Raw genomic sequence first — 288,358 nt, 5'->3', positions numbered from 1 at the left:
ACCTGGCAACACATCAAGGAAATTATAAGAAAATGTTCAAGTTTTTCTTTGTATAACCAACTTCATTTCCTGCCACAAGCAATCTCAGGTGTACCAAAAGAAATGAAATCTGTCAGATGGATGTGTTTTATTTTGCAGAATTTGAAAAGCTAAAGCTTGTACATTATACCATTAATACATATTCAGGATTTCAATGGGCAAACTACTTTGAGTAGTGAAAAGGCTGATTATGTAATTACACGTTTAATGGAAGTAATGTCTATTGTGGGGATTGCACCCATACATATCATTTACATAAAAATTGCTATCCCAAAAGTCCCCTATACCCCCGCCCTGCTCCCCTGCCCACCCACTCCCACTTCTTGACCCTAGTGTTTCCCCTGTACTGGGGCATATAAAGTTTGCAAGACCAGGGGGCCTTTCTTCCCAATGATGGCCAACTAGGCCATCTTCTGCTATATATGCAGCTAGAGACACGAGCTCTGGAGGTACTCCTTAGTTCATATTGTAGTTCCACCTATAGGGTTGCAGACACCTTCAGCTCCTTGGGTACTTTCTCTACCTCCTCCATTGGGGGCCGTTTGTTCCATCCAATAGCTGACCGTAAGCATCCACTTCTGTGTTTGCCAGGCACTGGAATACCTCACAAGAGACAGCTATATCAGGGTCCTTTCAGGAAAATCTTGCTGGCCTATGCAATAGTGTCTGCATTTGGTGGCTGATTATGGGATGGACACCCGGGGGGGGGGGCAATCTCTGGATGTTCCATACTTTCGTCTCACCTCCAAACTTTGCCTCTAACTCCTTCCATGGGTGTTTTGTTCCCAATTCTAAGAAGGGGTGAAGTGTCCACACTTTAGTCTTCGTTCTTCTTGAGTTTCATGTGTTTTGCAAATTGTATCTTGGGTATTCTAAGTTTCTGGGTTAATATCCACTTATCAGTGAGTGCATATCATGTGAGTTCTTTTGTGATTGGGTTACCTCACTCAGGGTTATACCCTCCAGATCCATCCATTTGCATAGGAATTTCATAAATTCATTGTTTTTAATAGCTGAATAGTACACCATTGTGTGAATGTACCACATTTTCTGTATCCATTCCTCTGCTGAGGGAAATCTGGGTTCTTTCCAGCTTCTGGCTATTATAAATAAAGCTGCTATGAACATAGTGGAGCATGTGTTCTTATTACAAGTTAGAACATCTTCTGGATATATGCCCAGGAGAGGTATTGCAGGATCCTCTGGTAGTACTATGTCCAATATTCTGAGGAACTGCCAGATGATTTCCAGAGTGTTTGTACAAGCCTGCAATCCCACCAACAATGGAAGAGTGTTCCTCTTTCTCCACATCCTCTCCAGAATCTGTTATCAAATGAATTTTTTACCTTAGCCATTCTGACTGGTGTGAGGTGGAATCCCAGGGTTGTTTTGATTTGCATTTCCCTGATGACTAAGGATGATGAACATTTTTTCAGGTGCTTCTCAGGCATTCAGTATTCCTCAGTTGAGAATTCTTTGTTTAGCTCTGTGCCCCATTTTCTAATGGGGTTATTTGGTTTTCTGGAATCCATCTTCTTGAGTTTTTTATATATATTGGATATTAGTCCACTATCAAAATCAGGATTGGTAAAGATCCTTTCCTAATCTGTTGGTGACATTTTTGTGTTATTGACAGTGTCTTTTGCCTTACAAAAGCTTTGCAATTTTATGAGGTCCCATTTGTCAATTCTCGATCTTACAGCATAAGCCATGACTGTTCAATACAGGAATTTTTCCCCTATGCTCATATCTTCAAGGCTTTTCCCCACTTTCTCCTCTATATGTTTCAGTGTCTCTGGTTTTATGTGAAGTTCCTTGATCCACTTAGACTTGACCTTAATAAGAATAAGAGATAAGAATGGATCAATTTGCATTCTTCTACATGATAACCGCCAGTTGTGCCAGCACAATTTGTTGAAAATACTGTCACTTTTCCACTGAATGATTTTAGCTCCCTTGTCAAAGGTCAAGTGACCATTGGTGTGTAGGTTCATTTCTGGGTCTTAAATTCTATTCCATTGGTCTATGTGTCTGTTGCTATACCAGTACCATGCAGTTTTTATCACAATTGTTCTGTAGTACAGCTTTAGGTCAGGCATGTTGATTCCACCAGAGATTCTATTATTATTGAGAAGAGTTTTTGCTATCCTAGGTTTTTCTGTTATTCCAGATGAATTTGCAAATTGCCCTTTCTAATTCGTTGAAGAATTGAGTTGGAATTTTGATGGGGATTGCATTGAATCTGTAGATTGCTTTTGGAAAGCTAGCCATTTTTACTATATTGATCCTGCCAATCCATGAGCATGGGAGATCTTTCCATCTTCTGAGATATTCTTGGATTTCTTTCTTCAGAGACTTGAAGTTCTTATCATACAGATCTTTCACTTCCTTAGTTAATGTCACACCAAGGTATTTTATGTTATTTGTGACTATTTTGAAGGGTGTTGTTTCCCTAATTTCTTTCTCAGTCTGTTATCCTTTCTGTAGAGAAAAGCCATTGACTTGTTTGAATTAATTTGATATCCAGCTACTGCACTGAAGCTGTTTATCAGGTTTAGGAGTTCTCTGGTGGAATTTTTAGGATCACTTATATGTACTATCATATCATCTGCAAATAGTGACATTTTGACATCATGCTTTCCAATTTGTATCCCCTTGACCTCCTTTTGTTGTCGAATTGCTCTGGCTAGGACTTCAAGCACTATATTGAATAGGTAGAGAGAAAGTGGGCAGCCTTCTCTAGTCCCTGATTTTAGTGGGATTGCTTCAAGTTTCTCTCCATTTACTTTGATGTTGGCTACTGGTTTGCTGTAGATTGCTTTTATTATGCTTAGGTATGGGCCCTGAATTCCTGATCTTTCCAAGACTTTTATCATGAATGGGTGCTGGATTTTGTCAAATGCTTTCTCAGCATCTAACGAGATGATCATGTGGTTTTTGTCTTTGAGTTTGTTTATATAATGGATGACATTGATGGATTTCCATATATTAAACTATCCCTGCATCCCTGGGATGAAGCCTACTTGGTCATGATGGATGATCCTTTTGATTTGTCCTTGGATTCGGTTTGCAAGGATTTTATTGAGTATTTTTGATATTCATAAGGGAAATTGGTCTGAAGTTCTGTATCTTTGTTGGGTCTTCATATGTTTTATGTATCAGAGTAATTGTGGCTTCATAGAATGAAGTGGGTAGAGTACCTTCTGTTTCTATTTTGTGGAATAGTTTGAGAAGAACTAGAATTAGGTCTTCTTTGAAGGTCTGATAGAACTCTGCACTAAACCCATTGGTCCTGGGCTTTTTTTGGTTGGGAGATTATCAATGACTGCTTCTATTTCTATAGGGGTTGTAGGACTGTTTAGGTCATTAATCTGATCCTGATTTAACTTTGGTACCTGGTATCTCGCTGGAAATTTGTCCATTTCATCTAGGTTTTCCAGTTTTGTTGAGTATAGCCTTTTGTAGAAGGATCTGATGGTGTTTTGGATTTCTTCAGGATCTGTTGTTATGTCTTCTTTTTCATTTCTGATTTTGTTAATTAGGATGCTGTCCTTGTGTCCTCTAGTGAGTCTGTCTAAGGGTTTATCTATCTTTTTGATTTTCTCAAAGAACCAGCTCCGGGTTTGCTTGATTCTTTGTGTAGTTCTTTATGTTTCCACTTGGTTGATTTCAACTCTGAGTTTGATTATTTCCTGTGGTCTACTCTTCTTGGGTGAAATTGCTTCCTTTTGTTCTAGAGCTTTTAGGTGTGCTGTCAAGCTGCTAGTGTATGCTCTCTATAGTTTCTTTTTGGAGGCACTCAGAGCTATGAGTTTTTCCCTCAGGGATGCTTTCATTGTGTCCCATAAGTTTGGGTATGTTGTGGCTTCTTTTTCATTAAACTCTAAAAAGTCTTTCATTTATTTCTTGATTTCTTCCTTGACCAAGTATAGTTGAGGAGAGTGTTGTTCAGTTTCCACGTGAATGTTGGCTTTCTATTATTTATGTTGTTATTGAAGATCAGCATTAGTCCATGGTGATCTGATAGGATGCATGGGACAATTTCAGTATTTTTTTATCTGTTGAGGCCTGTTTTATGACCAATTATATGGTCAATTTTGGAGAAGGTACCATGAGGTGCTGAGAAGAAGGTATATCCTTTTGTTTTAGGATAAAATGTTCAGTAGATATCTGGTAAATCCATTTGTTTCATACCTTCTGTTAGTTTCGCTGTGTCTCTGTTTAGTTTCTCTTTCCAGGATCTGTCCATTGATGAAAGTGGAGTGTTGAAATCTCCTACTATTATTGTGTGAGATGCAATGTGTTACTAAAGTTTCTTTAATGAATGTGGCTGCCCTTGCATTTGGAGCATAGATATTCAGAATTGAGAGTTCATCTTGGAAATTTTCACCTTTGATGAGTATGAAGTACCCCTCCTTGTCTTTTTTGATAACTTTGCGTTGGAAATCAATTTTTATTAGATATTAGAATGGCTACTCCAGCTTGTTTCTTCAGACCGTTTGCTTGGAAATTTTCACTCTGAGGTATTGTCTGTCTTTTTCCCTGAGATGTGTTTCCTGTAAGCAGCAAAATGTTGGGCCCTGTTTGTGTAGCCAGTCTGTTAGTCTATGTCTTTTTATTGGGGAATTGAGTCCATTGATATTCAGAAATATTAAGGAAAAGTAATTGTTGGTTCCTGTTATTTTTGTTGTTAGAGTTTGGATTCTGTTCTTGTGGCTGTCTTCTTTTAGATTTGTTGAAGGATTACTTTATTGCTTTTTCTAGGGCGTAGTTTCCATCCTTGTATTGGTGTTTTCCTGTTATTATCCTTTGAAGGGCTAGATTCATGGAAAGATATTGTGTGAATTTGGTTTTGTCATAGAATACTTTGGTTTCTCCATCTATGGTAATTGAAGTTTTGCTGGGTATAGTAGCCTGGGCTGGCATTTGTGTTCTCTTAGTATCTGTATAACATCTGTCCAGGCTCTTCTGGATTTCATAGTCTCTGGTTAAAAGTCTGGAGTAATCCTATTAGGCCTGCCTTTATATGTTACTTGACCTTTTCCCCTTACTGCTTTATTCTCTCTTTATTTAGTGCATTTGTTGTTTGGATTATTATGTGTCAGGAGAAATTTCTTTTCTGTTCCAGTCTATTTGGAGTTCTGTAGGCTTCTTGTATGTTCGTGGGCATCTCTTTCTTTAGGTTTGGGAAGTTTTCTTCTATAATTTTGTTGAAGATATTTGCTGGCCCTTTAAGTTGAAAATCTTCATTCTCATCTACTCCTATTATCCGTAGGTTTGGTCTTCTCATTGTGTCCTGGATTTCCTGGATGTTTTGAGTTGGGATCTTTTTGCATTTTGCATTTTCCTTGATTGTTGTGTCTATGTTCCCTATGGAATCTTCTGCACCTAAGATTCTCATCTATGGTTCTTGATTTCTTTCCTAGGGTTTCTATCTCCAGAGTTGTCTCCCTTTGGGTTTTCTTTATTGTTTCTACTTCCATTTTTAGATCCTGGATGGTTTTGATCAATTCCATCACCTGTTTGGTAGTGTTTGCCTGTAACTCTCTAAGGGATTTTTGTGTTTCCTCTTTAAAGGCTTCTAGCTATTTACCTGTGTTTTCCTGTATTTCCTTCTTAAAGTCCTCCATCATCATCATGAGAAGTGACTTTAGATCTATGCCTTTCTTTTCTGGTGTGATGGTGGATCTAGGACTTGCTATGTTAGGAAAGTTTGGTTCTAATGAAACCAAGGTTACTTGGTATCTGTTGCTTCTGTTCTTAAGCTTGCCTCCTGCCATCTGATTATCTCAAGTTCTTGCTGCCCTCAATATATTTGATTGGAGCCTGACCTTCCTATAATCCCAGTTGATTCAGGACTCCTCAGAGTCCAGCTTTCTCTGTGATCCTTTCATTGTGGGCTCCTGTGAACCTGAGATTCTGGGTGTGTCAGAGTTTTTGGCAGTCAAGCTTCCTCTGAGACCCTGAAATACTGGTATGACCCAGATTCTGTTATCCTGGGATCCTGTTGTCCTAAGATCATGGGCATGTTACAGTGCCTGGAAGTGGTGTCTCCTCTGAGGACCATGGAGCTGTCTGATCTGTTTGAAACCAAGTTGAACCAGAACTGATCAAAAGGAACTTGAGTCTCTGGTTAAAAGGGTCCCTAGTGTCCTTGTTTCTGCTGTCACAGGCCCATTAGAATTGGATTGGAACAGATGTTGTGTTCCACTCACCAGTAATCCTAAGATACAGTGGAGAGTCCTCTAGAGACCGTGGGGGTGTCCACTGACTTTGTACCCTAGGTGACCAGGTGCTGGCGCCGACCAGAAGGGCAAGTAATGGAATTTTATTATGCCATGTAGAAGAATGAAACCATTTAGTCTGTGGGGAAAATGGGAATTCATGGGGGTAATTATAATAAATGAAATAAGCCTTAGTTTAAAAAAAAACAATATTGCGTAAGTAATGTCTAGATTTCAGTTTACATAAATGTGCACAGGACTTCAAAGTCAAAAGAGGACTATGACCAGAAGATGGTAACAAAGAAGGGTACTGAAACACATGGGGCTTGGGAGCAGAAGGGTTGCAAGGGCAATGGGGCAGAGCAATAAGAATGAAGTATGATGATATGTATGTACATATGTATGTATGTAAGTGCCATAATAACATGGTTTCTCTTCTACAATATCCTTTGGAGATATAAAATTACAATCTAATGCAAGAATAGAAAAATACTGTCATCTTCTTATAGGAGCAACTCAGGTGACAGCAGATGCTGACGAGGATGTGGAGAAAGAGGAACACTCCTCCATTGCTGGTAGGATTGCAACCACTCTGGAAGTCAGTTGGACACAATATTACTGGAAGATCCAGAAATACCACTCCTTGGCATATACGCAGAAGATTTTCCAACTTGTAATAAGGACACATGCTCCACTATGTTTATATCAGCCTTATTTATAATAGACAGAAGCTGGAAAGAACCCAGATGCTCCTCAACAGAGGAATGGATACAGAAAATGTGGTACATTTACACAATGGAGTACTATGCAGTTATTAAAAACAATAGATTTATGAAATTCTTAGATAAATGGATGGATCTGGAGGCTATCATCCTAAGTGAGGTAACCCAATCACAAAAGAACACATATGTTATACACTCACTGATAAGTGGATATTAGCCCAGAAGCTCAGAATACCCAAGATACAATTTGCAAAACACATGAAACTCAAGAAGGAAGACCAAAGCGTGGGTACTTCACTCCTTCTTGGAAGGGGGGACAAAATACCCATCAAAGGAGTTACAGAGACAAATTTCGGAACAGAGACCGAAGGAATGACCATCCAGAGACTGCCCCACCTGGGGATCCATCCCATAAACAATCACCAAACCCAGACACTTTTGGGGATGCCAACAAAAGCTTGCTGACAGGAGCCTGATAAAGCTGTCTCCTGTGAGGCTCTGCCAGTGCCTGACACATACAAAAGTGGATGCTCATAGTCATCCATTGGATGGAGCACAGGGTCCTCAATGAAGGAACTAGAGAAAGTACCCAAGGAGCTGAAGGGGTTTGCAGCCCCATAGGAGGAACAACAATATGAACCAACCAGTACCCACAGAGCTCCCTGTAACTAAACCATCAATCAAAGAAAACACATGGTGGGACTCATGTCTCTAGCTGCATATGTAGCAGAGGATGGCCTAGTCAGTCATCAATGGGAGGAAAGGCCCTTGGTCCTGTGAAGGTTCTATACTCCAGTATAGGGGAATGCCAGGTCCAGGAAGGAGGAGTGGGTGGGTTAGGGAGCAGGGGGGAGGGGATAGGGTATTTTCAGAGGGGAAACTAGGAAAGGGGATGTACTGGCTAGTTTTGTGTCAACTTGACACAGCTGGAGTTATCACAGAGAAAGGAGCTTCAGTTGAGGAAATGCCTCCATGAGATCCAACTGTAAGGCATTTTCTCAATTAGTGATCAAGGGGGAAAGGCCCCTTGTGGGTGGGACCATCTCAGGGCTGGTAGTCTTGGGTTCTATAAGAGAGCAGGCTGAGCAAGCCAGGTGAGGCAAGCCAGTAAAGAACATTCCTCCATGGCTTCTGCATCAGCTCCTGCTTCCTGACCTGCTTGAGTTCTAGTCCTGACTTCCTTTGGTGATGTACAGCAATGTGGAAATGTAAGATGAATAAACCCTTTCCTCCCCAACTTGCTTCTTGGTCATGATGTTTGTGTAGGAATAGAAACCCTGACTAAGACAGGGGATAACATTTGAAATGTAAATAAAGGAAATATATAATAAAAATTTAAAATTAAAAAAAAAGAATGAAAACAATTTTCTCAGTGTCTTTTAAAGGCAAGCAACAAAAAGCAGGACCAATTCTAGCATGTTAAACAATGAGTATAAATGCTTATGTGGCAAGTTTATGATACACAGTATCTATGTTTGACTAAGACCATTTCCATCAGGCTTGGGCAGTCTCTCAAGGGCATGTGTGTAAGCAGAGAAACTTGGCAGGATACAATGTATGTGTTAACTAAAAACAAAGACAGATGTTGGCAGACTCATTCATGATTAATCACAAGCAAGAAGTCAACTAAGGTTAACTCTGGAGGTGTGCCTCACATGTTCCCCTTTTTTATCTATACAAGCCAAAGCTGTCTCAGCTATAGGCACAGAAAGACTGTGCCTGTCTTAGGTGCCCCCTCAAGAAGTGTGGACCTTACCTGTCATTGGTACATGAATCCTACCACTCATGCCCTGTCTTAGGTTCATCCACCTCTGAAAGAATCTTACCTGTCTATAAGAACCACACCCCTTACCAATCACAGAGCAGAAAGTTGTGCCTGACTTAGGTTGACATCTGAAAACACAGCTCTTACCTGTCATTTGCATGAGAATAATTTGTATTCATGTCCTGTCATAGATTGAGAAGGTTCTCAAAATGATCTTACTGTCATTGACTACCAACTTCTCCTAGGGAAGATGTTGGAGCTTGAATTTATATAACTCTGCTTTGACATCTGTAAAAGCTCTGATGATTTCTCTCAAAAAAAGGTAATAGACATGTCATAAAAAAGATCATAAAGCCAAGTCCTGTTATGTGCAATAAAAGAGATGTAAATGAAGACCATGATGGGAAAACAGCCTGTAACTTTTTCAGAATATGATTTGCAATGCTAACAGTGTCAAACTGCTAGCATTGCAAATCAAAGGCTTTGGATTTATATTTGGGGCCACCTGCTGGATTGAATCAGAACAGGCAGGTGTACTTATCTGGAGTCCATTTGATCTGTTACAGGTAGGTCCAAGTCTTAGAACTCTTAATTCCTTAAAGGATGTACATTAGTAATTACCGTTGTGTTGGAATCCATATTTTAGGAAAAGTAGTTAACAAGTATTTGTTAGACAACAGGAGTAGACTCATGCCTTTGAGACCTAGTAAAAGCTATGGGTTTGGGTTAAAAGGCACAGAACATTTTTTTTCCTCAATCCAGAAGACTAGATAAACAGATTGAACAGTGATTTTTTTTTCTTAGTACAAGGAAAAGCATCTTTAAGTTTATATTCAGAAGACAACCAAAGGGAAATTAGAATCTTGAGCTTAGGACTGAATTGTAAACTGTCAATATTTCATTACTTTATCAGAACTCCACTGATCAATGCTAAAATTATGAACTTTGAAATAACAATAACATGTGGTGAGAGTATTTTGTATCCCTCCTTTTTAATAATTATTTATTTACTTTATGTACATGAGTGCACTGTAGCTGTCTTCAGACACATAAGAAGAGGGCATTGAATCTCATTATAGATGGTTGTGAGCCACCATGTGGTTGCTGGGAATTGAAGTCAGGACCTCTGGAAAAGTAGTCAGTGCTCTTAACTGCTGAGCCATCTCTCCAGCCCCTGTCACATACATTTATAAGCATTTCTCATGAGGCCAATCTGATGAAGAATTCCTCAGGGATTTTTGTTGTTGTTGTTGTGTTGTTATTGTTGTTGTTTGGGGTTAAAGTTGTTGTTGTTGTTGTTGTTGTTGTTTTACTTTTACTTTTCTGAGTTCCATTATCTATGTTTTCCTATGTCTTTTACTCCCTAGAAATACTCACTGCACCCAACTTCAACCCACTGTCTCACGGGGCCTGGTCTTATATGCTCTCCAGTTGCTCTGAACAGTGTCTAGTTGATCTTCATTTCCAACTTGACTGGATGTTTTCAGAAAGGTCTAACTGAGCAGGGGATTCCCATCCTAAATGTGTGCTGAACCATCACATGCTGGGATACCAACGAACATAGAAAGAATGTGCTCTGGGCACCAGCATCATCTCTCTCTGTCTTCAGGCTGTAGATATAAACTGACCACCCACTTCATGCTTTCCCAGATGTGATAGACTACATCCCTTCTTAGATCAAGAGTCAAATAACATTCCTTAGGTTGTTTCTTGTCAGGTGTATGTCACACTGTTACAGGTTTCCCATCACAATGTTACAAGTTTCTCTGCCTTGGAGCTGAGCTTTTCTTTCTTTTAAAAGATGTATTTATTCAAGTATTTTATGTATTTGGCTGTTTTGTCTACCTGAACTTGTGCACACCAGAAGGGTATTGGATCCCATGGAAATACAGTTACAGATATTGTGAGCCACCATGTGGTTCCTGGGATTTGAACTCAGAACCTCTAAAGAGCAGCCAGTGCTCTTAACTGCTGAGCCATCTCTCTCACCAGAGCTGAGCTTTTCGTCTCATGGTAGTAAAGAATAAACTGAGGCATCAACGGAAGAGGGGACAGCAAACAAAATTTATGGAAAAGCAAAGGAACAAGCTTCCTGTTGCTAGGAGGGACTCAATAATAAGTTGCCAAGTGTCACATGTCAGAGGAGATTTTTATATCCTAGGAAACTGGCCATTATGGTCCCACCTCTATGTTAATCAAACATCCAGCTCGAATGAATCCGGTTGGTTACACTGAACATATTTAGTGGGTTCTGATTGGTTGATGAACTAGTGAAAGCACAGGCTCAGGAGCCTCCAAGGTGGGGGAAAGGTCTGCTAAAATCCCAAGGCAGAAGAACCAGGAAGTAAGAACAAAGGAAACCTTGATAACTCCAGCCTCCAGGGATTCCGGTTCCTTTGCTCATTTCCTGTATAAAGTTAGACAGGGATCTGGGGTTCTTCAGAGATTCACCAGTCTGATCGTTAACAATTTTTTTTTTTTTGTTTTTTTGAGACAAGGTTTCTCTGTATAGCCCTGGCTGTCCTGGAGCTCACTTTGTAGACCAGGCTGGCCTCGAACTCAGAAATCTGCCTGCCTCTGCCTCCCGAGTGCTGGGATTAAAGGCGTGTGCCACCACACCCGGCCATTAACAGTTTTTAACAAAGAAGAGGGTTTTATTCAACTACTGGCCGGGTCTACACCCGGAACATGGAATTCCATAATGTAGTCCCCAGAGGCCTCAGTCAAGAGTTTAGAAAGCCTAAGAATACAAAGTTACAATTTGTTCTCCTACAAGCAGAAGGTCCTCTCTGCAAAACAAACTTATTTACAGAGGCAGTAAAACTTTAACCCTTAAAAGCCCTTAACATTTGGAGGTCTAAGTTTGCTTTATGGTTCTCTTAAGCACAGAGATTTTAAACTTTTAAATATAATGTTAGCCATCAACACTCCTCCTTTGAATTATACCTTGAGCCAAATCCTCAACTCTGTGGTGGGTACCTAGTCATGCAGAAACTTAAATACCATCAGCTTAATAGTTCCTAAGTGAGAACGTACATATCTAGTTATGTAGTTAATGATGCAGGGGCTAGCAGTAATCAGCAGGCACGGGAGAGCTAAACACCCTGGATGACTGATGACAGAGTTACTAGCCAGGAAGAACCCGCAAAAGAAAATGGGAGCCATTTATTTTCTCCTTGTAAGGCCCTTTCCCTCTCTGCAATGTGCTTTGGAATTTTGATCAAATTATCCCTAAAAATTCCTGAGTAGTTTTCACAGAAGCAGAAAGTTTCCATAAGGTGCACCGTAATTTTGCTCTGCATAAAGTAGATCAAATGTCCTACCTCAGATAATATTGTAAGACCACCTCAGATAATGAGTCGACCTATTCTAATTTTGCCATAGACTTTTCTAATGCAAATAAATCCTGGCTTATTTGAAGTCCTAAGTTTTTGTAGCTGATATCAGCCATTGCTGTGCCCATTGCCCCAAGAATGACCCTGGGTATTTCTAATCCTAAACTTACTATGAGGAGGATGAGAAGAGGAACTGCATGTTTCATTTCTCTTTGCCCCAGGGAGCTGGGAAGATTTGCAAATACAAGTATTCTCTCGTGATGAGCTGTCATATACAAACATCCTGGGAAACGGGATTACTAAGATACAAAATTTGAAGTCTTGATGAATATGTGCAGTAGTCTCGCCTGAGCTAGTATCTCGCCGGCAAGAATTCACTCGGACAACTGGATCCTTCTACGGCAAAGCTTTTATTGCTTACTTCTCAGGAAGACCCCGAACCCAGAAAATGGCACTGCTTATATAGTCCGCAGCATAACGTTTCAGCACCTGATGTGGCGTGACAGCTCCTGATTCGTTGCTCGCCCTTCACCCCATTATTACGTCCCGAGATGGGCAGTGACTAGGTGTGAGTTCACTCTCGCACCTGTGTACAAGGCTTGTTTACTAGTTAGGTACAGTGGAAGCCAGCGCCATCTTATAATGGTGATTGCTCACGGCACGCACGCAATTGCTCGCGGCATGGCTCTCCACATCTCCCCCTTTTTATTTTATTAAAATTTGAGGCTGGTCTAGGCCTCTGCAGTCATGTCCATCTGCTGAGGCTCCTGTCTTAGGTCATTCCTCCAATGTCACAGCCTTTCCTGTCATAGGGTAACCCATTCGCCACCAGGTCCCATGTCTTAGGTTGGTCTGTACATGAGGAAAGTTGTCCATCTCTGGATACCGCAGTACTGTGTGACAGTAACTGCCAAATGACCTAGGACGAACTCTATAAAAGAGGCCAGCCAAAAAACGAATCAGTAAAACTCAGCGACGTGCAAATGCTGATCAATGAGAGTTGAGTATCTCTCATCCCAGTGCAATGGATCCACAAATCCGTGGGACAAAATAACAGAGAACTCAAATGACATTTAAGTCTTAAGCATGAACAGCCAAATTTCAGGGGAGGCCCCTTGTTCAATGGCTGCAAGTGCTTGAGCAATAATAACCTTATCACGGTTTTGTTGGGTTCTGAGCTTACAAACCAACCAGAGCATGAACACAAGTCCACAGCAGATGGCAGCAGCAAATAAAACTACCCCCACCCATTCCTTAAAATAAGAAAATGCAGATGAAATCCAGGAGGAGAGGCCCTCTGTCAATGACAGGTCCACTCGTGTTGAGTTAATCTTTAGAACGGCCGCTCTCAGGGCCTCAAGGGTCTCATCGAATCTTTCAGACCAATTTCCTGCAAGATACAAAGAAAGCTGCCTAGACAGATTAAACAGAGGTATAGAGAAAAAACAGTCTTTAATATCTATGATTATAATCTCCCAATTTTTTGGTAAGGCAGAAAGCAATGGCAGTCCTCGCTGAACTGGCCCATTGTCCGTTTTTAGGATTGTGGGCTTGCCCCAAGCACTCCAGGCTTCTAGGCAGTGCTGTATGACATGAGAAGCTTTTTCACCTGTTAAAGGTGTGGCAAACATTACACCAGAGCAGGTGTCAATAGAGACATGTAAATATTGATTTCTCCCAAAGGAGGAAATATGTGTGACATCTATTTGCCAGACCTGTAATGGCCTGACACCACGGGGGTTTACCCCTACATGAGGAGTAGGTAAAAATTGACAACAATCTAAAGGCATTATTAAGTAATCAGAATCATTTCCAGCAGAACCAATCCCTCTGGGAGCTCGAGGAATACCAGAGGAGGGAAAACAGCCATGTAGGCTTGGCAAAATTATTAGTTGAGCTATTCTATCCCCTTGTGATATAGAAAAGACACCTTGAGGGCAGGAACAGAGAACCTGAAGTTCCCCTTTATAATCCTGATCTACAACTCCAGGGTGGACAATAAGGCCTTGTAAGGTGAGGGAAGCCCGGCCCAAAATTAGGCCGACACTTTCAGATGGCAGAGGCCCCTTATAATCAGTAGGAATTGGCTGCACTCCCAGCTGAGGCACAGAGGACCAATCCAGCCGAGCCTTCTGTTGCCCTGCGGACCGTTGTGTCCACTTGTTGCCCATCGGAGTCCCATATGTTTTGGGGCCCTGGGACTTGGGGGCCCGAAACTCGTTTTTTTGAAATGCCTTCATTCTCATTTTCTACCACTTGAGGGGGCCTTGTCTGCAAGAGCCTGCCTCTTATATCTCTAATTGAGCGATAATCTTTGGCCCAATGGTATCCTTTTCCACACTTAGTACACAACCCTGGTGCTGTCCTTTTTATGGGGGCTCTGCAGTCCTTTTTTAAATGTCCTGGTTTGCCACAATTAAAGCAAAGTTTGAGCTCCACTGAGTCTGAGTGCCTCCGCCCCTGCAGAATGGTGGCTGCCAATCCAGCATTAGTAAGCGGCCCTCCAAGCTCACAGCAAACCTTTAACCAGTCCTGTAACCCCTTACTCTTTCTAGGTGTGATTGCTGATCTGCATTCCTGCGTAGCTTGTTCATAATCCAGCTGTTCAATTAAAGGCATAGCTGCCTCTGGATCTCCAAATATCCTCCCTGCTGCCTCCGTCATTCTGGCCACAAAATCTGAGAATGACTCCTGTGTGCCCTGGGTAATTCTTGTCAAATGTCCACTCGCTTCCCCCTTCCTGGAGAGTGCTTTTCATGCCTTAACAGCGGCAGCTGAGATCTGAGCGTACGCTCCCCAATGATAATTTGTCTGGTTAGCAGCGTGCTGTCCCTGACCTGTAAGTAATTCAAAAGTCCATGTTCTTTGGTTCCCTTCCATGGTGGCATTGGCCCTTGCCTGCGTCTGGCAGGAGTCCTGCCACAAGGCTTTCCATTCAAGATACATTCCCATACTGGGGGCTGCAGCTTTTACTACAGTCTGCCAATCACCAGGAGTCATAGCGTGAGTCGTAAGCCTTTCGACTTGTGCTACAGTGAAATTAGCGCTGACTCCATAATTACAGACTGCTTCAGCGAGCTCCTTAATCTGTATATACTCTACCGGAGCGTGAACTCGCCCTCCCTCGGCTCCTTCAAAAACTGGAAATGCCTGTTGCATTTTCCTCTGTTCCTCTTTTGGAATGAAAGAGTCTGAATGATACCTCTGCACATAAGGCGGATGTGCACTAGGACCCTGAAGCCGACAGTCCGGAGGCCGAGCAGCAAGCTGGCTTTCGCCAGCCGCTTTTGGCCTTTTTCTGGACTGATTAGCTTGCATTTTATCTTGCTGGTACCTTTCTCCCTCATAACGAGCTGCTTCCTCCTCCAAGTCCATTTCCTCAGAGGAGCTAAGTCCTTCATCTGATTCTGAGCTACTAAGAGCTAGCTGCTTAAACTCATCTAGTGGCGGGTATAGGTTCCTTCTCCTAGGGACCTCCGCTGATTGATCTTTCTTCTTTTCTTTTTCCTTCTCCTTCCTTCCAAACTCACCCCAGGTATTCTTCCCTGACATTATCTTTTCCTTGGGTTCAAGACCCGTGGAAAGGCCTGTATGCTTAATTGGTGCACCACTTGTCCACTTTGCTCCTAACCTCTCTTCCCGCTCTACCTCTGATAGACTGTCTTGAATTTCATCCAGAATTTTCTGCCCTGCCTTAACCACTTGTTGACATTCCTCGTCCTTTAAGCACGATCTGATCCTTTTTCTAACCGTGCCTGACCTTGACTGAACACCAGTTAGCAATTCCACTGGTGGAAACAGTACGCAATCAAAAAGAAAAGAAACGAGCCCTGTGAAAAAGAACAGAAAGGCTTCTAACACTGGAGAAAGTTCAAGGCCAGACATACCTTGTAAAGCTGTAAAGTCCCGTAGTTCTGAACCCGCCCTGTGAAACGGGGGGGGGGGGTGTCTCCTATCAGCGCCTGGTGGTAATAAATTCCCGGGTTTCTCAGTGCCACTTCTCGCCCGAGCTAGTATCTCGCTGGCAAGAATTCACTCGGACAACCGGATCCTTCTACGGCATAGCTTTTATTGCTTACTTCTCAGGAAGACCCCAAACCCAGAAAATGGCACTGCTTATATAGCCCACAGCGTGACGTTTCAGCACCTGATGTGGCGTGACAGCTCCTGATTCGTTGCTCGCCCATCACCCCATTACTACGCCCCGAGATGGGCAGTGACTAGGTGTGAGTTCACTCTTGCACCTGTGTACAAGGCTTGTTTACTAGTTAGGCACAGTGGAAGCCAGCGCCATCTTATAATGGCGATTGCTCATGGCACGGCTCTCCACACAGTAGCTAATCAGGGATGTATTCTACCATCACACATGAACCAAACAGTTTCAACAGGGAGGTAAAGGAAGGAGCATCTACCTGACAGAGTGGTAGCAGAGAGCTGTGAGATTTTGCTGGCAAGTTTGCATTTGCTCTTAAAGGGATATTAAGACATATCTCTCACAAAAAAAAATAGCAGGAGGGCACATAGTCATACAACACAGCATTATAAGTCTAGAGCCTATATTTATCTTATCTTTAGTGGGTCTTGGTGACAGGTCCATCTTCCTACAGATGGGTTGTTATCTCATAATGTGTTTGACCTGAGAGTAATCTAGGTGTGGACACTGTCAACTTTGACAGCAATAGAGGTGCTCAAGTGGTCTCTTCCATCATGGTCCCTATTCCTTTGGACCTAACATTCTAGCCTTTTGTTGAGGATAAGGGGCAATGTACTTTCTTCTGTAACTGTTTCCCTATTGAAACTAGGACGTCATTGTCAGGGACCAGGAAGGCTGTAAAGCTGGTGAAAGCTGGGGGCTCAGGCAATGGAGAGCACTCATCAGAAGCATCTGGTTTGCTGACTCAGCTGGACAGACAGAGAGCAATAATATTACCTAGACTGGATTACACCAACTTCTAGCAAGTCCAGGGCTTTGGGCAGCCTTTTGGACTAGTTGGTAGTCCACGGCTGATTCATGGATGGTGTCTGTCATCCAAGTGGAAATTTGATGGAACAGATATAGACTGTCGCTTCCTATTTGGACCAGCAGAAAAGAGGGACAACACTACATTCTTCTCAAAGCAGTTTATTCAGGAACCTTTCAACATCGTGCATGAATCTCTCTCCAGAAATCAATCTCTCCAGCAAAAAACAACAACAACCTGCCCCCAATCGCAATCCCTTATATATCCTCTCAACCATGCCCCATCAGCCCAGTCCATGTAACAGCAGTCCATTGGCCAGAATCATCACTCATCATATGGTCTGATCTTGCATCATGGTGCACGATGGATGTGGCTTATTTTCAGGTGTATGAGGAAGTCAGGTGCAAGTCATAAGACTTGGCTGCAGTCCCAGGAGCCATCTTGGGACTGCTGCCACACCTGCTCCTCACAATAGACTAGGGAAAGAAGTTAAAGTTTAGAAACTTAAAGGAAAATCTTATGTTTAGAACTTCCCCCTCAGGACCGAGCAGTGGGTAGGGACTCTTTGGCTGTTGGTTGACAGGAGTACTTATCTGGAATCTGTTTGACCCGTGTCACGTAAATCCAAGTCATGACTCCCTGAAGCTTACATGAATTTAAAGTTTACAAAAAGATAAAAGTGTGCATTACCGCTGTTTGTAATCTGTACAGAGATCCACATTGTAGAAAAAAAAAACACAAAACGAAACAGTAGACGCATGCCTTTGGATCATAATAAATGCTTTGGAACCCCCCAAATGATTTTGAGTTAAAACATTAACACATTTTACATGGCTGGATAAAGAGAGATTGGATGGAGATGATTTTAGCATGACAAGAATCACCTTTTCGTCTATATTTAGAAAACAACCAAAGGAAACTTTGAATTTTGAGCTTGTGACTATGACAATAGTCAATGCTTTCTTTGCCAGAACCATATTAATAGCTCATCAGAACACTATTGACTAATATGTTAAAACTCTGAACCTTAACATCACATATCATCTTTAAGTTGTCTTATAAAAATAATTTTAATTATTTTCTCTGATCCTTACAACTTACATATAAACCTCAACCCTTTTTTCCATTCAATCCCTTACCATGAGACATAAGAAGTTGAACAGAGTGCAGCTGTTGCAATGCAAGTTCTTTCAAGTGTGGGAATAGTAAAAGTTACACAGAAATTTGTGTGTTTGCCTTTCTCACTAGAAGACATAATAGCTCTAGGAAAAGCAAGCCCTGATTTTCATATATGAAATGCATTGATCAGGCAGCTGCTGCCAAATAAATAAAGCTACAATAAGCCATCAACACCATCAGAGATCTGAGAAGGATAAATTTTCGCAGGAAGGATAACCCAAATGGCCTCTGTATCAATAAAATGTCAGAGACTTACAAGCTTCCTGGATAGTTACTCTAGGCTCCTCCTCGGTAATCTCAAAAATCCCCAAGGGGATAGAGTGGCTTCAGTCTCCAGTGGTCACACAGGACAACATCAACTCTATGACTGCCACACAGGGTAGCATCAGACTTTGGCTGCCAAACCCACAAGATCCATGAGACTTTCCTGTGTGTCTTTGAGGAACTTGAGAGACTGGCTTACCTTGGTGAGGCAAAGGATGTCTCCGTCCAGCAGGACCTAGTTATTCCGTGGGTCAAGGAGGACTGAGGCCTGCAAGAGAAGCGGGCAGAGAAAGGGGAGCGAGACCAAGCAAAGAGTTGTCAAGGTCTGTTTAATGAAGGCAAGGAGGCTGATTATAAGCACACAGTGAGAGAAAATTGGGAGGGGTCGAGGGGGCATAATAAAATACAGAGAAAGGGATGGACATCTGGGGCGAATGCTGATTACAGGCTTCTTGTAGCTTATCTTGGAATGTCAGCCCTGAAACAGTCCCAGGCACCAAACGGAGACATGGAGGAGGAGGTGAAGCTGCCTTACTCTAAGCAGTTCTAGGCGCCAAGTGAAGGAGGGAGTGAAGCTGGCAGTCTCAGGCGCCAGGTGGAGGCAATGAAGGAGGGGGTGACATAATTCCCTTCAGAGGGTCAGCCGGATCTTTAGGGTGAGAGTAACTGCGGGACTTAGTTTTCCACAGTGTGGTCTCTCACAAAAGGGGAATATCCAATTCTTCAGTGTTCTGCTTGTTCACAGGCTTGATGGTGGGTGAGGCATGGGGAACTTGTGACCATTGGTCAGTGTTACCACAATCCATTTGGGTCATCTTCTTTGGAGAAGATTATAGGGTTGCAACTAGGAGCTGATTTTTGTCTAACACTGGAAGCCTTTTTTTACTGAATAATTTAAATGCCATACTCAGCAGGTCTCTGAAGAGTTTTTTAAGAGTATTTATTAAATACATCTGAATTTAAATAAACTTTACTTCTTTTTAGTTACTTGTTTTAGGCTTAACCTTGAGAACATGTACAGTTAAATAAATCTAACTGCTGTTAGTAAATTGCACTTGTTCTTAGCCCAACTAGAAGCACAGTTCTGAGCATGTCAAAGACTTTGATCCTGTATAAGGTGACTATTAACCCACATATCCTAATTATAGCCTTAAAAAATTACAATTCTTGAACTGTAGCTATTTTAGTGCCAAAATAAAACTTCAAATCATAAATGTAACCCACAGAGAGACTGTAAATCTTAACTTTTGATCCTTTTATAATGCATAATTACTATCACATTTTCTTGTATGTATGATTCAGCTTATCTTAATAGCTAAAGCTTAACAATGCTAGCAAACACAAGAAAGATATATAGATATAGATAGATAGATAGATAGATAGATAGATAGATAGATAGATAGATAGATATCAGTTTCTGTTAGCCTGAATACACCTTATGTATGGAGAGATATTTCATAATATTTTGCTAACTCATAAGACAGGAATATCTCAGTTTTTGGTCATAGCCATGGTCCCAACTCCTTGGCTTCTTGTCTTCTTCACTATATTTTTAATTTTTAAAATCCCTTTCCATCCTGGTTCACCCTGTTTCTCAAGCCTCTGTTATTCTTTATCTAGAAAAAATACAGCTCTCTCCCATCTTAGTCTTTCCAAAAATAGAATTAGATCTTACCTCATTAATTAAATTAAATTAAACCTCTGCTGGTATTTTAATCAGAAGATCAAGGTAGGGATGTAGTTTGTGCATAGTGACTGTCAGGTTGGCATCAAACTCTGGTCAGAGACAAGCACCCCCAAGCTAGGAGATGACATGGACTGATGTTTTTTGTTTTTGTTTGTTTGTTTGTTTGTTTGTTTGTTTGAAACAGCTGCTTTTCTGAAGCTTTCCTGGTTGGTTTGGCTTCTGGCAGCATTTTATGTCTGCTTTTTAAATGGATTTTTCAGACCCAGTCCTCTGGGTCCTGAGGTGGTGCATTCAATTAGCTCAAGTATGTATCTGGTCATAGCCTTCTATTTAAAGTGAAAACTGAAATTGGCAAAATTACTAGAAGAATTTTTGCATATATCAAACCACTAGCATTTGCAGGCTCAATGAATTTTGAAAACATTCAAGGACGAACATTTTTTTTGAACCCAGGACATTATTCTGAGATAAAGATGACATCCAGAAGACCTGTTATTTATCCATATTTTAAAATGATATAAGATACAATTTCCTAAACACTTGAAACTCAAGAAAAATGAAGACTGAAGTGTGGACACTATGCCCCTCCTTAGAAGTGGGAACAAAACACCCTTGGAAGGAGTTACAGAGACAAAGTTTGGAGCTGAGATGAAAGGATGGACCATGTAGAGACTGCCTTATCCAGGGATCCACCCCATAATCAGCATCCAAACGCTGACACCATTGCATACACTAGCAAGATTTTATCGAAAGGACCCAGATGTAGCTGTCTCTTGTGAGACTATGCCGGGGCCTAGCAAACACAGAAGTGGATGCCCACAGTCAGCTAATGGATGGATCACAGGGCTCCCAATGGAGGAGCTAGAGAAAGTACCCAAGGAGCTAAAGGGATCTGCAACCCTATAGGTGGATCAACATTATGAACTAACCAGTACCCCGGAGCTCTTGACTCTAGCTGCATATGTATCAAAAGATGGCCTAGTCGGCCATCACTGGAAAGAGAGGCCCATTGGACACACAAACTTTATATGCCCCAGAACAGGGGAACGCCAGGGCCAAAAAGGGGGAGTGGGCGGGTAGGGGAGTGGGGGTGGGTGGGTATGGGGGACTTTTGGTATAGCATTGGAAATGTAAATGAGCTAAATACCTAATAAAAAAATGGAAAGAAAAAAAAAAAGAACTATATATTGTTTCAAACTGCATCCTTACGAGGTAAGTAATGGACCATGATAAGGTTTCGCATGTAGCCCCCCACCCCCGGCCTGGATTGAAAAAAATAAAAAAAATAAAAAAAAATAAAATAAAATGAGCAAAGAGTTACTGGATACAGTAAACAAAACCTCATTTGCTTCCTCATTAGGGAATAAAAATTGTTACATCATAGCCTTTTTAGTGTTATGTACCAAAATGTTTCCCCCTCGTCTGTAACTCTTGTACTCAGGACAAGAATCACCACAAAAAAACAAAGAAACAAACAAAAACATTATGATCCAAAATATTTTGGAGACCCACTGTTATCTAAAATCACCCTTTTCTTTTAAACAAGAGTTGAATCCAAGTTGCATATGCCATATCCTGTAGTAAATTAAGATTATAGATTTTCAACCATCAACCCCCATGCCATAAGTTTTAAGTTAATATTTTGTTACAGATTTTACAGAGCTTTAGCCATACTAATAAACCTACAAATCTTGAGGTACAGAAAGTGATGAGACTATTATGTAATAGTCTTTCAAATCATTGGATAAGATTCACACTCTAGCAAGAGTTTTAGAGCTAAATAAAAATCAAAAAGTATGAGATGAATAGCAATAGTCCCCATTGGTAATAGTCTGTCTCTTTCATTTTGTTTTGCTCTCTTTTCTCAGTCACATACTGAGGTGGTCTGCCTGATATAGGATGGAGATTTTGAAGGAAACCTTTAAACAAACATGCATGGGTCTAGAGGATGGGGAACTATAACTCAACTCCAGAGCCAGATTTTTGTTGAAACAGCACAGGATAAAACAACAATTTAATATCACCCATACATAAAAACATTTGGATCCAGTGACCAGCGAAAGGGAACAAAGTAAGTTAAGAACAAAGAAGGTTTAAAGATTAGAATTTAAGATTTAAAAAGAAAAACGGTGCAGCACCACAAATACAAATAACCCAAGCAATACAAAACAGACAGAAAAATTCTACAATTTTATGGCCCAGACAAACCAAAACCAAATGAGGGCCAGCATAACCCAGGCAGTCTCTCTGACTGGGGATTCAGCACTGTATCCTGTTCTTCCATGAGTCTCACAAACGCTTACAACAGGCAGGATCATTACCTATCCCTCCAGAGGGTTTCCAATGTTACTTTTCTTACAATTTAAGCATAGATTGTAAGCATAGAGAACCTGTGCATGGCTCCCTTCTAATTCTGGGCCTGTCTGATTCCTTGACTTCCAGTACTCTGGGAGCCTCCAGGGTCCCAAGGCCAGCCAGAAAGAGAAGGTGGATCTGGCTGAAGGCCCAGATCCCAGATGAACCCCCAAAGTTATGGGTCTAGGGTTATTCAGAGACCCACCAATCTGACTATTCATATGTTTTAACAAAGAAGAGGCTTTTATTTCAGATACTGGCACCAAGTCTACTCCAGGGACTTGAGATTCCAGAATACAACATCCAGCCACCTCTGTCAGGGGTTTATAAAGGCAAAGAACACAAGGTTACAGTCTATCTAAAGAAGTGGTTCTAAACCTTCCTAATGCTGTGACCCTTTATTATATTTTGTTGCTACTTCATAACTGTGAATTTGCTAGTGTTGTGACTCATAATATAAATATCTGACTTGTATGATATCTGATATACAGCCCCTGTGAAAGAGTTGTTCAACTCCCTAAAGAGATGGAGACCCACAGGTTGAGAACCATTAGTCCAGATGGTAGCAGAAGGTCCTCTGACACAAAACATGTATTTTACAAAAGCAGAAAAAGCAGTAAAAAATTAACCCATAACAGCTTTTAACATTTGGTGATCTAAGTTTTCTTTAGACTTCTCTTAAGCACAGAGATTTAAAATTTTTAAACATAAAGTTAGCCATCACAAATTCACTGTAGAACTCAGTGTTCCCAGAGTTCTGCTAGGTCATATTGACTACTTTGTTGTTGTTGTTTTCATTTGGCTTGTGGATTGGGGCTGCCTTGTACCTAATTTCTATCAACAACAGAAAGAAAGTAGTTAATTTCAAATCTGTTTACTTCTCATTGTTGTCCAGGACCCCAGGTCTGTAGTTCATTCTTGCTTTACTTTTCTTTCTCATGTTCTAGCTAGAACATCTTATCTAGTTCTCTAAACCATACTTTTTTACTTATTCACATTACTTTTGCATGTATCTTCATTAATGTCTTAGGGTTTTACTTCTGTGAACAGATACCATGACCAAGGCAACTCTTATAAGGACAACATTTAATTGGGGCTGCCTTACAAGAGGTTCAGTCTATTATCATCAAGGGGGAAGCATGGCAGTATCCAGGCAGACATGGTGCAGGAGAAGCTCAGAGTTCTACATCTTGCTCTGAAGGCAAACAGGAGAAGACTGACGTCCAGGTAGCTAGGAAAGGATCTTAAAGCCCACACCCACAGTGACACACTTCCTGCAACAAGGCCACACCTATTCCAGCAAGCCATACCTCCTAATAGTGCCACTTCCTGGGCCAAGCATATTCAAACCACCAATTTTTTTTTGTTTAAATACACATTAATATAAAAGTTGTGTGTATTATGGAGCATACTGTGGCATTTCAATACATGTACACAGTGATCAGATGAGGACAGCTGATATATTTGTCATCTCATTAAGGTTGTATATAATATGTAGATACAACATAGTTTATTCAATCAATTGTAAATTCCAGAAAGATACTGGGATGATTACAGTATTTTCACTGTAAGATTTCTCCTTAAACTTTATTTTTAAATTATTGTACTGCAGAAATTAGTGGCATAGACACCATAATCCCAGCTACTCATGAGACAGAGGCAGGAAGATCTTGAAATCAGGTCCAGCCTATACAACACAATAAGTTTAGTTCAAAAGAAAACAATTTATATACTCACAAGAGTCCCAAAAATAATATATGGGAATTTTGGATAATTTATCAAGTTTCACTCAGTGGTAAAATTTTATCTATTTATTCATTTACTTTTTATATTTCTTTCTTTTATAAATTAATTTATTCTTCTCTTATACTTTACATCCCAACTGAAGTTTTCCCTCCCTCCATTCCTTCCAGTACCCCCACCCTACACACACACAAACCTCCCCTCTCACCGAGATTCAGTCCTCCTCCATTTCCCTTCAGAAAAGAGTGGGCCTCCCAGTGATATCAACTGAACATGGCATAACAAGAAACAATACAACTGGGCGCAAACCCTTATATCAAGGCTGGATGAGGCAACCCTGTAAAAGATAAAGAAGCCCAAGAACAGGAAAAGGAGTCAGAGATACCCCCACTCCTACCGTTAGGAGTCCCACAAGAACACTAAGCTACACAACCATAACATGTATGTGGAGGACCTAGCTCAGACCCATACTGGCCCCATGATGGCTGCATCAGTCTCTGTGAGCCCCTGTGAGCCCTGCTTAGCTGATTCTGTGGGCTGTGTTCTCATGGTGCCCAGACCCCTCTTGCCGCAGACCCTCTGGGCCCCCATACTTCCTCCTTCCCTTCCACAAGGTTTCCCAAGTTCTGCCTAATATTTGGCTGTGAGTCTCTGCATCTGCTCCGATCAGTTGCTGGATGAAGCCCCTCTGATGATGATCAGGCTAGAGAATACAGAACAAGGGGAGCACTCCTCTTTTGCTGGTGGAAGTGCAAACTTCTACAACCACTGTGACAATATTTTTATCAGAAAAGATGGGAACCTTTCACCCAGAAATCTAGTTAAAGTCTCCACAGGCTAAGGGTGGAGAATTTCAACACAACTAACAAAAACCATGGAATATTTTCTCCATAAAGACAGTATTCCTGTTTTTAAAAAGATGTTACAAATATGAATGCTAAAATAACAGAATCATGTGGAAACCCAAAGCATCTATAGCCTTGGAGTGAACCTTACTCTTTTTCTAATACAAACCTGTAAAGAGTCTCAAAGATAATATTAAGAGCTTTGTTTATAGTCAAATTTCTGCCTCAGTTTCTTTGTGACTTAGTCTAGTGAGGAGTCCTTTGACTTTTGTGATAAATGGCTTTACCTCACCCACCCATAATCCTGTGCAGTGCTCCCCAGGAGCCACCCTGTGCTATCATTTACTGAAAGAAAAGTATTTCTTAGAAGCTCTTTAAACAATATCACTTCAGGGACCATCAAAAATTTGCACATATATACATGCACACACACACACACACACACACACACACACACACACACCACAGACACATATATACCACACACACACCTGTCTAGTGTTAAGACATGTAAGCAGTTCTCTCTTGAAGAGCCAATGCCTATATGCCTATATTTTGAGTGTATACCACTCTCTTTCTAAGCATCTTTCTCTCCCCCTTAACGCTCAAGTTTACATCTGTATTAAAATTGGTTCTCTTTTTTTTCTTTAATGAATTCTAACTCAACTTGAAATCCTCGTCCTTAGTGGCGTGAAGAATTCCAGCTTCACTTGGCAGCTTAATTCCTGTTCCCATTTCCTGATGCTGCTAAGAACACAGCACTGTTAAGCCACAGACGTTCAGCTCCTAGATTTTACACAAACTCATCTGTGAATATGTGGTTGATGAAGTAGAGCTCATGTGTAGAATTGTGCAGCAGCGCCACCAACAGGTTGTAAAATGTTCCTGTCTCTCAGTGAAATTCTGCTGTACCCTTGGAAGCACTATTGACCTTGCTCATCCCTGCTGACAATCACTAATCTTCCCTGTAGTATAGCTTTGTTGCTTTGATGTCATTATATACACGGAAATGTGTGACATGACCTTTTCCACTATGCTGTTATTTTATATTGAACTAAACTTGATTTTTAAAAGACAAAGCTGTACCCAAGCTTTTACACAATTCAAGTCTGAGGATTAAGCAATGACTTTTTAGTATAATTAATCTGCTTGTACTGGGAGTTAAAGAAGTTATAATATTTTGCCCTTGTAAAAAGGGCATAGAATCCAAATCATAACTGGAATTCTCAGTGACTCAGTGCTTTCTCTTACACAATAGGGGTCTGGTCAGTTTTAAGATGGAATCCCTCCATACATGCTGCCCTTGATTCCTTTATCACCATGATTCATCAGCCCATGCAATGAGCCAGCTGGCGGCTGCAGCACTTTCATTCTTTGTCTTTGGATATTTTGATGTGGCCCTTTGAACCCCATTCAGGACCCCAGCTGCTGTTGACAAGCAAGTGGCTACCATCCTTTGAATTTGCTCACTCAGCTGTAGCCAACCACAGAACATCATGACCTAGATCCTTGCTGCTCTAGGCTGGATCATAATAAATGCCTGACTTGTTGAATTGAAGGGATACACTGCCTGTATCAATAGCAACAGTGATGGGCCCCATGGTTGCCCCTGCCATCGTGAATGCCTTTTCCCATTGGGGAATGTCCCAAATCCAGTGCTATTAACCACAGAAAACTTGGGTCTGTCTTCATAAATTTTATCCTTTCCCTTCAGGTGGCTGGAAATCCTCTGAGTTCAGGCCTTTGTTTTCTTTAATATACATGTAATAGTTCCTTGTTACTGTAGCAAATCACCTGACACAACCAACTTAAGGAAAAAATAAGAGTTTATTTAGGCTCACAGTTCCAGGGTACAGTCCATCCAGGTACTGAAGACATTGTAGCAGGAGTGAGAGGCCCCTGGTCACATTGTATCTGCAGTCAGGAAGCAGAGAGCAAATAGGAAGTGAGTGAGGATGTAAAACTTCAGAGCACATCCACAGTGGTGCACTTACTCCACCAGGTCTCCCTTACTCAGGGTTCCATGTCTTCCCAAACAGAACCACCCACTGGGGATCAAACACATGAGCCTATGGATGACATTTCACACCCAAAGCCCAATAATGAAAGGTGTGACGTGTTATTCCACCACTTAATGCCTTCCCCCAAACAACTCATGAGGTCCTACTCTCTCCACAGATCAGTCTGCCAGTTCTGTGGATGCTCTAGGCCAATGCCCCCAGACACCCTAAAAGCCCAACAACCCCACTTCTTGATTCATCACAGTAGTAACGCAGCTTGTCTTCAGTTGTGATCTTGAAGGTCATGTGTCACCCACCTCCGATCTTTAATCAGTGTGAGAGATGGTGGTAAGCAACAGTCAGGGAGGAGGTACCTCAGACCCAAAGGTGAACAGAAAGTAGGGGAGTGTTGAGAGGCCCCAGCAGAAGAAAGTCTAAATGACAGAGCACAGGAGGGAGGTTGCCACAGGGGGGTTGTGAGCAGAAGCTAATTGAGGCATGGAACTTTTCTGAGCCACCATATCTAAGGAGACAGGTAGAGACTGCAAGAACAGACAAGAAGAAATAGTAGAAGGAGTGGCCATGCAGATCGCACAGTAGTGGGCCATTTTATTTAGGTTTTAGAGGGCGCTTTTGTAGTGGCCCAGCAGATTTTGGTAAAACTGAACAATTAGATCCTGTAACCAATACAATGAGTGAGATATTTGAAGGGACTCTCATGTGGCAAGCATGGTTCTGGCAGGTCTTGCTCTTCTCTCTCATTCCCTTTGCCTTACAATAAAAAAATTAAAAAATTAAAAAAAAAAAAAAGATTACATTCCTAAAGGAAGCACCAAGGTCCCTTATTTGCTCACTTCCTCCTCCTGAGGCTGATTACCAAGGTCCGGCTATCAAATTATTGAAGTCCAGCAGTCACAAGTCCCTTTGCTCGCCTAATTAACATGTCTAATCAAAATTCAACACTTCATCCTAACATGGGGATTCCCACTTCATTTTTACAAACTGCCATTTGCCTATGGGCCATGTCTGTCTCCTCTCTATCCAGAGGCAGTTCTTTGTCCTCTGTCTCCTCTCTCCTTTCCTTCGATCCCTTCTCTTTCTCCCTTGTCCTCTGTCTCCTGTGTTTGTCTCTTATTCCCTGCTCTGTTCCTTTGTGCTGAGAACTTGGTGCTGGGGGTTCTGAGCTGATACTTTTCTTACAATAGTCTTACAAGTTACCATTGCTCGTTGTTCATTAAGGGTGATAGTGATGGACCAATGACCCCTGACCTGTGGTTCATTAACAGTTATAGTGATGGACCAATGATCCCTTGCCCTATCAGTCAATAATAGCCAATCCTTACCAAGCTCCTGTTCCATGATTAGGACCTTGTAGGGACACAGGCAGGAATGGGAGTCTCTCTGATTGCAGTGTGATTTCCGGTGAGCTTTTTCCCAGTAAAGGGAACAGGGCAGTGCAGCAGCCATGGAGCAGGCAAGCTCTTTCCCAGTGGCCCAAGTGAGTGGAGAGAATGTCACCCCTTTGTCCGAGTTACCCTGAAGTCACCCCTTTCTTTGCTGAGTTACCCTGCAGTCAGCCCTGGAATAAAGGTGCTGCTAGCATTTGCGGTTTAACCTGACCTCATTTAAATTTTGAGTTTTAAGATCCTTCTGTTATTAAAGACCTTGAAGGTTACTTTTATGTCTGAGCAGTGTGTGGGGGTCTGTCCTCTAATCCTCGAGACTTTTTTCTAATATTTGGTGCTGATTGAAAAGGATAAAGATATAATCTTCCTTTCATCACCGTCCATAGTGAGATTTGCATATTTAGTCTGCATTATTTCTAATAAGCTGGAGAAAAATAAGGCCAGATTTTCCTCAGCACCCTGGGTGTCTCTTTGGTTTTATCATAATTTAGCGACTTAAGAGGCTCCTTTTCCATTCCTGCCAGGAGGCAAGGATCATAAAGCCCTGGGAGATTACCTGAATTGGGGTGATAAAAGATTACCTGAAAAGGGTCAGTTGGTGGGGTTGCCACAACACCAGCTGAGTTATGCTCCTACCCTGAGCATGAAGAGACTCACTGTGTGCCTGAGATGCCCTGAGTATGAAGAGACTCAGTGTGTGCCTGAGATGCCCTCCAGGCTACTCACCGTCTTCGGGAAATAGAGTAAAAGTCATAGTGACACAGGTGATATGCTAGGTGGGGTCAAAGTAGGGAGCACAGAAGTCAGATAGCACCCGGGAGACAGGCAGAGAAAGACAGACAGACGATAAGCAACTTGCCATACTCCTGGCTTCTTCACCCAAGACAAAGACTCACAAGGCTTCTTTTCCCACCTTCTTGCTGCTGACTGGACCAAGCATAGGCTAGGCTGGCCCACCATGAGTCAATCAACCCATTCTCCTTCATACAAGTCGACCAACCCCAAATGGGAGAGGAGCCCACTGCAGGCCACCAAAACCTATAACAAACCCAAGCCCTTAGGTTAACAGGCTCCAGTTTCTTGATTCCCTTCCCACATGAGGATGCCTGTCTCTTTGGGTACAGTATATGTGTGTGCGCACTCCTTTACATTGAATACAACTTGTTTGCTTGTTGTGACTGAAACGTTTCCTGCCCTTTAAGCTTTAATCAGCAGAGAGAATGAACCAGACTCAGGACCTCTAGGCTACATATTTGGGAGTGGAGAATTGTCTGAGATCTCCTTTGAGGGTGACCAAGTCATTGAGGCCCACATAAACTAAGCCACATTGTAATAGGGGGGTGGCTGCTGAGCCGTCCAGGGATTCTCCCTTAATCCCAGAATGGTGAGCTCACCACCACCACCACCACCACCACCACCACCACCACCAAGAGGAGTTTTGTGAAATCCACAGGCTGATAATTGTATTGTTTTCCCTTTTCTCCGACAGGGAGAGTCCCCTTTGGATGATTTTCGCTCTAAAATCTGTGTATCAGAGACCAAGAGAATGTTTCCATATAGCCCTGGCTGAAATACCACACTGGCAACTTCCCGCTGGGACCCTTGGGGTTAATTACTGGCAGCTGGCTCTAGAGAATCTTCTCCCCATATTTATTCCCACTGAGACGCCTTTATCTTGTTAATCAGAGTCTCTAACCCTGGGAGTCCTTCAGCAATTTATCTTATCTGTGTGTCTATCGTTTATCCAAACCAGGATGAAAGGACCTGTTAACAAAGGGGTTAAAACTATCTAAGAATTCTTTAAACAGATTGAGCCATTTGCTGATCTAGACTGTAGTATGCCCCTTAACCATAAACTTGTGACTAGAGACCACATAGCTCCCCCTTCTGGCCGAAACGTGGTATGACTTGAAGCACAATTCTGGGAAAACTGACCATGGGAACTAAGGGAGATGATTCAGAGAGAATATTCTCATATGGTATTGACCCATCTGTACCATTCCCAAGTACAAAAATCAACTCAAAATGGATCAAAGACCTTAATGCAAATTCTGAAACTTTAAAGCTACTAGAAGCAATACAAAGAAAAACACTTCAAGATACAAGTAAGGAAAAAAATGTGTCAAATAAGACTCTCATAGGCCAGAAATGAAAGATGGACACGGTGAAATCGAAAAGCTTTGGCACCATAAAGGAAACAACAAGAAAGGGGAGACAGCTTACAAAATTGGAGGAAATATTTGCTAACTATTCATCTGATGAGGGACTAAATACACAAAGAACTTTTTTTTTAAATCCAATAAGCAGACAAAAAAAAAAGTTCTCAAAGAAAATATAACAGCCATTAAATATCTGAAACAATGTTAGCCATCCTTAAGCCAGGAGGGACACGCAAACTAAAGCTACAATGAGAGTCCATCTTACGCTGGAAACATGGCTACCGCAAAGAAAGCAATGGAGGTTGGGCAAGGATGTGGAGAGTTTGTTGTAGGATTGGAAAATAGTGCAGCCAATATGGAAATCAGTATGGAATCACCTCAAAAGGTTAAAGATAGAAGTACCTTATGATTGACTTGGAGGCATGCACCAAGAGGAATCAATGCCAGCCTCTCACGGAGTCATCTGCGCATGCGTGTTTAATGCAGTATTTTTCATACTAGTCAAGTTATGGACTCAGCTCAGACACCCGTCAACAGATGATGGATGAAGAAAACGATGTCTGTGTACACAACAGGGTACCAATTAGCCACGGAGAAGAAAACAATGTCATCTTCAGGAAAAATAGATGTAACTGGAGATCACCGTGTTCAATGAAATCATCCAGGACCAGAAATACAAATATCACATTAAAAATCATTTAGGAAATCTAGACTTAAAATAATAACTCTTGTAATCGGGAGTGAGTAGTGGGGGGAGACGTTTATTTGGGAAGAAGGGACCAGTGGAAAGGAGCTTAGGAGAGGCTAATGAGGGATAGACATGATCAGAGTATATGACATACATGGATGAGAATGTTTTAACATTCATTTTGTACAATGTATTTATGCTAGTAATAAATAAAGCTAATAACAATTTTAAAAGATGATAAAATACAAAACACAGCTGCTTGGGGGTCACTGTGGCTGCTCAAAGCCGGGGAGCTATACTTCCCCAACTGCTAGGATTCAAGTCAGCGAGCTCCACCTGCTACTTCCCAACATTGTCCAGTGCACCGTGCTGTTGCAAACCAATCCTAGGAAGACAGTTTGAGTGTTGGAGGACACAGGAGGCCTCTTGCCTTTTATCTCAGCAGAAACATTTGTCAATAAGGCCTTTCATCCTAAGGCCAGATGGCTTCCATCCCAGCGCCTGAGGATCTGGAGCTGGCCAAGTGACAGGAGGAGCTCTGGAAGTTTGTCTTCCACACTCAGGAGGGGGTTTCTGAGGCAGGGGAGTGGGAACATGGAACTCAGTTGTCAGTCATTGGTGAGGTCAGGGTGTGCTTTGTCTAAGTTACTCCATATTGTATAAACCAGCAAGTCTCCAGGGTATGTCTTGCCACGGGGAGACTTAGTTTTACAAGCAACACATGATTCCATTTTGAATGCAAACACAGCCAGGATGAAGACTCTCTACCTTGTTGGATACAGAATCACCATTTGGCCATCACTACCTATGAGACATGGGCTCATAATTTAACACCATGACCAAAAGCAAGTTGGAAAGGAAAGAGTTTATGTGGCTTATACTTCCATGTCATTGTTCATCATTGAGGGACGCCAGGGAAGGAACTTGGAGGTGGGAGCTTATGCAAAGACTATGGTGGTGATGGTGGTGGTGGTGGTGGTGGTGGTGGTGGTGGTGGTGGTGGTGGTGGTAGTGTGTGTCTGTGTGTCTGTATGTCTGTGTGTCTGTCTGTCTGTCTGTCTGTCTGTCTCTCTCTCTCTCTCTCTCTCTCTCTCTCTCTGTGTGTGTGTGTGTGTGTGTGTGTGTGTGTGTGTGTGTGTGTGTGTGTGTGTACGCATTCTGCTTACTAGCTTGCTCTCCATGGCTTGCTCACCTTACCTTCTGATAGGACTACCTGCTCAGGAGTGGCCCTACTCACAGTGTGTTAGGCTGTCCCCCAGCAATCACTAAGAAAATGCCCTACAGGCTTGCCTACAGCCCCATCTTATGGAGGCATCTCCTCAGTTGGGGTTCCTTCCTCTCAGATGACTCTAGCCTGTGACATAAGCACCCTTATGCAGACAACATCCAGCTGCCCAGGGCTTTGTTTTGTCTGTCTCCACTGCTGAAGAAGTTCCTCAAATGGCCATTCATTTGTCCACACGTCTGCCATCTAGACCTGCTGTCTGTCCACCCCTCCATCTGTCTGGATCCGGCCCTGCCCTTTGCCTCGATGGCCTCCACATTCTGTACCTCATTTGCATATTGGACTGCATCTGAGGCTTAGCTCAACTCTAACCTGAAATTGACTCAGCAGCAGCACCTCCTGCAGTGTCCATCAGAGAATCCCCACAGAGATTCATTCCCCTTTGAATCTCTACTAGTTTTCTGCTTGCCTCCAGTCCAGCTTCTTTTGAACTCCTCTTTAACCCTTGATAGCTCTCCTATCTCTCCTATAACCTACACACACACACACACACACACACACACCCCACTCGCATACATTTTGTATAATGTGTGACCTGAGAATTAATTGATAATTAAGGTTGGAATAAAATAGCCTGTGTTTTGCTTGGCCAGCTATCAAGGGAAATTGGGACTATTTGGCAAATTAGAGGCCATAAAACTGATGTACTTTATAAAGCTATTGCTATTTAATCTGGCAGTGTGCACACACTGTGGAAAGACATAAGCCTGTCTATGGTTTTGTCAGTGCACTGGATGACATCACCACTCAGCATGCTTCCATGGGTATCTTCAAGTACTCAGGGATAGCATACCATAGAGGGCTCCCAGGTTGCAGATGACTCCAGCCCTCTTTCTATCATCCAGCAAAGCATGTCAGTTGTTGCTTCTTTAACGAAATCTCAATTGTTAGATTTTACCATTGAAGACTCAGGAGCCAGATGTTGAGGTGAAAGCCTGCTAGCTCAGAAAGGCAGAGAAAGCACTCAGCTGACCTTCCTCCTCAGCAACATCCAGAAGCAACTCCCTCCCTTGGGCTGTCTCAAAAAACCTCTTCCAAACCAAATGTCTTCCCTTCTACTTCCTGTGTGTCTCTCTCTATCCATCCTCCTGACTCCCTCTTACTCTTTATGGTCTTTTTCTTAATATTTCCTGTCTTCTGGTTGCTTGTTCTGCCTCTTGATCTCTGGTTGACTTTATTTAATCCTGTTTACAATAAAGAGAAAGCTCTTGCATTAAAAGTGCGTTAAGGCTGAACCACACCACAGCAGTCTTTTTTTTCCCTGTAAATAACACAATCTGAGGGTTCACAGTATGATTAAATATCTTGCAGCATCAGGTAGTAACCAGGTAAGCAGCATTACTGTTGGGATAATACACCCATTCTAATATCTTTTGAAATGTCAGCCTTCGATTTGAACCTTTTATCCCTCTATCCTAGAAGATATGAAGGATTACAAAGTTTCCTCAACTCTTCTCTGTCCCTATCAAGGAACACAAGTGCTTTGACTGTTTTATGATCCAGCCATACCTTGATTTTCCATAAAGTTTAAAGTAAGTGAGATTTTGTATATTCTTCTGATGAAGGTAACTAGGTAACTAGGTAACTAGCTCAGACGCTGAAAGAGAAAATCCCCAGTCCTGATTCCGATCCCATAAACCCTCCAGTGAACTCCACATCCGGCCCCTCTGGCAGCCCCAGGCTTAGGCTTAGGCCCCATACCATGACAAGGATCTAGTGCACACACACTTGTCAGATCCGACGAAGGCTCTGTGCCTGTCACCCTGTGCTTCTTTGTTTGGAGACCCATTGCATGTCTCAAAGTGGTTTGAAGTCCTCCCTCCCAGGAATGCCTCTGCTGTGACTTTGGAAGTGTCCCCAGCTTCAGATCTGGCAGAGACAAAACTTATCATTGATGTTTCTGAAAATGATGATTAAAATTCCTCAGAGTTTGTTGGGGTCAGGAATTTGGGAGCCGTGTGGCTTTGCCAGGCTGTCAGCTTGGTGTGACTGAACCACACTCATCAGAATTCCTTCCCAGAGTGTTTCCTGACAGAGTGGGCTCCTGCAGGCAGGCAAACTGGAGGTGGGGAGGCAACAGAAGCTGGTTTGGAACCCAACTCCCCCCACCCTACTCCCAGTCATTCAGCGAACCCCACCTCTACTCTTCTAAGGCTTGACTACAAAGCTCTGTGCTGGCTTCCTTATAAGTATCTTGTCATTTATAATAAACACATTCTAGGATATTATTCCCCAACACCCATTCTATTCTTTTTTTTCTTGTGTGTGTGTGTCCTTCTTTAACTCTTAAGAGGCCAGCAATGAAGAAAAAGAGAGAGAAAAAGTCACACACACACACACACACACACACACACAAACATGCATTTGGTGGATGGAGCAGAGCCCCAACAGCCACACTTTATTTTTTTTCTCTCTCAGCCTTTTTATACCTTCTTAGACAAAAGTTCTTTATAAAATTAGCTCACAGGTCAAATGTTACACAAAAGGGAGTTACAGAAGGATGTCAATAGTAAGTTCAAAGCAGTGTTTCATTCTATAAGCTCATTATAAGTTCAAAGCAATAGTTTCACATGGCCTTGCCTTATCGTGGTGCACACTTGTGGCCTCATCCTTGAATCTGACGTAGAATGATTTTTTTCTTGATCAAAAATCTGTTCCAAGCCTATTTTTCTTCTTAGTGCAATTTATGAAAGCTCATTGTACTCCATATTATGCCGCCTTTACTTATGGTTCTATGAAGAGAGGGCACATTCTATTCTTGATTCTAACTTTATTACATCTTTCTAGCAAAACAACTAAACCCATCTCCTTAAACATTCTTCCTAAAGTTATTTGGATCAAATCAGGAATTCTATAGAGTCATTAATTCATCTAAACAACATTATTATATGAAAGTATATCTTCACATTGATCTGCAGGAAATTTGCCAATGCCCAGGAATCATCAGGCTATGTAATAGTGGCAGGAAAGGCATATAAGCAGTGAGGAGCAATCCTGGGATGAAGTCTCTGAGGCCCTGGCCTCACAGAGCATACCCATGGCAGCCATGCAAAACAGCAAGCCATCTCCAGAAAACTCACTTGCTTGCCATAGTCTTTCCTACATGGCTTCTGGCACTTTGACTTCTTCCTTTCCCATCTGTAACCCCTTGATCAGTTGTCCTATTGCTGTAGCTGGAACTTTAAGAATTATATTGAATAGATATATGGAGAGAGTGGACAGCCTTGTCTTGTTTCTGGTTTTAGAATTACTTTGAGAATCTCTTCATTCAGTTTGATGCTGGCTACAGATTTTAAATTGCCTTTAAAAAAATGTTTAGGTATGCCCCTTGTATCCCTGATCTCTCCAAGACTTTTATCATGAAGGGGTGTTGGATTTTGTCAGTCTTTTCAGCATCTAATGAAATAATTGTGTGTTTCTTTTTTTTTTTTCTTTTAGTTTGTTTATATAGTGGATTACATTGACAGATTTCCATATGTTGAACCAGCTCTGCATCTCTGGGATGAAGCCTACTTGATCATGATGGATGATCTTTTTGATGTGTTCTTGGATTTGGTTTGTGTATTTTATTGAGTTTTGGGGGTTTTTTGTTTGTTTGTTTTGTTTTGTGTTCAAGAGGAAATTTTGTCTGTAATTTTCTTCCTTTGTTGAATCTTTGTGTGATTTCGGTGTCAGGGTGACCATGACCTCATGAAATGAATTTGGCAATGTTCCTTTTATTTTTGTTTTGTAGAATGATTTGAGGAGTATTGCTATTAGCTCTTCTTTGAAAGTCTGGTAGAATTCTGAGCTTTTGTTGGTTGGGAGACTTTAAATGACTATTTATATTCCTTTAGAATTATAGGTCTATTTAAATTTTTTCTCTGACCTTAATTTAACTTTGGTAAGTGGTATCTATTAAGAAAATTGTCCATTTCTTTTATGGTAACTCTAATCAAGCAAATGAAAGGGCAATAACTTCAAGTCTTTGAAGAGTGAAATTAAAGAAGATATCAGAAGATGTAAAGATCTCCCATGCACATGAACCAGTAGGATTAACATAGTAAAAATGACTATTTTACCAAAAGCAATCCACAGATTCAACACAATCCCCATCAAAATTTCAACACAATTCTTTACAGACCTTAAAAGAACAATACTCAACTACATATTGAAAATCAAAAAACCCAGGATAGCTAAAACAATCCTATACAAAAAAAGAACTTCTGGAGGTATCACCATCCCTGATTTCAAGCAATATTACAGAGTAATAACAATAATAATAACAATAATTGTATTAGCATAAAAACAGACAGTTTGATCAATGAAATTGAATCAAAGACTCAGATCTAAATCCACACACCTATAGACCCCTGAATTTTTATAAAGAAGCCAGAAATACACAATGGAAAAGAAAAAGTATCTTCAACAAGTAGTCAGGTCTAGTTGGATGTTATCATGTATAAAAATGCAAATCAGATCCATATCTATCACCCTGCATGAAACTGACATCCAAGTGAATTAAAGACTCAACATAAAACCAGATACACTGACCCTGATAGAAGAGAAACTGGGGAATAGCCTTGAACACATTGGCACAAGAGACAACTTCCTGAACAAAACACATAGTGCAAACACTAAGATGGACAATTAATAAATGTGACCTCAAGAAATTCAAAAGCTTCTGTAAGGCAAAGACAAATAGGACAAAATGGCAGTCTACAGAATGGGAAAAGATCTTCATCAACTCCTATCTGATAAAGCAGTAAAATCTAAAATATACAAAGAATTCAAGAAACTAGATATCAACAAGCCAAATAATCCAATTAAAAGTGGGGTACAGATCTAAACAGAGAATTCTCATCAGAGAAATCTCAAATGGTCATGAAATACTTAAAGAGATGTTCAAGATCCTTAAGGATTAGGGAAATGCAGATCAAAACAACTTTGAAATCTCATCTTACACCATTCAGAATGACTAAGATCAATAACACAAATGACAGTTCAGCTATCGAAGATGTGGGCCAAGGGGAACACTCCTCCATTGCTGGTAGGAGTGCAAACTTGTTTGGCCACTTTTGAAATCAATATGACAGTTTCTCAGAAAACTAGGAATGGATCTATCTCAAAACCTAGATATATCAATCCTGGGCATATACCCAAAGAACACTCCATCCTACCACAAGGACACTTGCTCAATTATGTTCATAGTAGATTTATTCATAATAGACAGAAACTGGAAACAACTTAGATGTTCCTCAACTGAAGAATGGATAAAGAGATTGTAGTACATTACACAAAAACAATGGAATATTACTCAGTTGTTAAAAATAACATCAGAAATTCTTCAGGCAAATGGATGGAACTGAAAAACATCATCCTGAGTGATGTAGCTTAAACCCAGGAAGATAAACATGGTATGTACTCACTCATAAGTGGATATTATCTACAAAGTAAAGAATAATCATGCTATAATCTGCAGACCCATAGAAGCTACACAACAAGGAGGACTCAAGGGACACAAGAATCTTCCTGAGAATGTAAATAGACTAGATTTTATGGGAAGAGGGGGAAATTACCAGGAGAGCCCACATTTGGGGGAGAACTGGAAACCTAGGGCAATAGAAATTCCCTGGAACCTACAAGGGTGACCCTAGCAAAGACTCCTAGTGAAGACTAGTGATGGGGAATACAGAGCCTGAAGAGGCCATCTTCTGTAACAAGCAAGGCTTCCAGTGGTGAGATTGAGACACCAGCCTAACCTCAAAACCTTTAACCTACAATTTGATCTGCTTGCAAGATGAGCTGGGGTAAATATGGCACAGAAAATGTGGAAGTGGCCAACCAATGGCTGGTCCAGTTGAGATCCATGCCTGGAAAGGAAACCTATGCCTGACACTGCCTGGAGTACCAGGAACCAGAGGCTGGATGCCCAGAGATCTAGGATAGAACCAAGCATGACTGACAAAAAAAAAAGTCAATGAAATATTTCCTAATAATATTCTCCTATATTCATAAACTGGAGGCTAGCATAATCATCATCAGAGAGGTTTCATCAAGCAAGTAATGGGAACAGATGCAGAGGCCCACAGCCAAACATTAGGCGGAGCTTGGGAAATTCTGAGGAAGAAGGAGAGGAAGGGTTGTAGGATCCTGAATGGTCGAGGATTCCACAAGAAAACAGCCCACAGAGTCAACGAACTGGGGCTCTTAGGGGCTCACAGAGACTGAACCCACAGTCAGAGAGCCCTATGTGTCTGACCTAGGTACTCTGCATATATGTTGTGGTTGTATAGCTTAGTGTCCTTGCAAAACTCCTAACAGTGGGAGCAGGGGGCTGTCTCTGACTCTTTTGCCTACTTTTTGGACCTTTTCCTATTTAGGTTGCCTCCTCCAGCCTTGATATGAGGGTGTGTGCCTAGTCTTATTGTAACTTGTTAGGTCATGCTTAGTTGGTGTCCCTGGCAGCCAGCTCTTTTCTGAAGGGAAACAGAGGAGGAATGGATCTGGGGGAAAGGGGAGGTGGGGGGAGAGGACTGGGAGGAGAGGAGGGAGGAGAAACTGCAGTCAGGATGTAATATACGAGGGAAGAATAAAGAAACCGAGAAAAAGAGGACAGGAGAGACAGAGACAGACAGAGAGAGGCAGAGACAGAGAGAGAGTCAGATAGACAGAGACAGAGAGAGGCAGAGAGATAGAGACAGACAGAGAGAGACAGAGACAGCAAGAGATAGGTAGAGAGACAGAGAGAGGCAGAGACAGATAGACAGAGACAGAGAGAAGCAGAGAGAGACAGAGACATATTGAGACAGAAGATAGAGAGGCAGAGAGACAGAGGCAGAGAGACAGACAGTGAGAGAATGATAACATAAAGATGAAGATGAGCAGTGGTTCTGGGAGAAGTTGGGGGAGGGTATGGGTAAGATCAAAACACATTGTATTAATCACCAAAGAATTAATAAAAATATTAATTTTGAAAATAATTTTGACCTAGCAACAGCCTTACCTAAAACTGACAAGTGAGTGCAAATCTTTGACATTTTTAAAAACCTCTATAAGACTGTTTATACATGTACTGTTTTCATTGCTTGTGTTTTATGTTTACATGGTACAAGAATGGCTTATGAGTAATGTTCATTAAAACTTACAAATTAGCCCAAGTTCCCATTTGTTCTCAGTGTAATTAAAGTTTTAAAACGAATCAACAATCAGACAAGCAGGCTTGGTGCACCACAGAAGCGGACAGCTTCTGGGACAGGCGGACCACAGAGCCTCTGAGGCAGCATCCTTTTCGGGCTGCAGACAGCCGGCCACCCTCCCGACTGGAGGGCAGGTGTCTGCCTAGCTCGGAAGCCCTCTGCCTCAGGAACAGCGGGCGCCATCTTGGTTCCGGGACTCTGCCGAACTTAGGAACTTAGTCTGCACAGGTGAGAAGGTACACCACAGAAGCGGACAGCTTCTGGGACCTGCCAAAGCAGCACAGCTTCTGGTAAAGGTCCAGTTTTGGGCCTTCTTCTTTGGCCTGAAGGAGGTCCAAACACAAGATATCTGTGCACCTTCCCTGTAAGAGGAGAGCTTGCCAGCAGAGAGTGCTCTGAGCACAGAAACTCAGAGGAGAGAGCCTGTCTCCCAGGTCTGCTGATAGACGGTAACAAAATCACCAGAAGAACAATCTCTAAACAGAGTCAACTATAACAACTAACTCTAGAGATTACCAGATGGCGAAAGGTAAACGTAGGAATCTTACTAACAGGAACCAAGACCACTCACCATCATCAGAACCCAGCACTCCCACTTCGCCCAGTCCAGGGCACCCCAACACACCCGAAAACCTAGACCCAGATTTAAAAGCATATCTCATGATGATGGTAGAGGACATCAAGAAGGACTTTAATAACTCACTTAAAGAAATACAGGAGAACACTGCTAAAAGAGTTACAAGTCCTTAAAGAAAAACAGGAAAACACAATCAAACAGGTAGAAGTCCTTACAGAAAGAGGAAAACACATCCAAACAGGTGATGGAAATGAACAAAACCATACTAGACCTAAAAAGGGAAGTAGACACAATAAAGAAAACTCAAAGTGAGGCAACACTGGAGATAGAAAACCTAGGAAAGAAATCTGGAACCATAGATGCGAGCATCAGCAACAGAATACAAGAGATGGAAGAGAGAATCTCAGGTGCAGAAGATTCTGTAGAGAACATCGGCACAACAATCAAAGAAAATGGAAAATGCAAAAAGATCCTAACTCAAAACATCCAGGAAATCCAGGACACATTGAGAAGACCAAACCTACAGATAATAGGAGTTGATGAGAATGAAGATTTTCAACTCAAAGGACCAGCAAACATCTTCAACAAAATTATTGAAGAAAACTTCCCAAATCTAAAGAAAGAGATGCCCATGAACATACAAGAAGCCTATAGAACCCCAAATAGACTGGACCAGAAAAGAAATTCCTCCCGACATATAATAATCAGAACAACAAATGCACTAAATAAAGATAGAATACTGAAAGCAGTAAGGGAAAAAGGTCAAGTAACTTATAAAGGCAAGCCTATCAGAATTACACCAGATTTTACACCAGAGACTATGAAAGCCAGAAGAGCCTGGAAAGATGTTATACAGACACTAAAAGAACACAAATTCCAGCCAAGGCTACTATACCCAGCCAAACTCTCAATTACCATAGATGGAGAAACCAAAGTATTCCACGACAAAACCAAACTCACACATTACCTTTCCACGAATCCAGCCCTTCAAAGAATAATAACAGAAAAAAACCAATACAAGGACGGGAACCTTGCCTTAGAAAAAACAAGAAGGTAATCCCTCGACAAACCTAAAAGAAGACAGCCACAAGAACAGAATGCCAACTTTAACAACAAAAATAACAGGAACCAACAATTACTTTTCCTTAATATCTCTTAATATCAATGGTCTCAACTCCCCAATAAAAAGACATAGACTAACAAACTGGCTACACAAACAAGATCCAACATTTGCTGCTTACAGGAAACTCATCTCAGAGGAAAAGATAGACACTACCTCAGAATGAAAGGCTGGAAAACAATTTTCCAAGCAAATGGTATGAAGAAACAAGCTGGAGTAGCCATTCTAATATCTGATAAGATTGACTTCCAACCCAAAGTCATCAAAAAAGACAAGGAGGGGCACTTCATTCTCATCAAAGGTAAAATCCTCCAAGAGGAACTATCAATTCTGAATATCTATGCTCCAAATACAAGGGCAGCCACATTCATTAAAGAAACTTTAGTAAAGCTCAAAGCACACATTGCACCTCACACAATAATAGTGGGAGACTTCAACACACCACTTTCACCAATGGACAGATCATGGAAACAGAAACTAAACAGGGAGACAGTGAAACTAACAGAAGTTATGAAACAAATGGATCTGACAGACATCTACAGAACATTTTATCCTAAAACAAAAGGATTTACCTTCTTCTCAGCACCTCATGGTACCTTCTCCAAAACTGACCACATAATAGGTCACAAATCAGGCCTCAACAGATACAAAAATATTGAAATTGTCCCATGCATCCTATCAGATCACCATGGACTAAGGCTGATCTTCAATAACAAAATAAATAATAGAAAGCCAACATTCACGTGGAAACTGAACTACACTCTTCTCAATGATACCTTGGTCAAGGAAGGAATAAAGAAAGAAATTAAGGACTTCTTAGAGTTCAATGAAAATGAAGCCAGAACATACCCAAACTTATGGGACACAATGAAAGCATTTCTAAGAGGAAAACTCATAGCTCTGAGTGCCTCCAAAAAGAAACTAGAGAGAGCACACATTAGCAGCTTGACAACACACCTAAAAGCTCTAGAACAAAACGAAGCAAATTCACCCAAGAGGAGTAGACGGCAGGAAATGATCAAACTCAGGGGTGAAATCAACCAAGTGGAAACAAGAAGAACTATTCAGAGAATCAACCAATCGAGGAGCTGGTTCTTTGAGAAAATCAACAAGATAGACAAAACCTTAGCCAGATTCACTAGAGGGCACAGAGAAAGCATTCTAATTAACAAAATCAGAAATGAAAAGGGAGACATAACAACAAATCCTGAAGAAATCCAAAACACCATCAGATCCTTCTACAAAAGGCTATACTCAGCAAAACTGGAGAACCTGGATGAAATGGAGAAGTTTCTAGAAAGATACCAGGTACCAAAGTTGAATCAAGATCAGGTTAATGATCTACACAGCCCTATATCCCCCAAAGAAATAGAAGCAGTCATTAATAGTCTCCCAACCAAAAAAAGCCCAGGACCAGATGGGTTTAATGCAGAGTTCTATCAGACCTTCAAAGAAGATCTAATCCCAGTTCTTCACAAACTATTCCACAAAATAGAAACAGAAGGTACTCTACCCAACTCATTCTACGAAGCCACAATTACTCTGATACCTAAACCACAGAAAGATCCAACAAAGGTAGAGAACTTCAGACCAATTTCCCTTATGAATATCGATGCAAAAATACTCAATAAAATTCTTGCTAACCGAATCCAAGAACACATCAAAACAATCATCCATCCTGACCAAGTAGGTTTCATCCCAGTGATGCAGGGATGGTTCAATATACGGAAATCCATCAATGTAATCCAGTATATAAACAAACTCAAAGACAAAAACCACATGATCATCTCGTTGGATGCTGAGAAAGCATTTGACAAAATCCAACACCCATTCATGATAAAAGTCTTGGAAAAATCAGGAATTCAAGGCCCATACCTAAACATGATAAAAGCAATCTACAGCAAACCAGTAGCTAACATCAAAGTAAATGGTAAGAAGCTGGAAGCAATCTCACTAAAATCAGGGACTAGACAAGGTTGTCCACTCTCTCCCTACCTATTCAATATAGTACTTGAAGTCCTAGCCAGAGCAATTAGACAACAAAAGGAGATCAAGGGGATACAAATTGGAAAGGAAGAAGTCAAAATATCACTATTTCTTCTTGGCCAGAAAACCACAGAGCCCCAGATGGAAGACCTTATCCAGTGTACATGTCTTTGAAGAAGAAAGTCAACTCATGGGGACATGCCCCCATATTTCCAAAGGAAGCAGCATGGTCAGAAAGACCCTGAATCATTCTAAGAGATGGTACATCTGGTAAAGGAAGATTAAAGGAGCCAGAGGCTCTTCTCCATCCTAAGTGACCCAGGGGACAAGGTTCTTAACTGACCTTGACAGAAAAAAGAGAGGGTAGTTTTTGTTATGATACAAAACAAAAGGCTAAACTAAATTTTAAGAGGAAAAACATTAATTAGGGCCTTATATAAGCCTTTCAGTCAAATCCTGCATATGAGTTACCTGCTGTCTTAGATACAGCAATCACAGATCTCCGCCCCCACCCCCCAACCCCGGGAACTATTATACAAAGATAGGCTCTATCTACATGAGTATTTTCTGATGAATGTATCTGAATTTATCAGTAGTTGTAACCTGTCTTCAGGACTTGATGTTTTTATCATTTCTCTTGACATCGTTTGTACCCAGTGGTTATGACATTATACAATATCCCCTTTCATCTTTTCCACTATCAATCAAAATTCTTCTTAAAGATGTTCCCTTGTATCTCACCATATTCTTAATCTCTCTCTCTCTCCCTCTCTCTCTCTCTCTCTCTCTCTCTCTCTCTCTCTCTCTCTCTGTGTGTGTGTGTGTGTGTGTGTGTGTGTGTGTGTGTGTGTGTGTGTGTTTTAATTGCCCTTGAGGTATTAAAACCTCAACTGAAAAAAAAAATGTCTTTATTAGATTGAGCTGTAGGCAAGGCTGCAGGGCATCTTTTAAATTAGTGATTGATGCAGAAGGAGCCAGCCCACTGTAGGTGGTATCTCCCCTGAGCTGGTGGTCCTGGGTTCTCTAAGAAAGCAGGCTGAGCAAGCCGTGAGGAGCAAGTCAGTAAGCAGCACCTCTCCACGGCTCCTGCTCACCATGGTCATGGTGCTTCATTAAAGCCATACTAACCCCAAGACTAGGGTAGAAGGGGAGACTCCAGAGAGTAACATGTTCTGGAAGCCTTTCCCCTAACTGGGTTTCATTCAACTGAAAGCACAGGATCGAAAAAGGGCCCATGTTGTGTGAACTGGGGAGAAGTTTAAATTCTACCACTCCTTTTTGCATGCTTGAGCCCGGCCACCGCCAAACTCATCTGATTCCTGTCACCATCCACATCTGTGCAGTTCATTGTAAAGAGACTCCAGCAGCCGCACTTAGACTCAAATCCACACCTATGGCAAGAGGGCAGCATTTGTGAGTCAGTTCTCTGCTTCCACCAAGAGACAGAACTTGGGTGTCAGCATCAGCAGCAAGGACCTGTAGGGCTGGCCCCAGAAAGTGTTCTTAAGGAGTGAGACTGCCTTCTCTTTTTCCTGGTTGTCTTCTTGGCAGCCAGGACAGACAGATGGCTGCAGGGAAAGAGTTATCTCTGCCACCAGGCAGGAGTTATAAATTAAAGATGTCAGAATCAGAGAATAGCAGAAACCTCAATCACTTAGGATATGGGAGCTTTTAATAAGACAGCGCGGCTATTACACTGGTGTTACGATTAATTTCATGAACAACTTGGCAAAGACACAGTACCAAGGTAATTAGTAAGGTATTTTTATGGATGTTTCGGGGAAGGGGTTTCTTATGAGATTAATATTAAAATGGATGATTTTAAGCAAATGAAAAAGGCAGCATGTTATTTTTCTTATTCTTCTGACAGCGCACTTGACAAAAGCAACCACAGGAAGGAATCCTGGAGCCCAGGAGTCACCCCACAAACCACACAGATCTCAGTCAACAGGGACGGTTTATCGCACACACATCCTAAGCCTGATCAATCAGGGCCATAGCTCAGAATTTTGGGCCTGAGGCTACCACTGTGAACATTTTTCTGTGTCAGCTTATAAGGGCTAAAACCGCAAAACCACGATGAGTTCATACGCAGATGCTAATAGTGCTGCCTGGTGATTAGCGCTGATTCAAGCCATGTTAGACATAACAGTTCATATTGACCTTTAATTTAATGGGTCCTACAGGAAGCTTATAGTGGTAGAATTTCTTAAGATCAACAAATCTCATAGCATGCAGAGCATAACAGGGTACGTGATCATCATGACCTTGCTTTGAGCCAAGTTATTTTTCTGTGTGAATGATTGGCAGGCCTATTACAGCAACAATATGAAATAGCTGGCAAGCATTGAACAAAATAGCTACAGCTATGCTAGGGGTGGGTGTGGGTGCAGGCCTCAACAGGAAGAAGGGAGGGAGGGAGGGAGGGAGGGAGGGAGGGAGGGAGGGAGGGAGGGAGGGAGGGAGGGAGGGAGTCTCTTTTGACAGCATCACAGTTAGAAGATACAGTGATCACACAGGAAGGCATATCAATGATAGATGGTCATGTTGTGCCCACAGTTTGGAGGACAGCCATGAATGTTTATGGTAAGTCACTTTTTACTTTTATTTCTTTATTCATCCCGGGCCCCCAGACCACATTGAGGATGGGTCTTCCCCCTCAGTTAGCCCTCTCTGGAGATGCTCTTACATCCTCAGAGCTACGTAGTCCTAGGTGATCGAATCGGCCAAGTCAGCAGTAAAGCTTAACCATCACAGCAGGCTCCACCCAGTCAGTGGAAGACCTGGATAGAGCAAAAGTTGATTTCTGTAAACAAGAAATAACTTTTCTAGTGGACACATTTGACCCTGGGTCTTGAATTTCAAGTCAGCCTTCTCTTGGTTCTCCATTGCAAAGCCCTGCCTTGTACTTGGATTCACCAGACTGCATAATAATACAAAGTCCTTAAAATACGTCTTCTACACACACACACACACACACACACACACACACACACACACACACACACACACACTCTATTAGACTGTTTCTTTCTTTGGAGAATCTGAAGGATAGATTGGGTGGAAGGAACTGGGTGTGTATGTTATTCCCAAATTATACATTGAAATCCTAAACTCAAAGAGGGCTGGGTTGAGACGTAAAGCCTCGGGGAATTATTAGGGTGTGGAGGTGGAGCCTCGTGAATTCATGCCTTTATAAAATAGGACCAGGCAAGACCGTTATTGTTACTGAGAACATTGGAGATGACTTTCTCTGTAAGGCAGAGTCCTCACCAGACACCAAATCTGCCTTTACCTTGGACTCCCTAGTCTCTTCTCCTGAGAAAATGAAATTCCCTGGCTTATAAAGCACCCGGTATGTGGTTTTGTTCCAGGTACACAGCGCCATCCTCAGAACCAGTCACGCGGTGTCAAATCTTTAGCGATGGTTGGCGAGACTGACCTCGTTCTGGTTTTCACGTCTGATACCAGCACCGACACTGTACTTTGAACTCGTGCGTCTGCAGCCCGGCTTTCCTCTCCGTGGAGCTTTCGGTTCCCTTTCATCTGCTTCAAGCTTGGCCCCTCAGAAACGTCCCCAATCCCATCATGGCGTCTAGCTCCTCCCACTGTTTCTTGGCTGCACGTTTTAGGGCAGCTGCCAAAAGCCTCACCCAGACTTGTGGGGGCCTTAATCATTTATGTTTGGGGATCTTGATGAAGCCAGACTCCCTGTCAGAAAATGATCAAAGTCAGAGAGTAGAGTTGCTATCTCACTCAGTCTTTGCCAGGATCTCCAGTCTTCATTTATGCCATCTCCTCTTGAGGACACAGTCCTCCCTGCTTCTCTTCTCCAGATATGCTGACTAGAGGGTGAAGATGCTCTTGTTGCACACAGCGGATCAAAGCCAGGGCCTCACACTTGCGAGGCATTGGCTCTTCCACTGAGCAGCACCCCGCCCTGACTCATTCTCATGAACACACGGGGCCATGTTTCTTAATTTCAGACGCTGACATTTCCTCGATGTTCTTGCCCTGTGAATGATCATACCCAGATCACCTTTGGTGTACAAGGCCTTTAGCATGGGTGTGTATGTTCTCTGCGTTCCTAGCTTTCCCGTGACTGTGTCGTGAAGGATGCTTGATTTTGTCATAGGTCTTTTCTGCATCTATGGAGATGCTAGTTCTGTCTTTGAGTTCATTTATGTGAATTACATTTATTGATTTGCGTGTGTTTAACCATCACTCTGTCTCTGGAGTGGAGACTGTAATTGTTTAGGGAAAACAATCTTTTGCTGTGATCCTAAACTTCTTTTGCAAGTATTTTATCAAGAGATTTGTTCACCATGGAGAGTGGTCTATGACATCCTCTTTTTCTCTGCTGTCTTTATCTGGCTTGAGTAACACCGGGTTTATAAACGCATTTCAAGGCCAGTCATTCATTTTCTGTTTCACAGAATAATTTGAGTAATACTGATGTTGGTTCTTTTTTGAAAGACTCGTAGTTCAGTAGTCCTGATTTTTTTTTAAGTTGGGAGGGATTTTTGTTTTGTTTTGGTTGGTTTGTCTTTAAAAGTTCACATGTTATTTACAGATCGGCATACAATAAAATAATTGTTAAAGTCAACAGACAGTCAGTGTACAAAGCTAATCTGGAGTCATGCACCTTTTCAGTGGGTTGAAACCTCTTGTTCATGCTGTAGTCCAAACAGATGTGATTCTTGGCCTGTGAAGGCTTTAATTCCTTATTTGATAGCAGGTGAACAAAACTGATAATGAATGTTCCACGACAGCTTTTTAAACTGCTAAGCGGAACATAAATGCACATAGAAGACTATTTGGTCTGGAGGGAGGAGAGTATCAAGGTTGGGGGGTCAGGAGAGGGTGGGGGAGGGGAATATGTGCAAGCTATAAAGATATATGTGTATGAAAATCTTAATTTTGCATGATACATTTTTAAAGTAATATAAACCACTAAGAGGTAAATAAATGTTATGTATGTATAGTTGGCAAGGCACTCTGTTATTCAAACCAAGATCAGTAAAAAGTTACACAAAGTTTCCTGGAGTGTGCTATGGGGTTTACAGTGACCCAGGATTTCCACATGCAGGTCATGAAGAGGAACAGGAAGTACTCGTTGCCATAGAAACAGCCAATGAGCACCTTGCAGAATGCATCCCAGTGGATCTAGTAGTTGAAGTGTAGGTGGTAGAAGATAAGATATACACAGGGAAACAGATGACAGAATCTCTACCAGGCCAGGTAGGCCATGAAAATCATGGCCGGGTGGGTGGGTAATAGTTGTTCAGAAAAGGGAGATGCAGAGAGCCATGTTGTTTCTGGGCAAACCAGTATGATGGTGTAGACAACTGGAAGAAAGAGAGTAGTGAAAACTCACCAAAGAGGATGCCTCCCATCAGCAGCCACGCTCTGACTCCACATCTTTGCAGCAGCCCCAATCCCAGATCTGTTTATAATCTGTCATCTCTGGTTCAACACTTGGAGAGCACTGTGTCCCTGGCTCCTAACAGGAGCCTGGGTGTGCTTGTCCAGGCAGGGTCTGTTTCCGTCTGAGGGGCTGTTTGCTGTTAGCTGCTTCAGCCTCATGCTAGTTACAGATCTGCCTCATCTTGCTTTAATTGTGACAGGTGGTATGCATCTAGAAGTTTATATGTTTCTTGTAAATTTTCCAACCTCGGAAAGCATGGGATTTCTTGGGTATTTCCTTATGATTTTCTAACTTATTGCTGTCGTTTTTAATATCTCAATTTTCATATCTACATTTGTTAACTTGGGCTTTCTCTTTCTTTTGGTTCGTTTGGCTACGGATGTACCAATCTTATTTAACTTTTCGAAGGATCTTCATTTCATGATTCTTGCTGTTGTTTTTCATTTTTATTTCCTGTCTGCCCTGATCTTAGTATCTCTCCCCACCTACCTACCGCCTTGGATTCAGTTTGTTCTTGCTTTTCCAAGGCTTTAACATATACCATTAAGTTATTTGTTTGGGTTTCTCTGATCCTTTTTTTTTTTTTTTAATGTAGGTACTTAGAACTATAAGCTTTGCTCTTAGGACTGCACAGACTCTGGTCTGCTGTAATCATTTACACTCAGTTCTAGGAAGTCTTAAGTTTTAATTCTCTGTTTCTTCAGTGACCCTTTGCCATCTAATAATGTGATGTTACTCTGCATGCATTTGTGTTTTCTTTGGTTTCTTGTTAATATCTGCCTTCATTCCACTATGGTCAGACAGATACAATATTATTTCAATTTTCTTATGTCTGGGAAGACTTGTTTTGTGTCCTAAGATACATTCTACTTTGGAGAAAGCTCATGGGCTCCTGTGAATGTGTATTCTTTAGTGTTTGGGAAGAATGCTATGCAAGTGTCTATTACAGCCTCCTATCATTACCTAATCCATCGTATCTCTGTTTACTTTTCTGCTTAGAGGATCAAGATATGGGCAGCTTGAGCCTCCCACCTTACTAATGTTAGGTTTAACCTACTAGTGTTTATTTTATGAAATCGGATGAAACTGTGTTTGGCGCACATATGTTTAGAAAGATAATACCTTGTAATGCGTTGTTCATTAAAGAGTATGAAGTGGCCTTCCTTAAACTCCTATTAGAAGCCTGTTTGTTTCCTAGTTTCTATATGCCTGGGAATACTTTTTAAAATCCTTTACCTGGAAGGTGATATCTGCATTTGATGGTGAAGTGTGTATCTCAGAAGCAGCAAAAAAGATGGATTCTGTTGTCTAACCAAATCTGCTAGTCTGTATCTTTCCATTGGGGGAATTTGTATCAATAATAATCAGAGTTGTTATGGAAAGATGTGTATTTATTCTTGTCACTTTTTCCTGTTCTTGTGGCATTTTCTCAGATGTCTTTCTGTTACTGTTCTGGCTCTGTTGTTTGTTTTTTCTTCTCCTGTAACCTCTTAAGTGTGTATATCCTTCTCAGTATAGCACATTCCATCCAGTGCTCTCTGTACAGATGGCTTAGCTGTTGTAAATTCCTTTGATCTGTTCTTATCGTGGAAAATATTTATCTATCCTCTAATTATGATGGAGTGCCTTGCTAGGTATAATATCCTGATTACCACTTGTGGTCATTGAGAACTTGAAAACCATCTTTCCTCCTGGCATTAAAAGTGTCTATCAGAGAATTAGCTTTTATTTGTGTTGGCCTGCTTTTATGCATGACTCAGCCCTCCTCTCTCTCAGTTTTTAATGTGCTTTTCTTATTCTATATTCTTAGGGTTTTAACTACAATATGCTGTGAAGAGATTTTTCTTCTCTTGTATATTTTACATTTCATCTGTGTCCTGTACCTGGAAGGGGATCTCTTCCCCTAGAGTTGAGAACTTTTCTTCTCTGATGATTTGGCCTTTTCAAGGTACCCCCCAAAGTCCCAAAGTCCTAGCTCATTCGTTTTTAAAAATCTCTTCTTTATTTCATTCAACTATTTGTATTGGTTTTGTTTGTTTGATTGATTTTTTTTGTTTTTGGGTTTGTTTGGTTTTTTTAGTACATCCATGTCTATTATGAGTTATTTGAATGCATTTATGTGTGTCCTTTTGAACTTTTTTTCTGGAAGTTCTTCCTAGTGGTCCTCATTAGAAGCCATTGAGGTGGCAGTGGTAATTTTTGGAGGAGACAGGTCACTTTGGATTTTGTGTTGTTTATATTTATGAACCAAAGCTTACATGTCTGGAGTCAGTTTATTGGTTGGATTTTCCTTTTTCTGTCTTTTTTTTTTTAATCCTTTGAAAGTTTCACATTTGCATTGCCTTATTCTTCTGTTGCTGTGCAGAGACACCAAGGCCAGGGCAATTCTTATAGAAGAAAGTGTGTGATTGGGGCTGGCTTTGGGTTTTAGAGAGTTAGTCCATCACCATCATGGCAGGGATAGTGCTGGAGAAGTAGCTGAGCGCTTCATCCTAAGCCACAGACAGCTGCAGAGAGAGGGACAGTGGGCCTGGCATGGACTTTTAAAACCTCAAAGCCCTCCCCCAGGAATGCACCTCTTCCAACAAGAATACACTTACTCCAACAAAGCCATACCGCCTAATCCTTCCAAACAGTCCATCAACTAGAGACTAAGTGTGCAAATATGAGTCTATTGGGGGTATGCTTATTCAAACCACCACGTGTGTACAATATATCTTCATCATACCCACCTCTCACTCCTCCCTCTAACAACACCCCTCCCCCAGGTTCCTTTCTTCATAGCTCCTTTGTTGTTGTTGTTGTTGTTGTTGTTGTTGTTGTTGTTTTAAATCAAGTAAGGCATGAAAAATATGGTTTCTGTGAAGCTTATCATGGACCCCTACATGGAGAAGCTAACATGGTATCCACCTTGAGTTTGTGTGAACTTAGGCAGAGCTGAGAGGCAGGAGCAGGATAGCAGTGGCTGAGTTACTGTGGTGTGACTGGACTAGGGACATGGAGATAAACATTTTTAGTATCTTAGTTAGTCCTGGTCCCATTGTAAACCTTCTCTTTTGGAAGTGCCCCAGATTCCTGGATCAGGGTCAAGTCCTAGCCCTGGCTTGAAGGTCTTCATATACTCTTTATGGAAAGCAAAATCCAGAATGTTCTGAGACTATGTTATAATGACCAGCACCATAGAAAATCAGCATACAAAAACCAGTAGGTATTGTATATACCAATAATGAATAGAAAGACTCCACATCCGTGAATATGCAGAATAAATATTGCGACAATGGATGTACTCCTAAAACAATGTACTGATTCAATGCAACCTTTATCAAAATACTACTAATAATGTTCTTTACAAGTATAAAGAAACAGTCATATAACTCACATAGAAGCATCACAAACAGCCAAAACAATCCCGACAGAGAGCTGTGTTAGAAGCGTCGTAAGACCGGATTTTAAATTGCACTACACAGTCACGGTATCAAAATCTGTACAGTGCAGACTGGAACAGCCACACAGATCCAAGGAGGAGAACAGAAGACCCAGAAGAAGCCTCTCAGATGAAGACACCTGGCTTTTGGCAAAGGTGCAAAAGCACCTAGAGGAGAGACGGCTTCTTCAGAGAGCAGCGCTCAGACAACAGAATATCCTCAGGCAACGGAATGAAATTAGACACCTATCTCTCAGTCTACAAAAGCCAACTCAAAGCAGATCGAAGACTTTACTATGAGACCACTAGGTGGAAACACCTTGACACATAAGCACAAACTTCCCAAATAGGACTCCAACGTCTCCAGAAATTAAAGCAGATCTGCATGAAATTAAAAATAGATTATCCAGAGCAAAAACCAAAGTTAACAGAATTAACAGAGAGCCTTCAGAATGGGAGAAAGCATCCACTATGGGATTAATATATATGTAATATATAAGTAACTGAAAAAAAGCATCAAAAATAAATATTAAATAATCCAAATTAAAGCCGGGTGGTGGTGGCCCACGCCTTTAATCCCAGCACTTGGGAGGCAGAGGTAGGCGGATTTCTGAGTTCGAGACAAGCCTGGTCTACAGAGTGAGTTCCAGGACAGCCAAGGCTACACAGAGAAACCCTGTCTCGAAAAAAACAAAGCAAAGCAAAACAAAACAACAAAAAAAGCCAAATTAACCAGTGAATGCATCGAGCAGTCAGTTTTCAAAGTGCAGTGCCTAGGAACTCATATAAAATGTTGAATGTTCATAACTATCAGGGAATTGTAAGCCAGAATTGCATTAAGATTTCATTCTGTACCTATCAGTGACTGGTGATGGTAAGGCAGGAGGGGGAGGGACCTTGTACACCGCTGTTGAAATTGCAGATTAGTGAAGCTACGCGGAAACCCATAGGAAGCTTCCCCCCAAACTAAAGTAGAACTGCCTTGAGCCAGCTGTGCCTCTCCCGAGGCCATACGCAAGAGTCTAAGCCGGTATATCAGAGAGAGTCCTACAAACCTATGTTGCAACACAACTCACAAAAGGCAAGTCATAGAATCAGCATACAGGGTTTTATTCATCCACAAAGAATAAAATTATATCTTTTTCAAGAAAGTGGGTGAGACCAGCAGCAATCATTACATCGAGCAAAATAAGCCAGACTTTGGCAAATTTTGCTTGCTTTCTCTTATAAATGGGCTTAGGTTGCGTCTTGATTCTACCACTGTGTGCTTTGACTTACAAGTGCACTTTAGTTTCCTAGTGCAGACTGAGAGGCAGGAGACAGTACTGGCTGCCTCAGAGGGATGTCCCAGAAATGGGGTTTGCCTTAGATGGAAACTGCTCTCTTATATAACCCTTAGAAGGATCCACTGGAGACCCTTCACCTCTGGTTGCCTCATCCCCTGCCTCAGCTTGACCAGTCTCAAACTTATGCTCCCAAACCCACTTGGGCACTTTACCCATGTGCTGGAAGGATGCTGGATGGTGGCCCCACGCAGCTAATTCTTACCTAGCCTACCCTCCTGTACCCAGGTCTTGGGATAATAACAAAACAGGAAAATCTCAACACATGCAGCCCCAGAGATGTCCACTGAGTGGCGCTGCTGTACCATATCTCCCTGCCCTGCTCTTGTTTCAGGCTGTTCTGGTGATCCTCCTCCACCTGAGCTCACACTTCTCCCAAAGAAAGCCATTCCATAGTCCCAGATTTTAATGTAATGCCTTCTACTCCCGGTAATGCCTTCCTGCATCCAGTTCCAAGTTTTTCCCTCTTACAAATTTAAATTGTAGTATGTACGTTTTAGAAAATGTTATTTTCTTTATAGAAATCAGAGAATCAAATGGAAAAACAGATGGTAATTTCACACACAGAAGATTTGTCATTGTTATTATGTTTTATTTATCTTCCTATGCATCACCTTTACTTAAGAGTACGTTTTTTTTAATGCTATTATTATGTCATGCTATTATATTTTACACTCTTCCTTGTCTGCAAGTTTAGATTTATTCCACCGTGTCCCACTGTGATATATCCCAACTATCCAAGCGCATTTCACAGTCATTCTCATTTTGTTAGCAGTTTAGAACGTTGCTCCTTCTGCTTCTGTTGTTCATCATTCTATGATAACTGTGAACAGAGCGCTGCTGGGATTATTGTCTCCCTCTCCACGATGAAGAGTGCTGCATTGCTGTCAGGACTTTTGGACCCTCGGCCATGCTTCCTGGTCTCCATCCTCCTTATAGCTTTCTTCTCAGAGTACTAGGTTGCCCTTGATGCTGAAATCAGCTCAAACTTGGCTGGTAGGACCCCGCCCCCACTCCCTACCTCTGCCCCACCCCCACCCCAGCCAGCTTTAATAACACTGTGGATGGGTTCCCAGCTTCTTGGAATGCCCCTTTCTCATCTCCAGTGTAGGCCCACTCCCTTTCCAAGGTACTTCCTTGCCCTCCGTGGAGAAAATGTTCAGAAACATAGGTGACCTTGGCTCCTGGATTTACCGGGCATTTCGGTAGACAGGCCTGGGAAGTGCATATTCATAAGCACGCGTCTGTGTTGATATTTCTGAGTCAAATCCCAGAATTAATTCGACCTCGTCTTGCCTTTGTCTTGGCACAGCTGCGCGTAGACGGAGGATGTACACCTACTGATGAGGAAAGGATCTGGGACAGTCTGTTGCCAAGCAACCACGTGGCTTCTCACCACACTGACATTAAGGTGGTTGCTCTGCCCCTGCCCCACTACACTAAGTATAAATAAAAGTTACGACTGCTAACAACAACAAAAGCATCCTATGGAACTCATTTACCTCTTTCTCTTTTGTTCTTATAAGGTTAATAAAGCTATGAGCCAGGCAGTGGTGGCGCACGCCTTTAATCCCAGCACTTGGGAGGCAGAGACAAGCAGATTTCTGAGTTCGAGGCCAGCCTGGTCTACAGAGTGAGTTCCAGGACAGCTAGGGCTACACAGATAAACATTGTCAAGAAAGAAAGAAAGAGAGAGAGAGAGAGGGAGGGAGGGAGGAAAAGGTTATAAAGCTATGTAAAACCAGGATGCTGTCGTGCACTTGTGTTGTTAATCTGACACATGGCTAGGCATTAATTTGATGAGGGAGGGGCTTATTTTCAACTTCAGAGTTTCTTGTTTTCTGTAGGTTTAGTTCAGTTTTTCAAACATGTAAACATTCATAGGTTTCAAAAGTTAAATATATATTTAACATATATATTTATTTACATATATTATGTAATATTATTATGTAATAATTATATAATATATATTTAATACACACATATATGCATACATATATATACATATATGTATGCATACATATATATACATATATATGGAAGATACCTTCAGGGAAGCCTAGTGCCGCTGTCCCTCACAGACCATGGTTAGCCTCCAACTTCCGAGCACCTCCACGTGTACTTGCATATGCATGAAAAAGACTCTCCCAGGCTTTCTTCCATCTGTGAAGTTATCAGAAATCTAAAATTCTAATCCCTCTGGAAAACCTGTCATTCTTGGACTTTGTTGGTGGCTCCATGGCAGAATTTGACAGCCTTCGATGAGTTAGATATAGCTTTACTCTTGAACCCAGCAATCCTGAATCTAAAGTTCACCCAGAAGTTCCAACCCATAGATACCATCAACATGTACTCGGATTCTTCTTGGGAAGCTACTTGCTAGATAGGCAGGCTGTCCATCAAAGGTCGTGGGAGGCCTGAGCCCAGCTCCATCCACCAAAATGAGGAGACCAGGAGTAGTTAAGTGTGCTGGACAGAGGGACTGTCAGGACATGCAGGCAACCGATCACTAAGTGGTCAATGGTTCAGGGGTGACCAATGTCATAAAAAGGCAAAACAAAACCACTAGGGGAACAGGGCACTGGCTGTGTGGGCCCCAGGAACAAGATGTTGAAAGACAAATGGCATCTATTCTTGGAAAATCATTTCTTTGTCTTTTTCTTTTTTGGTCTTATGGAGTTATAAAGCTATCTTTGTCATTCTGAGGAACACTATTCACCTTAGAGAAAGGGTCTTATTGGCCCAGAGATCACCACTTAGGTAAGGCTATCTGGCCACCTAGCACAGGGGGCTCCTGTCTCTGCTGCCAACCCTGGGATTAGAAGTGTGCTCCACAATGCCCAGTATCTTCACCTGCACTCTGGGATCAAACTCAGGTCCTAGTGTTTGCAAGGCACGTGCTCTCTGGGGAGCCATCTCCACAGCCTCTAGGGAGTCTTAGTCAAAGGTTTGGACCAAGTCCCTGGCCATGCAGATCTTTGTAGAATCTCCACTCGTGACTTTCCTGCATAACCAGAGTTGAGCATCTTTGAGTCAAGTGTGCCAACTTTCTTTGCTGTTTAAATAAGGATGCCAACACCGCATGTCATTAACAGTCTCGTAGGTTGATTGATTTGTTGGCTGGCTCAAAAATGAGAGTTATTTTTCATTTTGTTTTGATTGATTTTTTAAGTCTTGATCTAGATAGCCCAGCTGGGTTGGAGCTTACTATGTAGTTTAGGTTGCGCTGCAACTCTCAATCCTCCAGTCTCCAATCCTCAAGTGTCCCTCCAGGTCTATGCTACTGTACTCAGGTAAAAAGGAGTTTTCTGTCTGCTAATTTGCCACCAGTCATTTCCTATTACGTGTGTCTGCTGCCTCCTAGCCCAGGCTTGCCCTTCCTCCCTCTTCTGAGGTGTCATAGGGTCGTGACTTACCTGGTTTGGGGGAGTAGTTGGAAGCTGAGTGAGTGGTGGGGTTTTCTTATGCTAAAGACCTGCGTCCAGTATAGGAAGAGCCATGTGCCTCCACTCTGGCCCTTGTGGTCTAGAACCAGATCTTACCTGCTTCTCTCTTGCTGTTCCCTACCATCTACATTTGATATGGCCAGGTGGATGAGGGTTGGGAATATCTCTCCCTAGGCTGGGAAATTTGGGGGCGAAGAGCCCGCATGAGACTCTGCTGTACAGAATGGTCTGGTCTACACTTCTATTTATCAGCTCCTCCCTGAGTCTTATCCAGTCATGTGATCTTCCTAACACTGTCCTGGGGCTAATTATATTTGATGTTAATTCTGTTCTCCTGAGAGGTGTTGTGAACAAGGAATGAGTCAGCACTCAAGTGGTTTCCTGTAAACCTGCTTCCCACCTTAATTTGTAAAATAAAGGAGAGTTGAGGATTGGGCAGATAAAGAGAAGGTGGGGCAGAAGGTGGAGAGAGAGAAGAAGGAGAAAATGGTAGAGGGAGAGGACACAGAGGAGGAGGAGGAAGAAGAAGAAAAGCAGAGCAGAAGCACATGCCCTGGAGAAACCGAAAGTTCTAAGGGGTCTCATAGATGTGGAAGATGATAGTGCAGCGGTAGATCTGCCCAATCTAGGTGCACAGCATGTAATCATATGAACTGTGTTGTGTTTTCATTGCCGGGGCATATTTGAGCTGGAGGATTACCGCAACACTGTCCTTGTCCCCATCTTTTGCCGCTGCCCTTCCAATCAGCAGATAAGATTGACAAACCAGAATAGGAAGCTGTCTTCGAGGGTTACAGCTAGCAGCCTTCCCACAATGCCCCTCCCCCCCCCCAAGTGCAGGGAATGCTGGTCGGTCCTGGCATCAAAGAGATCTGTCATTGCTGGCACAAGAGGAGTAGCATCCACCCAGACTCTTACTAAGGAAGGTCCTCCCATCCTCATCCCTTGGGTTCTTAGGTTAGTTTTCGGTAGCCCTCCAGGCATCACCGTAAGGACACAGCTTAGGAGAGCACACTGCTCTGTTCTCTGAGGTTGGTTATATCAGTCCTTGTCCCAGCAAGGGTACAGATCTCAGAGTACATCTTCAAAGACTCTCCTAGGATGTCAATTCCTTAATTCATCCCGGATGGTGCCCGTCAGAACACTGGGAGTTGGGATGGAGTGCTCTCAGAGGCATCCCATAATACACTCTATCTCTAGGATGCCTGCTGTACTGGGATGGATGTGATAAAGGCAGGTACATTTCCCTGTGGAAGGAGAGCCCCTCAGCTGTCATTCTCCTTTAGAGCCCAGCGCCGTGTAAATCTTCATTCACAGTTTTGAGCCCCAGTAAAGCTCTATGTGGATACAGATGTAGCACTTTCCCCAGGGCCTCCTTGCCTGCCCTCCAGAGATGGAGATGAGGCTCATTCTCTGCAATGTGTTCCCTGGAAAGGGGATGTGTTGCTTCCTCTCCTAAGCATCACGCCAAGACAAGAGTAGCTTTCTGCAGGCCACCATGAAAAATGTTGGGTAGCTCTCTGGTTCCCATTACCTTTATCCTGTGAGTATAGTGTTACTGTGAGCTCTTCTGGAGAGTCCCTAAACCCCTTGCATCAAAAGTTTGGCTTCAAGCTGAAGAAATGGCTCAGTGATTAAGAGCACTGGCTACTCTTCCAGAGGTCCTGAGTTCAATTCCCAGCAACAACATGGTGGTGGCTCACAACCATCTGTAATGGGATCTGATGCCCTCTTGCCCTTTTGGTGTGTCTGAAGACAGTTACAGTGTACATATATACATACAATAAATAAATCTTAGAAAGAAAGAAAGAAAGAAAGAAAGAAAGAAAGAAAGAAAGAAAGAAAGGAAGGAAGGAAGGAAGGAAGGAAGGAAGGAAGGAAGGAAGGAAGGAAGGAAGAAAGAAAGAGAGAAACCGCTAGGATCAAAGGTGTGCACCACCACACCCAGAGTGTGGAGACTTTAAAAAAAGAGAGAGTGGGTTTGGCTTCTCCTAGTTCCTTGTCTTACCGCCTCCAGTCTAGAGCCAGGCCCACAGGTTCTCTAAAACTTGACTCTGTGACTGTGTCTCCAGAACATAGAATTCAAGTGCTGGAGCAGACTGGAGAGCCCATGTTCCAAAACCCTTTCCTGGACGTATTCTCTTCTCTCCCCAGATATCACAGGAGCCTGAGAGAGTGAGCTAGATGGAGCAGGTGCTGAGCCATTTTCCATGTACCAGGTAGAGCTGAGGCTGAATCCCAAGACCATGTGGGCCTAGAAGCCGGGGATAGTTTAAAGTATCCCAGCTTTTGCTCAACAGCTCTGGGCCAGTCTCGCTCACAATGTTGGCACCAGGCTAATGGCACAGTCATTGGAGGGAGGGAGGGTGAACAAAGACATGGACTTTTCTGGCAACCCAGGGCAATAGGTAGTGTCTTCTCTATTGAAACTGGGACCTTCGGCGGTGTGCACTGCTGGCTCAGGGTCCATGGGCACCTCTGGATTTGGCTCTGTGGAGCAGTGGGGATTGGAAAGATATCATTGATCCAGGTCACTGGCCTGAGTTGTAACACCCTTTCCTGGTGAGAAGTAAAGTAAGTAAGCTAGAGGCACAGTGGGAGGAGGAAGATTGCACAGTGGGAGGAGGGAGACTGCACAGTGGGAGGAGGGAGACTGCACAGTGAGAGGAGGGAGACTGCACAGTGGGAGGAGGGAGACTGCACAGTGGGAGGAGGGAGACTGCACAGTGGGAGAAGGGAGACTGAACAGTGGGAGGAGGGAGACTGTACAATGAGAGGAGGGGAACTGCACAGTGGGAGGAAGGAGACTGCACAGTGAAAGGAGGGAGACTGCAAAGTGGGAGGAGGGAGACTGCACAGTGGGAGAAAGGGGGACTGCACAGTGGGAGGAGGGGGACTGCACAGTGGGAGGAGGGGGACTGCACAGTGGGAGGAGGGAGACTGCACAGTGGGAGGAGGGAGACTGCAAAGTGGGAGGAGGGAGACTGCACAGTGGGAGAAGGGGGACTGCACAGTGGGAGGAGGGGGACTGCACAGTGGGAGGAGGGGGACTGCACAGTGGGAGGAAGGGGACTGCACAGTGGGAGGAGGGGGACTGCACAGTGGGAGGAGGGAGACTGTACAATGAGAGGAGGGGGACTGCACAGTGGGAGGAGGGAGACTGCACAGTGAAAGGAGGGAGACTGCACAGTGGGAGGAGGGAGACTGCACAGTGGGAGGAGGGGGACTGCACAGTGGGAGGAGGGAGACTGCACAGTGGGAGAAGGGGGACTGCACAGTGGGAGGAGGGGAACTGCACAATGGGAGGAGGGGGACTGCACAGTGGGAGGAGGGAGACTGAACAGTGGGAGGAGGGAGACTGTACAATGAGAGGAGGGGAACTGCACAGTGGAAGGAGGGGAACTGCACAGTGGGAGGAGGGAGACTGCAGTAGAAAAGATAAAACATAGCAGATGATTATGTGTGGTGAAAATCCTGAGGGTCTGACCCTGCATGCCTGCCATCTGTGTCCTATCCCAACAGTATGGCAATGACAGACATTCCCCACCCTTTATCTAGTCTCGAAAGCTACTAGGGGCTATTGTATCCCTGTGAGTGTGTTCAGTGTTCTATAGGCCAAGAAAAGAGGGCTGTGATGGTTTGCATATGCTTGGCCCAGGGCGTGGTACTATTTGAAGGTGAGGCCTTGTTAGAGTAGGTGTGGCCTTGTTGGGCTTTAAGACCTAGCTGCCTGGAAGTCAATATTCTGCTAGCAGCCTTCAGATAAAGATGTAGAGCTCTCAGCTCCTCCTGCACCATGCCTGTCTGGATGCTGCCATGTTCCTGCCTTGATGATAATGGACTGAACCTCTGAACCTGTAAACCAACCCCAATTAAATGTTGTGCTCATAAGAGTTGCCTTGGTCATGGTGTCTGTTCGCAGCAGCAAAACCCTAAGTAAGACAAGGGCCAAGGGGAAGAACTATGTTACTCTGAACTGGGCTCTGCCAGTGTTTCTCAACCTATGGGCCGTGACCCCTTTGGAACTGAATGGCCCTTCCACAGAGGTTGCCTAAGACCATTGGAAAACACAGGTATTTACATTACTATTGATAACAGTAGCAAAATCACAGTTATGAAGTAGCAACAAAAAATTGTTTTATGGTTGGGGGGGGGTCACCACAACATGAAGAACCATATTAAAGGATGGCAGCTTTAGGAAGGCTGAGAACCACTGCTCTATGCTATGATCTGTGCACATATTTTCTGACTACTATGAAAGTTTTTAGGTGTACTCCTCACCCCTTGATGTTCTACATATCATGACCTATTAAACTACCTACTGGCCTGGGCCAATGAAGTGTCTTGGCGTTTCTCTGAAGCCTGGGATACCAGGCAGGTAAAAGTCAATTCTGACTAGCTATCTCCTTTGTCCTTTCCACTTAGGATCACGAGTTATGCCTCCCCTGCCCTCCCCACCACCAAAAGTGTTGGTGTCAGAAATATGTGAGGCTTGATAACCAATCCACAGGTGAGCCTGGACTCTATCACAGAGGTGAACATCTGGAAACAGCTGAGTGGGTGGAGGAAGTCAAGAATTTATCCTACTAAAACCATCATCTAAAAGCCAGGGATTGGGGGAGGGGGGACTAATGGGCACACACTGTGGGAAGCAGGCTTAACTCAGAGCCCAGCCTCTATGCTCACCCAGGCAAGGTCCCCAGGCAGAATGCCTTTGCTGAAGTCACAGTCCTGGGATTCCACTATGCTCACCCTCATCCTGGCATAGCCATGTGGGAAAAGTCACCTTTACCTACCACCTTTGACGCTGCCCTCACTGCTGCACAGAAGGTTGGGATACCCTCTCCTCCTCCTGAGCTGCTCTGTCTCATAATAGGATGTCTCACAGCCTTCCTGATGGTTGGCCATCTTCCTGGTGCACACTCTTACTTTGCCCTGTATGCTTGCCAGGACCTTTATCTTAATCTTGGGAAAGTAAAGGCATATATGCTGGGCACACATCAGCCTGCTAGAGACACCAGGGCACAGACTTACACAGAGAAGACAGTGGGAACAAATCCAGCTTGCCCTGTAAGAATAGCAGGGCCTGACCTCATTTGCCCGGGCTGTCCCTGGAATAATGGCCCATTCATCATGTCTCCATTCATCATGGCCCAGGGGCAGCTTCCTGCTAGGGTCTTTGCAGGCGGCAGTGAGAAGGGCAACCTCCCGATTCTCAGAAGCCTCCTCATCCCATCTCTGCCTTTTCCAGCTAAAGCCAGCTGTTCTAGACATCTTACTGAAACTGTGGATGTCCCCACTTCCAAGTCACCAGCATCCATAGGGTGCCACACACACAGTTTTGCTGCCTAACCTCAGGTCTGGCCTCATCTGTCCCCGGGAATGTGAGCTCTTGGCTTGACTCCAGTTCCTCCCTGGAGCCAATGGCACCTTCTGCCCTCAGCCACTTGAGCAAATGCCAAGACACCTACCCTGACATCAGCGATTATGCCAAGGGCCATTGGGCTCTCAGCATGTCTATTTTTAGAGACCCTGTGTCTATCACTGAAACATTTTCTCCCCCGCTGTGGAAATATATCCTGTCTTCTGTCCATCTGCCCTTCCCCTCTCTTCTCATCCCCAGCCAAGAAAGAGCCTTGGTCACGTCAGCTGTTTTGACCATCGCCTGGAGACTACTTGTGCAGGAAAGGTCAGGCCCCGAGAGCCCACTGCACCCCACAGCCACAACTGCTCGATTTTAAGCATGAGCTTTGCTGGGACTCAGTTCTTACATTCCCCTTCTTTATTCCTTCATATCGCTTCAGTCTCAGTAAGAGAAACCACGCCGTGACTGAGGGGCATGCAGACCAACCACAGCAGAGCCAGGCAGATGGTGCACACAGCTCCTCCTATGATGAGGGACCAGGAGCAGAGACGGACAGTTGCCCAGTGCCTAGATTACCATGGGCAGCAGAAGACAGGGGATCCATCAGGAGAGGGGGCTATTTTAGTCAGGGTTTGTATTCCTGCACAACACATCATGACCAAGAAGCAAGAAAAGGATTTATTCAGCTTACACTTCCATGTTGCTGTTCATTACCAAAGGAAGTCAGGACTGGAACTCAAGCAGGTCAGGAAGCTGATGCAGAGGCCATGGAGGGATATTACTTACTGGCTTGCTTCCCCTGGCTTACTCAGCTTGCTTTCTTATAGAACCCAGAACTACTAAGCCAGGGATAGCACCACCCACAAGGGGCCCTCTCACCCTTGATCACTAAGATCACTAATTGAGACAATGCCTTACAGCTGGATCTCATGGAGGCATTTCCTCAAGGGAGGATTCTTTCTCTGTGATAACTCCAGCTTGTGTCAAATTGACACACAAAACCAACCAGTACCAACTTCTGTATTAGTCAGAGTTCTCTAGAGCCACAGAACTTATGGGTAGTCTCTGTATAATAAGGGAATTTGTTGATGCCTTGCAGTCTGTAGTCCAACTCCCCAACAATGGTCAGCAGCAACTGTAAATGGAAGTCCAAGGATCTAGAAGTTGCTCAGTCCCACGAGGCAAGCAAGCAAAGAAGAGAGAGTCTTCTGTCTTCCAATGTCCTTATGTAGGTCTCCAGTAGAAGATGTGGCCCAGATTAAAGGTGTGTGCCACCATGCCTAGATCTGGGACTTGCTTTGTCCTAGATGACGTTGAAGTCAGAGATCTCCTTGCCTTAGTCTTCTGGGATTCATAGAAACTGTGCCTCAGATCTCCATGCCAAGATTCAGGTCAGAGACTTGGATCTCCCAGACTCAAGATTAAGATCACAGGTGAGCCTTCCAATTCTGGCTTGTAGTTCATTCCAGATATAGTTGAGTTGACAACCAGGAATAGCCATCACAGGGGCCCTCCTAGCTCTTTTCACAGGGTCAAGAGGAAGAGGGTTAGGTCCCACTGCCCCTGGAACACTCTCCAATGCCCCTGGTTTGGCAACCGACCTTAGCACAATTGACACCATGAAGGACGCACCTTTCAGGCCTTGGAACCCAGCTTGTAGGAAGAAATACATGCTAACACGTGAACAAAGACTCCATAAAAAGACCTTGTCCATCAGACTCCATAGTTCTGGAAAAGTCTCTCAATGTACTAACCTTGCTTTTTGGCTTCTGTAGTTCCACTTCTGGCTAACTGCTAATTAAAGTCTATCAACCCAGAATGTGGGGATTTTTTGTGCTTAAAAGTTCATCCAAAAAAGGCTTAGAACTCTATTGGGGCCCTAGTACCCATTGTAGTCACCAGCTGGCTAATAAACACTTTCTGTTGCCTGAACCTGTGTCTGAGTAGTAGTCTCTGGTAGATACCCCACAACACTACAGCAGAGAAGCCTGGTGACAGAGGAGGTCAACCGTTCCCTTGGGAGCTCCCTAGACCTCAGCCAGGCCCAGAGAATGAGGGCAAGCTGTCGAGGCAGGCTTCATGCAGACAGGAATGTCTAGCCTAATGCTAGTGATGCCTCCAGAATCTAGTTGAGGGAGGATACCTCTTCTCCAAAGAGAAACCAGGGTCTTCTGCAGCCACCAATCTCAGGGACCTTGTATGAAGGCACGCTTAGTCACTCTCACTTCCTCCCCCACCCCAATTAGGTGTTATTCTGCAAAGGCGGTCCCTATGAGTCATTATGCCATTAATGTCCTAGCACGACACACAAGCTAGGAAAGAGACTTTATCCCCCCTGCAGAGAGAGGAGATAGGCAAGAGAACAATATTCACAGTGAGTTCTGGAATTTCAGTCTTGTGGCCCCTTTTTCCTGTTATTTAATTGAAAGTTGGTGACACCAAGTTTCTCTTTTCCAGGTTCTCTGTGTCCTGGAGGTCAGAATGCACACGGGGCCGTACACATAGTGCGAACTGCTCCTGCATCAGTATAGCAGAATGTTAGAGGTGGAAACTACTCTGAAGATCCAGGATGCATTTGCCCTCGAGAAAGCCTTTCAGGGATCCAGACATGGGCCAGTCTGAGGTGTCTTCAGGAGAGCAAGCCCCACCAGCCAACCCAACACCAAACCTACCCAAAGGGGTATCCAGGGGCAGGACAGTGATGGCCAGCCTCTCGAGAGCTTGGAGAAGTTACGGAGCTTGCAGAGGAGAGTTAGTCCTCCGTCTAAGGCCGGAGCAAACAACAGCTTGATTGTGTGAGGTTGGGGATAGACTAGGGATTCTCTATCCCTGCTTCCATCCCAGAACCCCTGGGTTGGAAGACTCATCCACTTCCGTGGAAGGTGATCAGTTGTAGAAAGGTGCCAGGGTTAGTCACCCAGGTAGGTACTTGTGGTAATGTCAGGCAGGTACAATCTCGGGCAGTGCACCCAGATCTGACATGTTGAAGCAGTTCTCTACAACCTACAGGGCCAGGTAGGGGGAGGCATGATTGGGGCAGCCTTTCCTACAGGGCCTGTGTGAACTCACAGCTATGCAAGCAAGGGGCTGGCAGAACCCTGCTCTAAAGAAGCTCTCTAGAGTGCCCACCACATCTGTCCATCTGTGCTCCAGTTCCATTCTTGGTGATGGACAGCAAGGTGCCTTAACTTCTGCATCTCTGTCCCCAACATCATACAGGTCGCTGTTTGAACACTGGCCAGGGAGTCCAGGAATGCACATTCGTACCTGCACAATGAGCTGGACTCAGGGAGCCTGCACCTATTCTAAATCCTAGTTTCTGTCTACCTCAAGGGGGAGCATTTTGCTTTGAATATTCCCAGGTTTTACAAGCAGGCCCAACCAAAGCCATCCACTCTGACTTTTACCATCCTGAGGCTTCTGGACGCTATAAACCTCCCTCCATTCTTCCTTCCCCAGACCTCATCTTCCCCCTGACCTCTGTCTCTCATCTATTAGGTTCTCAGTAGTCCTGAAAAGCAGGGGATTGGATGGAGCTTGTGTTGTTGGGAAGACCCCCCCCCACTCCTACTCAGCTCCCCCTTAGCTTTTATTTGGTGTACACACACACACACACACACACACACACACACACACACAAGTGCTTCAGGTTCTCCTAGGAAAGTATCACAAAAGGATGGATTATGGGTTTCAGGGTTTCAGTATAAGATCAAATCATCTCACCTGGGAGGTCAGTAGCCTGTACTAGATCCTCAGGGTTCTCCCACAGTACCTATGAGCTCCAGATGTGAAAACATGTAGGCAGTTAGATCTGCATGGCCTTTTCATTTAGCATCTGCTGTTTGTACTAGACCCTACGGGAGTGCATTCCAATGAACATGGAGATCTGAGCTGCTGAGATCCTGAGGATGCTCTGTGGCTTGAGTGCTTAGCTATGGGAAACACCCATAGACACAGGGATAGTCTAATCCCAGAGAGACTTTATCAGCTTGGGATTGGTGAGCAGACATGAAAGAACTCGGGATAAGAAAAACGCATAAGGTGTGGTGGGAGCATAGGAAAATGAAGAGGTTGCACCAGTCCCGGAAGACAGGGCCATGTGGACTCAAGGAGACCCTCTCCCCGGAGGCCTGTGAGTGACTGCAGCTCAGCCTCACTCACTGAGAGCTCCTGCCGCAGGAGAGATGTGAAGATGGGGAGGGGTACCCCCGGCCCTGAAGCTTCCACAGCTCCTGTTCTATAAGCAGTCTTGGGACTCACCAGTGCTCTCTGCCCAGCTCTCAAAGGCCATCATCTGCCTCCCGGGGCTAATCCTGGTGCCATCCAGACTACCTGTACTATAATCACCCAGCCTGCAGCATCCAGAAACTGCCTGTGCCCTGAGCAGTGACTCTCCACCCTGGCCAGCCCTCCAAGTTGGCACCTGTGCATAGCATATGGTAGGACATGGCTCCTGCCTCCAGGGTTTATAGCCTCAGGCACAGCACATAGTCCTCACAGAGGCACACAGCTGTTTGCAGTTGGCAGAGCATTTGTGCCCATCCCCCTCCACCGTCATAGGATACAAGTAGATTTCTGGTTTCTTTGCAGAGGAGAAACTAGAGTTCTGTGAGGTCACCTGAGTGGCCAGGAAGAACCCATGCACCACTATCCAAATTCCTCCCAGGGTTCTTAAGGTTCTGAGTGGCCTCCATCCTCAATCATTCCATCTTGTTCCAGTGAAAGAAAGGTTTACTAACCTTAGCAACTTTGCTGTGCCCTGACAGGCCAAACACATCCTCATCGTCTTTGTATCAAACCAGAAGCCATTACTCAGACACCACCATGGCTAGCTCCTTCCCTGGGCCAAGGATTCCAAAATGCTTCTAACCAGTCTGTGCTTCAGCAGCCTTGCTTTCACATAGTTACATTGTATCCAGCGACTGTGTGAGCTCTGAAGCCTCCTTGCCTGGTCTCTGCTGTATCCCGGTGTCCAGACAGTGCCTGTACCTGCAGGTGCTCACTCACTCTGCATCACAAGTAACTAAGATAGATCATTCTCCCAGTGCTCAGAGTGCATCAACCTGTCTTTGCTGCCACACTGTGGAACCACAGCCAAGTTTCTCCCTGCTAAATGGACTCTGACCTCATGTGCTGTGACGTCTTCCACCTCCACTCTCCTCCAGCTATACACCTCCCAAAGTGCCAGTCTCTGCTCATGACCATCATCTTCCCCGTTCAGTGAAGGCCTCTGAGCTCTGGGCCTGTGAGAGTCAGCATGGGCTGGAAGCCCAGGCACTGAGGAATCAGAGGCCAAGGTTAAGTCATGAGGAAAGGAATAAATAGGATGGCAGAGGGACCCTGAGACCACGGAGCACTGGGATCTCTCTAAAGCTAAAATGAACAGTTAGGCATCCAGTCCCAGCCTCCTAGGCCATGCCCCCTCATCCCCCGCCCCCAACCCTACAGTGCCCATGCCCACTGATGTCAGTCCTATAGCTCTGGCTCACTGAGGTGGCAGAGCTGAGTGGACACTAAGAAGCTTGATTCTCCTTGAGAGGTAGGTGTGACAAGGGTAGCAATGCAGAAAGGGAACAGGGGTGTGCCTCCTTCTACCCAATGAATCTGCTCACTGAGGTGCCGGCCGTTGTCTCCAGCACTGAGAGTCCTCATCCACTGCACTGGGACTCAGACACAGCAGCTTCACCTTCAGATCCCAGCATGCCACACTGCGTCAAAGCACCCTCGGTGGGATACAAGCACCGCACTCTGGTGTCCATGAAGAGAGCAGGAGACATGGACATTACCCAGTCAGTGCTGTTGAGGAGAGCAGAGGAGTGCTGACTGCTCTGTACAAGCCTTGGCAGCTTCTCGGGTGTTTTATTAAATGGTTCATAAGCCCGGAGAAAAAGAAAAGGTGAATTCTGGGCACCAGCATCCATACAAATCAATTGTACCTCCTTTTGTTGAAGTCACTGGACTGGGGGACCAGAGAGACACTCCCACAGCCAGGATTTTGATAGCTTATAATAAACATCAACGAGCAAAATGCAGCCATCTTGAGACTGGAACACACAAAGAAGGAAAACTCCGAGCCCTCTGGAGCAGTAGTCCCCCCACCCCCACCCCCATCAGCCTCTTGTGGGGTGACCGACTCCATCTGCCATGCAAGGCCTGGCCCTGTCTATCTCTTTCAGTGCTTGATAGAAAACTGAAGATTTCCAGTGGAAAATCGAAGTGCACTGTGGAATCAGGATTCAGTCTTAAAGGGTCAAGGGATAGTTTAGAGTTGACAAGACTCCCTTTACAGATGTAGCTACAAAGCTCAGGAAGACTCTAGGTGCACACATACATCGGGTAGAGGGAATTTGGTTTTCCCGGTAGTTCGGGAAGAAAAGACTGGGGAGGTTAATTTAGCTCACTGGACGCTCAGGATGCACCAAATGTATCCTTATAAGACACTTAAAGGGAGGGTGAAATCTTGGGGTACACAGCCTCTCACCTTTGCCTGTCCTTCTGAAGACACACAGCAAACACCCCTCTTGGGAGGCAGAAGAAAGAACAGCTGTAGCTCGATGAGAGTGGCACCAGGTCAGGGCCCAATTTCACTCAACGATGAGCCCCTCTAGCCCCCAAACTGGGATCCATGTTCCCTTTAGACTGTAGATACGATATTCACAACATACCTCCAGTGTTTAGCACAGAGCCTGCCGTGTAGCCAGCATGGGGGAGGGTGGGGGGAGTGCGGTGAAGTATGGGAAACAATTGAACAGACAATGTGGGGTGATGAGGCTGCAGATGAGCGACAAGCACATATCACTTGGGGACACTAAAAGACATTCTGCCTGGAGGTCACAGGCATAGAGTGAATGGCAACCCTTCCACATACAAAACTGTAACCGGGGCTGTGAGGTGAGAAGATGGTGAGAGACTCTGTAGCCAAGGAATTCCTTATGGAATCCAGCCTTGCTTCTACATGGGAGAACATTCCAGCGAACAGTTGCAAAGCTGTCAGGTTGCTATTGGCTGATTTCCAGCCAGAGATGTGCCAGTAAAAGACCTTGCCTAGCATGGGAGACAAAGGTGTCCATAAATTCTCATATATATATATGAGCACACTTGTCCAGACACTCGTGGGGGACGTTGTGCCTGTGGGGACAGAGACTTGCTCAGCTTCTGCCAACGAATCCTCTTCTACAGTCCCTGGAGGGGGGGCCTTCCCAAGCACCCCTTTCACACGCACCCCTTCACTTCCACTGTTCCACAAAGAGCTTGAGTGTTCTTTAAAACACACTCACAGAGATTTGGGAGGGGGGGTCAGAGGTGAACAGATAACAGTGACCACAGTGTCCCATGGACCTGGGTTGCACATCTATTTTGACACAGAGTAACCTTGCGGGGGGGGGGGGGTCATCATGGTCAGTGCTCCGAGGGGTGGAGTGTGAAATCAAACTTTGTTGAGCGAGTGGCTGTGAGGCCAATAGTTTTCGTGGTTACCTAGTGCTCCATTCTTATCTGAAAAGCCTGAGTTCTCAGTTCCTACAGGCTGGGAGGCCTCAGCCCAAAGAGGAGATAGTGTACTCTTGCAGAGGTGGGCAGGTTAGGTAGGCCAATGTCCTGGAAGATGAGTCAGGAACACAAAGGGCCTAAGAAGTTCCAAGAAGAAGTACCTTGGAAGGAGAACAATATGGAGGCCAGAGTGTCTGAGGGACTGGGCAGCAACGTGGCAGGGGAGTGGGCGAGAGAGAGCCAGGATGATCTGAGCTGTCCAACACCCTCCTCCAAAGATGATGCCCATTTCTTCCCTAGGGGAATATTCCTGCAATGCCAGACAGCCCTGGTCCTCAAAGCCTGCCTTGGCCCAGGACACATGGCACCCAGCATCCCAGACTCAGAGACAGCTAGGCAGAGAGAACCATCTGCCTTTGGCTCCCAGCAGGCTGAAGGCCTTTCCCTGCCGAGGCCTCCGCAGGAGCAGGCTGGCCCTTGGCTCCTGCTCTCACCTTCTCCTCCACTCTGGAAACTCAGAAGGATTGGCTCGCTCTTCAGGCAGCTGACTGTGGCTGCAACCTTGAGGCCTGGAGTGTCAATCAGGGTCGAGAAAGGGGGAGGGAAGAAGCCAGGAGGAAGGGAAGACAAGAGGAAAGAGGTGGAAGGTGAGAAAGGGGATGGGGAGAAAGGCAGAGGTGGGAGAGGGGAATGAGAAGCATATTTACCACCTCCCAGGAGGAAGGGCTGGGTATCACCTGCTGCTTCCAGGGTCATGTGACCAGATCAGAACCGTGAGAAAGGCACATGGTGAACATGCACACATGCACACACAGGCTCCGCCACCCCCTCTTCTTTTTTAATTAATTATTGCATTTATTTACATCTCAAATGTTGCCCCCTTGTCCCCCCTCAAAGGGTTATCCTCTCCTTTCCCCTCCCCCTTTGTCTCTGAGAGGGTGCCCCCTCAGGTATCCCACACACACTGGGGTATCAAGTCTCTACAGAATTAGATGCATCCTCTCCCACTGAGGCCAAACAAGGCAGTCCCCTGCTACTAATGTGCCAGGGGGCTCAGGGCAGCCCATATATGCTCTTTGATAGGTGGCTTAGTCTCTGGGAGCTCCCAGGAATCCAGATTAGCTGATATTGTTGGTCTTCCTATGGGGTTGCCATTCCCTTCAGCTCCTTTCATACTCCCCCTATATGGTCCCCCACCTCAGTCCAATGCTTGGCTGTGAGTATCTGCATCTGTCTCAGTCAGCTGCTGGTAGAGCCTCTCAGAGGACAGCCATGCTAGGTTCCTGTCTGCAAGCAAAACATAGCATCAGTGATAGTGTCAGAGATGGGTGCCTGCCCAGGGACCAACTTGGCCTGGTCACTGGCTGGCAATTCCTTCAGTTTCTGCTCCATTTTTGTCCCTGCATTTCTTCTAGACAGGAACAATTTTGGGTCAAAAGCAATTTTGGGATTTGTAAGTAGGTTGGTGTCCCCATCCCTCCACAGATGGTCCTGTCTGACTATTGAAGGTAGTTTCATTCATGTTCCATATACCCTAGTGTTGAACACTTTGGGTAAGGTCACCTTCATTGAGTCCTGAGAGCCTCCTCCATCCCAGGTGTACTGGCTAGTTTTGTGTCAACTTGACACAGCTGGAGTTATCACAGAGAAAGGAGCTTTAGTTGAGGAAATGCCTCCATGAGATGCAACTGTAAGGCATTTTCTCAATTAGTGATCAAGGGGGAAAGGCCCCTTGTGGGTGGGACCAGCTCTGGGCTGGTAGTCTTGGGTTCTATAAGAGAGCAGGCTGAGCAAGCCAGGGGAGGCAAGCCAGTAAGGAACATCCCTCCATGGCTTCTGCATCAGCTCCTGCTTTCTGACCTGCTTGAGTTCCAGTCCTGACTTCCTTTGGTGATGAACAGCAGTATGGAATTGTAAGCTGAATAAACCCTTCCCTCCCCTACTTGCTTCTTGGTCATGTTTGTGCAGGAATAGAAACACTGACTAAGACACCAGGTTTCTAGACTCCTCAGAGGTTCCATCTAGAAGTTCCTCCCACCTATCACTCTCTGCATCTACATATTTCCATTCATTTTCTTGGCCCTCTGGACCTCTGTCCTGTCTCTCCCCATATCTGATCCTGGCTTCCCTTCCCCTCCCTTTCCCCTCCCTTCCCCCTCCCCTCCCACCCACATTTCTCCCTCCCTCTGCTTCCCATGATTATTTTGTTCCCCCTCCTAAATGGGATTTAAGCCTCCTCACTTGGGCCTTCCTTTTTAAATGTTTAACTTCTTTGGGTCTGTGGGGTATATGATGGGTATTCTGTATGTTTTGGCTAATATCCACTTATCAGTGAGTACATACCATGCATGTCATTTTGGGTCTGGGTTACCACACTTGGGATGTTATTTTCTAGTTCCATTTATTTGCCTGCAAAATTCATTATGTCCTTGTTTTTCATAGCTGAGTAGTATTCCATTGTATGGTACAGAACCATACTCTTTGTATCCATTCTTTGACTGACGTCTGAGTTTCTTCTAGTTTCTGGCTATTATGAATAATGCTGCTATGAACATAGTGGAGCATGGAGCTCTGCACTCCCTGCCCACCCACACATGCACCCTCCCTATCCTGTTCTTATGGTCCTATCTCATCAGAGCTTGTCACTGCGACCTTTGACATGTCTCCCCAGTTCCTCTGCCACCGAGGGCTGGCTCCACAGCCTCTCCTGTTAGGTCTGACTCAAGCGTGCAAGGTGGCCCTATGACCCAACTTTTATGCCCCCTTTGGCTTTTCAAAGTTTTCTGTCTCATTATTTGGCCACTTGCGAACCTCATATGGAATCCCTGGATCACGCTCTAAGTCCAGTCTTGCTGCATGGACCCCAAGTTCCTGATCCCAGATTTTAGCTCACAGCCTTGCTCACTTCCTTTCCCGCTGTTCTAGGGCACTCCCACAGCAGACAGAGAATGCAGAGAAACTCAAGGCAGCTTAACATAGAAGCTCTGCACTCATGCTCAGCAACTCCTACCCTGCAGCCCCTCAGGGCCCCCATCCTCTCCTCAGCTCATCTATCTGTAAGGTGCCAAGTGTCAGAAGAGGGAATGGTCGACCTGCACCAAAATCTAACACTACCCCCAGACAAGGGTAAGCAATGAGGTCACCATCTCAATGAAATGCAAGCATTTCTCCAGGATTCGTTTTTTACATTCAATCCGAGCACGGCCATCATCCAGAGCTGATGGCTCTTGGCGGCCTATCTCCTCTTGCTTATGTGCCACTTGGGGCACATTAAGTACAAAATAACCACAGAGGAGGCTGCTAACTTGCCCGTGATTGATGGCAGGTTGATGTACGGCCACCATAAGGTGCAGTGAGCAGAAATGATCCCAAAAGATAAGAGCTAACATTTGCTGAATGCTTGCTGTGTGCAAGGTGCTGTTTAGTTCTTCTGGATGCTCTGACTCAGTCCATCGTCCTAGCAGCCCCACTAGGAGGTGACACTCTTAACACTAACTATGCAGATGGAGGCTTAAAGGGGCTAAGCAATGTGCCCAAGTCCATGGTGGCAGAGTTGAGCCAAGGCACTGTGCTACAGCGGTGACTTCCTTTGTAACATCAGTAACACCCCTTGCTATGGTCCTCATTTGGGGCAGGCAGGGAGTCAGTGGGGAAGGAAGTGCCAGAGTCAGTCTGTGGGGTTTATAGCATGTCCAGATGGAGACAGTGACTTGTGAGGAGGGCTGCCTGGAAGAGCATAGAGAGAATACCTTATACCTGTATGGATGTGGCACCTGTCAATAATAAATCTGATGGCCTATGGAGTTGGCAGGAAATAGGAGGTGGGACATCCAGGAAGAGAAAGGATTCTGGGATAGAGTCAGATATGGGAAGATTTGCCCGAGGAATGTAATAAAATGGACACGTGGTACCTGAGCACAGGTAACCATCCATGGAGCAAAATGCAGGTTAAAATGATAGGGTTATTTTAGTTATGACCTAGTCAGAGTAGAGCCTAGCTATACAGCCAAGGTATTTGTAAATATATTTTGAGTGTCTTTTTTTTTTTTCTGAGAGCATGGGGCTGAGAGGAAGAACTGGAGTTAACTTCTACAGAAGAGGTGCAGTCCACATGGTAAAGGAGAAGATGGGAAGGACTAGAGGGGTTCTAGGTCTGATGTGCAAGCAAAGATGACACAGGCTACAACCTGATCCGTGAGAGGAACCTGTCAAGTTCATCACACAGAGTTTGAGGAAGGTCCTCCCCTGTGAGGTGTGGTGTGAGTTTCTAGACATGAGACCAGGCCTTGGCTCATGTGACTTCCCACCAAAGACGGGACCTGTTGCTGGACAGAACTGAGACCTCTGCTAGGGAACAGCAATCGCCACACAGCAGGTCCTGTTAAGTAAACATAGGAGGAAGATTCGTCCTTGCCTAAGGACTGTGCTGGGCAAGTTACCAGCAGCTTTGAAGCTCTGCTGTGGTCGATCTCACCGACCTAAAGCCCATTGTACTGAAGGCCACTTCACCACATGTGATACCATTCAAGGATGAGGTGAAACCTCCAAGAAGTGAAACCCAAGGGGAAGAAGTTGGCTCACTGAGAAGTGACCTGTAAGAGGATCCCTGCCCTGCCCACCCTCTCTTTTAGCTTCCTGGCCACAATGAGATGAGCAAGCTTCTACTGCCAATCCAATCAACTCCCACCATAAAGTACTGTGCCCCAAGCAATGTGACTAAATGCTCACCAGCTGAATAGTCTGAAACTTAGCCAAGAAAACCTCCTATGCTTTTTTTTTTTTAGATTGATTGCCTCAAGTATTTTGTTACAGCAAGATAAAACAAGCAACTCAAATAAAACACCACTAATGGCGCCAGGGGGTGTGCTCACGTCAGCAGCCTTTCCTGGCCCCGATGCGCTGATGCTTCTCACCGGGGTTTCTGTTCATACCCTGTACCTTCCTGGGTTGTTAATTCTTACTCCCATATCTTACCACAAAAGGATATTGCTTTATACATCTCTTCATTGATCCTTCTAGATCAAGACAAGGCCCCTACTACAGGTGTCATTGTAAGTCACCTGTCCTTCAGAGATGAAAATACCATGGAATCTGGAACCACAGTGAGGGGCTGGAATCCTGGCTTTGTCACCCGGGTAAGTCTCTTGGGCTTTTAATGCAAAGGGTAAATAGCAGTACTGCCTCATAAAGGGTTGTGGGTGGAGTCACCTTGAGACACAGCCAGTCTAATGCTGCCACAGAGAAGCACATCACTGTGGATTTGAGATGCTGCATAAGCAAGCTGGCTGCATGGTCCATCATATAAAAATCCAAGAGCTGGAGTGTAATAGAGCAACTACCTACCACATGCAAAGCCCCCAGCTTGATCGCTAGCACCACAGAAACACACAAAGGAAGTAAACAAATGAGCCATGTTCTGATGTGCACTGTACAGGATGCTGTGTCGCGGTAGCAGACGTACTAAGTTTCCGCGTTTCCTACATTCTATTTGCTTCTGTTGTGCTAGAGTGCACTCCTACAGAGGTCTCCTGTACAGTGTGCTGGGTTAGCAGCATGGCCACGCTTAATCTCAGGTTCACAGTAGGTGTTGGTTACATCAAGAAGCCACACAAAGTGACCACACCTTGCAGATGTCCACAGTACACTTCAGTGCACACACAATAAAGTCATTTGAAGATGCACTTCTCAGAACCTAGCCTGGTGTTGAGGAAGACAGGATAGTATTTAGATCTGTCCCTCCTGCCAGATCATACTCTCTGGGTAGCTATGAATGCTAGCCAATAGCTGTAATTAGAGCTAAGCACAGAACCATGCATGCATACACACACACACACACACACACACACACACACACACACACACAATTAGTGAAGGACAAGACTCCATCCAGTGGGAAGAGTTGCAGAGCCACCTATGAGGCCTATGGAACCCACAGAAAGTCAAGGGGCATTATAGGCAACACACTAGGTAGGTAGTGAGGGCTCCCCCTCATGAGAAAGTCTGTGAACTTATTGCTGACTGGAACCTCTCTCACACAGGAAAACAGCTGAGTCCCCTGGCACCAGCATCACCACAGGGGCTATAGGATGCATCTGTGCAAGTGAAGAGAAGCCCACCCAAGTCAGGGTCAGCCCTCTCCCAGGGTAGCTCGTGGCTATTCACATTTGCTAGGATGTCTCTGGCAATCTGAAGACTCCACCCGATGTCCTCAACAACTAGATTAGTGCCTCTCTCCACAGGTCCACAGATCTGTTTGAATGAGAGCTCTGTGGAGGTCTGGGGGTGTTGGGTCCCCATAAGAACTGGGGTGTCTGTGAGTGGAAACCAAAGCGTAGGACAGGGACACAGTGGTGCTGAAGAGGGAGCACCTGGTGTCTGCACATTTGCAGCCTGTGTATGAGAGCGGAAGCTGGGAAGCACCCAATGGGAGGCCAGAGGCTCATGGGAAATGCTCTGCTGAAGCCTGCTGAGTGGTAGTGAGAAGCCGCTGGTGGGGTAACAGAGGAGTTCAGAAGGTAGGTCATATCCCATCAAGCTCCTGTATTCATTAGCTCAGTTCAACCTCCCATGCTTGGATAAACACAAAAGGCACTGGAAGCAGAAGGATGGATGGGAGGAGGGATTCACTAGTGTAGACTACCAAGTCCTGGAAACTACCAAGTCATGGAGGTCATGAACACTAACTACCCAAGGACCAACAGCAGGCCTGAGACAGGCAAGGCAATGGCCACTGCCTCTAAGAAGAGGGGTGTCCATGTTGTGATCCCCAGGTCAGTGTGAAGGGGCCAGAAGGAAGGAGGCACATACGGGGGTGGAGGACAGGAAGGAAAAGCATGCCTCTGAATTGCAAGGCGCGGGCAGAGTCTATTTATATTGGGTTTAATTAACTCTGCTCCCTGGTGCCACTAAAGCAGCAATCACACTGCAGACGGCACTGATTTGATTGGCAAGAGATGCGCCAGGCAGAATATTAAGACACCAGGCCCCTATAAATAGGTCTAATCACAGCCCCTCACTGGAAGATGGTGAGGAAGACATTAATCAGACCTGGCACCCACCCCAGACTTGCTCTTAGGTGCCATATCAGGCCCCTTGGTTGCAAAAGAGGTGTGAGTGGGGTTGGGTTAAGTGTGGCAGGAAGGGCTAGGAGGCTTCGTTTGGGCTTCAAGTGCTGTGCGACCTTGATGAATTAATTGCTTGCCCTCTCTCAGCCTCTGAGAGTGCCCACCTCCCATTCTGAACAGTGGGACCTGGCACTGCTCTCTGAGAAGCTGTTAGCCCCGGTGATACACAGTGATACACATCTATTACAGGTGCGTGTGTTATACAGAGCATCTGAATACACCACCTTCACCAAGTAGGAGCCTGTTCTTCGCTCCTCCTGAACCTTTCTCAGGTTCTTCGTTCTGTGCCTCTGGCTCCTTCCTATGCTCCTTAGGGTGGCATTACCCTAGTCTGCTTTGATGAGTCTGGCCTTCAACTCTGTCTCGGGGTGAGCTCCCCCCTCAAACTATCATTTCTAAAAACTCCTTGGGTTCCAAGTGCTGTGAACACCCAATCTATTCCCTCTCTTCTTGTCACCAGCTCCCCAAACATCCAAGGTGCCAAACTCCCAGAGACCAGAGACTCGGTCAAGAAAGTCCACCCTTGCTGTCCATCATTGTACAGAATCTGCTGCAAACCTGCCGGGCTGATACAGTTCGTGTCTCACATTTCAAAGCTATAGGGTTTGGAAGTGGAAATGGAGTGGACTTTCTGTACATGACGTGTCTCGGGGTGAGCTCATTAGCTACCTTATTGGATGTGTGTGGTCAGCCAGGCTCACTCAGCAATGGGGACTGCAGATGCACAGCCCCTGGATCAGGAAGCAGCAAGATTCTTGGAGAATTAATAGAGATACAACCTGCTAGTGGTTTACCATTCTGTCTGTGCACATCTACTGATCAGCATGATCTCCACAGGCTGAAAATGTGAGGATGCTGGGCAGGCAGAGCGGCTTGCAAACGACTCCCCCTTGATAAGCATTCTACTGGAGCCCTAAGTACCATGCTGAGGACCAAAAAACTCTCCTGGGGCGAGGGAAGTCCAGAAAGCCTCTTACCACAATCATTGCCTCTCCCCAAGGCCCAAAGAGAGGAAACAGAGAGCATTCTGGGTAGAAGGAACTGAAGTACTCCTGCCTGCATGGTAAGGGAGAATAACTTTCGGCAGTCTGCATCCCAGCATCTTTGGAGAAGCCTCAATGAGACACAGAGAACACTAGACAAGGAGCTTTCACTCTAGCCCTCCAAGGCCTGTGGTACCCAGGACAGTGGTCTGAGCTGCATCTTCAGTGAGGCTTGGGAAGTGTGGATGGGCAGAATTGAGTCTCTTGGTTGCTTTTCTCACTCTCATGATAAAATACTCTGGCAATAGGGACTTACGGGAGGAAGGGCTTATTTTAGCTCACAATTTAAAATACAGTCCATGGTCAAGGCAGCAGGAGCTTGAAGCAGTGGGTCACATTGTACCTCCAAGCAGAATCAGGGAGCTGTGAACACCAAGGCTCAGCTCACTTTCTCCATTTCCTAGTCTAGGATCCCCACCCAGAGAAGGGCGCCACCTAGAGGTAAGATGGATTTTCACGCATAAGTTAATTCAATCAAGATGACCCTCTATATACATTCGGAGGCCCATCTCCTGTCTAGATGACAAGAAACAGAACCATCACAGAGATCTGTAAGTATAAGTGCACACTTAAACCCAAAGTCCCGTGGTGCTCACATATATTTACACACATGCACACACACACATACACACACGCATACATGCATGTCAATCAACCAATAAAATATAAAAGCAAATTTTTAAAACTGCTCACTTGGATACTTCATTGGTGAGAAGTAAGTTAATATTTTACTTAAGCCTTTATCTATCTAATTTAACAATCTACTGACATATCTGCATGATAAAAATGTGTTACATCATTTCTGAGGTACAACCTCGGTCTCTCGAGCATCATCTTCTTCTGGGATATGGGGTCTGTCCTGTGAGGTTTTGCTCTTCCTGGAGCTCAAAGTGACAGAGGTTAAGAACAACAACATGCCTCCATGTCTTTAGCCAAAATGAAGACCCAAAATGAAGGAAAGATGACCGGCTTTCCTCCTGTTGCCCTGTGGGCCCAGAGGAGGGGTCAATGGTTTGTAGCAAGAGCAACTTCAATGTATCTGTGTCTAAACATTCCTCACTCCTGTGGGAATCAGGGTGCTGGACAGGCTGGCCTTGACAGTCCCCTGGCCTAGTGTTAAACTAACATAAGAGAAGAAGACTGGCTGAATTAGCTAAAACACATTGGTGCAAAACAAAGGCAGATGTTTAAGTGTGTAGTACAACTATAACGCACATTATGAGAAGGAAAGCCAAAAGACACCTACTAACTAAAGTCAGTAGAGGTTCATCTTCCCTGTTAAGTAGCTCTGTGTATGCACACTAGTAGCCTAGCTCAGATGTCCTTTAAGCAGTCATGCATAAGAAACACTTACCCATAACCTCTCAGCTTTAGTCATGTTTGGAAGGGCCAATACAAATGACTCCATTTTTGTTCTTCACAATGAGTCAATGTCTCCCTGTGAAGCCTGGGTATATAATAAAGAAAAACTAGTTTGAAGATGGAGTTCGTGTCAGAGTCACGTTTTGTGACCCACTTGCATACTCTCTAGAGAAGGACGATCAGCGAGTAACAGAAGACTTTGAAAAGTCGCAGTTAGAATTCTGCAGAAAGCTGAGCAATGGCCAGAGCAGTGCAGTTTCCTTTTCTTGATGATGATGATCAGGGTACAGTCAGGAGCACACAGCACAGGGTCAGGGAGATTGCCAGTTTGGTAAAGTGTTAGATGGCAAGACCTAGAATTATGTAGAAAACAGATCTGTGAGAGTGTCTCTAGATTGGGTTAACTGAAGTAAGATCAACTCTCCTATGTGTGCAGTGCCATTTCGTGGGCGGTGGGCTGAGACTGAATGAAAAAGTGATAACGCCCCAGATGCCAGCATTCACCTCTCTCTGCTTCCTGTTTACACAGGAAGCCTGTTATGCCTCTTCCTGTTTACCTCTGCCAAAAGCTCCTGCCGCCATGATTTCCCCTCCGTGGTGGACCTCCAAACTGTGAGCCAGAATAAACCCTATAAACCAACCTTCTTTAAATGGATTTTGTCAGGAGGTTTTGTCACAGCAAGGAGAAAAATAATTAATGAAAGTGTCTCCTTAACTTTTCTATTTGCAAAGGTTTAGATACTTGAGGGGCATGAACATTAGCAGCACAGCTACTCAGAACTCATCTATCTATCTATCTATCTATCTATCTATCTATCTATCTATCTATCTATCTATCCATCCATCCATCCATCCATCTATCTATCCATCTATCCATCTATCTATCCATCTATCCATCTATCTATCCATATATATATATATATATATATATATATATATATATATATATATATATATTCCCCTCTCAATATTTGGAATCCTTTGGACAACAGGTCTCACTGACAGATATTGGGCTTTCTTACTTGTACAGAACTGCACAAGTGCACTAACCACAGATAAACTTGCTTGCTGATGTACAATACACAATACACAATAACAAGACTCCTAGTTAGTCAAAGTGACTGGATGTATGCCCGACTCCAATAGGACTGCCCAAGGAGCCAGTTTTCCACTTCAATGGTACTGATTACAAATATCAGAAACATGCTAAACTTCATTGGCCATTTTCTAACTAACTTGACTGTCCACACGCAGAACACATTACACAAAAGGAAGCCCTTGTTGGTCACTTTGTATATATTAAACTTTCATGTCTTTTGCTCAGTCAACCTTCACATAATGTCTGGATAAAATGTGGACACATGGTTTTACATGATTTAGTCCCACATACACAGAATATTAAAAGCACTAAATCACTTTAAAATAATAGTTATTTGTAGAATGGTCATTTAAAAGATATTACCAGGGGCTGGTGAGATGGCTCAGTGGGTAAGAGCACCCGACTGCTCTTCCGAAGGTCCAGAGTTCAAATCCCAGCAACCACATGGTGGCTCACAACCATCTGTAACGAGATCTGACTCCCTCTTCTGGAGTGTCTGAAAACAGCTACAATGTACTTACATACAATAAATAAATAAAATCTTAAAAAAAAAAAAAAGATATTACCATAAACAGATCCTTAATTAACCTTGACTTTTTATAGACTCAGTTTTCTAAGTAGTCTGACCTAACCAGAAGAAAATGTACAAAATTTGTCTTAGTAAAACACAGTTTGTCCTCCAAGCCATTTTTTTAAATAAATATTATTGAGATCTGAGAAAATTTCAAAGGTAGCTTTCTTCCCTTAGACACAGAGGATTTGGTTCTAACTCTGCTTCAGCACATTAAGTTTAGAACGTAGAAAGGCCCTTAAATAAATTTACATTTTGAAACATTTCTAATGTGTTTATAAATAGAACCAATGACCTTAAAGACTTACTAACTAGTCCATAAGTGTGTCTCACAGGTGACAGCCTTCTTTAACTTACGCTGTAATGTGGCCTCTAAAAGTGTTCAACCTTAAGGGCTGGCAAAATGACTCAGCAGCTAAGGGCATCTGCCCTGAGTTCAATCCCCAGAACCCAGACAGTGGAAGGAGACAACTGACCCCAAGTTATCCTGACCTTTGACCCCTGGCCTATGAACATGGCAATTTGACCCATGGTATGCAAACACAAGGGTAAATAAACCTTGATTTTGTCAAAAGACAGATGAAATGAACAGAAAACAAATTATTAAATTGTTGTCTTCCAAATTTAACCCTTTTGTAAAGTATATTTTGTGGACGCCCGACTCTCCAGCAAGGAAGACGCCACAACAGGATTCTTCTGCACACGTTTATTGGGAGAGCTTGATAGCGAAGGCGAAAGACCCCGAGCCCCAATACTGGCGCTGCTTATATAGGCCTAGGAGTGGCGTGTCTATACCTGATTGGTTGTGCTTTCAGTACCTCATTTACATTCCCCGGGATGGGCTGTGACTAAGCAAGAAACCCTTATGCACGTGCGCACATTGGTTGTTTACCCGAACTTACGGGCAGTGGTCAGCGGTAGCCAGTGCCATCTTGTAATGGCATATGTGGCTTCCCACAATATTTGGTCAAAATTGTTAGCAAATATAATTGCTTTGAATATAAGGCATTTAAAAAACACTTTATCAACATTTTGTTTATGGTCAACTAAACCATACCCTCCCCCAAAAAGTCCTTTTGTAAGTCTTATTTTTCATGAGCCTTGGTTTCTGCAATTAACCTTGGAAAGCACTGGGTCCTAACCATTCCACTTGAAAATTAAAAATGAACATTTATATTTCAGTTAGGCCTGGCTGAGAAATGTTCTTGCGTAGCCAGTTTTTCTGGGCACAGAGAAAAAAAAAATGCATACAGGAAACAAACCCTGGCCCAAGTCCCAAAAGATCACATTTTAAATTAGGCATGTCAAGAATAATAATTTTAGCATAAGTGGGTCTTTAAAAATGCAAAAAAAAATTGAAGTAGTTACAGGGACATTAGTCAGTAATTTTTAGGAATTCTGAGGGCAGAGCGAGTTTTAGGTTCCTGCTCATCTTGTTGGCTGAAGCGAGCACTAGGGAGTGTGTTCTGAGTCCATACTATGTGCTGCTTAGTGGGGATCCCTTCCAGGAGTGCCACCAGGGAGCCAGTGTGTCCTCTTAACATAAGTTGGGAGTCCCACCATTGAGGGATGTGGGTAGCTCACATTGAGGCTTGACCAACCTTGATGTGTACCTCTTGGGTGATACTGGAGTTCCTTCCAACCCAGGAGTGAGATATGCTCTTCTTCCATGCTTCCCTGTGACCCTGCTCCTTCTCTGAATACCTTGGATCTACACTCAGGCAGAATGGACCAGAGGGAGCATCTTCTCTCCTCTTCAGGATGCAGGTGGATAGTGTCTCAATCATGTCCTACTAGTGGGACTACTGCTACGGTCATCAGAGTTTTCAGTCTCCACCAAGCCAGTCATTATAAATGCAGACAAAATGACACATAAAAACAATTAAAGTCATTCAGAGTGCATCTTAGAGAATTTATTATACACTTGTAAACACCGGTCAGCCAGAGTTCTTCCTAGCAGGCACCAAAAGATGCAGAGGTAATCTTTTTCATGATGATGCTGATGGAATCTCACTCTGGACTCCTTCAGTTCACTGGCTGGTTCTTTTAACTCCATCAAAAGAATTCTGATCAGACACACGCAGTGCAGTGCCACAGATGGGTCAATGTAATTTGTAATCTGTCCTTCCCCTGCTAGGTACACTCACAAAATTGCAGAATTCAATTTATAGTTTATTACAGAGTAGAATATTCTCGAGGGGTAAGAGTGGACAAGGGACAAAGAGACCATTGTGATGAAAAAACATTTTGCATCCATTTTGTACAGTTTCTCTAGTAAGATAGCCTCTCCTGATGGGTAATGTCCTAACCAGATTTCTGCTAGGTGGATTGCGAATGACTTATGGGAAGGGAGCACACAATTTCCTTGTTCTCTCCCACAAAGCCTCCAGGAGAGGTTAGAAGGTTAGATAGTTGTGATGGTTTGTTTCAGTTGTCAACTCAATCATCAATGAGACATTGTCTAGATTGGGTAGCCCTGCGGAGGTGTCTGTCTCGATTAACCGATGTGGGAAGACCTATTGAAACATGGTGACATCATTCCTGGGGCTTGGGTGCTAAACTATTTAAAAGGAAGAACGTGAGCTGAGTCTTCCTGTGGATGTGACCAGCTGCCTCAAGTTTTGCCTTTGCTCCCTCACAGTGATGGGCTGTCACTTGGAATTGAAAGCCGGAATAACCACCCCCAAGTTGCTTTTGCCAAGTCTTTTATCACAGCAACAGGAAATGAAACTACTCCAAAAGTCATGTATTAATGACCGTCTCGGCAGTTTGGACCGAGATGTCATTCTCTACGTAAGACCAGGGATGGAAGGCAAATTCCATTCTTATAAATAATAATTCAAGTCCTGCCATTTCAGTTGCTTGTTGTACCAACTGTTAATTATAAAAGAAGGGTCCATCCCTGGTAACCTTCAAGCCTGCTACTTAGCTTTCCCAAATGGAAACTAAAGGGTTCTTTGGAAAGTCAGTTAGATAGTGTTTTGCTGGGGCAAATACATGAAGGAATGTTTTGTTAAAATGGACAAAGATAAGAAGGCTAAGGAGACAGACTCATGAAGGAAGGTTTTGCTGAAGCAGACACAGGAGAGAGGATGTTCTGCTAAAGCAAGCATGATGAAGGATTCTCTGCTAATGACATGCATGTCTGCCTTGCATATATTGCATAGTTGAGCTGCATTTATTGGGACTCTAGAGAGAAACGCACCAAAAAATATCTGGTGATGTACTGCAGTTTCTTGCCACATATTCAGGCTGACTGGATGCACTTGCTGAGGCAAGAGCCGTGCTGAGAACACGTGATATTTGGAGGGTATAAATAGGACTCCAGGGAGTGACAGAGACAGAGCTTGACTTACTGGTACAGCTAGCTGTACAGCTCTTGTGGGTCTCGCGTCTTCACTGATCTTTGCTTCCCTGAGAGAGGCACAGCTGAGAACTTCTCCTAGTGTTCCTCCTGGTCCCTCCTGCTGACTGGAGCCGAGGCTGAGGCCTGGCTGTCTCTGCTAGGTCATGTCACCACTGTTGCTAACCCAACTCTACTGAACTGGACTGCTGGTGTATTCACGAAGTGTTTGCGAATTGATGGAGCTGCCACTGCCTGCTAACCTGTGAACTGAACTGCCGATTTCCAGACAGGAGTTGCTCCAAAGAAACTTTCTAAACAGGTCCACTTTCCCCGTATCCTTTCTTTCCCAGTACCTCTGTTGGATGGTGGGCTACAGGGGAGGTTAAAGTGTTGAAGAACCATCATTAAAAATAAGGTTTGAGAAAATTAAAGTTGCAGGCTTCCACAGGTTCCTGTACCAACATGCACACCACACACACACAAATAAAAATAAAATAAGCCTTGAAAGAGAGAGATTTAGGTTTAAATAAAGGGCAAGATGTATGTATAACCTCTCTGTGCTGATCAAAATGTAGTCCTGCCTCCCACAGACCCACTGGCTCCAGTCCTGCAGTACAGTCATTCACGCTGCAATGTGGTCTGCTAAATTGTCATCTGCACCTTCATCCAAAATGAAGGCAGAGATGTCAGGCGTTAATCCTGCTTTTAGTTATCTCATGCAACCAAATGATGTTTGGGTTGTGTTTTGTTTTGCTTTAGAATCCTAAGAATTGTGTGCAATGAGTTCTGACCATGTTCACCACCACCCCCAACACCCCCACAGCCAATCCTTCCCAGAATCACTCCTGCTTTTTCCTTCACACCCGAGTTTAGGTCTTTTCCTTCCAACAAGGCCCATTTGTATTGCTCAGGTTTTCTGTGCTTTGTGGCCTTCCAATGGACAGTGGTTTAAAACAAAAGCAGCTTCCCACATGCCTTTCCAGAGATTGCTATCTGCCTGGAAACAGAACTTACAATGAGAAAAAGCCTGTAGTTTGCAAGCCTGCCTAGAAGCAGCAACAACCCCTAGTCCCCTTTCATTGGCTACAGCTTGCTTAATGGCTACTTCCTATTCCAAGGGATCCTGGGAACTGTAGTCTACAATGGACCTAAAAGAAACTAGCCATTCTACTATAGTCATCATCCCCCAAGGAGGTGATGAGAGAAAGAACAAGTGGGGTGGGGTGGGAGGAGACTAAACTGTATTCAGTCTGGTAACCAAAGGCAGAGGGGCGGGAATGAAGGCAGACATGGATGGGAACTAGACTACTGTGGTAGATAACTGCTGGATAATCTTAGCCTTTGCCAGGCTATGCACTGGGTAATTTACATAGGATACAATCACATTGAAATCGGGGTATCCATATTGTGGAAGAAAAGGTGGGACGTTTAGTTCACCTATTTTACTAATAATCTAATTTCCTAACAGGTTTGGTGTAACAGTGTCTCCGGGCTTAGAAAGGCTGGGCCGAGGGGTGAGAGGAGCCTCAGGAAAGTCTGCAGAGAGAGAATAGGATGTTACCTGGCAGCAGAGGGGGAGGGATTGTCTAGCAGGAAGAGATGTCACAAGGCTCTGACTCACAGCTACACTGTACCTATTTCCTGGCTTTTGCTTCATCTTTTGTATAAAGCTGTAACCTTCCTGCAGGAAAGACAGGAGAGGCAGAATTTTCTTTCCCCCAGTTCTGGCCCTGACTGTAAATAAGCCTCTCTCTTCACCAGTTGTTGGCTCTTGGTTTCCCTTTGATACAGCAGCAGTCTTCAGACCTCCCAACCTCTGGGAGTCTGGAGCTTGTAGAGTCTCTTGTGTTTTAACTATGTATCCTATATTTTCAAGAAATTGGTAAGGAAAACATTATCTTCATTCTCTCTTCAGGTAGAGAAAAATATGGCTTTGAGATTTAAACACCTGGCCAAGGTCAGCATCTCTTTATTTATTTCCCCTCCTCTCTCCTCTCTTTCCCTCTCTTTCTTCCTCCATCCCCACTTCTCTCTTTCAGACAAGGTCTCACTATTCAACCCTGTCTGGCCTGGAACTCACTAGGTTGAGAGTCTCAGCTTGCCTCTGCTTCCTGGATGCTAGGATCAAAGGCATACACCAGCAAGCCCAGTCCTTTATTCTTCTTTAAAACAGAAACTATGTTGCCCAGGTGGGCTTTGCAATCCTCACATCCATTCATCACCTAGTCTCAGCCCTACCTCTTAATAAACATTATTGTCAAGTGCACTGCCCCAGTACTTAGAGAGGAGCCTCTCCTGTGCTCTCAGAGGACGTCTGCACTTAGTTTGGAAGAAGTCATCCCTCAGACCTGTTCACACTTACTGGCATGTAGCAGGGAGTGAGGGAGTAAGATGGACTCCACAAAACCACAATGCAGCCTCCTCTGCAGTGACTGGCTTTCCTGGGCACCTCCTTCTAGACAGCTGTCAGGGAGCTTGGTTATCCCTCTCTGAGCCCAGAATGACCCAGTTGAGCACCTTCCGGCTCTTCTACCAGCTCACCCCCACCTTCTGTACATGAGCTGTGGAATTAAGCAGGGGCCATGGGCCAAGCTGACTTCTCCAATAGGCACGGTGCCTGAAGCCTGCAGCAAGATATTAATTAATATCAAAAAGAAAAGCAAGCTTTGGAGGCAGAAAGATGGTTCAATACATAACGTTAATATACACATACACTATCATAAAAATATACTTTTAATGCAATAAGTCGTCAGTGTCCGTTGTGCGAAGTCAGAATGAGGTTGATGAATCAGCATTAAGGATGCAAGAAAGGAACAAACATATGTCTGTGTTTGTGCATGCACGCACATGTCTGCATATCCAGGCAGAAATTGGGGATCCAAGACTTTCCTCTCAGCTCTAAGGCTCTTAGACTTAAGGTCATACCCAGAGGGTCTGGTTGACCCATCTTGCTATTCTGCGCGAACCCAGGAATCTAGAAGCTGCTCCCAGGAGCCTAGCACCCTGCCTAGATTTGCATTACAGATGCTGCGCCCTGCTCTTGCTGGTTGTGCCCACAAATCCCACACATGCAGGAGCTGGGCCCAGGGCCGCAGGATTAATCCTTGCAACAGCTCAGGGAGGATTAGCTGAGCATCATGAAGCAGAGCAGCAGTGGCCATGGCAGCAACAGCATGAGCCTCTTCCCAGAGAGAGAGCTGGGTGGCTGCCTGGAGAGGGCTGGGGCACTGCTGATGCTCAACAGGAGCTGCCCGGCGCCAACAGGAAGGAGGAGGCCCTAAGGGGTGGGACTAAATGTCAGAGGTGGGATTATGCAAATCAAGCCAACGCTAGCCAGAGATCTGAAGCTTGAACGAAAAATTATCAACCTGAAGGAAGGAATTTAAATGATGAAAAATTTAAAGTGTGAAATGCGAATGGATGCCTTAAGGCCCTTATTTAACAACCAGATTGTTCCAACAGAGCGAAGCACATGTGTAAAGCTGCCCACCTCCACAGGCACCAACACTATCTAACTCATTTATCAGAGGCTTTATTGTACTCCTCATGGTTAATATGGTCCCCACCTTTTATGTCGAAGGGACCTTGAAAGACCTCCATTCTCAGGACTGATGAAAATCATAATCTGGGATTTTGAGGTATTGCTAGATAAGAAAGCAATTGTCTCTGACTCTAAAAGTTCAATTTCTTGAGCATGAATAGTCAGTAGGAGATTTCCCTTCTTTGTGCGCATGTGTTTATACTCAGAGATGGCAGTTCAAACGGAAGATGGTCTAGGTGGGAGGATAACACCAGAGCTGGGTGGCAGAGCTGGGACCAGGCAACAGGGGGACTATCCTGTATGGCTGCTTGTCACATGTATATGCTGAACACTCAGAATGATAGCCTTGTGACAAAGCACCTGAGCTGTCCTGTTAACATGAATAATGCTAAAATAAAAATTAAAACTGATACTCCACTGGGTTATTTGGAAATTCATACGTATGGATGAGACCATTTAAATCTGCTAATCTACATTTCCAATGTAAACCTGCAGTCTAAATACGGAACATGAATTTCCAATAAAAACTTAACATATAAACTGAGATGTGCTATGATTCTAAAATAACCCAAAACTTCTAGGGTTTAATATTTTTAAAAAGATATTTTTCAAGTCCTTCATTAATATTTTCATATTAATGTGTGTTGGAATGATGATGTTTGGACTATATTGGGTTAGATTATTAAATTTAATTTCACTTAAAATTGTAATGTAACTACCGGAGATTTTAACTACACTCATTGCTCATATCATCTTTATATTGGGCAGAACTCCTCCAGTCATCAAGACTAAACAGAGGGACACAAATCTAGCCAGGAGTGGAGGAAAAGAATTAGCAAAGCAGAGAAAGGATCTTTAGGTGGCTTGGCAGGATGAGGGTGCAGAGCCGACTCCAGCAGACAAAGTTAATATCTTCTTACACGGAGCAAGCCACAGCCTATTATGTGGTTGGCGCCAAGGCCTGTTTGCATAAAACCAACAGCCCATGCTGGGAGGTGTTTTCCCTCAAATTCCCAGTATTACCGCCATGTTCCAGTCACAGAGGAGTCAATGAATATTTTGCCGGAGTATTAATTATGTTCTTATTACTCTGACAAAGTACTGATGGAAGCATTTCAAGGGAAAGAAGTGTGCTTCAGTTTATAGTCCTGGGGATACAGCCCATCATGGCAGGGTGGGCGTGGAGGCAGGAGTTCAAGGCTGCTGGTCACATTGTGTCTACAGTCAGGAAGCAAAGAGAGATGAATGCTAGTACTAGGTCATTTTCTCCCTTTCCCCATTTCATTCAGCCACTTTATTGAGAGTTTACTCACTCCAGGACATGGAATGGTGCTGTACACATTCAGGGTGAATCTCCCCTCACAGACATAGTGTGTCTCCTTTATAATAGAATAGACATCCTCTCAGGTTGATGATCAAAATAACTGTAACAGCTTAGCAGCATACTCCTGCCCAAGTAGGCCCCAGATTAGAAGCCTATTCTGAAGTATCAGTACCTTGAGTATGTTCATAAGGTTAGGTGACAATCACCACTAGATGAACCCAAAACCTGGTTTGTTTTTGGAGACAATACCTTGCTATATAGCTAAGGGTAGCCTGGAACTTGCTGTGTAATCCAAACTGGTCTCAAAGTTGTAAAAACTCCTCCCTCAGCCTCGGGAGGGTCAGGATATAAGCCACTGTATTCTGTTCCCAAACTTTGCCATCACGGATCTTTTTCCCCTACCGGCTCCTAGCACCCACAAGTCTACTTTCTTTCTTATGGACATCTTTATTTAAGCCGTAACAAGGACCCAGCTAAGCCACGATCCATCTCCTGACCTATACAGGAACTGTGAGAAAATAAATATATCTGACTTTTAGCCTTTACTTTTGTGGTAAAATCAATACAAGGCAGCGAATAGAGAATCCAGATTCAGTCTTTCTGCCCTTACAATATGGCGCTAGCCTTGGAGTTGTGCAGGGGCTGGAAGATTTTTATCTTGTGTATTTATAAGCATTTGGACACAAGGTCTCAGCTATATAGTTCAGTCAGCCTTGAACTCATGATAAACCTGCCCCAGACTCCCAGTGGCCCAGAGGTACCCTTCTCCACATGACAGTGTGTGCATTACGTTCCTCATTGCTGTGACCAAGTATCTAGCAAGGATCAATTGAAGGAGAAATGGATTTATATTAGCTCAGAGTTCCATGCCAGGAGAGGCTTGGCTCTGTGTCAGTGCATGGGAGCTGGCAGCCTGTCACATAATCAAAGTAGATGTGAAGTAAAGAGAGATTCCTACCCAGAACCAGAACCAGATCCAGAACCAGAACCAGATCCAGTATAAATGATCAGCCTGCACCCAGTGACCCACTTCAATTACCCAGGCCTCACCTCTTAAAGGTTCTATGATCTCCAAAACAGTGCCACAGATAGGGGCCAAGTACTTAAATACAAGTGCCTATGCAGGACATTTTGTGTTAAAACCATTACAATGGCTGACAAGTGTGTGCATTGTGCCGGGCTGAAGGAAGGAGGAAAGTGGAGAAAGCCTAGATCATCAGGCCAACCTGGACTTGTCAGCCTTAAGGGATTAGTGATTTTAATAGAAGCTGGATGGGGTTGGGGGCAGGGAGGAGGCCAATTCCTGTTAGGTAGAAGCAGAAAGCTTAGAAAAGCCTGTCTGCAGCACTTAGTGAGAATCTAGCCCTTTAAGGGATAAATTAGTTATAAAGCTAAAGAGACTTTAAGCAATGTGTTGAAGGTGCTACCTGATTTCTGGGTTTGTTAATTATAATGTGAGAAGACAGAGATAAATTGAAGGGAAACTGATTTTTAAGATTTTTTTCTTTGTAAAGAGAAATCAGGACATAATGATTTTGAAAATCCTCCGGCTTCCCACCTGACAAACGGTGCTCAAATTAAGACACGGTCTCTGAGCATATGACTTGGAGTAAAACCCTGCTCTCAGCAGCTGCAGAATCTGCTAAACCACGCACGAAAGGATCAAAGGGCCACAGTGATCCACTGAGTTACACAAAGGTCTGCTTTGAGAGACTAAGTTCACGCCAGCTCCTCACTGTGCATGAAAAGATGTGCAAAGGCAGACCGAGCCCTCTTACCGCTGAACTCCCAGCTGGGAGCTAGAAAAGGAGGCCTCCGGCTTTACCCTGCAGGGGGGCTTTCTGAGGTGCAACCTTCGGAAATGTTACTGTTGATTAAACTCTGTTGTCAAGTTAGAATCACCTGGAATATGGGCCTTCAGGCACTCCTGTGAAATGGGAAGATCTGTCTACTGGGGGTGGCACCATCCCCTGAGCTGAGACCCTGGACTAGAGCCCTGGAGAAAGCTGAGCAGAAGCATCCATTGTTCCGTTTCTTGCCATGTGATCAGCTGCCTCAAGTTCCTGCCACTGCCACTTCCACATCATGATGAACTGTAACCCTGAAATATGGACCCAAACAAACCCCTTTTCCCTTAAGTTGTTTTATTTAGTCAACGTATTTTATCACAGCAACAAGAAAGTAACTGAAATAGGAACTATCAGTCTCCTACAAAGTGAGGCAGGAGCAATGTCTTCAATCCAGCTCCTTGCATGCCACCACCAGTTACCCTATCCCTGGGTGGCCTTCTTCATGTAAAGGGAATTAACATTACTTGGCTGGCCAGAGAGAGGTAGTAAGTGAGCTGCCATTCTCCTGATGCCAGAGGCCCCAGGTGATACTCAGGAGGGTGAGAAGTGCTAGCCCTTGGAGGAGAGAGCCCATGGATGGTAGTAGGCAGTGCGGAAGACCACAGTGACTCCTAGGTTTCTCAGCCTAGTCTTGGTGTGTGCCTCCTTCTGTCTGTTAATCCTTCTCCATCCTGGCTTTCTCCTCTGCTCTCTGTCTCCAATTCCCAGGCTCCTGGCTCTTTCTCCCTTATCTTCCTGTATTCCTCAGTCCCTTTGATGTGAGTCTCTGCCCTGGTTTCTAGACTTGTCACTCCCCGTTTATTCTCTCTTGGCTCCTCTTTCTTCCCATCTTTCTCAGCCTCTCCTCCAGCTTCTCCCTACCATATTCCAGAACCCACTGGGGCCTCTGAGGACCTTCCAACAACTCTGTGAGAATATGAGTAGGTTGGAATATTTCAGGTCTCTCTGACTGGGTCATTATGAGGGAAGCCTGCACCAAGACCATACTTCACAGACAAGAGTGCATTCAGAGGTCAGGTCTCCAACAAGAGAAAATCAATTGACTTTCTCTGTTTCCCATAGTCTACTTGCAAATTAGCTGTGTGGCCTTGGGCAAGTTGCCTAAACTCTCAGTGCCTCATTTGCCTTATGTGCAAAACTGGAATAATAATACCCACCTCACGGGGCTATTTAAAGATTCTTCTGAAATGAAGAAACTCTTCCTCGGGGATCCAGTGTGCCAGGCACGGAGCTGCACGCAGAGAAAAACAAAGATGAATTAGATATGCTCCCAACACCCAAGACAGCTGGGAGAGAGTGACATTTGAATTAACCTTTATTCAAGCAGAATGAAATGTGCAAGAGTGGTGTATGCAAATGCACTGTGTGAACAGAGGAACTGATGATGAGTGCTGATTGGGGAAGAAGCTGGAGGGTTTCAAACAGGTGTTTGCCAAATAGATTTGCAATGGGAAAAGAAGGTACTAGAAAGACAAAGGCTGAGAAAGGGGCTCATGTGCAGGGAGTAGGGAATTAGTAGGGATACTCTGGGCAGTCGGGATGAAGAATGTGGCATAAAGGGGTATAGCTGGAAGCAGAAAAGGTACCTGGAGCCTGTCTGGCTATATTCTGTGGACTTCTAGTCCTTCCCATAATACACAGCAAGAATTGCCCATCACATTTCTGTCAGCAATGCACAAGGAAACCTGACGACCTTATGGTTATGGAAGTGTGTCGAGGCCTCACCTCCTCATAATGGGGGTGGGGGTAGGGTAGAGGGACTTCATGGGGACACGGGAACACGCTCTGCTCTTTGCTTTGTTCTTTTCTTCTATTTCAGAATTTTAGCTTCTCCCTTCCTAAGTTTTGTTTTGTTTTTGTTTGGTTGTTTGGTTGGCTGGCTTTGGTTTTTCAAGACAGGTTTTCTCTGTGTAGTCCTGGCTGTCCTAGAACCCACTCTGTAGACCAGGCCAGCCTCAAACTCAGAAATCCACCTGCCTCTGCCTCCCAAGTGCTGGGATTAAAGGTGTGTGCCACCACTGCCCAGCCCCTTCCACAGTCTTTACTACTGCATCCACTACTGTCAAATATTGCAAAGCACTACCCTGGGAATATGAAGTGCTGGCAGGCTCCTAAAGATGTGGTGAGCATGGCTTCCAGCCTGGTCTTTGGGTAATGTGGAATAAAACCTGGCTGGATGGCAGAGGAAGCTGGTGTGAATCTGAGGAACCAGTCAGCCCTGGGAACAATCAGGTAATGCATGCTGCGGCGATCAAAGGAGCCAGGTCTGGGAGAGGCTTTTGGATGTAGTTGTCTTCAGAGTTTCTGGAGTTCTAAAGCATCCGGGGCCTTGTCAAAATCACATGTGACTTGGAACAGGGCAGAATTTCCTCCCTTGAAACAGATCTGACTTTGGCTCTCTAGTGTCTGGTAACACCAGGACAACCCCCCCAATCAAGGCTGAACCTCCTTTTGCAAGTGATTCCTTTGGGTAAGGGGAGGGAGGGGTAAAAGAATGTGTCTGCCTCAGAACAAAACCATTGGCACCATGGTCCTTATTTATACTCAGCCATCAGAGCCCCTCTGTGGCTGAGTGGCTAAGGAGCCTCATCTTCACACACAGAATCCAGCAGACCCAGGCTCAGCCCACAAAACCATCTGCTTGGCTATCACGCTCAGCCACGAGTGAGGCCTGATGGCTGGAAGGGACTTCAAACTAATGACCATGCCTCATGACCTCAGCTTTGCTCAGTAGCTGTGATGGCTTGAGGAAATCACTTCCTGTCTCTAAGCCCCAATCTTCCCACAGGTGATATAAGGATAGTAAGAGGATAACAATATCTTACACCTGCTGGTAAGATGAACAGCTTCAAGTTCTCATCCCCTGTCATTTAATAAATCTCTTAAGAATATTTTCTTAAGGTAATAATATACCACCGGGGAAAGCTCACACGTTTCCATGTGCAGCTCTCTGAGCTTGGTGGGGTTGGCAGTGGTTTGTTAATAGTCACCCTCAAAAAAGAAACAAAAAGAAAGAAGTTCGATTCAGGGATCTCTCTGTCTCTGTCTCTCTGTGTCTCTCTGCCCCCGCCCCCCACTTCATTTAGCCTTCTTTCTCTCCTATGTAGTGTTAAGAGGTGAAGCTGGGGTGGGGGTGGGGGTAAAGGGTGGGAAAAAGAAGAACCCACAAAGTAAAAAGACCAGCAGCCACACTTCTCAAAATTCAAACCAATCCAGCCCTTGGCAATCACCCACCCCATCTCTGCCCCAGCAAACTCTGACCCATTTTCTATCTCTGGATATTAGTTTTGCCCATTCTAGAATGTGATCCAACTTTATGCACAATCAGAACAGCCCAGGCTTGGAGCATAGGAACTAGAGCCCGAAGATAGAGAGTGCCCTGAGACCAAAGGAACAGCAGACAGGTGGATGTGCACATCCAAGACAGTAGGAAGTTCCTGTGCTAAGCTGGACCAAAGTGGGCTTTAGCCTACAAGAAGTTAAGTGGCCTTTCTCAAAACCATTATCTGATGTGAATTACATTATCTGTGAATGACAACATCAGTTAAGAAATGGGCCACTGTCAATCACCGGCAAACCACACTCAGATGATGATCTTAACTTTATTTGTCCTGTGAGGTTTGGATACATGTCAGGGTCACCCAGAGGGCAGAATGACAGCTACAAGCAAGATTGCTGTAGTCATGATGCCAAACTGGTACTCTGCAACCTGGTGTTTTCAGCCCACAAACACACTAATGGCGTTCTTATTACATGTACCAGTAGTTTGCTTCTTTTAATTGGAGAACAGCATTTTGCCGCATGAACACACCAGAATTAGTTATTCTACCCGTAATTGAGGCACGGCCCAGTGTTTCCATTTGGAAGTTATGATAAGGACGTTTGTGGTGAATAGTATGTCACAGGGCTTTTGTTTTTCTTGGGTAGGTGTCTAAGAGTGCATTGCTGGGCTATGGGGCAAGGATGTTTAATTTCTGCAAAACCTGTCTGTCTGTTTTCCAGAATGGTTGTACAACCTTCCCTGTCCATCAGGAACCAGGTGGGGCTCTGGGAATTCTGCATGCTAACCAGCACTTAGCGTGAGTCCTTTCAAATGTTATCCATTCTAGTGTGAAATGGAATCTCATGGTGGTTTTAATTTGCATTCCTCTACCGGCAAATGAAGTTGAGTACTTACATAGTTATTGGCCATTTCGATAATCTATTCTGTGAAGAGCCCATTTAATCCATTTGTATGGCTATGGTTTTTGTTAGCAACTTTATTTCCTCTATCCAAGCCTTCCTTCTGTGTTCGGGTCAGACACCCCAATGGCATTCCCACTACCTCCTTAGGTGTCTCAAAGGGATCACTGCTGAAGAGAAAGGCAAAATCACAGTCTTCTCTCAGTCTCTGTACTGTCATGGATGGGAACTTAGCTTCCACTACTGACATACTCTTAAAGCGGTGACCACTCTGTCCACACAGAGGCACAGACCAGACACTCGAGCATGCTTTCTGATCCTTCCCCGGTCTCCTTGCCCTATTCAGTCCATTTCTCTTCCTCTTTAATCCCATGTGACTCTCTATTCCTGCCTTCACTAAAGGCAGCATCAAACTTCAAATAGCTCGCCACAATCACCTCCATTCTGCTTCCTCTTATTCCCCTCAGTCTGTTGTACGTGGAACAGAGTCAGAGCTCCTAACATCGCAGGCGTGATCACATTGCTCTTCAGTTTAAGATCTCAATGGTTTCCAGTAACTTTTGTGATACGGATTGATTCCTAATGTTTATAAGACTGGTGCCTGCTCCAGCATACTGATTTCCTCTTAACTGTAATTCCAGGCTTTCTCCTGCCCCAGTGCCTTTGCACATGCCGTACCCTCTGCCTGGAACATTCTTTCTCTCCTCTTCATCTTTCTATCTCCAAGCTATTCTTCTTATCTCAGTTGAGATGTCACTTCCTCAGGGAAGCCTTCCCTGATCCTGAGAGTTGATCAGGTTTTTACCATCAAGGGACCTCAGAGAGCCCTGTAATCGTTCTTGCATAATTCTTGTCATATTATATACATTGGGAGTACTCAATTATATTTCTATCACCTCCAGGAGGAAAGGGGCTGTTGTGTTTACCATGTGGCCTAAATACCTAACACCACAAATGGATACCTAGCCTATGGGGTACAGTGAAGAAGAAATGAGCCTGAAGACTAAGGGAAGGGGACATCAATGAGTCACCTATTCAGCCTCTCCTCCTCCTCCTCCTCCTCCTCCTCCTCCTCCTCCTCCTTCTTCTTTTTCTTCTCCTTCTTCTTCTTCTTCTTCTTCTTCTTCTTCTTCTTCTTCTTCTTCTTCTTCTTCTTCTTCTTCTCCTTCTCCTCCTCCTCCTCCTCCTCCTTCTCCTCCTCCTCCTTCTTTCTCTCCCCCCTCTCTCTCACACATGCCCTTTCCCTTCTTCCCTTCCTTCCTCCCCCTTCCTCCATTCTTGTGATAGTATCTTTATTTTCCTGATCATTTTTTTTAATCATATGTATGGCAAGTTGTTAATAGAAACAGAAGCTTTTGAGTCATGTGGAACCACCTAAAACGCAGAATTCACAGTCCATGCTAATTTATGCCTATCCATCTTGTTCTTCCAGAACAGTGGAGTCACTGCCCAAAGTTAACCTGGCTGTTTTTACTTCATTCCTGGATGCCCACGCATTCCACCCACACTTCCATCTCTGGGTTTCCAAGCAGGAAGGAAGGACTAACAGGGAAAGAACTGGAGGCCTTCTTTTCCTGCTCCACCTATGGTCTCGTCATTTTAGCAAAGACACACCTGGAGGCATTGCAGGTTCATTTCCAGACCACTGCAACAAAGCAAGTATAACAACTCAGCATGCCACATGAAATCTCTGGTTTCCCACAGCGATTGAAAGCTACATTTACACTCTCTCCTAGTTTAAGTGTGCGATTATGCTTTGGGTCTAAGCAATCTCCCAAGGGCTCATGTGTAGAAAAGCCTTGGTCTTCAGCTTGTAGTGCTCTTTGGATTTAAGTCTTATGACAACTAAGCTATCTCTCCTGCCCTTAGTCTCAGACACTTTGACCCAGCAATAGAAAATTAACACAACTAAAACTATATTTTAGAATTTGTGTATCTTAATTTAAAATTGTTACTAAAATGATAATGGCCATCTGAACTACCAGGAAAGCACTGTCCATACACTTAGTGCAGAGAAGCTACAGTAAAATAAACTCTTAGTGAAGGATCAGAAACCAGGATGTAGCTGGGTATGGTGGCACACTCCTGCAAATCACAGTGCTTAGGAGGTGAAAACAAGATTGTGAGTTCAAAGCCAGCCTGCACTATGTTGGAAGTTCCAGGCCAGCCTGAGCTGCGAAACAAGGTAAAGGCTAAGTGCCGTTACATGGCAAGAGATGTTCCTGTGGAAACATTGGTTTATGGAGGAAGAAAGGACAGTAATTCTAGCAAGAAGCACTTCTCTGTCCTATCTCAAGAGAAATGGTTGGTTAATACAGAAGTATCTCAAGTTAAAAACAAGAACATTTCTTCAAAGGGTGCTGTCTTTTTTTTTTCTTTTCTTTTTTTTTTAAGTGAAAAATCAAGTTTGGTTTGGATGGAACATGTGACCTCACAGTTGTCCGGATCCCCACTCAATTAGTCATAGGCCTAGTGATCTTGCTTTCTTTGCACCTGAGTCTTCTTCAATCCCTTCCTTTGTGAATACCCCAAGAATCCTGTCCTCATGGCTCATTGAGAAGGTTGTGTATGAGTGGTAATGAATGGCAGTCACCCACACTCTCTATATCTCTTCAGTCCGGGTACACGCTGCATTGTCCCACCACAATTCGCTTATGGAATATGAATGGTATTAATCACTTCAATGTGGTGACAGCACAGTATGCACTGAGGTCAGGGCACTTGAGTGTAAGGCTCTGTGGAACCACACGAACTACCCTGTGATGACGGCTGTGACGTATGGTAGAAACTCACTGAGTTGATGGTATGTGAATGAAAATTTGTCATGCGATGTAAGATAAGCAGTCATTTGGGGGTTTTGTTTTAGGCTGTGTTCTATCTGTTTGGTTTTTTGAGAGTTGGTCTCACTACATAGCCCAAGCTGATCTCAAACTCATTCTTCTCCTGAGTGCTGGGATCATAGGTGTGTGCCACTACACCTCAACAAGCTCTCTTGGTTTTGATTCAAACTAAAAGCCTCCTGCTCAATAACCTGGGAGGTCCACATTTGCTTCACAGGGCTACACTTGCCTGGATTGTCTATCCTGGGGTGAGACACTTCCTCAAATATTTCAGAGCAGGAGTGAGGAGGAGTGGGAGGAGTGGGAGGAGTGAGGAGGAGTGGGAGGAGTGGGAGGAGTGGGAGGAGTGGGAGGAGTGGGGAGGAGTGGGAGGAGTGGGAGGAGTGGGAGGAGTGGGAGGAGTGAGGAGGAGTGGGAGGAGTGGGAGGAGTGGGAGGAGTGGGAGGAGTGGGAGGAGTGGGAGGAGGGTAGAGAAGCTGATGAGTCAATCTATTATTACACTTTGCATAATCTTTGTACTCTGACGTTTAAAAAATAATTTTATCAATTCTTTGATAATTTAATAATGTTTTGATCATACTCATCCCCAATCCTCCTCATAACTCCTCCCAGATCCGCCCATCACCTTCTCTCTACCTCCCAACTTTGTATTCTCTTTGTTAAAAGAGAGCTCACTGAGTTCGATTTGTGGTGTCTATATTTTTCTACAATCATCACTGGGGTGTGGCAGACCTACCAGGGGGACATGCTCTTAGAGGAAATTAACTCTTTTTTTCCTCAAAAGCCATTAACTCTCAACAGCTCCTTGGAGGTGGAGGATATGAACTCTTGCCTCTTCTAATTAGAATGTTTTCTGGCATTGAGCTTTTAATTTAGTAATCTGGGAACAGCACTGCCCCCTATGTTTGGCAATTCCAATTAAACTCTCTTATATAAATATAGATAGGTAGATAGATAGATAGATAGATAGATAGATAGATAGATAGATAGAAATAGATTATAGGGGATGGAGAGATGGCTCAGCAGTTAAGAGCACTGACTGCTCTTCCAGAGATCCTGGGTTCAATTTCCAACAACTACATGGTGGCTCACAACCATCTGTAATGGGATCCGATGCCCTCTTCTGGTGTGTCTGAAGATAGCAACAGTGTACTCACATATATAAAATAAATAAATCTTAAAAAAATAAATAGATAAGTAGATAAATGATAAATAGATGATAGAAATAGGTGATAGATGATTGATAGAGATAGTAGATATAGATAGATGATAGATGAAAGATAGATAGATAGATAGATAGATAGATAGATAGATAGATGATAGATAGATAGAGGATAGATGGATGAATAGATAGCTAGATAGGTAGATAGTGGATAGATGGAGAGAGAGAGAGAAAGAGAGAGAGAGAGGGAGAGAGAGAGAGAGAGAGAGAGAGAGAGAGAGAGAGAGAGAGAGAGCGCTTATAAAATAGTAGGTTTCCGTGTAGCTATCTGAAACATCCTTGGTGTTACCTATCCTACCTCCTGCCCTCCTCTGGCCTCCTCTCCCATCCCCCTCCCCACTTACACCTCACCTCTCATTATATCCCTCTATCCCTTCATGTCATAACTTAAGTGTAAATTAAGTACCTCAGCTCACTACTTTGGTCTACTTTCACTCTTATCCTAAAGAGAACTGGCGTCCTTCCTCCTCAGCATGCAAGCTGTGAGATCCATTAGTGGAGACAGAGTACATCAGCTCAGCCAAGGTCAGTTCTGCAGGCTACTGAGCATGCTCCAAGCCCTTGTACCTGGCCTTGATGCCCAGTCCACAGCGCAGCAGATGCAAAAAGTCTTCTGTAAGTCACAAAGGCCATGAATCAGAAGGCCCCTCTTTTCAATGTATGTAGTCTTTACAATGCCATGCATCTCTATGACTTTAGTCAAGCAATGTCCAGTCTCTAGCTCTCATCCAATGGATGAGGAAAGTATCCTCATCCTAAAGTTAAGTTCCTCAAAGCTGTCAGAGTCTTGGGAGCTGAAATAGTTGGGGCATGGGAGAATCTCCCCAACTGCAGTCATTAGTAGAAAAAACTTAGCAAAGTAGCACTATAGGGCACACATACAGAGCACTCACGGCTATAGGGGTAACCTTCACCCTTCATGCGTATCAGCCCTAGCAGCAGTTACAATGTTCCTATAGGATGGCCTCAAACTGCCTATTTTCAGATGAGGAAACAGGTTATGTGACTTAGTCTAGGTAATACACCTAGTAAACGGTCTAGGGGAGATTTGAACCTGTGTAGTCTGTACACTTCCTTTAACTATGTTACCATTTAATTCACTTATCCACTAACTTACCCATCCATCCTTCCAGTGGAGTTCCATGTAAGTTTATCTAGCAGTGACTAAAACATAAAAGAACGCAGACAAGCACTAGATTTTACTACTGGAAGTAGAGCGGTGCCTGTGTTGGGGTGCGTGGGGTGCTGGGGCTGTTTCCAGCTTCCTGGGTCACCCTTAGGGTAGCTTCTGTGGGTATAGGTGAGGAAGCGTAGGCAGCACTCAGAACAAGAGAGTATTTTAGAAGTACTTGTCAAACACGGCAGCCCACAGATTCTGTGTGCAGACAGATGAGACATGAGATGTTCAGGGGGCTGCATCGGGCTTCCTCCTCCCTTCCCTAACTCATCATAACTCTTTTCTTCTCATAAGGCAGAGATAGAGAGGTGGTTTGATAAAGACCTTAGAGGACTGAACTGGGTACAACAGAGAGCAGAAGTGAGAAAGTGGTCACAGCTCAGTGTAAAAACAAACAAATGAAAAAAGGTCAGCTTACTGTTTGTTACCCTCAAGTTTGATAATCATGTGTAAGGCAAACATTTGCTTGCCCTGAAAGGTTATGAGCAGTGTCTGCTAACCAGGGAAACTGAGTGGTTGCCTGCATCTGGGAGAGTGCACAAGAGGAGGTAGCTTCTTGGTCCCCAGCATGACAGAATAAAGCTACTCCCAGAAGTCATACTTGTTTGGTTTGGTTTGGTTTGGTTTGGTTTGGTTTGGTTTGGTTTGGTTTGGTTTGGTTTGGTTTGGTTTGGCTTGGTTTGGCTTGGTTTGGTTTGGTTTGGTTTGGTTATTTAAAATCTCAGTACCATGAGTAGGATAGCTTCCTTTTGAGTTGTGGGCCTGAGTAGTTTTCAAAACAATACATGCTATTGCCATTGCTCTTGATTGCCAATGGTAAGTTGAGCTAAAAACTACTGCTAAAGATACCACCCACTTTAGCTATAGGACACAGAAATCAACCTGGAACTAAGTAGTAACATCCGTGATGTTAGCATTCTTACCGCAGAGAGGTACTGTGCAGGCAGGCTGCTGGGGAAGAAAGGCTCAACAGTCTCGCCAAGCAATGGACCCAGCATTCTATAATACTGCCCTGCTAGGCAAGAGATAACCACTGGTACCATAGTAGCATGACTGTTTGAGCGGTAACCAACCACTTTCTGAGGGGGAGCAGTAGGGGGTACTGGAGAAGGAGGAATGCAGAAAAGAAGAATGAGAAGAAGGCAGAGGAGGAGGAGGACTATTGGACACATAGTCCCCACCCCAGCCCAGGAAACATCACATAAGAGGGAGAACCAAAATGTAATAACTAGAGGATAGGAAGAAGTGTTAAAAAATACGGCCCACTGGTTAGGAGAAGACCATTGCCATTAAGAACACACCGCAGCTGAGGGTACCTACACAAGACCTGCAGAAGACTGTGCCCTTCAACATTTCACCAAGGAGCCCCATTTTATTCTGGGAGCTACTGGCAGGGTGGAGGAGCTGTTTTCTTCAGTAGCATAGCCACTGGTAAGTTATCCGTGCTCTAGCTTCTCACCCAAACTCAAATAAACAGCCCTAATGAAACGCAGCTAGTAAAAAAGAAATAAGACAAAACAAGACATGAAAATAGGAGAACTATTTTAGGGAGAGGAGAGGAAGGGGGTTAGGGAGAGGGGCAGAAGGATAAGAAGGGGCAACGGATGGGAGTGGCTAATCACAATATGCTGTATATATAAAACTGTCAAAAATAAATTAAGAGGCAGTGTCTTTTACTTTTTCCTCCTAGGTTCTGTGATACACCCACACTGGACTCCACAGTGGAATTCCTTAGGCCAAGAGGAGGCTTATCTTGATTCCACCACACATAGCTATGCAGACAGAGGTCGGGTCAATTAACTTGGGTTCTCTGTCCAACCTGGAGCTCCAGCTAAAAGCTTCCCCAAACATACTTAATGCCACTCCACAGATGCCCTTCCAAGATCAGCACTAGAAAGGGGGGGGGGGGTTATAGGGGACTTTCGGGATAGCATTTGAAATGTAAATGAAGAAAATATCTAATAAAAGAAAAAAGAAAATGAAGACTCAAAATGAAAAAAACAAAAAACAAAAACAAAATGGGGTGGACAAGTCTTCCCATGCTATTCCTGCATGGCTTGCTGAGTTTTCAGTGTGTCCTTCTCGGAGGATTATTCTCAGAAGCTTCCAGCTTTCTGCAAAGTCAATACAGGCTCCTTCTGGGGCAGAAGATGTGGGTACAGTGGGCAATGGATGTTCCTACCTCTCCCCAGTCTGGAGGTTCTGTTTGTTTGCCATGTTCCCTTTCGTTTAGAACAGACACAGATGGGAGCCAAAGGGATTCCAACATATTTCCTGATGTGTTCAGAGGCTGGGATGGGTGAACTCCAGGTTCTACAACTGCAGGGCATACAATGGCCTTCCTATCACAGTAAATCTGCCTATTCCTGCAAAGCTGAGTTCATTACACATCTTTGTCCAGGGCATCATTGTCCAGGACAGGATCTGGAGAGAAGTTACATTGCTGGGGAGGAAGAGAGTGAGAATTGAAACCATCTGCGTTTCACAGAACCTGTATTATTTTCCATGATTCTATTCTACCCCCAAATTCAGAAAAACCCCAAACAACTGGTAGGTGAGGTGAGTTACACTCAAGCCAGAAAAGTCTGGCTGCTTCAAGATAGGAGAGGACCTGAACCAGGCAGGCTTGCATTGATGCATCCATCAGGCAATTAAGGATGAGCAGGGCTTCCCATCAAGATGCACTGATATGGTGTAGCCTGGAGCCCTCCTCCAAGGCCCATGCTGTGAAATGCATCCTCCAACTAGCACAGGCTGCATCAGATGCAGAGAAAGCTCCCTCCATAGGCTCTGCCTGAGAGAAAGGAGGGCAGAGTGGGATTTCTGGCTATGCTATTCTCGAGCTTCAGGTGAGTCACTATTTCCCCCTCTACCTCTGTTCCCTTTTCTGTAAAGTGAGATTGATGATAATGTTCCATGGGCTTTGGGTGGGGAATGAAAGGGGTGCGTGTCTGGGGAGCATGTGGCTAAGAAGAAAGAGAGCAAGAATCCAGACCCATCTATCTGCCTTCACAGAACCTGTATCATTTTCCATTGGGACAGCAAAACTGCTCTCTACCTGCTCCACACACCATTAGGTGTTCTTCCAAGTGCTTCACACTTGTGATCACACAGTTTTAGAGGGGTTGGTGTCCTCTCCCAGACTGTCTGTGTTAGATTCCATTGTTATAATAAATACCAGAGGTAATCAGGTCATAAAGAAGAGAGGTTTGTTACTTGCTCCTTTCCTTCCTTCCTTTCTTCCTTCCTTCCTTCCTTCCTTCCTTCCTTCCTTTCTTTCTTTCTTTCTTTCTTTCTTCCTTCCTTCCTTCCTCTCTCTCTCTCTCTCTCTCTCTCTCTCTCTCTCTCCTCCTTCCTTCCTTCCTTCTTTCCTTTCTTCCTTTTGTTTCTGTGTTAGGACCCCCTTACCTCAGCTCCTGAGTGCTGGGATGACCAATGTGAGCTATACCCTTATTCTATATTCTGTAAGGTTCAAAAGTTCCCTTACATGATTGATTGGCTCTAGGTTCAGAAGTTCCTATTCATGATTGATTGGCTCTTGCTATCTCTGGCTGTGTCTGGCACATCATGGTGGGGACACATGGCCTAAAAAGCTTCACACCAATATAAGAGAAAGGAAGAGGAGGGGACAAAGTTCTTCCTCTTCCATGGCATGCCTCAGCAACCTAATTTCTTTCCCCTGGGCCCCATTTCTAAAATGTTCCACTATCTCACAGTGGTGCCATAGGCTGAGGACCAAGCTTTGAACAAAGCAGGGGACTTGGGAAAGCTTCGAGCTCCAAGCTGTTATCCTGTCCATATATGTGTTATAATATGGGGTGTGGAGCAAAAGGAGCAGGGGCTAAGAATTGAAGACTAGGGTTCTGGTGTTTTGTTTTGTGTTTTTTGTTTTGCTTTTGTGTTTTTGTTTTGTTTTGTTTTTGTTTAAATTTTGCTTATTGCCCTCTTTTTGGCTGTGAAACTTAAAGAAAGCCATTAATTGTTTCTGAGCCTCATTTAACACTTCTGAAAGACAGAAGTGGGAACAAAACGTGGCTTGCTTAGGGCTCACTGAGAAGCAAATGAATATGACAGCCTTTGACACCCATGGTTCCTTTACTCTCATGATGAGTTTATGTGAACTCAAGTCATCATGCCCATTTTACAGCCAAAGAAACCAGACCTGACTGAGCCTTGAGATGAAATAAAAATGCTGACTGGGACCAGTGGCCTTCTTGTTATGTGCCAGGGAAGCAAACACCCACAGGGAGCAGACCCAGCCACTCCCAGGAAAGGCTGCTGTGTTTATTTCCCCAAAGCTGACAGCCTCATTAATTTCATCTCAGCCAACAGAATCCTTATGAAGCCGTATGATCCAGAAGTTCTGGTTGTGTTTCAGGGGAAGAGGAAATAGCTGATGTTTTCCCAGAGGCTGGAAACTAAAAGAAATGTCTCCTAGCCACCCACCCATTCTAGCTATCTGACCTCCATCAGACCTTCCGAGCTGGAGCAGATGCTGCCAGTGTCTCCTCCACAGCTGCACCTGCTCACCTACAGCTGAACGGATCCAGGTGAGAATCCCAGGGCCCTCTGTGCTGCAGCAAGGAGCCTTATCTTTAGATGGTGACCTGTGGGTGGCCATGGGGATAGGAAGGGACAGATGGTTGGTACTCAGTACAATGGACCAGGACGACCAAAGGGCATGTGGTCTTTACCCATCTAAGTCATTACAATACCCCTGTTGCACTGTCAAATTACTGCAGAATTACTACTTTTAATGTGCATACTTGTTACTTTTCCAGTTGTTTGGATTAAATACCCTGATAAATGCAACTTAAGGAAGAAGGGTTTATAGTGTCTCTGTTCGAAGACATAGTTCATCTAAGGTACAGACCCCAGTTGGTCCGTGCGCAGGAAGCAGGAAGTGCTGGCGGGCGGCGGTTGGTTTGCTTTCTTCATTTATTCAGCCCAGGACCCCAGTCTGGGCAATGGTGTTGCTGACATTCATTTTGGTCTTCCTCCCTTAACCAACCTAATGGAGATCATCCTCACAGGCAACGTTGGAAACATCGACTGCCAGTCACACATGCACGGCTCTTAGCCGATTCAATCCGATCAAGTTCACAGCTAGCATTATCCAACACAGCGTGTGTGTATCACAGCGAAGAGGGAGCCTAGAAATGACCTGTTCTACAATCTCATTTTTTAAAATTAGTTCTCTTAGCCTCTCGTGCAATCTGTTTGTACCATATTTACCCCTCCCAAGCCCACCCCTCCCCTACCCACCCAGCTTTTTGTATCGCCTCACCTCCCCCTCTTATACCCGTCAGATTCAATTCACACTGCTTGGAGGTGTGGCCTTCCACTGCAGCATGGTCAGCTTATAAGGAGATGCATTCTCAGAGTAAACTGTTTCTTCATCTCCATTCTCAGAGACATTGTTTCTTTTCAATTGCTGATAGCTCCTCTACTAGGGGTGAGACCCGTGCCAGTCTCCTCTCTCCATGCTGGGACTTTGTCTGGCTGCAGCTTTCACCAGTCCTGTGCATGCAGTCACACCCCTGTAAGGTCACGTGTGCAACTGCCCCCTGCATCCACAAGACTGTTTCCCTGTAGTCATCTGCCACCCTGTCGTACTCTGCTCCCCCTCGGCAGAAACTCCTGAGCCTTGGGAGGATCGAGTGTGATGTGGATGCCCCATTGAGAGCTGGGAATTCCACAGTAGAGAAATAGAAACTTAGAACTTTTCTGCACACGAACCAGTTGTGGACTCTCTGAGTTAATCACCATTTATTGCAAACAGAAACTTCCCTGATAAGAAGAGAAGCAATAATTATAAATATAACAATAACTCATTAGGAGCTGGTTCAATACTATGTCCATTAAGCAGAATACTAGTGCTGGGTTCTTTCCTAGTGCCTATCTAGTCAAACAGTTCTTGATTTTGAAATATTTTATTGCCAATTGTGTGTGTGTGTAGAAAATATAAAGTATGTATTTCTGTGAATATAATATATGTGATACCTATACATACACATGTGATATGTATATATTTGTATACACAATTTATTCAAATACAGTTATAATTTTATTTTTCTTATTTTCTTATTTATTCATTTTGCCATCACAGAGATCAAGTCCAGGGCCTCTTGCACGATATGCAGGGTAATCATCATTTAAATACCTGTCCCTATGATGCTATTTTAGCTAATGAGACAACCAGCTCACTGCCTGGAGTGCCATTTTGTATGACTGCATTTTTACCCACAACAAAAAGCAGTTGTTTGTTTCCTTTTGTCTTTTGATCTCAGCAACTTACTACCTCATAATTTTATGTGAACATATTATTTGAACATATATTGTGCCCAAAGCCTTGGACTTGGGTAGAATGGAGTAATAAGTAGGTACCCAGATTCATGAGACATTCATAGAGTTTACAGTCTTCCAGGTGAAGACAGCACCACAACTAACTATGCAACAGAGAGAACAGTGACAACCAGAGAGAGCTAGAGCCAGCCGACATGGGAATTACCAGGAAGAAGAGACATTGGAAGCTACCCATGGATGGCAAAGGGACTTTGGTACCGAGATTTCATCTGATAGGGTTTAGACCTGTAGGGATTCGAGATAAGAAAGAACACTTTAGACAGAGTAGAAAATATTGGAAAGATAGAAGATGTGGTTGACTTGGAGAAAGAGTAAATCGTCCAATTGATTGGAACCAGTTGGACTATTTAGTTGGAATCATCAGGAGAAAGGCTAGACTTCCACAATGCTGAAAGAGAAGTTGGAAGTAAGGCAGAGAAAGACAGAAAGCAGCAGAACACTGAGGAGCCACCATTCACAGAATGGCCTAGGATGGAGATCCCGAGTTCATAATGAAGCTGTTCTCCCAGGGTTCCCCACTCCTCACAGTTATCTAGGAAAGAGCCTGGACATTAGATTCTAAAGCCTTGTGAACCAGTTCCAACAGTGCTGCCTTGTCTGTGAAAGTCAACACTACCTTGAGACTCAAATGTTATATCCAGGATGAGTGTGTGGCTCAGTGAGAGAGCACTTGCCCAGTGTGCATCAGGCGTGCATCAGACCCTGGGTTCTACTCCTGGTATAGATAGATAGATAGATAGATAGATAGATAGATAGATAGATAGATAGAGAATAGATAGATAGATAGATAGATAGATAGATAGATAGAGAATAGATAGATAGATAGATAGATAGATAGATAGAGAATAAATAGATAGAGAATAGATAGATAGATAGATAGATAGATAGATAGATAGATAGATAGATAGATAGATAGATAATAGATAGAGGATAGATAGATAGATAAATAGATAGATAGATAGATAGATAGATAGATAGATAGATAGATGATAGAGGATAGATAGATAGATAGATAGAGAATAGATAGATAGATAGAGAGAGAGAGAGAGAGAGAGAGAGATAGATAGATAGATAGATAGATAGATAGATAGATAGATAGATCATAGTATCCTCAGAAGGAGAGCTAATACTCCTTCACTGCTCCACTCAGAGAATGAAGGTGGGGGGTGCTTTACATCCTTGAAAGGGCTTGTAGCTTGGGTGTGCACACTTCGGGAGCATACAAATCAGCAGGGAATGTAACTAACATGTAGGTTTGGGCCATGGGCAATAAGCCAAAACCCGAGACTGCACTTGTCTTCCAGCTATTGACCACTATAAAAACATATCTAGTATGCACGGATGTTTAAAAACCAGCTTTCTGGCTAGCAGCTCAGAGCTAGGTATGCTTTCTGAAAAAGCCAAGCAGAGTAGGTGGTCCTCTCATCACCTGGACAATCTGATTGGAGAACCATTAAGGCTGTAATGATGAAGCAAATGAAAGCAGAACACATGAGTTTCTCTGGGCGAAGAATACACAGGGTAGCATGAGGTCAGTGCAGGGTAGAAAGGCAATATGTTGAACTTATTGAAATGCACCATCAAGGATGAGTGAAGAGAGAACAAGATGTGCTGTGTAGTATTTTGTCAACTTGAAAAAAAAACTAGAGTTATCTATGAAAAGGGGACCTCAGTGGAGAAAATGCCTCCTTTAGACTGACCTGTAGGCAGATCTGTGAAACATTTTCTTGATTATTCATTGATGTGGGAGGACCCAACCCAATGTGGGCAGTGCTGCCCCTGGACAGGTGGCCCTAGCATATATATATATATACATACACATACATACAAACAACCTGGTAGAGCAAGCTACAGAGAGCAAGCCAGCAAACAGTATTGCTCTGTGGCCTTTGCTTCTTTCTTGCCTCCAGGTTCCTGCCTTGAGTTCCTGTCCTCACTTCCTTTCATAATGTTCTATAACTGTAAAATGAACTAGGCTCTTCCCTCCACAAGCTGCATATGATCCTGGTGTTTATCTCATCAATAAAAAGCAAAACTAGGACAGTAGTAGAGAAAGACCTCCAGAAACTGAAGCATCCCCTTTGAATCTGCTGACAAATGTCAACAGCACCAGGGACAGAGACACAGCTCTGTGCTGTCACTTACAGAGGCCAGAGGAGGTCGTTAGCTGTCCTAGGAAACTCAACTCAAAGAAACTGATCCCTGGTTAGATGCAGAAAAGAATTTCAGGACAAACCAGTATGAGGCAGAGTAGAAGTTTATTGTTTAAAATAGGAGGGGGGGATAATAGAATAGAATACACCTGAGAGCATGGGTGTGGTGAGAAAGGGCATAGGCATGACTTCTTAGGGAAAGATTACCATTTATTAAAAAACTTTTTTCTTTCTCTTTCTCTCTTTCTTTCTCTCTTCCTTCCTCTCTTTCTTTCTCTCTTTCTTTCTCTCTTTCTTTCTCTCTCTCTCTCTCTCTCTCTTTCTTTCTTTCTTTCTTTCTTTCTTTCTTTCTTTCTTTCTTTCTTTCTTCCTATCATAGATTCTAAGCACAATGACTACGAGAAAGAGAGATTTTTCTCTGGGGAAAGAAGAAGACATACTCAAGTGTGGGCATGGACCTCAAAAGAGAAGTCTGTAGTGGAAACCAACTATTTCACTCTAATGTTTATCCTAGGTTCCATGACTCTGCTATCATATCTAGAGTAAGCATTAGAAATAAAGAGTTGCTTTCCACTACAGAAGTCATAATTGTCTTAAAACTAACCATATATACCATGTTGGTAACTATTAAGCTAAGTCTTAAAGGGATACTCTTTTTAGTAAGTGAAATTATGGGGTGGCTCTGGAGGTATCTTGCTTTGGTTATAATCTGGTAAGGGTGAACCAGAAGTCACTGAAATTGCATCAGGGGGTTAGAAAACACCATTTAACTATAGAGGGGGTTTCTGACAAGATTTCCACAAATTTTCAAATTTTTATCTGGAGAGAGAGAAAGGCCTTCATGAAATTTTACTCCTGGTGTTGGACTCCTTGATTCTCAGTTGACAAAAGGCTTCAACAAGATTCCTAGGTGAGGAGTTCCTTTCACCCCTTACCTTCTATCTTTCTATCCCACCTCATGGTTACTAACCTGGAATGCACACAGTGGGACTCCATAACAAGGAGTACAGTGGGACCACTCTGAGCACTGCTGGGCTGTGAATTGAACACTTTAAACTCTCTCTCTCTCTCTCTCTCTCTCTCTCTCTCTCTCTCTCTCTCTCTCTCACACACACACACACACACACACACACACAGTGGAAGAGATGGCACAGAGTTCAGCCCTTAGTAGGAAAGATGAATTAGCTCTAGAGTGGTCATCCTCCTAGACTTGACCTATCAAAGCTCAAAATGAAAGCAGACCCAAGAAATCTATCTACCTGCTAGGACAAAAAAAAAAAAAAAAAAAAAAACAAAAAACAAACAAACAACAACCAAAAAAACAGTGCTCTTAAAGGAAAAATAACAGAATGTGGACTTAGTGAAATCACAGTCAAAATGTAAAGCATTTGCTACACATGTAAAGGGACAGGAAAAGGAAAACCCAAAATAAGAGAAAACAAGCAGAGCGAAGAAAGAAATTGGAAGAATATTTTTAAAAAAAGAAATAGATGAAATTTATACAGTTGAATCTTCAAGCTGTAACAGAGAAAATTAAAAAACTGAGAACATGACACCAGAGACTCAATGACCTATAGAGAAACATTAGACAATCTAGAGAGTTTATGTTTGAACTCACTGATGCTTAGAACTTCTGCAATATACATCTGCTGGGAAGCCCATCCAGTATAAATTTCATTTCAGATATTACATTCCTAGGGGGTGAAACACTGCTTATAAATTCCATTTAGTTATTTTTTTTGTAAAATCACATTTCTTGCCCCATTGTGTTCATATATATCTTTAAGCCCTTAAACATATTTAGAGCAGCTGTCTCCAGACCGCGCCTGCGGATTCGGCTCCCCGTCATTCACTGTGTTTCTGCTTTTCTCCTTCTTTGAGTCATGATGGGAGTAAGAATGGGCATAAACTTCTCGTCCGAAAATGCAAGCCACGGACCCAGGAACTGTGCTTGCAAGTACTGAAAGAAAATAAAAGTCGGCCCAGAACTAAACCCAGAAAAAAGAAACCCTGGAAAGGAGAGAAACCGGAGGCCTCAGCACAGCTGCTGGGAACCAAAGCACAACCACTGGGCAAGGTCACTAGGAAGTTTCATCCTAATTTAAACAATCCGGAATTCCAATTCTAGATTTTTACTCTTGACAAAGCATCTCCACCGGTCCTCTGGTAACAATAGACGCTTATTCTATACAGGCAGAGCAGACTGCTGATAACAGTGTTTTCATTACTACACAGCCCATTTTCCCTGTGCAGTGAGCTCAGTGAACTTTTCTTTCTTAAAATAAAAGCGCTACTTCTCTGCTCTCATGTAATTCTGTAACTGCAAGTTCATGCCTGGATGGCCTGTGATTCCGAGGTTTATTTCTTTCTGAGAGTTAAGAGTTATTGTATAACTTGCTTGTGCAGATGCTGGACTGTGACTTCATGTGTGCATAGTGCTTTCTGCTGAAATAGTTATGTGGGGTTTTTCAGGAAAAATAATGAGTCTGAGGAAAATAATAAAAAGGCTTTTGATTATGTATCATTGTATAACAAGGAAGTGTGTAACCAATAAAGACTGCAGTGAACGAGAGAGAGAGAGAGAGAGAGAGAGAGAGAGAGAGAACCAAAAGCTGTCTCCGAGCTCAGCTTCAGAACAACAGTGAGTCACTTGTCAGCTTGCACCTGCAAAAAAAGAAAAAAGTGCTAAACAACAAAAATGTCCACCAACAGCATCAGCAAATAAAGGAAGAAAAAAAAAAAAACTATGCTATGTCTGTTGTTGATACCACTCCAAAATAAAAAAGAAATTAATGGTATTTGTAACGGAATGGAGGGACCACATACATATCAGACACAAGCAAGTATACATTATGTGACTTCGTTAATATTAGATTCCACAACAGGCAAAACTAATGTGTGTTTAGAGGAAGCAGATGAGTGCTTAGCTGGGGCTGGGGACAAGAAGTTGAACAGAGCAGAGGGGTGCTTATTACACGTAACAGTTTTTTTGTTTGTAGTGATGAGCGATCGGGTGTATACTGTCAAAATCCACGGAGCTGTGTAGTCAGAATGAGCGCACACTGTTGCATATGAATTATTACTCCAAATACCCTGAGACCTCATTTCTAGAGAAAAATCTAGCCCTAGCAGCCTTCCTGCCTTAATTTTCCTCCTGGCTGACCTAGTATAATGCTGCATCTAGTGGATGTTATGTGCAAAAACTGAAAAATTAACAGATAATTCCATGTTGATTCATGTCTCTGAGCTTCCAGGAAAACCCCTCCCTCCTCAAATGTTAATTCTTCCAAGAAGCATTCCGGAGATCCCCAGACTGGTGACTCCTACAACACTCTGATCACAGCTCTGTCTTACTCCCACCTTTCAAAATTAATTATTAAGTCTTTGATCCACTGCTTATAAGCTACAAGAAGCCAACAAATCCATCCTGGTAGTTTTTATTATATCATCTCCTAGTCCAGTATTTACTAATTGCATGTGCTTCCTAACTGTCAAAAAGAATGGTTGCTTCAGAAGGTTCTGGAAGCGGGAACCTCAGAGGTTCTATTTGGTTTCTGTTCCTGTCAGAGAGGTCCAAAGAGCCATGAGATCTCATTTCCAGAGAAAAATCCCTGCATGTGCAGCCTTCCTGCCTTAACTTACCCCCGCCAGAACTAAGCAACAGACACACGCCTTGTTCTCTAGGGTCTCATAACTGTTCACGGACATCCTACAGAGCAAATTGTTGAGCATCAAAAAGGCAGGTGTGTCTCCTCCCTAGAAGGTCTTAAAAATGGGCCCTGCCTCTGAGGTGCCTAGATACAGGAAAACGTGACTGTGACCTTTTAGAGCTGGGTGCCTGTACTTCTCTATGTCTTTGGCAGCTTCCTTTATTCTTCATCTTTCTCTGGCGGCTTCCTTTTTGTCTTAGTTCTATAGCACTTTCCCAGCGCTTCTGCTTGGGTTGGCTCTTCCTTCTTCCCTGGTAGGACTGATCTCCATCCTGGATTTTCATAGAGTATTTTGCTCGACCCAGCCTCTTCCCCTCTGCTCCCCATCCCCACCCGCCTCTCCTACGCCCCCGCGGGAAGCAGGGTTCCTCACGAAGCCCAGAGGTGGGAGGTGGGCCCTGGCGCCGGTCCGCCCCTCAGTGCGTGTGCGAATGCCTGTGTGGCGGTGACGCGCAGGCGACGGCGGGAAGGGGAGGGAGAGAGAGGGAGGGAGGCCACCGACCGCCAGAGCTGCTGGGCTGCTGGGCTCCTGCGCGCTCACGCTCCCCGCCGCCCGCCTAGGCGCAGGCAGGGCGCAGGCGGCGGCGGGCGGCATGGAGAGCCTGCTGGAGAACCCGGTGCGCGCCGTGCTCTACCTCAAGGAGCTCACGGCCATCGTGCAGAACCAGCAAAGCCTCATCCATACCCAGCGCCAGCGCATCGATGAGCTGGAGCGGCGTCTAGACGAGCTGAGCGCGGAGAACCGCAGCCTGTGGGAACACCAGCAGTTGCTGCAAGCCCAGCCTCCGCCTGGGCTGGTTCCCCCGCCGCCGTCTGCCCCACTGCCTGCTCCTGCAGTCACTGCTCCGGCCGCCGCTGCGGCCCAGGAACCGCTTCAGGACCACGGACAGCTCATACCCGCTTCACCGGAGCCGCCGCTTCAGCACCACGGTCAGCTCCTGGCGCAGCCCCAACCTGCACCCAGCAGCAGGGTTCAGACTCCTCAGTCGCCCCACCAGCACCCGGTGGCACCCGGGGCCATAGCTGACAAGGAGAAGGAGCGTCCCTCGAGTTGTTGTGCTGCCGCGGGAGCCCTGCTTCAACACGCATCCCCCGCCGCCCTCGGCAAGGGCGTCCTGAGCAGGAGACCCGAGTGAGTGGGGACAAGGAGGTGGGAGAAGCAAGTGGGTGTGAGGAAATGGGAAATCTGTGTGTAAGAGTGAAGGACTTGAGCACTGTGAAGTGAAGCGGGCAAAAATGCCTTGGGTAAAAAAATGTGTCAAGGAGAGTCCCGCAAAGGAGGGCTTGAGATCCGCGTTGGAAGGTCTGTGGTGGTTGGAGCCAAAGGAAGTATTTGGACCATCTTTGGAGCAAAAAATGAGAGGAATGGGCTTTAACTGGTTGGGGATAATGATAACTTCCAGAAATTAAGGGAGATAAAATTGGGAGGAAGTTGGGGGCAAAAAAATTAAGCCAAAGCAGGGGACCATTGAAGGATTTAAGCTAGGAAAAATTCGGAAGTGAGTTTGCATAGTACAACTGTTTAAATAAAGAGTGAGACACCAAAACAGACTTGATCAGGAAGTTTAAGCGCTTTATAGGGGCTGGGGTCCAGCAGCAAGGATTAGAGTGGGTAGGATAAAGCAAAGGACAGGAGGTGGGGGGGGAACGGGAACAGGCAGGGGAGCTGGATACAGGAAGATGAATGGTGGGAGACAGCGCTGCCCAGGGGAAGGAGCTGGCTCTTTATCTGATGCAGTGGGAGTCAGAGCCAGGAGTGGCTCACTTGGGAAAGCTTTCTCCCTTCTGACCCAAGTGAACATCTTTATGCTGAGCCTCTATAGTGCCAAGGCATACGCAGAAACAACCCTCCAGACTCCTGGATGTCTCTGTTTCAGCTTGAGGACTCACCTGGCTGGAGCTCTCCACTGACTCAGAAGCTTATCTGGGTTCAAATCATGGGAAGAGAACAATGAGATCAGAGACAGCTGGAAAGCAGTTTCTTGAATGTAATGCCTCTATAAATCTCTGTGGTGGCCTCTTATGGCAAGCCTTGTTTCCCTTTGGTTATTAGGAAACCTCATCTTGGATTCCAGGAGAAATATTAATTGTCCCCACGCAGAGTCTAGGGCCTCAAGATTTCTTTTCACTTGTGAGGTCCATGGTATAGGAATGTGGGAGGATGAGATAAAGGGGGCTGGAACGTTTTCTCCTCTGTATTGAAAGAGCCTGGCGATGCTGTCAGTATTGCTTCTTTTTAGACAGGCGAGAGAAGAACAGCCCCGTGGCAATCAGTACCTGGTTAGCAGTGGCCTTCATGGTGTGATGCTACAGGAGAGGGAGGGGCAAGTGAGGAGAGCCGCCGAGTGCCTCATCTCTATTTGCATGTGCTTTATGTCTGGAAGACACTTGTGAAGACTGGCTGCATCACTTAAAAGCTCACCTCTTCTCTGCCCCCTACCTCACTTTCCTCTCCCATCAAAGTGGAGTTTAAAAGGTGAAGTAGGCATGCTTGATCACAGGGTAGGTTTGGACAGAAGCACAGAAGCTCAGGGATGACCTGGCTTGATAGACCTGAAGCATCTGATTCAAGACCCAAAAAAATCCTCCGTGGCCTATTTGTCTTTCAGTTTTATGGCTGTCTTTTTTTTCCCCCCTTGGTCTGAAAACCAGAGAGTTGGGTTTTCCTCAATGTCCACAACTCAGCTAAAGGCAACATTCTTCCACGATATTATATAGCCTTTTCCCCCAACAGAGGGAACAATTCCACCCCACTACCATGGGGGCAGCCATAGAGGCCTGACACTTAGAATTCTTCACTTGAATTCTCTCCTCATTATATCTGGTATCCTCTTTCTCTCCTATTACAGCCTCAGTGTCTTTGCAACTTGTTGGGAAGCTGTGATTGATAAGAATTGATGACTGATCTTGTTCTTGGAGAAAGACTTCTCTGTGGCCCCCAAAGGGTCCCAGAGAGCCCATGCCTTCTATACAGATGTTCCTGCTAGGAGTCCAGAGGTTGAGGAATCACCTGGATTCCTCTCGGGCCTCACATGTCAATACCATGTGACATCCTTGAACTCTGTCTTCCCTACCCTGTTTCTGCTTCCCATGGACCAAAAATAAGAACCAACCAGCATGGTGGAAGGCAATGGAAGATGCTGTGAACATGTTACTAGGCACTAAGGGGTTTATCGTAACATTAGCTTCTCTGGAGTCTCCAGCCTTTTTCAGGCCTAGATACCCAGAAACATCAAGAGTGAGCACATAGTTACCTTACTTCCCTTCAACTTTCTTCCCTTCTTTGTGAAGTAAAGCACACCTCGGATGGCTGGAGGTCCCTGGAATGATATTTCTCTCCCATGTTTTTGCCTGACTTCAAGCAACATCTCCCCCATAGAACTCAGGAGTGAATCACTGTGGCTCATTAATTTAGCTCACTCTGTCCTCTACCCATGGCCTCATGGATGTTTATCCTTTGGGAATTCCTTAGCCCATGGGGCAAGGATAGATGGATCCAGCAGGTAGAGAGAGACCTCCATGTATAGGGTGAAGGAAGGGACCAGGACCAGCAGCCAGTGCCCCTGAGCCCCACCTGGACCAGTGCCCCTGAGCCCCACCTGGTCCTATCCCATGCTTCTGCTAAGTCAGTTCCCTATTGTGCAGAGAGGGAAGAGATGGAACAGGAAGGTCTTCAGATCACAAGTTTCCTGCAAAGCTTTGCTTATTCCTCTCTGTCCTCATTACAAAAGGAGAATGTAGGTCTATATAGGTGACTACAGATGGGTAAACACTGTTAGATACCGTACACACACACACACACACACACACACACACACACACACACACACACACACACACATTGCCAGCCACACAGTCGGCTCTCTCCTTCAAGTCCTCTTCTTTCCCAACTCTGGGAAGGAGCACAGGAGCTCAGGAGCTGAGAAATGATAGATCATTTAGTGGCCATCTGATAGGGATTAGTGTGCAGCCTGGCCTCTCTCCCTCCTTCAGCTGGGGGACACACAAAGGAGTTGGCCTTGGGATCCAAGCTAAGAAAGCAGCAGTGTGGAGGCGGGTGAGTACAGCCATATTACAGAAGCCCTAGGGGTTAGCGTCCTTTCTCTGCCTGCTTCCCGCTCCTGCTAGCGCAAGCCCCAATGTTTATGCTATTTAATGGAAGCAGCAAGCATAGCTTCTTCCTCTTTGTTTTTTTTTTCCAATCAAGGCTCACAGCATCTACGGAATTGATTATTATCTTTTTCCTGGCTGGAGCCAGGTCTCAGCCTGACCTGGAAAAGACCCCTTGCTATAGAAGCTGCCTTTGTGACCATGGCTTCCATTACAGCATATTTGCCCACCTACTCAATCACTGCTTAGTTAGGATCCCAGGGCTTCTCTGTGTCCCCAGCCCCAGAAGCAGGTGATTAATCACATCGAGGTAAGGTTTGGGCGTCATGCTTCAAATTCACCATTTTCTCTGTACTTCCTGACTCAGTGTGGAAGTCTAAGTGCCCTTAGTACTTACTATGGCTTCGACTTTTCCTCCCTTACCCTCCTGGAGCATCCTTCCCTCCTTCATTACTTTCCTCCTTCTCGTCTTTCCCCCCTCTTTTCTTGAATGTTCCCCCCCCCTTGTTTTTCTCCTAATAAAGATCATGCCCATGGCTTTGAACATGCTAAGCACATGTTCTAGCACTGAGCTCCACCCCCTAGCACCACATGAAACACATCTTCAGTCATCTCTAGAGTTCTTTAGCATCATACTGCCCAGGGCCTGGGGACAGCGCAATGATTTATGCAGATGCCTTTTAGCGGGAGTTGACTAGGATGCTGACTGGAGCAGATATCTCTACTGTTGAGTGAGGGTGGTCTTCCTGAAGGTGGCAAGTGTCTGACTGGCTCACCCTGAAAGCTCTCCAGAGTGTGGAGTTCTATCAGTGAGCTAAATGTATCAGGTGTTCTGTCTCTTTAAAAGCCTGAATTCTGCGCTGTGGAAAGACAGGAAGGAAGGAAGTGGGCCTTACATGACATATAACAAGGCACATCTAGAAATGTTTAAGCAAGTGTAAGCATACTGCAGCCGTCTAGAGCCATCTACTCTCTGAATATTATAGAGTAAAAAGAATGGGCATACGCAGAGATTTGGAACCAGAGGGAAGGGTTTCTTGGCTAGAGGTGAGGGCTTGTGTCAGAAAATAGTAAGAGCCAAAGATAGCCAGAAATGAAACTGTCTATCAGATTCAGTCCTGGGATACATCTGTGTTACACGCAGACATCACTCCTCTCTCTGACAGAGCGTCCCTGCCTGAGTCATGTCAGTGGGTAGGGGCAGTCTCAGCATGTCTTGAGCCTAGACATGCCTTGTTGCCATAGCTCACTCCTCTCCTGTCCATTTGCTGCCATCACTAGCCAGAGGATTCCAAACACACTAGTTAGAAAGTGGGGTCCGAGGAAGGCTCACTTGAGGAGGGAGTGAAACCTTTTATTCACTCCTGGAATCTGATAAAGAGCAGATTTACAAAATTTGCATGCCAGACCTTTGCAAAGGTCCAGACCAAACCTCCTTCTGCCCCCTTTAATTCAGAAACAAACAAACAACAACACCCCCACAGCTTTTGAGGCTCAAGCCATTCCCCAGCCCATGCATCCATCTTCCTTCCCCCCCCCCATCTCTTCCCACATTGTGTGGGCAACACCACAGGGCCCCACAGAACCATCCTGGCACAGGTCCCTCTTGGCCCCAACCCAAGAAAGAGGCACAGCAGTTGGTACTGCTGATTCAGCAAGTATCTGTGCAGCCTGAATTCCAAAGGTTGCTTCCAGGGGAGGAGAGGGAGAGAGACTGGGTTAGGGATGGGTGGGAAGGGAAGGAGAGGGGTTGTGGTATGAAAAAGAAAAGCAAGCTAGGACCCATAGCTGGGAGCAAGGTCTCTAAGGAAACCCAGCTTGAGTTTAAACCCCATGTAAAGATTTTTACCCTAACTTCTCTTATTGGGAAGCCAGAGCATCCCGCCTCCCCCCCACAGGGGTCCAGACATAAACTTCATGGTCCAGGACCCAGTACGGCAGGGCAGCAGCTTCGTAAGAGGTTCTAGGGACACTCATCACACTGGCAGGTTCTCAACTGGGATAATTCTGGCAGGCTTCCAAGCTCAGGACACTGCAGCAACTTTCTGCTTCACTCTGGAAAAGCACCAAGTACTGGTCTCTATAGAAGCTGCAAAGGGCTTCTCGTTTCTGTGTAGGGAGGGGATATCTGGGTGTCAGTTCTGGTTCTGAAAGCCTTCTCAGAAAGAAAAAGATAGGAGTGCAGTGAGGAGACAAGCTGGAGCTCTTGGCTGGAAAGCTGGGGAGCCACCGAAGCCCAGAACGCTTAGGGTCTAAGCATCTGAGAACCTGGGATCTCAGAGGCACACACAGGTCTGGGGTACCTCACCTCATCCCACTTTCTTCTTCCAGTTCTTAAGAACTCCAAACTGTTACTTACTTAGCACTGTTCTGGGCTCTCACTAAGCACTTAATACATCACGGTATTTCAATGTATGAAGACCAAGGAAGGATGAATGCATCATCTAGTCTCAGATAACATCAATAGACCAGAATCCACACTTAGGTTCCTTCTGGTCTATTAGGTCACCTTTGGACATGTGCGCCTTGTTCTTTTATTCTTCTAACACCAGACAACACGCACCCAGTGTATTTCAGAGCTGTGACTGTCAGCTCGACCTTGTCAAGCAGCCGGGCAGGACAAAGCCACCGTGGCCTGTGATCTCTATGAGATGTGACAACTTCACAGCTCAAAAATGCATCTTCTGCCAGCTGCAAGCTCTCCTGCAGCACTTTAAGATCATCTGCCCTTCTCTTAAGATATCAAAGACATGTGGGTTGTCACCATGCCCTCTGGTGAGAAGGAACTCTGCCACTTTTCCTAAAATGGGAAGCCACAGTCTCCTCAAGGGAAAGACAAAGTGACCTGCCAGGGAGAACAGTGATCCGTGAGGACAGGACCTGGGAAATGCCTTCCATGTTCAGAACAAAGCAGGATCAGTGTGTCCTTTCTGCAGACGGCTCCTACTGGGGACGGAGGGTAGACCTTCACTATGGAACCCCCACAGAGGTGGAGAGAAAGAAGGAAGAGGCCAAAAAGACAAGAGGCCCTTATGACACTAAATGATGTGAGGGAACTGTGGGGACCCTAATATCTCTGGTCTTATAGATCTAAAGGTTAGAAGACTGCTCTCGGATAGTTTCTTAAATGAGATACTTCTAGAAAAAAGAAAACACATGAAAGATTATTCTCAGATTCTCACAGGCGTCTGTGGCTACAAAGCCCCTAATGACGCGTGTGTGTGTGTGTGTGTGTGTGTGTGTGTGTGTGTGTGTGTGTGTGTGTGTGTGTGTGTTGGGATTCTGGGTGCTCTGGGAACAGGCTGTTTTGTTGTTGTTCTTTGCTGGGATCAGGAGGGTTATGTAACTAAGGCCAATGCTGTGCTGCTGCGTGGTACCTGTCCCTCCCCCATGGCAGGCTGCTGTGGACAGAGGGTGTACAGAGTCCCTTCCTTGAGAAGGGCCCGAGCTTTGTGTTGCCATCAGGTTATTTCATCTTGTCCAGAGCTACAAGGACTCAAGGACTTCATGGGGCCCTCTGGGGAATCAAGCAAATGTCAGCGCTAGAAGCACATTTTAAGGCCACCCAGTCCAGGCTTCTTCCACGAGGGAGAAAATGAAAAGCAGAGGGGAAGTGTCTGCTGCTCCTAAACTAGTTAGTCCCAGGGATGGGTTTAGAGCTCACTCTTTTTTCCCCCACTAATTTATTTATTAATTAACCTTACATCCCAATTGCAGCTCCCCTCTCTCCTGCAAGTTCCACCTTTACAAATCCCATCCCCCACTACCCCCTCTTTTAACTCTTCATCCTGTTCCTCTGGCTTTTCTTGATGACAGATAAGAAGAACCCATCTGGATGGTCCCTTGGCGCTCAGAAACAAACTCGTAGCTACTTCTTGGGTCTCAAGGGGGCTGTGGGAGGCCCATGGCTGCTCTCCAGAATCTCTTCACCCACGCAACAATTCCACAGAGTTGGTTTTGCGCACTTTCAGGTTATCTCTTTTGTTTAAAAAAAAACTTTCTAGGACAGGATAAAACCCACCCATGTAGCTTTATTAGTCTTCCCCGCTTCCACATAGAAGTGTGTCTGTGGACAATTCCCAGGGCAGTGGTAGCCCCAGAGGAGGCTACATGAAGGTACTGGTTGCCTGAAGGCCAGGGCAGGAGGCTCAGAGACATACAGGGAGGGACATAAAGAAGTTGCTGAGGAACTAAGCCTAGCCTTATTTCCACGAATGTGTTGTAAGAGTTGAGATCACTTGAGGGGAGGGGGAGGGCACAAAGGTCACTCACAATGGTTGTGTTATATTTGGGTTATAGAGGGCAGCCTTCCCTGTGAGGTCATCCCTGTTGCAAAAGCCACAAACGAAGGACTGAAGAAGCACCTGGGTGCTGGGAAAGTTCTTGCTCTTTTCAAGGATCTTGGGATAATGTTTGGGATGGTAGGATGCCCCGTGACAGTGTTAGGCATTGCTACAGAGCAGGAAGTGTGGCCTAGCAGCACGCAGGGGTCAATGGTCCATGAAATCAAAGATGTGGGAGACAAGAGCGGAGCTCAGCATTGAGCCAGTCTCCGATGAAAGGATGCTGGTTAAGAAAAGCCGGTGTCCATAGAGCCAAGAGTGTTCTTGGCTTCTGGAGTGGACAGAGAGAAGGGGGGTGGTGTCAGGGCTAAGGAGGAGCTGACCAGAAGACAAACCCCTCCCCCCTGTAGTTCACAATTAGCCTGTCAGCACTGAGTGTCCTATCCCTCATCTGAGCATGTGCAAAGAGCAGATCTGGGGGTTCAGCACTCCAGGCTGCTATGGAAATGAAGTGTATGGTAGACAGTGCCTGTCCATCTGTAATGGATCCACTGTTCCTGTCTATGAGCAAGGATAGATCACCTCTCATTCCCAACCTCTGACTCGTCTCCTAGCCTAGGAAATGCACCAACGACCAAGCATGAGAAAGGTTATGATGAATGTCTTAGTCACACACATACCCTCGGAGGATGAACAAGAAGTAGAAAATGTCTACCGGATAGAGTCTTGAAGCATGGCCTTATCTCTGGAAAAGGAGAAAGACTGGGATGTGGCTCATGGTGGATAGCATACAGGAAGCTCTAAGCTCCATCCTTCTTCACCCCCAGCGAGAGGGAGGAAGGCAGAGGAGAAACAATAGTTGGAAGAGGATGTGGGGAATCACCCTTCTGCTTGGGACCCAACAGGAACCCTCTAGGCCTGCCCCTCTGTCAGCACTTCTTGAAACATCTCCTAGGTGGTGTTACGATTCCAATGGAGGAGGCTGGGCATGCACATGGTGGAGGTGTGTTTGTGAGGCCAGGTGAGTGTGTTGCTGAAATGGGCTTGAAGGTGCGTCCATGGTTGTGCAGACCTAGCAGGGAGGCAGCTGTCACCTCCTTATCTACCCCTAGTCCCCAAGTGAGGCCTGTCTGGTCAACTCAGTACTATCAGAAAGCCAGGTGGTGATTGTTCTTGGTTCTTGTTCCCTCTCTTCATGACAAGCTTCATCTTCCTCTCCCCGTACCCTTCCCTCCCTCTCCCTTCCCCTCTCCCCCTCTCCTCCCTGCCCCTCCCACCTCCCACCTCGTTCTCCCTCTCCCTCCTCCTCTCTCTCTCTGGGGCTACTTGGTTCTTTCCCACCTCACCTCTAATCCTCTGCAAACATGGACCTCCACACCCTTCTCCTGTCACTGGTGTACTATCTGGGACAGGCAGGATTCCTAGATCCCCTGCCCCACTCCCATAAAGTAAAGCTGTAGGAGGAAGGCTCCCTAGAAAGTGGGCAGTGCTGCTTCAATGTTACAGCCCAGTGAGAAACACAATAGAGATAAACCTTTCTCTGCAGACGCTCCCCACATGTCCTGCGGTCAGTGACTGGCACTAACTAGCTGCCTCTCTTGACTTGCCAGGTCAGACCAGCCTCCTGCCTCCAGCAGTCAGGAATGCTCTCCCATTCCTGACTGGCACAGGCAGGGAACTCCCGCAATTTCTTCCTTGATGAATGGTTCCAATCTACCATAATTTTCAATCAGTCCTAAAATTTAACACAATGATTATTTAAAAACAACAGAAACAAAAACTCTGCGAAGCATTTGGGAATTGTTTGATTGGGTCTAGCATCAGGATTTCCCTTCCAGAGCCACTGCGTACAAAAGGCCCTGCCCAGCAGCTTTGACTATTTCATGCTACTCAGTAAGACACACACACACACATACACACACACACACACACACACACACACGCGCACACGTGCGCTTGTACACACACACTATCACCCCACACTTCCAGAGTCAGGTACAGGTAGCGGGTTGACAGCACTATTTTTTTACACAAATGGATTCTAATCCTATAGCCAAGATGGAGTTGATGCCAGTCCTCCCTCACAGACCTAGGTACAGCCTGGCAGCGAACCCTCCTGGGCCTCCATTTCTGTCCAACTCCACTAGACAACCATTTCCTCCCTTGGCCTGTACCTTCAGCTCACCAAGAATAATGAAGCAGAACCCTTAGTGGGGAATACATCTCAAGGCAAGGCACTGGGAAGGGATCCTGAGAGCGACTAAATGCTCTCTTTCTGGGAGTAGGGAAACTGTAGCCGGTGAGCCTTCCGAGGGTGGAATGAAGGGGAATCCCGATGAGGCTTCCAGAGCTAAGAACCCTAGAAATTTCTGTTAGGTCCCCTGTAGTCATCAGGGCTTAAACAACAGGGCTTAAAGAACAGCAGGAGGGGCTCTGCAGGCAGTGAGCTTGCCTCTCTTCCCGAGCCTAGGGAAGGCCCCTTCGCTCCCCTCCCTACTCCTTAGACCCCCATAGGCTGCCTGGTCTTCAAACCACAAGCAAACCCACAGGGAAGTCCTTTTTCCTCCACCCACTCCTGGGACTCCCTCGGCTGGGGGCGAGAGCGGAGGAGGCTGGGCCTGGGAGTGTGGGCGGCTGGCTTGCTGACGAACAGCACAGGATCTCCCGGCCCACGCGCCCCCTCTGCACGCCAGCATCACGCTCCCTCGCGGGGGCGGGCACCCCAGCCTCAGGGAAGCCATGCGTCCCCGCCGCCCCGCGCGCGCCCCCACTGCTGAGTCATATGCGTTGGGGAAGAGCTGTCCACACTTGTGTGGCCAACCTCCGCCCCCACCACCTCTTGCGGCGGGGTGGGAGGTGGGGGCTCAACTGCCTCAGTGTCCCTCCAGCCCCAGGCTCACCAGCCAGACTTCTCTCTCTCCCACACCAACCTCTACACTCCACACTCACTCTCCATCCGCTCCACCACAGCATGGTGGCCCAATGCACCTACTCCTCCGAATTAGCAGTAGGTGTGGGGACAAGGCTGGTCAACTGGTGCTGACAGTGCCCTTGTCTGGACTTCTGATGTCTAGCCTAGGTCTGCCTGAGGATTCTCTTTGGAGAAGGGGGAGTAAAGGCAGGAGTGACAGGGTCTTATTTGAAGATGGTTTTGCCAAAGTCCACAATTCTGCTCAGCATTCTCCCCCCTCCCCCTTCCCCTCCCCTTCCCCTGCCCCTCCCCCCTCCCCTCTCTTCTTCCCTCTCTCCCTTCCTCCCTCCCTCCCTTTCCTTCTCCCCTTCTCTCTCCCCCTTTCTCCCTCTTCCCCCCCCTCTCTCTCACACACACACAGAGTGGGGTAGAGAGTCTTCTTATGCCCAACACTCTTGCAGAAGAAGCCCAGCCTTTTTGCTATATGATAGAATTGCAGCCCTAGAATCCCAAAGAGCTTCCTGGTTGGAGCTAAAATGTTAGGTGAGTAGGATCCAGGGCTGAGTTTGAATTCTCACACAGTGATTGTGACCACTGACTATGGGTACTGCCCTGGTATTTCCCTCGGAGAGAGGAATGGTGATTAAAGTGGCAGGCCAGCCATGGGTCTACTGAGGACTCCCAATGTGGTACTGGTACTTCCTGTTACCTGGAGTCCCTTCCAGTGGCAAGAACACAGGAAGGAAGTGCTTTTGGGGAGCACAAAGTGCTTGTCCCGTCCTGAGAAATCTAGAAGGCTCAGAACAGGACTCCTCCCTCCCTCTTATATTTGACAGCCCCTCAGATATTTGAGGACAGTTTATTCCATCCTCACCCTACCTTCCTGTCCCCCTCACCTCTCACACCACATGATCACTCTCTTCTTTCAGACTGACTCCGTCCTAGAACCTCCTGCCATGCATGCCTGCATGCCTTTAAGGTGGCTCTGACTTGCCTCAGTCACGCCCCAGCACAAAACAAGGCGCTAACCCCAAGGCCAGAGGGCACATGGTCACATAGCTTAGGCACAAGCAGGCCCTTCCTCAGACTGTTCCAGTGCCAGAGTCTTTGTACTGCTAAGCCTGGGCTGTGGGCCTGGGAACCCTCTGACTTTCCCAACCCTTGGCTGCAGACAGAAACCATCCAACTACACTCAAGTGCCAGGGTACAATAGCTCTGGGCTTCTAGACACCTCTACCTGTTCAAGGAGCTTTGCCCCCGCCCTATCCCCAATGCATGGACTTTTCATACAGCCCTGGTAATTTACATTTCATCAGTCAAATTATATCCTTTGTTTTAATTTGTTCTTTTCAGATATATAGTACATTGATATAGTTTTTTTTAAAGTTAAGATGTATATACAGTTTGATGGAGTATCTTCCCCTCCCCCACAACTCTATAATATAACCAATTACACACATACACACTCTTCACCTTACCCCCCCCCATCTTAGAGCAACCAGTATGAGCAGTTTCCTCATACATACGTACATACATACATACATACATACATACACAGTTCTTTTAACACGGATTGTAGTAACTATCTGCTGTTCTGTACTTCACCCCCCCCCCACACTCACACACATTTGTTATCAAAATTGCTGCCTCAATAGCTTCTGAGTTCACTGCACAGCCATGAATCTTGGCTCCTCAGAGCCTGCTGGGAGTTTTAGAAGGCAGGTTCTGGAGAGCTTGCCTCTGTGTAGTCATTTGGCATATGCTTTTCTGTTAGCAAGAGGGGTAAAAGACAGGCAGCCATTACTGAGGGCCTCCATTTGAAATGTCCCCCAACCCCCATGCTATGAACATTAGTAAATTGCAGTTGAAGATCTAGGGAAAATGATTCTTAGGTGAAAAGAGAACTCTGGTTTAGCAATCTTTTGTTCTTTGGGGCTCTCTTTGCTCTCAAGGTTGGAGAAGTACTCCCAATAAAATGATGAAAACTCACAGTGTATCTGGTGAGTCAGCTGCTCTCGAGAAAGGGCAAGCAGAGAAGACTGGAAGTAAGAAATATGGGATATGAACAGGTGTTGAGAAGTCCCCACAGGGAAGGTAGTCTACACAAATTGCTGGGGAAAGGAGGTGGCTTCTGGACTCTTGGGGTTCAGCTAGATAAGAGCCTAAGCATGCGGGGAGCATAGCCTGAGGCAAAATCAGAGAACTCAGTGGCTGTCTTAGTTTCTGATGCTGTGATAAAAATATCCTGCCAAAAGCAACTTAGGAGAGAAAGGGCTTATTTTAGCTCACACTTTCAGGTTCCATCCTTGCAGCAAGTCCAGACAGCAGGAAACAGCTCTTCACATTGTATCCACAGTCAAGGAGCAGAGAGGAATGAATCAATACATTGTATCCTTGTGTTAAACTCACCTTGTCCACTCTTAACAGAGTTCAAGATCCTCTGCCGAGGGAATGGTGCCACCCAATAGTGGTTCTTCCCCACCTCAGTTAAGGAAATCAAGATAACCCCTCACAGACCAATCTGTGACAGTCTCTCACTGAAACTACCTTCCCACTTGAATCTAGACTGTACCAAGTTGGCAAAACCAATCATCACAGTGAAGGGTGTAGTAGATTTAGTAAGAGATTCTCAACCGGGATCCCACTCTATTCCAGGCAGTTTTGGAAATGCATACGGACATCCCAGAACTCTAAGTGGCTGACATACCTGCTGGGAGATAAGTCTCAGCCAACCTTTAGTGGGTCAGGGCCCACTGTGGCTGCATCCCCCACAGGATGCTGTGGAGCATCCTGTAGTGCCCAGTGCAGCCTACATGACGACGATCTCTGCCAACGATACCAGTGCTTCTAGTCCAGGGAATTAAGGCCTGTCATGAAGTGTTGAGAAAAATGGACCCATAGGATAATGTTGAGCAAAGAATCCTTATAAAGAACTTGGAATGTTGAGTTGAGAAGACATTGGAGAAGAGAAGAAGACAGAAACAGAGAGTTTAGGTAGGAGGTTTGCACTGCGGTGGCTAGGACAGAGGGAGTGGCAGTAAACGCGGCGCTGGGCTGTCCAGTAAGTAGATTAACATGGTTTACATCAGGGGCTTGTCTCACAGACCAGGCCACACACCCCCGCAGCCAGCCCCTCTCCAGGCACTGTGGCTAGAGTTGACAGACCATCTGCTGTGGGCTGTGGCGAAGGCTGTAGTCAGTCACATTGGACTGCCTGAGGAGGGAAAGGGAAAGAAAAAGGAAACACAGGCAACCAAAATTGTAGGCACTTAAGTCTACTTACCGTGTGGCACTGGATCCTCAGAAACCTTAACAAAGAAACCTCACTTGGCCTAGAGGGACTGAGAGCTCTTCAGAACCCTGCAAGGGCTGCCTGTCTACCACATTAGTATTTCCCAACTCTCTTGCCCCAAATGACAAAGCAGCACGGTGCCCTTCTTAAACCTAACCTTACAGCATGCGCCTGAGAGAGACAGAGATTGGGGATGAGTTCAAGGGTCGAACCAAAGTCATCAGAAGGGCATGTGTTGAAATTCAGACAGGTGAAGGTTGAGAGGTCCAGCAGACCCTTTGGGGGTGGGTGGGGATGGGGGTCAGGGTTGGACATTGAGTGGGCCTCTGGGTGGTCTAGAAACAGAAACTTGAGTTGGCTTTTAAGTCCTGGAGACTGAACAATACCGATAACTAAATGAGAAGGGCTGGGATGGGAGACTAAAGAGAACCAGGGGCAGACTGCTGGCACACACCAGTGCTGGGAAATGGGGAGGAGCTGAGATGCAGTAGGCAAAGGTGGGTAAGAAAAGCTTAACAAACCCCAGGAATTGCCACAGAGGCTGCTGCTGCCAATGTGGCCTTCCTTGCCCAGCAGGACAAGGAGAAACTGACCAATGCCTTCAGCAATATTTAAGCAATTGTTATCTGAATGGCAAACATGATTCGGGTGAGCTTCAGGGAGAAGGGAGAGGGGCTTAAGAGAAAAAGCAAACCTGATGCAAAGATGCAGCAACGTGTGGGCCTGGTTTCCTCCGGATTTAAATGAAGCAACTGGAAAGAGACATTTTTAAGGCAACCAGGGAAATTTACATGCAGACAAGGTATTAGCAGAGATTAGAGAATTACCATTAATTTAAGTAGGTGTGATAATGATACTGTTATTATATCTCTTAAAAGTTCTCACCGGTTAGAAATGCATGCTTGAATAAAATGATGTTATTTCTGGAGTTTGTTTTAAGGAGGAAAAAAAAAAAAACTCCACCAAAATACAGGGATGAAGATTAGCCAGCAGTGTTTGAAGTTTCCCGGGCAAGGAATGTAAAAGGAAGATAGGATGTAGAGGATTGCATAGAGTGTGTGAAGCGATCTCTTTGATGAATTTTGCCATGAAGAGTTGTGAAAACTGGGGTGACGGAGGCGCTGCTCTTCACAATGGAGGGAAGCGTACTCCTTTCAGCAGCATGCCAGGCAGCTTCGTGTACTGGCCACCCACTGCCAGAAAACTCCCAACCCAAGCACTGCAAAGCAATCAGCAAAGACTCCCGGAGGAAAGTAATTGTTTAATCACTGTAAGTGCACAGGAAATGTGAGCTTGCACTTACCACGGGGTGGGCACCGCCGTATAAATGCCCTACAGACTTTCTCTCAATATGTCCTAGTAAAATGTAATGAGTCTGCTCCATTCCACAGCCCGAGCCACATGGGGTTGCTCTTCGGATTGAAATCCAGGCAGCGGCTCTGGTGTTGAGAGCCTCTCTTCTCCCCCCTGCCTCCTGTGGATGACTACAGTCGCAAGCATCCAAGCTTCCCAGAGAAGGTTTTGCAAAATGCACCTGTCTGGGTCTCTGCCCTAGACTTGGTCACAAGGGGATGCTTTTAGAAGGGGTTCAAATTAAGCCCTGGGATTCTGATGCCTCTCCCTACTTACAAACCACTAGAGCAGCCGGATATATTCATTGGCCAGCACATACTCCCTAATTTCATGCATGGAACAAGGCTAGAAACCCAGTGCACGGCTGAGTAGGAAAAGGGAGTGGAGAGAAGGAACAGAAGGTATGTCTGCTGGGGATGGACAATTTTATGTATGTTCCTCGGGGAGGAGTCAGTATCTATTGAGGTAGACTGTGGTCTGTTGAGAACCTCCTGCGTGCCAGGCTCTGCTGCTGTCATTGGCACTGGGGACTCACCAGCAGATCACAGGGTCTGCCATTGTGTATGCCGTGAGATTCAGGGGAACCTGTGAAGGTGTCGTTTTAGCTCATAAGAACGGAAAGAGCTGTGCTGTTAGGCAGGACCCCCCGGGGAGGTGACATTTGAGCAGAGGAAAATTAAACCCTACAGTAGAAAACAGGTGCTGGGCTTGGCTGCTGTCATTGGAATGGCCCGACTTGAATCTGCACCAACACCTTTCTATAGGGAAAGAAGCCCATGCAAAGACCCTGGGCTATAGGACAACCGTGTGCTCTAAGGAAAAAAGAAGGAAAGGAGAATATAGAAACCTATTGAGGTGACAGCGGGAAAGAAGAATGGAGCAGGGGTTGGAAAGGGGATTTTTTTTGTGGGTGGAAGACTCATGGGAAGTCAGGGGGTGGCTGAGCAGAGGAGTGATGTCATTCAGTAGCATATTAAACAGCTGAAGGGCTCAGAGCCAAAGAGAGAGGTCACTCACTGCTATCCCAGACTCAGTCCTGAAGTATTTAATTTCTGCTGGGCATGGCATTTATGGGCATTTATTACCTCGTTTATCCACATGGCCCTCGTGGTAATGTATCACTATCCCTACTCCTCAGAGGTAGAGTTTGATTGACAGAGAAATTAGGGTGACCTACCCAAGGCAGCAGAGAAAAAAGGAAGAGCTATCTTTTGGCCCTGCACACAAGCTCTGTAGTCTGTTAAAGCCTGGCGTAGCTGTCTCAGTCTTAGGGAAGAGTCCCTCTTCCCCAAGCAAAGCCTAGTCTGGGACATAAACCAGTGTTTTGGGACAAAAAGACTGGTGGCACCATGCCCATATGACAGTTGTTCATGTTGTTATAGCTGTGAACTTGGCCGTTGGTCAGCTTGTCTCTGTCATGCCAGGCAGGGCTGATAAATGTCACCCACACGTAGCCACAGGGTAATGGCTTACAGGTCATCACAGAATTTTGACAATGTCCATGGTGTGTATGGTAAAGAGGGTTCATGTAGGTGGTAAAAAAATCCTTGGTTTGACCTCAGTGTACCAGGTAACACAGGTAACACGTATGAACATACAGGGCTATGTGTGAAAATGTGGACATGTGAAGCTACATATCCGTGTGTATGTGTGTGTGTGTGTGTGTGTGTGTGTGTGCACATGTGTGTATGTGCATGTGTGCATGTGCGTGCGCGCACACGTGTGTATGCATATGTGTGTGTGTTTGTATGTATGGATCTCTGCTCTTTGAAACGGGTGTGCACAAGTAGGTTGAGTGTTCCATTATGACTGATTTATCAGAAGAAAGTAGGTGCTCCATGAGCCTACAGGTTAGGTGCATACTGTGAGCAGGGTTAGCGCTTAGAGGTCGGGTAAAGCTATGAGACAGGTGATTGGCTGGGTGAGGTCCAACGTTTTTGTCTAATTCTAGAGCTTTTTCTATGGAAGACATAATCAAGGCTCTTCCATTCACAGCCCAGAAGCCATTCACGCCCACCCCCACCCCACCCCCACAGAGGCCCGGAGTAGGAGAGTGGAATATAAGGGACACCAGAGACAGTGTGAGGTTATGCAAGAGGCACAGCTGAAGTCTTAGCCGTGGGTCCTCAGGAGGTCATCAGACCTCTCTTAACTCTGGTTTTCCATCGTCCAAATGACACCAGTGCATAATTATAGTTATTAACATAATGTATTAACCAGGCTGTGCTATTAAGACTATATTAAGCACGGAGCTCTTCTTAGGACATGACCACTGCACAAACGCAGGTCTCATTGTTGGCCAGACTTGACGGTTCCTGAAGACATGTGCACAATTGAAGGAAGGTGAGTTTTAGGTTCCTGCAGTTCTGGTGCTGAGCAGCAGGCCTCAGGGTGAAGCTCAGGGTGAGGCAGCCTCTGGAGCTGCCACTGGCTTGACAGCCCTGATTCACCCTATGCAGTCATCTTTACTCAGCAGCCAGGCTCGAGTCTACCGAGTAATGAAGAGGTATCCTTTGAGGGAAGCTGGCAAGATGCAGTGAAGGCTCAGTTCTGTAACTCGTAAGGTGCTGCCAGCCTGGCGCTGGGAGGCCACCTAGCTCCTGTCAAATCTGATGGGGCTCAGATTAAACCAGACTTTGAGCCCAGACAGCTCACTGTCCGGGCTTGCAGAGCGGAAGAGAAAGCAGCCTGAGCCCTGACCTTCTGGGTCTGGGGTAGGTGGCTAGAGGGGAGCAGGAAAGGTAGGTGAGAGTCAGTGGCTCACTCAACTTGCAAACTGCATCTCTGTTCTGAATGAATCTCCCCAGAGCCTTCCAGATGGATGTGAAGTGGGGGTTATACAGAGGTGATATATGGAAAGGGATTATATGCCTTGAGCCTGTGGTGGCAATGATGAATAGGTCCATATGCCTATGGCATGCACTGGTGCTTTCTTTCATTTGTCTGTGTGTGTGTGTGTGTGTGTGTGTGTGTGTGTGTGTACACTCCTCTCAATACCCCCATTGCTTTTGAGTCCCTCAGGAGCCGGGATTTATTTATGGATTCTGTGACGAGTAGCGGCTGCTCTATCATGTGCCTGGCCACGTCCTGCACTGGATGTGGAAATGAATTGGCCACAGGAGTGGCTCTGGAAAGCTCATTCTAGTGTAGGGAGCTGTGCATTGCATATAAACCCCAGCAATGCGCCAGGAAAAAAACTGGATGTTGCAGCCAGTTAGTCATCAGGAGAGCCGCTGAGAGCTCACAGGTACGTGCTTCAGGGCGGCTCTTTGACAGCTGAGCAACTCAGGCTGAAAGAGGTCAGAGAAGCTGCCTGTGAATCCAAAGCCATCTCGGTAAGAAGACAACATCTGAAGGCAGGTCTCACAAATCTACAGCCTACTGCTGTTCTGGGAGCCATGCCTTCTGCTATGATTTGAGACGAGGCCTCTGTGAAATCTCTCTCCCCATGAATGAGTGGCTCCCTCTCAGCATCACATGACTGCAGCACACAGCCACACCATGCTGTGAGACTTGTGTCTTAAAACCAAGCCCCAAACTCAGCATGCAGTGAAGTCTCTACTTTAAAGAAAACTGCAGTCTGTCCAGGGCTTAATGGAGACAGCTCTTTTCTGTTCCGCAGAGCCTGAAGGAGGGAGGCCTGGCTGGGGCGGCAAGCCTTGTCTTTAGGGATGGTCATCAAATAGCTGGCATCTGAGGCTGGTTAGTGGTTCCTTTCTTCGTGGGTCTCTCTGGAGCAACTGCTTGGACTTCCTCCCAGTGCTGGTTACCAGTTATTACCATTTTTTAAAGGATCAGGAAGCAAAATAGCTCACTCCTCTGCCAAGGAGAGAAACCATGATGAAGGATGTTTTGTTCAGGAGGCTCTGGCCACCGACTACTGAGCTGAGTTCACTGGGAAGTGGAAAACCCCCTCATTTGGGGGAATGAAATCATTGGGAATCCCCATGGGAAGGTGCTGCTGAGGGTCTGAGGAAGACCTCAGATGCCAGTGGGGGAGGGGGACGAGAGAGCGAAGGGAAGGGAAGCTCACTCAGCATGGACTCTTCTGAGAGCCAAAGAAGAAAGGAGAGCGAACTAATAGAGAAATCACGGGCTCGTGACTGGAGCTGTAAGCAAGTGTTTGCACCCAAACAAAACAGCCTACGAAGCTAACAGCCTTGGAGGACAGTGGGAGATGGAGAAAGGACAGGGGATAGAGAGAACCTGTTACTCAGAGCCACACAGGGAAGGGAAACGGTACCATTGCACATGTTGATAGCAGCTGCCATCGATTAAGCTAACTGGTATTCAAATGCTTTGTGTTTTAACTCATTCCTCTCCGTAGCACTCCTAAATGAAGTTCAGTTTTTGCTACAGATTTGGATGTAGTTTATCCCTGTCAATATTTGTGCTGAAGCCTGCTTCCCAGTATATTTCAATATATAAAATCTGAAGGTGCTGTGACCTTTAGTAGGTGACACTTAATGGGAAGTGATTGGGTCATGAGCTTTAAAGGATTAATGCTGATCTCAGAGCAGTAGATTAATTCCCACTAGAGCAGATTAGGTCCCACGAGGGTGGCCTGCCATAACTTAGCTCGGCTTCTCTCAGCTTTCTTGTCCTCATACCATATGAGTCCTGTCACACACACACACACACACACACACACACACACACACCTGACATCTTGTGCCTGCTGCCATGTTCGGGTACAGTTAGGGAGACCCTCCCAATAGCCATACTGCTTAGATTTTCCAACTTCTAAAATCCCGAGCCAGGACATGTTTTGGTTTTGATACACACAGCATTGGGAATTTGGTGACAGTAACAGAAACCAGAGTGAGATAATTACACATCCCTTACTAACTCCTTCCGCCATGAGGAAATGGCTGTAAAGTCCACGGCACTGGGAAGGACTGAAATCTCATCAAGGCTTCCTGACACAGTGACGTAGGGGACACTGCTAAGGGACACTGCAGGCAGCTCCTCGATACAAAAGCAGAGCTGAATGAGGTAGGGCTAGGTTTCTCAGTGACAATCAAGGACTTTGGATTAGAGTGTTTAGATGCTTTATTTGAGGAAGTAGAGTTGGCTTTTGACACAGCGTCTTGCTCTGCCCTCATCCAGCTGGGAAGTCACTGCTTATTCCATGGTGATTATGAGCCCATGGCAATTCTCTTGCCTCATCTTCGATAAGCAGTGGTTTTTCTACCTGGGTGTCACGACCCCCCCTGGGGGTCGCATATCAGATATTTACATTAAGATTCACAACAGTAGCAAGTTTACAGTTATGCACTAACAATGAAATAATTTGACAGTTGGGGGTCACCACGACACAAGGAACTGTGTTAAGGGTCATAGCATTAGGAAGGTTGAGAAGTGCTGGTCTGGAGTATTCAGATTGCAGGTGTAAGCCTCCCAAGTTGTGTTTGTTTGTTTGTTTGTTTGTTTGTTTGTTTGTTTTTGTCCCATGAAGAAAACTTGCTCTCCCCCCTCCCCCAAATTAAAGCTAGTAAGCAGCTCTAATGCATAAACAGACCACACCATACTTCCATGAAACAGCAGTGTCTTAGTCAGGGTTTCTATTCCTGCACAAACATCATGACCAAGAAGCAAGTTGGGGAGGAAAGGGTTTATTTGGCTTACACTTCCATGCTGCTGTTCATCACCAAAGGAAGTCAGGACTGGAACTCAAACAGGTCAGAAAGCAGGAGCTGATGCAGAGGCCATGGAGGGATGTTCTGTACTGGCTTGCCTCACCTGGCTTGCTCAGCCTGCTCTCTTATAGAACCCAAGACTACCAGCCCAGAGATGGTTCCACCCACAAGGGGCCTTTCCCCCTTGATCACTAATTGAGAAAATGCCTTACAGTTGGATCTCATGGAGGCATTTCCTCAACTGAAGATCCTTTCTCTGTGATAACTCCAGCTGTGTCAAGTTGACACAAAACTAGCCAGTACAAGCAGGCTTACGGTCTTCCTTCTCCACTTTCCTTTTAACATGGATGTTCCTGGAGTGTCTGATAGTTCACCACAAGACCAGCCTCCTCTTCATGGGGACACCTGATAAGCTGCAGCATGCTCTCAAGAAGGGTCTGGCTGAAGGGGACAGCCAGATGCTCACTACCCAGGACCCTGTCAACCATCTTTCTCCTGGTGGCCAGAGTGGGAAGATCTGAGAAGGTTACCCCAAAGGAAAGTGAGAAGGCTGCGGGGGCTCCAGGTAGAGATGCCAGGCCTTGGCAGGCTCTGGCAGGGCCCTGAAGCTGACTAGGCTGTCACCATGTCCCGAGACTAACACAACATAGCTTTCTGTGCTGTGAGTGCCAGCTCTGAGAAGAGCTGTCATCACTTGCCATACTGAGGTCTTCCACACCCTTCTACATCACTTTCAGAGTGTGCCACTAAGCACAGGACATCTACACTGACATTTACAGTGAGCGATGGCTGCCAGTCCCTGGAGCAGAGACTAATAGTATTAGCAGTAGTCATTAAAAGAGTCTGGTCCTACACAGGGCTTAACTTTCTCTCACGGTGACTTCCCATCCATGTCAAATCCCCGCCACTCAGTGAAATAAACAATTTGGGGACAGGAGCCTCATTAATGATGACCATCATTGCATCCCATACAATGCATCCCAGATTGGGCTGCAGTGCACACAGGTGTCTGTCTTCAGCTCAGGTAATTTCTGCCACACATCCCAGGGACTCTCAGGCCTTGGGTCTGGCATCTTAATTCCTCCCATCCCACCCCTAGGTTTCTCATTGTCCCATTTTCTGGCCCCTGCACTCCTCCATCTCAGTGATGAGCCATCTGGTCTCTGCAAAAGCAATCTAGCAGGAGGAAGGAGGAAACACAGCATCTCCTCCCGAAGCTGGGAAGGAGGTTAATACTCAAGTGACCTGGGGTTGTGGGTAGAGGGAGGATTTAAAGATGAAATGGCTTAATAGGCTCAGGAAAATGTAAGAAGGGAGAAAGGGGGGGACACAGATTCGGTCTTTTTCTCTTTTAAAATCAGTTCTATTCGGGCGCAATTATATACAATGAAATCCACTCACTCTAAGGGCATGGGCTGATATGCTCTGACAGACGTCTGCTGTTGTGTAGCTGCTGTAATTATCAAGATATAGAGCATTTCCATAGCCCCAGGTGACCCGAGTTCCTTCTGTATCAGGCCTTTCCCATGTGGCAGAAACAGACCCTCTGCCTTTTCTAGACTGGTCTTGTTTTACTGGAACATGTTGGAAATCCATCCATATTGGGGCATGTGGACTGGTTCCCCTTTACACGGTATCTATTCCACCATACAGTTATGTTGCAATTTGCTTGTCCCTTTAGCAGATCAATGAGCATTTAAACTGTTCCTGTCCCCCTTTCTATGTGTATCTGCTGCTATGAATAGTTGTGTGTCCCTGTGTGTTTTCATCTTGAGTAAATACAGTTGCAGGGGCTTATGGCAAGAGTGTATCTAACTTTCTAGGAGACTGCCAGACTGCCTTTTTGCCTTCCCACTGGAGCTGTGGGAGACTTCCAGGAACTGTACAACCATGGCAACACTTGGTGTTGTGGTCAGGAATGCCAGGACACCGACATGTCCTCCCCCCTCATTATGTGCCTTTGTATTTACTGCAGTACTTGTTCTCTTAAAAGCCCTGCAAGGCCAGATGTTGCTGTTGGCCTCATGAGACGATTGAGAACATGGGTGTCCTAAAAGATAAGTGACTCAGGAACACATAGGGATTGGGATCCATGTGTGGGGACTTCCAATGCCTTGCAGCGGTGCCACAAGCCAGCCTAGGGTCGGATGATGGCAAGACCTCCAGTCAGGAAGAGATGCTTCACTTGGACTCTATGGGCAAATGGACTATACTCAGGAACACTTTCACATGGACAGCCTTGGGCTGGTCCCACCCTAGAAAACTCAGGAACAAACCTGCTATTCCCTTCTCCTGCCTCTTGGGTTCCCTCAAAGCCTCTGGAACACAGTTCCTTCAGGTGGGGATGGTTCTCCAGAGGGGTGGGAAGAGAAGGATGAAGAGAGAAAGAGAAGAGAGAAGCTGTGTCCTGTTGATTAGGGAACCAGGTACAGGCTCTAGGACAATGTCAGGGTAAGCGTCAGACCTGAGCAGAGACCATGTGAGGCTGTAATTCCTGAGCTTGCTCATGGCTTCCTTCCCAGCTGCAACCACCCTAGAGCTTTAACCTTTGTCAACGTACTGAGAGCCAGCCTTGTGCCAGGCACTAATCTCAGTTCCCCAAAAGGTCCAGGGGCACAATCCCTGAACCAGCCTGTTGAGCTGTCATTGTACCTTAGATGGCCTTGTGCCTGTATTAACCACTTTTCCTGTTGCCCTGACCCAATACTGATGCAAACTACTTATGAGAAGAAGTGTTTATTTTGACTCTAGTTTTCAGTGGAGGAGGGCTCAGTCCATCATTCTGGTGGGAGGATGCAGTGGCTGGGTCAGCTACGCTGGTGTCAGTGGGAGTGTGTGGTAAGGCTACTCACATGGTAGCCAGACCAAGAAGAAAGGAGCTCTGGTTCAAACCAGAACTGAGTAGACTCTTCATAGGCTGGACTCCATGTCTAAAGGGTCCACAGATTTCCAATACACAATGGCACTAGCTGGGAACCAAGTGATCAACCACATGGCCCTGGGAATGTTGCGTTGTGAGAAGTTTGGACGAGTCGTTTACCCCTTTCTTTAGTGTATAAAAGGGGCTGGCAGTGCACACCATGAAGAGTTGCTGTGAGGAAGGAGATAAACTTGACACACCACTGGCAGTTCACAAACACAAGGCGCCTCAGTTTCTTCTTCTGTTGAGGGAATTCTGTTCTATTGAGAGGATTTTGTTGGGGGTTGGGGTCATTTAACCATCACTTTTCTGCTGTCTGTCACTTATCAATCATCTACCATCCATCCTGATCACCCAGACCTGTCCTCTCTCAGTTTTTCCACTGATGTCCCTTTTGTGGTCGAGGACCTGTGTTCCTGGTACATCACATACAGTTCCCGTGTCTCCTCGGTGTCCTCTCTGTCAAATTCCATCTCCTGGGGTTTTTATGTTCTCAGAAGTTTGGGGGAAGGTATTAGTGGAGTATCCCTAGTTTAGAACCTAAGCTGCCTGTGTGTTTCTCATGATCACACCTGGACTATGAGTTCTAGAGAAGGAAGACCACAGAGGAAGCACCTTTCCCACAGCATATCCCATTTCCTCTTTAGCGAGAATGAGTTGGTTCTTTGGCCCCCTCCTTAACGCTCCCCTTCAAGGTAGAGGGAAGAGCAGTCTGCAAAGGCTGTAGGTAACATTTAGCCTCCTCAGGTCAGGGGACTTGGAACATGACCTTGAGCAGGGGAAGGTATTGGAACCCACAACTCAGTATGGGCTCAAATTTCAGTAGAAGGCAGGGAAGAAAGCTTTGGGAGAGTTGGGGAGGCTCTAGGGAAGTGGATGGAGGGACAGTGGGAAAGGGTTTGTGGAAACCTCAGCCTCCAAGAGGCTCCAAAGCATAATGTTCAATAAAGACTGAACCCCAGCAGCACTGCCAACTAGCCAACACCTGGAAAGGAGAAGGCTTTCCAGACTTTAGGCTCGTATCAGCCATGGCATGTGTCAGTGCAGTTAGGAAATTGAGAGTTTGGGGCCCCTCAGGGCCTGCCTTCCATGACTGGACAGCAGAGCAGCTCACAGCCAGTCCCCTCAGGCACTCCGTGTCAGCTGGTAACTGCGGCATGCTAGGTTCTCATTCCTGAAATGCTATCCCCTGGCTGGGCAAGGCTGTTCGCCTGCCTATGTGCTTGATGGCCTTGCCAGGAACTCTAAGCCTACTGCGGACACACAGGGTGATGGACTGGAACCGGAAGTGTAGGTGAGGCTTTGCCTGCACACTCAGTTTATGTGCGCCACCTCCCATTGCTGGGGCTTCGAGCCTGTCTGCTTCCTGCAAGAGTCTGGCCTTCTACTCCCCTCTTCAAGCCTGGAAGTTCTGGATATTATTACAATGTCTTTTGGTTCCAGACACTTCTCCATAAAGTTTCTGATGTGTCCCAGGAAGCCAGAGCTGGAGGAGAAAGTGGAGGAAGCTGGAAAACTGATCATAGGACAACTCTAGATATATTGTCTCTATCCTGGGCCCCGTTCTCATCTGTAGCATGGGTAGTTAGAGCCAGACATTTAGTTTCCCTCTCTCCTCCTCCTCCTCTTCCTCTTGCTCCTCCTCTTCACTATTATTATTTGCTCTCCCCATTACTCTCTCTGTAAGGAGGATCCCCTTTTCCTCCTCCTCCTCCTCCTCCTCTTCCTTCTCTTTACTATTATTATTTGTTCTCCCTATCCCTCTTTCTGTGGGAGGTATATGTCCACATGTGCATGTTCCTGTGCATGTGGAAGATACACTAGGTATCTTCCTCCATGGATTTCCTTTTGGTTTTTGGGGGGATGACTAGAAGCAGATTTGGGGGAGAGGGAATATTGGAAGCAGATTCTGATTGAACATTGACTGGCTGGCTGGATAGTTTCTGGGGATCCTCCTACCTCTGTGTTCTGACAGCTGGAGTGCTGGCTGGGAACCTGAATTCAGGTCCTCATGTTTGGGTGACAAGCACCTAACTCCTGAGCTACCATCCCAGCCCCAATTATTTTCTTCATTGCTCTTATATCTATTCTTTGGTCATATTAGATGTTGGATTCATGCTCTTAGGCATGCCAAGCCTTCGTTCTCTCATTGACTGCCCTCAGTCTTTGCCTTTTTATAATGCCATATTAGTTGAATAACAAATTAACAAATCTATAATCATATGATATATCCTAACCTATAATTGACCCTTTAAATTAGAAAATTCAAGATAAAATCAATATGTGATTCTTAAAGTGACAACAGTATTGGTGTTGGTTTCAGACACTTTCTGTTCCCATCCAAATATATATTCAGTTTTAATGAATTTACAGTAATAGCATAAACACGAATTTATAGTTGACTTTTTTTTGTCACTGTCGCACCAAGCATTGCTTTTTCTCTTGTATGTCTGACCTCTTCTCTTTCTGTCTCAGCTGCAGTAGCCAAAGTTAACAGCGTAGTCTGCACATAAAGCATGGAGCACGCACGTGTAGACTTTACACTCGGGGATGTCCTGGTTTGCATTCTATTGCTGTGATAACCACAATGACCAAAGACGGCTTGAGAAAGAAAGGGTTTATTTGGCTTAGACTTCAGTATAACAGCCCATCATTGAGGGAAGTCTGAGCAGGAACTCAAAATGGAAGGCACTTCAGTGCTAGCTTAATTTGCATTCTGGAGGCAAGAGCTGACACAGGGGTCACCAAGGAGCAAGGGATCACAATGGCTTGCATCTTGTGGCTTGTTCAGCTTTGGATACAGCCTGGATCACCTGCCCAGGAGTGGCACTTCCCACAGTAACCTGGACCCTCCCACATCAACGATTAATCAAGAAAACGTCTCCCACAGACTTCCCTACAGGCCAATCAGATGCAAGCATTTTCTCAATTGAGGTTCCCAGTTTTTCCAATTTAGCCCTAAGTGTGGACATCTATTCTCAGACCAAGAGATAAAGTGCTGGCTCTTTTGGACAGACATGTAATTACAAGGTATGGCTGAAGGTCTCACAGGTTTATTACCCACTCCTTGCTGCCTGGAGTGTTGTTTCTAGCTGTTCTTTCTTCCCACAAAGCAATGCTCCCTTAAACATTTGGAGTAAATACCTTTCTGAGAAATATTTGAGTCCTTGTAAGTATAAAATCCCAGCAGTGGTATTTCTGGATGGGAAGACATATCTTTTCTAGTTCCCCCAAGCAGCTATAAGAATCATACCTACTCAGGCAGAGCTGAGAGTCCCTGTCTCCCACAGCCTTATAACAGTATAAGCAATCTTGTTAATGGTTGCCCATCTGATGAATAGGCTATGGTACCTCAGTGCTTAATTTGCATTTTGCCTGTTATGAGCTATGTGGAACATCTCTTCATATAACAATCCGCTCTTTAGATTTCCTCTTCTTCCAAGAACTATTTCCACATTTTTCTCTCCTGGCTTTGTTTTTTCCTTCTGGGTGCATTAGAGCTCAAGGAAAGAAGACTATTAACTTGACAGAGCAGCCGAGAGAAGCCACTTGAGGCACAAGAGGTTTATGTTAGCAGTTTTAGAAGTCACAGATCAGCATGGCAGGGGAGACATGGGGACTGGAGCTGCTTAGACCATGGTGGTGGGAACCTCTGGTCTGTGGTAGTGAAGTTTTGCAGTGTGGTTTTATTCAGATGCTGGAAGCTCAGTTTGCAAGAGACAGGACCAGAAAGAGTTCCCAGGTACCCACTGGTATCAGCCATGCCTCTCATCCTAAAGGTTCAACAGCCTTCCCAAATAGCACCACCAGCTAGACCAAGTGTTCAAACACAGGTGCCCATGCAGAACATCAGAATCAAGTCTTAACACCTTCTTCTGTACATGGTGCAAGACACTTTCCCAGTCTATTGCCTCTTGTGGCTTGTAATAGTATTGTTGTATAACAATAGGGTTTCACTACATAGTACTAGCTAGCTTTGAACATGTTATATGGCTCAGGCTAGCCTTAAACTGTCCTGTTTACCTCAGCCTCTGATACACCACAATGCCAGCATATCTTTTTCTTATTGGCATCTTTGTTCTCTGTTTGGTTCAAAAACATCTCCCCAACTCATAAGCTATAGTTCTGTTTCCTTCTGATATTTTTTCTTGCTTAAACATATACTCTCTGTGTTATTATGTTTATCTACTTAAGGTAAGCTCCATTGTTACTTTCTTCCACGGATATAGCTGAAAGTTGTGCCCTATCTAGGTCTCCTATCTCAGAACTTAGGGACTCTTAAGAGGTGCCTGGGTGGCAGATTCTAAAATTGGGTGGTGGGGGGGGAGGGGTCTGCAAAGTGGCACAAAATCTCTGTTCCCCAGAGACATAACTTTCCCCTCTTTGTTGTTCTGCAAAATGTGCTTTAAGTAAAGTGTTGGTTTGGACAAGGTACTCTGGACTTTAAGGAGGTCTGGAACCCTCTTTCAGATGACCCAGGATGCATCTAGACTGTCAGGTCTAGACTTAAGAAAGGAGAGTTGACAATAGGATGTGGTAACGTCACCCAACAACAAGTGTAGTATTTGCTCCAAGTTGGCTCAAAGCAGGCACCAGAACACAGTGTGTTAGCGCCAGGGGAGAGGTGCGCTTGGTAGCCTGCAGTTTATTAAGGGACATGGTACTTGAACCCCTACCAGACCACATGAACTCAGAGTCCCTGGGGTGCAGAACCTAGGCGCTGGTGGCTCTAATAGGCAGCTAGGGTTAAGAACCAGTCCTCCAGTACAATTTCCTGATCTCAGTAAAAGTGCAAGTTGTCTCGGTAGAGCTGATAGGTGGAGGCCCACAGAGGTGAAACATGAATCCAGCCGGCCATGCCATCCAGAGTTCCAGTGAGAACCCACATTTCCACTATCTCCTCTCCGCCAGGCATCTTGCTGACATCTCTCACCAAGCAGCACACCCCAAACTTCTGGGAGGCAACATGAAGTCCATCTGCACATGTGGAGGGTTTGCATGTGTGGGGTGGGCTTTTCAGTGGTTTGCAGATGCCAAGTCCTCGTGTTTAGACAGTGTTCTGCCTTACAGAACTTCTAAGGAACAGGATCATAGAAAACTAGAATAAAAGAGGTCTCCATGAACAGAGAATCGTGGGTGGGAGCCTCCTGCAGAGATGCGCTCTGCAGTATAAGAGCAGTAGACCAGGGAGACTGTGCTAAGGGCCTGTGTTTGGATTGACCCAGGAATGATTGGGAAAACCTGGATGGATGGACGATGTGTTCTGCTCACTCTTCCAGAGCAGTGTTTGATTGAGGGGGTTTCAGGTAGGGAAAGGGCAGCCAGGTTTTGGGGGAAAGATGCTGAGGGGTCTTTAGAACTGAACTCAGCCGGCCTTACACTCCGACCTTCTCCCTCTCTGCCTGCAGGAATGAGACTGTGCTACACCAATTCTGCTGCCCTGCCGCTGACACCGAGCAGAAGCCTGCCTGCTCCGACCTGGCTTCCCAAAGGTGCGAACTGGACCTTCCTCCGCTCCCTGCCACCCCTCTTCCTCTCTGAGCCCAGTATCCAACATGAGCTGCTTTGGCCTCTTGTTAGTCTTGTGTGGTCTGTTTGCTTTTCTCTGCCTTCCCATCCTCCCATTCCTCTTTCCTTCCTCTGGTCCTACGTAAGCGATTCCTACTCCTCAGGGTCATTATACCCCATTGCTCTATACCCAGCCACATTCCTTCCTTCCGATCAGCTTGTGTAAATTAATGGATTTGGCAAACAAGAGAGATGATTTTGACTTCACACATGCGGGTTTTCCTTGTGACCAGGCGGCTGGATTTAGTGGATGCTCAACCCACACACTCTGCCTGGCCTTCCTGTGGCAGAATCAGTTTTCCTACCAATCTTCCTCTTTCCAAAAAGGGGCCAAGGAGACTGGCTTTAACTGTAAGGATTTCTCAACCCTCACTGGGCTAGCTGACAACCTGGAGAGGAAGGGCAGTGGAGATACAGCTGGGCTTGGTGTCCCTGCCCTGTGCTGTCCTCATTCTGTCTAAGCCAATCACACTCCCCATTGCCTCAGTCACCTTTGCTGTGGTCCTGTCACCAGGCTTTCACCACACTCCCTCTGTGCATCTCTCCCTCCCTGCCTTGTGCTTTTTGCAGCCCCCCCTCCTCCTCATCACCCACATCGCTGTCACCTCCCTCTGTCTTTCATCTTCTCTCAGTCTCTGACAATTTCTCACGTTTCCTTTTCCTTCACATCACCTGTATTCTGGCCCCATCTTGAATCTCCAGATGTGGAAATGATGTTAATTCTTTAACATCCCTGGCCCTCAGTTTCCTCATCTGTAGAGTAAAGGGCTGGGTCTGTCTAGAAAGTAGAGTTTACATGTAATGTCACTGATCTCTGAGTAGCTCTGTGAGGCAGAGCAGGCAGGAGATCCTCCCTGCTATGCATGGGTGGAGAGGGAGGTTGACTGTCATATATAGTCAATACCAACACCTGGCTTTGAACTCTCAATACTCTCCATTTTCATATTTGAGATTTCATGATTCTATAATTGTGCCCTTTTCACTCCTTGGGAAACAATGAGGAATATTTTTTTAAAAAGCACACTCACACACACATACACCACACACAAACATGCGCGCGCGCGCACACACACACACACACACACACACACAGGCATTGCTACTCAGATGTCCTTAAGAGGAGTAACAGAAAAAGACAAGACTCTGAGGCAGATACTAGGGGCCAACAGAGGGACACATAGTCTGGGTTCTTAAATCCAAGGCTTAGGAAGAGGTGGGGGTTCCCCGAAGGTTGCCAGGATGGAGGAGAGGAGATAAAATGGAAGGGCTAGGGTGTTCCACTTTGTGTGGTCTCTCCCAAGTTTGGGGCACACAAGGCTCACTTGGCCCCTTAAGAAGCCCTCTGCTCCCATCTAGTAGGGCACCTGGATAACAGAGTGAAAACAGCTCATCAGAAAGTTAGAAAGAAGAGCAATGGAAGACACAAGAGGAGGAAAGGGGAGAAAAGAGTAGAGGAGGGGGCACAGGTGATACCACATAATGAGACAGAGAGAACTGGCTCCTTCCTTTGGATGGTCACTGTTCAGTTGGCAGAGGGGGAAAAGTGGCCTCCTGCCCAAGTAGTCAATGCCATCTTCAGTGAACATTGTGATGGCACTGCCTAAGCACAAGGCTCCTTTGGAAAGGGTGAACAGAGATGCTAAGGCCCAGGTGGGGCAGACTCTTTCCTTGCCTCTCTTCCACTCTCACGGTCTTCCAAGTCCTGCTGCATGACTCCCCTGGACCCACCATATCCAGCAGCACCAGGAAGGAGTGCAGTACTCTATGACAGTGAAGGTTTTCAAAGCTTGGAGTGGATGGTAGGCAAACCCTTCTCTTACTTCCCAAAGGTTTGCTATGTCTCTGCTAGAAGTTCAGGCAATAGGCTTAGAGACATAAGTGCTGGAGGAGAAAAAAACAAGAGGTGGGAGTCTCTCAGGAATGTTCCAGGAGGGATTCTCAGGGTCCTACAAGGTACAGAGTCATTTCTGCATGAGACAGGCAGTCATCCCAGATCAGTGGCCTGTCTCCAGATTTCAGCTATAGTCCTGGCTGGCTGGCTGGCTGGCTTATAGTTTCCTATAGTCTGTTTTATCTATTGGTCTGATGCCAGCTTTTTGGATCTTTAGGGAGGACTGGTCAACAACTCATGTGTCTGTTGGTTTCTGGGAAAACTTCAAACTAAGACAAATTTTCTCCCATTGGAATCCCAACATCTGCTCCTGAGCCTTACACGGCCCTTTGATCCTTTCCTTGGGCCAGGCATCCCACCTCCAGAAACAATAGACTAAACTTACCAACAGCTCATCAAGAAGACCATGCCAAGGCCAAAGACCAGACTATAGGCACAGGCATGCCAGAGCCTCTGGATTTCCCTTAAACTCCTTGCCATGGCCAGACTGGTTTCCTACTATCTCTGTCAGTCTCCAGACAGAGGACCTCTGCTTGCCAGCTGAGGTCAAGGTCAACACAAGTTTGTAGCATATCATTCTCCTACTGCAGGGCTGAGTCAGGGACCTACCTGTTTCTTAATCCTTGGGCTCTTCTCTTAGGGGATCCAACAGTTTACCTACCTGTTCAATTGTGTTATCTTGAGGCCAACACTGTAGACAGAAAGTCACAGGTGTCTAGAGAGACCCCCACTGGCTCCCAAAGAAGCAGAGAAGCCCAGTCATAGGGAAGAGAGGACAGTCTCCCCTGGTCCCCAGCTGGTATCTGTGTCAGGAATGACTCTCTCTAGACCTGGAGCCTGCCAGTGAGTGCTGCTTGGTGGAGAGGGAAGAGCTGCAAATGAGTAAATCTGAAAGCTTGTCTGTGAAGGGGAGGCAGGGACGGGCAGCAGGGAGCCAGGTGCAAAGGAGCCATTGTTGACTGGCAGAGGCTGCTGAAGCAGGATGAAGAGACTGACTCCCACACAGCTCAGGCAAAGGGCCTGTGCCTGTTAGCCATGGAAGTGAACCCTCAAGTAGGAGCCTGGGGAGGGAGAGGAGCCCCACTCAGCAGGCAGCATCGAATGGCATCCCTGTGACCAGGCAGGAAACAGCAGCTATATGCCAGCTTCTCCCTCTTCCCACCGCTGGCTGGGGACCTGGTGCTGGCCCCCTCCCTCCCTCCCTCCTCCTCACTACTGTGAAAAAAAAAATGGGGCTGTGCTCTGGGAGCTGAATAAGCTTGTAATTGCAGCTACCAGTGACATTCAGAACAATGGATGACCCAAGAGCTGGCCAGCCGCCTCCCAGCATTGGCTCAGAATTGCAGCCCACTTCTCTCCGTGGGTGGTAATAGGACTGAGGTGAGGATGGTTGGCTTCCATTAGAGTAATGGGAGGTGGGTGGCAGGAGTGGCGGGTGGCAGAGGAAGCTCAGCAGGAGGAAGAGGAACCCACAGCTAAGAAGCCTGGGGCCCCAGCATCCAGAAGAGAGTTCTCCCTCCCTTGGTGCCTGCTCCATCTCCATTGCCTCAACCCTTTTTCCAGGCAGTCATCTCAGCATACTCACATCTGTGAGACAGATGTGTCCAAGTGCACACAAGGACTCATGGCAGAAGGACCATGGCTGGTGAAGGCGAGTAGCAGAGCCAGGTCCAATGCTAAGACCTAACCTCCCTGGATGCTGACACTGGAATTTGTTTTGCCCCTCTAGAGCTCAAGGAAAACCCACCCAGCCATTTCACTCAATCTTAAGTCACATATAGTTCCTTTTGAAAGTATAGTGGGTGTAGAAATAAAAGACAAATGAAAATGCTCTCCAATCATACAGTATGAACTGCTGATAATATTTGAGTGGACAACCTTCTACTATTTCCTTTCTCTATGCCTTGGGTTTTATGTTTTCCCACCATTAAAAGAAGGAGGAGGAGGAGCAAGAGGAGGAGAAGGATGGATTTGTAGCCTGCATCCTCCTCTGGTATGCACCATTATAGTTTCTCCAGGGCCTCCAGTCCTAACCAGGCTTCCCTGGTCCTACCATGCCTGCCTTGGGTAGTGACTTACATGCCTTACCTGGTAACCAGATGACCAGTGATGCCTACAGCAGGTCCTAGGGATCTGCAGGATGATACTCAGCCAACTTAGTTCCCTCAAGGCGGGATCATTCTGGGAGGGGGAGGACTATCAGGCAGAGGTCCTGCACTGGCCTGGGGAAACCCCTAATTCATTCACCTCCAGCCTTCACCCAGCTGGCTGTAATGGGCCTGAAGCAGATCAATGGACCAGCTTGTGTTTACTAGACAATTGCAGTTTTCACATGCCTGTTCCTGTAGTCACTGAGGCCCAGAGACTGCCTGAAACCTACCTCATTCACTGATTTAAACCAGCCAAGTGGGCACACTGCTGGGGCATCTTTCCATGATATCCTTCAAGATACCTGGGGTCGCCCCCTTAGCCTGCCAGGCCCCAGGCCCTGGAGCCTCAGTGTCCTCACACCAGGGAGGCAATGTATGGCAGAGGAGACAATAAATAAATAAATAAACAAATAAATAAATAAATAAATAAATAAATAAATAAACGGACCCCTCCTTCAAGGATCCTGCAGTGTCCTGCCTTGCATGACACAGCTGACCCACTAGTCCTCGGGTGGAAACTTAAACCTCACATATATAGAATACAGGACAGAGCCGCCCCTGCAGAAAAGGGGGACTGAACAGGGAAGTCTAGCCTTGCCCCTCGCTGGGCTTCCAAGTACCCCAGAGACGGCATCCATCTGGGTCTGGAGCCATGCAATGGAGTGAGGAGCACCAGGGTCTTGGAGGGGGAAGAAATCTGAAGCTGAGCTGTGTGTCTCTCCCCTTTGATCCCATCAGATCCCATTCGTGGACTTCCAGAGCAGGATGAGCCACACCCCAGGAGTACCTTGGGGTGTACCTTGGGGTTCCCACAGTGCTCACCATTAGCACAGGTGGCCCGGTTTTCAAGTGAAGCTGCTTTAATTTTATTTACTGAAACTGTCTTATGCGAATCCTTGCGATGTCCTTTGGTTCCCATGAGCACCATCCTCTCCTTGAAGGCCTGAAGATTTCCTTATCCATGCCTTCCTGAGCTTTGTCTTGTTCCCCCTTCTGAAAGGCCCCCCCCATCACCCACCCATAAGAATAATTTATAAATTCCACAATGGCACCCAATGTTACACCAAAACTAAATAAATAAGAACCTTTTTTAAAAATTCAAACCAAGAGTTGGAGAAAAGAAAAGAAACCGGTTTATAGCAAGACTGGTTTAATTGTATCAGGCATTCGCGTTTCCTTTTTAGAGGCTTAAGGGGCTTTAAGATAGGGGGCATCTAGAGATTTCTTTTAAGATCTCTTAAAAGGACAAATGGTAGACGTGGTGGCAATATGCTTATAATTCCAACATACCAGAGGCTATGGCAGGGTTATCAATAGTTCAAGGCCAACCTGGACTACATAGGAAGATCACATTGAAAGAAAAGTTTATTAAGACAAAGACTGCTGATGAGGAGACAGAGGAGGCCAGTGTATGCGGCTGTCGCTGGCAGAAGGAAGAGCCAGAGGAGTGAAGAGAATGTGTCCAGTGTTGTGAAAGCATGGAGCAGCAGGGGCAGGGGACTCCACTGGAAGAGGCTTGTCATCTCCATTCCAGCTGAGGAAACTCAGGCAGATGTACAGTTGGGGCCCTCAGAAGCCCAGAACTTTTGCCAGCACAACAAGAAAGGGGACATCCTCTCTCTGTGCCTCAGTTTCTTCAGTACGGTCTGAGGGATGCACTGTCAAATCCCAGCTTTTGTCCTGAACTTTGACACTCTTTTGCTCTGCATCCAAGGACACATGTGATTCAAAGAGAGCTAAGGAGGTTCGCCCCCTCACCTTTATCCTCACAAGAAGTGTCCCTACACAACATCAGCTATGCACTTCTCAGTACGGAACTAGCAGCCTGGGTATCCTCCTGACCGACCTTGGGAAAGAATTTTGTGTCCCTTTGAGAAGATGGGCCAGGACGATGGAGTCTGGCAGAGGTGAAGACCAGAAGCCGTTCAAAGACAGCAGCAGCCAGTGGTGGCTGTGAGGCCTACTTCTTTGACTCATGTTTGAATGTCTCACCTTAATTGGACCAGCACTCACACAGACTCTCAGTGTAGTCATCACACTCTATGTCTATGCCAAAGCCTTGGAAGGCTTAGGGAGTCAGTGAGAGCTTCTTGAGTCCCCAGGGAAGATATCTTACCAAATATATTTTTAAGAGATTGATGTATCTTAACAGCATGAGTTGGCTAATTCATGATGGAAAATCACCTTAGAGAGCAAGATTCTGTTTGTATATTAGCAAAAACATGAGTCCCCTTCCCCCTCCAGGGATCAAAAGATGAGGATGGTCCCCAGAGGGTTTTTGGTGCCTTCCAGAGGCAAGGGAGTAGTGAAGTGCTCAGCAGGAGAAGATAGATGCAGGGAGACTTCATGACAGTCCAAAGTAGAGTAGGTGACAGTGATGAATAGAGTAATTCAAATCCAAGCTCAAATCTTGTCATGGTGCTTACACACTTAATGGTCTCACCTTCACTAGTGTGATGCAGGGACAGCAACAGCTCTCACCTTTGGAATGTTTTGGGGGCATTAAATATGATGATTATTTGGGGAGATGCCTGACATGTCCTAAGAACTCAGTGGATGCTGCTAGCTTCTTGAAATCTGGACTTTCTAGGAATAGCTTGATGGTAGAATAGTTGCCTAGAACACATGAGACTCTTGCTTCTACTCCAGCCGCGTGTGTGTGAACACACACACACACACACACACACACATACCCACACGCACACAACTCAAGGGTTGGTAAAGCGAGATTTTCAATACAACTGAGAAGTGTTTCAATCAACAGCCAGGGGTGGACCAGTGGGCGACAACTTAAAGCATGCAGGTGTATTTTGGCTCGAGGTTTCAAAGGCAGTAGTATTCAATGTTCATGTGGTTCCATTGTTTCTGGACCCCTGGAAGTACCACATATGGTGGAAGGAATACATGATGGTGGAAGTTTCTTATTTCATGGCAGCCAGGAAGGAAGGAGATAGGAGAGATGGGCTCATGGGAAAAAAAAGAGACCAGAGAAGAGGAGAGAGGGTGGGGGCATCACTATCCCTCTAAAGAGCACATCCCAGTGCCCTGACTTCCTCCCACCAGACCTCATGTCCTAAATGTTTCTCTCCTTCCTGGTAGAGCCACAGATTACCAGCCAACACATGATTTGTGGGAGCAGTTCAGGTCAAAATTCTAACAGCCACTGTGCTGGGCCCCTCAGAGAGAAGTCTTTTTCTTTAGGCATGGCAGGAGGGCTCACCAGGAGGGACTCGCATCCAAAGAAGTCTGTTCTCACCTGTGGCAAATACAGTACTGACTGAAAAGAGCCTGACATTCAAGACAGACTCTGGATGGATGGTCTTACTTAAGGCAGAAATCATAAAAAGGATTGTCTCAGATGAATGCCATGCAACTAGAGCAAGAGATTTGGGGGGATTTTCTAGACATCAGGCAGGAGATGGAAAGGTTAAACCAGACCTGGGATGTCACCATGAAGGTTATGATGATATAGAGAGCCAGGCATTATATCAGAAAAGTCTCCTTGCCAGGCCAGAGATTGTCTGTCTGCTCCTCAGAGAGGATAAATTAATTTAATCTCAAGAGTAAAGGGTTTAGGGCTCAGTCCTGCCCCACAGCTGCTGAGCAAGCTGGGCTCCCCGAGGCTTCCTCCCAAAGTCAGGATGTAGTGGAGAGGCTCTGGATGATGTGCATCATCTCTGATGCTGCAGCAGGCTGTCACTCCTTCCTGCTAGGACTATGGGAAATAGTGGAGCCAGTCTGGTATCTTAGTTTGTTTTCTACTGAAGCAAGAAAAGCCAACAGGACTCTAAAAAAAAAACCTCATAGGAGGAAAACTGAGAAGGACTCCAAGGACACCATAAGGACTCTTGCTTCACAGTGACTGAGAGTGTTTGAAACATTTACTCTACTGGTGATGCTGCTGTATCCAACTCAGAGTCCTGCAATAATGACCTTTCATAGTGACCACAGTACCGGATAGAACACTTCAGGTTTCCAAAGGTTTCAATTCATCATGGAGGGGACAGCATAGCAGAACAACTGAACAAATTCATGGCGGTGGAAGCTTGTGGTAGGGGTTGCCCAAATTATGGAGGACTAGGAAGCAGAGAAAGAAGAGGCTGTGTAAAAGCCCGCTCCTAGTGACTCTTCTGCACGCTGGGTCCTGGTTCTCCCAGCATCCAGAACCTACTGACTTGGTTCCTTTGACTGCTCTTCTGACAAAGTACCCTGATAAAAGCAACTCAAGGAAAGAGTTTGGTTCATAATTTGAGGTTAAGGTCTGCCATGGCAGGGAAGTCACAGCAGCGGTAGATTGAGGCGGCAGCCATATTATAGCCACAGTTGAGAAACAGAGAAACACAAATGTGCATTCGGCTCACTTTCTCCATTTTGTACAGTCTAGAACTCTAACCCAGAGAAGAGTGAGTGGCTCTTCCCACCTCAGTTGCTCTAACAAAATAATCCCCAACATTCCTCCCCAGAAGTCCCGCCTCCCAGGTGATTCTAGACTTCACTACATTGACAGCTGAGAATAACCGATCACCACAGCTCCAAAAACAGTACCACCAGTCAAGGGCTAAGACCTCAAATCATGGGTCTGTGGTGTCATTGATAAATCAAAACAAAGTAGTTTTCAGCAAGTCCCTAGTCCACATCTTCCTGAGGAAAGACCTTCCTGTGGCATGTGGTCATATTGAGCCTGTGAATAGCTTCCTTCCTTGGAACTAGCTCAGCGACAAAGATGAAGAAGCAAGGTGGGTGGATGGCCAGGGTTTTAACAGGACAAAGGCACAACAATGGGTCTCTACAGAGGTGGGAAGACACAACCCTGCCCTGTCTCATGGACGAGTCACATGCACAGATTTAAGCAGTCACTCTAACAAGCCCTATGAGGGTTCCTTGTGGATGGACAATTAAGTCCTCAGCCTCAAAACGCTGGGGTCACACACAGTGTGTGTGCAGCTGGAAATCATAGCACTGCCCAAACCAGCTGTAACATTGCATTAGAGTGTATGTATGTTCAGGAAAGGCTCTGGAGGCTCACCATAAGGCTGAGGGATATGGGGTGTTAGAAGACAGGAGCTTCCTAGAGGACTGGCTAATAGTTGAAGCAAGACAATGCCAGCCCACAGTGCTTCTCGGCTATATACCACGATTTGCAAAACTGAGTTGTGTGGTGGCAAAGGGCAGAGAAGGGTTTCAGAACTCAATTCTAATACATACCAGAACTCCATCATGCTTGTGGGAACATGATATGCTTGTCAACATGAAGACATCATACAGGAGACATCATACAGGTTCAGGTTGGGGTCTAGAGAGATTCTGTCTGTAGGAGACTGAGACAAGCCACCTGGAGTGTCTTGGGATCTGGCAGATGGGTGGTGGCTCTCATTGCATGAATAAAACAGGAACTTCCAGCTCACCACCAAGGCCAGCATCTCTGTCTACCTCTATGACCTCAGAATGATAGAGTGAGGGCTCTCGCTCAAACCAAGCTACTCTCACTTTGATAGGCAGCCCTGGAGGCAAAACAAACTCAACAGCCCCTTTTAAGGCAGCTGTGAGGCCAAAGCTTCAATGAGACCAATCGGAAAAGCAAATAACATCTCAACTGGGACCCTAGGGAGCTGGTGGAGCAGGGTTGTCACCACCGCAGGAGCTGTGGCTTGAAATGAAGAAATCCTCCTAGGACTTCTGTGGCAGACCTAACTTCCAGATGGGGTCATGGTGGTCAAAGAATTGTGGGCCAGGGAAGCTTGTGTTAAATGCTTTGGGGAAGAGATGGGAGGCTTCTGCTTAGGGATATGGGGTGGACTGAGGGTTGTAAGCAAGAGCTAGGTTGAGAGAGTATGGCCTCTGGTGGTGCACAGCCTCAAGAACTGGAAAGCCAGCTTCTCTTTCCTTCTAGATATTGAGGCATTTTGTCTAGAATGCTGCTGCATGGTGAGAAAGCAGAGTCCACTAAGGGAGGGAGATGTCCCAGTGCCAGAGAACACAGAAGGAAGAGAGACTAGCCCTGGTCTTGTTCTTCCCATTTTGTGTGGGATTTTTAAGCCTTCTCCACAACTTGGTTCTTGTCTGTCACTAACACTGGCCTTCTCTAGCCTCAGCCCTTCCCTAGTCCTATCTGGGGCCTGAGAGGACACTTGGCTTCCTACACTCATTCTGACCATCTAAAACCACTCCATTGATTCAAAGAAAGGAGAAAAAAGAAATGTGTTTTCGTAAAAGATTAAAAATCTTGAGGGGTTGTGAAGTGTGCTGTTAGCTTTTGTCTAGAAAATGTTTTGTTTCTTTGTCCCAGAAGAGCTTTGAGAATGAGTGGCAGAGTCGGGAGTAATCTAGTGAGGATGTCTAGGCCCTTGGGAGGGGCCTCAACATAAAAGGGGAGTCCTTCAGCTTTCAAAACCCTTCCAGCAAGATCCGTGGTAATTATTGTTGTAGCTACTGCAGTGGTACGGAAATAAACACACCTGGCCCTTGAGGAGGGCATCTGCTGCCACCGACCCCTCTGTTCTGTGTGTTTTCTTATCACCTTATCCCAACAGTGTGCAGGGCTTCCAGGCAAGCTAGCCTCTGCCTGTGGAAAGGTGGTCCCCTCTCCAAACAAAGCCCCCATTCCCTCTCCTATGTTCAAGTTGCCCCTGTCCCCTCCAGCTCCTGAAACTGGAAAGTATGACCTACAAGGGACTCCCAAAGAAGCTGAAAGGGGACAGTCCCTTCCCAAGTCAGTGCCCTGGTAACTTTATGGACACAGATTATCTGTGAGGTCACTCCATCTTCAGCTGACCTGGAAGAGAAGTATTCACATCCCCATTTTTCTTTTCAGATGAGAGATCAGGACATTGGGTATCTGGCTGCTCAGGTGCAGAAGCAGGAGCCTTATCCCTCTCAGGCTTTCTGACCTTTGATTAAGCATTCATTCCATCAGCACTGAAGATAATGACATGGCTCTGCAAAGCTGAGTAGAGTTTCTTCTCCAAGCATCTTTCCTGTGTCCCCAGAGATGCCTGCAGCCCTTGACACAGAAACTTCTCTGTGACCATTGCTCAAAAATGAGTGTTCTTACTTGAATACGTGCATGAAGTCCCTACAGCACAACATGCTAGATGTGAGAATGTAAGCATTTCCCTGGAACACCACCCAGAGGTTTTAGCAAAGGCACGTGGGTCTTGGAAATGATCTAAGAACAAAAGACAAAGATAATCCTGGCCATCCAGAAAAGAGGAGGTACAAGCTGGGCCTCCACCATGAGTTTGGTCAGCATACTGTGACCATCATATGTAGACTTTTACTTGCATTGCAATTGTGTGACCTCCATTGGGACATGAGGGACACAGCAGGGGCAAAGTCCAAGTGCAAAAAGTCTACTAGTCTTAGACAATCTGTTATAAGCATTGGGTGGAGTGGGGAAGTCCCAGTGGGCCTCAGTGGACTTTTAATAATTCTGTTTTAGTTGGTCGTGTGGGCATTCCTGAGGAGGATGACTTGGGGACAGCTAGTTCTCTATTGCTCATATAGTTTGTGGTAGAGATGATAGCACCCACAGCCAAAGAGAATCTCCCATAGCACTCTCTGTAGATGGGCAAGAAATCAATCCTTGGGCAACAATTAAAATAGCACATACCGAATCATACTCCAGTGTCTCTGCCCTTGGGAAAGTAGTAACGATTAAGCAATATTTATCTACCCACCTGTCCATTCATCCATTCATTAGCATTTATTATACACATCTGATGAGCCATCCCAATGTAATAAGTACCTGTGATTTAAAGGCAGGGGTGCGCATGGAAGTCTAGTGCAGAATAGAGGCACACTGACAATTAGAGTGTCACTACTGAAAGAGAATCAAGTGTCAAAACTTACCCATCCAAGGTAAGAAGGGGGACGTAGAAGGAGGATCGGCTCTTCCCACAAGCACTAATTGAGTCCTGAAAGAGTTCACAAGAAGGAGAACGTTGTGGGTGGAAGGGCCGTGCAGGAAGAGAAGGATCCTCTGAGATACATGGTGACCTGAGAAGGCTTGGCAGACTTGGTGATGGTGTCGATGAGTGGAGAGGTCATTCAGTGGGCCAATTATAAATGGACTTCTTCTCCTAGCCCTGGAATCATTGAAGGATTCTGGGCAGACGATTGCATTTCAGGAAGGTGGCTCTGACAATGGACACAATGGACAGCAAGGAAAAGTCACATGAAACCCAAGGAAAGATGCATCTATGCCAACATAGGCCAGGATGGGGCATGCCCAGCAGGCGTCTAGTGACCCTCAAACCACAGGCCAATTTCCCCCCTCAGGGACCTTTTCCACATGTGTCCTCTGGGCAACAGACTGTTCCTCACTCTCGCAAAGACCTTCACTTCCTGTATGTAAATTGCTGCACTCTCAAGTATGGGCTAGCCTTTATTGGTGCCTTTGGCCCTTGTAGATATATGGACCTAAAGTCACATGGGCAGACTCTAAGCTTTCTCAGAGCCCTTCCTTTCAGTGCCACCACATCCTATTGTTTTGCCTTTTCAAGCTGGTGCCCAAGACCAAGGAAGAACCCAGTGAACAGGTCCACTCACACACTAGCAATGTCCAGGGCGAGTGCATCATCCCTGTGCCCAAGGGAGCTGAGATCACCTAGATGCCCTCTAGACGCTCAGGGGCAAAACTGTAAAGAAGCTATTTTGTTTGCAGAGTGAGTGAATGACTCCCATTTACAGCGAGGCTGCCTAGAGCCTGACCCATTAAGGAGCTGCAGAGACACAGCCTATGTCCTGGAAGAAGCATTGTTCTGGGTTCGAATACAAGGGGATATGTACCTAAGATTACCACCTCTAGCTTGGAGTAGTTAGTCCCCCATCTGCAATAGCTTAGCAGCATGGTTCCAATGAAAATCCCAGCATTTCTTTAAATAATTGTCTAAACAGGGCATAGGCCCATTCTGCTGGTGCTTAGACACAAAGTAAAGGTTCTGAGCATGGAGAACTCTTCTGCTCCATGGCCAAGGGTCCGATTCACAGGTTTACATAATTGTCTCTGGACAATGCCTGTCCAGGAAAGGTCACATTGTAATAGCTACCACCAAGGAGTCTGCACAGAGGCAGTGAGCAGAGAGGAGCCAACAATCTCACAGATGACAATGCTCAGAACCAGCTCTTCTCTGTGTCTGCCAGGAGTCAGGTAATCCTCGAAGAAGCCAGTCTATCTGGAGGGCTGGTAAGGCCACATGCTATATGGAGAAACTTATTATTCAGTTTTGTGGCGGCTAACAGAAGGTCAATGTGGGGGAAATGCCTTCTAGTTCAGAATAGTCCATGCTGTGTGAGTCTGGCTCAGAAACAAACCATACCCTCTATTTATTAAGGCCTAAATGTATGCTAGGCAGTGTATTCTTATCTGTTCCTTACGGCAAAGCCTTATCCAATCTGCAGATGAACAGATAAAGTTGCAAGGAAGGTGGCTAATGGACCAAGGTCACATAGACAGGAACAGAGCAGAATTATAGTTCATACTTCCTGATAGTGAAGCTATGATCATCACTCTCCACTATCTAATCTTGACCATGTTGGAGAGATCAGATGGCACATGGCCACTTCCCATCATGTTGCTTATAGGTGACCCCAGGGAAGGAAGGCAAAGCCAAGATTTATCTACCAACCTACAGTGTCGTGGTACACAACCATCAAAGGATAACAATCCATGAAGCCTCTTGACAGGCACAGGTCAACCAAACAAACAAACAAACAAAAAAAAAAAAACCAAATGTCTATGTATCCCTGAGCAATGTCCAGTTCCCTAGAAGATCAAGTAGCTCTGGGTATCAGGGCCAAGACCAAGGCAAGGACAGGCTGGAGAAAAGAGGGTAAGAGTGTGCTTCTGCACAGCCCTGGAGGCAGGGTAACCTATTTGTGGGTGAGGGCCATTTCCATGCACTTAGAAGTAAAAAGAGGCAGATGCTATAGCAAGAGATGTTGAAGTAGGATGGCCAAAAGAACTTTCTGGTAACAGAAGTGAAAAAACGTGGAAGATGTCTAGAGTGCCACACTCCAGCATGGGGCTTGTCCAGTGGCCACACAGGAAGTGATATTCTGGAGTGCTATGTTGTGGAGCAATGCTCCTTGTGACTGAGGCACGCCCATGAGCTCTTCCTTATCCGTGGAGAGTAAGGAAGGCTGGGACAGCTGGTCGAGATGGAGACAAGAGGGTTCTTCACCCCACCTCTGGAGGCTGGGACTCTATAAAGGGTATCTCTGTTCTCCAAGGTCAAGGACAGCACGGGAAAGGGCTTTCTAGCAGAGTTTAGAGTACCTTTGTAGAAGCAGTCTTGGAAGAACTAATTCCTAAGGTTTCACAGCTCTCCAGTGCCAGTGCCACCTCCCTCACTCCTGCTCCTCCTCTGTCACAGTTGAACAGGCATCACTGTGTGACCCCAAGGTCTCCTCCAATCCTGACCTTCTATTGCTGTCCACTGTAGGGGCATTCTCCAGACCCTTGGTTCACTTCATGTCATACATCAGTAACTGTGTGCATTTATCATCTGCTCAGCTCTCTGTGGGGACATAAGAATCAAATAGAATCCGGGTCTTGGCCTCTAGGAAGGGACAGCATAGAAAGAAGAGTTCACTCAGCATGTAGCCTGTGCTAACCCCCTTATACACTAGACCCCTATGATCCTCACGGTAACTCACTGAGGTCAGAATTGACCTTAGATCCATAGACTCCTGTGTTCCTTACTCTATGTAACTCACTAAAGTCAGGATTAACCCTGGTTGTGCAGATAAGGAACTCCAGACTCAGAGGCGACATGACCAGTGCCACACAGTCAGGGCTGGACTGGAACTGGCTGTTAACTACACCCCTACACCCCTGTTCTCTATTGCACAGTATACAACGACTCTCTGAGGACGGCTCTCAGTGTTCTAAGGCAGAGCAGGGAGCTGCAGTCATCCAGAGGAGCTTCTTAGAGAAGGGCTTAGCTCTGGGCCTTGAAGTGGAGCTCAGCTTGGAGCCTAGTGGAGAAAGAAGCAGCCCGAATTACTAACTCCATATCTTCTTAGGGTAGGCAAGAGGAAGGCAGGAAGAGCTCACCCAGCTCGGGGCTCTATGGGAAGAAAGGAGAGCAAGATTAGAGGCCTTTCTAAACCCAGCAGTGCAAGCTCCCTCCTCTCCGCAGGTCCAGGCCCAAGATTGGCCTCTAATATCAATCCCTAAAAGCCATCGAAAGACATAGCAGGTCCCAGTAAACCTTCCAAGTGAAGGCCATGGAACCAGACCAGTGATTACCACAGTGGTTAGCACTGTGTTCACAAGCCAGGTAGTTTGAAGATGTACTCAGGTTTACCCCTGCCTGCACCTCTTTCCAGCCATAAGAGCCCTTCCTTAGAAGGGCAGCAGGAGACACCCCATTAGCCCCCTCTCTCTGGAAAGGACTAGCCCCAGGCAGGTCAGGTCACATGCGCCATCCCCCCCTCCCCCAACCGAGCACCGTTGCCTTTTGTTCACAGTGATGGCTCCTGTGCCCAGGCCGGTGGGGGCATGGAGGACTCCGTGGTGGCAGCGGTGGCAGCCGGCAGACCCAGTGCCCATGCCCCGAAGGCTCAAGCCCCGGAGCTACAGCAGGAGGAGGAGCGGCCAGGGGCAGTGGGCTCCCCACGGGCTGGCCCCCTCCGCGCGGCCTCTCCTGGCCGGCAGCAGCCTGCCCTGGCGACGGCGCTCTGCTCCCACACTCCTGCTGCCTCCGAATACGAACTCTCCCTTGACCTAAAGAATAAACAGGTACCCAGGGCCTCCCAGGGGGGTGTGGGGAGGGTGGTTGAAGGGCCCTGACTTTTGGGGATTGTTCAGGGTGCCAGGGACCCGCAGGTACACTTTCTATGTATCTCCCAGCTGAGCTACCTAATTGCCCTTCCCTAGAGACCAGTTCTTCAGGAGGCCATGATTAACTCCCATCCTGGCAAGGTTCACATCCTGTACCACATTGCCTGTAGCTAGTGTATCTAGGGGCTCTGCCCTTTACAAGATGCAAACCTCTCAACAAGTAGCTGTCATCAGGGAAGTCCTCACTTCCACTACCGAGAAGAAATAGCTTTATTTCCATGCCTTTCAGGGGAAAGCCCAATTCTGAAGCATACACTAGCAAAATAAGGTGCAAAGTCGGTGACTGTATATAGACAGACTCTCCAAGGCTGATCAGTTGCGGGCATTCGGAACCTCCCTACAGGGAGAGGGACATGTTCTTAGAGGGAGATGCAACTATTAGAGTCTATCAGAAAACAGATTTGAACCTAGAGAGGTAGCCCTGGGATCCAGTCCTCACCCTTTCTTCAGGAAAGCCCTGGAAACACTCTGGGTATTGCTTTTCCCATTGTGAGATTGGGAGCTCTGTCTTCAGTTCCTGCCAATACCCCGGCTAGCTCTGTGATGTGTAGGCCCTGAAGAACACAGTCTTGGCCTGTGAACAAGGCAAATCTCCACAAGCCAGGAGGACTGAGTAAAGCCAAACTAAATTCTTTCCTTCTGAGGGACGATGATGCCAAGCTATCATCCTGGGTTGGGACCAGCAGTGGGCAATGTGCCTGACTTTTAGTAAAGCACTTTGGCAAAAATCCGTCACGTTATCTATGTGACAAGACAGGATTATATGGATCATATGACAACACAGACAGGTGTGGATTTTTCAAAAGTAGAACTTGTGAGACAGAAACAAAACCCCAAATCATCAGCATTTTCTATCTGATTGACATCCAGGGAAGGACAGCCAAGTGACCACTGTCCTTGACTCTGCCCAGTCCCCCATTTTGAGAAGGCACTGGGCAAAAATATCAAAGTTATAGTTATCAAGCATTCCGATAAGTCTGAAGAGCAACAGCAACAATTGAATCCGAGATTTGTTTTCCTTTTTAATGGACGGAAAGATGCTTCGATTAAAACATAAGTCAGAGAAAATACGAAGAATTCTAAAATTCTACTTGTAGTCTTGCAATGTCCAAAGCTTCGGTATTCTGTGTGTTAGGTGAGAACACAGCCTTGGAGCAGGAGCCCAGGGCTTTGAGTGTAAACTCATAGACTTCTGCTATTAGTGAAGTTGGGGCACACAGCACTCATGGTCTCTTCTGAGGGCGGGGGTCTCAGAGAATATCCCTTAAAGCCATAGGACAATGGGATGGCCAGCCAGCAGTCCATTCCTCATACTCCCTTGGCTCTTCTGCATTATGGATGCAAAATAAAAACTCTGGAAGTCCCAAAGAAGGGAAACAGAATAGGTTATGGTTACACGAAGAAGACCATAGACTAGAAGACAAGTTTGAAATATGGAAGGGCTGAGGTATGGAGAAGTGAGGAGATCTGTTTTCTATCCTCCTGGGAACATACAGAGACACTAACATATGAACACAGAGGATGGAGAGCATTTTAGCTTAAGGGTTAGGTACAGATGCCTGGCCTGTAAGGTCCTGGGCTCCTTCTCGCTGGATGAGCTCTATGAGGATCAGGACAGTGTGGTCTGGGGCATAGGTAATCTGTGAGCACATTCTACCGTTCTCTCTGCCCCTCTGGAACAGGAGCCATCTTTTGTACCCTCCGCTCACCCACCCTCAGCATCCAGCAAAGCGTCTTGGATGTTGTAAGCACTGGGAGGGGTGGGTATCATTTTTAGTAACTATGCATTCAGGCACCAAGGAGAAAAGTCAAGAGTCTTTCCCACCCGGAAGGATCACAATCACATTTAGAGTCCATCAACCAAACCAAAGAAGGCCTGGCTTGAGCAGGAGAAATTAGTCCACGTGCTAGCTGACATGCTAGGAGATGGAGGATTGTGGCAGGTTCAAGTCTGACTGGTGACTTGTCCGTGGTGAGCCCAATTGTAACAGGTGGGATTGCATTTTGAGCCACTAAGACTGGGTCAGTCTCTCCTGTGAAATCAGTCTGAGGAACAGCTGGCTTGCTCTGAATTTTGTATCTTTCTAGACCAACCACAGGTAGGGCATGCAGGAGGAGAAGTGGGAAAAGGAGCATTGAGGAGGCCAGAGCAAGCTAGTTGTAGCATGGCACACATTTACAGTAGACTGAATTCCCTCACTCTCTGCTAAAGAGCTGTGTGGCCTTGGGCAAGCTGTTTGCCTTCTCTGGGCCTCAGCTATCACATATGTGTCTCTGAGGCTTTGTGTGCTGTCCCCTTTGCCTCTGTCTTTGAAATTCTTCCTCTTCCCCATGTTCCTGCCCTTGGCCTCCTGTTTCCTCACCTCTCCGGAAGCTTGTTTGGCCTCTCAGCCTCGTCCCCCACCCCACTTGCTCCCCCACCACCACTACTCCCCCACCCCCCTTGCCCAGCTCAGCACCTGGTATTAAAAAGATGTTCTGTGGTAGAACACATTTGTAGCTTATGGGGCTCTGGGCTTTATCCCCAGCACCACAGGAAGGTGAAGTTAAACCTCAGGGAGGGGCCTTTTAAATTTAATAAAACCCTAGTCGTTCCAGAAGGAAAACGAAGTATGAAATGCCACAATAAATATCACTGTTCGGTCAACTTAAAAGTTAATTTAAAGTGTATGCAAATATGAGAGCTATTAGGGAAAAAAATCCAAAGAAAATGTTTGGAGACTGAAAAGGAGGAAGAATGGCTTTGTGACAAAGAGAGATGGGGATGAACCTGAAGCTTAAACCGGGTCCTATTACTGTTCGTAATTCTTTGGGAGAGAGGGATTACTATTCTGACCCTGTGGTTACCCACGATCACACAGAATCCAGCAGTTCTCGGGTTTGGGAGTGTGGGTAACCATGGTCTCCTCTGTCTTCCCCCACCCAGGTTTTCCTGTCCGCCAACTGAAACCTGGAAGCATTTCTCTGATTCCTTCTGTCATCTCCATCCTTAACCCTTACTGAGACCCTTTAACTTCTCCCCAAATCCCACCCTTTCCACCACCCCACGTAAGGCCGGGCCAGCCTGCCTCTTGCCAGCACCCCTGGGCCACCTCTTGCCAGCTCCCGCTTCAGCTGCGCCCCTCCACCCTGGCCACCACAGCACGGCTGAGTCATCTCTGCCAAGTGCACTTGTGATCACGCTGATCTCTTCTCTGCTTGAAGCCCTTGATGGCTGCCTTGATGTGCAGCACAAAAGCTTTTCTGCACCCCCCCCCCCCCACCACAGACCCAAGCTCACTCCAGGGTCCCTACTGTTCCTTTCCACAGTCCCTGAGACCCCCTGGCTAGCCTGTTTGCCTCTGGTTCTTCACACAGGCTGTTTCCTCCACTGGAAGTGTCAAACCTAAGCTGGCTCCACTGTGCTTCTCAGGTGGTCTCAGTTTACACTTTGGTCCATCCGGAAGCTCCAAGCTGGGTGAGCGCGTGGAGCGCGCCCACGGCTTACACGGCTGACTGGGAGTCTCCCCACTCACACAGACAAGGACCGTGTTGTTCTCTGGCTCTTGCCCAGCTGGATGGACTATCCTTTGAATGCTCACAGTGCGGGGGAGGGAGAGCGTGGGTGGGAGGGGGGAGGGCAGAGGTTGCACTTCATAGTACAATCTACATGGACAGCTATGGAGTGGAACACTAGCTGCGGCTCTGCTCTCAGCCACAGTTCTGCACTCAGCATAGCCCCTGGCTTCTAGGAAATGCTCAGCCTGGAATGAGCGAGTGAAAGACATCTGCCCCAAGCTTCCCTGCACCTCACTGACCCCTTCCCCAAGACCCTGCCCCAGGAAGAGGACCCCTTACCCAACTCCAACACCCTTTACCCCTTCTGCCCTGGTCTGTTCACTTCCTCTTGCAATGATCCTTGTGGGTACAATCTAGGGACAGAGAGACAGAAAGAGCAAGCATGCATGCTCCACATCCCCTCTAGGAAAGCAGCTAGACCCTCTGGACTATAGAGGGCCTGATGTGATTCCCAAATCCTGCAGCTCTCCCAGGAGTTTGTACCCTGCTCTCTGTTGTGGCTGCCGAAGAAGCCATCTTGGCTGGCTGTCCCTGTTGTAAAGCTCCCTGATCTTGCCAAACCTCAAGGCCATAGATCTGTGGTCAGCAGCACCCAGACATTGTCCCCGAATCCAGGATCCATACATGTGACATTTGGTCCCCTCTTTTGGCATATCTTCTAGACCCCAAGCTTCCAAGTCCAGCCTTACCCTGAGTCACCTTGCCAAGAAGTGGTTTGCTGTTTCCAAATTGCCTCTCCTCTCTGAGCCTGTTTCCTCATTTGTGAACTCTGGTGCTAGGCTGAAGCATCCCTAGGCTCTTTTTACTCTGAAGGAAGGTCGGATTTTTAATGTGAAGCAGAAGGGAGCCAGAGGATCAGGCTGTAGAGGGTGGGGTGAAGACAAGACTATGCAGAAGTGGTACCCACTTGGCTTCATTCACAGAGAGGGTGTTATCCTCCCCCTCTCAGTTTACTGTGAGACCTAGTGACACCATAATGCAAAACACTCAATCCCTTTTGCCACATAATTCATCTTCCTGTGGTAGACAATGACATGTGGGTGCCATCTAGGGCTATCTGAGAACCAGCTCTCTGTTAGGGGTAGTGCAAAGCCTTTGCCCTACATTGTGTCCCAGATCTGGATCTTGCTACTGTATCATACCATGGATGGGAAGACAAAGTTAAGATACAGTTAATGGTGTTAACCTGGTTCCTTCCCATCTCTGGTCATCACAGGGAATTATTTGTGTAGGCTCCACAGGTCAATGCACTCAGCCTGACCTGCTGTTCAAAGTGGGGCAGCTTTGCACACAGGGTCTCTGCTCTCAGCCTGATATTTGCAAAGTCCAGAAACTCATAACATGGCTTCAGTGTTCTCCACTGAGAAATTCAGCCAGAGGAAACCATCCCTTGGTTTGAAAGAAGACCCCACCCAGCCCAGGCTCCTTCGTACTGTACCCCTCCCCCAGCCAGCAACTCTTTCTCCACTCTCACTTGCTACCATCTCTCAGGGTTCTCATCAGGCTCAGCTGGCCTGACCTCTGAAAAGAGGGAGCATGTTCTAAGGACACTGGAGACCCCCTCACTGCTGCTCCTGGCAGAAGTGGCAGATCGTTCTCTTGGAAGCAGACAAAGCCACAATTTATTACCTATGAATTATGGGCTCAGGGGGAAGTGAATAGACTTGTTCCTTGGCCAGTAGGTCCAGCCACCCCCTGCCCCTTCCTGGGCACTCCAGCTGCCACATCACCCCTTAGCTCTCCATGCAAAGCTATTAAGAACAGATTGAAGTGACTAGGTAGGCCTGACCTTGGGCACTGCAGAGCTCTTCAACCCTATGAGACTCTGGAAATATGGAGGAGGAGGAGGAGGAGGAGGAGGAGGAGGAGGAGGAGGAGGAGGAGGAGGAGGAAGAGAGGAGAATTTGGCTCCCAGCCTAGACCAGAGAGCAAGTCTATGTTTTTATTTCCCCCAAGCATAGGAAAAAGTTCATTTAGCCCATGGCCACACTCATTTACTAAATTCCAGCCATGGATCTGGCCCAGTACCAGGCACAAGGGATGGCTTTGAGGGGCAGCATGGGAGTGCTGAGGGTTCAGAGCCAGCAGAGGTGCAATCATCATAGGTAGCTATAAAGGATGGGAAGGCAGTACTGGAAACAGCTGGAGCCCGTAGGGGATGGCTGTGCAAAATGACTGGAGCAGAGGGTGACGAAGTAATAATGAATTTCTGTGCTTTCCATGAGCAGCTGCTCTGTGCTAGGCACTGCTTGAGTATCCAGGGTGACAGAAGCATAGCAAATGCCTCCAATAACCGACGCTCCTATTGAGTCTGTAGACAAAGAGAGGGATGGGAGGTCTAAATATACCCCCCAAATCATGGAAAACAGTATCAAAAACCAGTTTAGACAACATTCCGTACTGGCTGGCTGGCACGTTAAGACAGCCTTGTGGAAGAGAGAGACACATTTGGGACAGGTCTTGGAGAAAGGGGAGTATATGTACCTGGAGAAGAGAGGCTGAGCCAGGGCCCATCAAAGAGGTTCGTGTGGCTAGGGAGAGTTAGCGTGGGCTTGGCTGCCATATAAGCCGTACAAAAAGAACAAGACCTGGCCAGATCCATTGGGTTGGAAAAAAGGGGAGAAGAGTTTCCGTTTGCTGTGGGTGATGGTTCTAAACCAACAGAAAATCCATGCTTCCATCTTGTTTTTAAAACGTAGATTAGGTTTATAAAGTGTCAGAATGAAGAAGGGATGGAAGCAGAAATGGTCCTGCCCAAGTAAGTAGTCACAGGCAGCTCCTTCGATGACATTGTTGCAGAAAGATCAGGCGTGGTTGCAAAAAGTCCAAGTGAGGGCTTCAGTCTGACAACTCAGAGGACAGGGCAAAGTAGGACAGGGGTAAACACAACATGCCTAGACTGGATGGTGTAAGAATCAAAGTTCTAAGAGGCAAACAAAGAAGGCAGAGCTGGTTGGGGCAAGGTGAGGCAGGACAGTGGCTTTGTAGCATCTGACAGAGATATCCGTAAAGCTGTTGAGCATGTAGCTCCAGGATCATGGGTCGGGATGGAGATGGATCTGAGACTTACACGTGTGTCCATTGTTGTCATTCACTAAGCACACACCACATGTTGAGACCCTCGCAGTCTCATTTAAGCTTCCCAAGCCTCGGGGTCAGTAAAATTGGCTTCATTTAGTGCCTGAGAGAAGTTAAAAACATGCCCAAGGTCTACCCAACAGAAGAGGCGAGTCTGAAAGGTGTTATTTTCTTTTGTGATGTTTTCTCATCAAGTTATTAGGGTGGTAGTCTGACAGTGGCCAAGGCATGAAGACAGTCGCTGGGGGATATATTTGGAGTCCTGAGAAAGGCTCCCCCTGAGATGTGTCCCTCTCTTAATTGATTACAAATTATCAGCCATCAAATGCTGCTCCCTCAGATTCCCAACATGGAAAACATGGAAGATGTTCTGCAGTGGGTAAGGTAAAAAGGAAAATGTCTGTAGAGAATTGAAAATGGTCACAACTTGCATTTGTGACTGGCACGCATGGGATTCTATGGCTAGGGTCTAGGATGGATGGTCTGGCTGGGGACAAGGGTTCTGAGTGTCAAGGAGTTTCACAGGAGGAGCATCAAGAGTCGCAGAAAGGAGGGAAGAGGAGGGGTGAGAGAGGACCTGTGCTGGTGAACCCACATAGCTGGTCTTCTTGAGCATCACTTCAAAGGACCTCAAAGTTGTAGAGTGTGTAGAATAAGTGAGCAAAGAGGTGGAGCAGGAGGTAACTCCTCAGGAGTCTGGCTGTCCAGAAAGGAGGCGGAGAGAGTACGATAGTAGTCCAAGAGGTTCAGTGAGAAACAGTAAGCTGCTGCCTTGTGCACAGGAGACTCAGGTGGAGCCATATTTTAGTCTTCTGAGAATAGGGAGACAAGCAGCAGGTAGAAGGATAGAAGCTGGAGATGCTAGTGAGAAACAGAAGGATGAGGGACTGAGCGCCCATAGGAGACAGATGCTGTGGGATTGTTTGCTCTGGGTCTGATGGATTACCAGGTAGGTATGGAGAGGGGAAATTTGTTCTCTCATGTATTCACTACATAGATGCTGTGTGCTGGGTGCTGTCAAAAGACTGGGGACCAGGCAGTGAAAAATGGCAAGCGAAGCCTTTGCCTTCACCAGGCCTTGTTTCCATTCTGTCTGTATCACTGGGACCACCCAGCTCTCAGAGACAACTCAAGGGGAAAAGGAAGTTTCATAGTTTCAGTTCCATCACAACAGGCAAGACACGGAGCAACATCTCAGTCCTCAGTGGAGGGGGCACCTGGTAGGGCTCTTGGCAACACTATATAGATGAGGAACCAGAGACTGTGACAAAGACCAGACCCTGGGTCTAACCTTCAAAGATCCACCCCTAGTAGACAGCTAGGCTTCACCTTCAAAAAGTTCCACAATGATACCAAAATGTCCCAAAATGATACCAACAGCTCGGAAATGAGCATTAAAAATATGAGCCAGCGGGGGCATCTTACATCCAAATCAAAACACTCCATCCATGGATATCATAATACAAAATGCATTTAGTCCAAAGCTAAGCATATCTAAGTCTTAACAGTTCCTACACCATTCATAAGCCCAAGTCTCAGGGGAGTGGGAACAAAAGAGAGGAAAAAGCAGAAGCAAATATATCAAAGTACATGATATATTTGAAAACAACTGTCTTTATTAAACTGAACGCTACGAATAAGGAATATATTCTCCCAAAATTTGGAGGGAGGAAATCTAAACTGCATGGTCTTATGAAGACTCACAGCAATCTCTTAATTGTGATCTTCTGTTTAAAAAGATAATGAGTTGCATAATTCTAATACGCAATGGTACAAAGTAAGTATTCTCATTCCAAAAAAAGTTGAAATGAAAACATACAAACAAGAACTACTGCAAAACCAAGACTCAGGGAAATGTCAAGTTTTCTAGCTCTGTCCCTGAGAACTGGTGGTTGTGACATCATTTGAACTCCATCAAGCTTGGGCAGACCTGCCATTTGCAATCCACGTGACCTCTTCCTGGGGCTGATTCCACCAATGCCCACAGGTTCTCCTGACAGACATTCTATATCCCCAGCATCTCGAGCATCCTGAGGTCTTATTGTATCTCAGGATTTTATCCTCAAAGTTTCATGCATTTCTCAGTCAGGGAATCCCTGAAGTGGGGATATGGCCCCATTGAACTTCCAACCCTTCCTTAAAAATATGGATCAGTGACTCTCTGACCTCTGAGAGCCTGTGTGGGTAACCCTGGAAAATACTTCTCTGAGCAGGCCTTTACAAGTGGAATGCCCAGTGGCAGTTCCTTTTCAAAGGTGAGTCTTTTGAATGAGTTTGCAGTTTTACACGCGGAGTCTCCAGCGGCCGGTCTTGCCACTTTAAATGTGCTGCTGTCTTACTTAGAGTTACTATTGCTGTGATGAAACACCATGACCAAAAGCAACTTGGGGATGGAAGGGTTTATTTCATTCACAGTTCCATATAACAGCTCATCATCACCATCAAAAGCAGTGAGGGCAGGAACTCGAATAGGACAGGAACCCTGAAGTAGGCACTGATACAGCAGCCAGAGGAGTGCTGTTTCCTGCCTTGGTCTTCATAGCTTGCTCAGCCTGCTTTCTCTTAGAACCCAGGACCACCATCCCAGGGATGGCACCATCCACAATGGGGTGGGCTCGCCCCCATCCATTGTAAATTACAAAAATGCCCTACAGGCTTGCCTACAGCCTGATCTTATGGAGGCGTTTTTCAATTGAAGTTCCCTCCTCGAAAATGACTCTAGCTTGTGGTATTGACATAAAACTATCCAGCATAGCTGCTATTGTGGACAAACATTTTTCATATTTTTCTGTGTGGCTTTTTGTTCCAAATTGCCACTACATACCTGGCTGAAAGCATGCAACAAAAAACACATCACAACTTGAAGCCTATGTTGTCTTGAAGTTACTTTTCAATTCTGTCTCACTTAAAATTTCAGGGTATGGGCAGAATACAGTTTCCAGGCTGTATCCAAATGGATGTAGCCCAGTTCCCATCTGAAATCTCATGAGCACAGTCCTTATTCCATGTTTTTATCAGCATTCTAGCCTCCCAAGCTTCAACTGATCAACCCCTGATTACAGCATCCCATGGTTCTCCAAACTCTTCCAACTTCTTCCTACAAACCAGTTCCAAAGGCCTCAGAATCTCATGGGCAGAGTTAGTTACAGTAACAACCTCTTCTGTGGCACCAGTTTTCTGAACTTAGTGTTGCTGTGAGCACAACACCTAAGGGAAACAATTTAAAGAGGGAAAAAAAAAAGATGTATTTTGGATCACAGTTTGAGGATGTTTGGTCTACCACTTCAGAGAAAGTGTAACACAGCATCTCAGCTCATAGTAGTAGGGGCTGTTCGTGTCATCAGAAAACAGAAACTGATAGGAAGGGCTAGCTATAACCTGTCTTTTCTTACCTATTTCCACCAGATATACCCTCACCTCTTGAAAAGGCTCAACACTCTCCCCAAAACCAGTGCTAAAAACTGGGGAGCAAGCATTCAAAGTACAGTGTTGAGGTCTTGGAATCTCTGGCAAACCATGCAGATACTGATCTCAGTCAAATAGGGGTGGTTTATTGAATACCACACCCTAAGACTGGCAAATCAGGGACATGGTCCAGATTCCTGAATTGAGCCATGACCCCAAGTTAAGATCCTACAGGACCTTTTAAGCCTGACATCTACAAACATCTGTACCAAGTTATTCTGCCAATCAGGGTTTAGGGAGAAGGGAATTTCTTAGGAACGCGTCTTTGCTGCACACTTATCCTGCTCTCATTGGTTGGGTATTCAACTGTGGCAGAGGACTTGCCTTGTCTAACATTCATGTCTTAACTTGCCTACCGGGATGGGACTTATCTAACAGTTATGTCTTAACTTGCCAACTAGGGTGTCAGTTGCCCAAGTACGTGTCTCTTTCTGCCAAGTAGGACATCAGTTCCCAGGGAATTCTTGGGAACTTAAACTTGACTCAACCCTTATTCAAAATGGAAGTCTTATTTTAAATAGATTCTTATATCTCCTATGCTGGGGTCCATCCCAGGGGCAGTTTATAAAGGCAACACCATTAAAGCCTATACACAGGTGCAGGAAGTGCTGCCGGATGGTTGGTTCAGGTCCAAGTTCATTGTGGGTTACTATACAAAGGAGTTCTACTGACTTCTATCATGATTGGTTTCTAAGAACACAGAACATAACAGAATATTTAATCAACTTGGCATTAAAAGTTTCCTAGAAACATCAGAAGCATATGATAAAGTCCCCTTATAATAGCAGGCTAGCCAGGTAACAGTTACCTAGGCCTTAACATTTTACCTTGACTTTAACATGGGCCAGTAGGAGACACTTTATATTTGAACCAAAGAGGATTAAAGTGTCAGAATGAGTTGGTAGGACGGAGATAGGAATCTAAACTTCGGCTTTTTCAAGCAGCATAGACATTGAGCTTGAAGATGGACCCTCTTAGGGTCACCTTGCCCAGTCCTCTGCCTCTAAGTGTGATAATAACTATCCTAGTTTGCTTTTTATTGCTATAATAAGCATCTTGACCAAAGGCAAGTTGGGAAAGAAAGCATTTGTTTGACTTAGAAGTCACAGTGCATCATTGAGAGAAGCCAAGGCAGGAACTCAAAGCAGGAACCTAGAGGCAGAAACTGAAACAGAGGCAATGGAAGAATGCTGCTCACTGGCTTTCCTTGTCACAATTTGCTCAGACTGCTTTCTTACAAAACTCGGGACCATCTCCCCAGGGGAGTAGCACTATCAGAGTGGGATAGGTCCTCCCAAATCCATCAATCTTTAATCAAAAACATACCCCAAAGGCTTGCCTACAGACCAATCTGAAGAAGACATCTTCTAAATTAAGGTTTTCCCTTCCCAGATGACCCTAAACTGTGTCAAGTTGAATAAACAAATCAAAACAACAACAATATCACCTAACCAATACCATACCAAACAAATAGATTCTATGCCTTGTCGGAACTATGTTAGGTAATGGGTTTCCACAACTTCTTTCAGTTGCTTATGGAATCTCATCACCTGTCAAGTTTCTCCTGAGTCTTGGTTTCTCCAGGAATTAAAAATGGAAAAGAGATGTGGAATCCAAGCCTTGAGTGACTCCTAATGGTCCTCAAGAAGGGATTAAACAATGTCGGTAAAAGGGGGTGTTGTTCATCTGACTCTTCACAACATGGTAGTTTGAGACACTCAGGGAATCATCCACCTTAAGGTTTTGTTTTTGTTTGTTTGTTTGTTTGTTTGTTTGTTTGTTTGTTTGTTTTAGAAGGTTTGCCCAATTGCATCAGACTCATCAGGACAATTTTCTTTTTGGTTAACTGAAAGTCAGTTGATCAGAAACATGTTTCTAATATACTGGAAACTCACAGGAATAATGTCATCACATTAATTAGGCCAGCTCAAATTCAAAGGGAGAGAATCACATAGAATAAATACAGCAGGGTGAGACTCATTGGGACCATCTTGGAATTCTATCTACCACTCAGCTAGAGAGTAGCCTACTTGGTTTCTCTATGTAGCCCTTGGTGTACCTCTAAGAAACCTGGCTTTTTGCTTCAAGACATCAGTTCCTGCTCTTGCAGACATTATTCTAGAGAGAAAAAAAATTATAGCTTTGTTGGTTCTCAGTGATGAACTGTAACATGTCCATTGAGGCTTAGAATGGAGATGCAGTCTTGACTCAGGTGGGAAAGTCCTCCAAAGATATTGCTTTTCATGGAGAACCCAGTTGAACTCTAGCCAGACTACTGATGTAAAGAACTTGAGAAAATAAATATGTGTTATTTTAAGCTGCTAAGTGTTTAGTAATTTGATAGATGGCATACTTAGTATGATTATTTTTAAAGCAGTGTTGGGAATGATACCTGTGGCCTTACATGTGTTAGGCAAAACCTCTGTCACTAAGCTGTGTCTCCAAACCCATCCTGGTATGCTTTTAATATCACCTTAAAGACTCCCCTGCAACACACTGTAGTGATTCCTTGAGAAGCTTAGAGCTTTGTACCAGTCATCCCAGACACAGCCTTTAGTGGGTTGAGTAGATCAGGAAGCAGGTGAGAATGCCATATCGAGGGATGGGCTTGCCTTTCCATCTGCTCCGTGGGTAGCAAATCTACCTGTGCCCCTCCCCATCCTGACTCCTGGAGAATGTTGGAACAGCAGTGCTATAGTGACCCTCAGCCAGACCTTCAGTTACAGAAGGGCATGGGGGCAAGGTTGAGCGAAGCGTGATTTCAGAGTCCAGGTTTGCCTTCTCCCTCACAACGCATTCAAGAGACATACTGAGGAATACTAATTAAGCCTATTTTCTTAGATTTAGCCTGATCTTTTATTTAAATGCAAAGCCCTCCAAGGGGCATAGTTAAATGGTCAGTTACTTCTGGGGATGTGGTGTAGGGGGGAATGTCTCCCAAATCTTTTAGAAATATATTTATTCACTTTACATCCCAGTTGCACCCTCCTGCCCCTCCTCTCCTCCCATTCTCATCCTTATAAACCCCTCCCCTCAACATCTCCTTTCCCTGCTCCTCAGAGAGGGCACATCCTCTCCCCCTGAAGCCGGCCAGGCAGTCCAGTTAGGGGAACAGGACCCAATGCAGACAACAGAGTCAGAGAGACAGCCTCTGCTCCAATTGTTAGGGGACCCACAGGAAGACCAAGCTATACATCTGCTACAAATGTGTAAGGAGACCTAGGTCCACTCCTGCAGGTTTTTCATTTGGTGATTCAGTCTCTGTGAGACCCCACGGGCCCAGGTTATTTGACTCTGTAAGCCTTCTTGTGTTGTCCTTGACCCCTCCAGTTCATTCAATTCTAACCTGCCCCCCCCCACTCCCTCACCCCCACCCCAACCCCTGCTCTTCCACAAGGCTACCCAAGCTCTGCCTGATGTTTGACTGTGAGTCTCTGCATTCCCGCCTCTATATCTGCTGCTGGGTGAAGCCTCTCAGGAGACAGCTGTGCTAGGCTCCTGTCTGCAAGCATAGCAGAGTATCACCAATAAGTGTCAGGGATTGGCTCTCTTACAGGTGACATCCCTAGTCCATTCTTGAATTTTGATAAAGTAGAGAAAGCAAGAACACAGCACATAGAGAAACAGAAATTCAGAGATAGAGAGCAGAGCCGAAGGAAATGAGGCAGAACCCTGAACACACGGATGCCATGTGTGTTCTGCTCAGGTTAGATGCTCTAACCAAGCCTGGTCCTGGCTGCACAGCTCCTGTTGATATACACAAAGGTGATGTGAATCAGGCTGCCCTGGAGGGGATCCTACTCTTGGACCGTGGTCCATCTCTTGTGTTCACGTTTACTGAGCACTTCCCATGTGCGCGAATCTGGACTGGGGGTTGGTGATGCAAAGACACACAAACCCAGATGCCAAGGGATGCTGAGGGTGCCCTCACAGTAGGGGTTTTGTTTGCTTGATTAGCTGATCTTGACACCACTGTTTAATTTTTCATTTTTAATTATTTTTAAGTGTGCATTAAGGCAGAAACAATACTGTAATAAACTCCCATATAGCCATCACCAAGCTTCAACCATCTTTATTAATGTTTTATTAATATTAATATCATGCTAGCTGGTACATTTTACTACAAATTCAAGATAAGTATTTTACTAATAAATGCTGCATGTGTCTCTGATGTAAGCGTTCTTCAATAATCAGGACACTGTCTAAATGGGACTTCCATCCTAACGCCTCTGTCTACCGCCACAGGGGACATCACAAATCCTGCGTGGAATCTTCCATCTCGCCCCTAGGAGTCTTTCCAAAGACTTGGCATCTCAGGCATGTCAGGCTTGGGGTCTTTTGATGTAGGCTCCCAATAAAGCTGTGCACTTATGCACTGAGGAGTCAGAACCTGGATCTTACGGTGGGCTGTACTGGTCTAATCAGCGCTACCTCCACCATTCCCCTAACTGAGCCCTTCTCTCTGTCCCTGCTGCAGATTGAAATGCTAGAACACAAATACGGGGGCCACCTGGTATCCCGACGCGCCGCGTGCACCATTCAAACCGCTTTTCGCCAGTACCAGCTCAGCAAGAACTTTGAGAAGATCCGTAACTCGCTCCTGGAGAGCCGCCTGCCTCGGCGGATCTCACTGCGCAAGGTGAGGGCGCCCACAGCGGAGAGTCTGGTGGCAGAGAAGGCGCTCCTGGAGGGCTGTGGGCTCCTTGGGCTCCCGCTGGGGCGCTCGCCCTCGCTGCCGCCCACCTTCGCTGGCTCGCTCACCGAGCTGGAGGACTCCTTTACCGAGCAGGTGCAGTCCCTGGCCAAGTCCATCGACGACGCCCTCAGCACCTGGAGCCTCAAGACCATGTGCTCGCTGCAAGAGAGTGGCGCGTACCAGCTCCACCAGGCGCTGCACCCGAGTGCGGGACAGCCAGGCCTGGAGACCGAGGCGGCGGCGCGGGAGCCAGAGAGCGGCCCCGGGTCTGGAGATGAGGCCGGTGGTCTGCCTCAGGGTCACAGCGGTACCCTCATGATGGCTTTCCGGGACGTTACGGTGCAGATCGCTAACCAGAACATCTCTGTTTCCTCCTCCACCGCCCTGTCTGTGGCCAACTGTCTGGGTGCACAGACCGCCCAGGCCACAGCCGAGCCTGCTGCCGCCCAAGCCGAACAAGAGGACACCGCGGATCAGGAGGTCTCGGAAGTCCCAGCCTCGGAACAGATGGACCCACCCAGTGAGGACTCAGAGGCAGCGGAGAGCCGCGCCCAGAGCGCACAGGAACCCGCGGTGGCACAGGCCGTGGTGGAGGAGGCGGTGGCTACAGAGGCAGAGGAGGAAGAGGAGGGGGCCAAACAGGCAGGGAAGGGGGCAGAGGCCGAGGGAGGCGACAACTCTGAGCAGCTGAGCAGCAGCAGCGCTTCCACCAAGTCTGCCAAATCCAGCTCAGAGGCTTCTGCCGCTGCCTCCAAGGAGGCCCTGCAGGCTGTGATCCTGAGCTTGCCCCGCTATCACTGCGAGAACCCAGCCAGCTGCAGGTCCCCCACGCTCTCCACAGACACCCTGCGCAAGCGGCTGTACCGCATCGGCCTCAACCTCTTCAACATGTGAGTGAGCTTGGAGCCCAGGGAACGACGGGAGGGACGATTCGATTCGTCCCCACGACTTGCCTAGCTTAATACCCTCTCCTGAGCCCCTAGCCAGTTCATGGAAGAGCCAGTGTTTAAGAAATGCACACTCTATTTTTTCCTGATGACCAACACATTAAACATGGGTTGTTGTTGGTTTTTTTTTTTTACAAGTATTGCTTTCCAAGGTGAAATGGTGGTTTGGAAAGTGGGAAAATACAGAGCTGAGCACAGGCAATATGAAGACTGACCAGGAATCACTGAGGACGAAAATGATGTTAGTGAAACGGTGTTATTTCACTGGGATCACAAAATGAGGAAATGGCAGAGTCAGAAGAGACAGTGGTATAAAAATAAGATAGAGTCCTGGTGGAAAGCGCTCAGTCAGCAAGCCTGAGTTCTGTCCCAGGAAAAGACATAAATGTGGAAGGAGAAAGATGAGCGACCACACAGAGTTGTCATCTGACCTCCTGTGAAGGCCATTCCTTCTCCCCACAATAACAATATATTGAAAATTATTTTTTTAAGTAGCTGGATAAGTAAGAGGAGAGAAAGAAAGGGACCATAGAGAGAACCAAATGGATAGGAAAGGGATTAGGAAACAGGAGAGAACTTAATGTGGGCTGTAACTCAGAGACTCAAATAAGACTGTAACAGCAAGAACGCAGGCAGGGCCACACTGAGGAAATAGACACTTCCATCCCTGTGAGATACTCATTGATACTCATTAGCCCTTCCCCCCTTGTAGCTACCGCCACAGAGCAGGAACCCTTTCCTGTGTTCATTCATTCATATAACTATTACTGTCAAGCCCTTACAACACAGATGAGTGAGACACAGCTCCTGGCCTCATGATAGCACACCTGTGGTCCTCCCAGCAGTATCTGGAGTTAGGGGACATCCTCCTAGTTCATGGAAGAGCAAACAGGCTCACAGGAGGGTGGAAGGTTGCTCACTCTTCAACTGTTAGCAAGAGGTAAACCTAGGTGAGGCCAGAGCCATCCATCCTTTTGTAGCTTAGGCTGCCCCCTGCTGAGCACAGCTCCACCCTAGCACTCCACTGTGACCCCGACTCCCCCCCACCCCCAATCAATTCTGAGTGCATGTGAAATCAGATACCATTATCCTTCAAGACTATGATTCCCAATCTATCCCTGGTAAAGAACCAGCTGTATCCCCTCCCCCTACAGATGGGGAAATGGTGCCTTGGCAAAACACAATACAAATTAATTGCTAGGAGAGAAGTCACAGGCTTGGGTGTCCTGAAAACGTCAAACATTTGAAGAAAGGTTTCTCATGATCACTTATCTCCTCCGACTCAGTGAATGGCAGCTCCAGGAGCCTCTGAGGTACAGGCTGGAGGCGGAGCCTCCCCAGCCACCTGGGGACTAGAGGGCCTATCCAGAGCAAGACAGGGGCAGAGAAGGAAGCTTCTCTACTTGTTCTGGGTTCTTGTTGAGTCAGACCTCCTCTTCTCAATTCAAACCACATACCTGTCCGCAGCCCCCCCCCCTCAACCTCAACCCCACTCCCCAGACCTCCCCAGCATCCCCACCCCATACTTCTGTGATGTTCTGGTGACAATTACTCCCATGGGGAGACCTGGGGTGGGCCTGGGAAGTAGATCTCACAGGTTTATGGGAAACAAGACAACAAGCAGCCCCAAGCAGCCTTGACTTCCTCTCTCCTCCCAACCCCAACCCTTCTGCAGAAATCCGGACAAGGGCATCCAGTTCCTGATCTCACGTGGCTTCATCCCTGACACCCCCATCGGTGTGGCCCACTTCCTCCTCCAGCGTAAAGGCCTCAGCCGCCAGATGATAGGAGAGTTCCTGGGCAACAGCAAGAAGCAGTTCAACCGGGACGTGCTGGAGTGAGTGCCCATGATGGGGCCCCTGCCCTCCCTTCTCTCATTCATGCCCTGGACCCAATAATTCTCACTGTTTCTTTGGAGTTGGGAATCCTTCCTCTGGCTTCCTGAATAACAATGGGTGCAGTCATTCATTTGATGGTAGGTTGAGCCTGGAGCCTTTGGGAGCTCCAGGGATACCCTAGGGTGTGAGAAACAGGAGTGGGAAGGGGGCATAAAAACAGTTAATGAACTGTGCAGCTCAGGCCCATTTCTGCGTGGAGATGGCTCCTAGCCTACCTTCTCTCTGCAGCTGCCCCAGCAGCTGCTGGACACCCTCGCCAAGGCTCACTTTCAAATTGGTAGAAGCAAAGCATGGACAAAGGGGGCTAAGCTGGGGGTTATTAAAAGAGGGAAATACTAAGATTCCATAAAGATGAATCAACTGACAAAATCAGCCCCAAAAAAAGCCTATGTCTCAAACTTCAGGAAGTGCCTGGGTTGCGGGCTATGGGACTGCCTCAGCTATGTGGTCTCAGAGCTGCTCAGCAGCTTCATCTCCAGAGGGCAGGGTGGCACTTCTCAGACTGGAGAATAGAATCTTGGAGCTGCCTGTCCCCTGAGAAAGGCGAGGAGGGCTCATAGGTTCTGCTCTGGGTCCCTGGGTAAGCGTATCCTTCCTGTTCTTGCGAGAGGGACATGGGACTGGGAGCTAGGTGGGTCACTGTGAGTGTTTCTGGCCAGTGGGGAGTGGGTGATCAAGGAAATGGCTTCTCTTATAGAGCAGTCACAGCACTCTTGCAAAGTAGACATGGCACGGGTCCTCTGTGTCCCACCTGCCTGTGAGGGTGGGAGGATTTGGCCCTTCCAGGATGGACCGTTTATTGTTTGAGAATGAGGTTTGGTATCCTGGCACACCTCATGGTATGAAGAACCTTAAAGGCCCAGATGGCAGCTCCTTACATGCTCTGGAGTCAGTGATGGTGACGGGGGAGTGCCATCTCAATGCAGGTAGGACAGCAAGGGCTGAGCCCTGTCTGAAGGATCTCGCCCTCCCTTGATGGTGTCGGTAGGTAGAACCAATGCTTTGCCCCTGCCCCTCTGGGAACTGGGGCCTGAGCCTGCGGTCTCTCACTGGAAGAGTAGTGAGAACTGATAAACTCTAGCAGTTCCCATTTGCTCTCTTTCCTTACAGCCCCACTTTCTCTGTCTGGCCAACTCTGTCAGGTGGTGTGTCCCAAAAGGATGCCCAGGAACTGACACAGGGACCCAGAACAATTCAAGAGGAGAAAGACCACACTTCCATCCTCTCCTCCACCCATCCGGATCCCCTCCTCCCCGTTCCATCATTGGCCTTCTGTCCCTTTCCACTAACTTTCTTCTGTCCAACTGACCCACGCTCCCAGGGAACTTCGATTGTCTTTCTCCTCAGGGAGACATGAGTGACCCTGCTCCCCTCATGGCTTCCTCTGGTTTATTTGTTAATTTGTTGGTTTGTTTGTCTTTTTTTGCCATGCCCCATCACCATGCCACTTGACCTGTATTCCAGTGCCAAGCCCACATTTGATCCGGAACATGTGGGGCACAGGTTTTGTGTTGAACCATGCAGTGAAAGCTAATTACCACCCTTCCCCAGAGACAGGGCATGGCAGACAATGGGTGAGTCGGTGGGGGAATAAGAGCTTCAGACCTGGGCCTGCTGCTGTGGCCTGTGCTAGAAACCAGGCTAGGGAGTAAGCTGGCAACCTTGGCACCCAGGCTTGAGCCAGACCCATATCGGCTAGTATGTCTGTTGAGAAGGGGCTGGTGGGTAGATTTTAAGAAAGAGCTGTCTCTGATTCTGGGTGCTAGGTAGCTTGGGGAAGGTGCTCGCTTAGGTCCTGTTGTCTTATCTGTAAGATGAGAAAGTTGGGCTGTGTGATCTCAGACGTCCCCTTGAGTTCTGTGAAATCTGTCATCTTTCCTGTTCCTTAGAGCATTTGCTGATTCATTAGGGCAGATGAGTCTCTGCCCTAAATGTGGAGACCATGCTTTGTCATCCTGTCAGAGTCTCAGAGATGTCCTCAGGCTTGAGGGCAATGCTGGGGCTTCAGGGAAGAGTGAGATGACCATTCATTATTCATTTAACAAACATTGAGTGCCTGTTCTATACTAAGAATAGACCTGGACTGGGGCATTCTGTATGTGTGAACAGGCATGGCTCATGGTCTCAGGAAACGAACACACCTAAACATGGATGATGAGAGAATATATTTTTTAAGCCAATAAGAAGACAAGGGTTTTTCTACTGGCATCCTGGGTGTGGGGCGAAGGGTGAAGTACAGAGGAGAGGTACTATGCCACAAATACCTTACGTCCCATGCTTTATTCAGCAGGTACAAATCCTGCCCCAGAATCTGAACTTCTGACACACTCAGCCCCTGGACTGACTCAACCCCACAGAAAAAGAGCCCTGTACCCCAAGTTCATAACTCCCTAGTTTGTGCCTGAGATATGGCAGCATCTTCCTACAAAAAGCCAGCAGGACATGGAGAAACAAAGAGAGTCAGGTGTCAGCCTCAAGAGCCGGGACACTGGAAGCATTGGTGTCTCCCCACCACTCCAGTCTGCGCCGTGGAAACATTAAATAATCAACTCTTCCCTCCGCACTCCCATGGGCTGCAGCACAGGAAGTAACAGCTGTCTGGTGTGGCTTTGCCCAGGCTGCAAAAGCTTCGCTGGGATATTCTACAGCCCTGGCCTCCCCTGCCCCTGCATGAAGGCATTCAGCAAGTCACCTCTATTCTGTACACAGCTGTTTGCCAAACAAAAGGACATAAATCGCCCCTGTCTGAGACTGAGGCATGCCAAGCCACAGAGTTCCCCAGCAAGCGGCAGTGGGAGGGAAGATGGAGTTAGAATGACTCTCTGAGGGGAAATTCTTATTTCAGAGGCAGCATTCAGACCTGTGAGGCTGGGAAAAGAAAAGGCTGGGAAAACAGAGCAGGAGCTGCCTCAGATGCTTGCCCAAGCTGAGCATACCCCCATGGGCCCTGATCCCAGAGTGAGTTCCTGGCGCCTGATGGTTCTGGGCTCTGGGCTCATTTTCCCAGAAGACACATTTCATTTGAATGGGAAGTGTCACAAGTTCATGTATCTGATCCCAAGCTGGCACTGTTGTCGTAGAGGGTTGTAAAATCTTTTAATATCTGCCTGGTTTGCAGATACAGGGTGTGGAGGGTAGAAGCTTATAAAACCTGTCCCTGGTTCTGATCCTATCTCTCTGCCTTCTGACTAATACTCTTCCTGTCTTTAAGCTTACTAACCAAGCTTTCCCAACCACGCTGAACTGTATCCTCTCAAACCATGAGCCAGAAAAAAATCCATTCTCACTTAGGTTATTTCCTGTTGGGTGTTTGATCACAGTGATGAGAAAAATAGCTAATCCAGAAAATTGGTTCTGAGCAGTGGGGCCATGACACTAATAAGGCTGACTATGTGCCTATTGGGCCTTAAGACCTGGTGACAAGAAGAGAACATGGAAGAGTTTGGAGCTTTAGGCTCAAGAAGTCTTAGAAGACTGTGGGTAGAGCTATCACAGTTACTGATTAGAAGAGCAAGATGCTGATTGAAACACAAACAACGAAAAGTCCAGCTCCTGAGGCTGCAGAAGTGATCAAAACTCTACCAGAACCTGGACTAGAACCAGATGCTACATCTGTCAAAGCATCTGGCTGGGTCCTACCCAGACTCTGAGCTTTCAGTGAGACTAGATTTAGAAGTAGTAGACCCTGGTTTCGAGGCAGCATAGCATTAGAGCAGTATGGCATAGTTGTGACTCACTGCAAATATAACAGATGCCGTCCTGAGGCCACTGTGAACCCCAGATGCTAGATGTGAAGGTGCAAGGATTGGCATTTGCCGAGCTAAGCCTCAGTGTTGTGTTGTTCCCATCCTTCCTTGCCAGAAATCCGTGACTTGTCTTTGGATTTCACAGAGGTTCACAATTAAGAGACTCAGAAGGGATTTTGGAATTTGGAATTTTGAGCACTGTTGGAACCATAAGCCTTTAGTGACTTTTGTGGTTGGTTATACTGAATGCATTTGGCATTTTGAAAAGGCGTTTACTGGGGGCTAGAGGTAGGATATGGTGGTCTGAGTGTGAAATGTCTCCCCCAGGCTCATATGTTTGAACACTCGGTTCCCAGCTCACGGTGCCCTTTTGGAAGATTGCAGAACCTCTTGGACTTGGGGCATAACTGGAAGACAAAGGGCTCTAAGGGCAGAACTAGTTGGTTATAGGTCCTGTCCCAATCTAAGCTCTCTGCTTCCTAATCCTCTAAGATGTGAATAAGATGTCTGAAGCTCCCAAGATCACCAGGCTGCCCGCTACCATTCCCTATTGTGGTGGACTGTGTTTCCCACAAACTGCAAGCCAAAATAAGCCCTCCCCCTCCTAAGTTGCTTCTTGTCAGGTATTTGGTCACAGTGCAAGAAAAATGACCAATATAGAGTGAATTCTAGTAGGCTTACCATCAAGTAAGATTAAAGCTATCAAAGGGCCATGCCCACTCTAAGGTATTAGCTATTTGTTTTTGCATCCATGTTTGTTACATTAAAGTCATAGTGATCTGCTGGATTATGTCCTTTTAAGCGCAGGTGATGTGTTGAACTGCCTGGGACTCAGGAAGATTTCTATAAATGTTAGCTGTTTCCATTTTTATTTTCCTACCTAAAACTGAGACACATTAGAACATTCCCTCTGCTTTCTCAGAGCAGAAGAGCTTGAGTGCGCCAATTCTGGCTTGATGTCGGATCCACCCATCAGATGAGAACTTGCTAGAATTTGCCATGGAGACATGGGAAAGAACAGGATGGGACTAGCTTGTTCCGGGGACCACCCTGTATCCTGAAGACATCCCTTCTGGATGTACAAAAGAGACACCTTGCAAGTTCAGGCATATATATATGGGAGCCAAGCAGGATCTTTTAGGGCTAGCTGTGCCCACTGCTCTGCCCACCCACAGTTTTCATGTGGCTGGGAATTTAGCTCTGCTCTATTTCCTTCCTGAAGTGTCCGCTTCAGCGGGCTTGAAGGCCAGCGGATGGGAGAATGTTCTGGGCCAGCTGTGAGCAGTCTCTCTTCTAGCGTGGATGATTCTTTCCGATGTGAATCGCATGTGTGAGGAGGGCACCCATGCCTGTCATTTCAGCAAGAATGCTCTAAGGGCAGCTTTAGGATAACGCCGCCAGCAGGAAGTTTCTGGCATGGTTCTTCTTTCCACTAGTCTTGGGTCCTGTGTGAAGTTCTGGTACATACTAATTAACATTTGATGTTGGAGTCAGATTTTCATGACTTCATTTCCACCAGCATTCATCTGTTGGCCAGAATGTAACAGACTTGTTCTTCTCGGGACATTTTTAGATGAAGACAGATTGTCTGTCAATATCCAACAGACTGGAAGGCTGTGGCCTTTATGGCTAGCAAGGAATTCTTTGAGAACATCTTGCCCACTCATTGCTGTAGTTCCAGAGTAGACCCTTTCTTTGCTTGAGGAATTCCCTTGTGGAGAGGATGGTTAGGCTGTGGCTCAGGAAGACCCTTCCAGGGTCTAGAGGAGGGGAGGGAAACAACCATGTAGGCAAAGATCTTAGAGCTATTTCTACAGGTTTGAAAAGTTCTCTTCTATCACCCAGAGGGGCAAGAGGAGTGTCTTTTAAAAGTGCTGTGTTAGGAATATATATACATATCCATAATGGAAAGGCATTTAACTTAGCATGTATAAAGCCCCAGGTTCAGGTCCTTTGACTGTGAAAGAAAGAAAGAAAGAAAGAAAGAAAGAAAGAAAGAAAGAAAGAAAGAAAGAAAGAAAGAAAGAAAGAGGAGGGGAGGAGGGGCGGGGGAGGGGCGGGGCGGGGAGGGGAGGGGAGGGGAGGGGAGGGGAGGGGAGGGGAGGGGAGGGGAGGAGAGGAGAGGAGAGGAGAGGAGAGGAGAGGAGAGGAGAGGAGAGGAGAGGAGAGGAGAGGAGAGGAGAGGAGAGGAGAGGAGAGGAGAGGAGAGGAGAGGAGAGGAGAGGAGAGGAGAAACCAGTGGTGTCTTTCTGGATTTAAATCTTTGACCTCCCACCTCTCTGGACACCCTTCTCTATCCCTGACATGAATAGATTAAAAACTCTCTTGAACAGTAAATACTCCCTGAAATGGAGACTTTGTGGTCCCCAAAGATAGGGTAAACAAATCCAGACTTAAGGCATATGAATTGGGATTTTATACAAAGAGATATCTCCAGCCCAGTCTCTCATAAGCTAGCTCAGGAGAGGCCATTCCCACCCTCTGGGTAACTTTCTATTGGAGGCTCTTACCAGCCACTCTACCATGAGACTTCTCGGAGGGACTTCCAGGGGTTCAGCCTGTCCTGATGATTTCTACAGGAATATCCGTGAAGCACAATAAGGATCACACTGTGGGAGCGCCCATTTCTAAGAATGCAGGAACCAAGGAACAGAGAGGTTAGGGATCTTCCCTTCTGCCACACAGCTTATAGATGGCTGAGACCTGCAGCCAGGCAGAATGAGCCCATAATCCCACAACACCCCAATGTCTGTGCCCCACTCCACAAGAAGCAAGATCTACAGCGCTCATGGTTCTCATGATTCTCTGCTTCTGAATCATAGCACTGGAAAGCCCAGTGGGGGCTCAGCTGTAGCTTAGGCCTCTCATCTTGCCTGGGAAGAACAGACCCAGGGAGAAGAACTGACCTGTCCACAGGCCAGTGGAAATTGAGCAGAATCAGGCACAACTCCATCCCTCCTCCCCATTTTATTTGGCTGTGCTCCGATCCTCTCATCTGAGAAAGAGCAGAGAGTGTGATTCCCAAGTCTCACGGGGCCTGCACTAGATCCAGTTTCCCCTGCTTGGTGTGCATTTTAAAATGTCCGCTGATACCTGGCTAGCGGCACTGTTTCAGACAGTTAGCTGCTATTATCAGCAGCACCTCAGCTAAAAGGAGCTTCAAACCGCTCACTTATCAACATGTCAACGCAGGCTTGATCCGAAGAAACACAACGAAAGCCCTTACTTACTAAGTCCCACTATACCAGGACCTTTGTACACATTGACTTCTTAAAACCCATGCCAGCTCTGCCCAGAGGACAGGACATGGATTGTGTCCATTCTGTAAGTGAGGGAAGTGAGGTACACTGAAACTCAGTGGCTTGAGCCGGACTTCTGCACAGCAGAAACAAGACTCAAACCCAAAGGCCTGACCTCTTCCTGTGTCCCACGTTGTTACAGTACACAGACTTACTTCTCAAAATGTGTCGCCCCGGCTGGCACCATCAGCACCACCTGGAAGCCTGATGGTGATGCAAACTCTGTCTCTGCTCCAGGCCCTGTGAATGAGAAATCTAGGCTTGGCAGGAGCACCAGGGGATTCTGAGACATGTTTGGGACTCATGACCCCTGCCCACTAGGATGCTGCCAAGTTCAGCATGAGAAAAATCTGTTCTGGCATCCACAGTGACTGCCGATGTGTCTGGGTAGTTAGAGCAGAGTGCTCTTGATTTCTGGGTCAGTACCTGGCAGCCATCCTTTGGAGGGTCTTTGTGCCGCAGCGCCATCATGGGAACACTGCTGGGTCCCTGAGTCAGCACCCTCTCCTTCTGTTTTCTTGGCACCATTCACTTTTCTAAAAGGCCTTCACAGAGCATGTTATGAGTTCTGACCAGAAAAGAAAATCACCCTCCAGCGGATGAGGGTATTTTTAATTAAATTGTGTAAGCAAGCACCGCAGAATAAAAGCAGGGTCTGCGCGTCTCATGGCCTTTCCCCTGAAGCACAGATACTTGCCGCTTCCCAGGCCTCAGCAGGGCCTCACTGACAATATCTTTACCATCTCTTCTGGCCAATTAAAAAATCCCTGCTGTTGCTATTACCTATTTTCAGCTCCCAACCAGTTCCTTTGTCTGCCAGACACTGTCTTGCTTTCCTTTAAAAAAGAAAAAAAAAAAAAAAAAAAAGATCCTGAGATGACGCAATTCATTTTGATCACAGTTGTGTAGGATGCTTCATTTCCCCGCAACACGAATTGATTGCGTGAACGGATCAGTGTTAACAAGCAATTTGATGCAAGAGTGTACTGTTCATACAGATGCAGGAGCAGCTGGCTCTCTGCCTCCAAGTCCTCCTGAGCTGTTTTCTGCAGCCCCCACTCCCCCCCCCCAAAAAAACATATAGGCATGAAGGAAGCCCAAGCAAACCCTCTATCCCCACCCCCAACCTGATTCACTGGCTGATCCATCCACAACCCTCTTGAGCAAGTCCAGACTCTTCCCCAAAGCGGTCCGATCAGTGATACCCACACACTCCAGTTCTCATCACACATTCAATCGCTTCTGCAGCTGGAGGAGGCAAGAAGTGCATGTGACCCACGTGGCTTCATCACTGCCCAGCATCAGCAATCCTCCGGGACATATCCCTGGCAGAGGTCTGGGGTCAATTCCAGATCATCTTGACAGAGAATACTAAGAGATTCCAGGTCCCTGGGTGAAGTTTTCAAGGGTTGTTGAGCTTCTTCTCCAGCTTACCTTCAACAGCACCTGAGCCTGCTTCTTCCAACTGGTTTTTTACTCACTCATCTAATCATCTTACAAAGGTTATGGCTTCATGTATACTCTAGAGAAGCAGAGCTGAGAAACAACATGTTCTAACCACGCGAGGAAGTTTTAAAGTAGACTGAAGACAAGTCCGGAAAACGATGGAAGCTATGGAGACCACAGACCTTCAAGGTTGGAGTCAGACAGCATGAAGGCAAGACTGCAAGAAGGAGTCAGGAGGAAGGGGCAGGAGGAGCAGGATGCTAAGAGCCTGCTCCGCTGGGGACATCATACAAGGAATGTGGAAGGTTCTGAAGGAAAGCAAACAGGGGAGCCACTGAAGACCAGGCAAGTGTCCTAGAAGGATGGTTCTCAAGGATGGCCTGAAGACAGGGAGTAAGGACGGGCTAAGTCACTAGCCATAGTTCTGGCTGCAGCAGGAGGGAAGGGAGTAGATCTCAGAGCCTGTGGCAGGTGTGGGAGGAAAGCAGAGAACTGTGTCACATTGAGTAGCCACCCAAGTGCGTGAGAATTCAGGGCGCTCATCTTTGCCTAGAACTAACTGTGCCTGTCCTTGGACTTGTTACCTTGGTGCAGATATTTCCTGATACATGCACATCATTTCATTTTAAAATGGCAGGGTATGTTACAGCTCGGGACATCTCATCTGCAGAACTGATCGAACTTGACATTGCCAAATATTTGTTTAAGCAAGTCAAACTGTCAAATACCTGGTATAACAAAGTATGCACAGCCTGTTGTCTATTCAAGAGAAATAGGGACATCCTACATTCTCATGATTGTCACCCAGTGAGGACATTCAGACCTCAGATGACTCAACCAGGAAAAAAAGGGGTTACCACTGATGCTCCGCTGGGATGCAGAGGCGACATTATTGATGCAGTTGCCCCCGGCTTAGTAGCACTGTCGTTGACTCTTGTAAACTCAATGGAGTCCCAGCAATAAGGAGACTTGGTATAAGAGACAACCTAATGAACTTGGAGCTACAGGAAACAGAAGGAGCCGCTGAGATCAGCAAGGTCTCCTAGAGAAGGATTTTTAAGACGGGGAAAGGCCTGGAGGCCACCTCTAAGCCAGAGGTCAGATAGAGATGAGTACCTAGAAAGAGAAAAGAGTCACCCCAGAAAGAGGTTATGACATGAGGGCATGACAAACAGAGTCCACTGAACTTGGTGTCAGGGTGACCAGTGGTGGCCTTGACATGAAACAGACTGATGAGAACATGCACTGGACTGGAATGGGAAAAGAAGCCAGGACACAGGACAGCGTGAACATGCATGACTTCTTGAAGTTTGGCTCTAAACAAAAACAGAGGAAGAGACTGGGTAACAGGAAGCTATCAACACAGGTTTTCATCTGTACACTAAAAGAGACACACAGTGGGTCTTCATAAGGGTTTGCAGGGCTGTGGTGTAGCTCAGTGGTAGAGTTGTGTATAAGGCTGTGGCTCTACTCCTGGTTTCAGAAAAAAAGAAAGAAAGAAAAGAGAAAAGAAAGAAAAAAGAAAGGAGAGAGAGGGGAGAAGGAAGGAATTAGTAAAAGAGAAACCCAACTCAACACCTCTTTAGCTTAGGCTCCCAAGCTAAAGCCTCAGTCCAGCCTCCTGCTCACCTTAAATACTGCTGCTGAGTTATGGGGCTCATTCTATACCCCTCCTATGCATAGCTCCTATGCCCCTCCTATGCATAGCTCCTATACCCCTCCTATGCATAGCTCCTATGCCCCTCCTATATATAGCTCCTATACCCCTCCTATGCATAGCTCCTATGCCCCTCCTATGCATAGCTCCTATACCCCTCCTATGCATAGCTCCTATGCCCCTCCTATGCATAGCTCCTATGGCCCTCCTATGCATAGCTCCTATACCCCTCCTATGCATAGCTCCTATGCCTCTCCTATGCATAGCTCCTATACCCCTCCATCCTTCAGTCCCAGATTCCTCTGGACAGAATCTCAGACCCTGCATTCACCACCACCACCCTCAGCTTCATCCTAGACTCAGCCCTAGAACTTCCAGTTGGGACCCCGGAAGTTGCATCTTGACTGGGCTCCCTGGCCTCTCTTGTTCCAGGCCCCCATCTTGCTCACTGCCCCCTCCCTCTTATTTCTCCCTGCTCCTATCCCCAGCAACCAGGAAATCTTCATGAAATCTTGCAGTGCTCAGGATACATTCTAGAATCCTCATAATTAGCAGGTGAATATCCTGTTCACCCCAAGTCCCTATGTCCTCCAGGTCCTGTCCCCCCCGCCCCGCCAAGCTTTTCTAGATGCTTGGAATTCTTATCTACCACAACTTTGGTGTATTTGTCAGCCTCCTCGACCTCCTCAGCCTCCTCAGCCTCCTCAGCCAGCCTCCCTCACCTCAACAACACAACTCATCTTTCATCACAACTGAAATTGCATGTCCCCTAAGAGCTCTCTGTGGCCAAAGCCATATAAGCTATGTCTTCTTTGTCTTTGTGTGGGACTTGTCCTTTCTCTACCTAGAGCCTGTAATGGGTATGGAGAATTGTAGAGGACTGAGGGGAGAGCCCAAGCTACCCTTGATCATGTGATCCTCCTACCCAGCCTCCCACGTCCTGAGGTTACAGGTGCTCGCCACCACACTTAGCTACAAAGAAATAGTCTTGACCCAGTTTTTAAAGCATAGCTCCCTGTCATTGTCAGGGTTTCTATTGCTGTGATAAACACCATACTCAAAAAGAAAAAAAAAAATTGTGGAGGAAAAGGTTCATTTTGGCTTACAGTTCTGATTTACAGTCCATCACTGTGAAAAGTCAGGGCAGGAACTCAAACAAGGCAGGAGCCTGGAGACAGGAGGTGATGTGAAGGCCATGGAGGAGTGCTGCTTACTGGCTTGCTCCACATGGCTTACTCAGCCTGCTTTCTTTCTTTTTTTTTTTTATTAAAAATTTTCTTCATTTGCATTTCAAATGCTATCCCCTTTCATTGTTTTCTTTCCAAAAATCCCCTATTCCCTCCCCTCTCTCCCTGCTCTCCAACCCACCCACTCCTGCTTCCTGGCCCTGGCATTCCCCTATACTGGGGCATAGAACCTTCACAAGACCAAGGGCCTCTCCTCTCAATGATGACCAACTAGGCCATCCTCTGCTACATATTCAACTAGAGACACAGCTCTGGGGGGTGGGGGGTACTGGTTAGTTCACATTGTTGTTCCTCCTATAGGGCTGCAGACCCCTTCAGCTCCTTGGGTACTTTCTCTAGCTCCTTCATTGGGGACCCTGTGTTCTATCCAATAGATGACTGTGAGCATCCACTTCTGTATTTGCCAGGCACAGGAGACAGCTATATCAGGGTCCTGTCAGCAAAAACTTGTTGGCATCTGCAATAGTGTCTCAGTTTGGTGGTTGTTTGGGGGATGGATCCCCAGGTGGGGCAGTCTCTGGGTGGTCCTTCCTTCAGTCTCAGCTCTGAACTTTGTAACATCTTCCATGAGTATTTTGTTCCCCCTTCTAAGAGGGATGGAAGTATCCACATTTTGGTCTTACTTCTTCTTGAGTTTTATGTGTTTTGTAAATTGTATCTTGGGTATTCTAAGTTTCTGGGTTAATATCCTCTTATCAGTGAGTGCATATCATGTGTATTGTTTTGTAATTGGGTTACCTCACTCAGGATGATATCCTCCAGATCCATCCATTTGCCTAAGAATTTCATAAATTCATTGTTTTTAATAGCTGAGTAGTACTCCATTGTGTAAATGTACCACATTTTCTGTATCTATTCCTCTGTTGAGGGACATTTGGGTTCTTTCCAGCTTCTGACTATTATAAATAAGGCTGCTATGAACATAGTGGAGCACGTGTCCTTATTACAAATTGGAACATCTTCTGGGTATATGCCCAGGAGTGATACTGCTGGATCTTCCAGTAGTACTGTGGCCAATTTTCTGAGGAACTGACAAACCAATTTCCAGAGTGGTTGTACCAGCTTGCAATTCCACCAGCAATGGAGGAGTGTTCCTCTTTCTCCACATCCTCGCCAGCATCTGCTGTCACCTGAATTGTTGATCTTAGGCATTCTGACTGGTGTGAGGCAGAATCTCAGGGTTGTTTTGATTTGCATTTACCTGATAATTAAGGATATTGAACATTTTTTTCAGGTGCTTCTCAACCATTTAGTATTCCTCAGTTGGGAATTCTTTGTTTAGCTCTGTACCCCATTTTTAATAGGGTTATTTGATTTTCTGGAGTCCAACTTCGTGAGTTCTTTATATATCTTGAATGTTAGTCCCCTATCGAATTTAGGATTGGTAAAGATATTTTCCAAATCTGTTGGTGGTCTTATTGACAGTGTCCTTTGCCTTACAGAAGCTTTGCAATTTTATGAGGGTCCATTTGTCGATTCTTGATCTTACAGCTGTTCTGTTCAGGAATTTTCCCCCTATGCCCATATCTTTGAGGCTCTTCCCCACTTTCTCCTCTATAAGTTTCAGTGTCTCTGGTTTTATGTGGAGTTCCTTGATCCACTTAGACTTGAGCTTTGTACAAGGAGATAAGAATGGATCAATTTGCATTCTTCTACATGATAACCACCAGTTGAACCAGCACCATTTATTGAAAATGCTGTCTTTTTTCCACTGGATGGTTTTAGCTCCTTAATCAAAGATCAAGTGATCGTAGGTATGTGGGTTCATTTCTGGGTCTTCAATTATATTCCATTGATCTACCTGTCTGTCGCTGTACCAGTACCATGCAGTTTTTATCACAATTGCTCTGTAGTACAGCTTGAGGTCAGAGGTGGTGATTCCACCAGAGGTTCTTTTATTGTTGAGAATAGTTTTTGCTGTCCTAGGTTTTTTGTTATTCCAGATGAATTTGCAAATTGCACTTTCTAACTCTATGAAGAATTGAGTTGGAATTTTGATGGGGATTGCATTGAATCTGTAGATTGCTTTTGGCAATATAGCCATTTTTACTATATTAATGCTGCCAATCCATGAGCATGGGAGATCTTTCCATCTTCTGAGATCTTCAATTTCTTTCTTCAGAGACTTGAAGTTCTTATCATACAGATCTTTCACTTGTTTAGATAGAGTCACATCAAGGTATTTTATATTATTTGTGACTGTTGTGAAGGGTGTTGTTTCCCTAATTTCTTTCTCAGTCTATTTATCCTTTGTGTAGACAAAGGTGACTGATTTGTTTGAGTTGATTTTTTTATCCAATTACTTCACTGAAGTCGTTTATCAAGTTTAGGAGTTCTCTGGTGGAATTTTGGGGTCACTTATATATACTATCATATCATCTGCAAATAGTGATATTTTGACTTCTTCCTTTTCAATTTGTAGCCCTTTGATCTCCTTTTGTTGTCTAATTGCTCTGGCTAGGACTTCAAGTACTATATTGAATAGGTAGGGAGAAAGTGGGCAGCCTTGTCTAGTCCCTGATTTTAGTGGGATTAATTCAAGTTTCTCTCCATTTAGTTTGAGGTTGGCTACTGGTTTGCTGTATATTGCTTTTATTATGTTCAGGTATGGGCCTTGAATTCCTGATCTTTCCAAGACTTTTATCATGAATGGGTGTTGGATTTGTCAAATGCTTTCTCAGCATCTAATGAGATGATCATGTGGGTTTTGTCTTTGAGTTTGTTTATATAATGGATTAGATTGATGGGTTTCTGTATATTAAACCATCCCTGCATCCTTGGGATGAAGCCTACTTGATCATGATTGATGATCATTTTAATGTGTTCTTGGATTCAGTTTTTGAGAATTTTATTGAGTATTTTTGCATCGATATTCATAAGGGAAATTGGTCTGAAGTTCTCTTTCTTTGTTGGGTCTTTGTGTGGTTTAGGTATCAGAGTAATTGTGGCTTCATAGAACGAATTGGGTAGAGTACCTTCTGTTCCTATTTTGTGGAATAGTTTGAGGAGAATTGGAATTAGGTCTTCTTTGAAGGTCTTTGCACTAAACCCATCTGGTCCTGGGCTTTTTTTTTGGTTGGGAGACTATTAATGACTGCTTCTATTTCTTTAGGGCATATTGGGGCTGTTTAGATCATTAATCTGGTCCTGGTTTAACTTTGGTACCTGGTATCTGTCTAGAGAATTGTCTATTTCATTCAGGTTTTCCAGTTTTGATGAGTATAGTCTTTTGTAGTAGGGTCTGATGATGTTTTGGATTTCCTTAGAATCTGTTTTTATGTCTCCCTTTTCATTTCTGATTTTGTTAATCATGATACTGTCTCTGTGCCCTCTAGTTAGTCTGGCTAAGGGTTTATCTATCTTGTTGATTTTCTCAAAGAACCAGCTCCTGGTTCGGTTGATTCTTTGTATAGTTCTTTTTGTTTCCACTTGGTTGATTTCAGCCCTGAGTTTGATTACTTCCTGTGGTCTACTCCTCTTGGGTGAATTTGCTTCCTTTTGTTCTAGAGCTTTTAGGTATTCAGCCTGCTTTCTTATAGCACCCAAGTCTACCAGTCCAGGGCTGGCACTGCCCACCGTGAGCTGGGACTTCCCACATCAATCATCAATCAAGAAACTGCATTACAGACTTGCCCACGGGCTAACCTGGTGGGAGAATTTCCTCAATTGAGGTTCCCTCCTTCCAAATGACTCTAGCTCATGTCAAGTTGACATAAAACTACCTAGAGCCTCACCTCAGAACAGAGGCTTTTTGTATTGTTAGCCATTCTCAGAAGGTCCTTGGCCTTGCCTTGTACTTAGGTGCCATTTAGTGCATGTGTTGAAAGCAAGACAACCAGCCAGCCATGCCCAGAGCACTGGGAAGTCCTAGAAAGGGGGAAATAAGAATCCTCTTATGGGATATGTGGTAGGTGGGCTTTGAGGTGGAAGGTGCAACCTCCCTGACAACTTCTGACAATGAAGAGTCTCCTCGAATATCCGTGCTTACTGTCTGTATGAATGTGTCCAGATGTCCTCCGGGGCACCTCCCAGGCCTCCATTGTAGATCTGTGGGAGATAGAATCCTTTGGGTAGAATCAATTAGCACCAATCACTAAAAAGCAGGGAACACTAGGAAGATGGGAAAGGTGGCCAGGCTTGTCCAGGAGGTGTGCCCAGAGTCTGTGCAGTTCCCCTACAGAGTCAGTCTCTTCTACAAAAGTGTTACAAAACTTGCGGCTAATAGTTTACATCTCCTAAAATCCAGAGGATTTTGTTGTGTTCTTTTGGAGACATTAGTCACTTTTCTTATCACTTAATAAAATATTTGACAGAAGTTACTTCAGGGAGACATTTACTTTAGTTCATCAAAGCTGGGAAGCCACAATGGCTGGAGCAGGCCCATCCACAGTAGCACACGTGTAAGACAACAACTCCTAACGTCTTGGGGATCAGAAAATGGAGATGTGACCAGAAGCCGTTTGACAGGGGCTTCTTTCTGCCAGCTAGGTCCCAAGCCTCAAAAGTTCCATAACCTCCAAAACAGGGCCACCAGGTGGGACCCAGGCACTCAAGCACATGGGATTGTGGGAAACGGCTCATACTCAACACATAACAAGCCCTAAAATAACCTTCAATAAGCAAGACTCCAGAGGGAGCCTCCCAGCTGATGCCCCATATGCACACGAATGGAACCGCCCCATGTGCAGGAGGGAACCGCCCAGAACCACAGGAAAGCAAGCCTCTAGGTGGCCTAAGAGGTGCATTGTGTAAAATTAGGAGATGGAAAGAGCCAAGAAGACTCAAGACACTAGGGATAGAAGGTGACCTGCCCTGGGTCCCAGCAGCAATAGGACTTGGCAAACTGATCAACAGTCTGTTTCCTCTAGCGATTCCAGGGGACAGAGAAAGATGGGAAGGGGGATTTTTAAGCACTGGTAGACAATGCAAAATAGAAATATGGAGAAGGAAAATGAGGAAAGTAAAAGATTAGGCGATGCCAGCCAAATCCATACTGAAGGGACCCATGCTGTTAGGGTCATGGGTGACAGTTCTGATGATGAGTGTCTCCGGGAGCAGACTGCTGGGAGAAAGCACAGTCGGTCTCCCAGACAGCTTTCCCAGGAGGACACGGACCCCACCAGGAAAGCATAAGATGACTCCCTGAATTGCAGGCAGAATGGCTCATCCCAGGGAGATGAATTCCATGTCAGCCAGAGTGGCATGTCCTTGTCTGCCGCAGTTGGGAGCATCTGTGGTACTTTAGGTGGTATCATACTGTGCTCTCACGGTGGGCTGTGAGCTCACCCTGCTTCTGGGTCCTTCTCAGGGAATACCAGAGCTGAGATGAAGGTGGGGCAGGTCCTACGAGTTCAATGTGACTGACTCATAACCATGTGAGAAGTGACTTGCCATTGTGGCAGATCGAGGGCTTTCCTGTGGCTCAGTCCATTCTTTTCCCTTCCCACTGGGACTTTGCAGCCAGAAAATGTTAGGATTTCTATTATCAAACACTGATGCTGTAGTTAAGAGCACTTGCTGCTCTTGTAGAGGACCTGGGTTCAGTTCCCAGCACCCCCATGTCAGCTCATAACTGCTTGTAACTCCAGCTCCAGGGCAATCTGATGCCCTCTTCTGGCCTCTTATGGAATTGCATAAATATGTTGCACATATGTACATGCAAACAAAATACTCATACACATAAAAAAAAAAAACCACTGATGTCTCAAGGGATATCACAGGGAGGCAAGTTGAGGGTGGGTGATGCTGCATCTATATGTAATCCTAGCCCTTTGCCCCTTACTGCCCCCACACAGAGTTATCCTGATATCCTTGGGGGGATGAAATCACCTTCCCTTGCAAGGCTGGTCCCTGGGGCTTGGTTGTGGCTAGACTCACATTTCAAAAGCTCCCAATGGGCTGAGCTTCCTCCTACTCTTTGCTTTGGCTCAGCCCCTGGCTTCCCCCATTTTAAGCATCACTCATAGAGCTGATAAAGAATGCAGATTCCCAGGCCAGCCTCCGTATGTTCTAACTCACTGGATCTGGACAAGGTCCAGAGAGCTGCATTTTAACTAATACCTTCTCCATCACAACTCAGGGTTCTCAGAACAGCTGGAAGATTCTGAATTAGAGGCATTCTGGCTCCATGGCAGTCTTCCCACCCCTGTCTTGGGATGGGAGCCATGTTTCACCTAGCTGCTTCCTCTGAACAAGGACAGTTTAGACCCTCGGCTCATTACTGGAGTCCTGAGTCACAGCACCTGAGTCAGTGAGCTGGTGAGCTAGCAGGCTGCATGTCACCTGAGTGGAGGACTGGAAACTAGGCCATTGTGCTTGGCTGGGCAGATCCCATCCCCTCAGCTGCCACCTCCTTCCCTGTCTCCCCCACAGAGCCCTACTTCCAGCCACCTCTTCCATTATGTAGGAGACAAACCTGGCCCAGCACTCTGGGGGCAGAGGAAGATGGAGAGAGGCTTCTGAAGAGACACAAAAAGGGAAGAGACTGTTCAGGAGCCCACAGCAGAGGGAGGGACGAGAAAGACAGACTAATGGGCCAGGCCTCGGAAGCCACCAGATGTCAGCCCATTATGGCTGAGGGCCAGCCTGGACCTTGGATGAGCCAGGACCTCTAGTCAGTATTGGCCCAGTTGAGCCCACACACTCTTCCTTGTCCTTATAAGGGTCCACAGCTCTGCAGAAAGAGGGTACAACGTGTTCACTCTCTCTGTTCCTGCATGATCAGGTTCCTCACCCAATACATGGAGTCTTCCTGGCCCAACATCATCTCTACTTTCCTCCCCTGTCTCTTCCTCTCTGTCCTCTTCAGTCTACTCCTTTCTTCTCTTGTCTGTTTTTCTCTTGTTTTCCTCTTGTTCTCCTCGCTCTTCTCCAACCACCTCTTTGCTTCTTTGTCTCTATTCGGTTCTCTGTTGGCCTTTCCTGGCCCCTGTCTCTGTGGCTCTGGCTGCAGGACTGATACTACAAAAGCTCTGTCTCCTCCTACACCTGGCTCTGGCATGGGTTCTGTGTCCATATCACACTGGCTCTGTGTCTCCTCTGCTTCTCCGTCCCCTGCTAGGGCTATTTCCTTCTCCAGGATAGCAACACTATATGGCACAACACCTGGCTCCTACCTGGGCTGAGCTATGGACACCCACTGACCCTGTGATTCTCCCTTGCAGCTCACACCAAGCTAAGGAAATGTTCGGTGCTGAAGCAAATACTCAGATTCCCATTGAGAAAGCAAAGTGGTCTCTACCTGGGCAGACTTGGAAGCTATACCATCCAGGCGGCCCTCTCCAGCACAGACTGGTTTTCAGGCTTGGCAAGCCTCTTGACTTCAGTGCTTCCTGCTCCATCCATGAGCCCACCCTGACAAGCTTGAAACAAGCCTGAAAGGAGCCCGGCAATCTCAGCTGAGGGTGGCTATGGATTTACCCAGGGCAGGGAGAGGAAAGAGCAGCCCCCTGCTTCTTTGCAGTCCCTGGGCCTGACCTCTCTCCCTGCTTCCACAGTGTGCCCAGGTCACTGCTTTATAGCATCTTTCTTTGTTTTCTCCTGACAAATGGCAACAGAGTTGAGGGACACTGGGTCTTCTGAGATCATGGAAGACGTGGGTCCTGCTCAGAGCCTGTCTACACCTCAGCTGGCCGTGCTATAGATGCCTGATAAGTTGAGAGTGCTGGGTCCTGAGCCACATGGTTGGCTCACAGCTGGGAGCACCCTTGAAGGACAAGGGTGATTTATGCCACATTGTTCTGAGATGCTTTCTGCTAGGAGACCCAAGCAGACAAGAGGCAGACTGTGAAGGAGCCAATAGGGAGGTAACTAGGGTGGGGTTGTGACAAAGACGAGAGATGTCAGCTCTGGGAGTCTGTAGGCAAGTGGCAGCCATACTGTGATAAGCTTCTCTTGGCAGGAAGGTCTAGTGTTGGAAGTATCATGTCTGCAACATGACCACACCCAGAGTCTTGCCACCCCATACAAGACCCTGGGAATAGAACACCCAAAAAGAAGCTGAGGCAGAAGGATGGGGGTTGGTCTTTGAACAGAGAGAGCACTCTGCAGACATTGTCCTTTCCAGGCAGCCTAAGAAACGGATGTGTTAAGGTTTGCCTTGCTGTGAAGAGACACCATGACCAACTCTTATAAGGACAACATTTAATTGAGACTGGCTTACAGGTTCAGAGGTTCAGTCCATTATCATCAAAGGTGGGAGCATGGCTGAGCCCAGGTAGGCATGGTTATGGGAGGAGCTGAGAGTTCTATATCTTGTTCCAAAGGCAGACAGGAGAAGACTGGCTTCCTGGGCCATCCAGGAGGAAGCTCTCAAAGCCCACACCCACAGGGACATGCTTCCTCCAAAAGGCCACACCTACTCCAACAAGGCCCCACTTCCAAATAGTGCCACTCCCTGGGTCAAACATATTCAAACTGTCACAAAGGGAATCCAGGAAAGACTCATCCACTCAGAGACCCTGGTGGTGAGAAAGGGGCTTCTCCATCCATCTTAATAGGATACATGATATATAACATTTATCTCCACCCTAATTTTTGAGATACAATTATTATGGTACCCAAGAGATCCTTCTGCCACAACATTCTAAGTAACTAGGACCGTGTATGAGCCACCATGCTTGGTTCATTGCAGCTTCAAGTATTTTTTTAACCCTGAGATCCTCTGGGGCTCAGGGAGAACCTGGATCCAGAACAGGAAGTTCTGAACTCAGCTTTCCCGACCCTTGGTGGTGCAGGGCCTCAGCTCATCACTCTGGGCCTCGGGTATTTGGCTGTGGGACAGATATGGCAACCAACAACTTGCCCCTGGGGCTGCTGCATGAGTTAAGAGATGGCAGAAAAAAAATGCCCTCCTGGGTTATTTGGAGGAGACCCCAGATGGGTAGGCAAGGCTCTAAGACTCTTCCTCCATCCCCTCCTGGCTTGAAACAAGCCAGGTCTCCCCACTACTCCATGGTGGCCTCACCTCACCCACCAGCTCCAGAGAAGTTGACAGGAACTGACCTCATTCACAGCCCCCTTCTGCTTGCCCTCAGCTGTGTGGTAGATGAGATGGACTTTTCCAACATGGAGCTGGATGAAGCCCTGAGGAAGTTTCAAGCCCACATCCGTGTGCAGGGGGAAGCACAGAAGGTGGAGCGACTCATAGAAGCTTTCAGGTGAGAGCCCTTTCCCGGCCCCTCCCCCCATCCTCCAAGCATCGCTGATTCCCAGGAGACAGAAGTAGTGAATAAAAGCTGCCATGGTTCTGGGCACCGAGATAATGCTCGGTGATGCCCCTCTGGTATAGGCGGGAAGGTGGGCTGAATGGAACAAAGGAATCCTTTAGTGAGTCCTCCAAGCTGGAAGTCACACGGGACCCTCCCAGTGGATGCTCCTTGCTTACCTACAGACAACCTATTTTACTAAGTGCATGTGGGAGGTGGGTATTGGAGGGTGGACAGCCAGTGGCCTCCCTGATCCCTAAATCCTTCAAGAGCTGTGACAGGGGAACTCATGGTCCTACTCCCCCACTCGCCCACCAGCCAGCGCTACTGCATGTGCAATCCTGAGGTGGTGCAACAGTTCCACAACCCAGACACCATCTTCATCCTGGCCTTTGCCATCATCCTTCTCAACACCGACATGTACAGCCCCAACATCAAGCCTGACCGGAAGATGATGCTAGAAGACTTTATCCGGAACCTCCGAGGTGAGGAGGCTGGACTGGGTAGGTAGGGTGAGGGTGCTGAGCAGTGCATGCAGCCCAGTCCTGGTCCTGCTGATTCTGTGAATATGAGCCCTAACTGCGGATGTTATTGGTCCCTGGGGACCTGATAATCCCTAGCAGGCTGGGAGAGTTTCATACTTTGCAGCAAACTGAGTCCCCAGGTACTATAGCCCTACTCAAAGCAACAGGGCCCTGTAGCAATACCTTCTGCCTTTTGTTTACTGCGGACCATCCCCACTAGGTGAGTCATTGGTACTAGTCTGGTGTCTGAGTGGGACCAGCCCTTCTCACCTCATGACATAGGAGAGAAGGGATTGGGAGTAGAGCTTCCAGGTTCTGAGTTTCTTTAATTCATCCTTGTTTGCAGCTGCTTGATAAGCGCCCTGCAGAGAAACCTTTCTAACCAATACCATGAACTCCTTACAGGCACCAGTTCAAAGCTATCGGCGTGTGATGCACGCAACACTGAGAGTCTGGGCATTAAAAAATTCAAAGTGCTGGGTGTGGTGCTGTGCACCTGTAATCCTCAGCACATGGGAGGATAAAACAGGAGGATTGCTGCTTATTAGAGGCTAGCCTGGGCTACAGAGTGAGTTTAAGGCCAGCCTAGACTGTAGAGTGATACCTTGTCTCCAAAACTGAAACAAACAAACAAACAAACAAACCAATCAAAGTTATGCATGTATGTATTTAATAAAGTAAAATAATTCTAACAAGGTTTATTACAGAAAAGAAGAGCCTGGCCCATCACCTGCCATTCCCTGAAGCTGCACTTTCAACAGTTTTCCGTTGTTTATTGATTTATTTTCTGGTGCTAGGCTAGAAGCCAGGGACTTCTGAATGCTAGACAGACCTCCTTCTGCTGAGCCGCATCCCCAGCCTGCTGGCTGTGTGATAGTGTTCCTTCCACATCAGTCAGTAGCAGGCTGTTTCTTTCTTCCCACCCTTGTTATAAACACAGACTATATATGATGTATAAATACGACAGTTTATATTCACGGACACCATGTGGTCACACCTGTGTCTATAAACTGGCCATTTCCATCACCGCAGAACCTCCTTTCTCAGCTGAGACACCTGTCTGAGCTTACCACTCTCATGCCTTACAGTGCCGTCCAGGAGCTTTCTCATTTCCCAGGGTATAGACATGGACTCACACAGTACATATACTGTAACATTTGGGGTTTTTCACTTAGTAAGTTTTTATTTTAAGGATTGGTTAAAGTTTCTATTATGTAGAATTTTTTTTATCCACTTTCCTCATCCACCGCCACTAAAACCAGTGTGGGACAGGAACGCTTGAGCAAACACAGCCCACAGAGGATGCTCCAGAGTACCATGGCTATGGCTCTCTGTCTTTCTTAGATCCATGCTTCCCTTTGTTTTCACTTTGGCACCCGTATTTCCACCACTAAAACATCTCTCCTTTGGTGGGAGTGTGGAGCCAGTTGGTAAAGGTCAGAGGCAAAACTCAATCAAAGCCAATCAAAGCCACCCCACTAGTACTTCAACTGTGGAGGGAAGGCGTGTCCCTCTTGTCTGAGGTTCTGACTCCCCCTTCCCCCACGTTGGTAGGTGTGGATGATGGTGCAGACATCCCCAGAGAACTGGTGGTAGGCATCTATGAGAGGATCCAGCAAAAGGAGCTCAAATCCAATGAGGACCATGTCACATATGTCACCAAGGTGGAGAAGTCCATCGTGGGCATGAAGACGGTGAGTGCCCACACCGAGCAGCACTCCCTGAGGCTCCTGTGGTGGGATACACAGCCAGCCGTCTTCCACCTCCTGCCCTTTCTTTCTTCCTGAAATCTCCCCCACTCTCTTTCTGTTAGCCACGGACTGAGCTTGTGCTGTGTACCAGGCACGACATCCTTTTCCCCATCCCTTTTGCCCCCGCCACTGTTACTAGGGTGAGATGTCAGAAAGGACTGGCCAGTGATCTAAGGTTGAAGCATGTGGATGGCCAGTCAGGAAAGTTTAGGGTACCCTTCATAAGAGGCAGTGGATTGTACATATGCCCGAATGGTCCAGATGATCAGACAGGCAGAAAATGAACTATGTAGACTGTGGGTTAGGGCAACCTGAACCCAGGAAACATGTTCTAGTGTGCAGTGAGTCCCCCTCTGGGGGTCATCCCCTGTGGCTCTCTATGCTACTGTCACCTTACACTGAGTGCAACAAGTCAGGGAAGCTTCATGACCTCCCCACTGGGGGATGCCTTTGAGCTTTGCCTGTGAACTCCCTCCTCCGTGCAGGAAGGATATCACTGCAGAGCCTCTAAAGCCACGGGCTCAGCACTTGCCTGCTCTGCAAGCCAGTTGATATTTAAGTTACTGGAATAGATTCCAGGGTCCTTATCATCCCCTCTCCCTTGCACATTTTGCATTTGAGTGTGCAGTGAAGAGATGGGTAAGGATTTCACACATGCGTAGTCATAGAGGGGGGAAAGGAGGGCGGTAGATTTTGAACGCTCTGAAGGCTTATTTCAATTTCTGTTCTTCATCCCTCAATCTCATTACACAGGCATAATGAGTCCTTTCTCTGAGAATGCTGCCCTAGAGGCATTAGGAAGGGAGCGGAAGCCCCCAGAGCAGAGTTTGAAGGTCAAGTGTTACCCTTCCCATAGAAGCAGAGCCCATGCCCACTCCTTGGACCTCTATCTCTTTTTCTGAGAAACGGTGCCCTTGGCTGGGAGGAGGGCCCCTGGGTCTCTGGGGGCTTCGCTTTAGAGCCTTTTCTGGGTTCCAGGTGCTGTCAATGCCACACCGTCGCCTGGTCTGCTGTAGCCGGCTCTTCGAGGTGACCGATGTGAACAAGCTACAGAAACAAGCAGCACACCAGAGAGAAGTGTTCCTCTTCAATGATCTGCTTGTGGTGAGCAGTACAGGCCAGGGAAGGGGGTAACTGAAGCTGGTGCCGTCCTGAGTCCCTGCCTACTGGCACTGGGCAGGGCAAGACTAAGCAGGGAGGCACTGGGCAGGGTGGAGCAAGACCGCAGTTGTGGAGGTGCCGGTTCCGACATGATACACCATGAATTTGAGGCACAGACACAGGTCAATGTGAAAATGAGCCAGACCCCCAGACAACCTGCCTCTCTGTGACACCAAAAGCCCGGGGTGAGGCATTCAGCATTGGCGCCACAGTCCTGCCTGAGAGATCATGAGAAGGTCACTGTCCCTGGGCCCAGAGAGAGGCTGGATAGCATGTGTATGTGTGGTGTAGTTCTCTCTGAAAACAAGTGTCCCATCAGTAAATCTGTAATCCTTCCCACTGTGCAGGGACTTGTCCCCGGTGTCAAGAAGCAGGCGGGGTGAATGAGCTCCACAGAGTTGTCCCTTCCAGCCTACTCCCTAAGTGAGTCACATGAAAGGAAACCTGTGCAGGATCCCACGGAGGTACCCCTCACTCTGCCCAGCCTGCCAGCCTGGCCCAGTGACTCTCTCAGGTCCTCCTTCTGTAGCCAGAATACAGGAGCACCCTGGTACCTGTCACTCAGAGAGTCAATACAAAGAGGTGGAAACTGAACCTTACTCAGAGAGCGATCAATCTGAGAAGACAGTGGATTGGCATCTTAAAAACATGTCTTCCATATCACCCCCTACCAGCAGGTTATAATGGGGCAGGGGACACAGGCAGAGAGTCGTTCCCCAGCTCAGTTTTGCCCCTCGGTCAGGCCGTCATCTGCAGGATTTGTGAAGTCCACTCTCCTCTTGTTCCCACCCTTACCCTCTTCCATCATACAGTGGAAGTTTGGGCTCAGGCACTTATTGAAGCCCTGAATCTAGTTAGTGATGCTAGTTAGTGATACACACACACACACACACACACACACACACACACACACATAATGCTGGTTCCTCTTTTTACAATATGGAGTACAAATGGTCTGTATTACATAGGACATTAAGATGTTCCTCTCAGTCCCTCCTGTCTCCTACCACTTCCACAGAGCATTGGTACCTTTCTGGAGTGCACATCAGTGCCTACCCTCTGCCAGGCTCCAGTGGGGCCCGGTCTCCCCCAGCCCCAGAGGTCTCTGAGCTCATTTTCTGTACCCTCCTGGATCGCTCTAACACCCCGGCCCCAGGAGCTGCCTCCCACTGGCCAGACCTCTTTTCTGATTGCTCCTTCACTTCCCTTCAAAAGCTTCTCTGGGTGTGGTCAGCTCCCGTTCTTCAAGCAGGTCTTTAATTAAATGTGGCCTTCCCGGGTGGCCTCTTGCCCAAGCAAGGCAGTCTACCAGGGCACTTTCAATTTCTAATTTTATCTTACTTTCATCAAAGCACGTCAACGTTTCTGAAATCACCTCGTTTGTGCCTTGCTTTGCCTTGCTTTTGCTGGGTGGGTAGAGGGGGTTTGTTCTTAGCCATCTTCCTCCCCGATCACGTGAGCCCCTCGAGGGCAGGGCTCTTGTCACATCTATCCCTCTGCATCCTCTGTGCCCAGCTCATAAGAGGTCCTAAATAAAATATAAGTTTATATATGGAGCAACTGGTGAGGTGATCTTTCAATTTAGGCAGAAACAAACATTTGAAAAGAAAGGGAAGGGAGAGAGAGAGAGAGAGAGAGAGAGAGAGAGAGAGAGAGAGAGAATGAAGCCACATCAGATGGGAGGGGTGCTGTGAATCTATAAAATGGGGGTGGGACAGGGTGACGGGGTTGCAGAGGAGACTGGGGACTTGCTTTTAGCCTGTGGCTTTAAATGGGATTTTGAAAGGAAACCCTCTCTAAGGAGCATCTGGGTTAACTTAAATAATGAGCAGAATCTGGCGGTACCGAAAGCTGCAGGCAGAGTTGCAGAAAGGGAATGGCTGCCATAGCACTGAGCTAGGCTGCTTCAGGCTACAAATGGAGGACACTGGGAAGGCCAGCATAAAGCCAACCTGGGGAAAAGGCTAGATCTGGGAGGACTTACAGGCCAAGGCTTCTAGTGCAGAAGTAATGGGTTCTGGTGGGTTTTCACCAGTGACGGCCCATGTGTACGCCCCCCTCCTGACCGGGGGCATGGAGACTGTTCTGACGTGAACAGTTGTGCATCTTTGTCTACTGACCGACATTCACGACGTCTCTGGGCGTCGCTGCCTGTCTTTGTGCACGCACATTTACAGGAGGCCGCTCATCTGTTTCTGTCCCTCCCCTGGGCAGATTCTCAAGCTATGCCCAAAGAAGAAGAGCTCCTTCACGTACACCTTCTGCAAGGCAGTCGGCCTGTTAGGCATGCGCTTTCACCTCTTCGAGAACGAGTGTGAGTCCCCCCCTCCCCCGGGGCCTGGAGGATGGGAGCTTCCCAAAACGCCAGCCTTCCCTGCACCTAGCTGCCCGAGCCTCCCTGCTGTGGGAGCTCACTGGTGGGGTGTCGCTGGGTTCCAGATTACTCCCATGGCATCACCCTGGCAACCCCACTCTCGGGCTCCGAGAAGAAGCAGGTGCTGCACTTCTGTGCCCTGGGCTCCGACGAGATGCAGAAGTTCGTGGAAGACCTGAAGGAGTCCATCGCTGAGGTGACAGAGCTGGAGCAGATCCGGATAGAATGTAAGGATGGGCCCCAGCTCCCAAGGCAGAGAGACGGGGTCCCCAAAGGCAGAGGCAGCCTGCATACACATCTACCCTTACCTCCTCTGCCCCAATTGATGTGACCTCCCAAAGAACATCTGCCAGCCATGTTGGGTACACAGGGTTTTTCTCAACCAGACACTGCTGTGTCGGCCAAGACAGCCAAGAGAGCTGATGCAGGCAGAGCAGAGCAGGTCCAGGGGCGAGATGCTTCAGCTAGATCCTGCTTACATTCGCAGTAGCCTCCAAGGGAGCTGCTGCTTTGTCCCCTTTGACGGATGAGGCTCAGAGACAGCAACCAGTGCCAGCACACAGGCAGAGGTGGCATCTGCAGTTGAGTATGGTGCTTAGCCCATGGTCTTTCTACTATGAGGCTGAAATAAGAGGTTCTGTGTACAGTCTCCTAAGAAAACACTCATAACTGTGCTAAAAAATGAAACCCAGCAGGATGGAGTTGCTACTTGGGGAGGGGATGCGCCGAGTGCATGCTGGCTTTGAACGGCATTGGTTTTCTTGGGATCAGGGGTGTCACAAGCAAACTCTATTCAAGAGCTGGACTAGTTGCATGCAGGACCCAGTTTGGCTATTCATTCTTGAACATTCCTAAATGTGTGCCCTGACATGGATCTACTTTTCTCCCGGTCAGAACATAACAAATGGCTCCAAACTGCTTCAGGAGCCACTGCCCACCTGGCCTCGGGTCTCCTGAGGAAGGTTCTTTTCTTCTAGCCTGACAGCAGCTCTGACATCCATTCTCCGAGCAGCAGAAGGGCAGATCCAGTCAGAATCCATCACAGTGAGGGGAGGGGGAAAGGAAACAGCCTCTGTGGCTATCTGGGGGACAAGAAAGCCAGAAGGAACATATGTAGAGGGCTGGCCTTTGGTCTTCAGATGAAGGAAAAGTGGGGTGACAGCAGGTGACAGAAGAGGGCTGGTCATGGAGGAAGGCAGGAGAGAAAATGAGTCAGTGAGGAGGTAAATGGAAGCCACAGGAGCCACCATTTCAGTATCTGCCACATGCCTGGCACTGGGTGGGCGATAGGACCCATTACTTGGTTTCTACAATTTCCCATGTGTGCATGTTGCTCCCTTCCTAGCAAGGAAACTGAGGCCAGCAGAGCTTAAAAAGGGAGTCCAAGTTCTCACAGCGAGTGACGGTGAGTGAAGTGAACAATCACACCCAGGCCCCCTGGACTCGTGTGTCATGACAGCACTAATTCCCCCCAAAGGCAGGAGGGCCCTCTGCAAATCAGCAAGCAGCTAAGGCTGAGCTGAGTAAGACTGCACACACACGTGGGGGACGGGTGTGGTTCCGGCAACACAGGCAAACTGCTGGTGTGGACACTTACCGCTCAGTGTCCCTGGATTCGGAGCAGCCAGAGAAACAGCAAATGGAACCCAAGTGGATAGTTTTAATAAAGGGAACTTGAATCGTGTCCCAAGGAACCAAGAAGCTGAGAGAACACTTTAATAATACCTGTCAACTCAACATGGATGGCAATTAGCCTTTCCCTAGAGCCACTGGGATAATGACTAGTGCAGAGAGACGCCAGTGGAGGGCCAGCTAGGACATGCGTCCCAGCCACACAGGTTACGGGATCTACCCCTTGGGGAAGCACTGAACCACGTCCTTCAGGGAGCTCAGCAGCTGTGGGGTGGGGCGACAATCCTGCTCGTGCGTGTGAACGGGACTAGATGTCCCCAACTGTGCCTAGAGATTATGCTGCATTGTCTTGCACAGTGCCCTTATACTGACGCATGGAATGCTTGCCCAAGTAAGGACTCAGTCTATGTGTTTTACCTCAGGAAGTCTTCCTAGTGACCTTGGGCAGTGAGCCCATCTGTCTCCTCAAACGAGGAATAAAGAGGCTAATCTAAGAGCCATCAGTCAGGGTGACAGTCCCAGCAGTCCACCTCCTGTCCCACACCAGTTTTTCGTGGCCCCTCTGACAGTCAAGCAAATCTGGCCATCATCATCATCACTCACACATGGAGCTCAGAGAGGTTTAACTGGTTCTCAGTGTCCTGGTCCACTCTGGCTCTCAGAGTGGAGGGCACTCTCCTCCACCTCCTCCTGCTCTTCCCACAACCCCCAGCACACTAGGGCTGGGGCTGTGAGTGCTGCCTCTGTTCATGTTTCTCCCTTCCTTAGGGGAACTGGAGAAGCAGCAGGGCACAAAGACTCTCTCCGTAAGGTCTGCTGGAGCCCAAGGGGACCCACAGTCGAAGCAAGGATCACCCACAGGTGAGACTGGGCTCTGCCTTTACCCAGCCCATACAGAGCTCACCACAGTCCTGCACCTGGCTCTGGGGGGCTCGGTATGGGAAAAGGTGACAGAGAAATGTATCCATTTTGCAAATGGTCCCAAAGTGCAGGACTGTATATGAAATGTCACTACTTGCCCCTGGAGTCAGGCCAAGAGCCTGGCTTCAATCCAGATGAGCCTCAAACTCTGTTTAAGTGGTTTCTTCAGATTGAATTTCCCCTCTAGCCAAGTGGAGTCAGAGAGAGCTTAGGATCTAGTATTCCTTTACGCAGCCCTTGGAGCCTGATTACCCCTGCCTGACTCTATCCTTTCTGCCAGCCACCTCATTCAGTCTTACCCACTGGTAGAGAGTGAGAGAGGTGGGCTGTGCACCCTCCTGTAGCCCCCAAATATGGAGACATTAGAAGAGAAATGGGAGATATTAAGAAACCCCATGCACAGCTCATGCATTAGCCTATTCATTGCTTGCATCTCACACTCAGAGCTTATAGCAAGAGCACTCTGAGCATCCACAGGCACAGGACAGCTGCTTGAGTGAAGAACACAGTGGACTTCTACATTCCCAAGCCCTCCAAACCTCTCTAGCTAGTCTCCGTGCCAGAGTGAGGCTAGACAGCATCACCAGCCAAAGAATGGCATTCCTTTTCCCAGCAAGGCTTCAGGCTCTCTGAGATGTCATCTATATGCGTCCTATGTCACCATGACTAAATGCCACCCACCTAAGCCAATAGCCCCCTTTACCTTCCAAGGACTCAGGATATGGGTCACTGCTCACTTTCAGGGCTGTCAGGATTTCACCATCAGTTCTCAGCTGAGATGACTCGTCCCTCCGGCTTCTCCTGTGGGAGCCGCAAACCCCTGTCAGATCTGGATGTGTTTCCCCAAGGACTTGCCTCATGGTGTCCTTAACTGTGCAGTTTCCTTTGCACTTCAAGAAGCAGAGGGCTGAAAACCACCATCCTGAGGATGGGAAGCGAGAAACAGAAGGAGCTCAGGTTCGGAAGACCATAGGCAGGACAAGTCATCAAGTCGTTCCCGGGGGTCCACAGGGTCCCTGATGCACATTTGGTGGCGAGAAAATGTAGACCTAATTACAGGCCATCGGCCAATCTGTGGAGGGCAAGCAACATGGTGTGGATGTTCCGTGGGCCTTTAGATCCTCAAAACTCCACAGTGTTACTAAGTCACAATTACCACAGCAAATGACAGCCCCTCCTTCAAGGGACCTATGAGAGAAAGGACACAGATTTATATGGTGCCTACAAATCGTACTGGCAAGGATTCGACTAAGAGAAAGTGACTCTCCAGTACAAATGTCAGAAAGAATTCCAGAGGCCTCCTAGTCTGTGGAGGCCCAGAGAGGTGCAGCACCCTAACTAAAGTCACAGAGCTCTTAAGGGACCTAGTGAGGCTCCTGATATCCTGCCTGCTATGCCAGGCAGTTCCCCAGTGGAGAGTGTGTGTGGCACCTACAGTCTACCCACAGCTGCCAGAGGGCAGAGATGCTGGATGGGGAGGAAGAGGGCCAAGGGTTCCAGGCAGGACTGGTGGAGAATGAGTCCTGTGCTGTTTGCCTTCAAAGCCAAGAGGGAGGCGATGGCAGGAGAGAAAGCGGCGGAGAGCTCGGGGGAGGTAAGTGGAGGCCTGGTGGCATCCAGGTGAGTGACCCTGTGACCCCCTGTCCCTCTTCTCACGTCTCTGTTGTTTCTCTTCTCAGGTATTAATCAATGCCTCCCCAGCCCGACTCACCATTTTACCAATTTCAAGAGATACAATTAAAAGTTACTGCTAGCATGGGTAACGCCACCCTTCCAGCGCCTAGTTAAGCCGCAAGCACTGCCAAACTACTGCTCCCCAGTCAGCCAGCTGTCCCTGCCCACTGCCCTCTGGGGCCAAGCTCCCAGCCCAGCCCAACCCAGCCCAGGGAGATGAGCCCCCAAACACTAGTGGCCCCCCTTCCATGCTCTTTGCACACCCACTACCCCCAATACACTGCTCGCTATCCCCCAAATATGTGCCATATCAGAGACTCAATGGTCCATTTCTAGATCATTCCTCATACAGGGAGCCTGGGCTCCCTCCCAAAGTCATACCCAAAGCCAAGTTCTCCATGATCACTCCTAGGGACATCTGGACACCTCCTAGGGAAACTGGAGGACTGGGGTTTGAGACAGTGAGAAGGAATTTCTCCCTGGAGCAACTAGTCTCTGGAAAGCTGGCCATGGGGTGGGGTGAACACAGGAGAAAAAAAGAAGCCCAGCAGGGCTAGATGCCTCAGAGGTTTTCCTTGGGGGATGAGCTGGAGGAGAGGATGCCATTTCCAAACCACAAGGAAAAGGAACCTAGAAGTAGCGGCTGGCTTATGCCAGCCCCAAGGCAGCCCCTAAAGGCGGCATACACTGCCTCCCATATAAACCCTCTCCTTGGCTGCCAGGCCTTGAGGACCACCAGCTGCTCATAGACAGTCCTCTCCCATGCCCACCAGCAGGAGGGCTTCCCTAGATGTAAGGGAGATGCCCACCCAGCAGCCTGCCAAGCCCTGGGGAGCCACAGGATACCTGGGAGTTCAGTTTCTCTCTGTCCCTGCACCCCATCCCCCACGTGTTTCTGGAGGAGGCACCTTTACCCGGAGGAGCTTCCCGCCCCAGCAGCTGAACAGCCCCCAGGGTGGGTATTCCATCCCCTGCCCTGCGCCCGCATCTTCCCGCAGCTGCCCATTCTCAGCCTTGCAGATAACCCTAGTCACCAGCCCTCCAGTTCATCCTCTTGGGGCTACCCAGGGAGGATCAGCCATATGGTGCCCCTCTTCCCTCCTAGCTGCCCAAAGGGGCCACACGGCTATCTGCAAGGCTGCCTCGCCCCTCCAGCTAGCTCCAGGGATCCTGCCAGCCTCTGCTTCCCTAAACAGAGGGCAATCTGGCCACCCCACGGCCTCACGGCTTAGCCCTAGCTCCCTCTCCTCTGGCATCGCTTGGCCAAGCCCCTATGGCAGGCGCTCCTCCATCTTCTCTGAGCTATCGTGACTGCTACTCATGTTCATTCTCTCTCTCTCTCTCTCTCTCTCTCTCTCTCTCTCTCTCTGAGGCTTTCACTTACTGAGTTTTAAAGATCTGAGATAATGTGGGACTGTCATGCAAATGGAGGGAAATGGAAACTGTGTGCAGGCTGAGGCATAGCCTACAGGATGGGAGAAAGGAGAAGGAAGGCTCACTGGCTCTGAACTGGGTAGCCCAGTGTTGGTGCACCAGGCACAAGGGTGCCGTGAGGTGGGGGTTGGGAAGCAAAGAGGATGAGCCCGGTCAGGTTGTCTCTGGCCATTTCTCCTGGAGAATTATTAAGAATCCTAGTAGATAAGAGAGCCTGTGCCCTGTGTCAGCAGTGGTGGCGTGCCCTTCTGCCTAGGACAGCCCCCGAGAGGACAGAGATGGCCACGCCCTCTACAGGCTATGTGTCTCAACAGCAATGAACTCCGAACACTTCACCTAGGATGATTTCCTGCCCGGGCAATGCTGCCCCGGGGAGGGAGAGGAGGGAGAAAACAGCCTTGTAACTGGCTAATTTGGGAGCTGGGGCTTGAGAATCTTAGTGACATCTTAGTGAGCCTTATGGGAGACTGCACAAGTCTAGGAAAGGAGGAGGTCTCTGAAATTACACTTTTAGACAGTAAACAGGACTGCTAAATGCTGCTCTGGGGCTCTGAGAGAGTGCGAGCTATTCTGGCCCAGGCCTGGAATAAGGACTTCTCCTCTGCAGCTTCAGCATGCCTCTCTGTGCCCAAGAAGTTGGCCCATCAAGTTGGTACCTAAGGACAGACAGGCCCAGAAAAATAAAAGCATCTCCAGAGAGAAGGATCCTGGGCACCCCTGAAGGCCCATGTGTTTGGAGAAGATGGTGGTGTCTCACAGCTAGGGAGATGAAGGATGCGGATGAAGAATGACATCATTCCCACCCCCTTGCATCCATTTCCTCTACCTCTTCTGTTAGCAAGAGGGCGCCAGATGTGTTCATACTCCTAGGCCTACATAATGGGTCTCAGATGCAGGTTCAAGAGCAGACAGACTGTTGTGGGGCAAGGAGTCTATTAGAAGAGTTATTAACATCCTGGACAGAGACAGACAGACAGACAGACAGACAGACAGACAGACAGACAGCAGACAGCAGACAGACAGGAGCCTGGCGTGGCTCTAAGGAGAGGCCCCGACACCACAGATAGACCATAAATGGGGGTTCTAAAGAGATGAATCAGAGCCCGCATGGTAGAAGTGTCTTCTTAGAAGTGTCTGAAAAAGCATGGGCCTGCCACCGGGCTCTCTGGTTCCCAGGCAGGAGTCAAGGATGTGTGGTGATCACCAATACCCACCTTGATGCTAATGCATTTCTCTGGGTGAGAATCCCTGGCATCCAGAAGCCTGATAGCTAGAGACTCGGAGGCGATGCCCTGAGGAGGCACCTCCCAGTGTCTGTGGGAAGGAAATGGCTGCTGCTGCAGCAGTTATAGCCTGAGCAGCAATTCTAACATTACATTCTTACAATGCATCTGCCCCAGCCACCTGCTCCTGACCCATGCAAGGAACCAAGATAGGAGCTCTCTCCGTCTCTCTTGAGTGAGACAGGAGGTGATGGGGACTTGACTATCTCAGCATCTCTCAAATGCAAAGGTCATGGCCTCGGGGACGGTAGGAGGACAGGGCAGGTTAGGTCCACAGGACCCCTTTAAGGTTCCCCAGCATTCTGGGCTCAGGCACCTTAATGGTAATGATGAGGCTTCCTCCTTAGTCACAAGGAGGATGGACCTGCTTCTCTAGCTCAGTGGGTAGAGAGAGTATTCATAGGGAGGACTTTGCCCTGCAGAATCATCTCACAGGAGATGAGACGGGTCTGGAGAACCAAGGTGGTGGTTGAGAAGCTGTTTCCCTGCGGGTGGAGAGACAGACCACCATGGGGAGGAAGGGCGGGTCAAAGCCAGCTCAAAAGCATCCAAAGGACACCAGGCAGGAGAGGTCTGGAGGGAGGCTCTGGGAGGCTCGGGTGGCCAGCCCCAGCAGCTGGGAATTAGTGGTAACATTTCATGCTTCTCTGGCTGTTTCTAAACTAGGTGTCAATTCACAACAGGCTTCAAACGTCCCAGCACAGCCCCAAGTTGGGGGTCGAGAGGGGAGCGCCTGCACCATCACCACCAACATCACCACCGCCGTTGCCGCCAGACCCACAGCCTAGCCCCCTGAGGGAGCAGCCCCCACCGCTGCCACTGCCACCACCCACACCTCCAGGCACCCTGGTACAGTGCCAGCAGATTGTCAAGGTCATTGTCCTGGACAAACCCTGCTTGGCCCGCATGGAGCCCCTGCTGAGCCAGGCTCTGTCCTGTTACGCCTCATCCTCCTCAGACTCCTGTGGCTCCACACCCTTGCGTGGTCCAGGCTCCCCAGTTAAGGTCATCCACCAGCCTCCACTGCCCCCGCCCCCGCCCCCATACAACCACCCTCATCAGTTCTGCCCCCCAGGCTCCATGCTGCTCCGGCGCCGTTACTCCAGCGGCTCCAGGAGCCTGGTGTAGGCTCTACCCTTAGCGCCCCGATGTCCCAGTGGGCTGTCCTTTGGGAATCTGGGCTGCTCGTCGGCACTGCTCACATCTAGGCGTAATGCCTTCCTGGCCACTGGTCACTATTGTAGAAAGAGAATGCCTTGGCAAGATGGTTTGCTTGACCCAACCATCCTTCACTAACTGATTTGAGTACCTTGCCACCAATGTGTAACCACCTTCTCACTCTTCTAGGGGGTCCCACATGGCCAGATGGACCTTCTCCTCTGTGTTCACCATGCTCCCCTTATTAGATTGTAGATTGAAGGAAACTGAAGCCAAGGGGCCTGTGGGCTGATGGGCTTGCAATCTTGGTCTATCAGTGTCCATGTCTTGGGCCAAGAACAAAAGGCTGAACCTGCCAGCAGCACCCTCCAGGACAGGGGCCGGCTACCCCAGCATAAGGTGTATCTATGCCCCCAGCTGAATCAAGGAAAGCTATCCCTGGCTCCCTGGCAGGACCTAGGCGTAGTAGAAGGGAGCTCTGTCTACTGCGTCTGTTATCCAAACCTATAGTCAGGAAACTGGTTCTTAGCTCCCCAGGGATGTTGGCTCCCTGAACCATGTCCACTCTCCTGCCTTCCCCAGACCCAGGAAAGACCCAAGAAAGAGAAGGGTCCAGGGTATTCAGTTCTGTCTGGGTCAGTTCAACGTGGCCCTGCGACGGTGAGGTCATGTCTGCAAAGTGCACTTTTAAAGAACATTTCTTGGTTCTCTAAGCCTTAAACGCTCGGCCAGTACCGAGTGTACACAGGCAGTTATCCGTAAACACATGTGAGAACCAGGTTGATGACTTCCTGGTGGAACCAGAAGCAAGGAAATGGGGTTTCAGCTCTGCCCGGCCGAGGTATGACTTGGCCTGGAGGCGGGGATTCCTGGTGTATGACTGTGCAGCCTCTGTACAAAGACAAGGTGAAGCAGTGGGGTTCCAGAGTCACTGTGCCAACCCTGTTGTCCTAGCTTTGAAACAGTCCCTCCCTGGAAAATGATGCTGGCTTCCAGCAGGGATGGCCTAGAGTTCCTGGATCTTTGAAACTGCAGAGCAGAGCAGAGCAGGAAAACTCATCAGCTTCCCAGGCCTTCATCAGCACCAGAGCCAGCACAGGTAGCCCTGGCCCTACAGAGCCCCAGAGACAACACGGGTGGTGTCACGGATGGTCACATTCATGCTGTTTTCAGGGACATCTTTCACAAGCCAGGCCAGCCTCCTTTGTCCTATGCCAACAGCTATATCTGACTGTCCTCAAGATGTCCTCCTATCAGAGCCTGTTTTTAAAGTTTCCCTAGAGGCAAGAGGCACAGTGAACGTTGCCATGGTTGGAAGTGAATTAGCTTTTCCTGGTCCCTACTATACCCCCCCCCAAGATTCAGTACTCTGAACCAGATAGGAGGCATAAATAACCCAGGCTATTAGAGGGGCCAAATGACCCCATTTCACATGTATGCATGTGTACATGCGTGCATGTGTGCATGTGTGCGTGTGAGTGTGTGTGTGAGTGAGTGTGTGTGAGTGTGTGTGTGTGTGTGTGTGTGTGTGTGTGTGTGTGTGTGTGTGTGTGTTTTCACCCAAAGGTCATTATGATGTCACCCAGGGCATTTCTGGCCTATTCCTGTAACTTTTGGCCAATATACTGTCTCCCCAGAGGCTCCCTGCCTGTGTTCTTCTGAGTTGGCTGCCTTGGGCCCCTTCTAGAGCACCGGTATTTCAGAAAATCATCAGAATCTGTCAGGCTGGAACAGCTGACAGATAGGTGCCATGCCTAGACACCTCACCCACCTGGGCCGGAGCAGAAAGGGCAGAGCCTGGGGAACGCACAGAGCTTTGATTGTGATTGGATGAACAAGATAACTGAAAATAGAGGGGAGTATATGACTAATATGGAGGATGTGGGGTATGAAGGAGTGTGAGTTATGAATGTGTCTTAGCATGTTTCTGGAGTGGAGGTCATGATGTCGAGGGCTGATGAAGAGGGACATAGCCCTAGATAGCCCAGTTCCCATTGCAAACCCTGCTCTCTGCTCACATCTGGCTTCATGCTAACAGTGCCCTCTGCCCCTCCCAGCTCAGCTGAAGCCTGACTTTCCAGATGAGCTCCAGCATCAGCAGAGGTTTGGGGCCTGGCCCACCTGCACAGGCTCTGAGAACCCAGAGCCTCAGCACTCTGCACCTTTTCTACAGGGAGAGGCTTACTCAAGGTTGCTGTAGTAGCTCACCTACACCCTGCTAGCCAGAGCAAAGTCCTGCACAGGAAGCCACACTGCTTGGGGTCACAGCATGGAACATCCCTGAGCTGGCAGGACTTTGAGCCCCCAGTAGCCCAGTGCAGGAAGAACTGGCCCACCTTACTGATCAGGCAAAGTTAAAGCCCTAGCACCTGTTCTCATATCAGCCACCCTGCAAATGGTGGGATTCATCTGTACCTTAGTCCCTAGAGACCTGGGAGAAGCCTCCTCCCCATCCTGATGGCAGGGCCTCCATTTTTTTGTAGAGGCCCAGAAAGAGGCTCTTGAGACTCCAGTTGTCTCAAAAATTAGGGGAGAGGTGGAGTGCTAGCTGAGCTCCCAGATCCAAGCACCCTAAAAACGCCCCAGTCCATCAACTCTCTAGGCCTTACTTTGGGGAGCCTGGGATCCTCTTCCAATTTCTCCATTTGGCCCCAACTCTAGAACCAAGTGGGAGGTGGAACCAGCTTTCTTACCTCCTTTTAGGCAATCCCACCTAGTGTAGTCCTGTCTTGGCAGCCTTTCCTGGAAGCTGGCCTGTCTGTCTTTTCGTCAGCAAAGATGTCTTGCTCCCACAAATATGTATTGGTCCTGGGTTTTTGCTCCCCCTACTCCAGTGTCCAAAGAGTACCGGGATGTCTCTGTTACCTGGTAGAGGTTCCCGATGTCATTCATCTGTCTGTCTCTGCATCAGCTGACCATCTTCCAGTGGTACCTCTCCTCCCCTGCTCACCCCTCACCAGATGGAGTGATAGCTCTCTGGGGACAGGCAGGGTGGCTGCACTCAGCAACTAATCCAAATGGCAAATATTTTGTAACAAAATAGCCCAGAGGTATTTTATCTGTTCAATTCCTAGAGTTTTAGAGATTCTATTGAACTGTGTCACTTGAGCAAACTTGTGTCCGTTGTTTCTTTCACCTTTATGGGGTGTTGGGTGGGAGTGGGGAAACCACCTTAAGTTAAAATATCTCCCTTTCTAGGGTCCAGAAAGACAGTATACTGACCTCTGACCTCGAGGCTACTCAGCTCCTCTCTGGTCATGGCAATCATTCTTTTCCCCAGGACAGAAAATGCCTTATGGTGTAACTCCATAGGCCTTAGGAAACCCCATCTTAAGAAATTGAGGTCTGAGCGGGAGGGTGGGTGGGTACCAGGGCAGAGCTGATGTAGAAGGCTCTGCTAGTGCAGCCTGCCTCTTTCACAACTAATACATGTGCGCATCCAGTGGGGAGCAAGGCCAGACCATCTGCTTCTGACTTTCACTGACATTCACACCCAAAGTCTGACACCTGATCTAAGGGATGGATTAACAATGCCAGAATAACAGGCTCAGCTGAAAGAATTGTGGGACACAATGTTGGGGCAAGAGTCATGTTCCAGGTCTCCCACTGGAGCTGAACAAGAATACAGGGTTCTGGGAAGAAGAAGACAACAGCCAAATGGCTATGAGGTGGGTTCAGAGATGAACACAGTAGCTGACTCCTATAATCCCAGCCCACAGGAGGCTAAGTCGGGAGGATCACCACAAATTTGAGACCTCCCTGGGATACATAGTAAGTCCAATGTCAGCTAGAAATATATATCAAGGTACGGGATCAAGACATAAACAAAAGATATTAGACATAGGCCAGAATAAAAGCCGAGCAGAGTGGGCTGCTGTGCATATTTATAGCTAAGGATGTCACACAGCTCAGCTCCGTGGACAAGGCAGGAGGTCACTGGGGGTGATTCTCCTGGCAGGAAAGGACCTCAGCCATGCACCAGAGAATCTTTTCTGAGAAGGAAAATGATTGGTACCTGCAAAGAAAATGCCCAGCTTCCCAGGCGACCAGAATTCTGAAGGCCCAGACATCTAAACAGCTCCATAGGTTATTTCCATGGTCTGCTATTAAAACCTTTGGAAACATAAGTTCACCCTTTCCCAGGAAATGAGAAATTCCAGAAGAAGCAGATACAGCTTGGACCTGTCCCATCCTGGGAATTCTCTGACCTAGAAAGCAGAAGACTAGTCCCTTGAGAGCATCCTTGAGGGGTTCAGCTAAGGTTAGGCCTGGGAAAGGGCCCAAGGTCAAGAGGATTTAAGACCAATGATGTAAGCAGGCTAGCAGGCAGCTCCACTCTCCCAACATTCTGGCCCCTGCAGTGTGGTCCAGGAGAAAGGATGCCCCCCAGAAGGAAAAGGAGACAGACCGTTTAAATGGCCTCTCTGGGCCCATCTGTCCTAGGCCAGTGTCTCTGATGACACTTTGTAAATGGAGGACCCACTCGTTGGTGATTGACTTAGAAATCATCCAGGGGACCCAGAATTTATGGGTTCCTGACTGCGAGAGATGAGTCAGAATAAGATGCTGGTTCCAGAGTTGGTGAATTAAACATTAAGCTTGTTCACGGCTGACAGGCAGTGGGTGGGAGGAGCACACATCACTACCGCCAAACCTCGGCTCTCAAGGCCACACAAGGCAAAGTCCACAGGATCAAGAAACGTCCAGCTGTGCTGACATGGGAGGGGTGGTGGGCACAGGTGTTAAAGTGGGTATTCAAACAGAATTTCCGAAGAGGACAACTCATCCAGGTCAGGGTCCGAGAAACAAGCTGAAACTACACCTACAGGGAAGAGTAGACGCAACTTTTGGAAGTAGAAGCCAAGGCAATCTGTCAAAGGACTAAGTTGATATGTAAATTTACCTATGTTGAAAATAATTCCACTAAGGTGTAAACATGAAACAAACAAAAACAATACAGAAATCATAAGACTGGCCTTTTAGAATATCCAGATCAGGTGATTTGCCAGAAGCCCGGAGCAAAGATAAAAGGGCCTGAAGGTGGGCAGGCAGATGCTCGGAGGAGACTCGGGCTTCCCCTGTGGGGCTAGAAGGCAGACACTCATGGGGTGAGGCAGAGCCAGAGCAGGATACATTTCCGTGAGTCTGACACCTGACAACAGAGAGCCCTTGTAAAAGAAGCTCTCTCTGTCTCTGCAGTGCTCCGACCCGCAGATGTCCACAGCCATTCTCTCTGGGCAAACGTACATTCTGACAGCCTGTCAAGAACCTTGTCCATTGGGCCCCTTCATTCACCTGCCACCACCTCCCTTCTCTGACCCACAGGCTCTTATGACCACAGAGGTTCCAGCTGTGGATGAGTGTGGGAACACTGTGTGGACAGCCCATCTCAGGGTACACACATATGACTCTCTGAAGCAAGGTCCACTCCACATCCCTCTAAGCAGACCCTTGGAAGGTGGAGAACTCTCTCTCCTCTGGGAGGACTAAGGCCCCAGGACAGGACATAAGAACCAAAGCAAGATGGTATTCTTTACTGTTCCCTTTTCTTCCTAGGTAGGCAACCAGGTCCGGAGCTAGGCCTCTTGAAGCAAGAAGGTTAAATGATCTGGGATGGGGGAAGGGGCAAGTTCAGAACTGTTCCCAGCAGGAAATCTCCATCCTGGATTAGGCCAGAGAAATCAGGCACTAGACACAAGCAGGGAGGACAGACGCCCTTCTGAACCCCACCCCCAACAGGTCTGTGGGCTTTGTTCCCTAGAGAACCAGCTAGCCCCTTGCAACTTAGGGCTTCCTGCTCTCACAACCTCAGGATTGAATGACCTCAGACTCAAGCCAGACTCTAGGAAAACCATGACTACATGCAGGGAAGGCTAGAGACCTGGCTCCCTCACCCACACCCATCCCCTCATCCCCACAATCACCCCCACCCCCAACCTCAGTGTCTCAAGCCTCCTGGGAAGACAAGCCTTACCCTCCTTTCCTAAGAACCTCATCTCCTTTGCCCAGGAGACAATTCTTTGCTCCTTAAGACATCTGGGCTGTGAGTAGCTGCCCTTGGGACTTTGAAGAGGGGGCATGAGAGAGCTGTGTCCCCTTTCACACCGGATCTTCAGGGATACTTACTTTAACTAACTAGGTTAACTATCCTTCTTTGTTTTTCTTTTTCAAGACAAGGTTTCTCTACACAGCCCTGACTGTCCTAGAACTCACTCTTTAAACTAGGCTGGCCTGGAACTCACGGAGATCCACCTGCCTCTGCCTCCCGAGGACTGGGGTTAAAGGCATGAACCACCACCTAGCTATCCTTCTTGTGAGGGCACATTGGAACAATGGAATCATACAAAATAAGTAGAAGGAAGTGCATAAAAAAGACAGAAGCAGAGATGAAGTAGAAAATAGTACGAGATAGAAAGAGTAGTGGGTCTGAGTGCTCATTTGATGGCCCATGAAGCTGACAGACTTCTAAGGTGGATCACGGCTGAGCCAGTGAGTGAGTACAGAAGTTAGAGCTACAAACAAATGCTACAGAGAAACTGTAAGCTCGCAACTACCAACATGCCTTACCACAACGTAAGACCAAATAAAGCCAGGTATGGCAGTACACACCTTCAATTCCAGAACCTCTTAGAAGACTGGATCATGAGATTTGTGAGTTCAACGACAGCCTGGGCTACATAGTATGACCTTTTCTCAAAAAACCAAAAGTTTTTCTCACACACCAGCCAACTTGGTTGGGGGTCATTCTACACCTAAGGCAGAAAGGTGGTAGCCACAAAGAAAACACTCTACCTCCACGGAGATGCTCAACTCTAGGCTCCGACTCATAAGCAGTGGAAAGTACATGCCGGGCTATAACCAGACTCTGAAGAGGATCAGAGAGAGCAAAGGACAAATGGCTCATGCTCACCAACTGCCCAGCTTTGAGGAAAACTACAATAGTGATTGATCAAAGGTATTGCCCATCAACACAGCGGCAATAATATTGAATTGGGCACAGCATGCAGAAAACACAATAGCATGCATGCACTGGCTGCCATTGATCTGGGGGTTTCTGAAGCATGCTGGCACACACTGGAGGAAGTTAAGTAGGAAACAGATTTTTCTTTACTGAAACTTGCTAGAGGGTTTTTTTTTTTTTAACCCTAAAGAAAGAGGGTGGAAAAGACATTTTGAGACAGATGACAATGACAGTGCATTTTTTAAAAGTCGGTGTACATAGTCCCCAGACCTCTTCCTGACACTGGGTCAGGTGGGTGACTATATTCTATGTACACTCAGGGAACAGAGAATGCTAATCTCTCACAAACCCCTTAAGAAAAGACAAAACTCATCCCAGCTTCCACATTTATAAGCCAAACACAACCTTAAGAACAAAAAGCCCCTCACTGCCTATAAGGAAAAATTTAGAGAGTACAGAGCCTTATGAGCCTACCTACAAAAATTATACACAAAGTATTAACCATCTGAACGTGGCATCGTGTGGCCAAAAACCAGCATTCTGCGACCAAGCTGAGTTTGTCCCAAGAATAGAAAGATGGCTTACTATTAGAAAAATATATTCATGTATTTCAGCACATCAACAGAGTAGAAGATCATCTAACAGATGCACATAAAAAAGCAAGCTAAAGCCACCTCTTCTTTTAGTGTTTGATCTTTGAGACATGATCTCCCCTGCAGGCCCACTGGCCTTCAACTCACAATCCTCCTGTCTCAGTATCCCCACTGCTACACCCCACACCCAGCTCAACACTTATAATTATTACTTTCAAATAAGACAACATCGGAGCCAATGAAACGCCATCACTTAATAAACACTGTCCATCAAACATCTGCACCAACAGCCTCACTCAGTAGCGAAACGTTAAGATTTTTGTCAAAACTGGGAAGGAGGCAGGATCCTGCCTTGCCACCACTTCTAGGCACCCAGTGATGGAAGACAAGAGAAAGAAATGAGGAGCCTTGACTGGGGAAACATGGTGACTAGTTCCAGACAGTTCATTTGTCTGTGTGAAAAAAAAAAACCCAAAAGAGTCAAATTGAGGCCACAATAAGGCAGAGAACTCAGATCTCTTGGTGGCTGGCTGCTCCCAGGCTGTGCTGACAGCTCCTGTGTCCCCTGAGACCCTTCTCTCCACAGTCAAACAAATGCTACCTCTCCAGTAGAGCCCTGAACCAGCCAGGAGAGCATGAGGTCCCTTTGTTTACTCCCATGGACGAACATCCTGTCAGGATGCACAGGTCTGCCCCAGTCACGAGGAGTGGTTATGGGGTCTGGCCTCAGGGCCAGGCCTTGGGTGCTAAGGTAGCCTCTGTCCCCACGCTGCTGGGGTTGCAGTGGACAGAGCAAGCCTCAGAATGTGTCTGCCTCTGTCCTGGCAGATTCTTGTCACAGGAATGGGACTGGACACTGCTCTTGCAGACAGACCTGGCTCAGGCTTTGGCATCCAGTCTGTCTGTGGCAATTCTATGCTTACCCATGTGACCTACAGACAGACGCCTCAGACCAGATGGGAGACCCAACCCAGTTATCACACGAGATGAAACCAGAATGCCGTCCCTGGGGCTGCAGCCCATCCCAGACTGACATGACCTGCCAGACCTGCTTTGCGATCCTATTTGTTTCCCCAAGCTCATGTGTCCTTCCTGCCCTCTCTCCATGGGTGGGTAACAAGCCTTTCATCCCTGTCAGATCCAATGGGCCCTTATTACTTCAGTGAGCAGCTAAATCAACAAAGAAGCAGGGAGCTGAATAGTTAGAGCAGAGAGAGTGGCAGAGACAGAGACAGAGGCTGTTGGTCCCTCAGAGTGAGGCAGACAGCCAGTGAGTCAGAGAGCCCTGGAGGCACCCAAGAAGGAGAAGACAAAGGAGAGGCCCAGACATAGACCGGAAGAGGACAGATGAGCCAGCATCCACACAGACTTTACCTTCCATGGTCCAGGCAACAGATAAGAGTGCCAATGAGGTACCCAACTGATTTCTAAGGTTGCTCTCTAGGTTTTACCAGCAATAAGTAAGTAAGTAGATAGATAGATAGATAGATAGATAGATAGATAGATAGATAGATAGATAGATAGATAGATAGATGGATGGATGGATGGTTGGATGGATGGATGGATGGATAGATAGATAGATAGATAGATGGATGGATGGATGGATGGATGGATGGATGGATGGATGGATGGATGGATGGATGGATGGATGGATGGATAGATAGATAGATAGATAAATAGATAGATAGAGAGAGAGATGTTAAAGGGGAGTGCTTTCCTTTGCCACCAGGGGGCAGAAAAGGGCTCCATGCTGGCCCCAAAGCAGAAGTTTAGACTCGTCATAGCACCCAGCTGCAATGGCAGGGTTTCTAAGAATTCCTCTCTTAGACCTCTTATTTTCCTCACTAGCTGATCCAATGAGGATTATCAAGGTGCACATAACAGTCTAGAAGGAGACAGGAAGAGCTTCCACGAGTCAAGGCAACTGAAGTACTGGGAGTCCACAGATGCACCTTCTCAAGAAAAGAAAGTGGGAACACTCAGAGGCTATCTGAATGGGATCCACACAGGACAAGGCATGGATTACTGCTCTAACCACTGGATACTGACTCTGGATGATGTTTATCTAGTCATTCTTTCTTGGGAGTAGGGCTCTGTGCCCAGGACAGTGTCTTCAGAACCCTACTCCTTCCCCTCCCTTCTCTTTTGAAGGCCCACCATGAACTCACCTGCAGCCTGCTTTCCTGGAACCCTCAGAAGCCAGAGGCTATGTGTTGTATGTTAGCAAGTGGGAAGGGATGGTTGGGAAGGGACCAGACAAAAAAGAGGATAAGAAAAAGAGGAAAGTGTGTGTGTGTGTGTGTGTGTGTGTGTGTCTGTGTCTGTGTGTAAGTGTGTGTGTGTGTGTGTGAGAGAGAGAGAGAGAGAGAGAGAGAGAGAGAGAGAGAGAGAGAGAGAGAGAGAGAGGTGGAGTGAGGAGAGAGAAAGAGAGAAGGAGAGGGGGAGAGACAGAGAAAAAGGGAGGGAGAGGGGGAGAGGGAAAGAGGGAGAAAGGAAAAGAAGAAGAAGAGGAGGAGGAGAAGGAAGAGAAGAAATCTCCTGTTTCCAGTCCTACCACCCAGGAAAAGAACGTGGAGAGCTCAGAGAAGTCCGATAGGTAGAGGCTAGAAGGGAACTTAACAAGGTATGTCCCCAGTCCCCAGCACCTGCATGAGGTGACCTCCCACCCACAAAAGAGCTGAAGTGGAGTGAGACAAGGAAGAGACACACATGTCACAGCAGGTGATCCATGCAGGCTTGTTAGCTGCTGCAGGGGTGATGCTGGAGGCTCACACGCCTCAGCTGAGAGCAGCAAGTTCAAGGAAGGTCTAGGGCTCTGACAGGCTGTGTGACCTTGAAAATATCACTTTGCCTGTCTGGTTCTTAGTTTTTTAATCCAGAAAGTCAAGATGTTGAGTTCAAAACACTTGGCAGACTCAGCTTCCTAGAGCTCACTTGGAAAGGACTGAGAGGTGACAAGCTGTTCCAGCTGAACAGAAGAGTGGCTCCCAGAAGACTGGCAGGGGTGTCCGGAGACCTGAGAGGTCACAGCAGGGTGCAGCAGAGGTTACCCCTGGGAGGAGCTAGCCTTGACCAGGTTCCTGGCTCTGGAGTCACCTGGCCTCTGGCACTTCCTACAAATGAGTCTCCTTCTCCCAGGCAATGAGTTCTTGTTTGGCTGGAGAGGACGAACAGTTTTGAGCAGAGGAGCCATCCTGTGGTGGGCGCCGCCCTGGCTGGGGCAGACTGGGGTCTGGTGTGATGAGTCTTCGAAGACGCTAGAAGGGTGAGAAAGGCAGGGAATGAGTAAGCTCTGGAGTGGGCAGGGGGATGCTCTCTATGGGTGTGTCACTGGGGTGGGCAGGGAGATGCTTAGTGGGTGTGTCACTGGGGTGGGCAGGGGGATGTTTTCTGTGGGTGTGTCACTGGGGTGGGCAGGGGGATGTTTTCTGTGGGTGTGTCACTGGGGTGGGCAGGGGGATGTTTTCTGTGGGTGTGTCACTGGGGTGGGCAGGGGGATGTTTTCTGTGGGTGTGTCACTGGGGTGGACATGGGAATGCTCTCTGTGGTGTGTCACGGGTGGGCAGGGGGATGCTCTCTGTGGGTGTGTCCCCAGAAACAAAGTCAGGCACTCAGGGACAAACTCGGGGTTGGTGAGATAAGGACGAACAAGGAGCAGTAATTAAGAGAAGTAATAAACTGAGCTCCAGTTCTGACCGGAACAACCTAGATGATCTCAGGCAGCTTGCCAAACTCCTCCAGCCCGCTGTCCCCTTACTCTCCTCATCTGTAAAATGGAGGTGATGAGACACCTTATGAGACAGTTCATGGCACAGGGCAAGGTATAAAGAAGTGTTGCGATTCTCCTTACTACCCTTCTAATCACGATTGTCATATGCCCCTTTAAGGATTTCCCAGTTATCTGTAGTGGGGAGAGGTGCTACGACATCATTTTTTGCTTTTTTGGTGTGTCAGCCCCACCCCTTTTGGCCTTGAATGTAGCTGTGGTGGTGGGCATTGGGAATCTTGGCAATCTCACAATGACCACATGAAAACAAGGACATGACATGCTCAGGATGTAGGTATGAGGACATAGGAAGACAGGACCCCAATGGTCTTTCTGCAGCCAAACCAGATGCTGGCAGCTCTCATCTCTGACCTTCCTGCTACATAAGAATTCAAGAAACCCATTTGCTTGAACCACTGTAGATCGGCTCTCTGTTACTATTGGACAATCTGACCTCGACAGACAAAATTAATGTCTTTATGGGTCATTGGCAATGGCTTCTTCCAGGAAGGCATGCCTCAAGCTACATGGGCGCCATCTGCTGTGCCCCAGCTGGGCACAAGAAGCCAGGAGCCAGGATGCACTTGGCAGTTTTCCCAAGCCAGAATGTGTGTGCTCTTTAACCTCCTGCATCTGGCCCCTGTTTGGTCCCTGTTTTCCCTTAACCATTAAGAGGTTTGCCTTCAAAGTGAGCTTGCTACCAGATTCTATGAACCTAGGATTCCAGAGGCTGGTTTTTAAAGGCCTTAAAGATCTCCATACGACCCCAGGGCTTTCATATCTGGAGAGTTGATGTGATCCTGCCCTAAGACTCCCTCGAGGGCCTCTTTCATTGGGTCCCCTCCATCTCCATGGCCACCTACCTTCTTGAAGGAGCCCTGGGTCTTCAGGAAGGTGATGATGATAAAGAGTGGGACACAGGCCATGGAGGAGAAAGCCAAGAGCCATCCAATGGAGTATCCCCAAGAAGGATACATGTAGACATTGTTGTATTTGAGAGGTGTATACTTGCTCAAGGAGAAGAAGAAAGTGGCCTAAAAGAGAGAGGGGCGGGGTGAGACAGGAGCTACAGAGTCCCTCCCCTGGCAACATCAACAGCTAAGGACAGAGGCACACCCAACCACACTGAAGGGCATCTGAGGTAGGATGGGTCTGTTGAGCCATCAGTCACAGGGACTGAGGCAGATGGCAAACATGGGCTTAAGGAGCTCAAGACGGGAAGAGGCCTGTGAGGAGTAAGTAGGACTGTGAGAGGGGACCGAGGCAGAATGCAGATGGAGGAGAGGCCCAGTAGAACAGGGAGAGTGAGGGGCCAGCCCCTCTGCTCTTAGGCTGGAAAGAGCCCTCAGATACAGACAAGAGGGAGTTGTGGCAGTGGCTAGGTGCATACCAGGCAAAGGCCAGGAGTCAGGAAGAGCCAGGAGATCTTCACCAAGGGCCATGGCCGATAGCCAATCATGTCTTCCACGTTGTCATAGAAACGGTCGGCCCCTGAGCCAGCAGAGTGAGAGAAAAGGTGAGAACCAAAAGTGAAGGCTTCTTGGCCTTGGGGAAGACTCCCACTCCTCCCCCAGGCCCAGCTGTGATAGAAAGGGTAACACACACCACACAGTGGAAGAGTGCAGCCCAGGCTCCCAGCCACAGAGGAGCAGCAGCCGTGCTGGCAAAAGCTACTACCCACAGGCTGCTTAAACAACCTCTGCTGCCCTGTCTAAGGGTGAATAGTGTCTGTCCTATACATACACAGGAGTATACGGGCCAAAAGAGCCAGTCTCAGCAAATCTTTACTGACCCATACTGCGGAAGGGAGAAAAGCCAGAAAAGTACCAGGAAGAGAGAGCAAGCAGTGCTCCTGATGCCAGGACTGTGAATTCTTCACACTGAGCACTGCCAGGTTGGGTTGCACCTAGTGAAGGCACTGACTAGCTTGGCTTATGTCGACGTTTGTTCATACTGGCCCTCTTTCAGGCAGAGCTAGTCTCCTCGGATGTGAAGAACCATTCACCGGTGGCCACGACTGGGGGATTCCTCTAACCCAGGCTCACTGCCTTCCCAATGACCACTGACACTTGAAGGCCAACCCTCAAAGGGCCACAGCTTTGACTTCTAAAGGCCTCAAGCTCCGAGACCAATATTGCCAGGAGGAATGTCTGCCTCCTTGATTGAGTATATTCGAGCCTTTGAGAGCAAGAGTTCCAGGAGAGTCAGACAGATATCTTAGGGAGGGAAGAGGAGCCAGCTCCATGAGCAGGAAAGGACACCATGGGAACACCAGGGTTGTGATGCTAAGTATGACAGTGGCTTAGACATTGTGGCACTGGGATTGCAGCTTAGTGATCTTAGTGTTGAGAGGCCTAAGCCATCCCTAAAAGTCCAGGCAGGACAGAATTCACCTCCCTGCAAAAAAGCCACGTGTAACAATAACAGCAGGGAAGCTGTTTTGAAGGCATGAGGGCTGCCCATGGAGCCTTCAGTGTTCAACAACGCCGCCAGCACAAGTGGCTTGGCTGTAGGAAATGCAGTGAAGAAATCTGAGGATGGGTATGGGGTGGGGGGGGTGTCAGGCCAAATGGCCCTAAAGGTCCCCTCTGACTGGAATTTCGCGGATGGAAGATGCCTGTTTTGTCCTTGACTTAAGTCTAAGAGAGACATTGAGCCTCCAGGTACGTCTGACAGTCCTAGAAAAAGGAATCAGGCCATCCCGACCAAGACACCCAACAGGGACAGAGCCTGCCCTCATCAGCCCTGGGGCATCTTCTTCCATAGCCACCTGCCCCACTCACCATACACCCAGCCAATGCAGATCACCTCAAACAAGGAGAGGAAGAGTAGGCATATGCCGCTGGAGGCGTAGTAGTCAAAGAGCTGGAAGATATACATCCCGCCCTGCAGAGGAGGAGGAGGGGGCTGAGCTTGGGTGGGGCTAGCACCTGCTTTCATAGCAAGGTGTATTGCCCTGCCCTGCCCTGCCCTGATCCTAAGAGAGATTTTACAGTTACCAGTCTGTTCTGCCTGGCATAATTTCTAATACCCGAGAGGTGCTGGGGGTACAGATTTATGGTAGTGTATTGTTGCCCAATATCCCATCTTGGTGGAACTGGTACCCCTCTCTCCATTCCTTTTGGGTTGTGTCAGTCCTCTCCAATATTGTAAGCCTGGGGAAGGGTCTTAGCCTGACACCTGTCAAACTCAAGAGAAAACCTGATTGGCTGACTGGGGAACGGTACCAGGAGCAGAAACAGCCTTCCTTGCTCTCACAGAGGAAAATCTGCCCGGGGTCAAGTCACCTGAGGAAAGGGGGATGGGGACACAGAAAAGAATGTGCCCGGTGATGTTACAAGTAGATTCATGCATTTCACGGAAGTCAAAATAGCTCCAGACACTGCTGTCACCTAACCCTTGATGCTTAGGGAGTGTGTGTGTGTGTGTGTGTGTGTGTGTGTGTGTGTGTGTGTGTGAGAGAGAGAGAGAGAGAGAGAGAGAGAGAGAGAGAGAGACGTTACCAACACTTAGATCTCAGTGAGTGGGACCTAAACCTCACCATGGCGGGGGCACAGAGAGTGTAAGCCCTTGGGCAGGAGGAGAGAATGGTTCTAAGAATCAGCAGCCCCACGCTGTCTTCTCACCTCTGTGACCAAAAGGAGCCCCATCAAGTAGCACAAAACAGAGATAGCGAGGATCAGCAGCTCCCGCCGGCCACTCTTTCGGAGCTGCTGAGGGAACATATCCATGGAAGCGGTCACCAGGCACTCCATACAGACGAACTGTGGGCCAATAGAGTGGAGAGACTCAGCTGTGCAGCCAGGGCATGGGGCTTGCCCTGCACTGCCCCTACAAGGCCCTACTGTGCATCGCCCTATGTGCTGTTGATGTCAGGGAACAGAGGCAGTGGTAAGCCAGCCCTGCCCTCAGCTACAACTTCATATCAAGGAATCCCAGTAGCAAAGGTTGGAAGAGGGAAGGTTCTGCACCCTGGAGCTTAGGAAGAATGGGGCTGGACCATGAGGCTGGGGATGAGCATCTGAGCATTGTGGGAGGTCTTTCACAGCAGGGGCTCTGGAGGAGGTCTGGGACCAGCCATCAGAACACCAGGCTAAAGACTCGAACCATAGTGAGGCCTCCGGTCAGGGAGAAGGTACGTGAAGAAAGGTGCCACCAAGAAGGGTGCCATACCTGGCTGTCCAGCCCTAGAAACAGGAGCATGATGAAGAAGAGGCAGGACCACAGCTGGGACAAAGGCATCATGGTGACAGCTTTGGGGAAGGCAATGAAGGCCAGCCCAGGACCTGCCGGGCACACAACGCAGCTGGGTGGGCTCCAGACCACTCACTACCTGGAGAGGAGCCTTCTCCTTAGCCCCATGTGCACCCAGGAGTGTGTGGGGACATCTGTGGCATCTTGACATGCCTGTAAATGCCATGAGGGTTTGTGAGGGTCTGTGTGCTGTTAGCATCTATGTGTGTCTGTGAGCTTCTATGTGTATGCATCTATGCGTGTGTATCTATGTGTGTCTGTGAGTTCCTATGTGTGTGCATCTATGTGTGTCTGTGAGTTCCTATGAGTGTGCATCTATGTGTGTCTGTGAGCTCCTATGAGTGTGCATCTATGTGTGTCTGTGAGTTCCTATGTGTATTCATCTATGTGTGTCTGTGAATTCCTATGTGTGTATATCTATGAATGTGCATCTATGTCTGTCTGTGAGTTCCTATATGTGTGCATCTATGTGTGTCTGTGATTGTCTGTGAGCATTTGAGATCTTCTGTGAATGTTTGCAGCTGTGAGCATCTGTCTACAAGTGTCTTTGTCTGTGAACATCTGTAGGGTCTATGAGATTCTGTGCATGTCAGCATCTGTCCTGAGCTTATATGAGGATCTGTGTGCATCTGTGAACACCTGTGAATGTGGTTTTCTGTGATTTTTATGTCCTTCTATTTGTCAGAGTGTCTGTGTTGTGTGTGTGTGTGTGTGTGTGTGTGTGTGTGTGTGTGAATTTATACATAGGATTCTTTGTAAATGACTTAATATATCCATGTGCTTTTGTGAGCATCTGTGTGTGCTGGTGAACATTTGAGGTGGACTTCCATGATCTTCTATGTGTATGTCTGTGTATCTGTGAACATCTGTGTGTGGGTGTTGAACATTTTTGAGTGTCCATATGAGTATATGCTTGTGAGCACTTATGTGTGTGCCTATGTGTGCATCTAGTGGATCTGTAAGCCTCTGTGCAGAAGCATGTAGGTGGAGCTGTTCGAAGGAAACAAGTTCAACTCTATGCTCTTCTTTGGGACACTTGTGCATACACGTGCATGCACACACACATTCTCTCTCTCTCTCTCTCTCATCTGATTCTCTCCCTCCCTCTCTCCCTTCTTCTGCTTATGTCTCTTCTCCTTTCCTCTCTTCTCTCCCACACTTCTAAAAGCTTTGCTTCTGCCACACAACCCCCACCCCAACCCCGAGCTAAAAAAGGTCCCTAGCTCTGGTTTGGGGAATCTTCCCTCTCTTCAGGAGGGGTCTGTTCTGCAACCCTCCTTCCCTGGAGTCTCAAGCATCATGTGGAGAGTGTCCCTTACCTGACTCAGCCACTTCAGAAATGGGTATTCCCTGCTCCTGAGACATGAAGCCCAAGATGGAGAAGACAACAAACCCAGCCACGAAGCTGGTAGCACTGTTCAGGAAGCAGAGGGCGATGGAGTCCCTGCGGGGATAAGTGAGGTCAGAGATGGGGAAGAAGAGAGAAAGGAGAAGAAAAAAGGCAACCCAAGAAGGTGAGATTGAAAGACAGGCAGTAAAGGAGGAAGAAGGGAACAAGAAACAGAAAGACATGGAAGAAAGATGGGGGGAGCAGGGAGTGTGATATGGCACAGGCAACACAAACAAACACCAGATGTCAGGGCAAGAGAAGACCAGCAAAGTAGGGGAAAGAAGCTGAGTCTTGGAAAGGTGTCCACATGAGCCCTGCTCAGCTCCTGTGGAGGCAGGGTTGCCCTCACCCGCCACACCAGCAGATCTCACCTGTAGCAGTTGTTGTGGTACTTGTTGTAGCTGCCCAGGGCTGTCAGGCACCCCTGGCAGATGGCAAAGGAAAAGAAGATCTGGGTGCCCGCATCCATCCACACCTACATGAGGCCCAAGAAAATGGGTAGAGGCCACCAGGGCCTTGAGCTGTGCCTAGCAGAACGTAGCTCCTTCCTTACAGCACAGTCCACCTCTTAATGTTCCGCACAACAACTTGCCTGCATCCTACCACCCGGTAACTTGTCCCCTTTCTCTGAAGCCACCATCCCATAAGCAGGGCCTGTTTCTGGTTTGGCTCTGTGGGTACTCAGGAAGCAGCAAGTGCCTGCGGACTATTTCATTCGCAGGTGGCATCTACAGACCCAGGTAGAGTGAAGAGTCCCTGGCACGCGTTCAGCCAGTGTGGCTCTATGGCACTTCATGAACTGTGACTTGGTAGACAGGCTGCCTCCGAAAAATATAAAGAAATCTACCGAGGCTTCTTGGTGGGAGCAAAAAGCAAAAAACCAACAAACAAAAATGCTCAGGCAAGCCTTAGAGGAAGAAATGCAAATAGCTGATACATTCATGGGGACAAGCCCAGCCCCACCCCTTGGTGAACAATAAAACAAAGTATAAAGTGCTACTGTTGAATCTACAAAGTTGCCGAAGAGTAAAAGACATTCTAACTAGGGCTAGTGTATTAGTAGTGGCCTGAGGAGCTAAACTCAATCGCTAGAAGAAACAGGTTAAAAAGCCAGGCATGGTGATAGGCACTTGTAAAAGTCCAGTGCAGCTCCCTGGAGCTCCCTGGCTGGGTTGTCTCCCCTAAGTCCCAGGCTGGTGAGAGACACACTGGAGATGGGGGAGGGGGAGGAGGGTTAACCAACCCTCAGATGAGCAGCATTCAGAAAAAATGAATGTTGTACCTGTCCTAACAAGAACTGACTTTTTTCTTAGCACTGTTCCCTGTGTGGACACAATAGAACAACTATTTGTTTAAAAAAAATACTGATATTGTGGCATTATAAGCAATCTAGAGATGATTTAGTGTGTGTGTGTGTGTGTGTGTGTGTGTGTGTGTGTGTGTGTGTGTGTGTGTTAGGAAGAGCTTTGGTCAGGCACAAAGACTACACCATTTCTAAAGAGAGACCTGAGAGTCTGGGTACGGTGTCATGACAATCACCCCCAGATACTGATAGACATCACCTCAGTGTCCATGGCTGAGCCTCAGGGTTCAGCGGGGCAGAGAGATGGTTCATTTTCTCCATTGTGCTAGCCCCGGCACTAGGCAGTATGTAGCTATTAAGAGGCCCTCTGGGTTTTTTTGTTGAATAAATTAAGTTTGGCGGGAATATTATACAGGCACTGAGGTGACATTTAAAGATGCATTTAATAGCATGGAAAGGTGCATAATATAATTTACGTCAAACGGGTCTGTTTCTCTAAATGAAATTACCTCAGTTGTGTTAACATATGCACACCACTTGGGGGTGGTGAGACTAATATGCTAATGGCGGTGGTGGGATTTCAAGGTACCTCCATTCACGTTTCAAACATTTCTTCCCCAGTTCTTCTCCAGCTAACCTCTATTTCTCTTAAATCAAAGGAAAAGCAATAGAAGACTTTGAAGGTTCAGTATAAGTTCACAACACCCTTGTGGTGCCCACCTGGGGGTCCTTGAGACGGAGCAAGTCTGGCTTCAGGTAGAAGACGATGCCCTGGTAGGCTCCAGGAAGGGTGACACCCCGGATCAGAAGAATAATCAGCATCAGGTAGGGAAAAGTGGCTGTGAAGTAAACAACCTGGAAGGCAAGCAGGCAAAAATCACTTCTGACACGGGTACACAGAGGCAGCGGGGCACCAGGGAGTCTCCAATGGTCATCCTGCCCTGCCTCTGCCCGTCCCCAGGCAGAACAGATCTCATCACAACCATCAGGGGACCTCAGTCCTCTGACTTCATACAGTCAGCTGATGGCGAGCGTATGAAACTTTCCACACCTCCCTTTACACATTCCAGCGGGTCTTACTCCCCAGCAGAGTGTGATACACATCAGCAGGGAGGGGAAGAAGGGAGCGTGCAAGTGGGGGAAGAAAGAGGAAGAAGCTCTCAGCCCACAAGGTTTCAAAGAGGACTTTAAGTCCAAAACCTGGTCCCTTCCATCCACCACCCTGGGTGCCTTCCCCAAACCCCCCGAGAGTGGGTGCCTCTCCAGGAAGGTGGCCAGGTTTGCTGGCAATCTGTGGGCCATCCATACTGTACTTTTCCAGACTATGATTGGGGCAGTAGCAGCAGCCTGGGAGCATCCTGGACACTGAAAAGGGACACCAGGCTATGTCCCTCTGGGTACCACCACCAACTGACGTCATTCTTATTTTAACTGTTGTTGCCTCTTTAAGCCATAACAAGGGATGAAGGTGTGTCACCACTGAGTTGTGAAATGTCCCTGGCAGCCAGTGTCCCTAGGAACACTTAGTTCCTAGCTAGTGGTGCTGTGCTGGGAAGTTGTGGGGCTTTTGGAGAAGGATGGAGATTGTTTCAACCCAGTTCTGCTTCCCACCCAAACTCTCTGGCTCCTGGTCACCATCATGTAATGACCAGCAGCTTCAAGTTTCTGCCACCAAGTCATAACCCACACTCTCCCCCCATGACTTCACTCCCTGAAATCCTATGCTGAAATCAACCTCTCCTCCCTTAAGGCGCTCAGTCAGAACTCAGTACCTACTAATCTTATCTTTGAGAAGTAGGAGATATGGGTCCTCCAGACTGGAAATGAAACCCAGGTCTGAAATCTCACTACAGAGCAAGCCCACTGATGCCCATCTTGGCTTAAACCCCTTCACTGATTGGCACTTACCCCCAAAGATGGTTCTGTTTGCTAATTTGTATGGGAACTCTTCTTCGTGTCTTATTTAAATACAACAGGCATGTCATAAGAATATGTAACCCTGTCGTACATAATGGAGACAGATACACAAATGCACACATGCACACATGCCAAGAAGAGTAGGAAACACCCGGCCCCCATATTGCTAATGGCTTGGAAACCAATGAGTTCTCAATGTGGGACTCTTATAGTTTATTTTACTCTAAATATAACTTAAACAGGTCTTTTGAAATCTGTTGGAGGATGGGGGGCGTCTCCCCTTGTTTTGAGCCAAATCCCCATATTCCTGAAACTTGCCTGCTCTTACATAAATATATCTCTCCCAAACTGTTCTTTCTGCTCTCCTGGGGGGCCTCTTTAAAGTATCCCTGGGGACTCTGAATGTAAGTACTCACAAGGAGCCGGGATCCCTTACCTTGCCTGTGGACTTGACCCCCTTCCAGATGCAGAAGTAGCAGATAATCCAGGCAAGCAGGAGGCACAAGGCCAGCTCCCAACGCAGGGACCCCAGGTCGTGGATGCCCGATGTAATACCCAAAACCCGTCTCCTAAGGGATTGGGAAAAATAAGTAACCAGTTGAAAGCCCATAGGGCACAATCTGCCTGTCACCAAGTCCCCTGATTCAGAGATGACCCAACAGATGACACTCTCCAGGGCTACCCCATCCCTGCCCTCCCCAGCCTCTCCATGGTCATGCCATGTTCCCACCTGTGGTCTGAGTGTCCCTGGCTGTTAGAAGACCAAACCATTGTAATCCCACAGAGGGGGACTGGATAGACACATGCATGACACAGGACCAGAGGGAGGTAATGGAAGCATGCTACCATCTAAAGATGAGGGTGGAGATGTGTTTGCCTAGGAGAAAGCTCAGATAACCCAGAATGGGTAGGGGAGAGGGCACGGGTAGACAGGAGAGTGTTGAACCAGTGCAGCGTGAATTGGTGTGAGGACACAGGTAGACCACAAGGGAAGCAGGTAGGAGACATGGCTGGGGGGGTGGGGTGTGCATCATCATGCAGGCGAGTGAATGATGAGCATGTCTGTGTGGTGCAAACACGAGTCAATGTCAAGCTACCAACTGGGTACCAGGGAACAGCCAGCAGCCAGAAGATAATAAAGCTGTTTTCTATGACTCTGTGGACAGAAGTCCAGGGTGTGTGGGTGCAGCTGGAGTATGGGGACAGCACAGAAGGAAGGCCATGAGAGTGAGCAGATGCAGATGAGAAAATGCAAGCAGATATGGGAAGGCTTGGGATAACTATGAAGGTATAGGTAGGTTCTATCAAGGCTGAACGTGAAGGTTCCCTTATCCCTAAGTGATATCTGTCCAGTGGGCAGAGGTAGCAATAAGAAGGATGCAGAGTCTTAAGCATGCACCTCCAATGTTCAAGTTTGCACAATCCAGACATCCAGGCTCCCTGCTCTTAGGACCCCTGGCATATGGCAACCAGACCCAGAACTTACTCCCAGAATTCCATGACAGGCGAGGTAAAGTTCTCAGAAGAGCTCACTCCTCTGGCCGATGAGTGATTCAGAAAGTCCACGCAGTGCTCTGTAGGGGACAGGGTTGGGAATGTGTATCCATTAGGGACCAGATGAGGAAAGATGCCTTTTCACTACCCTCTCACCTGTCATCCAGACCTTCCCACCAGTTCTAGGCATAAGAGATTCCTCAGGGGCCAGGATACCGGTGGGACCAGCTCCTCCTCCCCGTATAGCCTGTGTCCCCTACACTTGTTCCTGGTGAGTCTGACCAGGGCTATGAATATGCTAAAGTCCTCCAGAATAGGATGGATGGCAGACAGGTGATGTCCACATGGGCAGCTCCCATCAATATCTTGCCTCTGGCCTGCCCACTGTGCCACGCTGGTTTTTCATCCTACAGACAGAGAACCTAGACCCTGCGCTGCGCTGAACTTCCCCGTACTGTTCTCAAGATGGACTCATTGTTCTCTCATTACTCTGTAGTTACTGTACTGTTTTTCTCCACCCGTCTTTGATTCATCTACTTCTACCCCAGCCAAGTCAGACAGTGTGGGGGACCTAACTGCCCTTACCCAGTTTTGACAGCGTTTGACACGTGAGAGGTGCCCAGGATCATTTGCTAAATGGAGGCATGTTGTGGTTGCATAACAGCCCCGTTGCTTCTAACAGTGCCACACAGAAGGGCCAGCCAGGAGGACTTCATGAAAGCACAGCCCACACCAGTTCAGCTCTAAGGCAAGGTCCGTGAGGCACTCTGTCACCAGCCACCACAGACCAACCTCCTGAGCCAGGCCCAGTGGCGGGGCTGACACACAGATACCTGTGTTCCACGAGTTGGTGCAGGTTGTCCAGGGAAGCTCCCAGGTGAAGGAGCTGAACAGGTAGAAGAGAGCCCAGGCAAGGATGATAATGTAGTAGATGTTCAAATAAGACTCGATGACCACAGAGGCCATGCCAATGCCTATGGGAGCAGAGGGGATGGGGGGAGGGGGGTCAAAGAGATCTGCATAAGCAAAGAAGAATTTCATGGAGGGTCTGCCAGTCACATGGGCCCCCACACCAATGTTCATATCATCTTCTCATGGACACTTTCATCATCTTACACACGCTCCAATTGCGGTGCCAACATCTCCTTCTCCCCTCACCCTCTGGATCTATCTCTGCCCCCCCCCCCCCCATCTCTAGCTTTCCTGCCTGCACTCTCTCTATTCTTCTGTCACCATCATACATCGCTTGCAAACTGAAAAGTGGCAAAGCAAGGAGGAGCAGGGCACGCTTGGCAAGAGCATCAGAAGTCACTGGGGCTGTGGCAAGAACTTGGTCTCCTACGTAGAGATATAACGTAGGAATTCTCACAGTCACCTTAGCTACAGTACTCTGCTGTGTTGTAGCCCCATTAGACATCTCCCTGATACTACAAGAAGCCGACTGAGGCCCCAAGAGGTGTAGTTTGCAACTTGCCTTGCCCTTCCCCAGTCTTTGGTCAGGTAGTCAGGGTACCCAGTTCTCATCAGGTACGCTCAATTTGGTTCCTTTCTGGACAAATAACCCAGGCAGCCTGGTCCCTGATGTTCCTTTAGGGACTGCATCTGAGGTGTAAGGGATGTCTAAGAGCCAAGGAAGCTCTTGAGCCTTCTATTGCAGGCCTGGAACTGGCTAAGCCACTAAGGGAAGCTGGTAAAAGATACCCCAGGGGCTTGTTTCCACTCCACAGATCTATAGAGAAGAGTAAGCTGTCCCTAAAAGATTCGAGAAGAAAAGAGCTCAGGGGGCCCTGGCTTAAACTCTCACTAAATGGCCCTACTTTCTTTCTTTGTGAAATGAGGTCAAGGGAGTGACAGAGGCCTGGGTGATGCAATGCACAAAAAGTGCACACATGAACACTGACACAGCCGGGCTCCACAGATGCTGGCTGTCACCATCAGCAGCATTCCTGTGCCTGTGAGGTTTTTTGAAGCCTGTGTGAGTCATGATATAGAGTCAGAGACATTGCTCTCCTTGGGCCAGATGAAGGTTAAGGTTCAGGTTCTTGACTGCACCTCCCCAGCCATATCTAATTTGGTACCTATAATTCTATTCTCTTGACACGTCCTTCTCCCTGGGCATCTAAATTTTAGCCTCAAGAGGCTGAGTTCACATAGCACAGGACAGGAGAGCTCGGCAAGGGAGTCTGCATGGACACCGAGCCTAGGACAGGAAAGCAAGAACACTGGCAATGAGTGGAGGTGGGCAGGACGGTAGGTCCAAGGACAGAAACAGGGAGGACGCCACTCACCTTGGAGGAGGGGACAGATCTTCCTCCAAGCAGTCACACTCCCCTGGCTGCTATACTGGCCCAGTGCCACCTCCAGGAAGAACACTGGGATGCCACAGCTGAAGAAGAAGATGAAGTAGGGGATGAAGAAAGCTCCTGAGAGGGAAAGAAAGGCAGAGTCTGAGCCACCTGCTGCTTCCAGACTTTGAACCCCACTCCAGCATCTCTACCCTCAACCTCCTTTCTCACCATGCCCAAGACCTACAGTGTGTCCCTGCACATGCTGTCAGGGGTGCCCAGTAGAAGATCCTGACATGCCCCCCCTCCCCCAACCACAATAAGTCAGGCAAAGTCTTTGGAGGAAAAGAAATGACTCTGGAGATGGGAGCTCGAATAAACCGGAACTATTTACTGTGCTTTACAAACCAAATCATGTTATTAGTCTTGAAAGAAGAACATGTGTTCTGCATAATTTGATATGCTTATTAGACTATCAAGATGGCTACGTGTTAGAAACAAACAGACAGAGCTAGCTTCCGAACATTCTTTTCTCACCAATCATTTTCAGAGGGTTTTCCCCAATCCCTGAGGCTGTCTGGTCTGCCTGCCCTGCAGCAAACCCTACAGGAACCTGCAGAGCTGCTGAGGTACTATCTTGACCCAGAGGTCCCTCCCAGGGTGAGGAGTCTCGGTTCTACTGCAACTTAGCACTTGGTTGGTGTTTTCTATGTGGGAGCCTCTTCTAAGCTTCCCCGGGGTCGAACCCTTACAAGTCAACCTTCCACTGGGGAGATACTGTTCTCAGTCCCCATTTACAGATAAAGAAACTGAGGCCAGGTTGAAAACACAAGAACAAAGGTATAGATGAAGAAACAAACACCATATCAGGTATCCTGACCCCGAGGCTTCACTCCTGACCATTACATATGGCTACGTCATAGTGACTCTGAAGTCATCACTCCCACGAAGGAGGAAAACCAGCACACAGGGGAAGAAAGCACAGAGTACTGAATATCCTTTCAGAAGCCTCCCTGCCTGCCTCCCTCCCTCCATCTATCCCCATCTGTACTGGCAGGTTTTGTGTGTCAACTTGACACAAGCTGGAGTTATCACAGAGAAAGGAACCTCCCTTGAGGAAATGCCTCCATGAGATCCAGCTGTAAGGCATTTTCTCAATTAGTGATCAAGGGGGAGAGGGCCCTGGGTGTGGGTGGTGCCATCCCTGGGTTCTATAAGAAAGCAGGCTGAGCAAGCCAAGGGAAGCAAGCCAGGAAGGAACATCCCTCCAGTGGCCTCTGCATCAGCTCCTGCCTCCAAGTTCCTGCTCTGTGTGAGTTCCAGTGCTGACTTCCTTTGGTGAAGAACAGCACTGTATAAGCTGAATAAACCTGTCCCTCCCCAACTTGCTTCTTGGTCAGGATGTTTTGTGCAGCAACACAAACCCTGACTGAGACACCATCTTTTGTGGTTTGATATAGGATGATAGCCCAGGGCTTCACATGCACAGCAGGTAAGTGCTCGACCATGGAACTTCAGAATCCACTTGGTTCCGTTTTGTTAGATAAGGTCTCACTGTGCCGTCCACCTGGCCCCTGTGATGCTCCTGCCTCAGTGACCCACGTACTAGAATACAGGCCCTCTCTCTGGATTTCTTGTAAGCACACACATTTCTTCTTCACAAAAATTACAATATGTTATTCAGCCACTATTTTCAAATTCATATCACAAGCCTCTTCATGTCGATAAATATGTGACACCATTTCAGCACCTGTAGAATGCTCTATTGTGGGGGGTGGTATTTTGTTAGTATTTTGACACTGGACTTTGAGTTTTGTGTTTAGTTTTTTGCTATGGTAGGAAAAAAATGCTTGCATCCTAACATGCTTTTCCAATTTTGCTCCTCCATACAAATTTCGTTAGGTATAATTGCTGAGGAAATCCACTTTTCTTGGTATATATGTGCATGTTAAAGTATATACATTTTTCGTAAGTGGACACTCCCACAGCAGTAAAGTGTTCCCGGTGCTGTGCCTCCACCTCCAAAGCTTTATTATCATCCTAAACTGAAACTCTGTATGCATTAAACATGAGCTCTCCCTCTTCCGCCCCTGTGATGACATGCTGCTTTCTGACTCTATGGACTGCCTTCTGTGGACACCTCACATGGAATACGTGAATGGAACCCTGGCGTTTATCCTGTCGTATTCGTTTCATTGGTCGTATTCAGTCATGCCTCAACATGTATCATAACTCCCTTTTAAAGACTAGCTAATGAGGCTGGAGAGAGATGGCTCAGCTGTTAAAAGATGCGTTGCTCTCGCAGAGGACCTGGGATCAGTTCTCAGCACACACATGGCAGATCACGACCATCCATAAGTTCATTTCCAGGGATTCAACTCCCTCTCCTGACCTCCATGTGTCCCAGGCACAGAGGTGGTGCATATACATACATGCAGGCAAAACAGTTACTCATATAAAATAAAAATAAATTTAAAAGAAAAAACTGTAAATAAATAAAGACTAACTAATGCCCCTTGTGCACAGATTCCACACTTTGATGGAGGGTCCTTCACAGAAAGTCCATGGGGGCACATAGCTCACAGGCCCTTCCCACCAGATGCAGGAGTATCTTTCCTGTGCCCCTAATGTGGGTTTTCATCCCACAAAAGATGCAGAGTCCTGGACACCCAGAGATAGGCTTTCCTTGGGCCCTCTGGGACTGGATGGAGGCTGGTTCTGAGTATGATATAGGAGACCCTTGGCACGCGGCGCTCTGCTGAGCTTCCAGAACATCAGCGCTGCAAATGTCCTCGATTCACTGGCCTGAGCTAATCCTAACCTGGCCACAGCCTCGGGGTGTACATCCAACTGTGTACACAAGCAGCCCGACAGTATCCATGGGGATCCTAGCCACTGTGGATTCAGCTTGAGGTCATTTTATACTCTCCCTTCCTCTACTCCAATCTACTTTTAGCCAAGGGCCTGGCCACTGGCTCTTCCCTGAACCTCAGAGTCAGCAATACGACTTACAGGAGGCTCTGGGATGAGGCATTTCTCAAGGACGCTTAAGTTAAGTTACTCTACTCTCTCACACCCAGAGATGACCTCATACTAATTCATTATTATTTTTTTTCTGCTCTTTTGAAAGGCCATTCTCTCTGCAGAGCTATGTTTATTAACCAGTCATGAAGGAATCTGTCTACATATTTTAATGAAGGATGGACTTCCATCAAGCAGGGCCTGTGGTCAGAGGAGGATGAGTCCTGTTATCACAAGGAGTTAGAACAATTCTAGCCTAAAGCAAAACAGTGACATTTGGGTTCATCTTTGACATCATGTTCTCATATAAATCTGTTCCCGGCTTGATAAGGAAAGGACTAGTCGCTGGTCCTTCTTATTATTTTTAAGAACCCCCCCAAAAAAACCAGTGACTCCAAGGTGGGACCCCAGACCCCATTTACTCCCTCATGTTAAAGAGAAGAGAAACAGGTGGCTGTGAAAGCCCACCTGCCCAGTCACAATCAGCCCCTGGTAGCCCTGGGAGAGCACTTCTAGAATCACTTTGATGCCAAAACCCACAGCGTTCAAGCTGCTCATACAAAAAAAGGACAGTCCTAGATACAGGACCCAGCCACAACTTCCAGCTTATGTTAAGATGTTAGACTGTCCTGTCAAGGGAGCCATCTGGAAAGGCTGTATTACCCTTAACGCAGAGGCAACTTTTCTAAAAGAATATTTTTGATCCACAAGAGGCTGCCTCTGTCAATGCCAGACCCGTGTCAGAGAGTTGCACACATCTGCTAGCTATTTATCAGGTTAAATACAAATAGGTTTAGAAGGATTTTCTAAACACTGATTATCTCTAAGTGTGTTTCCTCTTCCTGGAACAGCCACTTGTGCAAGAAGAACCACCTTCCAGACCCAAGAACGAATCCCACCAGATCCAGGGAATCCATCCCTCTCCCACACTCTTCATGTCTGCCTACAGAGATGATGCCCTGGAGACCCTCTCCCTTTCCTCTCTGTCACTCAACTCATCACAGTGACATGCCACGTGTGTTTCTTGCCTGTCACCTGCAGCCTTCATCAGGGTGCAGCACACAGACCAAGTCCTGGCTTGCAGGTAGAACAGAGTCTTGGCTCATGAGAGGCCTGCAGTCATGAGAGCTGAATGAATGAATCAATGAATGAACCCCACTAGCTGTTATCATCCATGGGGAGCGATGCAGAAGCTAAAAACCCAGGCTGCGTGCTTCTGCTCACTGCCTCACTTAAATCTCACCTCGTCCTGGATATTATATCACCCCCATTTCAGAAGGAGGGATGCTGGAGGCTAGAGATGGAGGTGGAGACTTCCAGATTCATGGCTGTGCCCCCTTCCATTTGACCACACTTCCAGGGCAGGGGTAGCTCAGCTGGTAGATACAGGACTTCTCACCACATCACCTGAACATGAACTCACCACCTCCATTCTTGTAGCAGAGATAGGGAAACCTCCAGACGTTGCCTAAGCCAATGATCTCTCCAGCCACTGACAGCACAAACTCCATCTTGTTGGTCCATTGGCCACGATCCTTCACCTGGTCCTTGCCTTTCTGGTCCATCATCTCTCCTTCCTCAGGGACCCAAGAGACCACAGGATAGCCATCTTCATGGACTGCAACCTTCCTGTCCATACTGGATAGGGAGGCCCTGTAAGGTAAGGCAGGACTGTGAGAGGCAGAAACCTGGTGAGGGAAGAAGAGGACTGTTACACACATACGTACACATACATTCACACACACACACACACACTCACACACAGATACACACACACTCACACACACTCTCACACACACATACTCATACTCACACTCACACACATACATACACATACATTCACACACACACACTCACACACACATACTTATACTCACACTCACACAGACATACTCATGCACACACACACATACACACACAGAAACACACATTCACACAATACTGACACACACCCACACAATACGCGCACACACACATACACACACACTCACACACCCTGCACGCCCATCTCCCTTCACCCTGACGTATCCTGCCCAGGCCTTCCTGTTGGCATATTACCTTTCTTCCCAAGCTCTTGATGACATTTCTATCTAAAGTGACACTCTGCTCTCAGAGTTATGAGGCTGAGCCAACCGAAAGCAGAGCTCAGCTTGCCAAGTCTTCGGCAGACAAAGCAACAGAAAGAGCAGGTTTTCAGGGGCCAGAGACTTGCCCAGCACCACCCAGGGGTAGAGCTGTGATTAAAACCCCATTATAGCTCGGCTCTCTTTTGATCTTTATAGCCGGCCACCACTCCAGCTGGCCCTTCTGTCTAGATCTTCAGTACGCTGTGAATAACAGCAACCCGGCCTCTGGCCTCCAGACCAGAGGCTGCCAGAGCTGCTGGGTTAAAGGGCAGGTGTGGCCGAGGTGGCTCACGGACCTTTCCTGAGCAATTGTGATCGATCAAGGCCTGGTAAACATGGGAGCTGGCTCAATGTGGTCTCTGATTGGGAGGGAGGGAGAAGGTGTGGTCTCTAAGTAAGGCCAGCCGAGGACAAGATTGGCATCAGCTCCAGCTGTAGGCTTTCAAGGGAGGCCATTTCTATGTCTATCTGTCCCAAGAAACATAGAAGATCCTGGAGCCAGGAGGGGTCACTTGGATGGTGGTCATTTTAAGATGACCTCAAGATGCCAAGTGCCCGTCTCTTACAAGAACAGCCTGGCAGGGGCTGCCCACTGTGGCTGTTGCCATTTCCTTCCCCCTGCCCTCTAAAATGTACAGCCCTCCCCCGAAACTTCCATGGGCCACTGTCCCTTCTGTTTTCTGTCCCTTTTGTCTGTCACTTGCCAGGAGGTCAATTGTATCTGGAACCCACGCTAGCTTTCTCCTCCCTGCCTCCGTACAGCTGGTCACCTTGATGCTACTTCAGGCCTTCCTCCCAGGGAAATGCCAAGAAGGAGGTGCCTAGACCTTCGGGGAAGCCCTGTCCATTGGTCCTCACCTCCAGGGACACTCAGGGAATCAAATGACCAGGCCTAGCATGTACCCTATACTCCTCCAGGACACAAGGGAGTCTTTTTATGAAGGAAGACTCTATGTTTATTTGTTGGTCCTTTTAACCCAGGCAACAGCCCAAGCCTGGGTCCGTTAGAAAGGCGTGGGCAGAAACCAGCTACAGTTGTGGAAAATTTTTGAAGGTGATTTGGAGGGTGCAGGCTATCCCAGGAATGAAAAAGCACGGCAGGGTGAGGTTCTGGTATTGGGATATTTTCAGTTTCTCACTGCCAGCTCTGGGCAGGAGAAGCATAAGGAGACACATAAGCTGGTGCAAACTCCAGGCTCCAGCACAGCCCCTTGGACACAAGAGAGAAAGATGAGGCAGGGAGGAAGGCTCCAGACTGCAGAAACAGAGCCAGCGGAGCAGTCAGTGAGGCTTGAACCCAGCCGGAAACTGTTGGCACCCTGCAGAGTGACCCCTTAATCACGTCCAAATGATAAATGACAAACAAATCAAGACCTAATGAATGAGCTGAAAACACTGTTGCAAAAGCACCAGACAGGAAGTCAAGTTCACTCAGACTTGCTAATTACAACAAGGAAAGGTCAACTTTTGAGTCATCACGGGACTAAAGACACAGGGTTTTTAATATCTGCTATCAAATCCCATCCTAACAGTCTCAGTACTGTTAGGCCTACGTTATTGATGAGGAAGCGAGGCTCAGGGATGGGGAGCAACACCTGACCCACAGCGCATGCTCAGTGCTCAGTTCAGTGGCTCTTCAAAGGCTGAGCCCAAAGAGCAGCTAGTAGGAAGGGCTCTTGCTTTGTGACTTAGGCAAATGATACCTCCTCAGTGAGCTTTAAATCTCCTAGAGAGAATGACCCTGTCTCCATTGGGTAGCGGCAGAAGGGGAGGATAAAGGTGAAGAGATGTGAAAAAGACCATATAGGTCGCCTTTGCTTGCTAAGCCATGGGATAGCGGGCTCGGCAAGCCCCACCCACGAGGAAGCCTGAGGGAACCTGCAGAAGACAAACCTTCCACTCCCCCCACCACTCGCAGCCATTGCAAGATGAACAGAGGGAGAGGGGATGATCTGGTGGGAAAAGGAGTAGATGAAGAATGCATGATGGGAAAGATGAGGGGGGAGGGGTCAGGGGAGCACACCCAGAACCCTGTCCAGGCCTGAGACTGAGGTTTATCAAGGAAAAGAAGGAAGAGCAGGACCTGAGAGTGTGAATAGCCATAGGCCATTTTATAATTTTCTATAAATAAATATAATAAGTATATTTATACAAATTATATTTCTATTTATATAAATATGCTAATATATAAACATTATTGATAATATTGATATGATATTATTATATAAATTTATATAAATATATAATGAAAATAAGAATAAATATAAATATAATTTTCTATAAATAAAAGATTGGGCATGGGGAGATGGATCAGCCGTTAAGAGCACTGGCTGCTCTTACAGAGGATCCAGGTTCCACTCTCATCACCCACATGGTGATTCATAACTGCCTGTAACTTCAGTCCCAGGGGACTCCTCTTCTGGCTCCCTCAGTCGCCAGACATGTAGTGTGCAGAGACACACACAAAACATTCAGACACATAAAAATAAACAAATAAAAATTCTTTAAAACGTTTTCGAGAGGAAGAGTGGAACCACAGAATAAAAACAAAGGCAGGCAAAAGGAGAGGTGGCTCAGAGCCACGGTGAGCAGGGAGGAGAGAGGGCTGAAACCACAGCACTGGACAGCTATGTTAGACTAGGGGAAGGAATGTCCAGGAGAACGTTAGCCGTACAAACACGCTGCACAGGGCCCCTTTTCTCTCTATTCTTCTTATGGGTCAGATAGTGAATATCATCTGCGTGAGAACTCCAGATCTCAGAATCGAAGCAGGACAGTAAAGTTCCAGCCCAGCCCAGCTCCACACCAACAGCAAATAAATTCAAAAACACAGCCTCGGCCCCCAGGGTCCCTCCCCCCCGCCCCACCTCTAGTCTGTTTGCTAGGAATGATTCTGTGACAGCAAGGACAACTCGTTCCCCTTCGCAAGCTCTGTTACCTCCACAGCTACAGATCTCCTCTGCAGGCTGTCCACCCGCTTTGCTAGGCTGAGCAAGGGGAAGGGGAGGGACTTCACCATACTTGGGTGCCCTTGAGCCAATCCTGGGTTCTGTCTTCAAAGGACCAGCAAGTACAGTCTTAACTCTCTCCTCAGGAGCTGGACAGATTAGATGGAAGCCCACTCTGGTTCTAGGAAACACCTCCAGAAACCCTCCCCGCCCCACATACTGCTAGGGTTCAACCCAGGCACCACCGCTCCCTTCCCTAAACGAAAGAGACCCAGTCCCACTTCAGCCCATACCCACATACCAGCACCCACCCCTGAACACACCGATGCCATTCCGTCACGTCCCTCTGCACACACATACCTGTGTGCATGGCCCCAAAGCCTGGCTGCTCGTAGCCCTTCACACCTGGTAGGCAGCTGCCCTCCACAGTGGCAGCCCACATCTTCTCCAGCTCCCTCTCCTCAGACCCAGTCCCACCCAAGCTGGTGCCCCGCTTTCTGCTCTAGCCCTAGCTGACCAAGAGGCAGGCGCCCCCAACCTGTGAAGGTAGTTCCAGATCCATCCACTCACCCTTCCTAGCTCTGAAAACTGACTGCCCTCCCCTGGCAGGCAGATGGCCCGCCTCCTCGGGGCCAGTTCCCCATCTGTGAACTCTCCTTACTTACTGGGGCTTGTCCCTGAGCAATTTCATTATGTGGCTAGTGAGGATGGCATCAGACTCCCTGTGGCCTCAGGGGACCGCAGCTCCCTGCTTCCTGCCCAGACACACAGTTCTGCTGGGTCTTGCCTCTGCCCTGAGCCTCAGCTCTCCAGACTCAGGGGTACAGAGGCTATGATAACCAGACTGCGCGCTCTGCGCATGCTCTTCCCACTCACCTGGTCTCTCAGCCCAGCTAGAACTCCTGCTCCAGAATGAGTAAGCGTCTCCAGACCTGGAAGAGGAATTCTCACCTTCAGTACTCCTGCTCCTCCCCCCCCCAACCCCCCCTCCCGCCACAGCCCCACCCACCCAGTGGTCCTGAGACGGATGGCCAGACCAGGGAAGGGGGGCTGTAGAAAGTGAAGGGACAAAATACCACAAGCAACAAGAGAGATTGAGAAGTCTATAAGCCTAGATTACACCATCCACCCTCAGGGAACGAAACCTCATGACCCTGTCTCTCTGTCCCCTCAGGGCCCCTCACTCCTGACTAGTGTCTTCCCAGTGGGCACTATCCAGAAGAAGCCCCCAGAACCTTGTTGAACAGCTGCCTCAGGCAGCCCTACCTCCCTGACCTCTCTCCTCCTGCTCCTGGCCCTTCGCCCTTATCCTCACCTCCACCCCAACTACCGGCTCCTTCTTAGGCAAGGTACAGCCCCTCTTACCAGAGCAGTGGGATGGGAGCCACCAACTTTCAGGCTGGACACTGAGGACCTTGGGAGGGGAGCTGGCCTCAGTGACGAGGGCATGGGAGGAGGGTGAATCACAGACTGGAGTTTTCCACCAAGTACCTGCAAAGCTCGAGACCTTCCCAGCCACTGCCTTCTCCTTGGGATTTTCCTAGAGAAGTCTCCAGAGCCTGCATATCCCAGGAAGGCAAATGCAAATAGGATCCAAGGTTCAGCCCACCCACCCAGACCCTTATCATGGTCTCCCAGCCAAGGAAGACTCTGAGCCTCAGTTTCCCGCTTTGGAAAGGTGGATAATGGGTGCTTTTCAAGGTTGCTGTGGAGGGTTAAAGTCAACATGGCTGTGCTGGGAAAATCACAGGTTCTTAAGGACAGTTGTCAGTATTTGTTGCAGGCTCCGGTGGGGGTTCTGGGATCCAGATACTCAGATTCTGCCCAGCACAGCACCACAAACCAAAGACTCCTCCGGAACAGCCTGGCGGCTGTCAAGTGTGCACACCCATGGGGAATGTGTGTGCCCTCAGCAATGATGGGAGGATTTTTCCAAAACAGGGTTCTCTGGGCAAGTCTTCACAGCATGGATACGAAAAAGCCTGTGGCCTCTGGAAACATCAAGATGTTTCTTCAATGCCGAGTGGGATGGAAACAGGGGAAGTTGTGGGGAGAAAGGGAAATTTCCCTTTGTGTGGACTTCCCCTTTATCTGCTAAAAAATGTCTTAACAGTGGAGGGTGTGAAGTGAGATTGGCGGTCTGTAATTTTCCATTGGCACCCCACTCACCATCCCTCAGGTCCCCCCTGGCCTCTGTTGCCCATCAAGGAAAACCAGAATGAGTCTGGCCTTTACAAGCTGGGGACCAGCTCTGGAGGGAAAAGAGTCACGGTCTGCCGCAAGCTGCCCACTTCTCACCCCCGTGCCCAGCTGGCATGGTGCAACCTGCCCTGCCTGCTGGGTCTGCTCTATGCCTGCACGCTGGGCCCACCATCATGACCTCCAGTACAGCAGTTCTCATCCTGTGCATTGTGACCTCTTTGTGGGTCACACATCAGATATCCTGCATATCAGATATCTACATTACGATTGATAACAGCAAAACTACAGTTACGAAGTGGCAATGAAAATAATGTTATGGTTAGGGGCGACCACAACATGAGGAACTGTGTTAAAGGGTCACAGCGTTAGGAAGGTTGAGAGACACACTGCTCTGCTGTTTCTTACACAGGAGATACCAGGGTCTACAAAAAACAAAAGAGCCGGCTTTGGCAGCCCTTCTGCCCAGTGAGTAAAGTCGGATTTTACCTAATCCTTCCATCTCTTTCCCCTGGCTACTTCAGACCCTTGTCTCCCTCTCTTAACATTGGTTCCCCCCCCCCCCAAATCAAGCTTGTCCCAATATTCATTTTCCCCCGCACCCTCCTGTTATCAGACCACTGGAAACTCAAGAAGCCAGAGATTGTGTCTTTGCAAGCATCTGCAAAGTACTGCAAAGAGAGGAAGAGCCACGAGCAGCCATCTTCTTCTGACCCCGTGCATACTCCTAGGTACCTGGCATGAAGCCTATTTTCTGAGCTCCTCGTTCAGGCTGGGTACACTATGTGTTGCCTCCATTAGGAGCCTTGAGGTGTGGATATGAGAAGACTCTGCCTGAGAAGAATTCTGGGGGTGACTAGAAGCAAAACACTTCACCTTGTGACCACATGCAGTAAATGAAGAAGCCGGCACTGGAACCTGTGCCCCTTGGTTCCGAGAGCTCCTTCCTCAGATCAGTTAACAGGTGGGAGTCTCATCTCGTGATTCTCCGCTGCTATTTTAGCATTTAAAATAGTGCTGCCTCCGAGCAGACCTATGGCCTGTATTGGATGGATGGATGGATGGATGGATGGATGGATGGATGGATGGATGGATGGGGAGAGAAAGAAAGGAAAGAGAGAGGGAGATGACAACCACTGCAGGAGAAACAATCATATCCATCCCTTTGCTTAGACAGCATACGCTGCTCTCTCAGAACCAGGGACTGAAGGGCCCCAGCCCCAGGGCCATTGGACCACAGGCTATTTGAGGCTACTTCTTCCTCATTCCCTAGCAAATTCACTTAGCTAAGTAAATGCGCATCCTTCTTCCTGAGACTAAGGGGTGGTATGCTGTCCTGGACACCTCCAGGGCTTTTCTGCTATGAGGAGAGCGACTGCTGGGGTGCAGCCACAGTAAATGGAAGTGTTTACCCAGAGTGCTTCCTGGGTGCCTGTTTCTGCTGGAGTCTGGTGAGGCTGTGGGGTAAGCAGTAGTTTTAGCATAGTTTAGAGGAGAAACAAGATCACAGAATAGTTTGCCTGTTATTGAATGTGAGGGTTGAGATCCAAAATAGGCTGCAAGCCTCTATTAAGAAGGTTGCCCAGGTGACCTGTGCTTATGTGCACACTGTCTAGGGATGGCCGGGGTTGTGAGATGTGCCTGGGTCTGAACCTTGGGCAGTTGAGTTCTCCAGGTAGCCTAGTGGGCTCAGGGATTAGTAAGTGCCTTCCTGGTGCCATGGGCATCTTCTCAGGTGCCAGTTTCCCCTATGCTTCTGCCTCCTGCACTCAGATTATCTCTCCTAGTGCTTGCCTGCCGACCTCTCTGTGTAGCCTCCCCTCCCTGCCTTGCTTTCTTTGGGGAACTGCAGGATCCAGTCTCTGCCCCATACAGATAGGGACACAGCTATCCTCAGTCCTTCACCTCACCTATGCCTCTACCTCAGCCAAAGCCAAACTCAAGTACCATAGCTCCCAACTCTGACTATAGCTAGGCTTGGTCGCTCACATCTATAATTTCAACACTTGGGAAGTTGAGGCAAGAGGATCTCTGTGAGTTCAAGGCCACCCTGAACTATATAGTGAGTTCAAGGACAGCCTGAGCTAAGACTGGGGTCCTGTTTCAAAACAAAACAAAGCAAAAACGAAACAGTGTTGACAGACTCTGAGCACACCAGCCACATTTCTCAAATCTCCATCATCTCCGCCTGTCAGCCAGCATTTATCTCCCTCGCTTGAACCCAAAACCGGACTAAAAGAATACTTGGGCCCCTGACTTCATTTGATCCCTGTCATAAAACTGTGTGGGCAGGATACATGGAGTTATCCACATCTGAAAATTGAATGTGAATTCCAAGGGGTTTCTACTGAGACAGTCCATGAAGCAGACACATCAGAGAAGCACCAACACGTGGTTTTCACACTGTAGATGCCACCATTTGGGACTCTGATAAGTGGGGCTCACATGACCATCACTGAGCCATCTCATTTCCTCAGCATATTTCTAAAACTCTGAGCAAATGAGTGGGCAGAGAGGCAGATCGCGTACGCTCAGAATTGCCTGCCAGGTTCCCTCCACCTTCTGTGACTCCCTCTCAAAGCCCCAAGTTCATTCAAGGAAACTGACACAGACATCGTGGCGCACACCTTTAATCCCAGCACTAGGGAGGCAGAGGCAAGTGGCTATCCTGCTCTACAAGGCAAGCTCCGGGCCAGCCAAGGCTAATAGTGAGACCCTGTATTAAGAGATAAAAGAAATGGGTTGAATTCTGCTTCTGCCCATGTTTGTAGTAAGTGCATTATAACCTTGTAGCCATAGGCGTTGTAGAAACACGGTCAGGTAGGTGAGGCGGTGAGCTGTGTAGAACCCTAGGCTTGGGCACATTAAACCTGCAATGCTGTGACCAAGCCTGTATCCACGGAGTAAATCACCTAGGAGAAAGAGTCCAGGCTCCCCACAGAGTCAGGAGGACCACTGTCCCTGATTTCTACAGACTCTTCCAACACAAGACTGGAAAACTGGCAAAGATTTCAAAACATTTCCCTTGAAACTGACATGTCACAAGCTGAAAAAACACCCGGGGTGGGGGCGGAGCCTGAACAGCTCAGAGAGTCATAGGACACTTAGTCACGTCATGCTGTCATGCCACAGCAGAGGACCCCAGGTGAACCTGCAGACTCAGGTAGACCTTTCCCTAGATGGGGAGAGAGTCATGTTTCATCCACTTCTACAGCACACAAACAGCAACTGGAGTTTCTCCCCACCCCCTTAGAGGCTGGTTGCTAAGGCATGCCTGGGGGCCTTGCTTTGACCTCCAGGCAACATCCTAGAGCTGGGCCCGCCTCCTGCCTGAGTCTCTTGAAAGCTAGATCTTAAGGGTTGGTCCATCCCTTAAGCTCAAACCTGACACTTGGGACTGAGGACATGACAGTGCCACCCCCTTGTGGTCGCATCTGGAAGTGACAGTACCCCATATCTGAATCTCTTGCTAGGGAGAATAAGACTGTCTGAGGAGTCCCTCTACTGGTAGAGTCTGGGCAGGACCTCTTCTGTAAGGCCCCTCTGGTCTGGCTGGCCACCCTCTCTCACCCTGCATCAACTCATCCCCCTGCATCAGCTGGACAGTGTTGACAAGCAGGGACACAGCAGGGGCCATGGGAACAGAAAGAAACTGCTGCTAGTCTGTCTTCTTTCTTTTTGTAACCAGGGCCTGATCCCTTTGTCCTTCCCTCTGTCTCCCTTTTTTTTAATATCATGATGAGGTTAGAGGAGAGGAGCACGGAACAGTGGTGGCAAGTGGGGGTGGGGATCATACAGGACCATACATGACACTCTAGGGAAGTGTGGAGAGAGGAGGGTCCCCTTCCTTCAATCCAAATGTGTGATGGAGGACAATGGCCTGGCCCCATCACCTGGTCCCATCATCTGCCTTACCTCCCACACCACAGCAACCACACCTGCTATGTGGCTCATAAGAACTTGGTAAGAGGTAGGGAGAGGCAGGACCCTAGAGCCACAATGCTATAATGAACAGGGAACAGGTATGAACAGAGGACAGAAACCAGGCATTTGGCAAGCAGTTGTGAGAGGAAGTTGGATTTAATGACATGGAAGGAAGAGGGCCCAGCAACAAGCCAGGCTTTTGCCTCCCCAGCCCTCCCTGGGCTTCCCAAGCTGCCTCAATGGGATGTTATTGATTCGGGCACGTCACAATGTGTGGACCACCCTGGAATAGGGGCATCAAGATAGGAGGTACCCAGTTCAGAAGGTGAGTCCCAAATACCCCCTTTCGTCTTTCTGCCCCACCACAGAGGGGTAGTTCCGCCCCTCTGCCTCTATAGCTGCCCCCACAGCCAGGCTCACAGGTGTGTCAAAGGCCCTGGCCCTAGCAGTTAGACTCCAGTTCTGTGAGCCTGAGAAGGGATGTCATCGGTGTCGCAGGAGCAGTTGGCTCTGGTTGGTTCTTCTGGGGAAGGTCTTCAGCCGGGCACACGAGCTGGCGAAGTCTCTGAAAGAACAGGTGTCATTGTAAGGGATGGGTGTCTGGCAGCATCTCTCATTACAAATGTCTGTCTGCCTTCTCTGCTATAGTCTGCTTCCAGTTGCCAACCCCATAGTCACAGCTTGGGTCTTGCAGTTATCCTGTGTCCCTTTTTAAGACTCCCAAGTACACGTCCTCTGGATTTCTGGTACCCACACCGGACTGGGTAGTCCCTTTGTACTCCAGCTCCTCACCCCCGCCCCAACCCACCCCCCGTCAATAGCAACCCACCTGCCATCCAGTGAGGTTCCCATCCCCCACTGCTTTCCTCCTACCTCTCTGAGTGGGCCCTTGAGAGTCCTCAGCTTGTAGATGCTCCAGGCAGGAATGCAGATCATGGAGGACAGAGCTAGGAGCCACCCTAGGGCATCCCCCCACCATGGGTACGTGTACTTCTTGTTGTAGGTCAGTGGCGTGTATTTGATCAGGGAGAACAGGAAGGTCGCCTGCAGTAAAACGGAAGAGGAAGAGGTTTTGTTGGAGCCCCATCAGCCACCCCACCCCCACAGCTGCCCGGTAGAGTTTGTTCTCCCAGCATGCCAAGGTGCTTATCTAGGTCAGTCAGTCGCCAAGCTCCACCCACATTCTGCTCAAAATCCATTCCTGGGTAGCATGTCCAGGGTACACCCTCTGTCTCTCTCCTCAGTCGCTCTAGTAAGGACTTAATTGTGTGCCATCTCTCGCACCAAGAGTCCCAATGCTCTGAAACATCCTAGCTGGTCTGAGTATTTCCCATCTTGAGGCTGTTTGTCTGTAAAGTAGGTGTAAATCTTCCTCCCATGAGATGCTGAGATGGTGCTGATACGGCCCGTGGGTCAGGCTCTCTAGGGACTGTCTTCTGTGCTCACAGGCAGGATTCTGAGCAGCACTGTACGCCAGTCCTGCCTAGGAAGTCAGCCTCACGCTGTACTATTGGTCAACTCCTCTGACCATGACCTGAGCCTGGGCTAATCCCTCTGAGAAAGGGAAGGGAGGAATTCATCTTCCTCTCTCATCAAGTGAGAGGAAGGGAAAGCTAAGGGGATGTCCAAGGCCTAAGGAGCTGTGGGCCTTCACTCCACTGCACCCACAATCCCCCTCCACCCAGCACCCTGCTTTTACCCCTTGAGAGTTCTGTTACCAGGCACACAGCTGGCGTGAAAAAGAGCCAACAATATTTGATAAGAGGCCATGGCTTATACCCAATCATATCCTCAATGTTGTCGTAGAAGCGGCCGGCTCCTGTCAGGGAGAAGGAAAAAGGACAGAAGACACGTTTCAGGCTGTGAGAGGGTGGGATGGGGCCAGACAGACTAGGATGGGTATGGACAAACAGACAAGGGGCGCGGCTGCCTTTTGAAACCATGGACTCACTGGCACATACGACAGCAGGGTAGGGCAACACCGAGGCCATTCAAAGCCTTCAGACAGAACAGGAGGTGGACTCTTTAGGTGTGACGGGAGAGGCACGTGTGAGCAGCAAACGGCTCACTTTGATCTGAGAGTCCCAGCGTGGAAGAGTCACACTAGGCTCTGGGCCCGGGACAGAAGCCACTCACCATAAACCCAAGCCACACAGAGGGACTCAAAGATGGCCACGAAGAGAAGACACATGCCACTGGCTGCATAGTAGTCAAAGAGCTGGAACACGTACATGCCGCCCTGCGCGGGAGAGGATTATTGGGGGGAAGCAGAAGGGCCAGCCCCTGTGACCCCTGTGACCCCTGTGGCCCCTGTGGCCCCTATCACCCCTATGACCCTGCAGGCCCACAGAGGTAGTGAGGCTCACAGACAGTACTGTAAGACAAGAGAGCTTTACACTCTGAAGCCCTGAGCAGACTAAGGCAGAAAACCTTAGGCTGGGTTTTTAGGGGGTGGGGAGGTTGTTTTTATGTCTTGTTTTGGTTTTTGTTTGCTTGTTTTTAATCCGTGTTTTCTGATAGGAGATGGAGACCATCGGAGAGCTGGCATTATTATTGTTGTCGCTGAGACTATTTAGGGTGAGACCCCAAAGCTCCAGACAGTATATGCAGTGTTTTAAAAGGGGATCAGGACACTCCCCACTGGGTATCTCAAGGGGTTGGGCTCTGTCACCTGTCTTCTCCAGTGTGACACTGACGGAAGACCACCCGTCCCCAAGGTGCCACTTTCCCTCTGAGGTCATTCCTGGGAAAGCACCAGAGATTCCTAGAGAGAGAGTCCCAGTGTCCCCAATCCCTTAGGCCTGTCTTGTGGCTCTTCCCAGACGGTGTCATTATCTGTTCGGCTGCTAACCCGGCTGCCATCTGGCCTCCCAGACTCTCACCTCTGTGAGCATGATGAGCCCGATGAAGAACGAGATGACGGACACAATAAGGATGAGGACCTCCCTCCGATTCTTCTTACGGAACACCCGGGGATACATGTCCACTAATGCTGTCACAAGGCTTTCTACACACACAAACTGGATGAGAGGGTAAGAGAAAGTGGGGCCAAGAGAGCCCCCACAGCAAGCCCTGTCAGCCAGCTCCAGCTTCCTTCCTGCCAGCAGCCTCCCTCTCCAGCATCCAAGAGCAGTTATCTTTGTATTTGGGTATGAGCTGACCTACCCTGAGAGCTCTCCTGGGTCCCTTGAAAGGCATCCACCCAGTCCCCAATGATCCAAGGTCTCATAGGGTAGAAACTCAACCATGGCCCTCTGCAACTATTCATCCCTCAGACTTGGAGTAACCGCCTCTGATACCTGGCTATCTAGTCCCAGGAGAACGACCATGAAGAAGAAACAGCAGGCCCACAACGGTGAGAAGGGTAACATCACCACAGCTCGAGGGTAGGCGATGAATGCCAGGCCAGGGCCTAGAGTGGGAGCAGAGGAATACAGCCCTGAGCCTGAGTCAGCTCTAGGCCTCTGCAACCCCAGGGCCTCCCAGGATGGGGCCATAGAATAACAGCTGGAAGAAACTACCTCCAAGTTATCACCACCTGATAACTTGATCATCCTGACACAAGCCACCCAAGCTTCTACTTGGTTCCCAGTTTCCAAGACACCACCCACAGTACCACTGGCAAGAAGAGAACCTAGAGATGCTAGCAATGAAGAAACTTGGGTCTAACAAAGGCTCTGGACACCCAAGGGTGCTGCCTCAAAGCAAGGATCTCAAGCTAAGAATGATGTCCAGGAGAAGCAGGCCAAACAAATCCAAGCTGACCTGAAGGAAAGTAAGAGAATGGGGGGAGGTTGTGGGGGGAGGGAGGCTGCTGAAAACCACAGCAGGGAAGGGCGGTGTTTTACTGTGCTAACAACTGTAGTATAAAGGATGCTTCTCCAAGGCTGCATTCGGTCTGGACCTACAATTCACTCTGACGACCCAGAAGCCTTTTCTGTCCCCACGATGAGTGAGTTAGAATTACTTTTAGAATCCATTGACACATTTGCTGTTAAATAACTGCTCTTCAGCTGATTCAAGGGGCAAGAGCAAAATCTCCTGCCAAAGCCCAGTTAAGCCATAGGACGCGTCCTCTGAAAAGCTAAGAGTACCCTGTGACCCAGGACACAGTTCCCACACTAGGACAGCCGGGAAAGTATTAATATCCATTTCACATGGTTTACACCACATGGTATAGGCCAGACACTCTCCATATAGCATGTGCCAGATACTGCTTCAATGCACTGTATAGAAAATGCTTAGGAGATTTTTTTTTTTTTTTTTTGATTTAGGAATGTTTGTACAGACCCATACAGTTAGGTTTCCCTAGTCTGAAAATCCGAAACACTCCAAAATTGGAAGCCTTTCCGACGTTACCTCTGGATCCTGGTTGCCAAAAGTGCACCTGTCCTCAGCCTCCCCAGATCACTCACCTGATTCAGCAACCTCAGATATGGGCACACCCTGCTCCTGAGACATGAAGCCCAGGATGGAGAAGATAGCAAACCCGGCCATGAAGCTGGTGCTGCTGTTGAGGATGCAAAGGGCGATGCAGTCCCTGTGGGATGCAGATGGGAGAAGGAAGCATCCAGCAGGTCAGAAAAGAACTGCCAAGAGCCTGGGCTTCCTGGCCAGGAGCTAGCAGAAGCCCTGAGGAGCACAGCCTCTCCCACAGTTGCAGAGGCCAAGGGTGAGGTTCCCTGGCAGAATTTAGACTTTTCAACGTGCACCCCTCTTCCATCCCTTTTAACGCCTGGACTAGTTCATATGTGGAATAACCATGGTGGTCCTGAAGGAAGGATGCAGTGTAGAAGGGAAACAGTAAACACTCCAGGCCCTCCATCACTTCCAACCTGACACACTGCGGGCTATACTTCTGGAGACACAGTCACTCTGGTATGAGCCCATGTGGTCTGGACATAGATAATCACAAATGACAGGTATGACATCTCGATATGATCTTGAAATGCGCAGTAGAATCTTGGGTTGTATTTCAGATAACATTAAAACTGGCTTAAACTCTTGAGTATAAACCAGGTAAGTGAGAGAGGGGAGTCTGGGAGATAGGCTGGGGCAGTGAGGTGAGAATATGTAAGGGCACATATCATTTTGCCAGATACAGTCACCAAGACAGAGCCATCATTGCACGACATTCGCAATTAATTCCTAGCCTTGTTAGAATAGCTCTCTCACACCTATGAACCTCTTAAGAAGCCAGGGAAGGCTGGGAACCCCCATGTGGTACTCCAGCCAATCACAGCCATCCGGCCTTTAGAAAAGCAATCCTCTGCCCCCCCCCCTCTGTGACCTTTCCATACCCCTGGGGTATTGGGGTAGGATGCAGATGGATCGGGTACATCAGCTAGTGCAGTCCACTCTGGTCTAGCTTGACAAGAGGCAGGAGAGTCACCTGTAGCAATTGTTGTGGTACTTGTTGTAGCTTCCCAGGGCCGTGAGGCACCCCAGACAGATGGCAAAGGAGAAGAAGATCTGGGTGCCTGCATCCATCCACACCTACACAAGGGAAAAGAGGAAGCTGAACCGCACAGAAGGCCGCATAAGTCTCCACGGGAGAACACAGACATGCCCCAGGCCCTGGCTAATGGTAGTGGCAAACCTGTCCCCACTGCTCACCTAGGATCTCCACCTCGGTTCCCTAAATGGATTTTTTTTAGGGATGCCTCAAGACGGAACATACACTGGGCATTCAGAGAAAACTAACAGAGACTTGGAGGGGAGGAGGCTCTCAACCTCGAGATGGGTATCAGTCTTTCAATCATGGCTGCAAAGTCCTTGGCTCTGCCTCATATCCTCCTACTGGCTTCATGGCAGTGCAGCCCATGGTGAAGGCGTGGCAAGGAATGTGGTCCATACCGTAAAAGCCATTTCAAGCACGTAGCTTTGTTCCACAGTACTCTGTGTCTTACAGGCAGAGAGAATAGTCCTTCTCTCACAGGGGTCCAGAGGATGAAGTGGAAAGCAAAAAAGTTCCCCCATCCTAACCTCAGTGTGGCGGTCACTGTTATCTCAGCTGCCTGACCTGGCCTTGCCTGTTGTGGTTTAGATCTAACAGCTAGAATAATATCCCAATGAGCAAAACATCAAGGCTCAGGGTTAAGCCATTTGCAGGGTTGCAATAGATGGGCTCAGGAGGCTCCAACACTCTTACCTCCCACCGTTTCCTTCCACAGATAACCACCTCCAGTGCCCCCTCTGGCCCCACACAAGGTTCTCCAGCCTCTTCCTGCCCATCCCTAATTCCTTAAGCACAACCATGCCCTAACCTCCCTGCTCTAGCCACACCCCACCCTCCACTCTCTCTCTTCACTCTCAGTCCTAGTCAAGTGCCCATCTTCCTCTACATTCTGGGAGTCTAGAGGAGCCAAGGCAGCTGACACCTCAGAATCACTCCAGGTCCTCAGGCGGCATCCACAGCCGAGACTCTGAATCCCAAGGGCTGGGGGAGAACCCAGAACTCGTACCTTTTCCAAAGCTCCCTGGTGAGCCAAGAGTCAACTATAGGATCACTGTCATATAGTGAGAGAAGTTACCCCTCCTCTTATCCAAGTTCTGTCTCCACAGGCAAGGGGACCAAACAGAAAGATGGCAGAGGACAGGGGAGAGTCTGAAGCCTTCTGTCTTCTCTGTTCACTGAGAACCCCTTCCAGATAAAAAAGCCAGCAACAGAACAAAACAGCAGAGGATGGGGAAGGGCCAGAGCTCATCAGACAACAGCACGGGAGGTAGAAGACGCCAGATAACCATGAGGGGAAAGTGCAACAGGGCAAAGTAAGGGCCCAAACCTTTAGGGGCAGCTGGGCAAGGAGAGGGCACAATTGAGCCGGAGACCAGAGGACAGGTGAGGGTACTTTTGGAATCCAGAGTGATGTCGCCCATGTGTGGCTGTTCCTTTTAAATGGTCCACACCCTCTGCTCTCCCAAAGCTGTCCCAGCCATATTAGGGAAGCACCCTGGCCTCAAATATAGAAGTTAGATCCTGGCTCTTCCTCCCAGCCTCATGCTCCCAGAAATCAGACTCAGACTCAAACTATATTTACAAATACTTGGCCCTAAGCTAGACTCTTCTCTGACTAGATCCTAACTTACTATAACCCATTTGTTTTAACCTACATTCTGCCCCATGGCTGGTTACCTGTGCTTGGGTATTATGTGTCCATCTCTTTACATCCTCCTGGGTGAATCACCAGCGCCTGGCTCTCTCCCAGAATTCTTTCTGCCTCCAGAATGCCCCACCTTCTGTTCTACCCTTTCCTATAGGTTGTAGGTTTTTTAATTGACAGGTGATGCATCCATACAATACACAAGATATTCTCTCTACGCTCATTTTGTTCTATCCATATTCTCCATAGGGTTCAGGCCACTTAAAGAGCAGAACCTGTTGAGCCTGGACAGAGAGGGTATTCCTGTCCTGGAGGTGAGAGGGCTGAGTTAATCGGGATGCCAGCTGCTTTCTCCCAAATAGGCCATTCAGGTCATGGCTGTGCACCCTGGAAATCTTGCTAGCCTTGAACTTTTGCCCCATGCCTCACAGTACACTGTCCCTGTGTTACAACGGCAGCCCTGTGTGCCTACAGAGACACTGGGATGGCCCTTAGGCAAGCAGTGGCTCCATCCTGTGACCCCACTTATTTGTGATCTTAGACTTGGGAAGAAATCTTCAGAGAAACCACGACTTGGCTGTTTGCCTCACCTAGCAGGGGTTGGGGACAGGGGAGCGGAAAGGGCCACGTCAGAAGAGAGGTTAATGAGAACAGAGAAGCTGCCACAGGAGGGCCAACGTTCCTAGCTCAAGGGTCAGATGTGGCCTTTGACGGGAGCCCTCTGGCTGTGAGCTTGGCAGGCCTCGCTTTGTGCAGCTGCAGACCATCAAGCCTGCTGGATTTGGGGGGAGGGGACTTCGGGAACTCGCAGAGCAAGCTGTTCTGTTCCCCCACCACAAGCAGGCAACCCCCTGCAGGATCATTCCAGGCACCCTGGGTTTCAGAACAAAACTCTGATGTGTCTCCCACTGGGCCAGAAGATTGACCCAGAAAAAAAGGAGTATGAGAAACACGTGGTGGGGTGTGGGTAAAAAGCGGGTTTGGGGGGAGACAGGCACTGAGGGACCTCAGCAGATCCGAGGCTGATGTCTTTCTCCTCCATGTTTGTGGATAAATGCCTTCTATTCTGAGAAGGGCAATGACTTACAGCAGAACAGTCACAATCAGAGAAATCAGGGCCCAGCCCCACCTCTAGTCATTCCTGGCTGCTTGGCTCTACCTCTCTGAGCCATTCCATTCTCACAAGAAAAATCCATACAATGACAAATAAAATAATGTACGTGAAGTGCCTAATGCATAAATACATGCTAAGTCCCTACCTAGAGTAATACAAAAGTAGGCCTTAGAACTCAAATAATTCAGAGGCTTTCAGATGGCCCTGATGGTTCATGTCTTGTAATCCCAGCACTGGGAGGCAGACACAGAAGGAACAAGAATTCAAGATCACTCTTAACTACAAAGCAAGTTCCAGACCAGCTTGGACTCAGTCGGTTTTTGTGTGTGTGTGTGTGTGTGTGTGTGTGTGTGTGTGAGTGTGTGTGTGTGTGTGTAATGTCAAAGATGATGAAGAGTAAGGTAGCGGACTCCAAATGAGTATTCAAGTCCAAACCCACCCCTCTTACACACTGGCTTCTACTTCTTGACGAGCCTCTTTCGTTTCCTAAGCTTTCATGTCTCCATCTAGAAAATGAGGCCAACACCTGCCTGCATTTGATGAGTAAAACAATCCAACCATGCCAGGCCCAACAAGATAGAAGCGCATCGCACATGTGAGCAGCTTTTGCTTAAGCTCACAATAGATAACACCAAAATAAAAGACAAGTTCTGATCTACAGCTACAACACCCCACTTCATAAGAACTGCAACACGGGGCTAAAGGTTTACACAGGGCTCTTCGGATGCTCTACCCCCAGTCTCTGCCAAAGTTCAGTAGAACAAGAGGTTGGGCTGAGGGAGAGAAGACGCATCCTGCCGGAGCAAGGCAGGTGCAGCGGTCCTAAGAGCCAGCTCTCAGCGTGAGCCCCCGGAGCCTGGGGAAGGCAGGAACCCAGCCAGCACACAGCAAGCCTGGCAAAGAGACTGAAATGAGAGAGGAACCCAGCAGTCTCCCCTGGCTCTCTGCCTCTGCTCTTGGCGGGAGACATGCCTTTAGTCTTTGTGGTACCTAGTGGGGATTCTGTACCTTTCTCAAGTGCCAGGCGAACACCAGTTGGAATTATCACACTCCCGAGGAGTGCCAACTACATTCAATTAGGGCCTAGCAGGATATCCCACCCTGCAGGCAATACTCCACTCACTGATGACAAGACCTACCTACAACTGAGCTACCCTTGAAACTGCTCCCTGCCCACAGCCACAAAGCCTATGGAACACGCAAGTTCCCTGTGCAGCCTACAGCAGCCTGCAGACTGGACCATGGCAACAGGAGCTCCGTGTTCAGAAAGCCTTCCTCTCCGAGGCAATCAAGACACGGCTTCATTAACCCCTGGAGTTGAAGGTTGCCTGGCCCACACTCATGTCTTCAGGAAACTTACATAGCAGGCACTGCCTCTATAATGGGCCTGGCTCAGTACAGTTTTTTTGTTTGGTTGGTTTGATGTTTTGTTTTGTTTTTGTGTGTGTGTGTGTGTGTGTGTGTGTGTGTGTGTGTGTAAATGACTTACACAAGAAGCCAAGGTGAACAGACCGGGACCTTGCCTTCCAGAAGAGGTCAGAAAGTTTGTGGGGGTTCCAGACCTGCTTCCAGTTGCAGATGTGAGTGTAAACAGCCTGAAAGCCCAGGGGTAAGAGAACTTGCCTGGCTTGCATGATGCCCTGCGTCGTCATCTCCAAAACCACAAAATCTTAAGGATCTCTAGGCCTCAGTTTCTCTATCTATAAAATAGAAGTAGCTCATTAATATGCTGTGGGGATTACCTAACATAAGACACGGAAACCTCTTAGGAGTGTCAGGGATATACAGGTCACTGGCTATACGTAGCTGATTAGGACCGAACCACACATATTGGGCTCCTTTGGTGTTTCAGTTCATCTGGCCCTCTTGCTCTCAGCCCTACTTATGAATAAACGTGATATTTCCCCCACACATTCGTGGCTCTGGTGTTCTAGAGCCACAGGGGATCCCTTTAAGAAGGTGGATCCAAGTCTGACTTCCCTAGCCTGCCTACACTGCTGCCCCAGAGAGGCCTGCTTACTGTCCACTGTCTGTCACAACCGTTTGGTTCCAGGAAAAGACAAGGGGCTTCTGAATCATGGAACAGAAACATCGCTTAACTACCGTGTCCAGGCTGGGGCTACAGCCTGCCTGTCTGCACAGCAGAGCAGCTTTACAGTCTGAGCTCTAGAATTCTGGAAACGTCAACAGAGCTCTGGTCCTATAGCTTGGCTCTGTAGCTAAACCGAGTCCTAATGCCGCGTGCGGCAGTTTGATAGTAGCCTGCATCTCTGTGGTTTCTGAGGACCTGGACAGGAGGAGGAAAGGTTCCTATCCCACAGGAAGACTCGAGGCTGCTGGAGTCTGTGAGGAGAGTCTGACTAGGGCTGGCCTGGCTGGCCTGAGATTTGCAATTCCTTCAGGTGAGGTTAAAGACCTGGGAACTCTGGTCAACCCATATTGCACCTAAAGGAGAACTCTTGCCTCAAACAAGGGGACTCGGGAACCCTGGGCCACCCCTTGCTTTTCTATCTTCCAGCAACTTCGCAGATAGGGCTTGTCCCTTGCTATTTTTAACCACTTGGAAGGCCATCCAACAGTCTTCTAGGTATTGGGAGTCACTTGTCCTCAATTCCCTGGAAAGGGGGGGGGGGTCCTTGCACTAATACAGAGAGTTCCCCCTCTCCCCCAAACCAAGGGGTATCACTGACTAATACACAGTCTCTCCTCTGAGCCAAGGAAGCGTGGGCAGTATGTGAGCAGTCTCCTCCGTGCCAGGCCACTTGACCGTCCTTCAAGGCGGCTGCCAAGCAGACACTTGCCAGAAGCAAGAGCTTTACAATCGGTCTGCTCTGTGCTGCTCTGGAAAGTTAACACCACCCTCCAGCACTCCTCCCTGTACACACTGAAGCTGCAGGGTAGACCGAAAAGAGGGGGCCTGAAGGAAAAGAGACAACTGACAGGAACACCAGCCCAACTGCTAGGGGAGGAGCAGGAAGCAGAGGCTAGAGGGTCAGGTCACTGGGCCAGAGAAGGGGCACCACAGGGCAAAAGGGAGTGGCAGGCTGAGAGGGGGAGAAACAAGGGAGGAAGCTCAGAGGGAAGCACTGGATTTGAGAATGAGGAGAGGAGAGGGGCACAGCTCCGTTAAGACGTTAAGACAGACGTTTAGCCCCGATGGGTTATTGCCAGGGTCACAAGTCTCTGGGTTCCCTGGGGCAGCGGTAGACCAAGAAAGAGCAGTGGCAGGCTCCCTATGACCATAAACAACTGCTGACCCATATCTGCAGAACGGAACACTTCCGCCCCCACCACACAGACCACTACCACCACAGATGCATTGGGGACCATCCAAGATCCGGGATACTCCATATAGCTCAAACACCCCCAGAGCCCTACTTTGGGCAGCTTCTCACCTGGGGATCCCACAGACGTGTGATGTTGGGGTACAGGTAAAACTGAATTCCTTGGGCTGCTCCGGGCAGTGTCACTCCTCGAATCAACAGGACCACCAGCATGAGGTAAGGGAAAGTGGCTGTGAAGTAGACCACCTGGCCCCGGGCCCAGGAGAGACAAGGAGAGAGTGAGGAAGTAAGGTGCGCACTGGAATTCCCTAGCAGAGGAACGGGGACTGACATTAGCCCTCATCCCACAGAAAAGGCCAAGGGAGTTCCCCGCCTGCTCCTCCCTCGGCCTCGCAGCTGTTCAGCTTCATGTCTCCAAGCCTCTGACCACAACTCATCTCTCCTTCCCTCCAGCCCCACCCTCCGCTCTGTTCAGTATTTGCTTGGTGGCCAGATGAACGCAAGCATTTGCCCACACAAGTGCTTAGAGCTACTAACAATGGTGTCTGGTATTTAAATGTCTGTGCCAGGTGATCCTTCCTCCTCCATGGGCAGTCAGATTAGTAAAGAAGACTTCGGAGAGGCCTCTAGGGCAGGAGTCCAGTAGAGCTCAGGACGTGTGTGTGTGTGTGTGTGTGTGTGTGTGTGTGTGTGTGTGTGTGCACGCACATGTGCATGTGCATGCAAGTGTATGCACACATACACACACACACACACACACACACACACACACACACACACACACACACACACGAACATGTGCATGCTCCATTTCAGACTCTCTAGGGTAAAGAGAGGCCAAAACTTCTAAATTGGCTGAGAATCACTGTGAGGCATGTGGTCTGACAGCATTCTCTCTCCAACTGTTTTATCTATGAACTGTTTTACAAAATGGGGACCAACAGCTCTGCTGAATTTGCAAGATGCTCACTCATACTGTGGATTGCGTACTGGAGTTCCTCTGGTGCTGCCCCTCCACCCTCTCTCCATTTATCCCCCAGGTGTACATGGATGGAGCCCCTGAGAGGCACAGCATTCAGGAAGGAAGCCACATGAACTCCATGTCATTCCCTCCTGCCTGGACCAGCCTAAAGCAGGAGTGGCAGCCCTTAGGAGAGGCAGGCTGTCCTGGGAGGGGAGAGCGGAGCTCGCCAGCACAGACCTTGCCCGTGGACTTGACCCCCTTCCAGATGCAGAAGTAGCAGATGATCCAGGCGAGCAGGAGGCACAGGACCAGTTCCCAGCGCAGGGACCCCAGGTGCTGGATGCCATCCGAGAGCTTCAGGACTCGCCTCCTAAGAGAGCAGATAGACTCTGACCTCTCTCCTGGGCTCCTTTCCTTCCTTCCTCTCCCTCTTTTCTGTGTTGTTGGATTTTATTTATTTTGTGGTTTTGCGTTTTGCTTCTTGTTTTTTGTTGTTGTTGTTGTTTCTTCCTGTGTAAGGGTTAGAACCCAGGGCTATGAACGTTGCTAGGCAACTGCCCCAACTTTGAGGGTAGATGTATGACCAGCAGAGCAAACCCTCCAGGCTCTTCACTAAGGCTTGTCAGCTCCCGACACTGAGACCTGGGATGCTCTCCTTTGTAGCGATATGGAGGGAGACCTGAGGCATGGCTACCGTACACTGTGCCCGGATCAGTTTGCCCAGAGTGTTCACTGAACATGGGAGAGGGATGCAGACATAAACTTTCTCATCCATCTGAGGGTGCTAGATGTCAGGGATCAAGCTTTGGGTGAACGACATTTGGGGATCGGGTCTAGATGGAATGTAACACTTTCAGCCACAGGGGAGGGTGGTCGGCGTATGGGTACACACTATGTATATGGACACTCTCTAATATAAGAATTACAAGGTTTATCTGAGGTATTATAGAGCTAAATCACATAGAGCTGCCCAGGGGAATCCCCTGCTCAGGCCCTTCTCTAGAATACACAGCCATAACCAAAAGGAAAAAGGGTCTCACTTACTCCCAGAACTCGATGACAGGGGAGGTGGCATTCTCGGAGGTCACATTCATGGAATCATTGGCCTTCTGGAATTCCACACAGTTTTCTACCCGCAAACCCCAGGGAAGGAAGAAAGAGAGAGTTCATCAATCAACATCATGCACGGCCAAAGAGAACAAGACCAAAATAAGGTGCCTGGAAGGCCCTGGGCTAGAATCCTGTGACCCACACATCGGCTCTCGAGCAGCAGCCCTCCACCAGCCCACCTCACCGCTCGCACACTCCCACTGTCGATTTCCTACCCTTTCTTTACAGATTCTCATGAAAGTGTGGTCCAACCGGACTCAAGAAGAGGCTCGTGTGCCAGTTGCTTCCAATGTACGCTATCCCTGGGGAACTGTCCCAGGTGGAGCCCCAGCCTTGGAAGACTGGTATGAACTTCTTTTAGGAAAGTCATGATGCAGGAGTAAGGTCAGAGAGTGCTAGCTCAAACACTGGCTCCCCAGGGATTGGCTGTGTTGCCTTGGGTGAGGAACAGTTTGACACCCCAAACATCCCTTCCCTGATCTCTAGAACATAGAACATATGTTCTCATAGAACATAGATGTTAGTGTGCGGGAATAATGGAACAATAAATACAAATATAAATGAGAAGCAATAGAGGGTGGACCTGTTACCTGCAGGCCACTTTGAAATTTTACAGAATGTTGACATTCCTTTTAATGTGTTATCAGCAATAGAATATTCCTGAATATAAAGACAGATACTTTGGGGACCAGCAAGATAGCTCAGTGAGTTAAAGGCGTTCACCACCAAGCCTGACAAGGGATATTACCTCTTTCTCTACTCCTGTCTACATTTTTCACAGTGTGTGCTGCCTGGTTTTGTGTTAGTTTGACATAATCTAGAGTCATTAGAGAGGGGGGGAAGGAACCTGAATTGAGAATATGCCTCCATAAGATTGGGTAGTAGGTTACCCCACAGAGCATTCTATTAATTAGTGTCTGATGGAGGAGGGCCCAGCCATCCCAGGCTATAACCCTCGCTCTGAGTTCTATAAGAAGGTAAACAGAAAGTCATGAGGGGCAAGCCAGTAGGCGGCTCCCCTCTGTGGCTTCTGCATCAGCTCCTGCCTCCAGGTTCCCACACTATTTGAGTTCCTGTCCTGACATCCTTTAGTGATAAACAGTGGTATGGAAGCTTAAGGCAGATAAGTCCTTCCTTACCCAAGTTGCTTCTGGTCATGGTGTTCCATCACAGCAATAGCAAACCCAAGACAGTGTGTCCCTTGCTGCTCAGTGACAGCTCCCAGAGAGAAGGACTCTTTGCTTTCATGCAGTCTCAGACCTTAGGTTAGAGCTATGTTCCCAGGCCCTCAACATTTTCTTGAAATCTTATAAGGTAGGCTGCCAGCTCGTGCACCCTTTCCGCATCATTGCCTTTCCAGCTAATTAAAACAACCACATCAGTAAGCACCAAGAAGGAAAGCGCCCAGGAGGACCAAAGGTCAGTGCAAGGCCACTGGGACATTTGAGAGGAGCCTATTGCAATCTTGGGGAGCTGGGCAGCATGCCTCCCAGATTTAGCTTTTCATTTGACAAAGATGGTGGAATGGAGGTGGTAGCCTAGGATGGGCAGAGGCTTGCCCTAGAAGGAGGTGTGAAGTTTGTCACGGTGAGCTAAGAGGAACACACAGACACCAGATCCAGAAGGTATAACCAGAGCCGATCTGAACCTGGCAAGTCAAAGATTCTAACTCCAGCCCAGAGCCAAGTGACTCCTCTGCCCAAAAACTCATTAATCCTTGCCACCGCCCCTTCATACGGTCTTGTGGACAAGCACTACAAGATACTTGGACAGTGATCATGGCGTGTAGCAATGAGAAGTGAGACAGAATAGCAGCCAGCTCGTTCTTCATCTGCAATACCCAACAGGGGAGCCACAAGCCCATCCAGTGCTTAAAGGTAAGATTTCACAGTTCTGCTCCTCAGACACATGTCAGGGGCTCAGTAGCCATGGGCTGCACAGAGAACATGTCTATCCTCATAAACTAGGCTACCATGAAGTTCCACCCTGAACAGCTTTGCTGTTATAACAGTTCTCAGTATATCAGATTTGATGGTTCTATTGTTCTGGGCTGTTCATGTGGCTTTGTTAACACAGAAGTTAATTGCTATCATAAATTTCACTGATAATGGGCAAAACAGCTCATTGCCAAGTTGAGCCCAGATAATTTACAAGTTTGAGAAACTTTACATCATATCAGATGTGAAAAAACAAATAAATAAGCTGACATATCAAACAGGGTGTGTTTCCGATAGAAATAAATAAGTGGCTGAACACAGAAGACAGTTCTATGTGCAAGGTACACAGATAGAGTATATTGGGGGTGGGGGGCTTAAAACCATGACATTTTGCTTGCGAGGCTGGTGAAATCTCACATTTTGGGGAGTGCTGGATGAGGAATCCAGGGCCTTGCCTACACACCTATCATGTGTCCTATCACAGAACTCCATCCTAGCCCCTTCCTCCTTTTCATAATCTATTTAGGTGATTCTGAGTTTAAAATATGATGTAAAATTAGCTGCCTGCGATAGAGTGGTGTCTCCCTCCTGGTCAGCGTAGCAAGGCAAGAGAAGGAAATGGGCTCTTCAGCAATGATCTTACCTGTATTCCACTCATGGCTGCAACTTCCCCAGGGGAGGTCAGTGGTGAAGCTGCTGAAGAGGTAGAAGAGGGCCCAGGCCAGGACAACGATGTAGTAGACATTGAGGAGGCTGACGATCATCTGTGAGGCATAGCCGATGCCTGGGGAGGGGACAGCACAAAAATTATCACACACCACCCACACCTGTGCAGAAGGGGTCTTGCTTGCCACCTGCAGGGCAAGAAGTGTTCGGACTAGCCTCCCAGCCAAAGGAGTAGTTTCTAAGCTCCAGCGGTCTCCTGGGTTGGTCCAGCACTTTTCTCTTGTCTTCTGCTGGTAAGCCTGAACTTTGATATTTATCAGGTTCTGAGCTGTCTTTTAAATACCTAAGATCAGAGATAGGCATAGTAGCACATACCTGTAATCTCAGCCCTCAGGAGGCAGAGGTAGTTGGCTTACCACAAGTTCAAACACAGCCTGGTCTACATCATGAGGCCCTGTCTCAAAACAGGTGAGACTAACTCTACCATGACAATAGTTTATTTCTCCAGAGTTTTACTGACATGTCTCAGAAACAAAAATACAAGACCAGGGATGAGGGTAGGGCCCATCTGGCAAACTGTGTTTGCCTTGCAGCATGAGATCCTGGTCTTCATTTCATCCCCAGAAACCATGTTAAAAGGAAAAAAGCCAGATGTGGCACGATGTGCTTCTGATCTCACATCTGGGGAGGCACAGACAGGCAGATCTTTAGGACTCCCTGAACAGCCAGACGGACCTATTTGAAAAGTTCTTAGCCAGAGAGAGACTGTCTCAAAAAAAAAAAGAGTGGACAGTGCCTGAAGCAAAACACCTGAAGTTGACTTCTAGCCAAATCTACACACACACACACGTACACACACACACACACACACACACACGTACACACACGTACACACACATACACACACACACACACACATATACACATACACACACACACACACACACACACACACATACACATACATGGACATGAAGGCACTCACCATAGACACAGGCACACACCACACACACAGGCACACAAACACAAAACCACAAGAGCAGAGACTGGCAATTCACAGAAAAAAATACAGATACTGAATAAAATACCTTAAGAATAGTCATCATCTCTAACAGCTTCCAGAGTGTGAGATAACACAGTAAAATACCATTTTGTAACTACAGCTTTGGTGATATTTTTTAAGATAGGGTCTCAGATAGTCAAGGGAGCCCTCAAACCTGCTAGATAGCCCAGGTTGGTCTTTACTCCCAATCTCCTGCCTCAGCATTCCGAGTGCTAGCCCACTCGGGTGTTTGTTTGTTTGATGATTGGTTGATTGATTGGTTGACTTTACAAATGTTGTAAGTCGGTGGTCTCTACACTTATTTAGACATTAGAATGTTCCACAGGACTAGGGATATAGTTCAGTGGTTATAAGACGTGTATAAGGCTCTGGGTTCAATGCTGAGCACCACAGGAAATGGGGGGAACTGGTTTGTTTACAAAAAGAGCTGGATTTCCAAAAACTTTAAAAGAGAGAGATGCTACTAAAGTCTTGTGACACTGTCTGTCAGTTAACACCTCCACAGGACAATCTAATGAACCAACTCAAGAACTTCCAGCTTGCCTGGCATGATAGCATGAGCCTTTAATCCTAGCACTCGGGAGGCAGAGATGGGTGGATCTCTGTGAGTTTGAGGTCAGCCTTGTCTATAAAGTAAGTTCCAGGACAGCCAGAGTTACACAGAGAAACCATATTGGGGGAACAGAGCGGGGGGGGGAGTCACCAACTTGGCATCTATTTGATCTAATGAGTTTGTCCCTAAACAAACAACTTCAAAGCAGGAGGGAGTTATCTAAACAGAGGTGCTAGCAGGATATGAAAGTTTTATAAGTAATTGAAAATGAGCACAATGCCTCGTGCAGAGAATGTCTAAATTATGATATATGCACTTGATGGGAGTTTACAAACCAATAAATGATCACCGTGCAGAAGATGGAAAACAAAACAAACCGACAACCAGACTCTAAATCATGGATATTGCTTAGCAGTGTGCTATAAGCACCACAGAAAGGAGAATAGATAGAGAAATAAAGCCCCCTGCAAACTAGAAGCAACCCAAATATTGCTTGATGAGTAAGCGGCTAAACAGATGTGCCCCAGTGTTGCAGAATGCCACCCACCAAGGAGAAGACATGGATTACTAATACACAAGACAGCCTGGGAGGATTGCTGGATGCAGAGGAGATCACGCTGAGTGAGAAGGCCAATCACAGAAATGCTTCAGACGGACACTAAATGGTGTTCCCAGAAATAGAAAGGAGAATAGGGTGTGCCAGAATAGAGGCAGGGAAGGGGAATATGGCCATGTCATGGGGATCAGCACGGTTCAGCCACCAGGGGGTGGCGCTCTTGGTGGTGGTAATTGTGGTGGTGGCCAAACAAATCCACTGGTGGTAAAGTTAGAACCACACACGCTGAACAGGAGGTGGTGAAAAGTTGCAAACACTGGAGTAAGTTCTGTGGATGATCCCAATGTCAATTTCTGGGGTTTGCTACTATACCTTGTCGTTCTGACCAAAGTCACTATTGGGGAAAACTGGATGAGGGTCCATGGGACTTCCCTGTACTATCTTATAACTCCCTGTGAACCAAAACTTATCTCAAAATAAAAGCATAAATTAAAATCTTATCTTATAAAGAGAGAAGATATGAAATGAAGAAACAGTCTACATTTTTAAGTTCTTATGTCAAGGCAGTAGAACAATCAATGAAATGTCCTTCTGGTTTAAAATTGTCTTTTAAGGGGCTGGAGAGGTGGCTCAGTCCTGCTCTTTCAGGCTCAGTTCCCAGCACCCACATGGCAGCTCACAACTGCCTGTGACTCCGGTTCTAGTGGAAATCCAACACCCTCATCTAAGCAGATATGCAGTCGACACACCAGTGCACATAAAAATGATTTTTTTAAAGAAAGATGTTTTTAAAAATCAAATAAATTTCTCTTTTAAAATGTTTTCTAGTTGATTAGGTAGCTTCTGGTCAAACAAAATCACTGTTATAGATTTAAAGCACACACAGTGAGATAGCACTGCGCTCTGCCCTTTTAACCCAAAGCCTTTGTCTCCATCAGTCATTTCTCCTTGTTCCATTTTGTGAACTGAGAAACCACCTTAGTCTGCAGCTCACAGAGAAAACGGAGATAAATATGGAGACTCGTGGTCCTGTTTTAATCTCTGAACTGCTGCTTACCAGTCAGTCACCCTAAATAAAGATTACAAGCGCTAGCTCATGGCCCTGGAATTGGACAAGGAGTTGGTTACTCACCTTCAAAGATGGGACAGATTCTCCTCCAGGCTGTGATGCCTCCCTGGTTGGTGTACTGGCCAAGCGCTGTCTCCAAGAAGAAGACAGGGATGCCACAGGTAAAAAGGAAGATGAGGTAGGGGATAAAGAAGGCACCTGTGGGTAGAAAATTGGATGCCCATTATCTGGCAATCTTCTCTTCATGGTCCACATCCATCCCTTTTCAGTACCGCCCCACTCTGCGGGTCAGCATCTTAGAGACAGGAGCCATGCAAACCGCAGGTGACACTGTGTAGTTAGCTATTACCACAGCAGGGATCAAGAGGCACCAAATTATGTAGGAACTGTATGGGTCCACGCTTTGCCTTCACTGTGCAGTTGGATCAGTGCCTGCCAGGTCTACTCCCCACTGACCATCGATTACTGCCTAAGTGACATATCACTTGTGGAGACAGCAGGAAGACCATTGAATGATAAGTACCAAGACTTCTCAACACAGGACTATAATTCTTCATTTTTTTCAAAGAAATTATTATACTAATTCCAGACTTTTTATTAAAGAAAAGTTTTGAGACATGACCTTACCATATAGTTCGAGTTATTCTTAAGGCCACAATGCCCCTGTTACAGCTTTCCAAGGGCTGCAATTATAAACAAGGCCTTTTATCAAGCTAAAATTGGTTACTTTGGTAATCATTCTGATTCTTTCTCCATAAGCATTGGCTAAGGAAAGACAAGAGGTGTCAGACTGGCATCTTCTTTACCTGAACCTCCAGCTACTGCCAAGGTTGACAGGAAAATTCAGTTAAGAGTAACCAGAAAAGGGAGAGTCAGAGAACCTAGAACTTTCTACCTGAACCAGGAAAGAGGAAATGACCTAAGGTGAGATTGAGCGTACTCAGGGTGCTTTGGCTCTGGAAAAAAAAATATTTCAAAAGATTAAAAATAATGGTGTTCATACAGTGCCTGATCCCACTCGCCACACCAAAGCTGTGGAGACTCTTCTGATGATAATGAATAGTGTATGCGTTCCTCATCACTGGAGAATAATCAGCCCTGCGCCAGAGATAGCTCCAGTGCCACCTAACCAAAGAAAGTTGAAGAAACCCAAAGCAAGGCACATCACAATCATACTGTTTGAACTATCCTAGGACTTTGGTGGGGGGGAGGGGCACTAGGGACCTTAAAAGTAACCAGAGGAGGACATGACACATACGTGCAGAAGAGTGAAAATAAGGATAACAGCAGGTTAATCCCTGGAGACAAGGCAAGCAAGCCAGAGAGCAGCAAATGTGCTACAGTAATAAGGAGAACAGGCTGTCAACCTGGACTTCTGTGCCCAGAGAAAGATTGCTCAGAAATGAAAATGAAAGGAGAGCTTCATGAGTCGTAAAGAGAACGACTCCAGCAGCAGCAGCAAGATCACACAGCTGTGATTACAGGCATGCATCGCCACGCCTGGGAGTGTTTATTCATTTACGCTAATTAATTTTAAAGGCTATCAGCCTCTTAAAAATTCAGAGGGAAATCTTCAAAGGAATGTCTACCTTGCCATCCCACAAATTAGATATCAGTGCAAAGAATGCTTCCAAGAGTAAAGATAATTTCATCATAATAAAGAGGTCAGTTTATCAAGAGGACACAATATCAGAGGGGGAATATAGGATTATAAGACTCTTATATAAAGTAGTATGATATCCTTTGAGGATAAAATTTCATGAATTAAGGATCTACAATACAAGAAAAGTTAAAGAGGTTCTTCAGGCAGAAGGACCAACCAAGCCCTATAGCAATGTATATCCACAAAGGCGTAGAGAACTCCAGAGAAAGTAACTCCGTTGGCAAACATAAGAATTGCTGTCTCAAGCCAGGCAGTGGTGACACACGCCTTTGATCCCAGGACTTGGGAGGCAGAGGCAGGTGAATCTGTGAGTTTGAGACCAGTCTTTTCTACACAGTGAGTTCCCAGACAGCCAGGGCTAAACAGAGAAACCCTGTCTCAAAAACAAAACAAAGAATTGCTTTCTCCTTATTAAACTCTTTTTTTCAATAATTTTATTATTCACATTATTCCTTATTAAACTCTTAAAAATACAACTAGGCCGGGCATCATGGTGCACCTTTATTCCAACACTCAGAAAGCAGAGGCAGGCAGATCTTTGAGTTCAAGGTCAGCCTGTTCTACATAGTGAGTTCCCAGGCCAACAGAGGCTACCTATTAAGACCTGTCTCCTCACTTTGAAAAAAAAAAAAAGATACAATTGACTTAATTGCCTCCCAAATACTTGTGTGTCTACTAACATAGACTAATGAATATGCCTCTCATTGTTCATCAGGGAAGCTCTTCTTTGCAGCGAGCAGTGGCTAATGCAGAGACTCAAAACTGGTCAAAGCGGTGAGGATAAGTGAGTACTGGGTGCTCCTTTCCGAATGGGACGTGTATAAACAAGCCCTATAGCACCTAAGGTTCCGGAAACATCATGGAAGAGGGGCGGAGAGAGTGTAAGAGCCTGAGGATGGGGAGGGATCCTGTATATCCGCGTCTTCTGGACACAATCGTGGAATTCATGAACTCTCCGCAGCTCTGATTAACTCCACAAGACCTGTACAGGATCGGAGCAGTCAATTTTCCATCACGCATAGGAAAGAAGCTCGTGTGGCCCCACCCTTCCCTGAAGGTCCTCGGGCAGTTATCGGGTAAGGGGAGTGAGCATCACTTTCTTCAGCGCTGTAGCACTGATAAGTTGTTCACATTTCAATAGCTAACCTTGTGTCCGCCTTCATGAGGAAAATCACAACTTAACTAAGTGAGTCAAACCCAAAAGAGAAGACATAGAGTAGGGCAGGCCTTGCTCAGAAAAAGAACAGTTTCAGGGGGGTGGGATAAAAGAGGGTAGTAATGGACTTGAAAAATAACCAATGTTTATGGGTACATTAAAATGTCAAGGGATAATAATAAAATTCAAAATATATGACTGGCTTATTAAAGTTTACAATGCAGCCAAGCATGGTGCCACATGTCTTTAATTCCAGTACTCCAGAGGCAGAGGCAGGTGGATCTCTGTGAGTTGGAAACCTGCCTGGTCTACAGAGTGAGTCCTATGACATCCAAGGCTGCACAGAGAAACCTTGTCTCAAAAACACACAAAATTTAAACTAAAAAAAATGTAAAAAATTTATAACAAATGGAAAAATAAAATGTATAGCAAAAGTACAATGCTCATCAGAAAAAATATGGACTTATAAGACTTATATATAAATAGTACAATATCCTTGGAAAATAAACTCTGATGAATTCAAAATATAGACTACAAAGTCTAAACTAACACAATAAAAAAGTTATGATTAGTAAGCCATCAAAAGAACAACGCAAATAGTGGAATAATATTTAAAATGTCCAGGTATTACAACACAAGGCAGATGAAGAAAGGAGGAACGAGGACCTAATAGGACAAGCATAAAATAAGTATCGAGAAGTTATATTTTAACCCTCAGTATGATTGGTTGTACTAAATGTAAATGCTCTAAATCATCATGAAAAGACTCAGACGTTGAGGTTGGCTTTAAAAGAAACTAGTAAGATTCAAGTATATGCTGCCTAAATGAAGTGTGCTAGAGGTTTTAGGGGACATGAAATTATAAGTAAAAATGTAGGAAAATGCATTTCATGTTAATACTTATTGAAAGAAAGTAGGCATCTGGTTTGATTGGTTTGAGACAAGTCTCAGCATGTAGCCCAGGCTGTCCCCAAACTCACAGTCTTCCTAATTCAGAATCTTAGAGTTATAATGTTGTGATTTTAGGCACACATCACCATGCCTAAGGATTGTTTATCTGTTTATGCTAGTTAATTTTTAATAGCTATCAATGTCTAAAAAAATCAGAGAAAAACTTATAAAAGAATACCTATTGTAACATCACACAAATTAGATCTTAGAGCGAAAAATATCTTCAAGGGTAAAGATAATTTGAAAATAATAAAGAGGTCAATTCATCAAGAGGACATAGTATCTTATAAATTCATATTTACTGAAAAATAGAGCTTTTAAGATACATGAAACAAAACTAATAGACCCGAGAAGAAAAGTATATAAATTTCTAGTTAACGTTGAAATGTTTAATATTCTCTCAATCATTTCAAGAACCACCTTGTAGCTTGTGGGCCAACTAAAAATCAATAAGGATGTAAAATATTTGAAAACCATATGTGGGGCTGGTAAGATGGCTCAGCAGTTAAGAGTACCAACTGCTCTTCCAGAGGTCATGAGTTCAAATCCCAGCAACCACATGGTGGCTCACAACCGCTTGTAATGAGAAAACAAATAATAAAGAATCTATGGGCCAGAGCGAGCCAAGGCTAGAGCAAGAGGGAAAAGGGGAAGTGGAAAAAGAGAGAAAACCATATGTCAACTCCATTTATAACATTTATAGAGCATCTATGCATTACTTTCTGCATATATAGCATGTTTACCAAGATGAGCCATGCACTAGTCCACAAAGAAATCTTAGTAAGAAAAAACTCATTTAGGTAGATGTATTCCTGACTAAATTAAAAACCAATAAAAGAAAAACATTTTAAAAAACTCCTACATATTTGGGTTTTTTTAATTCTTCTAAATAATCTATAGATCAAATAGGTAACCAAAAGAAAAATTAGAAAGTTTCTTAAGTAGAGTGAAGTAAGATAGAACATACTCAAATCTGTGTATTCTGTTCAAGCAGTAATTGGAGTTTCTGCTCCAATAGCACTAAATGTCTATTATCATAACAAGAAGACAGAATTCAAATCGATAACTTCAGCTTCCTCCTTAATAAACGAGAAATAAAAGTCGGCGCATCCCAAACTAAATCAAAGTGGAAAACGAGAAAGCATGAGAGAAAATCAACCAAACCAAAAGCTGCCTTCTTGAGACAACAAAATCAATAGACTTTCCAGATGACATAAATTACCCACAGGAGGTCTGGGGCACTGGCTCAGTGGGTAAAAGTATAACCACACAGGCCAAGGAACCCAAGTTGAGTACCTGGAGCCCACATTCAAAGCTAGATTCGGCAGTATACTGTGTAACCTCAGTACTTCTTCGGTGAGCTAGGAGGCGGGAACAGGAGGACCACCTCGTAGATTGTGGGCCAACCAGCTTGGGGTGAGCAGTGCAGCAGCAGAAACACAGGACTCTAACTCAACAAGGTGGACAGCAAGCACCTACTCCCAAAGGTTGTCCTCTGACACGTACATGCCCACTACAGCATGCATACACATGCATGGATGCATGCACATTGCACATGTAACACATATGTAACACACACACTCATGTACACACACACACAAACACACAAACACAGACAGAAGACTGTCTTAAAATTAAGTAAGTCAGGTTTTCAAAAATTACCAGTATGACAAGTAGGAAGTACGTCGTCAGCACAAATTCTACAAATATGAAAATGATGGTAACAAAATACATGAACAACCATATACTGATAACTAGAGGAACATGGAGAAAATGGGCTAATTCCTCAAAAGGCACAGGCCCCTGTAGTTTACTCAAGAAGGACAATGTAAGCTGCCCTTAACCACTAGAGAAACTGATCTTTTTTGTTAAAAAAAAAATCTTTCCCATAAAGCAACCTTTAGATCTAAGGGCTTCGTTGGTAAATTCTCTGAGTGCCTAAGGAAGAAATCATACCAGTTCTATATAAACTTTTATTGTGGGGGGAGTGGGAGGTTCGAGGCAGGGTTTCTCTGTGTAGCCCTGGCTGTCCTGGAACTTGCTTGGTAGACCAGGCTGGCTTTGAACATCTGCCTCTGCCTCTCTGCCTCTCTGCCTCTCTGCCTCTCTGCCTCTGCCCCTGCCCCTGGCCCTGCCCCTGCCCCTGCCCCTGCCCCTGCCCCTGCCCCTGCCCCTGCCCCTGCCCCTGCCCCTGCCTCTGCCTCCCAAGTGCTGTGATTAAAGGTATGCACCACCACCCAGCTGAAACATCTTACACAACATTGACAAAGAAGGAAACTGTCAAACTCACTCTATGAAGCCTGCATTTTGTGATAACAAAACCAGACAAAATACCAAAGAAAAAACAAAATTTAAGGTCTTTTTTTTTAATTAGGTATTTTCCTCATTTACATTTTCAATGCTATCCCAAAGGTCCCCCATACCCACCTCCCCAGTCCCCTACCCACCCACTCCCCCTTTTTGGCCCTGTCTTTTAAAGCTATTTTTAATTTGGGGGGGGGGCGTGTATGTTTGTGTGTGTACATGTATGTGTATGCACATGTGTATGGAAGCCAGAGGACAGCCTCAGGTGTTATTCCTCACACATACACGTTTTTCTTTAACACAGAGTCAGTCCCTCACTGGCCTGGAACTCTCCAAGTCGGCTAGGTTGGCCCCAGGGATTCATCTGTTTCTGCCTGGCTGGCACTGAGATCATCAGCATCCATCATCATGGCCATATCTTTCTCTTCCTTTGTGGGCTCAAACGTAGGTCCTCACGCCTGCAAAACAAGCTCTCTAGCATCTGAGCTGTCTCCTGGGCTCCCTAAAGGAGACTTAAGAACGAGGAACAGACTACTGAGAAGGAAACTATGGCTGAATCTCAAAACAATTATTCTGTGTGAAAGAAGCCAGAAGAAAAAAAAAAAGTACACAGCTCATGATTCCCCTTACTTATATGTGTGTGTGTGTGTGTGTGTGTGTGTGTGTGTATAAACTTTAAAAGCAGATGAATTCTCAGTTGTGGAGCCGAGCTTCATAACTGTACAGGGACACAACTGCAGGGGCCAAGAGAAGATGAAGGGGTTACCAGGAGCCAGGAGAAAGTTTTTGAGGGTGAGCAATATGTTCATTAGCTGGACAGTGGAGATACTTTTGTGGCTATGTGAGTGTCAAGACGCTGCAATTTATTCATCTTAAATACACCAATTAATTGAAAGTTAATGGGAACAGCTCTTTAGTTTGTAGACACACCACAATTCAGGAACTAAACTGAAGGACTACTCAATTGCCCTAAAAGCCAAGGAATAAAGACTGTGAACAGTTCAGTCTAAGAGATCCAGGGCCTGATGGGAAACTCCAGAGGAGAAAGAACCCAGTAACTGATGTGAAAGATTATAGGGAAAGCCCGGGTCATTTCAGAAAGTTGACAGTCCGGTTCAAGCCTCCAGATCTAAGCTGCCTGCTCTTTCCCAACAGACCAAGCCAATGTTTAACCGCAGGCCCATGGTCAGCTCTGCCCCTCAGTACATGAGCAAAGTCCGCACTTGCCAGGAGAAACTTAGAAGGGGCCAATGATTGGAGGCTGATCAAGAGAGACCTGAACTCGCCAAGGGAGTCCTGAGGGCCATTGCCCCTTCAGATCTCCATGACTAAGATGGAGTCAGGGCTTAGCATAGAGACACGTGCTTTTAATATCAGCAGCTGGGAGGCCGAGAAGGCAGATTATAAGCATGAGGCTAACCTGGGCTACAAAGTGAGACCCTATAGAACACGAAGAGTCATAGGAGAAGAAAGTTGCCCATACCCTCATTTCACCCATGTAAGTCTCCCTCAAAATTCTAAAATGCTGCCCACTTCCCGAGAGGTGGGAGGGACTGCAAAAGGACTCTTGCAGCTAGCCACCCCTCTTAGAAGAAGCATACTCTGTGGTGTCACCTGTAATGTTCCAGCTACTTTTTCAAGACACAAAGAACTATATTCTACATTCACAACAGAAGTCAGGGCACACATGAAAAAGGTTTGCACTCTGATGGATGCTAGCCAGACCAAAGTGGGCAGGGAGTGAGCAACTCACTCACAAGATTGCAGTGTGCTTCCAAAATAACTGTTTCTCTAAGTAAACTGCTTCTCACCAAAGACCTGAGATAGACCAAGCAATCCGGAGCAAAGAAATAATGCTAGAGGTATTGCCATACCTGACTTCAGGCTACGTTATAGAGGCTTGTTTACAAGAGCAGTGTGGCCCTGGCACAAAGTGAATGAGAACATAGAACTGGTTATAAGCCCATGTAGCCACAGCTGCCTGGGTTTTGACAAATATGCCAGATTTTGACATATATACCAGAAATACACACTGTAGAAACTATCGTTCTCTTCAACAGCTGGAGCCGGATATCCACATGCTGAAGACTGAAGCTAGACCTCAGTCTCTCCCTGCTCAACTCCAAATGGATCAAAGGCCTTAATGTGAGACCTAAAACCGGGGACTGTGAGAGAAAAAAGTAGGGGATGCAATGAAAGGCGTAGGCCTAGGCAAGAACCCAGGAAAGGAAGCCGACAACTGACAACGGTTCCTCGAAAAATCAAAACTCGACTGTATAGCAAAGGAAACTGGATGGAGAAACAGATCGAAAGAAAAGTATTTGTTAGCAGTATATCTGGCTGAGGATTAATGTTTGAAAATAGTAAGCAACAAGAGATCAAACAACCTAATCTATAAGTCATAATGAAGTGAGCAGACAGTTCTCGGAAGAGGGAACACAATAACAGTAAGCATACAAGAGAATGTTCAACTTCACTCGCCATCAAGGAAATGCAAACCAAAAGTCCAGTGGGCTCCCACCTCACCCCAGTCAGGACAACACCCATCAAGGAAACAAATGACAACAAATGATGGCGAGGGTGAGGACAAACGGAGCCTTATGTGGGAATTTAAACTAGTTCAGTCATGGTGGGAATCAGTATGGAGATCCCTCAAAAAGCTGTCTTTTATAACAGCTCTTCCACGTCACTCTCCTGCACTTCTCCTGAGCATTAACCAAAAGACACCAAGTGAGCACATCACAGAGACACTTGCACATCGACATTGCTGGAGCACTGCTCATGAGAGTTAAATTACAGAAGAAACATATGCATGTATGTGTGTGTGTGTCTGTGTGTGTGTCTGTGTCTGAGCGTGTCTGTGTGTGTGTGTCTGTGTGTGTGTGTCTGTGTGTGTGTGTCTGTGTGTGTGTGGTGTGTGTGTGTCTGTGTGTGTCTGTGACTGTGTGTGTGTGTATTGGAAATGCTTTCAGCTGTAAACAAGAACATAGTTCTGTGGTTTGCAGGAAAGCAATTTAATTGGAGATAATCATGTTAAGTGAATTAAGCTAGGCTCAGAAGTATATATGTTGTTTTTCTCTCATTTGTATTAGATTGTATAATCTAATACATAGGCACATAAAATCACCTGTGTATACATATTTATATACATGTGCACATGTGCAATATGAAAGTAAATGCAAACTTTCTAAGGGGAATGAAAGAGACTGAGAGCTAAGGAACATGTCTTAGTGGAACATGTATCATGTGCAGCGGATGAAGTATGTGCTTTATAAAGTGGAGCACACGCCGAGTCCAGTGGATGCACACAATGGCACTGTTAAAAGAATAAAAATTAGGAAATTGCTTCTCATTCGCTTTCTTCTTTTGTAGCTACAAGCAGCACACTGGCTAATGATTTCCTCTGGCCCTCTTACACTGGTCTCCCTGGACTGCTCTCTTCTTAAGCCTACAACCGATACTGTCTGTTTCTGCCTTCCCTCCAGCATGGCACTCCCAAAGGGCCTGCCTTTGGTAGGTCAGCCTGCAGCCTGACCTGAAGACTCCAGCCCTGTGTATTCTGCCAGAGGGATCCCACCCGAGAGCTCAGGTCGGAGGCACCCAGGACAGGGGTGTGTGAAGACTGAGAACTAGAACGAGCTTGGAGAAGGGCAAGGAGGAGGGGAGCAGCTATTCTATATTAGGCGGTCTTCAGCTGTGTGGATGCAAAACTCCAGGCTGCCAGCAACTCAGACTTAAAACTTAAACGACAGAGCTTGACAGTCAGAGCTGAGATTGACAGGTAAGTAATTGAAATTCTCCTAGCCAAATAAAGTGGTATTACCTCTTGTACTCTCTCTACCTGCCCCTTCATATCTCGTGAAATGACCAGAGTCTCTTTATGCCCTTGCCTGAGGCCTGTCCAGCACAGGCCTCGGGAGAAAGCCATCTTTATTTTCTCTCCAGCGAGCTGAGGATGAAGGGCTGGAAAAATAGTTTAAGCTTACAATCTCAGTAAGTTCTCCAGCTCCGGGATGGGTGCCACAGTTGCCGGATGTGTGGGCACGCTCCTTCTCCAGGTGCTGGGCTGGCTTACTTCCACCCAGGAAGAAGGGTGCTGAGAGCGGAGGTGTGCTTTCCTTGATGGTCTTCAGCAACCTCTGTGTTTGTGGTTTCCAATGCTCTGCCCATCTCCCTGGTTTTTTTTTTTTAACCCACCCCCATCAAGGTTTGGTCTAGTACTGCACCACAATCACCCATGACCTCCCTGCTGTTGGCCAGCGATTTTGCTCACCCATCACCCTCTCAGCCCCTTCAAAGCATCTGCTCTGTTTGCTCTCACGCGCCTTCAGCTGCCTTTCCAAAACACGTTGGTTTTTGACCTGTGTCGCTGCTGCTCTCTCCTTATCCTCTGTGCAGGTTCTCCCTCTTCTCAATTTTGTAGGCTGGTGTGCTCTCTCTCTCTCTCTCTCTCTCTCTCTGTGTGTGTGTGTGTGTGTGTGTGTGTGTGTGTGTGTGTGCGTGTGTGTGTTTCTCTCTCTCTCTCTCTCTCTCTCTCTCTCTCTCTTGAGACAGAAAGCTATGTGGTCCAGACCAGCCTTGAACTCACAATCCTCCTGCCTCAGCCTCCAGAGATTACAGATACAAACCGTCATGCCAGGCTTTCTATTTTAAAAAAAAAAAAAATACCTTCAAAATGCTAGTGATAGCTAAGTGTGTATTTCCAGCCAGATCTTTCGCACAGACTCCAAACTCACATATTGTACTGCCCGGGTCAGTGTTCTCCTAACTCAATCACTTCTTTCTCTCTTAAAACCTCCAGCCTTTTATGTCTCAGGAAAAGCAGCTCTTTTCGGGTTAAAAGTTTCAGGCTGCTTAGTCAGGGAGTTAGCAACAAGCACTATGTCAAGGGTTCAGATTCTGATGATCTCACACAGAGACTCCAGACTGAGGTATGCTGGGTGTTGAGAAACTGATTCTGCTGGCAGCCAGGGTCCAGAGAGTTGGAGAGGCCTCATCGGAAGACCGTGGACTGAAGCACTTTGCATTACACATCTGGGTAGAGTCAATAGTTATGAGAGAAGGGACTAGTCTTGGATACTCTACTGATCTTGTGCTAAAATGCCCTGACATAAGTAACAAGGAAGGAAGGGTTTATTCTGGCACATACTTCAATACAGTCCATCCTGGTGGAGAAGCCAAGCCAGCAGGAGCTTAAAACAGCTGGTCACCTTGCATCCACAGTCGGGAAGAAGAAAGCGATGCATCCCATTTTCTCCTTTTTATACTGCCCAGAACCCAATCCCAAAGAGTGGTGCCACCCCTTCATTAGGGTGGACTGTCCCATCTCAGTTAAACTAGCCAAGGTAATCCCCCACAGGCATGCTCAGAAGTCAATCTAACCTAAAATTTGTATTACATTTATTTTGTGTCTATGTGTGGGGGTGTGTTGGCACCACAGTGCACACGTGGAGGTCAGAGGACAACTTTGTAGAGGTCAGAGGGTTGAACTCAAGTCATCAGACTTCGCAGCCGGTGCCTTTCCCTGAGGCTGAGCCACCTCAACAGCCCCAGACCTGATCTATGCAATCTCAAACAGGTGTCTAGGAGACTTCCAGAACCTGTAAAACTGACAATCATCCCTAACCGTCACAGGAATCGGGGATGGATCCGCAATGTTTAGCTTCAGAACTGGTCTGTCCCCTGTAGGCAGCTCTGAACACAATAGCCAGTGAGAATATCCTAAGTATGAGGTCTTGCCATTTCTGCTCAAAACCCTGCCTTCACTCTTCATGACACTAAAGGGAAAGCCAGTGCTTTACAGTAGCCAGCAAGGCCCTGTCGGGTCTGCACCTGTATTGTGTGGCTCCAAATCTCAACATGCCCTCCTCCGGGGAGAAGAGACGATCACAGGACTTGGAAAGTTCTAGACAGTTACTGGAATCACGAGGCTCCTCTCCAAGCCAGTAGAGCAACAGACGAATACTGAGAAAGAGAAGTCTCTGATGGGGCTGAGTTTGAGTTGCCCATGCTGGGGAGGGGGTGTTAGTGATATAGCTGCCCGAGTCACCCCTGCCTCTGGAAACAAGCAAGCTGAGTTCACTCCGGTGGAGTCTTTTCTTGGGATGTTGTTAGTGTGGATGGTGAGTAGATGCTGGGTTTTGTCTCATCAACAAAAGGCAGGAGAAAATGGCCTTCCCTTTTATCACCCTGATTGCACCAACTATGCAGCCTGCTCTGGGCTTGTGGGCCACCTTCCTGTTCTTCCAAACAGTCAGGTGGGCTCTTGCTTAGCTCTCCCTGCGGCATTTTTACCTCAGTGACCACATGACCACCCCATCACTCCTTGGCAAGCCTTTACTCAAATGAAGCCCACCATGCTGACACCCACACTCCTCATTCCCTTTACTGGGGGTCTCTTGTTCTTTTCCATAGCACTTGGTATCTTCCAATAGCTCTAGTAAAGCTTCATTTCTGTTGCCTGTTTCCTTCCTCCAGAGTTCAAGACCCACGAGGACAGGGCATGGGTCTGGTGTATTTACAAATGTATTCCATGCACTTAGAACAATGTGCCAGGTGCCCAGTATTTGTTGTTGAATGGCATAAAGTCAAGGCTCCCTTGTCCATGTGCCAACACAAGTGACAGCCTGGCAACCCTAGGGAACGTTGGTGGTGACACCGGCACTGGGCCATAGGTCCTAGATGGCAGTAAGGGTTTTGTCTGGGTGACTGAGGTAGGCACCCCTCTTAACCATCCCCCTGGGAATACCATCAGTAGCTTCTGAGTCCTGATGGCTTTGTTACACACTCTCTCAGCTTCCCCTCACTTTTAGCTTGAGTATTCAACTGCCCCCCCCCCCCCCCCGTCCTTCCTTTATCTATCTCAGCTCCTCCATACTGTGGAACTTGCTTTGAGTTAGATCTGCCAAGAGTGAAAGCTGAAACCAGAGGAGACATCACTAAGCTCTGAGGAGATTCGGAGTGCTTGACACTGTGGCCGCACAAAACGCATTAGTAATCTAACTTCTCACCTTACCCTCTGCCCCGCCCTCCCCCACCCCAAGCCCAGGAGTGACTGTACAGAGCTATGGACTTAGAGAAAGAGTCCAGAAGCAGGTTGATAGAGCACATTACTAAGCATGGTACCTCTCTGGAGCACCCGGCATCCTTCCCAGAACCTGTTCAGAATACCCATGTCATCTCTAGGAGCCCAAGACCCAGTGAGAAAGCAATAGGCTTAGCTAAAATCACGAGACCAAGAGAAAAGGAGTCAAATTGGCCCAAACGCTCTCTGTTTTCTGCAACCTTCTTCCCCAAATCAGCAGCGAAGAATCCCCTCGGTGTGAGGCGTCCATGTATCCACTGGCTAAAAGGAGACATAAAAACGCAAGCGCTCTGGCCCACCGCTCTGGGGGAGCTTTCTTTCTCTAGGCTGAGCTGCAGAGAGCACAACAAGAAAAAGGAAAAAGAGGGCTCTGGGCTCCTCAGTCAGTCTTTAGCAAAGGCGCCTTCTCATTAATTCACCCAGCAGCCCTGGACTACTTGTGCCCTCCAGAGCAAACCTGGACATTCGCCTCTAGCTCCAAAGTCCATCAGAACTCTCCCCACACCTCCACATCCCCGGGCTGCTGTTATTCATCAGCAAACAGGGAGGTGGCACAGTAAGTCCTCAGCTACAGCAAGTGCCGAAACTGTGGGTGGCGACACCGGATTCAATCTCAGGACCCCCCCCCCCAAAAAAATATCTCAACTGCTGCATGAAATCAGAGGCTCTGTCCAGGGGAAAAAAGTCTCAGCAGCTGTACCCAGGCACCCACGGGAGAAAACGAGGGCCTAGGACTTTCCTGTGTGTGCATTTCTAAGACGGAGACTAGATAAATTACCACGAAGTCCTGGGGCAAAGCTCAGACCCCAAAGTTGCCAGGCACAGGAAGCCGTGTGAGTCCAACATCCCCAGCTGCTCCACCTCCTCTCCCCTTTGCTGCCTCTTTTTCACCCCAAGTGGCTCTGAGCTAAGCTTGGAAATCAGTGCCTCAACCCTTACCCAATTCCAGAGAGGCTTGGGGAAATCTTCTCGCTCCCTAATCTTTCTGCCATGTGAGAAGGTAAGCTGGTTACTAGGTTCCGAGGCCCAGGGTACGCAGCTTAGTGTCTTACTTCTGTCTGTGCCCTGGGCCATCCGTATCCCTGCACCTAATGCTCTAAAGGGAAGGCCCTCAACTCCTCAACAAACACAGAAGTATCTATGGCTACATAAGAAGCACGAAGACCTCCCTCCTTCTCTCATAGTACAGACTGAGCAAAGTCCTGTGATTTCAGGCCGCTAGCCAGAATTCCTAGGGAGAGAGGACATATTACCTCATTCCCGTTCCTCTGGGGGAAAAATTACAAGTTAACTTCCAACCCCAGTCTCCAACATTCACAAACCCAAGAACAAGACACCCACCGTGGGTACAAGGCACCTCTCTCTTGGTCTCTCATAATCCTTCCGACCTCCACCCTGGGCTGAGTGTGAACTCTTTCCTAAGCCACTTGGACTGTGTGCTTCATCCCTTCAAATCCATTTGAAGAGCTCGACGGGTTAAGGGGCCTCTGCTCCCCTGCCAGTGGGAAGGTGTTCTTCTTCTCTGGTGACCTACCTCCGGGTTCTGCATTCCTCCAGCTCAGGATACAGCCTCATTACAAAAACAGACCCATGACCTCCAATCCCTGGAAGCTTTATCCATCAACAGAACAGAATGGTTTCCTAACCCACGGGTCAACTCTAAGCCCTTTAGTACCTGGGGATTCTGTCCAAGGCTTCCCACAGGGGTGTGGAAATTCCCTAAATATGGATTCATTCAATTACCCCAGAAGACTGGGAAGGCAAATAAGACACACACACACACACACACACACACAAGACAGAGACAGAAAGACAGAGGCGGGGGGGGGGGGGGGGTAGGGGAGTTAAAGGAAAGCCATGAAGGTCAAAGATTATGATTCTAGTGAGAGTTGGGAAACAAATGGTATTGGGAATGTCATGGTACCAGCTGAGTGGTGGGGGGTGACACAAGGCCAAAGCTGAAGAATCCCAAGATCCCAGAAGAGTTTGGTAGCAGCAGCAGCAGCAGCCCTGCAACTCCTATTTATTAAGCACTTTATGGGTAGTATTGCCAATCCTTACAAGAACCTTGAAAAACAGGTATTGCTATCTTGATTTACAGGAACAGCCATTGAGACTCTGGGGGCTTCAGGAACTTGACCAAGATCACACAGAGTTAAGAACAGAGGCAGAATCCGCGGCCTGATCCATCTGGATCTGAACCCGTACTCGAGATTCTATGAGAGAAAGCCCTAGGGCACCCACACGGGTTATCTAAATCTCCGTCTCCTGCAAAGTGTCCTCAGTGACCCATCAGGGCCCTTCCCAGAGGGACAGAGAGTAGAGCAGACAGAAGAACTCTCCTTCCTGGGGAGACTGGGTAGCACTATGGCTCTCACCTCCCCCGTTCTTGTAGCAGAGATAGGGAAACCTCCAGACGTTGCCTAAGCCAATGATCTCCCCAGCCACAGACAGCACAAACTCCATCTTGTTGTTCCAGTGCTCCCGTTCCAGGGTACCATCTTCCTCCACTTTCTCCATGGCTGGACACACTGGCTTTGTCTCTCCATTACTGGTTGTTCCCGAGGCCCTGTTCTCCATCCCACCTGGAAAACAAGTGCAGTGCTCTGTCACTGGTGGGAAGCCCACAGGGAACAACCTCCTCCCTTCAGAAAATTCCCTGGAAAAGGGTGACCTCCTTCCCTATCCTCTGAACCATTCCTCCTTAGCGCCCCCCACTGGCAGAGCTGGGGAGGAGCTCCTAGGATTGCCTGTTCCCTTCACACTTAAAAGAAAGCATTGGCACAGAAGGGGACGCATGCTCCCCTGACGCATGCTCTCTGGATTCACATAGTATGCAGGTGTCTGCACCTCCCACTTGCTTCTCACAACTGTGGCATATTAAAAAGCAGTGCAATCCTGTAATAGGCTGGGACTACCCAGAGGATGGCAGTTGACATATTCTCAAGACCATGGATGTCCCTTGCAGGAACTACACTAACTGTGGTCGTGGGGAAAGAGCTGATATTAAAAATGTTGATTGCAACAAAAAAAAAATTGGAAAGTATATGCTAAAAATGGAAGGTGAGGGACTAAGTTATGGTAGATGTATTATGAGCTTCTATCCAACCATTAAAATTGTTACAGGAAGATGTATATTGAAACCAAAGGGTGTTCGTGCTATAGGAAGTGAGATTAGTATGAACAGAATAATCAGGCTTGACAGACACTTTACAGAATAGCTACACGCATTGAAAGATTGGGACATACACCAAGATGTTTCTTTCCTAGTGACTGCATCATAGGGATGTTTTCCTTATCTATATCTTCACCGTTTTGTTCAAAGAAATGTCTTCTGAGGGGTGTTGGATGGAACCCGGAACTGGACTGGGAGAGCTGAGCTGTCCAGGAACTCATTCTTCTCCCTCCATTTCCTAGTGAATCGGCATACATGGAAAAAACGTCTCCCCCTCTCCCTCCCTAGCCTCCTCTCCTCTCCCTTCCCCCTCTCTCCCACCTCCGCCCTTCTTCCCTCCCTCCCCTGCTCCCTTCCTCTCTTTGTCACTAGTGGTATCAAAATCTGTTACAACCAAGATGATGGCGTGAAAAGGAAGCCCTACCTTAGAAACACCCTATCCTAGACTGAGACTGAGACTGAGAATAAATTCGGATGTGTTTTAAACTTAATGAGCAGCTACCCTGGACTAAGCATTGCACACATGGTCATTTAATTCCTACACCAACCCTGTCATTGTTGAGAAAATGATGGTACATAAAATACCTGCAGCCGCTGCTCTGTTAAGTCAAGTCACTGTTGCCACCTAGGTAGTCAATCGTATGGAGACTTGAAGTCACTCTGCACTTACTGCTCTTTTGGTTCTACCAATGAGCTCTTGTTCGCTGCCTTGGTTTATCAACACACTTAATGTTAGTGACTCCTTCCTCGCTTTGTGCAATGGCTCCTCTTGTTTAGGTCTTTGTTTTAGTTTTTGTGTTTGTTTGTTTGTTTGTTTGTTTGTTTGTTTTGAGACAAGGTCTAATGGCCCAGCTTCTCCAAGGACTTGATCTATAACATAAACTTAAGGTGATTCCTGGGTGCTCAGACTGTGTAACTCAGGCCCTGTGGTTGATTTAGAGTGGCCTCTTTGTAGAGAACTAAGCAGGTGGGCTTTCTCCGAACCCCCAAACAAGTTCAGAGTATGGAACCTTCTCACCAGAAACCTCTCCAAGCCAGAGACTTCCCTTAGGTTCTATCTGCAACCCTAGGGACCAGAAAAGTCAGCCCAAAGGGCCAGGAATAGAAGACATCTCTGATTATTTGACAAGCTGGGGAGTGGGATCCAAATTCGCTGTGGACAAGAAGGTGAAAGTCAAGGTGTTGTTTCTCACCTGACTGACCTGATCTTCTCGGCCTCATGCTGATCCTGGCCTCGCTTCCTAACCATCACAGGGATGCCTTCCTGTGAGGCAAAGCCATCCCACTTGGCCTCATCCCCCTTCCAGCAACCAAGCAGTAACCTTCTGCCTCTTAGCCCCGTGCTTCTCAGGAGCAGTGGAGAAAGCACGGGTTCAGGCATGCCGGGTTCAGACCACAGCCGTCCCTAGCACCCTGCCTGACCCCTGAGGTTAATGAGTAACGCAGCCTTAGTTTGCTGGTCTGTGACAGTGGGAACATTGGCGTAGACTCAGCTGTGAGGCTTGAGTGGAGAGATGAATTCTATATTCACCCTGAAACTCAATCATTCTCCTCTCCAACTAGAATTCTCGACCCCTCCTCTGTCACCCTTAAGTCATGAGCCACCCCTTTCAGAATGTCAAGAGAATAGCAGAAAATGCTTGCACCTGCACACCCAGGAGCGAACCAAGAACACCATCCAGAGGACATCATGGTTGTAAATCCATGGATCCCACCAACCTACATTCTGAGGCCCAGAAACAGGAAAAAGAGAGAAAGAGCAGAGAATATTCCGAACCTTGGTGAAGTTTCTGCCTGAGGTCTTGTCGGAGAATTCTCCAGGGGGCCAGGGAAGGGGCTGGCTATTTAAAGCGTGGCTGGAGACCGCCCTGTGGTGCATGTAATCCTAAACTTGACCCGGCCCACATTCCGCCTCCTGCCTTCCCCCTCCCACGTTCTCCCCTCCCCCTCGGCCACCAGACAATCCGCACATGAGTGATTCCCTGGCCTGGGGACTCTGTCCGCCCTGGCAGTTCAGCCGGTTGCTTGTGATTCTACTACAGCATGTGTCTTGCCACAGCTTGTCTGCCCTTCCCCCTGACTCTGGGATCTCCATAAAGAGATCAGCCAGTTGCCCTGTCTTCCCACAACTCAAGGACTCCTGGGAAGCAGTCAGTAGTAGGTGCTTATTTGGTGAGGTGCTATTAGGATTAATTTAAAAGTATACCAACCTTATCGGGTTCCAAATGGCATTCTAGAAGGGACAATGATTTAGGAAAACAACAATAACCACACATTAGATTACTGAACTGTGAGAAGTCAGTAAAATATCCAACATGCACACAGACACACGCACGTATGTGCACACACAATGTTGAAACGTCTGGAAAAGGTTTCTGAGTTAATAGTGGTTGCACTCAGAACAGAGCTGGGTTAGGAAACGGTAGTTAAGGAGATTTTTCTCTTCCTTTTGAAGCTCCAGTATTGTTTGAATTCTTTGACAATGTTCGAGAACTTTTTTTTTAGCTGCAATCAATGAAATGCCAAGGTTTAAAGCAAAGTCATCAGGGAAGATTTGGCAATGGGAGGCAGACAGCTAGTCACAGGACTTTCTTTCCAGGCAGGGATGACCCTCGGAGGTGGCCGGCTGTTCCTTCAGCTGTGAGTCCCAAGACTAGAGCGCAGTCTTGGGTTCACCACCTGCTGCGAGGCAGTGCAGGGGGACACTGTGTAAGCTTTGGTGCCAGGCAGCACAGGGGCCAAGCACCACATCTGTCACTCGGGAGCTTGGAGTTTTGAGCAGAGCACACAGCTTCTGGAAACTCTCATTCTTGCAGCTATAAGATGAAGACAGTGTTGCGCACCTTGGAAAGTTGCAGGAGATTTCAGGAGAGAGTGGATCTGATAATGTAGCCAGTTCATGAATAGCTACTGATGCTGTTTAAGAATTATTCAGAATGAGCTTCTTGGAGACTTTTTTTTTAATAAAAAAGATTGTATCTTCTACTTTTATTTATGTGTATACGTCTGTGTATGTGTATATCTATGTGGGTGCCCTTGGAGGGCAGGAGAGGGTGTCAGATCCCCTGAGGCTGGACTTCCAAGCAGATGTGGGCCCACGTAGTGAGAGTGCTAGGACTCGAACCCAGGTCCTCTGGAAGGGCAACTAGAGTTCTTAACCACTGAGCCACCTCTCCAGCCTCTGGAAATTATTCTTGTGTTTCGGAAGCCTCTTTTCTTCTTCCTTCCTAACATCCATCTGTCTCATCTTATGGTGTGAAGAAAAAAGATTAAAGGATTCTCAAAGAGAGGCTGCAAATTTGTACTAAAAGCCTAAAGCAATGTGATTGACTCCCTAGCCTTATGCCAAGTGGTACGCACTAGCAGCCTACTAACTGATCTACTAA

The 288,358-nt window shown here is 47.0% G+C and overlaps 3 protein-coding genes across 19 annotated transcripts; 1 reads left to right on the top strand and 2 right to left on the bottom strand.

Annotated features, from left to right (window-relative positions):
- Positions 1-113,340: 113,340 nt before the first annotated feature.
- On the top strand, positions 113,341-214,152 carry Iqsec3 (IQ motif and Sec7 domain 3). 7 transcript variants are annotated; one of them, XM_006506111.4, is made up of 14 exons: positions 113,341-114,054; positions 142,839-142,922; positions 158,512-158,782; positions 173,463-174,571; positions 176,304-176,465; positions 196,957-197,079; positions 197,446-197,612; positions 199,206-199,345; positions 200,381-200,506; positions 202,778-202,877; positions 203,003-203,164; positions 205,338-205,430; positions 207,035-207,084; positions 210,565-214,152. In XM_006506111.4, exons 1-14 carry the CDS (start codon positions 113,516-113,518, stop codon positions 210,667-210,669), a joined length of 3,231 nt encoding a protein of 1,076 aa, XP_006506174.1. In that variant the 5' UTR covers positions 113,341-113,515; the 3' UTR covers positions 210,670-214,152. The 7 variants fall into 7 exon arrangements, 6 of the variants coding, with proteins under 6 accessions (XP_006506174.1, XP_006506175.1, XP_030111247.1 ...); XM_006506112.4 differs by having other exon boundaries at positions 207,170-214,152; NR_110358.1 differs by lacking the exon at positions 158,512-158,782 and adding an exon at positions 207,170-208,119 and having other exon boundaries at positions 113,401-114,054; positions 210,548-214,152.
- A 7,153-nt stretch (positions 214,153-221,305) lies between these two features.
- Positions 221,306-244,505, bottom strand: Slc6a12 (solute carrier family 6 (neurotransmitter transporter, betaine/GABA), member 12). 7 transcript variants are annotated; one of them, NM_001381903.1, is made up of 16 exons: positions 244,463-244,505; positions 243,974-244,029; positions 239,447-239,676; positions 235,006-235,140; positions 233,551-233,691; positions 232,710-232,797; positions 231,660-231,792; positions 230,027-230,161; positions 228,375-228,478; positions 227,933-228,057; positions 226,533-226,645; positions 225,986-226,123; positions 225,143-225,245; positions 223,750-223,850; positions 223,223-223,393; positions 221,306-221,850 (listed from the first exon to the last, which is right to left on the bottom strand). In NM_001381903.1, exons 3-16 carry the CDS (start codon positions 239,658-239,660, stop codon positions 221,707-221,709), a joined length of 1,845 nt encoding a protein of 614 aa, NP_001368832.1. In that variant the 5' UTR covers positions 239,661-239,676; positions 243,974-244,029; positions 244,463-244,505; the 3' UTR covers positions 221,306-221,706. The 7 variants fall into 7 exon arrangements, with proteins under 7 accessions (NP_001368832.1, NP_001368833.1, NP_001334362.1 ...); NM_001381904.1 differs by lacking the exon at positions 244,463-244,505 and adding an exon at positions 244,107-244,176; NM_001347433.1 differs by lacking the exon at positions 244,463-244,505 and having other exon boundaries at positions 243,974-244,003.
- Positions 244,506-249,357: 4,852 nt separating this feature from the next.
- On the bottom strand, positions 249,358-286,791 carry Slc6a13 (solute carrier family 6 (neurotransmitter transporter, GABA), member 13). Of its 5 annotated transcripts, none has more exons than NM_144512.3 (15): positions 286,750-286,791; positions 284,176-284,382; positions 268,703-268,837; positions 265,376-265,516; positions 262,730-262,814; positions 261,923-262,055; positions 260,833-260,967; positions 254,613-254,716; positions 253,636-253,760; positions 252,520-252,632; positions 252,103-252,240; positions 251,357-251,459; positions 250,939-251,039; positions 250,094-250,264; positions 249,358-249,785 (listed from the first exon to the last, which is right to left on the bottom strand). In NM_144512.3, exons 2-15 carry the CDS (start codon positions 284,375-284,377, stop codon positions 249,663-249,665), a joined length of 1,809 nt encoding a protein of 602 aa, NP_653095.1. In that variant the 5' UTR covers positions 284,378-284,382; positions 286,750-286,791; the 3' UTR covers positions 249,358-249,662. The 5 variants fall into 5 exon arrangements, with proteins under 5 accessions (NP_653095.1, XP_006505601.1, NP_001366036.1 ...); XM_006505538.4 differs by lacking the exon at positions 286,750-286,791 and adding an exon at positions 286,166-286,339 and having other exon boundaries at positions 250,920-251,039; NM_001379107.1 differs by lacking the exon at positions 286,750-286,791 and adding an exon at positions 286,166-286,339.
- Positions 286,792-288,358: the final 1,567 nt, after the last annotated feature.

Source organism: Mus musculus, chromosome 6 (assembly GCF_000001635.26).
Source record: "Mus musculus strain C57BL/6J chromosome 6, GRCm38.p6 C57BL/6J".
Taxonomy (NCBI): Eukaryota; Metazoa; Chordata; class Mammalia; order Rodentia; family Muridae; genus Mus; species Mus musculus.
This window is presented reverse-complemented; position numbering and strand designations above follow the sequence as displayed.

What these genes read in the sequence shown, in the direction of transcription:
- Iqsec3 (NM_001033354.3), top strand. Translation starts at nt 113,516, where the DNA reads ATGGAGAGCCTGCTGGAGAACCCGGTGCGCGCCGTGCTCTACCTCAAG. An exon ending in TCACCTCTTCGAGAACGAGT is followed by an intron (nt 202,878 to 203,002) that starts GTGAGTCCCCCC and finishes GCTGGGTTCCAG; the next exon opens with ATTACTCCCATGGCATCACC. An exon ending in CGGCGGAGAGCTCGGGGGAG is followed by an intron (nt 207,085 to 210,547) that starts GTAAGTGGAGGC and finishes TTTCTAAACTAG; the next exon opens with GTGTCAATTCACAACAGGCT.
- Slc6a12 (NM_001381906.1), bottom strand. Translation starts at nt 243,788, where the DNA reads ATGAAATTGCTCAGGGACAAGCCCCA. An exon ending in GGGTCAAGTCCACAGGCAAG is followed by an intron (nt 230,162 to 231,659) that starts GTAAGGGATCCC and finishes CTTGCCTTCCAG; the next exon opens with GTTGTTTACTTCACAGCCAC. An exon ending in TACCACAACAACTGCTACAG is followed by an intron (nt 228,058 to 228,374) that starts GTGAGATCTGCT and finishes TTATCCCCGCAG; the next exon opens with GGACTCCATCGCCCTCTGCT.
- Slc6a13 (NM_144512.3), bottom strand. Translation starts at nt 284,377, where the DNA reads ATGGAGAACAGGGCCTCGGGAACAACCAGTAATGGAGAGACAAAGCCA. An exon ending in CTGCTACAAGAACGGGGGAG is followed by an intron (nt 268,838 to 284,175) that starts GTGAGAGCCATA and finishes TTCTACCCACAG; the next exon opens with GTGCCTTCTTTATCCCCTAC. An exon ending in GGCTCATCATGCTCACAGAG is followed by an intron (nt 251,460 to 252,102) that starts GTGAGAGTCTGG and finishes TCTCCCGCGCAG; the next exon opens with GGCGGCATGTACGTGTTCCA.